Genomic DNA, 288,358 nt, shown 5'->3' on the forward strand with positions numbered 1-288,358 from the left:
GGTTTGAGCGGTCTTTTCAAAGATGCATTTGTGCAAAATGGCAAATCTGCTTCCTTTATCAGATATTATTTCTAGTCGGCAGCAGAGTAAAAAAGTAAAGGATCACCGAATCGTCTTAAAGAAAGCAACGTCGACATACGTACATCGAGGGTGATGATTTCTTATGGATTAGTTTACAAAATTCCTATTTAAATTATTAAAACTGATAACCTTCTAGTTTGCTTTCCTTTCGAAAGGCACACGTCTACAACTAAAAGAAATGCCCTTAACCTAAGTATATCTAGCTTAATTCATTGTATAGCTTCAAGTGTTGCCTCACGTATACTTAATCCCCAAGTTTTCTGCCCCCCCCCCCCCCCGTTCAACCCCCGACTTCTTGGTCAATTACCTGTAGTGGGCTCGCGCTGTAATAAAGGAAGAAACCAAGGAAGTCATTTGATTTATATGCCTGAAAGGCTGCGTCCTGCACATTTTGGGCACGTTAAATATGCCCGGGTGGTCACAATTGGCATATAAAACCCCATAAGTAATTTGGCATATAAAACCCCATAAGTAATTTGATTTAAGTGTTCGTTATATGCCTGTGATCTTTCTCTTTTACTCTCTCTTAGAGCGCAGCGCTTAGGCGTCCGTTCCTGCGGGGAGCATCGGCGTAACCGAGCGAACGAGCACATAGAAGGATGAAAGAACGAACGCAGCGGCGGATAAAAGATGGCGAAAGCGAATAGAGCGCGAGGACGAAAGCGGAGAAGGCGGGTGCAGCGGAACTTTAAGACGAAAAGTGGAGGAGAAGAGTATGGCGAAAGTGCGAGAAAAAAAGCGTAGTGCCGCATAAGACGTGCTCTACTGCGATGATCACTACAAGATGGCACGAGGGTAGCACGCGTCTTCTGGGAGGTCTGTGTGCGGCGGCTGCTGTCAATCGCGCCCTCGCGTCACCTAGACGCTGCCTCCCGCAATTCTGCGATTAGTGAGGCAGTCGCGCCACATTTCGCTCCATTTTCAACGTGCCGCAGGAGACATATACTCGGCGCCAACCAGTATATCGCGGAATGAAAGCACGTATAGAGCACCGCTCAAATTTAGCGTTAGGGAGTATCGCAATTGTAGGTGAATGTTTTCGTACTCGCTATTGACACATTTTGTCTTTATTTCGTATAACCTGTGTCACGCGCAATTACGTCGCCCTTCTGTTCCTTTGCGTCGACAGTTGGTTAACCGCTTTTTTTTTCGCGTTTGACACTCTGCAATGCGCTACTCGCCTCGGTTTTCTTGTTCATCTTTCACGCTACCGCAAGGCATAAATCCTATTAGCCCTGAAAGTTTACTTCTTTTTCAAAACACGCCCCACAGGCACGGCCGGATGGCTCTTTGCAATCTCGGCTACTCCGACCCAGCCCTGTTCCGTCTCAAACTCTAGTGTTGTGGTAGATGCTCCCTAAGAGAGCACAGTTGCGCATACTTTCGCAATTTTTTTCAAATGCTAAGCGGTAAAGCAACTCATCGCGCGCGCAGGATCCCAACTTAGACGAGCATTTATTTTTTTATTTTTTTTTTATTTAAAATAATTTTAGGGCCCAAAGGCACTATAGAAAGGAGTGGGGAAGAAATGGCAAGGCTTGCAGCAAACAAACAAAAATATTGCAAGACGTCTTGTAAAGCGATCTTGAACTTGTGGTCATCAGCTATGCTTGCGTTTGTGGAGGGAAGGTGGTTCCATGCGACACTTGTTCTAGGAACAAAAGAGTCATTACGCAATTTTGTGCGACAAGAAGGTAGCCCCACCTTGAAGCGATGATCGGTCCTTGAAGATATGTAATGAGGTGGATCAAATGAAACGTCCTTCATCTCATTGTTATTATAGTAGGTTTTTTTAAAATGGCTAAGGCGAGATGACTTTCGACGCAACGAAATCTGAGGCAAGTTTAGGGTTTTCTTCATTGATGTGACACTGGGATGACGTGAATAATTCGAGAAGATGATACGTGCGCCGCGATTCTGAATGGCTTCAACAGTTCGAATGAGTGTAGTCTGAGTAGGATCCCATAAGGCGCATGCGTACTCTAATTTAGAACATACCAATGTTTTGTAAAGCGTTAACTTCAGGGACGATTGGGCATCAAAAAAACTTTCAAAAATCAAGAATCTTTATAATACTAAAAAGCGTGTTTAAACAAATCTAAAAAAAAGATTCAGAGGAATCACGAACCACATGGAAATTGAACAGTAAACTTAATTCACTTGCGCTTTAATACAGATCAGTGTGTCTGTCGTAAGCAGCGACGCTATATACTGAGAAAGTACTCGTTGGGAAATGTCCTCCAGTCGAAGCAAACTTTGGTCTCGTTTAGCTTTCAGCTTGGCGCATTGAATCACGCGTCTCAAACTCACAGACACGATCACACGTGACAAGGCTCCCGTCAGCACGCGGACCGCACTTGCGCATATCACGACGACTATCGCGCTCTATCTTTCTATTTCTTTTATATTCATGAACAGACTCGTCGTGCTTCAAAGTGTCACATTGTTTTCGGTTTCGTCCACTAGATTGGGATCAGGTTGGAGTCAGTGGGTTACTTTCCTGATGTCTTTGATTCCCTGCTGCGCGCCTAGGCCTTTATTTACATGAAGTATGCGCTCAATATAGAATGCAAAAAAGCGTGTGACACTGGCTAGCTTTCCAGTTGCAAGCTCTCCATTGTGGCAGTCAGAGCAGGAGAGCAAGCGCTGTTTATCATGCGAGAACATCTTTGGCCAAAGACAACGGCGGCGAACTATCCCCCATGTGCGCTTGACGTCGTGGTTGCCCGCCGTAGTCTCGAAAGGACACTGCTTTAAAAGCTCGGACTTCAAACACTCCGGGACAACGAGTTCCGTACAACCTTCCGGAAAGCCTTTCGCCCTCCTGTCCAAAACACATTTACATACAAATCTAGGTCATACCGTGGTCGGCGGACTGCTTGACTGGCATGGTTTCCTATAGTGAGGTGGCACCGATGGCTGCTGTCTCCTTGCCCATTCTGAGAAGACTGGGATCTTCTCCTTAATTTGCTTTGTGCAGCATCCAAAGGACACGCGGACTACTGGGAGAAACAGGCCTCTTCATTAATCGACTACGCAGAACAATCAGGCAAGCCGACGTGATCCAGTAGGCGCCAGAGTTTAAGCGCCCAGACATAGTCTCGAAAATACGCAGTGAACAAATCAATCAAAACTAAATCAATCAGAACTAACACGACTGAAGGACAGAATCAAGCGTTAACCGATCGCCACACGTACAGACGCTCGTCCCCACCAGTTTCCTGATCCCTCAAATTTGCTGACGGGCATAATAATTCCCTCGACGTCACGCACTCATAGTAACTGTCAGTTAGGACTGCTTCGACAGGCCGAGAGCACATGCCCGAGTTGACATCGCGGTCAGTCGCCAGCGCCGCTCGTGTTCGTGTTTCCACGTCACCGACACAGCTCTCGGCCCGGTTCCTTCGCTTCGATAGAGAGCCAATAACCACAAAAAGAAAAAAAAGCACACCCTGTGTACTTTCTTCGGGGTAAAACATAATTGCTGCACAATGACAAGGAAGAAATGACGTCGATGGATCGACGAAGGCGATTTGACAACTACGGTAGGACCATAGTAAATGAAGTTACTGAAGCCATGACGATGGTAAAAGGCTGCGTGACGATGACTGTGTAACGACGGTGGCTAATAACGACGACATGACCAAACTGAGATGTCAAAGTTAGAATTACCATGGTGAAACGATCACCACTGTTTAACAACGGCGCACTGACGACGATGACATGAGAAATGTGTGAACACAATCAGATGACGACGGGCCTACGCTGATGACGGCGCGACAAGAAACTGTATGAAACCTGTATGACGACGAAGACGCCACCATGATGACGTGACGACGATCTGATAACGGACGCGGGATAGCGACTGCCTTACGAGGGATGCCTGAGTGACTGTCTGAAGAGGACCACGTGGCAATGGCGGCGTAATCGCGATTGATTCACGACAGTATGATTACAATGACAAAGAAAGATCGACGTCAGTGGAATGATGGGTGCCCTATGACGAGTACGGCATGATGACAATGGGAGGACTTTACTGAAGCGATTACGATGGCAAAGCGACCGCATGACGGCAACGGCAGGGCGATAGCATGAAGACGACTACGTGATGACGATGACGTGACGATGACGTCATGACGCCTGCATGATGAGAGTTAGATGACTAAACTGCAATGACGACAGTGGAACGACGTTTACGGCATCACGGCGGCGCTGTGACAGCGAATGCACGCCGACTGCATGACGACGATGGCGTGAAAACGACGGCATGACAGGGGCCGGCTGACAAAGCAGGACTGACCGCAATGTAACGACCTCGACGACATCACAACCACGACCACATGCTTAGACATAGAAGTTGTGACGACGGCAGCATGGCGAGAGTGAGATCGCGAATGTGGAATGACGTAGACAGATAGATCACGACGGAGATAGATAGATATATAGATAGGCTGAAAACGACTGAAGTAGGCAAAAAAAGCTAATCGCAATAGTAAATATAATAAGGTGCGCCAAACGTTGTGATTTTCAATTGGTTTTACTCTCTTTCCCCCTTATTTACCATCAACGCCATCAGTAAATGGCATGAAGGCACCAAATTATCCTCAGCTTTGAAATTTGGTCTTCACTCGGGCATGACATCAACTTCAATGTTAAACGCGATAACTCGGCGTAGAAGGTGTGTCGACGACGGTATGAGAAGAGTCAGGCCACTAAGCTTGAAATAAGACGATGCACCGACCACGATGGCATAAACCGCCAGCATTTACCTAGCGGTTCAAGCAGGTAGGCAACATAGGGCGCTGGGTCGACGAAAGATAGATAGATAGATAGATAGATAGATAGATAGATAGATAGATAGATAGATAGATAGATAGATAGATAGATAGATAGATAGATAGATAGATAGATAGATAGATAGATAGATAGATAGATAGATAGATAGATAGATAGATAGATAGATAGATAGATAGATAGATAGATAGATAGATAGATAGATAGATAGATAGACAGACAGACAGATAGATAGATAGATAGGCTAAACGACCAAAGTACGCTAACAAACCTCATCGCGTTAATAAATATGATAACATGCGGTAAATGGCGTGCTTTTCACGTGGCATCACTATCTTTCCAGTTTGCTGACCATCAACACGGGCAGTAACCGGCATGAATGTAAGAAATAATCCGCAGCTTTGAAATTTATTCATCACTCGGGCGCGAACTCTACATCAATGTGAAACGTGCTAACAATCGAACGTTTAATACATTGGATAAGTTGGCACGACGACAGAACGCCACGCTTTTCGTGCAGTTGGTTTTCATTCATCTCGAGAACCGCTAACGAGCGCTGCGAGAACCGCAATCGAGCTGCCAGAGAATTCGCCAAAAACAAAGTTTTATTCACTGAACTCTGTGTGTGGCAGTTACTAGAGAAATGATACGAATTATTTGGCTCGGGAAGCAGTTGAAGCCTGTCAAATATTAGCTTGTTTCAAGACTTCCGTAAGTGTGCACCAGGTGCCCTTCAGGCAACAGTAGAATATTCAATGGTGCAGGGCAGACGGGCTTAGAAAACGCACGCTAGGCAGCCACGAATTACAAAGAAAATCTTGACGAAATAAAAAAAATCCTTTTAAGCACAGCCAAGAAATACATTGGACATCGCCTTCGAAAACACGTTCATGAATACGGCTTCGGAAACAAAAATAAACAAGAGTGCACACAGCCCGCAAACGCGATAGATGACGTGAATGTTTTTCGACGTCTGAGAGACACAGATGGGCACATTGTTGCTAGCTAAAAGTAAAATTTTTAAATACAAAGGAAGTCAGAGAGCTGAAGAACGGGCAATAAGAAGAAAGCAAAAACAAAAAAGTGCCGAAAACGTAAAAAAGAGGCGTTTTGTATTGCGCGCCCGCCATGAATTTTCCAAACAAAACACGTCAGTATTCTAGAGTGCGTCGTACGCCAGAACAAGGCACGTAGACGAAGTGCCAGTTGCACTGCTGACGTCCTCATGCAAAGAGCGTCATTGCTTTGCAAAATGCGGCGAGCACGATTTCAAGGCATTGAAAGGTCCAGGCAAGGGGTATATTTTTTGACACTGATAAACATATTGTGTACGTTCACACTTGTGGCGAGGTAAACATCGCGCGTGATTTGGATCCTTTCCAGTCCCAACTTATCCTGTGAAGAATGTGCACTTCCTCTTGGGATTCATTTTTGATCCGTACGGGCATTGAAAAGCCTGCGCGAATGCCTCCGAATTGCTCACAGCTTTGTTGCAGTCCACCATGTGCGGACCCACGGCTCCGGGAAGGCTGCACGTCATGTAGCACAAAGTCATGAAGAACACCTGATCACCCGAGAGATTCCGGGAGATACCCTGCGGACTGTCGTCGTCGCTTGCGCTGATGGAACGCCTGTACGCTGCGTAGGCCACTTCGAGCGCGGGAATCTCGGGAAAGACGCTGGTCCTGGAGCCGGGTCGGGTCTGATAGGTGGGGGAGTCGACGACGGGAGCCTCCTCTGCAGTCGCCAGGCAGCCGTCCCGGTCTTCGAAGGCTCGAGAAGCGGCGCTGTAAAGAAGAGTACTGTAATCTTTGATAGTTCTAACAAAACGGAGGTGCGGCGTTAATAGCGCACTAAGTAAGACAGGACATTTTAGTTTGCCGTTGTGATTATTAAGTAAGCACTTTCGCATACGTTTAGCGGAAAAAAATTCTGGTAGAAAACATCCACTTTTGAATATTGTGGACGCAGTTATGCGCTTTCAGATAACTTCTACAATGCTAATTTCGTATAGTGTTTGGGTGGCTTCACTCTGGAAACATTTCCCAGCTATTGCAAAATGCAGTCGTGCGTACTTGAGAGCATATCGCCATATCAAGGTTCTTCAGTCATATATCAGTTCAGAAACTAGCTCCTCCAGTTCGATTATCAGAATACGCGAACGTCTGTCTATTTTTACAGGCAAAAGGATCTCCTGACTCATTCTAGAAATTTCTTCGCACAATTACCTACAAAGGCTAGCTTAGTTTAAACAACCGTGTCATTGCCAACAATGGCGCGTCACCATAAGGTGTAACTTGGCGAAGTAGCAAAATAATTGCTTTATTATGTCTATCATATTAGGAAAGCAGTCTATCTGTGTTGTTCTGGAATAAACTGTCATGTAAAAGAGAAAATGATCACATTCACAAAACTACGCTAAAGTAGCTTACTGGGACAAAAAGGAGTCGCCGAAAGTGCCGTTTGGATGCCACCGCAGTCCCTGTTTGTCCATGGATGCGACGAGATTCACCGCCATGGAGAATCCGAGTCCTCCGTAGAACATAGCTTTCGTCCCGTCAGAGTAGTACAGGGGCGGAGTAATGGCACCCACAGCTACCTTCACTGCGCCATTTGCAGCATCGTATACGAGGTACGGCAGTTCGTAGTTGACCACGTAGCTCAAGACGTCGATACCGGCACTCGCACGGTACGTATCAGCGGCAGACCGAGTCGATTGGATCCAATATTCTGCAACCGGCATTTCGGCGCTCGGAAAAGCCGCGTACATGCGGTCGAGTGCCTCGTTCTCCAAGAAATGCTGTGGGGGCCACAGCTGTAGGCGTGTCAAAGCCAACTTCACAGCCGCAAGCTGTCGGTTCTCGGCATCCAGCCAGTCTGTGGCGTTGACCAAAGCGCTGGCAGTTGCAACCAGGTGGTCGAAGTTTTCTGAGATGACGGCGCGTTCCTGTCTTGAGAAGCGCGACACAGAGGTGAGGGCAACCACCAGGAGTCGGTAGGCGGTCTCGACAAAACGTTCGCAGAAGTATGGCCGGTAACGTATGACGCCTTGGTCGTAGCGGTACTTCAGCAGCTGCAAATCCACTGCCGGTGCCAGGAGCTGCACGCAAGACCACGCAATCAGGGACAGCAGCTGGGTGTCCGTGTACGAGGCCATCACGGCCGCCATGGTCTGGAAGAAGTTTTTGTCGGCTATGAGAACCTGGTCGTTGGATTCCATCTCAGGCTGAAGCTCTAATTGCTTTAATGCCCGTAGCCACTCCTTCGAGTCCAGAGGCGGAGTGTAGAATATAATCTTGGCGATTGGCACCAGTAGTTGTTGGACTACAAGTGGACGCATGGCGAATAGGAGTCTTCTAAAGACATCCCCTTCCAACACCATCGTTGTCTCTATGAGCGTCTGGTTTATCGTCGCGTCCTTGTCATACCTTCCCTTGAGGATGTAGAAGAACGCAGCCCAGTACTTGTCGTATCCGCCGGTATTTTTGATCGTGAGATGATGCTGGTACATTAGCGGTACAAGTGGGCCTGGATCTAAAGTCAAACGCCAATTTGGTGCGGGTCGCAAGCGCAGTAGTCTCAATTGAAAGAAGAGTGAAACCTGCCACTTGAACGCGAGCGTTATCCGTACATCAAGGGCGCTGGTGTCACTTGACTGGCTCTTCCGGCCACGACAGTCTGCACTCCTTTAGGAACTTCCAGAAGATATCCACGTTCGAGCCGTACTGTTTACTGTCGCCCATGCATGTGGCGTACATGACTAGCGGCTTGTGGCCAACCCGAATTGTTTTGGCGCCTTCTCTAAGAATATTTCCGAACAGTGGGAACCAAGATTTCCGTACGTCATCCATGGCTGAGTTAGAGTGCTCAAGGTAGCCCTTTGGTGGCGACCAAGCGGAACAGACATAAGCCCCGAAGTGTTGGCAGGGATCGAGGCTGCTATTTAGTTTATCGGAAAGGCGCCAGGCGTGATCGAGGCAATCTTTGGTCTTGCAGTACGGCTTTGTCGGAGCAGTTTCTTGCTCTCGTCTGAACAGGATGACGAGGGCGGCTGTCACGGTTGTCACTACGAAAATTAAGATGGCCATGAGGAGGATTTGCCGCTTTGTGATAGGTACCCCTGCTACTCTGACCACTATCCGTGAACCGCGCTGCCCCTGTAAAATGAAGCACGAAAGAAATATCTCACTCAATCCTGATACCAAAATTACGTGCTGAGAAAAAGTGAGGGCGCGTGCATGTTACCAGAAACATGACGCTAAACATTTCGACAGAATTGCCTGTCTGGTTGGGAAATTGATTAGGGCTTGAGGCTGACTCCAACCAAATAACTGAGTTTTATTAGCCCGACGTTTCGGAGCCCATTCGGCTCCTTCTTCAGGGGGTTGTTCTTCGGGGGTGGCGGTGTGCCGCTTTTAAAGCGTCTTTTGCAAAGACGCTTTAACACTTTCGTGACTGCGGGAAAATCGGTAGTTTTAGGGTAGTCAGGTAATTATTTTTTTTCCTGCCACAGGAAATGATTCATGTTGAAGTGTATAATATCAAATTGTAGAAGAAGAAATTATCTTTCCAGCTGTATTAATTTCAAACAACATTTTTATTAATAATAGTACGAAAAAATTAAGCAAAACGAAAAAATTGCTACAAAAATGAGAAAGATCGATAAAAACATCAATGCTGCTTTGCACAAAAAAATATTTTAAAAAATCGAAATATACATTCTCAACAGAAGGGCCATATGAAATCAGCCTGCAAATATTAGCTCTGTATCTACAAAAGTTCTTCAGGTAGACAAGAAAACATTAGACCTAGTGTCGTCTAACGTGCCACCGTGCGAAGCAGTTTCTGGATGAAGTGAAACAGAGGTTAGCTGCATGTTTCGCAGATTTGTTTTTTGCGCAACTTTTCTTTCTTCATAGCACAGTTTACACTTTCTATATCTTTAGATTTTTTTGTGTTTTATGCTGTTGAACCTAAGGTGCGCTCCGAGAGGGAACAACAGGCGCAACTGGGGGGTCCGCAAAATGTGGTTCATCATATCCCAGCAGCTGGTTGATTAGTTCTAACCTGAAGGCAAACTGGTTGAAGAGCGAACTTCGCGATAATTCTGGGACTTCTGGATGCTGCTGATGATGCTCGTCAAACATCATAAAGCTATTTACTACAGCTATATCGATACAGTGGAAAAACAGTGTCTTCCACCAACGCACGGACTTCATAAGAATGTTGTAGGATCCGATGAGCTGGTCAGATTTATCCCCTCCAAGCATGCCCACATTGTATTTCTTGATCAGCACCCGCTTCTTCACGGACACTTCTGTCCTCATATTCCCAACTTTCTTTCTTCGCTTTGTAAGGACGAGTTTATTCGCTGTCTGCGCGGTAGACATATTCACAACCCGCCTGTCTTTCCATTGCAAGTACAAAACATCCTGCTCCCGCAGCCATAGAACTCTGCCTTCTCTTTTCGCTTTTCGCCTTCTTTTCCCACTGTGTGCCTTTGAGTTCACTTAGAAAGCCACGCCGATCTTTCCACATTATCCCACATGGAAGTGTCTTGCACTCCAGTAAATGAACTAACAAAGATGTGGAAGTGTAGGAATTGGCCAAAGAAATGATGCAACCCTGATCAAGATAAATTTTGCACAGCCGCGTCACAACATCGAATGCCAAACCTTGTACGCTAGGCTCTGCGCGCTTTCCCGTGTAGACGCTGAACTGAACAGTGTACCCCGTTGCTGAATCTGCCAAAACCCATAATTTGTAACACTTTATCCCTCATGCAATGGCGAATTGAGACCGACCTTTTGATTTCACCATTTTCTCCCCGACGGAGAGGTTCCGACGCGGTTGAAAAAATAACGTGGAAGAATCGTTGATGTGCTGAAGCAGAGAGGATATGCGGTGAAGCTTGCCATGGGATGCGACGGTCGTCTTCCCTGGATCAGACACCCTCAGGAAGGCAAGCAACTCCTTGAACCATTTCCTTGGCATCACTGTAGGCAGAAGAAGCCCGGAGAATAATCTGCATGTGCTCCAATAACAATGCAAGCATGGGACTTGCACGATTCCCATGTATACGAGAAGTCCGATGAACTTGAGCATCTCCTCTTGAGTGACTTCCTTCCGCGATCTATCTCTCGCTGTACGTGGGCTTCTCGAAAATATGCATCCACGCATACTTATTTGTGTTGTTGCATATATCCCTGATGATTTCGGCGGCGTAAAACAACAAGAAATTGACGGCTCTTGCGAACCACCGCGCAGCACTCCGGAGCGCGATTCCAAGGTCCACTCCCGGCGGTCTTCATATACAAAACTCCACTCTCTGCGTGGCCGCCGGCAAGTGGTCCTGTCTGAATGACATTGACACCCTGCAGATAGGAACTGTAACCCTTAGAACACGGCGGAAATCCTTACGATGCGATAACATGGTCCGAGAAGAAAGCAAAACTCACCGGCGGATACTTGTCGATGTTCCACGGCAGTTTGCTGCACTGTCGTCGTCCGTACGGAAGTCTGACGAATCGAAATCGTCTTCCGAGTTTGTGGTGCTGTTATCATCCACAAATTCGAGCCCAGATGCGTCGGAATCCGTCGAAACTCACCGTTTTCATGGAGCGGATGCGCACGACGTAAATGCCATCTCGAAAACAACGAGCGCTCGTCACCCCGACCATGCAGGCGCTTTAAAAATCCCTACATGGTGGAAAAGAGAAACACAAACCTGAACCTGATAAAATAGTCTCTCTTTAACCTGTTCGATGGCGCTAGCTGTCCTAAGCGCTCGGAGAGGCACCAAAATTCGAACTTGTACCATCGAGAACATACTGTCGACGGGAATAGGTGCGGTCACGAAAGTGTTAAGACTTTAAGACTTTAAGACTTTAAGAATTCGGGGGTCTTTAGCAAAGACCCCCGAAGAACAACCCCCTGAAGATTGAGCCGAATGGGCTCCGAAACGTCGGGATAATAAAACTCAGTTATTTGGTTGGAGTCAGTCTCAAGTCCTAACGTTACCAGAAAGAAGGCAGATGCGCTTTTCAATTTATTTTTTGCTTTCTTTACGTGAATATTCCTACACCTGCCGTTCGGGCATGAACGTAATTCGAGAAACATTGATAATGACGCAGGCCAGTGGTTGTTCGCACCTTTCATTATGTAGATTTGCATGCTTTTGCTGAGGAACCATAGCATGAGTTATATTGTAAAATACGCTGGCGAGGTTACCCTGGAAACCGTGCTTATGCGTTGACACTACTTGGTATCTTTAGCTCGCTATTAGGCTCCCCTGTGACAGAATTGTGTGCGCTATGGTGAAGAGGATAGAGCTTGTCGTGCAAGGAATCTATAGGCAGGAATTTCAGTGCTTGCATGCGGCAGCGATATTTTACCAGCGATTTCTCGAACGAGCCAGCGAACGGTAGCCATAGCGCTCAGCCTCTGCTTGTTGTATGCTTACAGCCAGTGTTTGCTCGACTCAGCTGTCGCGTCAACAAACCAGCAGTACCTGTGCTGTTCGCGGTGACATAATGGAGGCTGGGGTCGAGGTTTAGGTGCAGTAGCCCTAATGCTTTGGTTTCAGCCGTTATGGTTTGGTACGACGTGCTTGATTATGCACTCTCAACTTCGAGCACTTCTAGGTAGTGCGTCGCACCCGCTGTGGTGCTTTTCACACTGCTATCCTCGATCGGAGGTATTTTTGAGCCACCGGATTGAGAAAAAAAAAACGACATTTTGTTACTGCGAGCCCCGCAGCCCTCCACCTTAAAGGAGCAGTCGGTATTGTAGTCCTCGCAATTATAACACCGGCCGCGGAAATTCCACAGTGTGGAGCGAAGTCCTAATAAAATTAGGCTCTCTAGCGATTTCCATGCTCGGAAACGTTTTCGGCCGTCCTTCCGCACATGCGTGCCTTAAAGAAAAAACATCGATGGATCCCGTGCACTGTGGTAATCGATATAAGCAAAGATTTGCATGCGGTTTATTTATTTATTTATTCATTCATTTATTTATCTATTTACTTGGTTATTTATTCATTTATTTATTTCATTACCCTCGGAGCCCGAGGGCATTATACGGCATTGCCTTGATTTACGATAATTAGTGGTAACGTTGGCGGTGAGTGCGTAAGTTCTTCAGTGTTTAGACCAATATCGGAGTGGGGAGTTGATGTTGCATGTCACCCTGCTTGCGCCACTGCTGTTTGTCTGAGTATTCCACAGAATACACAGGTAGACGTGTTTGCTTGATACGTTGTTGCGCGTCATTGTATATAATGCCTGAAAGGACTGATCATTATCAATGCTTCACGTGGCACATCGCATCGTGGCAGAAATCTTAAATTGTATTCTAGAGCTACGCGTAATTCAAATAATTTAATTGCATGTATGCATTGTGTACATAGATTCGATATCTGCACCACGTGTCGCTGCGTAGCGAAGACGCTCCTGATACGCGCGACCATTCTTTCGGGCCTGGGTGTCCTCGACGCTGAGTGCATGCTTTGCAGCCATTTTGCTGGCGCGTGTTTACCCGCTCCTTCTGCATTCCTGGCGAGCATGCTGTCGAGACGCTTAAGACGCCAGCTCCGAGGGCTGTCTTCAGGTTATGGACTATTGTAATGTTTACACTATCAGAGCACAGCACGCGACCTCCACTGCTCAGCGCCTGCATTTCTGTCGCACAGGAAAGCAGGGATGGCTCGTGCCATACGCACAAACTGTTGAACGCTGCCGGAGCGGTGCCATTCGGGATTCGCGGGGGCTATTGCCATCTGGTAGCTTTGCAAGAAACCCAGCGGCACACACGGCAAGACCATCACAGCAACGCCCGGAAAATCACGAGAACAGGGAAAGAATCCTTCGCTTTCCAAAGAAAAAAAAATGAACATGACGGCGAGACAAGGCCTCGGCTGATGTAGGGAGCTGTAGCAATACCGACATACTTCGTTGATTCTTAACGTCTGTGTCGCCTCCGCCGCGGGTCGGCCCGGCATTGCCCTATCGTCGGGCTTCTTTTTTTCTACACGCGGACTCGATAGTGGGGAAAGTAGCCCTTAACAGCTTCGCCGTAAAAGTTAATTAATTCGCGTCCCCAAATGTTGCAGAAAACGTCGTCTGTTGGCTTTTTTTTCGCCATTTTGCTTACCACATCTTATAAGTTGTCGGAAAGCGTAACCCCCCAATTTAGCTGGTGGCGGTAAGTACCTTTACAAAGGCTGTCACCACCATAAAACAGAGCTTGCATGTAGGTTCCGTTGGCATGCGCGGAGGCTAGTTCCATCTGGTAGCGTTGCATGAAACCCAGTGGTACGCGCGGCAAGACGATCACAACAGCAGCGCCCGAAAATTCGTGAGAAGGGGCAGAAAAAAGCTTCGCTTTGAAAAATACAGCCCAGGATTCGCAACTCAGTGACTCCCATGATATGTCGCACATAGCAACGGCTATACCTGACACCTTTTCGATTGCCAGAGGTCACACACTTACAGCTGAGCCTGTTCAGTACGGCGTGGACTTGTATAAGAAACAGCTCGCTCACGTGTTCCGAGTCCCAGATCGAAGACTTGCTTCCTCGTCGCCTGGCCCGCTGCTCCGCAATGCGTTCTGCGCTCAACGTCTTCAGACCTTGAATGAAGGACGAGAACGAAGGCTCGCGCTGGGACCCCGAGTCTTGCGTCGACGATTTTCCCGAGTGTCCGCTTCGCGAGGCCGCGTCGATGGGCACCGCCAGAGTGACGGTCGAGCCGGAGCGTGTCCTCGCCTTAACCGTACCAGGCGGTAGCTTTGCACTGCGGACTTCGCCCGTCAGGGTTGTCTGGGCTGCTTCCTTGTTCGATGTGGAAGATGTCACATGTTCTGTGATCGACCGATAGCCAGCAGCAGACTCTAGTGCCGGTGTCGGCTGCGAGGTGTGGCGTTGTCCTGGAGGAGGCTGGACTTCGCCTTCGGCGACTGCTCGAGCTTGTTTTGGTCGCCCGTCGGTGGCTCCTGGTTCTACCGAAAAAGGTGATTCAGTCGTAGAAGCCATGCCCCGTTTGCGCATGCCATGTTCGGTGCTACCAGTCTGTTGTTCCTGAGGTGTGGTGATGTCGGATGGAGTGGGCTGGACGACGTCGTAAAACGACAGACTTCGCTTACATTTAGGAGGTTCGTTCACAGAAATTTCGGCGTCTGATCCGGTGGTGGCGGTCGCGCCTCTTGCTTGAGCTGAATCGAACTGGGTGTCCGCGGTAGCCCTTTGACTGGGAACGCTAGGACGCTGGCGCGTCCCTTCAAGCTCTCCAGAGGAATTGGAGCTCCGAGAAAATTCGCGTCCTCTAGAGCTTGCGGAGTTACTTCGAGGGCGACGCCGCCTCTTGCTCTTATCGGCTTGATGCTGAGAGCTCGGAAGCATCGCTCAGTTGCTTGCTGTGGTCGCAAATCGCAGGGCCCAGGATATGCAATCGGAAATGCCGTTACCCTTCTTCTTCTTCTGCTATAGCTCGTAACAAGCCCGTGACATTCGCATAGGGCCAATGGGGCTGGTTGTCGCAGGTCAAGCTAGCGCCGCCTGGATTCTAATGGCAATTCCACTGATACCAGAAAAATGACCACTTACTAATACTAGATGATGTTTTCAATGTTATTCACTCATAATATAAGTTTAGAAACCACATGCGACATCTCAATAACTTATACTTGGAAAGTGAAATGTGTGTAGAAAACGGAATGAAGCATGCGAGGAGTACCGTGCAACAGACGACTGACGCCGGCGTCGTCTTCTTCTGCTAGCGCTGTTGCGGTGCTCGCTTGCGTTGGATATATATATTTATATATTCTTATTTATGGCTCAGAATTAGAGTGCACATTTACCCTTGAAGGTTGGCACTGCTGCATAGGCCGAGTGAAATCACGACACTGATCACACCAACTTGCTGCAAATAAAGAGCTTTATTATAACAGCATCGATGTTTGCATGATCTAAAATACACGTGAATAGTGTTTCAGAAGATATTCAGGTGCAAAACATGCCTTTATGTTTTATGTGCAAAGCGTACACAACGACTACGTACAGTCTCGCCACAGATGTTTCGTGAGCACAAGCTGTCCGCCGCTGAATGACGAAATACATCCGATCCCAAAGAGCAGTCACAGGCTTGTATCTTGCTAAAGTTCCTCCACATTTGTTGCTGAAGATGCCACACCACGTCGTTCACAATATCCAACGATTTGCATTTCTATTTCTGCATAAATACCTAGCTTTCACAAGGGCGAATTCCGTCGCGACTGTCCGTGTTCTGGTCCACACTGCCTGCTCTCTCTCTCTTGCCGTTACCCGCCGTACCCATTCGGCAAGTTCTCACGATATAAAACTTTTCGGCGTTTCAGGTGAATTTGTTTCAAACAGCTTAAATTTAAAAGAGAAATGTTTTGTGTACGTGCTGTCACAAATGATATTTGACGTGATATCAATCAAACATGATAACTATCAAACCGGTGACAGAGAAATGTTTGGAATATAACCAACCCTTATATACACACACACACACACATATATATATATATATATATATATATATATATATATATATATATATATATATATATATATATATATATATATATATATATATTATTGATTGCAAGAAAGAAAAGCCTTTAATTCAGTCGAAAGCTCAGCAGTCATGGAGGCATTGCGCAATCAAGGTGTAGACGAGCTGTGCGTAAAAATACTGAAGCATATCTATAGCGGCTCCACAGCCACCGTAGTCCTCCATAAAGAACGCAACAAAATCCCAATAACGAAAGGCGTCAGGCAGGGAGAGACGAGCTCTCTAATGCTATTCACAGCGTGTTTACAGGAGGTGTTCAGAGACCTGGATTGGGAAGAATTTGGAATAAGAGTTAATTGAGACTACCTTAGTAGCTTGCGATTCGCCGATGGTATTGCCTTGCTTAGTAACTCAGGGGACAAGTTGCAGTGCATGCTCACTGACCTGCAGAGGCAAAGCAGAAGGGTGGGTTTAAAAATTAATCTGAAGAAAACTAAAGCAATGTTCAACAGTCTCGGAAGAGATCAGCAGTTTACGATAGGTAGCGAGGCGCTGGAAGTGGTAAGGGAATACAGCAGGTTGCCATTATCCCTCAAGAGAAAAGTGTATAACACCTGTGTCTTACAGGACTCACGTACGGGGCAGAAACCGGGAGGCATTGGAAAAGGGTTCTACTTAAATTGAGGACTACGCAATGAGCTATGGAAAGAAGAATGATGGAGGAACGTTAAGGGATAAGAAAAGAGCAGATTGGGTGAGGGAGCCAACGCGAGTTAATGACATCTTATTTGAAATCAAGAAACAGAAATGGGCACGGGCTGGACATGTAAGAAGGACATAAGATAACTGATGGTTATTAGGGGTTACGGGCTGGATTCCAAGGGAAGGGAAGCGTATGAAGGGGCGGCAGAAAGTTAGGGTGGGCGGATGACACGAATAAGTTTGTCGGGATGACATGGCCGCATTTTTCTCATGACCGGGGTAGTTTGAGAAGTATGGGAGAAGCCTTTGCTCTGCAATGGGCGTAACCAGGCTGATGATGATGATAACAGGTCATTCCACATTTCTCGGCGATCACAGCTGCGTTCCGCGAACTTTTTTGAAAAGAGGATGTCGCGAAGGTCTGCGAAGACTAATACCAGACTATTTTCACAGCTTTTCTTGATACCTTGTCAAAAGCTGCAGTTCAGGCTCACTGCCAGGAAGACTAGCCTATCACGCTATCCGTAGACGCCTGTGAAATAGATTCGGCGCTTTGATCATTAAAAACGGTCAGCCACTAGCGCACTCTTCGTGGTCTCTCTCGAAAACACAACATACTTATGCACAAATATAAAAATGCTAGCGGTCGTATATGGTTACGAGAAATTCCAGCACTACTGGTTTTGGTAGCCGGAGGTCACATTGGAATCTGATCACAAACCACTCGAGATAATGTTGAAGAGACCATTGTGTCAGCACCCACTTCGAATTCATCGCATGAGACTCAAGCTGCAAAGGTGTCGCCTAGCAGTAAAACACAGGTCAGGGAAAGACCATTTTATTTGAGACTTGTTATACCGTTTTCCGAGTTTACCAATCTTGAGTGAATCCGCAGAAAAAGTCTACAATACCTGGGCGAATCTTCTGCTTTCAGGCAAGCGCCTGAATCAAGCTTTGCAAGAAACTGAACAACCGGCTATGCAGAAACTTCGCCAATAAAATTGAGAAGCCATTTCTTCCTGTGATGGTGGTCGACCACCGAAGCTGCTATGGTGGTATCAGTTATATCTGTACAGAGTTTTGTTAGTATGTAACTGTACATCTAATTGTGTGCATGTCATTTACGTGAAATACAAATAAATAATCATAATCATAATCATTTGTTGTCTTGTCTCTTTCTCTAAATATGCATACAGCAAAAGTGACCGTGCCTCACAAAAAAGGTGACCGAAATAACCTTGCCAATTATAGACCCGTGTCTATCTTGCCTGTGTTCTCAAAGGCATTTGAAAACATTCTGCACACTCGATTTTCAAGTTTCATTGATATGCGCAGGGGGCCGTTAAACAGAGCCTCGACGAAAGCGACGATGTGCGTTGACCGGGGCACAGTTTGAAAAATTGCACAAAACAAAACACGTTTTTTCTAAGTAGCAAATGAGCATATTTTCGAGTTAATTAGCTGAATGAATCTTCGAAGGACTAGAGCTTTATTCTAGCAGACAAATATGGGGTCGTCCGTTTCCTTTCCTTAGAAGCCCATGTATTGACACCAGACGGAAATTCCACAATTTTTGCTGCTTCACTGCGAACTATATTATGTGAAAAGTTAATGAAACTCGGCCTAATGTTGGCGTCATCTACTCGGGCACGCGTAATATAATTCGTGTCCAGAGAGTTTTCTTGAAACAAGAATTGCGGCCGCTTTCTGTCACCATACTCCCTCCGCCGATGCCCATGTATTGACAGCATGCGGGAATTCTGTATCGTTTACAACTTCAATGCGACCGAACTAATTTTGACTGTTAAATCAAACTTGGCGTATTGATGGAGTCGTCTTAGCGGCAAATTTCAGTATAAATATTTGTCCCAAGTACCTAGATTAGATTGAAAGCTATAGAGCATTCGCAAGAGAATTGGCTTTGCCGCAAGGCCTTTACAATTCGCGCCACGATTTTCCGGAGGGTAGCCATAGACAGCTTCGCTGTCATACAAACACAAGTTGGCGCGACAGGAAGCTGACGTCACTCGGAAGTTACGCAGCTACTTGGATTTACGGGATGAACTATACACGGAACATCTTACTTTGTTGTAGCGAAAGCTGAACAAGGACAACAGAAAGGCACATCTGACACACACAGCGCTTTCTGTTGGCCTTGTTCAGCTTGCGCTACAACAAAATAAGATATGCCGTGAAAACAAGCCCCTGTAGATATCCTCATTACACACGGAACACGGTATTGTTTTACGCAGCTACCGACTCGTTATCACTACCAAGATGTGCGTAGACATCCTAGCAGCTGTGAACCACCTTTACAACCAATATTTCAGGTTGCATGAGAAATGTACGTATCTCCCACTAACCTTCTATGTGTACCCCTGATTCTTTGGCACAAGCTGACAGCTGCTCTACAGTTGACCTTGAGGCTTAATTAGCTGTAACACAGCTGCATATGCAAACCTAGGTCAGCTTAAGGCAAACAGTGCAACGCTGCTCTGACCTAACCCCTCACGCATTGACCCGAGCGAACTTAAAAAAGCTAAAGCCATTTACCCAGGCAAGTGTATCAAAAGACAAGTGACCCATCCAGTTTGCGCTAGCGTAATGCTAGCTGTAAGCTATAATTGCGAAATTAGTCGTATCATAAGAAGCCAGGAAACACGGACACCAAGTACAACATACGGGAAATTACTTGTGCTTAATGAATGAAATAACGAAACGATAAATTCATGGAAGTGAAAGCAGATGAAAAAACAATTTGCCGCAGGTGGGGAACGATCCCACAACCATCGCGTTATGCGTGCAAAGTTTAATTATTCTGTGCGTTGTAAAGTGTACTCAATGTGCCATCCAATGAGTGGTTCTTGTTCTTTCGGAGTCGGCTTATCTCTGTTCCGGTAATTGATTTTCCAAAGTTGACCCAGCTGCATCGTTACAAAAAGTTAAATAAATGATTATGTCGTTGACTTACCCGTCAATAGAGAAGCGCACATTAATTTGATTTAGATAAGAATCTGATTTTTTTCCTTCTTGTAACACGAAAATTATAAGCGATAAGCGAACAAATTTAAACCGCTCGATGCGGTATCATTAGCACTACCTATGCCTAAATTATTTCCACCGCCCACACAAGCCGGCACGGCCAGCCATGTGCAAGTATTGCGAACGTTCAACCTTTAAGCACCAGTGTTCAGGGCTTTCAGGCTACTCTACTTTCATTAGCGATTGAGGTTAATCGGAATCAAACATTTATATCCTATCTGGGTTTATCCATTTATCTAGGATATAGGATCTAGGATATCCATTGGATGTATCCATCTAGGATATATCCATTTATATCCTATCTAAGGACAGACAATATCATTTGCGATTCGAAAATTGCCGTTTAGTAGCACTCGTTCAGAATATAGTTCAATTTAGATCAATGTAATTCGCTAACTAAAGTGCCCCTTTGACAGCGGTATGAATCGCCTCCACCGATTAGTGCACTCGCCTGCCTTTGTGACGAACGAAGCGCGAATTGCACGTTGGCTGCAGCCTGTGTTCGTTCTCGCTGTTTCAGCTCGTCTTCCGATTTTAAGCAGACGGACCAAATGTCATCGTCCTGTTATTAGTCGTGCAAGTGCTTTGTTAGGATTGGTGCCTGAAGATCAAGAGTATAGCTCATTCTTGACACGCCAGCGTCATTTGCACTAAGTTAATAAACAAACAGAACGCGCATGGAGCAAAGCAAACGAGCCAGCGTGGGAACACGCGCCCGGGAAACACTGATCTGAAGCTAAATAGACGAAAAGAAAAGAAAAGCTGTCACGCATGTGATGTGTGACGTTGCTGAAGTTGGCGGCGCACAAGCCCCTCCCATGACGAGTGAGTTGTGAAAACTGCTTCTTCCCCTTGCAAAGCAGAACGATGGGTGGGTTTCACAGGAGTGAGTGCAACTTTCGTTAACGATCCATAATTTGACCTTTTCAGCCACTTCTGAACATAAAAGGCTGCTGCAGTAATAAGTTGATGCACGTATGACTGTTTCAAATCCCAGTGATGATGATGATGCATTGGCTGACGCATTTAATAATTTTTTCACTGGTATGATAACGACCGGAACCCCGGCTGATGCGTGCGACTACGTAAGTACTCACAACGCTCAGTCATTGTACTTGTGTCCCGCCACCGCTCACGAAGTTTTATCAATAATAAAAAGTATAAAAAATAGCGCCAGTTGTGATATAGACTGAATTCAAATACGTCCTGTCAAAGACGTGTCTGATGTTATCGCGCAGATTTTAGCCGATATTTTTCACGTTTGTTTAACTAACTCTGTCTTTCCTTTAAATGTGCATATAGCAAAAGTGACCGTGCTTCACAAAAAAGGTGACTGAAATAACCTTGGCAATTATAGACCCGTGTCTATATTGCCTGTGTTCTCAAAGGCATTCGAAAAAATTCTGCACAGTCGATTTTCAAGTTTCATTGATAAATATAATTTATTTACACCTAATCAATTTGCCTTTCGGAAAAATAAATCAGTTGAACTGGCACTCCTGGAGCAAAAAGAGTATATTCCTAAACAATTTGAAAATAAGGCACTCATTTACGGTATTTTTATTGATTTTTCAAAGGCCTTTGATTTAGTAAACCATAAAATATTGTTAAAGAAATTGCATTGCTAGGGTATTCGTGGACAAGCTCTAACGCTTATTGACTCTTACTTATCGAACAGACAGCAGGTCGTTCAGTTATGCGACTCTATTTCCGGAGTGAAACCTTTGCTGTGTGGAGTGCCAAAGGGCAGTATTCTAGCCCCACTATTATTTATTATCTATCTTAATGACATTGTAAATATTGATTGCGAGGCGAAATACATAATAAGTGCTGATGATACCAGCATGTTTTTTGAGAGCATGATATTCATGAGCTTATCAGAACTTGTAATCACACAATGAAAACGCTAGAGAGATGGTCAGCGGCAAATGCTATGCGTATTAACGAAAATAAAACAAAAGCTGTTATATTCCGACCAAAAAATAAAATTACTCCACCTCATGAAGACATAGTACTGAGTACTCACACTATTGAAATAGTTGACCATTTTAAATGTCCGGGCATATTTTTTACACGAATATGAGTTGGGATTACCACGTGAGACATCTTCAGCAAAAATTACCTCAGGTGACAGGTGTAATTGGTCGGCTTCGATACTTACTTCCAAAAGGAATCAAGCTTCTACTCTAGCATTCGCTCTTTAGCTCTCGTGTAAATTATTGCCAACTAGTATGGGGTACAACGACGGTCACAAATCTTAATCAAATATACTTGGTTCAGAAAAAATGTATTAGGCATATTTTCAATGCACCTTTTGCCGCATCTACGAATGTTTTATTCTACACTTAAGGAATAGTTAAAATACACCAGATATACAATTAAACGTTAAGCAGAAATTTCAAATTAGACACTTGTAAGAACATAACATATTTGCGTGTTCTGGCCAATTTAAGAATTAGGCATTTAAATTATCATGGAGAAAATTGTGAAGTAGACACAGCACGATTAAACTCCGAAAAAGAGCACTTGTCTTACACGCTTCCGTGCCTCCTCAATCACTATGACCTTAACAATTTTGACTTAAATGATTGTTCATATCAGGATATCCGAAAGTTATACACAGTGGTGTATGGCTCTCATATTTCTACTACTTAACACTGGTTATACCACAAACTTTGTCTCGTTTATCAAATCCATAACCGTATCGAATTGTTTCATCTGGTTGTATGTAACTGTTTGTAACAAATTGATTTCTATATTGTTTTTTCCTGTACATTCAGTGTATTTATTCTAGACATTTGTATTTGATAGCATTTCAGATATTCATTTTTCTAAGAAACTGTTTTGTATTTATTTTTTGACGTCTGTAAAAACTGCCTTCTGTATTTTTTATTTATTTATTTATTTGAGTACCCTAAGGGCCCGTTAGGGCATTACATAGGGGGGGACGAAAAAGTTCAAGCATGATTGAAATCTGTACAATGTAAATATATGAAGGCATTAGGAACCATGAAAAACATCTAGCAGAAGCAAACAAGAAAAAAGAAAGAAAGAAAAGGGTAACGAAATTTATACAATGTTTAGTAGCGTCAAACGCGCATAAGAACATAAAATGTGATGCAAACAATCAGTACCCATCAGAACACGAGGTTAAGGATAAACACCTAGGTAAACAGCCTACACAGACACATATCTGATGAAACGGAATGAATTTTACACAATGCCAAGCACTTGAAAACACTGTTTATATAAATATTCAAGAAAACGTGGGATCTGACAGGTTGACACACTCTAAAAAGGTTAGCAGTGCTGCATGAAATGATGATGATTCCGTAATCGAGACAATGGTTGCAGGTAGCGAGTTCCATTCGGCAATGGATAAAACTAGAGGCGAATTTTGATAAGCGTTAGTCCTGGCGAATATAGGTTTTACTTTATGAACATGGTCTGTGCGGGTAGAGATATGGGGAGCGGGAAGAATGTGGGCTCGAGCGAATGCAATGTTGCTGTGGTAAAGGCTATGGAAGAAGGTCAACCGTGATAATTTCCTGCGCATGTCAAGTAAAGGGAGATTAAGTGATTTCTTTAAGGCGCTCACACTTTGATAGCGAGAGTATGAAGTTAAGATGAACCGCGCAGCTTTATTTTGAACTGATTCAAGTAGGTTCGTGAGATTAGAGTGATGGGGGTGCCAAATTATTGACGTTATTCATTTACCATTATTATTTACTTATTCATTTACCATTCATTATTCATACCTTAGCATTTCCTTTATTTAGTGTTTGCCCTATACTACTGCGCTGTCTGTTAAGTTTCTATTTTTTATTTATTTTACGGCAGTGCTGTTACCGCTCGGAAATTTTTCCATGGGGCTGTGGCCTAGTCAAGCTGTTCTGAAAAACAGCTTTTTGTCACAGTCCTTCTTTCTGTATCATTGACAGAATGAAAATAAAGACTGATTGATTTATTGACTGAATTATTTATTGGCTTCCCCTTTGAAGCGGGCCAATAACAAATATCCACCTAGCCTGCGTGAATTATTCAGGTATGCTGGACATGTTTTTCATTGTAGCATTTTACAGCGAAGCTGTTTATGGCTAGGCTTCCGTGCAGTTTTGTTCTGCGTGGGCAAAAAACGTGGGCCCATCGCTGTGGTAGTGAAATAACTGGCCGACAGCGGAGGAGGTGAAACAAGCTTCAAGCGCTCCGCCAAGTTGCACAAATAAGTTCTTGGGTCCCAATAAATATCTTGGGTCCCAATAGAGCCGGTATCAGATATTAATCCGGCAAGAACAGATACTACAGTGTGACACGCGTCGGCCATGTCTACGTTCGCATCATCCTCTCTTTGTCGGCGTTCCAAGCGCTTGCGTATCTACTTTCCTTCCGCTCTACCATAGTGGCGGTTCCGGTCGAAACGTCGCGTGTGTCTAGTTTCCTCCAGCTACTCTGGACGGCGGTCCCGTCGTCCATGCCAATGTACACGAAAAAGCACAGTAAACGAGTTCATACCTTTGTTCAAAATTCAGTGTCCCCTCTGTGTCGTGTGCTAAACAGCTTCGTTGGTAATCCAGCTTCACAGAGTGGAATGGCTCACAAGCTGATCCGTTCGTATCAATCTCTTCCCTCCTTTTTTTTCACCAATAATGTGCACGTAACGTACTTATCTCGATTACTGACGGCTTGATACTTCCATCCACTTTAAGTCCAAGCGCTTCTGGAAAAGGTTCATTACCTACGGGTCTCACTCGGTGAATTCCTTCGGATTCAATTGGGATATGCTCAGTGATATCCGGAATTTTGCATATGTATGCTGCCGCTACAGCAGGCACATGTCTAATCTTCTTGGGAATAATTGCTACAGTATGTGTTTATCCTTAGAAGCAGCTCGAGGCTGAAACAGCAACGCACTGCTTTTGTGTTTTACAGATTTTTCCTGCTCATTTCTTTCTTCCCATCGTAAATAGCCATGGTTTTATTATAGCGAATCTGTATACCTCTACCGCCCAAGGAAATTTTCGTGTCGTAAGCAAAAAGCTCCTCGTATGTGGGCCGATCACGGAGATAGTGAAATATCGGCCCGACCCGCGGCGGAGGTGAAAGCAGGCGTCAAGCACTCCCCATACGTGGGCCCTTCCCGAAGATAAAGCAATACTGGCCATACCCGAGGCGGAGTTGACGCAGGCGTTAAGAACTCCCCATACGTGCACCGATCCCGAAGGAAGTACAATACCGGGCCGAGCCGCGGCGGAGGCGAAGCAGGCGTTAAGCACTCCCCCTATGTGGGCCGATCCCGAAGATAGTGCAGTACCGGCCCCGCCCACGGCGGAGGTGAAGCATGCGTTAAGCACTCCCCATACGTGGGCCGATCCCGAAGATAGTGCAGTACCGGCCCGACCCGTGGCGGAGATGCAGTTCGCCATTAAGGGTTCCACATACACAGCTTCTCTCGTCATCCTTCACAGAGTGGAAGGTCAAGGTGGTGGTAACAGCTTTATTGAGATTCTGCTCAGTTATCTGGCAGGCCCGAGTCCTAGGATGGCCCCTCGCGAGGAGCGACGCTTTCGACCCAGGCAACGAGGGCTTTTTGTCGTTTTTCATCCGGCGTTCTGAGCAGCTCCTCCCACGTCTGCAGTGAGGGAGCTGGCAGGAGCGACCTGGGAGGGGGTAATCCCTCGCACCCCCAAAGAATGTGATTTTGGGTGGCCAATGTTTGATTTGCGCAATTTTGACATATTGGGTTCCATTGTCCGTTGGTATTAATGGCCAGCCAATGTGTGCTCGGGAACGAGTGAGTTTGGATTCGACGCAGGATTGAGGCTTGCGCTCGCGTGAGGCTTGCGTTTGGAGGCGGGTAGATTTGCCTTTTTTGCTTGTAGTAGTTTGTTATCGTTGTATGTCGTCGCTGCCTCCTCCATTGCATCTGAGTCTGAGGGGTACACCGCCCGGTTGATTTGACCTCGGGCTACCCAGTGCACCTCCTCATTCCCTTGATTCCCCGAATGGGAAGGGACCCACACGAGTTCTACAGTATTTTCATTTGTAAAGTCGCGTAGGACTCGTAAAGTCTAGGAATCGTAGGACAGATTGTTCTAGAGAAACTGGCCACCCTGTATACGCAATGCCTCATGACCTCGAGTGTACCGGAATCTTGGAAAAACGCTAACATAATCCTAATCCATAAGAAAGGAGACGCCAAAGACTTGAAAAATTATAGGCCGATCAGCTTACTGTCCGTTGCGTACAAACTATTTACTAAGGTAATCGCAAATAGAATCAGGAGCACCTTAGACTTCTCTCAAGCAAAGGACCAGGCAGGATTCCGTAAACGCTACTCAACAATAGATCATATTCACACTATCAATCAGGTGATAGAGAAATGTGCGGAATATAACCAACCCTTATATATAGCTTTCATTGATTACGAAAACGCGTTTGATTCTGTCGAAACTCATGTTTCTCTAGTTTAATATTTTCTTTTTTGTGCTCCTATATTCTTTACTTTTCCAAAAATAATGGGTGTTTGAAATAAGTACTCTATATTGCTCTTAAATTTTTCCTGCACCAAAGCCCACGTTGAATTACATTTCTGGAACACTTTGCAGTGCTGTAGATTATCAAAAGGAAGAAAAAAATGCCGTAACCTTACATTTTAGCCTTCTGTATAACAAGAAGTATGAACCTATCAATTACATAGACAAGTACAAAAGAACTATGAAAAACTGTGCATAAAGACAGACATACATTATAATAGCAGGAATCGATGGCGAGAATTCTAATAGAAAGGAACCATTAAAAACTAGGCACTAAAGACACATAATAATTATAACACAAGTATTTGCTAAGGATTTGAAGAGACAAAAAGAATGTCTCTTCAAATCACTCCACCCCAACATTCATCCATGGTTCGATGAGTGACCACAGCTGGTGATGCGGTTTGGATAGGTGGAAGCTGAGTGCAGCTGTGAAATAGGTGGAATATGTTGAGGGTCACCAAAGGTTGCACGCTGGTTGCACAGCAGGTTGCCTCGATCTCCGGACTCACTCGACATCATGCGTTGAGCCTGGTTATACGTCGTTTGCAAGAGGCCTGGCCCAAGTGTGTGGCACGGCTTGGGTAAACTTTCGAGGCAACCTGAAAAACACAGATCCATATCTATAAGCAACAAAATATTCTCCATCATAGGGCAAACCTGAAGTTTACCATCGGCACATAGCAGATAATGAAAACAGACACAGGTGACCAGACTTGAGGTATACAGATGTGCAAAAGTGTAAATGAATGTGAAGAGCTGCTTATAGGACGGAATGTTTCATTCTGTCTTTTGTAGATCAATAATAGTATCGTAACATAAAGTCAAGTGTACTGGGCCCTCCCTAAAAAAATTCAGATAATGGGGTTTTACCTGCCAAAACCACTTTCTGATTATGAGGCACGCCGTAGTGGAGGACACCGGAAAGTTCGACCCCCTGAGGTTCTTTAATGTGCACCTTAATCTAAGTACACAGGTGTTTTCGCATTTCGCCCCCCTCGAAATGCGACCGCCGTGGCCGGGGTTCAATCCTGCGACCTCGTGCTCAGCATCCCAACACCATAGCCACTGAGCAACCACAGCGGGTATGGCCCTCCCTATTTCTGTAAGTAGGCTATTTCATGCGAGCTGTCCCGACCTGGCACAAGACCACTTGAAATTTCTTTTCGAAAAACTGGAGGCCCTTCAATATAGGACAAATGTTAATTTCAAGAAATACTTGTGTACCGCACCAAACTATGCATCATAAAAGGCATAGCCAAAAAATTGGTTCCTTCATTAAGGGGGCCAAATTTTTGAGGACAATAAAGAGAGGCCTTACACCAAAAATTGAACTGCTTATTAGCCACTGCTCAGTTTATTATGGGTCATTAAAAATGGACAAAATGGCCTATTAACTTTATTTTCATAGAACTCGCTTACAGCAAAAGCTGCAAATTTATGTAATCCACATATTTAGGGCTTGTGCTGCATGCAAAAACTGGTTTCAGGAAGATAAATTATGCAGCAGTGCACAGAGATGAGGATGAACTAGCAAAAAAAGTCAGTTTTGGTGTAAGTTTATCGGCATACTTACTATTGAGGCAGTCCTAGTAAATTTATGCCCAATAACATGTATTAAAGTACACTGTATTGTTTTTAAATTGCTAAAGCTTTATCAAAGCAGTCTTGTGTGAAGCAAGAAAAAAAATTGTACAAGTGGTCTCCTACTAGTTTCAAAATTTGCATCGCATTTCGTCTAATCCGCATAGCCTCTTGGCGGCTAAGGCAAAATGGATGGACTTGATCATTCCTGCACCGATAGCAGGGAGTCTAAAGTGCTTCGAAGATAATTCTTTCATTGCTGAGTGGCTACAAGCCACTTCACTCAAAAATTTGGCACCTAATTACATGTATTTACCTCAATCTTTCTGTCAGCTTCCAGCCTGCTTGGCATCATCACGAAGGCTGCCAACTCCCTAGTGGACGTAGTCAGGACACGGTGGTGGCAGGACGTATTGGCAGGAGCCGCCAAAGGCTTCGAGCTCCCCAGTGAACATAGTGAGGACACGGTGGTCGTAGGATGCAGGGGCGGGAGCCACCAGAGTGTACCTGCAGCAAATTTGCACAAACGCTCTTAGTCCTACCATGTCACAGTTTACAAGCAAAATTCAGCTGTCTGTGTAACATGGATACCAATACAAATAAATGTAAACAGTTAGGTCCCACAACACAACTAGAACATTGACAAAGAAGAAATGGTACTTATGTTTATGAAAATCCAAGCAATGAAAAAAAAATGTGCATCCGATTTGTGCGTGGAAGCTCAATGGTAACCTGAGCACATACCATCAAGTGATTTGCTAGTCAACTGCAAGCCTCTTAAAATGTCATTGTATATTTTTTACATGCACTACGTTAAGCTGCATTAAAACAAGTTCAATATCTCTGAATATAAGTAAATCACGAAGCAATTCAATTAATTAATTCCAGTGGTCATTAATGTAACAAAGTGCAAGCTCTGAATGAAGCTGGCCAAACTGGGTAGTGACAAATAACAATGTGGTTCTCTACATCTTGTTTTTCTGGCTTTCGCTGTAGCATTAAAAAAACAAGAAATTTCACATTCCTGACATTTAACCCTGCAAATTTTTATTCCATAATGCATAATACTTCAGCAAGAGCACTAATGCTGTCTTTTAATCGTAAATAGTGATAGAACAAGAAATTTTACTGGAGCCAATGTTTGGCAAGAAAACTTATCCCCTTCTCTTTGTCGAAACATTGGCTCCTGCAATGCTCCTTGTTCTACGGCTCTTATCATTTCAAGTCTCCGTCTTCCTGTTAACCTCTGTACTTTCAATGTTGTATCAATTAAATTGTAATAACGGAGAATTAGTAAATGTAGCTGATGAAGAAATTGTGCTTGTTGGTAGATAATGACAGAGTAACTGCGCAACATAGAGATACGGACAAAGGAGGCTTATGTGTGTCGTCTCCTACAGCCATGTTTCTCTCTTTTGGACGATTACTCTATCTAGATGTAAAAGTATTATCCTTTGCACAATAATGCTGAAATGAAAAAGGCCAGGAATGTGGGCACAAAAATTAAAACAAATAGCATCATATGCTAATGAGATATGCAAAAGTGCCTGCTACGATCTGTCTCACCCATAACGTGCTGGATAAGATGGCGTCTTCTTCTGGATGTTGCCATTTCTTGAATACCTAAAATAAAGTACATTTCAAAATTACAAAGATACACAGAACAACAGCAGTAGCAGAGGAGATAATGCATTGTTTAGTAAAAGAAAGTAAACTAATCTCTGATACGCCGCAGACGAAATTTCCTTTATTAAATTAGCAGAAAAATACACCACACCTCATTTCATTCAATGATGTGAGCGTTTCTTGGAACAAGAAAAAAAGGTATTTCTGCATGAAAACAGTAAAATAATCATAGCATTCTACTTTTACAAAATACGCTACAGTGACAAAGCCAAATACGGCTGTATATACTTAAAATTGTTATATGCACCTTACAATAGCCAAGACAGGATAAACTTGGGTTCATGTGCAGCTCACCGGGCGATACAACTTTGCAATCAACTCATTTCTGCTTGCCAAATATCTGCACGAACATAACACTACAAATAAAAAGACCCTCTTTTTCATAAAACACCGGACTCAAAATAGAAAATCCAGTAGGAACAGCACAAATTCTCTACACAACACAGCCAGGTTTTGTGCGCCTAGTAGGATTTACTATATAAAGGTTGCAGCAAATTCATGCTTTTAAATATTTACAACGGTGAAAATAAGGATGACATAAAATATAATAGCATTATACATCGGCTTATACTGTATAAGCCAATGTGTTTCCGACTTGACGCCAAATGCACATTTAATTTGTTCTGTTTCAGCGCTTTTATAGGGTTGTGTCTGTTCGGTCGTGCATGCAGCCGCCTTACTGCTACGAAAATATCTGTGCTGCCACATCGCCTGACACTGCCATACAGCGTGGTAGCGTTTTTATTATTCGCGGTAATATACATAAAGCGCTAGTAAATCTTCAGAATAGACTACTGTTTTTTCGACAACTTGTCTTCGCCAGCGAAAGTCACACTGGTCACACTGCACTTCAAGTTACGCAGTACTTGGTATTCTACGGATTTTTCGATGCGACAGGCCACTCGTCATTGGAGTCGTTAAGAACGGTGTTTATCTATGGCAGTACAGCTTTGCTGTAATTTCAGATGCTCTCCTGAGGCTTCCGTCTGCCAGTAGTATTTTCGCATACATACGCCCACGCATGCCTAAGAAACGTCTGTGAACTGCCAAGAGAAACGTGGCGCAAAATGTAGCCGTGCCGGAAGGGCCGATTACGCGCCGTTTGTAAACTCGAAACAAAAGCTGATATGCTTACCTGAGAGGTTAAGAGAAATATGGCACAGGTCGCTCTCCGCTGGTAGTCTTTCGTATGCATCTGGTCGTCTCTGCGTTGCGATCTCCCATATCACAAGGAAAATGCAGTGCAACACGCAACACTTCCGGCGAGCTGCACTTGCTCGATGTCGGCAAAGACGAAATCGGCGACACTCCGTTGCTGGCGGCAGTCGTCCTCGTCGCAATCACACAGCACGGACAGAACTTCCCACCGTAACTAGCCGCAACGCCTGGTTGCAGTCGCCCCTAACGCAGCGCTTTCAGAACCACTCCATAGAATAAAGAACCACCACTAGACGACAACGTACTCGCGCGAGATGCAACACAACTGAAAAATGGCGTCATACTATTGACGGCTTCGGCTTTGGATCATTTGAATCCGCACAACTAGTTTCGGTTTTCTTTCCTTGCGTTGAAACAAAAAACTGTTTTTTTTAAGTAATGCTCACGAATGAAACAGCCGTGAATTTAACACGCGTCTTGAAATACCCGCTACGTTCACTTCGCAGAAGCAAAATTTGCTCGTCCGAGTGCGGTTACGTTTGAAATATCTATTGTTGGGCTGTCGGAGCGTGCTCGAAGTGGGAAGACGCGGCGTAATTGTTCTTAATTTGCATAGCTATAACGGTGCGGCTGCCCTTGATCTCCGTCGAGTGCAGTTTGCTCTGATGTAAGGTATAACTACAAAGCCGCCGACGCTACTGAATAATCTAGTGCACCTGAAGCTGCCAGAACTCCGGTATTTTCTCCACAATTTCTTGCGACTGCGTTCCGCTGTCACCAAATGCGAGCGTAGTGTTTGACGGAGATTTAGCAACACATTTTCCCGAAATATCGTTCACCGCTGTATCACGACGTGGAGAAGCAGCGTTGTTGGTCCTCAGTAAAATTTTATCTTTATAGCGAATTTTGCGATAGCAGATTTATGGGCATAACCGTCGAAATATATCTGTCGGTTTTACCGCGAGCTTACGCATAAAGTCAAGTGCGATAAGATCCCATCCCGCGCCGTTGACTGTGCGCGTTATAGGAAGTGTTCGAGGCTGAGCCGGGCTGGATGGGCGCCCCAAGTCAAGTATATAAGGAGGTCACGTGATAAAACGCGCGCAAGCCGGGAGAGGGAGGCGCTAGTTTAGCGCGCTTCTCCTCCTCTAGCCGTTGCTCTAGCCCAGTCTTGCGCCACCCTCGCTCTGTTTTGGAGATAATTTCCGATGGATGCAAAGCTGGGAGGGGGGGGGGGGGAGGTAAGGGTGTGCTCAGATAGCGCAAATTTTCGGAGACGCTTTGAAGGAAGAGGCAGCAGAATCGTTCGGTCCGCTCTGCTCGCGCCTTTCATCACGCCAACGCTGTGACAGCGAGTGTTCGCCGTCATTGAGTGAGATCTGTTGATGTTTGCACGTGCGCGCGTGACCCAGTGCTTGCTAATTTCAGGAGTAAGCGAATGTTTACTGCAGTTTATTCAGCCGATGAAACTACGAACCTTGGTTCGTGCAATAGTTCGTGCAGTGGTTCATGCAGCATTGGGGTGAAACTGCTGTGTTATTGTTTTTATATTTCTAGGAGGTTCCAAAGCAGTGTTGCGTACACTAATATTTGTTTCTGGTCGTGGAACGCAACGCACTGCGGTAGCCCAGTGGCTTTGGTGTTGCGCTGCTGAGCTCGAAGTGACGGGTCCAACCACACCCGCGGCAGTCACATTCCAACGGGGTCAGAATGCGAAAATGCGCGTATACCGTGGATTCCGTACACGTTAAATAACCCGAGCTGCTGAAAATAAATCTGCAGCTTTCCATTACCGTGCGCCTCATAACAAGATCTTGATTTTTGAACTTAAATCTTAAAAATTTAATTTTAAGTCGCGAAATTACACTTACAATCGACACTGTTGAGGGCGCCTACTGAACTTGTTATCTCGTTGCTGTGCTCCCTTTAGTAGCCAATATTTTTTTTTAGATTTACTTATGGTCAGAATCCAGTGTGGCAAATCCAGGTCTTCCTTAGCATAGGAAACCAGCTATCGCTTAAGCGTGCGAGGTATCAACAAACAGGGTCAAGTAAAATCAATATATAGAGTTCGAAGTAATTGCAGAACATGACAAGGATGAAATAATGATACACCGCATTACAACCAGGACAGGAACCCGAGGGCCTGCCTAAAACAGAAGAGTTTATCTGGTATTTCTTCTCCTGCATTAAAATCTTTCTCTCGCCAGACTCATCTCAAATATCAGAGGAATGGCGATTTTCCACGACGACTCTTCGCGTGCTATTGAAAGTCAAACGACCCATGCGCAAATGTTGACTCTTGTTTTCTGACTCTACTCGCGTAAAAGTGGGTCTTCGGAAGAAAAATGAGTCAAGTTGCCGTAACTCACTTTTTACACTCTTTTTTCTTAGAGTGTGGTTTCCTATGGTGAGGTGGCACCGATGGCTGCTGTCTCCTTGCTCACCTTGAAAAGACTGGGACCTTCTCCATAAATTGCTTGGTGCAGCATCCAAAGGACACGCGGACCGCTGGGAGAAACAGGCCTCTTCATTAATCGACTACTCAGAACACTCAGGCAAGCCGACGTGATCCAATAGGCGCCAGAGTTTAAGCGCCCAGGAATCGTCTCGAAAAGACGCAGTGAACAAATCAATCAAAACTAAATCAATCAGAACTAACATGACTGATGGATAGAAACGAGCGTGAACCGATCGCCACACGTACACACGCTCGTCCCCACCAGTTTCCTGGTCCCTCAAGTTTGCTGCGGGGATAAGAATTCCCTGGACGTCACGCACTCATAGTGACTGTCAATTAGCACTGCTTCGGCAGGCCGAGAGCACATGCCCGAGGTGCCATCGCGGTCATTCGCACACAAAGGCTCCAATCGCCAGCGCCACTCGTCTTCGCGTTTCCACGTTTCCGACACAGCTCTCGGCCCGGATCCTTCGCTTCAATAGAGAGCCAATAGCCACAAAAAGAAGAAAAAAAGCACGCCCCGTATACTTTCTTCGGGGCAAAACATGAGTGCTGCAGAATGACAAGGATGAAATGACGTCGATGGATCGACGAAGGCGATTTGACAACTAGGGCATGACCATAGTAAAATGAAGTTACTGAAGCGATGACGATGGTAAAATGCTGTGTAACGATGACTGTGTGACGACGATGGCTAATAACGACACGACCAAACTGAGATGTCGAAGTTAGAATTACCATGGTGAAACGATCACGACCGTTTAACAACGGCGCACTGACGACGCTGACGTGAGAAATGTGTGAACACAATGAGATGACGACGGGCCTACGCTAATGACACTGCGACAACAAACTGTATGAAACCTGTATGCGACGAAGATGCCACGATGATTACGTGAGGACGATTTGATAACGGACGCGGGATAGCGACTGCCTTACGAGGGATGCCTGAGTCCATGTCTGAAGATGACCACGTGGCAATAGCGGCGTAAACGCCATTGATTCACGACAGTATGACTACAATAGAATGACAAAGGAAGATCGCCGTCAGTGGAATGATGGAGGCGTTATGACGAGTACGGCATGATGACAATGGGAGGACTTTACTGAAGCGATTACGATGGCAAAGCGACCGCGTAACGACGATGACGTGACGATGACGTCATGACGCCTGCATGATGAGAGTTAGATGACTAAACTGCAATGACGACAATGGAACGACCTTCACGGCATCACGGCGGCGCTGTTACAGCGAATGCACGCCGACTGTATGACGACGATGGCGTGAAAGCGACGGCATGACAGGGGCCGGCTGACAAAGCAAGACTGACCGCAATGTAACGACATCGACGACATCACAACTACGAGCACGCACTTAGACATGGAAGTTACTTAGACATACTTAGACACTCGGGCATGAAATGCACTTCAATGTTAAACACGATAACTCGGCGTAGAAAGTGTGACCAGGACGGTATGAGAAGAGTAAGGCCACTAAGCTTGAACTAAGACGATGGAGCGACCACGATGGCATTAACCACCAGCATTTACCTAGCGGTTCAAGCAGGTAGGCAACACAGTGCACTGGGTCGACGAAACAGGATAGATAGATAGATAGATAGATAGATAGATAGATAGATAGATAGATAGATAGATAGATAGATAGATAGATAGATAGATAGATAGATAGATAGATAGATAGATAGATAGATAGATAGATAGATAGATAGATAGATAGATAGATAGGCTAACACGAACAAAGTAGGCAAAGAAAGCTAATCACAATAATAAATATAACGTGTGGTAAGCGGTGCGCTTTTCACGTGGTTTCACTGACTTGCCACCTTGCTGACCATCAACGCGGGCAGTAACTAGCATGAATGTAAAAAATAATCCTCAGCTTTCAAATTTATTCATGACTCGTGCGCGAACTCTACATCAATGTTCAACGCGCTAAGTTTGTTTTCATATGCCTCGAGAACCGCTAATGAGTGCTGCGAGAGCCCCAATCGAGCTGCAAGAGAATGCGACAAAAACAAGGTTTTATTCACGGAACTCTGTGTGTGGCACTAACTACAGAAATGATACGAATAATTTGGCTCGGGAAGCAGTTCAAACCTGTCAAATATCAGCCTGTTTCAAGCCTTTCGTAAGTGTGCACCAGGTGCCCTTCAGCCAACAGCACAATATTCAATGGTGCGGGGCAGACGGGCATAGAAAACACACGCTAGGCAGCCGCGAATTACAAAGAAAATCTTTATGAATTAAAAAAAATCCCTTTTAAGCACAGCCAAGTAATACATTGGACATTGTCTTCGAAAACACGTTGATTAATCCGCCTTCGCAAACAAAAATTAAACAAAAGTGCAAACAGCCCGCAAACGCGGCAGATGACGTCAATGTTTTTCGAAGTCTGACACACCCAGATAGGCACACTGTTGCTAACTAAACGTAAACTTTTTAAATACAAAAGAAGTCAGAGAGCTGAAGAACGGGGAATAAGAAGGAAGTAAAAACAAACAAACGCGACCGCCATGAAACGTCCAAATAAAACGCGTCACTATCTTAAAGTGCGTCGTACGCCAGAACAAGGCACGTAGACGAAGTGCCAGTTGCACTGCTGACGCCCTCATGCAAAGATCGCCATCGCTTTGGAAAAGACAGCGAGCACACTTTAAGGCATTGCAAGGTCCCGGCAAAAGGTATATTGTCTCACACTGATAAGTATATTCTGTACGTTCACACTTGTGGCGTGGTAAACATCGCGCGTGATTTGGATCCTTTCCAGTCCGCACTCATCGGGTGAAGAATGTGCACTTCTTCTTGGGATTCATTTTTGATCCGTAGGGGCATTGAAAAGCCTGCGCGAATGCCTCCGAATTGCTCACAGCCTTGTTGCAGTCCACCGTGTGCGGACCCACGGCTCCGGGAAGGCTGCACGTCATGTAGCACAAAGTCATGAAGAACACCTGATCGCCCGAGAGATTCCGGGAAATACCCTGTGGACTGTCGTCGTTGCTTTCGCTGATGGAACGCCTGTACGCTGCGTAGGCCACTTCGAGCGCGGGAATCTCGGGAAAGATGCTGGTCCTGGAGCCTGGTCGGGTCTGATAGGTGGGGGAGTCGACCACGGGAGCCTCCTCTGCAGTCGCCAGGCAGCCGTTCCGGTCTTCAAAGGCTCGAGAAGCGGCGCTGTAAAGAAGAGTACTGTAATCTTTGATGGTTATAACAAAACGGAGGTGCGGCGTTCATAGAGCACTAAGTAAAACAGGACATTTCAGAGCGCCATTGTGATTAATAATTTAGCATTTTCGCATCCGTGTAGCGGAAAATTTTCTGGTAGAAAACTTGCACTTTTGCACATTGTGGATGCAGCGATGCGCTTTCATATAACTTCTACAATGTGTATTTCGTATAGTGTTTGCGTGGCTTCACTCTGTAAACATTTCTCAGCTATTTCAAAATGCAGTCGTGCGTACTTGAGAGCATATCGCGATATAAAGTTCTTCAGTCATATATCAGTCCAGAAACTAGCTCTTCCAGTTCGATTATCATTATAGGCGAACATCCGTCTACTATTACAGGCAAACGGAACTCCTTACTCATTCTGGAAATTTCTTCGCACAATTACCTACAAAGGCCAGCTTAGTTCAAACAATCGTGTTATGGCCAACGATGGCGCATCACCATAAGCTGTAACTTGGCGAAGTAGCAAAAATAATGGGTTGATTATGTCTATCATATTAGGAAAGTAGTCTATCTGTGTTGTTCTGGAATACCCTGCCTTGTAGAAGTGAAAATCATCACATTCGCAAAACTAGGCTAAAGACGCTTACTGGGATAAAAAGGAGTCGCCGAAAGTGCCGTTTGGATGCCACCGGAGTCCCTGTTTATCCATGGATGCGACGAGATTCACCGCCATGGAGAATCCGAGTCCTCCGTAGAACATAGCTTTGGTCCCGTCCGAGTAGTACAGGGGCGGAGTAATGGCACCCACAGCTACTTTCACTGCGCCGCTTGCAGCATCGTAGAAGAGATACGGCAGTTCGTAGTTGACCACGTAGCTCAATACGTCGATATTGGCACTCGCATGGTACGTATCAGCGGCAGACCGACTCGATTGGATCCAATATTCCGCAAACGGCAATTCGGCGCTCGGAAAAGCCGCGTACATGCGGTCGAGTGCCTCGTTCTCCAGGAAATGCTCTGGGGGCCACAGCTGCAGGCTTGTCGAAGCCAGCTTCACGGCGGCAAGTTGTCGGTTCTCGGCATCCAGCCAGTCTGTGGCGTTGACCAAAGCGCTGGCAGTTGCAACCAGGTGGTCGAAGTTTGCTGAGATGACGGCGCGTTCCTGTCTTGACAAGCGCGACACAGAGGTGAGAGCAACCACGAGGAGTCGGTAGGCGGTCTCGACAAAACGTTCGCAGAAGTATGGCCGGTAACGTATGACGCCTTGGTCGTAGCGGTACTTCAGCAGCTGCAAATCCACTGCCGGTGCCAGGAGCTGCACGCAAGACCACGCAATCAGGGACAGCAGCTGGGTGTCCGTGTACGAGGCCATCACGGCCGCCATGGTCTGGAAGAAGTTTTTGTCGGCTATGAGAACCTGGTCGTTGGATTCCATCTCAGGCTGAAGCTCTAATTGCTTTAATGCCCGTAGCCACTCCTTCGAGTCCAGAGGCGGAGTGTAGAATTTAATCTTTTCGATTGGCACCAGTAGTTGTTGGACTCCAAGTGGACGCATGGCGAATAGGAGTCTTCTAAAGACGTCCCCTTCCAACACCATGGTTGTCTCTATGAGCGTCTGGTTTATCGTCGCGTCCTTGTCATAGCTTCCCTTGAGAGTGTAGAAGAACGCAGCCCAGTACTTGTCGTATCCGCCGGTATTTTTGATCGTGAGATGATGCTGGTACATTAGCGGTACGAGTGGGTCTGGATCTAAAGTCAAACGCCAATTCGGTGCGGGTCCCAAGCGCAGTAGTCTCAGTTGAAAGAAGAGTGAAACCTGCCACTTGAACGCGAGCGTTATCAGCACATCGAGGGCACTGGTCTCACTTAGCTCTGGCTCTTCCGGCCACGACAGTTTACACTCCTTTAGGAACTTCCAGAAGATATCCACGTTCGAGCCGTACTGTTTACTGTCGCCCATGCATGTGGCGTACATGACTAGCGGCTTGTGGCCAACCCGAATTATCTTGGCGCCTTCTCTATGAATATTTCCGAACAGTGGGAACCAAGATTTCCGTACGTCATCCATGGCTGAGTTAGAGTGCTCAAGGTACCCCTTTGGTGGGGACCAAGCGGAACAGACGTAAGCCCCGAAGTTTTGGCAGGGATCGAGGCTGCTGTTTAGTTTATCGGTAAGGCGCCAGGCGTGATCGAGGCAATCTTTGGTCTTGCAGTACGGCTTTGTCGGAGCAGTTTCCTGCTCTCGTCTGTACAGGATGACGACGGCGGTTGTCACGGTTGTCACTATGAAAATTAAGATGGCCATGAGGAGGATTTGCTGCTTTGTGATGGGGACCCCTGCTACTCTGACCACTATCCGTGAACCGCGCTGCCCCTGTAAAATGAAGCACGAAAGAAATATCTCACTCAATCCTGGCAACAAAATTACATGCTGAGAAAAAGTGAGGGCGCGTGCATCTTACCAGAAAGAAGGCACATGCGCTTCTCAATTTATTTTTTGCTTTCTTTACGTGAATATCCCGACACCTGCCGCTCGGGCATGAACGTAATCCGAGAAACATTGATAATGACGCAGGCCATTTGTTGTTCTCACCTTTCATTATGTAGATTTGGGTCCTTTTGCTGAGCAACCATTGCCGGTGTTATATTGTAAAATACGCTGGCGAGGTTACCCAGGAAAACCGGGCTTATGCGTTGACACTACTTGGTATTTTTAGCTCGCTATTCGGCTCCCATGTGACAGAATTCCGCGCCGCTATGGCGAAGAGACTTGTCGTGGAATGATCTATAGGCCAGAATTTCAGTGCTTGCATGCGGCAGCGGTATCCTTCCAGCGATTTCTGGAACGAGCCAGCGAACGTAGCCATAGCGCTCAGCCTCTTCTTGTCGTATGCTTACAGCCAGTGTTTGCTCGACTCAGTTGTCGCGTCAGCAAACCAGCAGTACCTGTGCTGTTCGCGGTGACTTAACGGAGACTGGGGTCGAGATTAGGGTGCAGTAGCACCAATGCTGTGGTTTCAGCCGTTATGGTTTGACACGACGTGCTTCATTACGCACTCCCAACTTCGAGCACTTCCAGGTAGTGCGTCGCACGCTCTGTGGTGCTTTTCACACAAGCATCCTCGATTGGAGGTATTTTTGAGGCACCGGATTGAGAAAAAAAAAACGACATTTGTTTACGGCGAGCCTCGCTGCCCTCCAACTGAAAGGAGCAGTTGGTATACTAGTCCTCGGAATTATGACACCGGCTGCTGAAGTTTCACAGTGTGGAGCGCAGTCCGAATAACATTAGGCTGTCTCGCGATTTCCATGCTCGAAAACATTTTCGGTGGTCCTTCCCTACATACGTGCCTCAAAGAAAAAACATCGACGGAACCCGTGCACTGTGGTAATCGATATAAGCAAAGCTTTATATGCGGTTTATTTATTTATTTATTTATTTATTTATTTCATTACCCTCAGAGTAGTACGGCCGTGCCCACACCGGCTCCTGCTTTCTTCGATATTTTCGTTGAGAAATTCATCTCAATCTGTATGATTTCTGCACCGACGGATGCATAAGGAAAAGAGGAACCCACAGATACCAACTTTTCTACGGTGGGTGGCCTTTTCGTTGGTTTTTCGAGCTGCTTCTCTTCCGTGACGCCGCGCTCCCCTCAGTCTGACGGCAAGGCCTAACCAGCGCTCGCCGGGCAGGGTTAGCCCCGCCTCGTCATGGCAGAGAGAATGGTTGTTGTAACGGATGGAGACGATCTTCCGCCGGAAGAATTTGGTGAAGAGCACGGCTGGCGCTCCGCCGCTGTCAAGAAAACCGCCCTGCGCGTCTCTCGTCGCGACAGCACCCATGAAGCGGCAAGCAGCCAGGGGCACCGCGAGCGTCTCAATGGCAGCAGAAAGCCCATTAGCCTAAATCACAAGATCATCAAGTCGTCGCGAATGCCTCAGCTCCCGAAGGAACACTGGAAGATTATCGCCCGCCCCAGGGGTGGTCTGGATGTTCAGAAAACGGGCTCCGCTCGGCTTGGTCGGGCCGTCGCCGCCGCGGCAGGACTCACGTCCGAGCAAGCTGGCCATGACATCGTCTGCACCAACGCAACACAAAATAATATCGTCCTCAGCACCGCGTCTCGCGATAATGCAGATGCTTATCTAAAAATGAATTGCATCACCCTGGGCATCAAGCAGTACGAACTCAGCACTTACGAAGCCGCACCGCACGCCACGTGCAAGGGTGTCATACGTCAAATTGATGTGTCGGAGAGCCAGGCCGACCTGGACAGAAGCATTGTCAACGAGAGAAATCCGTTAGCCCTGGGAGCCAAGCGAATCAAGAATAGCGAAACGGTAGTCATCGTTTTCGACGGCTACAAGGTCCCCAACTTCGTATTCTACGGCTCGGCGCTAGTCAAGTGCTCCTTGTACCTCAGGCAGCACGACTGCTGCTATACTAGTGCCTCCAGACTAATGGCACTTTAGCAGCTTTCCAGGCTCCTGTTGTGTTTGCTTCCTGTAGTGGTGCAAATACACAGAGGCACAGTACACCTGATATTCACTGTAGCAACTCCATAATAAGACTTTAGTCCTGTTCATGCTTCTGCTTTGATGATTATGGAGCTTTTTCTGACAACAGCAAACTGATGGGAAAGGATGGTGCATGCTTTTATTAGAATGTGAAGACATCTGCCAAGCGGTCAATTTAGGCACCACTGGCCTCCTTCAAGCTCTTGGGTTCAGCGAGAGCAGGGGAAAAGTAAACATGTCCGCAATAGAGATTATCAAGAGGTGATTGGAAGATTAGTTGAAGAAAAGTAGGGGAATGACAAAAAATGTAGTGGTACGAAAGCAGAGTTCGCCATAGGGGGTCAGAAAACTTGGTTGTGGGAGTTCATAGTTTCATAGGTTCAAACACAGCAGAAAACTCGAGAAAGAAGAAGCAGGCATCCGTGGCCTCCTCCAGCTCTGGTATGGAAGAACGCTTGCCTCCTGAAGTCATCGGTTCACAGCACTGAAATATCTCTATCTCGACTATTCATGAACCAATTTGAAATATTCTTGCGGTAGAATGATCCATAGAGCATGCAACAACTTCCGGCGCACAACCAAAATTTTTCTACGTGGCCCAGTGAGGGGCTCTTTAAAGAGTACTAGTAAAGTTGATACTTTGGTATTCTGAAAGTTGGCGATTTTCAATAATTATATGAAAATCTATGGCCTAAATATTGGCCACCAAAAGCCACTAGAATTTAACTTCATTAAAATCCAACGAACACATCGAATTTTCTGCAGTGTTTGCTGAAAAAAAAAACATTTCTCTTTACTCATGTATTTAGATAGGATCGAGCTCCTCTGTTGATCTTCCTCATAGTGGTAAGCTGGTGACATGCAACTCAAAACTCGCTGCCGTGTATCTAAAACGCTACTAGGGGCTTTGCGTTAGGTTACCGGCACTTACATGATAATTTTATGGTATCAAACTCGGCGTAGCAAAAATGATATGTTTTGGTTTTGTGAGGTTAAGTAATTCCGAAACTACGCGATATCCGCCACTTGGGATCAATCACACTGGTATCATCAAAAATGCAACAATAGCATTTTAGACAAGAGTTCGTACATCCTGCACCGCTACAACTTACCATTACTGCAGGTAACAGCCGGCCGCCAATATCACCGACGTTGACTGGGATGCCGTTGCGGCGTTTCTCCATTGACTTCTCCGATCCTAATAATAATAAATATTTCGCAGAGAAGCGCAGGAAGTGTTATTTAATATCATGCTGCAACGTGGCGTAAAACAGAAACAGCAGGTACAGCACCGTGCGGCACTCACCGATTCCGATAATGAACGCCTCGTCCGGTTCGACGTCCGGCGCACACTGGACTCGATACACTCTTCCCGCCATACAGTCGACGATGGCGGGATTTTCGATCAGGCGACGCCCGGCCTCGACATCCACAAGACTTCTGATCGGGTAGACGTCCCACGCGTCTATGCATACCCACTTTACGAGAATATGCGTCATTTCGCAGTAACCTTACAAACACGCGACGGGTCAGCAAGCAGAGCGACGATACCGCGACTATGCAGCTTGGCGACGATCAGAAAGAACCGCCAAACGAAGTAGCTAAACTGCACTCTATGACTGAAGTTTCGAATATCGCGTTCAGTAGTCTATGGTTCGTAACGAGAACCAGTAGCACAATTAACACCTCGCGTAAAATCATGATGTAATATTTTATGTTGTAAATTATCAATCGTAACGTCTCTTATTTATATATACGCAACTGTTGACAACTCAGTTGGCAGACGCGAAACCGAAACCGATGTGGCTCGCGCAGTGCAAGCCCCAATGCAGTACGGTGTTTGCGCGTCCCTTTGTTATCACACGGATCTACGTCCATATCAGTATGCATACTCTGCCTTTTTTGCCGTTAAAAAGAATGTGTAGTAATAAGTTTGCTCAGGCAATGTCCAGTGACACTTTAAGTTTTAATAAAAATTATGCTTTGTGGTCTGAACTACTACTGTGGGCAATAAAATCAACCTTAGTTCTTGCGAGAACAAATTGTCTTGAAAGCACTAGCTATAAAACTTGTTGCATGAGTTGACTCGTATAATGCTTGAGAAAAGATATTGTGCCAAAGACATACAAGGACGAGAGGGTGGCGGATTTTGGCGTATCCACATTTTCGTTAACTGCTATATATAGGGATAATTAAGTATTACGGCTGCCACTGTAAAAATATTTAGTGACATGACTTGTGTATACACAGGTCAGTAACAGCGCAACTATATTATCGCGGAGCACCACCGCTATGATATGGGAAGCGGGGGAGGGGAATGTGAAATCGGAACATATTGCATAACTGATATTGGTCAAAGTTCGCATTATTTTCTCGTGGTACAGTTTTAAATTTTGCTAGCCTGTTTCCATTAAATTAGTGGACATTTGAGGCAAACATATTTGCCCTCGTCATCATGCACGAGAAGGGACCAAATCTGAGCATGTCAGTAAATCAGGATCGAGGAGGAGGAATAAACTTTATTTATATAAATGACCTGACCGTGGAACCGTACGAGGTGACTGGCGTTCCTAGTCCAGGACACCATGGGCCTGACCCGATAGCTTGACCCTGCTCACCAGACGATACTGGTCTTCAGGGCTCGGGCTTGTCAGCTGGGTCTCCCACAGGCTCGACGGTTTTTCCGGAGATGCGTGATATCGACGAGTTGTGCCCACATTTTGTTACCTTGAGGTAGAGGGTAGAGCAGAAGGCGCACTTAATTGTAAGTGTAGGTCGTAGGATACATAGCAGCAGGGTGCCGTGCGGGAATGTGCGGGTCTGTAGTTCCCAGATTATCACCGCCTCTTCTCTTGTCAGCTGGGGATACGGGGATGGGTAGTTCCTCCTACCCAGTTTAGTGGCTTACGATGTCGGTGTATCTTTTCGGGATGCCATCGTGCATGCTCTACCGGCGCTCGTGAACACGATGGGATTCGACCCGGAGAATGTGAATTATGATTACTATAAAAATTTATTATGAAACAGTCACCTTAGACTCTCATGAAAATTTCCCAAGCGATTAAGTACTTTCGACATGAACCCACGCAGTCCGGAAATACATATTGCACTAATTTGCTTAGTTTGTGGAATTGCACAATGAGAAATGTGACCGAATAGCCGGTACGTACAGCCGCTGTGGCATATATTAATTATATATCGCGAAATGGATACAGATTTATTATCATAGAAAAGCTGAGAGGTCGGCCTGAATAAAAGTCCTGGCCTACGGCTCAGAATTGGTTTCAGGATGGTTCGGAAAGCGACGACAGAGAGCATTTTTAAGTGAAAACACACGCCGCGTGTTCCTACGCAGGGATCGCAAGATCTCTGTTCATGGGCATAGCGACAGAACTTTGCGGCATTACCAAATTGATTTGTGCTTTCTCTTGAGATGGAGCGTTTAAGCGCATATAACTCTTTCGTGCGCCGTTCATAAAGAATAGAATAGAGATGATCCAAGAGCAATGGTCTCAGCCGAACGCAGAGTCGTAGGTTGATGAATGAGGATGCATGCGGCGAAACTTGCTTAGTTATAGCACCTACACTACAACATATGTAAAGCCGCACACATGTGTTGAAAGCTAATTATGCGGGGGTAGACTTGGTCGCAGGTGATCCGCGTGCCGACGCGAATCACCACTCTATGCCATTCTACTACCAAAATTTGAGATCGTATAAGGCGGGAAAACACGGAACCGTTGGGGAAAAGGCACTCCCGGGGCGCGAGGCTGCCGTGCAGATGCGCGGTGCATCGGGGGCTCCGGCCGCCTTGGACGGCGCCGTCCAAGGCGGCCTTGGACAAACTTCGACCCGCGCGGGTCGAAGTTTGTTCGTGGGGTCTCTCGTAACGGTTGTAAGGCGCGTCTACCTCGGATGAGTTGAGGACCGGTTTTGCGGCCGAGGGACGTTATGCTAACTCCTAGCGTTTTTTTTCTCTCTTTTTGTACGTCTCTCTCTCTCTCTCTTCACCCCTATGACCGAATCTCGTGCGCCACCATTATTCTGTGCAACGACGAGGAGTCAAAGCCTGCCAGCTTATCTGTTAAAGTGCGCTCACGTATATTGTACGTACACATATAGTGTCGCGGCCGCACATTAATTCCTTCACCGATCCTACGTCCTATACGCATGAGCGCGCCTGACTCGGAAAAAACATGCCGAAACGCCGCCGCAAGTATCTGTACGACGTTGATGCAACGGTGCCGGGGCGCACTGAGCTGCGACTTCGCTCGGCTGACTTTCCGCCCGGTGACAGCGCTACAGTTGGACAGCGAGGTTCCAGCGCTTCTGCTGATGGAGCAGAAGCATCTACGTCAGCTGTATCGGAAACGTGCGGCGAAACCTCCGGCGTAGCGCGGACGTCGCAAGCCTCGTCCGTCGATGTGGCACTAAGCGATGACATCAGCGACACAGAAGAATGTGGTGATGGAGATGACCATGGTAACGAATGCCTTTCATCCGAAGAATCCAGTGACGGCGGCGTTTCCTCCTCAAGCGACACGGACGACAGCGGTGCTGACGAACCGGAATGCGACGAGAGACAGGTACATAGATATGTGCATGTTCTGTATCTGTATGCACGGACGTATGCTGCAAACAATGGAATTTGTAATTGCTTATTATTTTTAGGGAAAAAAGGAAAAATTATCCATTGGAGTCATCAAGTATGCGTAAGCAGGCCCCCAAATTTCACGTCACCCCCCTCCCCACAATTCCCAAATTTCAAGTTGGCCAACCCCACAAATTTCGATTGGCTCACCCACAAATTTCAGCTTGGCCCACGCACAAAGTTCAAGTTGGGCCATCCCCAAATTTTAGTTGGCCAACCCCTACTATACGACACCCAATTAATTTTTTTTTCGATTGTTCCTTATCGCTTATAAGCTGCCAAACATCTACATTTACACTGTTATAAAGACTAAATGTTATAACTTATGCACTGTGGTTGCTTAGTGGTTTTGGTGTTCTAATGCTAAGCATGAGATCGCATGATCAAATCCAAGCTATGGCAGCAGCATCTTGATGGGGGTGAATTTGCAAAAACACGAGTGTACTTGTATTTACGTGCACATTAAAGAACCGTAGGTGGTCAAAATTAATCCAGAGTCCCCCACTACAGCGTGCCTCATAATCAGATTGTGGTTCTGGCACGTAAAACCCCATAATTTCTATTAACGTCATAACTTCGCAAATTACATATTTTTGTGCAGATAATACAAAGCATTGCACTTCTTGCATGCTGGACTAGTTTCGCTGGGGTACTTGCCAAAAAGTGCACACATTAAAACCAGTGATCGAAGTTGTAGAGTATCGGCACTGGTGTTTTCATGTTTTATCCTTACCCTTAGGCCTAAGCAATAAAATGTTCCTTTCCTTCCACTGCTGCCTAACCTTACATATGGCGACGACAAGAAACCTTATGTGAGGCCAACTTACAGTGCAGGGCCGATGAAGGAAGCAAGCCTACTGTGAAAGCTCCCTTCACCGTCTTCATATGTAAGGAATGGTTAAAATAAAATAAAATTATGGAGTTTTGCATGCCAAAACCACGATCTGGTTATGAGCTGTAGTGGGGGACTCCATACATTTTGACCACCTGGGATTCTTTAATGTGCACCTAAATGTAAGAACAGGGGTGTTTTCGTATTTTGCCCCTATCGAAATGCAGCCATCGTGGCTGGGATTCAATCCCGCGACCTCATGCTTAGTAAGGAACGTTTTCCGCTCGTCTGGGTTCAAGAGCATCTCTTAAAAGGTTTATGTGAACACCATTATTCAATAAAGAGACGTTGTACCATTGCTCAATTTAAGTTGAAGTGCTAATTTAGAGATGTGTTGATGCTTTCTTCTAGTTTTGTTCACTAAATGTGAAAAAGTACCACATTCTAGCGCAAAACTTGATGTGTTCCAGCAACACTGGCCTGCCGGCGTCGTGCAGTGCCTAGCAATGCCATTCATGCTGAATGTGCAACTGAAACAAACATGCCTGGCAAGATGTCCGTTGCACACGTGCGCAAGCAAACGTCATATGGCCAAAGAGTGAGGTGAAGCGCTTGTTCAGGGCCAGAAGTGGCGCAAGGACGCCTGAAGGTAGCTTCGGAGCCACCTTACACTGAGGAAACACCAAAGAAGCCTTCACTGAGGGCCCCTCAGTAAGGAATCTTTGAGTGACATAAGGCAGCCTCACCACAATGAACGCTTCCTTACTGAGGGAAGGAAGCTTTCATTGTTTGGCCCTTATCTTTATTTAAACTTGACTACAGCTAATTATGTCTGTTAAGGGACACTATAAAGACAAACTCGAAGTCATTTGAGAGTGATAAAATATCTTTTAGAAACTATACATTCGTTGATTTTTCCTATAATAGGTCGATTATAACAATAAACAATGGTAAAAGATCAATCTTTAGAATTTCACGCCAACACCTCAGTGCAGTATGTCGCTGTGACACGACGGGTTTCAAAGTATTTTTCATATTTAATTGGGCCTTGCTGATTCCGTAAAAGTTCCCGAAACTTGCCACATGCATTGTTTGACTGGTTTGGCTGCTTTGGTTGCACTTTTCCAAATAAGCTATAACTAGGTCCTAGCAGAATCTGCCAAGATCTATAAACTCACGATGAGCTAGTGCAAGAACTTGAAGGCAGTGCTTTACTTCTTGCGCTTTTTCTGGCTTACAAAGCATCTTCTCGGGGTAAGAGTGGTATTTTTTTTATTGTGTAGAAGGCACTTTACTAATGCAGGTGAACTCACTAGTGTCTCACTAAGCTGTTTACTTGCATGGACAGACGTATAGCTTGATTCTGTTTGCAAAACAAATGAGAGAGCAAGGCATATAACTAGAAAATAAGTTCTAATAATTTCAAACCTACTTGAGGGAGTGTGCTACAATCGCAGAATGGAGGACGGTTAGGGCTGAATTAAGGCACATCCCACCAAGTAGAAGTTCTGCGTTGTATGGAAATCATATTTTGAACACCAACATACTTAACACCAACTAACTTATATGTATGTTGGTGTTCAGCATGCCAATATATTCGTATGTTTTTGGGATGCATATCTGCACACTTCTATTAACTTTAGAAAATTTTATACTATGCATGGACATGTATTGACAAGCATTTGTCAGCGTCAGTTTGTTTTCGTCTTTCATTAAAGGTAATGTTGCCTTGCGCGTATTTCCAGAGCACCCCATTGTACCCTGGATCTCAGCTGAGTCTAAAGGAAAGCCTCCTGATGATTACAGCATTCAGCCTTCGTCACAAGCTTTCAAAAGAAGCTACTGAAGATTTACTTCACCTTGTTGAGCTGCACCTGCCTTGTGACACAGCCACAGCAACAACAAGCTTTGTTCTCTTAAAGCAATTTCGCAGCTTTCTCTTGTCGCCATCGCAGCATTTTTACTGTCCCTACTGCAAGGTGTACATTGGTAAAGATGTTGCTAATGGGCTGAAGTGCTTGGAATGTGACTCCACATACTCAGTGGAGGAGCTGCAAAAAAAGTCTTCATTTTTTGTTGCCCTGAGTATTGAGAAGCAATTACGCAACATTTTGGAGTCTAAGTGTTCCAAAGTGCAACTGGGCTCTGAAGCAACCAAATCAACTAGCTATAATGTTTCAAGCATTCGGCAAAGCCTTTGTTATAGTAGGCTGCCACTGTCTCCTTCTGATGTTACTCTGACTATTAACACAGATGGCTTCCCTATGTACAAATCTTCAGGATACTCAATGTGGCCCTTAGAGCTAGCTGTAAATGAGTTGCCAGAGCATGAACGATGGGATAATATGCTGCTTGGTGCCATCTGGTTTGGACGTGAAAAACCAAACATTAATTGTTTTTTAAGGCCTTTTGTGGAAGAAATTAACCATCTTTCAAGCACAGGTTTTGCATGGACAGATGAATACAAGGTTTCACGAACCACAAGGGTGTTTCCTGGACCAGTGACAGTGGACTCAGTTGCCAGGACACTTGTCATGAACATGACAATGTTTAATGGTGCCTATGGTTGCGCATGGTGTGAGAGTGAAGGAACTGTGGTTGCAAAAGGCTCTGGGCATAGCAGAGTGTACCCCCTTCACCAAAGACAGCCAAAGAAAAGGACTGCTGTATCTTTCAGAAAGCATGCAAGAAACGCTGATGTGCAAGGAACACCAAACCAAGGGATAAAAGGGGCCAATGTACTCTTTACACTCAACCACTTTGTTTTTCCGACTAACTTTGTAGTGGACTACATGCATGCAGTCTGCCTGGGGTTTGTGCGCTCTGTGACTTGCCTGTGGCTAGGCTCCAAAAGAAAGGAGAAGTTTAATTTGAACATCCACATTAAGGAGCTGAACCAACGGCTGATATCCCTCCAGCCTGTGCATGAAATTGGAAGACTACCACGCTCACTTGAAGAGCGAGCCTACTGGAAAGCTTCAGAATGGCTCTATTGGCTTCTATTCTATTCACCTGTTGTTCTAGATGGTCTTTTGCCAAATCCATATTTCACCAATTGGATAGAGTTTGTTGACATTATGCATTTCCTGCTTGCTGAATCTATTCCTCTCGATAGGCTTCACGAAGTGCACCAAAAGTTGATTAACTTTCTTAAAGAGTTTCAGAGCCTCTATGGCATAACAGAAATGAAATACAATACGCACCTCCTTATCCATCTGGCAGACACCGTAAAAAATTGGGGACCATTGTGGTGCTACTCTGCTTTCCCATTCGAAGCAATGAATGGTATGTTGATTAAACTTGTGAAAGGTACACGGTACGCACACAATCAGGTTTCGAGAAAATTTTGCTTGACAAAAGCTGTGGCAAAGCTGTGCACGTCATCTCTTTCTGCTGGCTCATCTAAAGAGGGTGTCACTAACTTTATCACAGGCTTGTTGAAAGGCTACAAGCTACGGAAAAGTGCACTAACTCTGAAGTCACGCGTGGTTGTTCATGGAATGCAGAAAGTGTCTAGCACGAGTACTGGAAATTTCAAAAAGCTGTCACACTCGGGTCTAACGTTCACTGCTGCGTCAGCAGACAAATCTCGCCGTGTCAACTCTTTCATTTTTTGTGATGAAATGTTTTGCCGCATTGTGGGCATGGCTCTTACATGCCATTGTCACCAACATACTCAGGCATGTACGAAGAACATTGTAGTCACTTGTGAGAAAATGCAAACGACTGGTAGTGTTCTGAAGTTATTGCCACACAAGTTTGTTGCAGTAGACAGAACACATGAAACTGTCACTGTCAATCCAGACAAAATGTTGAAGTGCATTGCCTTGTTTTTAAATGATAGAACATTTTTGTCAGTGTTGCATTCTGGTCTTTTTAACTGCTGAAGTATGCCTACTTCAAATACTGCAGTACTAAGTGATTGGTTTTGGTTCATTTATTAGTAAATTTATCTGTCATTCATTGCTTTCTTATCCTAATGAATTTTTAATGTTTTCATTTTAAGGAATGAGTTCCTGCCATTGTCACCATTTCTCATAGTTAGCTTTTTAATATGTGTACAGTAAGGCGTCAGGCAGGGAGATACGATATGTCCAATGCTATTCACAGCGCATTTACAGGAGGTATTCAGAGACCTGGATTGGGAAGAATTGGGGATAAAAGTTAATGGAGAATACCTTAGTAACTTGCCATTCGCTGATGTTATTGCCTTGCTTAGTAACTCAGGGGACCAATTGCAATGCATTCTCACTGACCTGGAGAGGCAAAGCAGAAGAGTGGGTCTAAAAATTAATCTGCAGAAAACTAAAGTAATGCTTAACAGTCTCGGAAGAGAACAGCAATTTACATTAGGCAGCGAGGCACTGGAAGTCGTAAGGGAATACATTTACTTAGGGCAGGTAGTGACGGCGGATCCGGATCATGAGACGGAAATAATTAGGAGAATAAGAATGGGCTGGGGTACGTTTGGCAGGCATTCTCAGATCATGAACAGCAGGTTGCCATTAACCCTCAAGAGAAAAGTATATAATAGCTGTGTCTTACAAGTACTCACCTACGGGGCAGAAACCTGGAGGCTTACGAAAAGGGTTCTACACAAATTGAGGACGACGCAACGAGCTATAGAAAGAAGAATGATAGGTGTAACATTAAGGGATAAGAAACGAGCAGATTGGGTGAGGGAACAAACGCGAGTTAATGACATCTTAGTTGAAATCAAGCAAAAGAAATGGGCGTGGGCAGGACATGTAATGAGGAGGGAAGATAACCTATGGTCATTAAGGGTTACGGACTGGACCCCAAGGGAAGGGAAGCGTAGCAGGGGGCGGCAGAAAGTTAGGTGGGCGGATGAGATTAAGAAGTTTGCAGGCACGGCATGGCCACAATTAGTACATGACCAGGGTTGTTGGAGAGAAGTATGGGAGACGTCTTTGCTCTGCCGTGGGCGTAACCAGGCTGATGATGATGACAGTAACTGCATGTTTCAGAGGCAGATTTTCTGTATTTTTGCACATCTTTGTAAGTGAAATTCTTGGAACTCTACCGATTAGATTTACCCCTTTAGGTGGTGTGTGCACAGTTATGCATGCCATCATATTTCAAAATATTACATCAGAAGCAACAGCTGGAAGGTTTGCTACTACTGACTGCGGCTGGCTGGATGTTACTATTGGTGTCACTTGTTGTTCACGTGTGGGTTCATTTATTTTCGCACAAGGTTTTACAACATAGCGGTTTAGAACAGGGCGGTTTGTCAACTTTATGATAGAGTTGGGTGAAAAACTGAATATGATCCTCCATACCGTGAAAAGGTACATCTTGCATCCCCCCTTGCTCATAATTAATTAAGGGTCCCCATTTTAACATGAACAGCCGTCTAAAATGTTAAATATGGTTGCCTGTAGTTTCACTGAAGTTCAAGCATGTGCGCTTAAATCTTCTATGCTGTTCTTTATGACTATACTATCTAGTAAAATGCTAAAAATTACATAGAAACATAGAAATGTGTGTCATATTGTCAATTACAAGGCTTTCTTGCTTTGGTTAACAAATGTACCGTATTCAAAAAAACCTTTTTAATGTACACTGGTGAAATTTGTTCAGCTTATTTTGGCTACACCGGGCATTTGTCTGAACAAAAACAAGAATTGTGACCATGACAATCCCTTCAGAAAAAAAATTTCATGATAGAAGCTCTTGTTATGACTAGTCCTCTTATTTTATACTAACTAATTAATAAATGCAAAAGTTCTGAAACAAACATTCTCCTTTGGGCTCAGTAGATGTGAGAGATATTTGGGAACGACTCGCAGAGAGAGAGAGTGAACTTTAATGAGCGCCAGCAGTTTAGTCGGCTGGGCCTAGGCCTCCCACGATGGGACGTCGAGGTCTTGCCTCTTCGCCGCTTTGTAGGCCTGTTGGGTCGCCCAGAGTTGGTCGTCAAGATGGGAGCTGTGCAGTGCGGCATGCCATCTCAATGAGAAGGTCACGGGATTAAAGTCTGGGTATTGATGTTTGCACTCCCATAGCATGTGGGGGAGTGTTGCTGATTGAGTTTTACAGACCTTGTACGTCTGGCTCGGGTAGATGTCGGGGTACATGGTGTGATAGCGTGTGAGGGAGGGGTATGTATTGGTCTGTAACAGGCGAAGGGTGGTTGCCTGTGCTCTGTTTAACTTGCGGTGAGGGATGGGGAAGGTTTTCTTGCTTTCAGCGGTCTGGATGTATTAGCGGTCTGTCGAAGGATCTTGGAGATAGCCGTAGAGTTAGCTCTGTTGGCTTCTATGGTCATACCAAGAACGCGGATGCTAGGGACCACAGAAAAATACTTTTTGAATTAAGGTTCGGTGCTTACAAAGAAAATGTTTCTTTTGTCCCCGAACATGTGGTTTTGAGCAAAATAGAAAAATGTTTTGCGTCCCAGAGAAGTAAGGCCACAACATGGCTGCAGTGCAATCTCCAGCATATTTTTTCTTCCCATGTAATTTGCAAAAGTGTTCATTACACATGCCTTTAATTGATGTCCTCTATAATATGGCGCTCAGCAACATATGGGCTGTACCTTCTTCATGGAAGTTAGCCAAAGTGTTCCCTCTTTATAAATCTGGAGATAAGCAGTGTTTGTCGAATTACTGACCAATTTCACTGACGTCACAGTCATGCAAAATGTTGGAACACATCATTCATAAACACATCATGCTTTTTCTGGAATCAAATAATTTACTGTCTAACATGCAACATGGGTTTAGGCGCGGTTTTAGCACGTCAACGCAGCTAGTTGAGTTCACGCATGACATTTCATTTAACCTTGACGTAGGCAACCAGGTTGATGCAATTTTTATAGATTTCTCGAAGGCATTTGACACCGTTTTACATTCTAAACTTATTGCTAAACTTAATGCTGTACTGAATAATCCTCATTTGGTTAACTGGATTTTAAGCTTTCTCTCATTTCGCTCCCAGTTCGTCTCTTACAGTTCGACTGACTCCGCTACTGTTGATGTGACATCAGGTGGGCTCCAAGGCTCCGTCCTTGGGCCGCTTCTTTTTTTATTATACATACACGATTTGCCAATTCACTGCTCTTCTAACATCCGTCTCTATGCTGATGACTGCATTCTATATGAAGGGATTAAATCTTCTAATGATCATTATCGCCTTCAAGAGTCGTTTTCTAGGTTTTGCGATTGGTGTAACACTTGGCAAATGAACATTAATTTCAATAAAACCGTTCTGATGTCTTTCTGCAACAAATATTCCCCCTCTCTTTTCAGTTACTCGTCCAATGGCCGTACAGTAGATAAGGTTTCCGAGTATAAGGACCTTAGTGTCATTTTTATGCATAACATGTCATGGTCCAAACACATTGACTACATATGCAGTAAAGCACTAAAAAAATTAGGTTACTTGAGGCGAACGCTAACCCGATCTCCCAAAGACACAAAGTTACTAATGTATAAATCTCTAATCCGCTCTGTTCTTGATTATGCATCTGTAGTTTGGAGCCCGCATAAGCAGTTAGAGATTAATAAGCTAGAGGCTATATAGAAAAAAGCTGTGCGATGTATATGTCATCGTTACGATCGATACTTTTCGTCATCGTCATCTGGTCTGGCATGGGACACGGGGGCGGAGCGGTCTCCTACGCGCTGCTGAAGCTCGCCGGCGCCACCGTTGGAGAAGGGACCTGCCGGCGCGGTCACTGCATCAAGGCAATGCAGTACTGTATCAGCGCGACAATTTGTCGAAGCATGCACGGAGACCACACGTGGCTCGGAGCGACTCGGAGACGTCGAAGATGCGACGACGACTGGATCGTTGACGGTAAGAAAGCCGCCAAGGCACGCAAAGGCGAGCTGTCGAAGAAAGCGCCTCGGAAGTACCACTTTTCGGGTGGTATAGTGAAGCCGAGAACAAGAGCAGCGCGTTGCCATCGTCTGAGCCGGAGGAGGGCGAAGTCTCGGACTCTGGCGGTGGTTGCTCGGCGCCGGCCGGTGGCAGCGGCAGCGAAGGCGACGATGACGACTATTCTGAAGAAGAGGAGTTCAACGACGGCTACGACGAGGATTTCATAGGCGCTTGAGGTCAGTCGCTAACGGTAGTGGAACCGGCACCGTTCTATAGCGACGATCATCATCTGCGATCTTCCCCTCCTGTTAACTGCGTGCATGGTGCGGTGCCGTGTTAATTGTCTCTGTGCGGTAGAATGTCAGCGCGCGCGGGCGGCTGCAACTTCCCGCGACCTGCTGCGTGCACTCGTCAGAACGATCGAGGTCGAGGAGGAAGACAGGGCCAGGGGTGCCTCCGGGAATGGTTTAGGACCTTTTGGTTCCTGCAAGTGCACGACAACTCGGAGGCAGACCGGGTGGTGAATTCACTACCTCTTCACCATCTGATCTTCACCACCTGGTCTCGCGAAGTGTACGTCCGGGAAGCAGCCAGGTTTAGGGCCTTCGGATGCCTGGAAGACCTTTGTGACTCGGACGTTGCCTGTTCCGCCGCGATCCTCGTTCGGTGCAGCTGCACCGAATGACGACTAGCAGTCTGCACGGTTTGCCCGCCGCGCCGGGGTTGCACGCGGTGCCGGTCGCGCATGAACCAGTGCCATATCATCGCCTCCGCAGAGGGCGGGGAGTATGGGAACTCGGCATTACATATTATCGACTTTCTTATATAGACATTCAATACACCAGCAGAGAAAAAGAAATAGAAACCTTAGCCGACTATTATTATTAACTGTCTAATATAGAGAGTCTATAGACAGAGTATGGACAAAAATAAGTAGAGACTGTATCGGCTTTCGTCTATAGGTAGTCCATATAGAGGGGAAGCAGACAAAAAAGAAACAAACACTTTACGGAATTTTTTCTATAGACCGTCTATAGACTGCGCGTAGAGAAAAAGAAATAAAAACCTTATTGACTTTCGTCTATAGAAAGTCTATAGACAGAGTATATGGACAAAAATAGACAGAGACATGTACCCACTTTCGTCTATAGGTAGTCCATAGAGGGGAAGGATACAAAAAAAAACACCTTATCGACTTTTTTCTATAGACTGTCTATAGACTGCGAGTAGACAAAAAGAAATAGAAACCTTATCGACGTTCGTCTATAGAAAGTCTATAGACAAAGTATACACGCCGTGGTTGCTCAGTGGCTATGGTGTTAGGCTGCTGAGCACGAGGTCGCGGGATGGAATCCCGGCCACGGCGGCCGCATTTCGATGGGGGCGAAATGCGAAAACACCGGTGTACTTAGATTTAGGTGCACGTTAAAGAACCCCAGGTGGTCGAAATTTCCGGAATCCTCCACTACGGCGTGCCTCATAATCAGAAAGTGGTTTTGGCACGTAAAACCCCATAATTTAATTTAATTTTATAGACAAAGTATGGACAAAAATAGATAGAGACCGTAATCCACTTTCGTCTATAGGTAGTCCATAGAGGGGAAGGATACAATAAAGAAACAAACTCCTTATCGACTTTTTTCTATAAACTGTCTATAGACTGCGAGTAGACAAAAGAAATAGAAACCTTATCGACTTTCATCTATAGAAAGTCTATAGACAAAGTATGGACAAAAATAGATAGAAGCTGTATCGACTTTCGTCTATAGGTAGTCCATAGAGGGGAAGTAGGCAAAAAAGAGCAAAAACCTTATCGACTTTTTTCTATAGACCGTCTATAGAGTGCGTATAGACAAAAATAAATCGAAACTTTATCGACTTTCGTCTATAGACAGTCTACAGACTTTGTATCAACAAAAGTCCAAATCTATAGAAAGGAAAGGTCGTCTATAAGAAGTCTATAGACTTTCTATAGACAGTCTAAAGTCATTTTTGTAAGGGCTGCGCCCCTTGGGTTGCAGATTGCGTAGTCCAAGAGAAAGTTGTAATTGTAGATATCGTTGATAGAGGCCGTGTTGTAGCGGACATAAAGGTAGACAGATGATAATCATCAATCTAATCTGCGGAGTCGCGAGGTGAATCGCGCGGCTGCACGAAGCTTTCGCCCCCGCTGGCGGCCTTCTTCATAATGCCGGCGTTGTGACAGTGCACGCGTTCATCCAGTGCGATATTTACAGGTTTTCTTGGACCGTGCATTAGGCTAGGCTTGTTATTTTAATTATTAAATGAATGTTACCTACAATTTATATGGCCGATAGAATTAACGTATAGACAGACTCGTGCAAGGACTGCAGTATTCTCTCGCAATTTTGACGAGCCTTACATGGGACCGGCCATGTGACCTAATTTTTCTAACTAGATGCATGAAATTCGCCGTGCACTTCCGCGATTGTCTTCGCTCGCCATCTAGTAGCGACGCGCGAATGTACACTGTGCGCGAAAATTCGATCTTGAACGTGATCGGAACCAGCGCACCGAAAGCGATTGCTGCTCGGTTGGAATAAACAAGGATATATATATATATATATATACATATATATATACATATATATATATATATATATATATATATATATATATATATATATATATATATATATATATATATAATATATATATATATATTGAAGGTGCAGTTGGTGGTGAGGCTGTTACATGGGTGCGGCCCTTACACGCATTTACACAGTAGTAATTTTCCTTCCGGTAATTGTTTTCGACTTCGCTATCAGTAATACTACGTCGCCTTCGCGGTGCACTTGCAGTCTCTTTTTCTTTTTTTTTTCCTGCGAGTCCCGGTATAAGCGCTGCTGCGCATGACTCCTATTGGATCTGATTTCGAGTGGATCCGGTTTGGCCTCATTTGGGTTTCGGATGGAATTATATATGTATTTATGACCTTTACATGAAAGTGGCGATGTTTCCATCACTCATAAATGTAAATTATTTGATGTATATTTATTTAACGAGTGATTAACATTGTCTATGGAAGGAAAACCAATACTGAGGCACGTATCATTCAAGTGCATTTCACACGGCATTGATAAAATGCTCTGGTGAAGGGGTCACTGAAATCTGCAGGTTTCTTTCAGGATGAAAAAAAGCATGCAATATAGTTTGACGCGAGGTAAGCATACGGGAACAGATTCGTTGTCTATCCATAGACTATCCATGTCATTAGAAATAATTGTTAGATGGCTACCGCGTTACTTGAATTATTATAACAAACTTTTTCCTTCGTATGTATTTAAATATATGGTGTTTGTACATGGTGCTCACACTCTCAATTAAGAAAAAACTACATGAAGATATAAAGCACGGATGAGGTAGCCGCCGCTGGTGCTTCTAATGCGCTTGTCATCTTATTGGTAGGATTCGCAGAATTAAAGCGAAAATATGATTTAAAGCCTGTGAACGTCCGCACCGACAATGATGCAGTAGGTTTTTAAACGGAGTAAAACTTTAAGTGAAAACTCAAAAGGCAACTCAAAAGAAACGTCAAATGATGTGGGTAACAGAACCCCTGTCATGACACTTCATGCGGGCGTGGGGCAGGTGTCGGCATCGCCGGGGAAGGGGGGGGGGGGGTGAGGGCTCTGCGCCCCTGTCCTCGGGGAAACTTCGGAGAGGGTTCGGGCTCTGGAGCCCCACCCCCTCCCCGCAGTCGCGCCCATAATAACATTGCATTGCATTCGAAGCCACCAGATATTTTGCGTCGGCAACAAAACGCGTCTCGCGTGAAAATTCGAAGCTCCAGCAGTATAGTGCTGTTGTTCGGAGCTTATAAAACTTCATGCACAAAGCGCCATGCATGAACTCTGGATGCTCTGACCCGAAACTGTGTGAGTGAGGTCGCACATGCATAATGCCGTGAAAATGCAGGACAAGTGTGATCAGCAAGTTGAGCGTCGAGAGTTTACTTGTTCCGCGCGCTGTTTTTTCTCATGTGTCAGTGCTTCCGGAGAAATGACTTTGCGCAGGTTCTCTCCCACTCGTGTTCCGTTACACTGCTCTTGTGCTGCAGGCGTTCGCAAGTATTGCAGATTTAGCTGCTTACAGCCACTATGGCTTCAAGCACAGCGCAATAACATGAGCAAGCCTGGAAACACGCGGTTAGCAAAACTACGCAGAACAGCGGCGCGGTACCAGAGGTGAAAAAGGAAGAGACGCGCACTAATAAAATGCCAAATTGAAATACGGAAAAGGAAAAACATGCGATTCAAAAGCGTGCTGAGTGGTTAAAATGCGACGGCTTGAGAATAGAGCGCGCGATCCTTGTCTGTCTACGCCGTCGGTGAGCAGCTGGGAAGATAGGTTAGGACATGTGCACCGAACGTGATACCCGCTCTTCCTTTTTTGTCTCTAGCGTGACCAAACATGATTTGATGGACTTTGCTGAGCTGCCCAGATTTTTTCAGTTAATAAATGGCTTCAATAAATGACACCCCTGCGCACTTGTGTTAATCTGTCAATGCGATTTCCTTCTGTTTTTTTTTTGGTACGAGTAAAAATTACAAATTTCGTGAAAGACCCGCTCTCTTCCAAGAAGTTACCTTGATTTTACTTATGTGTGGAAAATATTTAAAGCAAAATGTGCCGCACTAACCCATGAGGAGTTTTTCAGTTTTTTAGCAATTTTTTTCGAACAGCCAGAATGCTCCAAACACTTGAATAGCAAGTGTGCTACGTGCGTTGTATGTAGAACAGCACTGTTTGGCATGAAAATTAGAAGGGTTGCACGGAATGGTGCGTTGCCTTTCAGCGTTAATTTTAAATGAAGCTGATGGAAATAAAAGAACAGGCAAAGATAAAAAAAAAACTGTTCCAGTCAGGGGGGGGGGGGGGGGGAAGAGGAGTTGTAAGGGTCTTTTATACATGGCGCGTTAAACAAATGGGCACGCTGGAACAAAATGGAAAATGCCGTTAGCGTAGGCCACTGATCAGCATGCGGATTATATTTGATGCGATGATTTTATCCTGGCAATTGCCCTCCTCCCGTCAGTACTAACAAAAAAAAAGCAAGCCTGGCTTCTTGCATGCGTTACCAAAACCCTCTTGCTTCGCACACAACAGCGAACCACAGGAAGAGGACACCACAGAACAAGGGTGAAAGAAGTAGCTATGCGTGAAATTAGGCTGTCGAGCGAGCAGTTTCACTTTGCCGCGTCTTAGACAACATGTCGCCTAGAGCGTTGCTGCAAAGATGGCAGATTACACTTAACATTTCGAATGCCCTTAATTAAGTTTGCAATAACGAATGAGGAAAAATGTAACTGTTTAGAATAGCATGCCCGTTCTGGTGGACATTTACCCGCTCTCCAAGAAATTGTTCATGCGAGTCATTTCTGCAACAATGCAACAGCGAGCTTCTAGAATGCAAGGGAACGACCACTTTTGTGAACGTTTCTTTCTTCTTTCGAACTAGCTACAATTTTAAATCTTTTTCTACTGCTCATAAAAACCTTCGGAATATTTTTTGGAAATTTCGTTGCTTTGATGTCGAATTTTCTTCGCTACTTGTGGGATCATTTGTGGACACCGTGTGTGTATTGCTTCCACCGTCTACGCGCACAGAGAAAATATTCATTTAAAATGGCTGTATGAGACGCAGACTGCTTAGATATTGAATATCGGTATTGGCGCCACAACCTGAGCACATGCACTGTTGTAAGGGGGTCAAGCTAAAGAGACGGAGCGACGAGGCCTAAGATCCTCGTCAGCGGGGCACTAGGCGAATGCGCTGAAGAGACCTGCTCCTTGCAACCACTGTTTACGTCGTCAGGTGTAGTCATTGTACCCTAATAATTACTCATTGCCGACATCGGTGAAGGGCCTATTATTGTATCGTCATCAGAATCGTCATCTGTCTTGCTGTCGTTTCTTTTCTTGAAAAGTGCGCTTGCTATTTTTTTTGTCAAGAATGCTATGCGACGCTGACAACGCACGTGCCCTTTGTGTGACCGGGAATGTCAGGCGGCCAGCGTTATATAGGAAAGAAAGACACGAAAAGCAGTTTAACGTTATATATATATCTAGATATATATATATATATATATATATATATATATATATATATATATATATATATATATATATATATATATATATATATATATATATATACGCTCAAAGGGCCCAACTACGTTCAGCCTGCCAAGAGTACTGAAAGCAGGGAGACGCATAAGGCTATGAGATATAGTTAACTCTTCCATGGTACAAATAATGCCACCACTATAGAAGCCCTGGAAGTTATTCTGATCCGCAGCCAGCAGATTCCCTGTCCTAACAAGATGACTATTGATGCAATGCGACGTAATTCCATCAACGTTCATAGCACCTGTTGCGACGAAGGCAAAAGCGACACCGCCATTTTGATAGACTGTGACTGCTTGTTAGGAGTGGAACATCATAAACAAGGTGCACACAACTGACTCCGCGCAGAAGGCTGGCTAGACAAGAATCAGCTAAGTCCCTTACCTTCATTCCAACCACCGCAGCAATCGACACGAACGATCAGACAAGCTGGACTGCTTCAATGTAATCGCAATGAGCTCGTCTAGAGGAAGATTAGTTGCGACTGCTGTGAAGAGAGAAACGGAAAGCACGTACTATTACCAGATCAGCAATACCACGACTCAGCGTGAATTTCACAAATAACATTGCCACCGACCAACTGATGGAAACGACGGGATGGCGGAACTCGGTCTGCGAATCTTGGTCACCGAGGACAAAACGGAAGTGTTCGAAAAAAAGTGACGATCAGCCACACGCGAAACAACTGGGGATTGACAGAAGTTGGAAGCAGCACAACTGCAAGCGTTCGCGCGGACATACCGAGGCTACCATTATAGAGACCGTATTTACTGCTGAAACAAATACCACGATCCCGAAAGAGCGTTCTCCGCTGGAGGGGAGTCCTGCGCCGGGGGAACTACCTAACCGTTAGAAAGGCACTTATTTGAAGGAATACCACAGAGGCCATTACCATCTGATTCAGCAAGGAAACAATTCATTATATGTCATCCTTCATTCCTGCTTCCTCCCTGCATGCGTGTCTGTTCTCGGGGCGCACCGCGCGTTTCTTGTTCGCCTGTCGGCGACTATGCTGACCGCATCGTCAATACGAGAAAAATATTTCGCTTATTCACACGCATTTGAACCGGCAAGGCCTACGCAAAACTGCTCTCGTCTCTTTATCACTACACTATTGTCTTCGGAAATGTTGGACACAAAACTGTGAGGAACGGCACGAAGGGGGGTAGGAGAGTAAAAAGGTGACAAGTAGTATGAAACTCACGCGATCCAAATCATAGTACGAGGTCCTCCGAGCTTCTGACTTGATTCGCTGGCCTTCGAGGTGTTCTTTGTTGATGGTGTTAAGTTCTTGAAGGACAGAGGACAACGAAGCGTGCTGGTGAGATAAACTCGCTTTGCGACTTGACTGGCTCACTTTGCGTCCATCTTGTGGCTCCGGCTGTCCTTCAGAGAGTGTCGGAGAGCCCTCGGCCCTCTCCTCGATGAAGGTCGCGGACAACGTCTGGAGTGTATTCGCACCGCTGACGGCGCACTCCGGAGACTGAGCTGGCAGGGCGGTTTCACATGTTGGTTTGCGCGCCTGTTGGTCCTTCTGCTCTGGGAGCCGGTTGCTCTCTCCAGGCTTCTCCGTCGTAGCAGCAGTGGGAGTAGCAACGTGAGGTTCTACCGGACCAAAGTCGGCGGAAGCGAGTTGCTGCTGAGGCTCCCTGGGGTCCGAGGACTTGCGCTGGAAATCGGCGGCGAAAGACAGCCTCCGTTTGAGAGGGCTCTTGTCGCGTGGGGGAATTACTTCGTGCAGTTGAAGGGCGGTGGTCGTGGCTACCGGCAAGTTCGATTCCAGCGCGGCAATCGCGGAGCCTGTCGGATCTTTTTCTAGACCGGTATGGCTGGGACGCCTGCGTGTTGCTTCGGACTTGCTCGAGGCCGACGAGCTGCGTGACGACACACTTCCACTGGAACTGACGCTATGTTTGCGAGAGCGGCGTCGCTTCTTGCTTCTCTTCTCGTCGGGAGCATCATTGTGTGGGACCATATCGCTTGTTCTTTCGCGGCGAACTTCAGAGACGTTTCAAGCCAGTAAAACAGAAGAAATTGGGGTGCGAGCCCTGGAACCCTCGTCTTCTTCTAGTGCTACTTCGTGGCGGGAGCAAATGGCGCGAGACCTCGCTGGCCATTTCTCACTGATTTCAGCGCTATATAAATTCGGAGCCCCCACCGAAACGAGACTGTTAACAAAGGAAGTTTTATTTTCAATAAAACAATTATTTCCCTTTAAAACGATCTTTATCGGAGACGCATACTTGCCCCAGGTTTTGTTCCATTAGTCAAAGCGAATTTAGAACTCCTAAAGTTTCATGGTTTGAGCGGTCTTTTCAAAGATGCATTTGTGCAAAATGGCAAATCTGCTTCCTTTATCAGATATTATTTCTAGTCGGCAGCAGAGTAAAAAAGTAAAGGATCACGGAATCGTCTTAAAGAAAGCAACGTCGACATACGTACATCGAGGGTGATGATTTCTTATGGATTAGTTTACAAAATTCCTACTTAAATTATTAAAACTGATAACCTTCTAGATTGCTTTCCTTTCGAAAATCACACGTCTACAACTAAAAGAAATGCCCTTAACATAAGTATGTCTAGCTTAATTCATTGTATAACATCAAGTGTTGCCTTGCATATATTTCATCCCCAAGTTATCTCTTCCCCCCCACCCGTTTAACCGCCGACTTCTTGGTCAATTACCTGCAGTGGGCTCGCGCCATAATAAAGGAAGAAAGCAAGGAAGTCATTTGATTTATATGCCTGAAAGCCTGCGTCCTGCACATTTTGGGCAAGTTAAATATGCCCCGGTGGTCACAATTAATCCGGCGTCCCCCACTACCGCGTGCCTTATATTCAAATGTTGTTCTTGGCATATAAAACCCCATAATGAATTTGATATAAGTATTCGTTATATGTCTATGATCTTTCTCTTTCACTCCCTCTTAGAGCGCAGCGCTTAGGCGTCCGTTCCTGCGGGGAGCATCGGCGAAACCGAGCGAACAAGCACATAGAAGGATGAAAGAACGAACGCAGCGGCGGATAAAAGATGGCGAAAGCGAATAGAGCGCGAGGACGAAAGCGGAGAAGGCGGGCGCAGCGGAACTTAAAGAAGACTAGCGGAGGAGAAGAGTATGGCGAAAGTGCGAGAAAAAAAATTACCGACGATTACGTTACTTCTTAATGCGAAATTTGAGCGCAGCAAATAAGCTGTTTCACCTTTTCGATAGATTGAGGCAAAGAAATCGAGCAACACATGTATGCGCTATCACAAATAATCGACGGCGGCGATGAGCCTCCGCTTCGGCGGCGCGAACGGCAGGGTCTTCTCGGCGGCGGCGCTTAGCCTCTGCTTCGGCGACGCGTACTCCTGGGTCATCTCGACGGCGGCGACGGTAAGCTTCTGCTTCGGCGGCACGCACCTCTGGATTCTGACGGCGACGGCGCTGGGCCTCTGCTCTGGCAGCTCGTTTAGCAGCAGCAGCAGCAGCAGCAGCAGCAGCAGCAGCAGCAGCAGACGGAGGACTTCCATCGGTCGTCTCGCTCATGGCTCAGAAAGAACTGGCAGATAATTTCGCAGTGGCGAACGGCAGCGGCAATTTCGGCTCGGGCGGTGCACATATACAGATCCGCCGCCACCGATCTGGCTCTCTGATTGCAACCGCACAGGGCGAACGGCAGCGGCAATTTCGGCTCGGGCGGTGCACATATACAGATCCGCCGCCACCGATCTGGCTCTCTGATTGCCACCGCACAGGGGTTGCATTGGAGGAGGAGCGAAGAAAGGAATTAAGTTCGAGCCGGCGCTTTGAAGACCGGAGACTCGCAGGAAGAGGGGGGAGGGGGGGCGTGTACACCCAGCGGTAAACGACGGGGGCAGAAGCGCGCGCAGCAAGCGAACACGATAAAGGGAGGAGGGAAGAGATAGCAGCGACTGACTGATGCCGCTGACGCCGAGAGTGAGTCAACCCCAGCTGCGGAGTTGGTTTCAGGGACAACGCCGCCGATGCCGATACAAACAATATGATACCCTCGCTTCCGCAGCGCTAAGAACCAGGTCTAGCCGTGGGAAGGTGGTCACGTATTCGTCGACGTGCCGGGGCCTACGTGAAATAACCGGCGCGTCGGCAACTGAAGAGCACCCTATCCGCCACACAAGAACAGGGGGGGGGGGGGGACCCTTTCCTCCTCTTTCTGCATGGCGGCGACGGTGTTCTATGCAGTCACGTTATCTTGACTCTCTAGCGGCGTCAGCGGCATCCAGCGGTATCAGTCGGTCGCTGCTAGCGCTGGGGGGATGAAAGGGGGGCGGAGCTGGTTACGAGGCCGACGACAACGCCGACTACGACGCGAAACGCAGGAACGGACGCCAAAGAGCTGCGCTCTAAAAAGCATAGTGCCGCACAAGACGTGCTCTACGGCGATGATCACTACAAGATGGCACGAGAGTAGCACGCGTCTTCTGGGAGGTCTGTGTGCGGCGGCTGCTGTCAATCGTGCCCTCGCGTCACCCGCAAGCTGCCTCTCGCAATTCTGCGATTAGTGAGGCAGTCGCGCCACATTTCGCTCCATTTTCAACGTGCCGCAGGAGCCATATACTCGGCGCCAACCAGTATATCGCGGAATGAAAGAACGTATTGAGCACCACTCAAATTTAGCGTTAGGGAGTATCGCAATTGTAGATGAATTTTTTCGTACTTGCTATTGACACATTTTGTCTTTATTTTGTATAACCTGTGTCACGCGCATTTACGTCGTCCTTCTGTTCCTTTGCGTCGACTCTTGGTTGACCGTTTCTTTTTTCGCGTTTGACAGTCTGCAATGCGCTACTCGCCTCGGTTTTCTTGTTCATCAGTCACGCTACCGCAAGGCATAAATCCTATTAGCCCTGAAACTTTATTTCTTTTTCAAAACACGCCCCACAGGCACGGCCGGGTGGCTCTTTGCAATCTCGGCTACTCCGACCCAGCCCTGTTCCGTCTCAAACTCTAGTGTTGTGGTAGATGCTCCCCAAGGGAGCACAGTTGCGCATACTTTCGCAATTGTTTTCATACGCTAAGCGGTAAAGCAACTCATCGCGGGCGCAGGAGTCCAACTTAGAACAGCATCTATTTTTTATATTTTTTTATTGAAAATACTTTTAGGGCCCAAAGGCACTATAGAAAGGAGTGGGGAAGAAATGGCAAGGCGTGCAGCAAACAAACAAAAATATTACACGACGTCTTGTAAAGCGATCTTGAACTTGTGGTCATCAGCTATGCTTGCGTTTGTGGAGGGAACGTGGTTCCATGCGACAGTTGTTCTAGGAACAAGAGAGTCATTGCACAATTTTGTGCGACAAGAAGGTAGCGCCACCTTGAAGCGATGGTCGGTCCTTGAAGATATGTAATGAGGTGGATAAACAAAACGTCCTTCATCTCATTGTTATTATAATAGATTTTATGAAAAAGGCTAAGGGGAGATGACTTTCGACGCAACGAAAGGTGATGCAAGTTTAGGGTTTTCTTCATTGATGTGACACTGGAATGACGTGAATAATTCGAGAAGATGACACGTGCGCCGCGATTCTGAATGGCTTCAACAGCTTGAATGAGTGTAGTCTGAGTAGGATCCCATATGGCGCATGCGTACTCTAATTTAGAACGTACCAATGTTTTGTAAAGCGTTAACTCAGGGACGATGGGGCATCAAAAAAGTTTCAAAAATCAAAAATCTTTATAATAGTAAAAAGCGCGTTTAAACAAATCTGAAAAAAAAGATTCAGAGCAATCACGAACCACCTGGAAATTAAAGAGTAAACTTAATTCACTTGCGCTTTAATACAGATCAGTGTCTCTGTCGTAAGCAGCGATGCTACTTTGAAAGTACTCGTTGGGAAATGTCCTCCAGTCGAAGCAAACTTTGGTCTCGTTTAGCTTTCTGCTCGGCGCATTGAATCACGCGTCTCAAACTCACAGACACGATCACACGTGGCAAGGCTCCCGTCAGCAGGCGGACCGCACTTCCGCATATCACGACGACTATTGCGCTCTTTCTTTCTTTTTCTTTTATATTCGTGAACAGACTCGTCGTGCTTCAAAGTGTCACATTGTTTTCGGTTTGGTCCACTAGATTGGGATCAGGTTGGAGTCGGTGGGTTACTTTCCTGACGCCTTTGATTCCCTGCTGCGCGCCTAGGCCTTTATTTACATTAAGTATGGTCTCAGTCTAGAATGCCACAAAGCGTGCGACACTGGCTAGCTTTCCAGTTGCAAGCTCTCCATTGTGGCAGTCAGAGCAGGAGAGCAAGCGCTTTTTATCATGCGAGAACATCTTTGGCCAAAGACAACGGCGGCGAACTATCCCCCATGTGCGCTTGACGTCGTGGTTGCCCGCCGTAGTGTCGAAATGACTGATTTAAAAGCTCGGACTTCAAACACTCCGGGACAACGAGTTCCGTAGAACCTTCCGCAAAGCCTTTCGCCCTCCTGTGCAAAACACCATCGAATAACCGAAAGCTCCATGGCGTCCTTATAACTTTTTCTGAAATTTGTATTTACATACAAATCGAGGTCCTACCGTGGTCGGCGGCCTGCTTGACTGGCATGGTTTCCTATGGTGAGGTGGCACCGATGACTGCTGTCTCCGTGCTCACCCTGAAAACACTGGGATCTTCTCCTTAAACTGCTTTGTGCAGCATCCAAAGGACACGCGGACCGCTGGGAGAAACAGAGCCCTTCATTAATCGACTACGCAGAACAATCAGGCAAGCCGACGTGATCCAATAGGCACCAGAGTTTAAGCGCCCAGACATGGTCTCGAAAAGACGCAGTGAACAAATAATCAAAACTAAATCAATCCGAACTAACACGACTGAAGGGCAGAACCGAGCGTGAACCGATCGCCACACGTACACACGCTCGTCCCCACCAGTTTCCTGATCCCTCAAATTTGCTGTGAGGGCATAATAATTCCCTAGACGTCGCACACTTATAGTCACTGTCAGTTAGGACTGCTTCAGCAGGCCGAGAGCACATGCCCGAGGTGACATCGCGGTCAGTCGCCAGCGCCGCTCGTGTTCGTGTTTCCACGTCACCGACACAGCTCTCAGCCCGGTTCCTTCGCTTCGATAGAGAGCCAATAGCCACAAAAAGAAAAAAAAGCACACCCGGTATACTTTCTTCGGGGCAAAACATGATTGCTGCAGAATGACAAGGAAGAAATGACGTCGATGGATCGACGAAGGGGATTTGACAACTACGGCATGACCATGGTAAAATGAAGTTACTGAAGCGATGACGATGCTAAAAGGCTGCGTGACAATGACTGTGTACGACGATGGCTAATAACGCCGACATGACCAAACTGGAATGTCAAAGTTAAAATTACCGTGGTGAAACGATCACGACTGTATAGCAACGGCGCACTGACAACGATGACATGAGAAAAATGTGAACACAATGAAATGACGACGGGCCTACGCTGATGACGGCGCGACAAGAAACTGTATGAAACCTGTATGACGACGTAGACGCCACCATGATGAAGTGACGACGATCTGATAACGGACGCGGGATAGCGACTGCCTTACGAGGGATGCGTGAGTGACTGTCTGAAGATGACTACGCGGCAATGGCGGCGTTATCGCGATTGATTCACGAAAGTATGATTACAATTGAATGACAAAGAAAGATCGACGTCAGTGGAACGATGGAGGCGTTATGACGAGTATGGCATGATGACAATGGGAGGACTTCACTGAAGCGATTACGATGGCAAAGCGACCGCGTGACGAAGACATCATGACGCCTGCATGATGAGAGTGAGATGACTAAACTGCAATGACGAGAATGGAACGACGTTTACGGCATCACGGCGGCGCTGTGACAGCGAATGCACGCCGACTGCATGACGACGATGGCGTGAAAACGACGGCATGACAGGGGCCGGCTGACAAAGCAGGACTAACCGCAATGTAATGACCTCGACGACATCACAACCACGAGCACATACTTAGACATAGAAGTTGTGACAAGAGTCTGATCACGAATGTTGAATGACGACGATAGACCAATCACGACGGAGATAGATAGATATATAGATAGGCTCAATACGACTGCAGTATGCAAAGAAAGCTAATGGCAATGATAAATAGAATAGGGTGCGTGAAACGTTGTGCTTTTCAATTTGTTTTACTCCCTTTCCCCCTTATTTACCATCAACACCATCAGTAAATGGCATGAAGGCATCAAATTATCCTAAGCTTTGAAATTTGGTCTTCACTCGGGCATGAAATGCAATTCAATGTTAAACGCAATAACTCGGCGTCGAAGGTGTGACGACGACGGTATGAGAAGAGTAAGGCCACTAAGCTTGAAATAAGACGATGGACCGAACACGATGGCATTAACCACCAGCATTTACCTAGCGGTTCAAGCAGGTAGGCAACATAGGGCGCTGGGTCGACGAAAGAAGATAGATAGATAGATAGATAGATAGATAGATAGATAGATAGATAGATAGATAGATAGATAGATAGATAGATAGATAGATAGATAGATAGATAGATAGATAGATAGATAGATAGATAGATAGATAGATAGATAGATAGATAGATAGATAGATAGATAGATAGATAGATAGATAGATAGATAGATAGATAGGCTAACATGACCAAAGTAGGCAAAGAAAGCTAATCACATTAATAAATATAACGTGCTGTAAACGGCGCGGTTTTCACTTGGTTTCGCTCACTTTCCACCATGCTGACCATCAACACGGGCAGTAATTGGCATGAATGTAAGAAATAATCCTCAGCTTTGAAATTAATTCATCACTCGGGCGCGAACTCTACATCAATGTGCAACGTGCTAACAATCGAAAGTTTAATACATTGGATAAGTTGGTACGGCGACAGAACGCCACGCTTTTCGTGCAGTTGGTCTTCAATCGTCTCGAGAACCGCTAACGAGCTCTGCGAGAACCGCAGTCGAGCTGCCAGAAAATTCGCCAACACAAGGTTTTATTCACTGAGCTTTGTGTGTGGCAGTTACTAGAGAAATGATAGGAATAATTTTGCTCGGGAAGCAGGTCAAACCTGTCAAATATTAGCTTGTTTCAAGCCTTCTGTAAGTGTGCACCAGGTGCCCTTCAGGCAACAGTAGAATATTCAATGGTGCAGGGCAGACGGGCATAGAAAACGCACGCTAGGCAGCCGCGAATTACAAAGAAAATCTTGATGAAACAAAAAAAAAATCCTTTTAAGCACAGCCAAGAAATACACTGGACATCGTCTTCGAAAACACGTTCATGAATACGGCTTCGCAAACAAAAATTAAACAAAAGTGCACACAGCCCGCAAACGCGGTAGATGACGTCTATGTTTTTCGACGTCTGACACACCCAGATGGGCACATTGTTGCTAACTAAACGTAAAATTTTTAAATCCAAAGAAGTAAGAGAGCTGAAGAACGGGCAATAAGAAGGAAGCACAAACAAACGCGACCGCCATGAAACGTCCAAATAAAACGCGTCAGTATTTTAGAGTGCGTCGTACGCTAGAACAAGGCACGTAGACGACGTGCCAGATGCACTGCTGACGCCCTCATGCAAAATCGCCATCGCTTTGCAAAAGACGGCGAGCACATTTTAAGGCATTGCAAGGTCCCGGCAAAAGGTATATTGTCTTACACTGATAAGCATATTTTGTACGTTCACACTTGTGGCGTGGTAAGCATCGTGCGTGATTTGGGTCCTTTCCCGCCCGCACTTATCGGGTGAAGAATGTGCACTTCTTCTTGGGATTCATTTTTGATCCGTACGGGCATTGAAAAGCCTGCGCGAATGCCTCCGAATTGCTCACAGCCTTGTTGCAGTCCACCATGTGCGGACCCACGGCTCCGGGAAGGCTGCACGTCATGTAGCACAACGTCATGAAGAACACCTGATCACCCGAGAGATTCCGGGAAATACCCTGCGGACTGTCTTCATCTGTTTCGTTGATGGAACGCCTGTACGCTGCGTAGGCCACTTCGAGCGCGGGAATCTCAGGAAAGACGCTGGTCCTGGAGCCGGGTCGGGTCTGATAGGTGGGGGAGTCGACCACGGGAGCCTCCTCTGCAGTCGCCAGGCAGCCGTCCCGGTCTTCGAAGTCTCGAGAAGCGGCGCTGTAAAGAAGAGCTGTAATCTTAGATAGTTATAACAAAACGGAGGCGCGGCGTTAATAGCGCACTAAGACAGGATATTTTAGATTGCCGTTGTGATAATTAAGTAAGCACTTTCGCATCCGTTTAGCGGAAAAAAATTCTGGTAGAAAACATCCACTCTTGAATATCCTGGACGCAGTGATGCGCTTTCAGATAACTTCTACAATGTGAATTTCGTATAGTGTTTGGTAGGCGTCACTCTGTAAACATCTTCCAGCTATTTCAAAATGCAGTCGGGCGTACTTGAGAGCATATTGCGATATCAAAGTTCTTCAGTCATATATCAGTTCAGAAATTAGCTCTTCCAGTTCGATTATCAGAATACGCGAACATCCGTCTATTATTACAGGCAAAACGATCGCCTGACTCATTCTAGAAATTTCTTCGCACAATTACCTACAAAGGCTAGCTTAGTTCAAACACGCGTGTCATTGCCAACGATGGCGCATCACCATAATCTGTAACTTGGCGAAGTAGCAAAACAATGGGTTTATTATGTCTATCATATTACGAAAGTAGTCTATCTGTGTTGTTCTGGAATAAACTGCCATGTAAAAGCGAAAATTATCACATTCGCGAAACCAGGGTAAAAAAGCTTACTGTGACAAAAAGGAGTCGCCGAAAGTGCCGTTTGGATGCCACCGCAGTCCCTGTTTGTCCATGGATGCCACGAGATTCACCGCCATGGAGAATCCGAGTCCTCCATAGAACATAGCTTTGGTCCCATTAGAGTAGTACAGGGGCGGAGTAATGGCACCCACAGCTACCTTCACTGCGGAATTTGCAGCATCGTACAAGAGGTACGGCAGTTCGTAGTTGACCGCGTAGCTCAAGACGTCGATATCCGCACTCGCACGGTACGTATCAGCGGCAGACCGACTCGATTGGATCCAATATTCTGCAAACGACAATTCGGCACTCGGAAAAGCCTCGTACATGCGGTCGAGTGCCTCGTTCTCCAGGAAATGCTCTGGGGGCCACAGCTGCAGGCGTGTCGAAGTCAGCTTCGCGGAGGCAAGTTGTCGGTTCTCGGTATCCAGCCAGTCTGTGGCGTTGAACAAAGCGCTGGCAGTTGCAACCAGGTGGTCGAAGTTCGCTGAGATGACGGCGCGTTCCTGTCTTGAGAAGCGCGACACAGAGGTGAGAGCAACCACGAGGAGTCGGTAGGCGGTCTCGACAAAACGTTCGCAGAAGTATGGCCGGTAAAGTATGACGCCTTGGTCGTACCGGTACTTCAGCAGCTGCAAATCCACTGCCGGTGCCAGGAGCTGCACGCAAGACCACGCAATCAGGGATAGCAGCTGGGTTTCCGTGTACGAGGCCATCACGGCCGCCATGGTCTGGAAGAAGTTTTTGTCGGCTATGAGAACCTGGTCGTTGGATTCCATCTCAGGCTGAAGCTCTAACTGCTTTAATGCCCGTAGCCACTGCTTCGAGTCCAGAGGCGGAGTGTAGAATTTAATCTTTTCGATTGGCACCAGTAGTTGTTGGACTCCAAGGGGACGCATGGCGAATAGGAGTCTTCTAAAGACGTCCCCTTCCAACAACATGGTTGTCTCTATGAGCGTCTGGTTTATCGTCGCGTCCTTGTCATACCTTCCCTTGAGAATGTAGAAGAACGCAGCCCAGTACTTGTCGTATCCGCCGGTATTTTTGATCGTGAGATGATGCTGGTACATTAGCGGTACGAGTGGGCCTGGATCTAAAGTCAAACGCCAATTTGGTGCGGGTCCCAAGCGCAGTAGTCTCAATTGAAAGAAGAGTGAAACCTGCCACTTGAACGCGAGCGTTATCAGTACATCGAGGGCGCTGGTGTCACTTGACTCTGGCTCTTCCGGCCACGAAAGTCTGCACTCCTTTAGGAACTTCCAGAAGATATCCACGTTCGAGCCGTACTGTTTACTGTCGCCCATGCATGTGGCGTACATGACTAGCGGCTTGTGGCCAACCCGAATTGTTTTGGCGCCTTCTCTAAGAATATTTCCGAACAGTGGAAACCAAGATTTCCGTACGTCATCCATGGCTGAGTTAGAGTGCTCAAGGTAGCCCTTTGGTGGCGACCAAGCGGAACAGACATAAGCCCCAAAGTTTTGGCAGGGATCGAGGCTGGTATTTAGTTTATCGGAAAGGCGCCAGGCGTGATCGAGGCAATCGTTGGTCTTGCAGTACGGCTTTGTCGGAGCAGTTTCTTGCTCTCGTCTGAACAGGTAGACGACGGCGGCTGTCACGGTTGTCACTATGAAAATTAAGATGACCATGAGGAGGATTTGCCGCTTTGTGATAGGCATCCCTGCTACTCTGACCACTATCCGTGAACCGCGCTGCCCCTGTAAAATGAAGCACGAAAGAAATATCTCTATCAATCCTGATACCAAAATTACGTGCTGAGAAAAAGTGAGGGCGCGTGTATGTTACCATAAAGAAGGCACATGCGCTTTACAATTTATTTTTTGCTTTCTTTACGTGAATATTCCGTCACCTGCCGTTCGGGTACGAAGGAAATCCGAGAAACATTGATAATGACGCAGGCCAGTGGTTGTTCTCACCTTTCATTATGTAAATTTGCGTCCTTTTGCTGAGGAACCATAGCATGTGTTATATTGTAAAATACGCTGGCGAGGTTACCCAGGAAAGCCGGGCTTATGCGTTGACACTACTTGGTATTTTTAGCTCGCTATTCGGCTCCCCTGTGACAGAATTGCGTGCCGCTCTGGTGAAGAGGCTTGTCGTGCAAGGATGTATAGGCCAGAATTTCAGTGCTTGCATGCGGCAGTGGTATCTTGCCAGCCATTTCTGGAACAAGCCAGCGAACGTAGCCATAGCGCTGGACCTCTCCTTGTCGTATGCTTACTGCCATTGTTTGCTCGACTCAACTGTCGCGTCAGCAAACCAGCAGTACCTGTGCTGTTCGCGGTGACATAATGGAGACTGGGGTCGAGATTAAGGTGCAGTAGCCCCAACGCTGTGGTTTCAGCCGTTATGGTTTGGCGCGACGTGCTTGATTATGCACTCCCAACTTCGAGCACTTCCAGGTAGTGCGTCGCACGCGCTGTGGTGCTTTTCACACAAGCATCCTCGATCGGAGGTATTTTCGAGGCACCGGATTGAGAAAAAAAAAGACGACATTTTGTTACTGCGAGCCCCGCTGCCTTCCAACTGAAAGGAGCAGTCGGTATACTAGTCCTCGTAATTATGACACCGGCCGCTGAAGTTCCATAGTGTGGAGCAAAGTCCGAATAAAATTAGGCTGTCTAGCGATTTCCATGTTCGAAAAGATTTTCGGTGGTCCTTCCGTACATACGTGCCTCAAAGAAAAAAACATCGACTGATCCCGTGGACTGTGTTAATCGATATAAGCAAAGCTTTGTATGCGGTTTATTTATTTATTCATTTATTTCATCACCCTCAGGGCCCGAGGGCATTACACGGCATTGCTTTGATTAACGATAATTAGCGGTGATGTTGGCGGCGAGTTCGTAAGTTCTACAGTGTTTAGACCAATACCCCAGTGGGGAGTTGATGTTGCACGTTACACTGCATGCGCCGCTGCTGTTTGTCTGCGTAAAGGGAGACGTGTTTGCTTGATACGTTGTTGCGCTTCATTGTATATAATGCATGAGAGGACTGATCATTATCAATGCTTCACGTGGCACATCGCATCGTGGCAGAAGTGTAAAATGGTAGTATAGAGCTGCGCGTAATTAAAATAATACAATTGCATGTATGCATTGTATACATAGATTCGGCGTCTGCCCCATGTTTCGCTGCGTAGCGAAGACGCTCGTGATACGCGCGACCATTCTTTCGGGCCTCGGTGTCCTCGACGCTGAGTGCATGCTTTGCAGCCATTTTGCTGGCGCGTGTTTACCTGCTCCTTCTGCATTCCTGACGAGCATGCTGTCGAGGCGCTTAAGACGCCAGCTCCGAGGGCTCTCTTCAGGTTATGGACGATTGTAATGTTTACACTGCCAGAGCACAGCACGCGACCTCCACTGCTCAGCGCCTGCATTTCTGTCGTACAGGAATGCAAGCACAGCAGGTGCCATACGCACAAACTGTTCAACGCTGTTACAGCGGTGCCAGTCGGGATTCGCGGAGGCGAGCGCCATCTGGTAGCTTTGCGAGAAATCCAGCGGCACACACGGCAAGACCCTCACAGCAACGCCCGGATAATCGCGAGAAGAGGCAAAGAAAGGTTCGCTTTCAAAAGAGAAAAAAAAAATGAACGTGACGGTGAGACAAGACTTCGGGTGATGTAGGGAGCTGTAGCAATACCGACATACTTCGTTGATTCTTAACGTCTGCGTCACCTCCGCCGCGGGTCGGCCCGGCATTGCCCTATTGTGGGGCTTTTTTTAACTAAGTTTATTGTGCCACTGCGTCATTTCGCCAGGCTTTTTTTTCTTTTTTTTGTCTACGCGGGGACACGGTAGTGGGCAAAGTAGCCCTTAACAGCTTCGCTGAAAAAGTTAATTCACGTCCCCAACGGTTGCAGGAAACGTCCTCCGTTGGGCTTCTTTTTCGTGATTTTGCTTCCCCCATCCCATAACTTGTCGGTAAGCTTAACCCCCTAATCTAGCTGGTGGCAGTAAGCACCTTTACAAAGGCTGTCACCACCTTAAAACAGAGCTCGCATGTAGGCTCCTTAGGCATGCACGGAGGCTAGTGCCATCTGGTAGCGTTGCAAGAAACCCAGCGGCACGCACGGCAATACGATCACAGCAGCAGCGCCCGAAAAGTCTTGAAAAGAGGCAGAAAAAAAGCTTCGCTTTGAAAAATACAGCCCAAGATTCGCAACTCAGCGACTCCCATGATATGTCGCACATTGCAACGACTATATCTGACACCTTTTCGATTGCCAGCGGTCACACACTGACAGCTGAGCCTGTTCAGTACGGCGTGGACTTGTAGAAGAAACAGCTCGCTCACGTGTTCCGAGTCCCAGATCGAAGACTTGCTTCCTCGTCGCCTGGCCCGCTGCTCTGCAATGCGTTCTCTGCTCAACGTCTTGAGACCTTGAATGAAGGACGAGTACGAAGGCTCGCGCTGGGACCCCGAGTCTTGCGTCGACGACTTTCCGGAGTGTCCGCTTCGCAAGGCCGCGTCGATGGGTACCGCCAGAGTGACGGTAGAGCCGGAGCGTGTCCTCGCCTTAACCGTGCCAGGCGGTAGCTTTGCACTGCGGACTTCGGCCGTCAGGATTGTCTGGGCTGCTTCCTTGTTCGATGTGCAAGATGTCGCAGCGGCTGTGATCGACCGAGCACCGGCAACAGACTCTAGTGCCTGTGTCGGCTGCGAGGTGTGGTGTTCTCTTGGAGGAGGCTGGCCTTCAGCTTCGGCGACTGCTCGAGCTTTTGTTGGACGCCCATCGGTGGTTCCTGGCTCTACCGAAGAAGGTGCTTCCGTCTTAGAAGCGATGCCCCGTTTGCGCGTGCCATGTTCGGTGCTACCGTCCTGTTGTTCCTGAGGTGCGGTGATGTTGGGTGTAGTGGGCTGGACGGCGTCGTAAAATGACAGTCTTCGCTTACTTTTAGGAGGTTCGTTTGCGGGAGTTTCAGCGACCGATCCGGTGGCGCTGGTCGCGCCTCTCAGTAGAGCTGAATCCAACGGTGCGTCCGCGGGAGCTCTTTGATTGGGATTGCTCGGACAGTGGCGGGTCCCTTCAAGCTTCTCGGAGGAATTGGAGCTCCGAGAAAATTCGCGTCCACTAGAGCTTGCGGAGTTTCTTCGAGGGCGACGCCGCCTCTTGCTCTTATCGACTTGATGCTGAGAGCTCGGAAGCATCTCTTGTTGGCTTGCTGTGGTCAGAAATCGCAGAGCCCAGGATGTGCAATCAGAAATGCCGTTACCGTGCTTCTTCTTCTTCTTCTAGTATTGTTCGAAAAAAGCTCGTGACATTCCCAAAGAACCAATACGGCCGGTTCTCGCAGGCGACGCTAGCGCCGCCTGGATTCTAAGTTTACCTCCACTGATAACCAAAAATGTTAACTTACTAATATTAGATGATCCTTTCAATATTATTCACTTATTGTCTAAATTTAGAAAGGCAAGGCGAAGTGTGAATAATTCTAGTTGTTTGAAAAGTGAATGAAATGTGCGTTTCCATGGTGGCGCCACCCCAACGCTTGGACGCGAAACACACCACATGCCACGGGCTTGCTCGTAGCTTGAATGACGCATGGCCTGAAAAGAAATATCGTGATGATTATGTTCCGCTGTTGGGGCACATACCCGTACGTCCTGAGAACGGGGCGTCAGAAAGGCGCGTAAACTGAATAATTATTGAAAATTGTCAAAAGAAATGTGCAACCGAATAGAAGCAGGAACGAGGAATATGTCGCATAATTAACCCGTTGAAAATATCAGTGCTCCAAGGGTCGTAGTCGCGAACAATGTCCAGGAATTGTGGACATTTGTCTCCGCAACTTCGCGCAATAAGTATGTCTAACTGAATGGGGAAAATTATAAGAAAATTTATATTTCAAAATATCGGCCGACGATCAAAAAGCTTCAACCTACTATTTCGAGAGGGTAGTTCATTTTAGCATCAGTGGTGCGTTCAAGCAGTGTATTAGTCAGGGATGGCAGGTGAAGTCACAGGACCGGAGGAAAGATTTTCGCACCCTCCCGGCAGAGGGCACATTGATTTGACAAGCGCCTAATTTAAACCGTAGAGTGATTCATTACAGATGCTCTTGGAACAGCAATGGTAGGGGGAGTGTATGCAGTCTTTCTGCACGCGCCGGTGTTTGAGAGGCAGCCAGGACAGATATATCTAACTATATATATTGTGCGTGCGCACGTCTGAAGCGTGCATGCGTATGGTTGTGTATATGTGTGTATATATGTTGTGTGTATGTGCGCGCGCACGAGTGCCTTAGTATTTTGTGTTTCCATGTGGGCGAACCACGGTATGCGTGTGTGCATGCGTGAATGCGCGTGTGCGTGTACACGCGCATTATTGCATGTGCCCGCGCTCTTGCGTGCTTGAGGTGCATACGTGGACGCGTCTCAATGTGTAAGTGTGCGAACGTGTGTGTTCGTGCTTCAGCATGCATGCGTGCGATCAAATCGGTGCTTGTTTATGTGCGCTTGTATTTCTGTGCATACGCACTGTATGTGTGTGCGTGCGAGGGAGAAAGATAGAGAAAGAGCCCGTTGGTATATTTCGGCCAAGGTGTAACTCCTCGCCGGTACCGCCAGGTTTGAAACCTCCCGAAGGAAGTGATTTGTTGCTTTGATATACGAGGAGAATGAACATGGAATGTCCTTGACGAGAATGTCAATAAAACTGGATATTTTTTCGGTCGCTGTTCCATTGTTGGAAAGGACAGGGCGGCCGCGATTGTTTGTTTTGGGTATTTGGGGTAGTAAGTGCAAACGGCCGGGGCCAGAGAGTTTCGCGGTATCAAGGCTTTGAACATGGCATCGGTTATCTTCTCTGCCTTGAGCAGAGTGGTGAGGGCGTCCTTTTTGTCTCTTTCAAATTACTTTGTAGGGTTACTTGGGGGTTCTGTGTCAAAATTGGAGTTGGCCAACTGACGGAAACTTTCGCCTATGTAGACTCCAGTCAAGTAGCACCACTGCGCCACCTTTATCCGCTGGCTTAATGACAATTGTTTTATCCTCACTCAGAGTTCGCAGCGCCTCCTATTTCTCTCTTGAGCGGTTACTATGGACAGAACGGTGCCTCTGGCATTATTTTATAATTTCTTTTTGCACCACGCAAATGTATTAGGCCAAGTATTTGTCGCCTACCTCACCAAGTGTCCATGGTTCATCGGAGAGCCCAGGCACCGCAGGGGTGTGTGCGCAAGCAGGCGCTTGGTGTGCTGCGACACCACGCACCAGAACACATGAGGGTTGGACCCTCCTGCGTGTAGCCGTGCGCGTCTTAGCCGTGTCTGGGGAAAAGGGGATCCTGGTGGTTGAGCTGATGCTGGGCGTTTGGACCTTTAAGGCCCCGGCAGAGGCAACAAACCTCTTTTGCCTCTGCTTTACATAGATGGCACCTCCAGTCTTCGTGTCTGTCTCCTACTTTCTGGCCTTTCGTGTCTCGTTCTCTTTTCCATTTACTTCCTTTCTCCTTGGCGGCAAGGCTTAACCTTGTTGGCAATCATGTCTAGGGTACACCATATTTGGTTATAGCGACAGCGTACCTGTTGCGTTATGCAGACTTGCGTGGAAGCTCTGCCGCGTCACCTCGTTGGGTTGCGTGGTTGGTGGTCGGCGCTGCTGCCAAATATTTATGTGTTTTCATTAAAATTTCTTTCTGCCCCAGTTTCTGATTGCCCTTAGAAACGAGGCCACACCAAAGATGTCAATGTTTTTTGGCAATCGTACACAGAACTTTCCCCGCTTTCATGTAATACACTCTGACAAGCCTGAGAAGACCGTAAGAATAATCTTACACTTCGTAGTCTTGAAATCTCCGACGGAATTTTCCGGTCCGGGATAAAAAGCATCAAAATTGCTAATGGTGATCTTCTCCTAGAGCTCCGCGATCAGAAACAACACGAAAAACTGTCCAAACTTGTATCTTTTGGGGGTGTTCCACTAACAGTGACCCCCCACCGCACAATGACTACTACCCACGGCGTTGCCTCTGATGCTGATCTGTTAGAATTGTCTGAAGGCGAACTTCTATACGGTTGGAATGATTAGAACGTGATCAATGTCAAAGTAATTAGGATAGGGCGTGACGGAAATGAAATTTATACCAAGAGCATAATATTTACATTTGGCAAAATCAACCTACCCGACACTATCGAGACAGGGTTTGTGAAAATCAGAGTGAGACTGTACATCCCAAGTCCTTTTTGACGGTTCAAGTGCCAGCGATTCGGCCACAGTTCACTGAACGGCCGAGTGCGTCACACTTGTACGAAATGCTGCGCTAACGAGCACCTCTCCTAATCATCAGAAAGCTTTCTCCACTGTGTTACTGTGATGGGGAGCACGCTGCATACTCGCGGTCATGTACATCAGAGTAAAACATAATATATCATTCAAGGAGGCACGCAAGCGGGTTTGATACCTGCCTGAGAACACCTTTGCCGATGTGACGCTTGAGGGGGCAGCGACACAACGGCTTCAGGCGGCTGCCGACACACACGCAGTGAGTAGGCAAAGATGGGCTGAGTTGGAATCGAACCAGGGTCCCCAGAGTGTGAGACGGAGACGCTACCACTTAGCCACGAATTTTTTTCTTTATTCTACTGAGCCACATGTTCGATGAATCAAAGCGGGATAAAAGCGCCTCTAGTGAATGCGGTGTTGCCTTAGAAACAGTCCGTATAAACTTAAACTGCGGTGTATATCGGTAATTATGGGCATGTAAATTACAGAAGTCGCAGCTACACTAGTAGCGAAGTACGTTTCCGTTACATTTCTTCCGCGCTCTGCGCACACGCAGAGCCATCTTGCGGAAAACACAGAAGACGCCCTCCTCGTAATGTGCGGCGCTGCCCCGACACGTGGCGTGCCACTCGCCCGCTTCTCCCTTTCGGGCCGTGCGGAGACCAGGGCGATGATTCCCCAATACCCTTGCGTTTGAAAAGTTTTCTCGCTCTCTCTCGTTCTGACTTCCAGCATGCATCACTCGAACCCTCCTGTTTAGGCGACGCGGCTCCTCTTTCCGCTCTCACGTCAGAGCGTCCGATGCGGGATGCCTCTGATGTGATCGCTGCGCCGTAGCGCGTCTGATGAGAAAGCGTCCCCTGCGATGTGTGCCGAGCTGCTTCCGAGGAGTCATGCGTCTGCATCGTGCTACTAAGCGAGATAGCGGACGATCCCATTGAGGCGTCAGCTCCATGATCGCGTCCGCCTTCATGGCGCGTCGCTGGCCAGCTCTCCGTGCCGATCACGACGTTTGGCTCGCGTAGATCGTTTCTCCCTCCGAGACACGGAGTTCTTTGGTTCGTTCCGCTTGCTCAGGCGCACGTTTTGTAGCCGCGCCGAACGCTGCGTGGGACTGAAGAGCATGATGAGGGAATGAGCGGGTGGTGTTAACGGGGTCCTTCAAGCATCGTCCAAGTGTTTAAGAAGTTGGTGAGTGTATGTATTATATATACAACCCCGAGCCATCATCTCGAAAAGACAGTCTTTTATAACCTCATTGATCAGCTTCCCGAGCCTTATACTCGTGGGAGATTTTAACGCTCATAACACGTTGTGGGGAGACCCACGATACGACGCGAGAGGTCGAATCATTGATAACCACCTTTTAACCTTGGGTGCGTGCCTCTTTAATAAGAAAGAGCCAACGTATTGTAATCCACATCATAACTTATACTCGTCAATAGACCTGGTGATCAGCTCAGCTCCTAGTTTCCCTGATTTAAAATGGTGTGTAATTTAAAATCCATTCGCAAGTGATCACTTCCCACTAACGATGAACATCGTAAACAAACATGACTTCCCTCCAGACTTCCCTCGTTGGAAACTGGCCTCAGCTGACTAGAAACGCTTTTGGGAATCCACCCGCATATAACGGGATCTTATAAATAATCTTAGTACCGATCCTGCTGTTTCATAGTTTGCCGCTTTTATCACTGACGCCGGTGAAATGTTCCTTCCTCAAACAAGAAGCACTTGATTCAAAAGACGGATCCCCTGGTGGAATGACGATTGTAGAAAGGCAGGGAAAAGAGAAAGTAAAGCTTGGGGCAAACTACATGAAAGTGGTACAGCGGAAAATTTTATAGAATTTAAGCAGCTTAATACACAGGGAACAAGGACGCGACGACAGGCAAAGAGGACGAGCTGGCAGAGGTTTCTCTCAGGTGTAAAATCGTATACTCAAGACGCTAAAGTATGGGACAGGCTGAAAATTATAAACAGACAAGATATTCATCCATTGCCCCTAGTGAACGACAAAGCGCGCCGCTTGGAAAATAGAGCTGGCGCTCTTGGCGAACACTTTCAGTGAGTTTCCAGTTGATAATTATACCAAGGCATTCCTGAAACACAAACAAGTAGGAGAACACAAGGCTTTCAAATCAAATCAAATCAAATCTTTATTCAGCATTCTTCCACGTGTGAAAAAAGAATGCTAGGACAAGAGCAAAAAAGCTGCTACAAGCAGCTTGACGAGGTCCTTGCCCCTGTTTGACTGGCAGCGAGAAGGTTTTACACTCATTGTAAATACATATTGTTGACATATATGTGTTGCATCTCGCAGAAAAAAAAACAAGACAAATGTATTCGCGTACAATAGAGTCCCACGTACAGGCCAACATGTCTGAAAACATATGCAGGAAAAGGAATGTATGACAAATGTATTCACGTACAATAGCATCCCACGTACAGGCCAACATGTCTGAAAACATATAAAGGAAATGGAAGGAAAAAAACGCATTTCTGGTCCAATTTAGACCATTTTCACTCAGGTTGTACAGACAATAAAGGATCATATAAAGGTAATAGGAAAACAAGTGACTGCAATACTACAGAAAACGTTTACATTACATTTTTCCCTTAGCCTTTTTCCCCTTTCTTTCCTTTCTTTTTTAAAGTTGAAGACCGTCGTTCGCCATTAAAAATTCTTTCCATTGTTTTCTAGTGATGGTCCTTGGGTCTATATGCCTCCTTTCAAAGCATGGAATGGTACACGATATTGTAACCTGTTAAAACCATTATTGGTTCGGGAAAATGGCAAATCCCATATTTCTCTTTGCCTTACGCTGTACGGCAGCTGCAATGATTTTTTGAGGCAGCTCATTCGAAGAAAATGCTCATTTGTGCGTCTTAAGCTGCTCTGGTATTTTAAGAACAGGTTAAATATGTATGCATGCTTGACAGAAAGGACATTAAGTGACTGAAAGAAATCCCGCGTATGGGAATCGTATGGGGCATTTGCGATATGGCGAATAACTTTTTTCTGTATTACGAGTAATTTGTGAATGTTTGTTTGAGATGTTGTCCCCCAAACAAGGTTACAGTAGTTTATATGCGGGAGGAATAAGGCATTATATAGAAGAAGCTTGAGTTTCGGTGGAATCACCTGTCGCAATCTGCAAATCATTCCACATGCCCTCGCCAAATGTTTAGCTACAAGGTCAACATGAGCGTCCCAAGTTAAATTTTCGTGAAAAATGACTCCTAGTGTTTTAACCTGTTTTGCAAGCTCGATTTTCGAATTGTCAAAATAGATATCCAAGCAACGATTTATTTGCTTTTGCACCGGCGGAAATAAAATACATTTGGTTTTCGCTGCGTTTATTTTTAAGGAATTTACTGTGCTCCATTGCAACAATGGAGCACAGTAAATTCCTTAAAAATAACCGTAAACGGAGACAGAACTAACCGTTTAACGCGCATTTTAACATTGCCGAGTTTAGAGCCTCCCTGACTCCATGTCAGAGCTCTGCACCTGGACCTGATAGCGTCATCGATGACATGATTAAACGCCCCCCCCCCCCCCCCCCCCCCAGTGATACTCAAATTACTCTGCTAGCACTGTTTAATGCTATATGGGCGGCGGGGTTCCTCCCTACCGCATGGAAAGAAGCTCGGGTCATTCCGATTCCGAAACATGGCAAAGACCCCACATTAGTAACAAGTTACCGCCCATTTGCCCTCACAAGTTGAATATGCAAGCTTTTTGAAGAAATGATAAACCGTCGACTTTTACAGTTCCATGAAATAAATAAATTTCTTGATACATATGAGTGCGATTTTAGAGTAGGACGATCTAGAAGCGACCATGTAGTTTGCATCGACGCGAACATTTGCGAAGGTTTTGTGCATAAACAATCCTTGTTATCCGTGTTTATTTACATGAAAGAGGCGTACGATACAACTTGTTGCTACTGATTCGTGTGGGACCTATGTTCGCTGGACATCCGCGGCACTGTGCTATACATTATACACTCTTAAAACGGTTGCACCCTTTGGGGTGTATATTTGTCCCACAACAATGATCATCATCTGCCTTGCTTGCGTTTACTTTCTTGAAAGCTCGGCGCTCGCTACTTTCCTGTCGAGACGCTGCGTCACACTGATAACGCGCATGCCGTTCGTGACTGGGAAGTACCAGGCTCGCAGCGTTAAAGAAAGGAAACGCGGGCCAGACAGATGACGATTATTGTTGTGGGACAAGATACGCCCCAAAGGGTGTAAATTTTTCTAAGAGTGTAGAGAGCTACCTACATGACAGTACATTCCCGCTGAAAATAGGTAATGCACAGTCTCGTGCATTTATGCGGGGAACTGGGGTGCCCCGTGGAGGCGTACTGAGTTGCACGATCTTTGTTATTAAAACGAACACGCTTTGTAAAGCGTCGCCAGCATCTTTTTTTTTCCGTCTACATAGACGACATAGAAGTAGGTTTCAATTCCTGCAACATAACAGTCTGGGAGAGACAAGCGTAACATTGCTTGAACAAATTTTCTAATAGAGCAGAAGAAAACGGCTTCAAATGGAACCATAACAAAAGTTCTTGCGTTCATTTCACCAGGAAGAAAGGGCCTGCTGCAGATCCCGCTGCCGAAATATATGGACAACAAATACCTGTGAACAAAGAACACAAATTCCTAGGTGTTATACTTGACTGTAGGTGTACTTTCATTCCGTACATATAATATCTTGAAGAAAGAAATTCTAAAAACAATTAACCTAAAATCCTATACCACACAACATGGGGTAGCGACAGAAAGTGTTTATTGAATCTTTAGAGGAGCTTCATTTGATGAGGATTAGACTATGGTTCCGTGGTATATCATACTGCCGCCACGAGCGCGCTAACGATGCTAGATCCAGCCCACCATCTGGGTATCCGTCTGGCCAGTGGCGCATTTAGAACAAGGCCTGTCGAAAGCCAATATGTAGAGTCAGATGTATGGTCAATCCATTTTCAGGAACATACATAAACTTCACCTATTTTCGCGAAGTGCGCTCTTATAAGGAACATCCGTGTTTCACAATAGTTAATGATTTGACGCTTGGAGCACTTTTTCGTAATAGACCCTCTATGAGACTACCTTTGTCACTGCGTGTAAACGCAGCTGGTTGAAAGAGCTCCACAATGAAACGTCGAGAGCGAAGGCTCTTCTTTCCAAAGGCTCTTTCCCTCTTCCTTCTCATCATCGCGTGGCAATCGTGGTTCTCGGAGTGCTGTTACAAAACGTTGACCAAAGTACCGATTTGGGCCCTGATGCTCCTATATTCACCGTTAACACGTTGTATCGGGTAGTTGGCAAAGATGCTTTAGCGGCTGTCGACTTCACAAGGTTCATCAGATCTTCGAAAAGTTTCACCGGGTCTTGCTTTCTCCACTTTATTGAATTGGCTGACACGCTGAAGTTCCGCTAAAAGCCAGTACAGCACTGGTACGTAGTGTATGTCTTGGTGGTCACCGTACATTTGCTAAAGTATTGTTGTTGTGGAAGAAGTTTTGTTTCTCTGTGCTTTTTCAAAAACTCCCATGAGTTTAATCCATTGGAGAGGTATCCTATTTACTGCCCTGTATATTGACAACCACCTTGTGTCACAGGCCAGCGGTATAGTGATCGGAGTGTCCCCGTGGTTTGTTTTGCGGTATAAGTGTTGGTATTCCAGCTTCCTTGTTTAGGAGTGAGGAAGCCATCGGTATGCCTCACTCACCAGAAGTTCTATATTTCGCGCCAAAGTATACGCATGTGAAACTGCAAGCTGAAGAGAATGGCAGACGCCTCTCACAAAAACAAGAAAAGGAATTGTATTTCTTAGTCGAGTGCAGACGCCACAATTCACGCCCATGCAGACGCTTGCATTGTCTACTCCAATGCCAACAAGGTTGTTGGGATTCAAACGTTCAGTCCGCTCTCTTTATAAAAGCGCTGAGGCGATGTCTTGAGCATAGCACTGTTCGATTTCATGTATGGCAAGGAATGTCGAAACGAGCTCACCGCTTTACAGCGATGAATATGCGATGATGATGCCTAGGACCTTGGCGACATTCATATCGGTCGACTCACGGATTAGAATGCTGTACTTTTGCTCGTCAATACCTTCCCTCAGCACTTTCTTTAAAATGCGGTCCAAATAAGTTTTTTATGAGATTAGGGAAAATACGCGGAAGGCCGGAGACGGACATTCCACACAAACGAGAAGACAAAGAAGCAGGAGCCACGTTTCGACAAGTGAACTTGCCTTTTTGAAGGCCTTGGATAAAGACAATACCACCGGTTGAAACATTGGCCGAAGCTTTCACCTTGTTCTCGTTTTGCTCTTTATCCAATTAGTACAGGTTGTGCGGTGAGCGTTGATCTTAGACCTCGCTAACTTGAAAAATCCCCTTGCAATGTTTTCCCAAGTGGTCGGCGGTATTTATTGCGCAATGTTCAGCAACAAAAAGAGCAAGGATGACTTCGGCTTGCTGCACAGGACTTGGCGTTACACGTGGCATGACGTCAAGTATAGGTCATTTGCGTGGCACACATGCCAGGTGTTTTGTATACGTGACGTGCTTATCGGTGCTCACTTTGTTCCCCTCGATAGGACATAAGCAAAATTTGCAGAAAGCCTTGCAGGGGTCTTCGAATATCGCCATGAGCCACTCCTTGTACTTATCCTCTTTAAGCCTGCAGTCTTCGAAGCACTGTTTGTACGTTTTCTCTTGTCTGCCACGTTCTTCGTGTCTCTTGAAATCCTAAAACTACATATACGTTGCGCTCTCAAATTACTTTTCACAATAAGATTAATGATAAAAAGGAATTAGCAAGCACGCGTAAAAAAGTTAGCTGTTCGACAAAGCGCTGTAACACGTGCTAAGCAATATCTGAAATCAGTGCGGTCACAGAGACAGTCCAATGACCTCAGGATGACGATGTGGCCGTCCTGATGAATGGAGCACGGTCGATCCTCCGCGCTGACTCGGCGTCAGTAGCGTTCAAACGCCGAATGTCGCACGGTAGCGCTTCTCCAACGAAATCTCGAAGAATGGAACAAGGAGAGCGACTGGCTGGCCATCAGCAGCGTCGAAACCCCGGTGGTCGCAGGGTAGCGCTTTTCGAAAACATCACTAAGGCGCAGGTTGGTAACCAGCGATTACCGCTTCCAACTTATAGGGCATGGTGTGTTTCTTAGTTCGTTCGCACCGAGGCATGCAAGCGCACAAACATCTAGCCTCGGCGGTACTAGCGACCCCGCACTCTCGCGCCGGCGCGCATATCCCCATTGGTCTGGAGGCGAGGGGCCCTCCTGAAAACACGTAGAGCTTCTTAATCGTGATGGCGACCCATGTAATTCATGAGGAGAGGGAGAATTTTGCACCAGCTTGGTTACGCTCTCGCCGGCTGTCATCAGTGGATTTTTCTCACATGTTCTCGTACATTCCGTGGCGTGAGCCAGTCAGTGTTCTTTCGCAGAGCTGTAGCTTCTTAAACAGGCACTGATTTCTTTGACACCGGTGAAAAATTCTCGGTTCACATGGAATGAAAAACGGTAGTACCATCAACGATGGGAAGTGCACCGCAGAGGGAATAACAAACAAGGTGCATTAGTGCGAGTAAATGAACGCGAAATGCCCCAGTCTACCCTCGATCTCTGTTGTAACAGAGTACCCACTAATTCATTCAAACTTTGCCATTAATTTTTGTCATGCGCCTACTGTGTGCACACGACCGGCCGTGATAGCAACGCACCTGGAGCAGCGGTGATTTGGAAGGTACAGCCAAGAGCAAAAGTTTTCGGGATTCGCGAGCGCGTGGCAAAGCGACCCTCCTCCCCTTCTAGCTGTGAACCCCTGGTGTCGAGACCGATGCCTGCACGCATGCGCGTCCCTCCGAGACTGCAAGCGTGCATGATTCCGCGCTTCCTCTTTGCGTGCCGGCGATATCCGAATGCAGCCGTGAGGTAGCCCTCTTGCGGTATGCGCTGTGGCGGATTCGACGGGCAGAATTTCGTTTATACAACGGAAATCAATTGTCCATTTTCGTCTTGCCGGTCTCATTCTATAAAGCGCGTCTTCTGCCACGATCTTCTGCGGTAGAACGCACCGTTCTTAAAAAGAAAGAAACAACGAAGATTGGCCACGAGAAGGTGCAGCCCAGAAAAAAATTACTTGTTGCGATGGCCACCGGGCCAGACCTATGCGTCAGCGCTCGTGACTCCACAAAAAGCGGCCGCAGTGGCGCCCGCAAGTTCACGCTTCTAAACACGTTTCACGCAGTTTCGCCCGTCGAAGCCGCCCCAGCGCATATCGCAAGAGTGCTACCTCGCGGCTACATTCGTATATCGCCGGCGCGCAAGGAGGAAGCGCGGAAACATGCACGCTTGCAGTCCCGGAGGGACGCGCATGCGTGCAAGCATCGGTCTCGACACCAGAGGATCACCGCTAGAAGGGGAGGAGGGTCGCTTTGCCACGCGCTCGCACATTCTGCAAACTTTTGCTGTTGACTGTACGCGAAATGAGTAGAAACGCCAGCTCCCGCCAGTGAAAGTGGCCTCAGCATGCCGCACTTTCGCTACCCATCACGGCGCCTTTTGTGGGTTTCAAATGATCGCAACGGATGGAAACCGGATTAAAGCAGATGCTGCTGCTTGCAGTTGGAAGCGTCACACATATCTCGAATACCGGCGGTCCCTCTTCCAACCAATCAGAGAAACCGATGCGGGGCTGCGGGACGCCTCGTGGTCGCCGCGCAGAAACGTTAAGTGTCTGAGGCTCTTCTTGTGTCCAGGTGCCGTGTCAGCAACAGGAATGCTGAGACATGCTTACGCAAATGTGCGATATTGTTCGGCGAGCAGTTGATTGGATGCTCATGAGACCCCCGCGCGACAAGCCACTTCCGCCAGTAAGCGCGTCGCCGCATCGCCTCTCATTTGTTTATGTTCTCTTTTCCTCGGTGAGGCGGCGAGGCAACCAAGCTCGCGGTCTTCCTTGCATCGCCTCTTGCTCTCTCTTTCCAACGGTTTCCTTCTTTCTCTCGAAACGCGACATATCTTGGTCTCTTCTGTACCTTATTGAAAAGCCGCTAAATGGCGCTATATGTCCTGCGCCACTTGCAGCACGGGTAACATATTTGTACCAAGTAATATTTCGCACAAGAATAGTGATTCATGAATTTCGCTAGCGAAAAGCTAGACTTAGCCTCCCCTTCTCCTCCCCATCCACGCCACCACTCCTCACACATTCCTAAAGCGCCGCCAGATTAATGTTGAGACTGGGCAGCCATTCATCAGCCAGCATTTTGCTGCCTTTTTCACTCCTTTTGGATGGCTGTAGTTATCGGCATTTTTTGGCATGTGAAGGCCAGTTTTCTCATAGATTCGGCGTCCGCACGATTAATTCGAGATGCGTTCAGTTGTCACCATCTATTCAACAGTCACGCGTATAGCTGTTGCTTTTGTTAGTTCCACCTTCTTTGTTTAGGCTGATCCTGGGACCAGGAAAAGGATTCGGTTGTTAGCCAGCTGGGCTGTACTCTCGTGGAATGAGTTGCGGCTGGAGAAAACGCCACTTGCGTTTAACTTTTCCTTTTGCTTCCTATTTCCTCGAGTGACGGCTCGCCGCGACGCTGCCATATGCCCGGAGCCATATATACGTGATATGGGTTAGATAAGCTGGGAAATGAAATAATGTGAAGCAGCGTCCATCACGAAACCCTGCAATAACCCTTACACCCATAAGCAATATGACTGTCACCAATTACCTCGTCTGGTATTTCCCTAGTTGTACAGCACTTCTCGTGCAAAATATGCAACTAGAAACAAAAGTCGCAAGGAGTTAAATTAAGCGATCTACTAAGGGCGAGAGCCAAGGCAACAACCAAAGTGCAAGGAAAAGCGAATAATAGCAAATTTAACCGTTGTTTATGAAAAAATTTATGGGTCAACATCTGATTATTTATAAAGGAAGTAGATAAAACGCCGCGGGAAGTGGGGAAAAATTACGAGTTTTGGATGACGCTTCTACAGTTACCGTCGAACCGCCTCACGTAGCCACTTCTCTGCTGTGCTTGTGTAGGTGTTTTCTAACCTTTCGCAGTGAGCGCAGGAGCGCAGTACGTCTAGAATCGCAGTGTCCTGCGCTCTACGCGGCGGTATGGGACTGGCGGCCACAGAGCGTTACGCAACTTCCCAAATAACAATACGAGTCAGAGTTTGCACTTGGTAGAGCAGTAAACGAGGAATCCAAAAGAACTGAGATTGTTCGCAAATATATATTTCGCAATAATTTTTCCAGAGATAATACAAAAACGCTACTATAATCTGATACAACTTAAGTCTGCAGTGAAGCCTCGCCCACGCCCTCATCACAAGCAGCCACTGTTCCTCCACGAGGCTGCAAATAATCCGTACTTCAAACTTTTTGTGTTACCCAAATAAGGCGGTAATCAGAAAAGTAAAATTATTAGCGGGTAATTTTACTCGTTTTCCCTCGCCAATTATAGTGGGACGACGAAAGCCTAATTCTTCATCGAAGTGAAATTAAATGCTTGCTTCGCTGCAACTATTTATTGTCAAGTTTCACTTCAGTAGGCATTGAAATTTCATGAGTAAAACGGGCTCAGCAGTGAAATGAACATTACCGCAGGCTTTAGAAGAGTGAAATATACTCAGGCTTCATACACTTTGTCCATGTCTGTTGCACACCTCGTTGCTTCCGCCGATGAAAAGACTCTTCAAGAACAGCTGACGATCCGGAGCTATCAAACACGACACCATTTTGAAGAGGCCGCATGACGATGATTTTGATGATGACGATGATGGAACACTCAAAACATTTCTGCATCATTTTTGTGTTTACTGTAATCACAGTCACTTTCTACGGGCCAGCTTCCTGCCGATTGCAAATGCGGAAAGGTCATTCCAGTCCTGAAGTCAGGTATCAGATAATCGCCGCTAAACTACCGACCAATTTCTTTAACCAGTATCCCGTGCAAAATCATGGAGCATGTCATTTACACACATATCATGAACTTTCTAGATTCGAATAACTTCTTCAATAGTGCGCAGCATGGATTTCGCAGTGGTTTTTCGTGCGAAACTCAACTGGCCATGTTTGCGCATGACTTACACGCAAACTTAGATTGCAATTTTAAGACTGACGCCATTTTTCTGGACTTCGCGAAAGCGTTTGACAAAGTACCCCATAAACGCCTTCTACTCGCACTTTCACTGTTAAATCTTCACCCCGACATCATAAATTGGATCTGTGAATTTATAGATAACCGCTCTCAGGCTGTTTTTGTGAACAATACTACCTCTGCTTCCCTTCTAGTAACATCAGGCGTTCCGCAAGGGTCCGTCCTTGGCCCACTTTTATTCCTTATATACATTACCGACCTACCAACTCATGTATCTTGTAATATCCGAAAGTTTGCCGATGACTGTGTTACTTATCGCACTGTTGCCAACGCCTCTGATCAATTAACCCTTCATTGTGATCTTAACAATGTAAAGCAATGGTGCGATGATTGACTAATGGAACTTAACCCTCACAAATGCAAAACCTTATCTTTCAACCGCCGCCGCTTTCCACTTGTTTTTTCATATGCAATTAACAGCGTTCCTGTCGAAGCAGTTGAATCGTTTAAGTACCTGGGACTCACTTTCTGCCATGACATTTCTTGGGCTTTGCACGTCACTAACGTCATATCATCTGCAAATAAAACACTTGGATTTTTGTGACGTCATCTACATAACGCAACTAAGAACCTAAAATTATTAGCTTACAAGTCTCTCGTGCGAACAAAATTCGAATAAGCTTCACCAATTTGGAACCCGCGACAAGCTTATATCCAAGACGCCCTTGGGTGACTTCAAAACCGTGCCACTAGATTCATTCATCGTTCGTATTCTTATGATGTGAGTGTCTCATCACTAAAATTAGAATCTAATTTACCCCTCCTCTCATGTCGCCGCCGTATCGCCAGTCTTTCTATATTCTATAAACTTTTTCACAGCTCGATGGGTCTCCCGCCATACATTGTTTCACCAACACGCATATCTAATCGCACTGGTCATCCTCTTCAAGTCGCGCGCCCACGTGCACGCACCGTTACCTTTTCTACTACATTTTTTCCTCGTACAGCTCTGACTGGAATGGCCTTCCGGGTGACACCGTTACCATCCCTTGTCCATCCACCTTCATAGAAAGCGTCACCAATCACCTTTCACCATAGATTAACACATCGTTTCTACTTATTTCTGTGCAACCCACCCCTTATGTAATACCCCATTACGGGATCTTTAAGGAATAAAAATGAAATGGAATGAAATTTTGTTTGCTTCTGTGATTAACTGTCGGAGTAACACAACCCCGCACGGTCCGTTTGCCTTGGTTGCTAAATGCAGTTTTTTTAAGTTGTATTTTACTGTAGAAAGCTTTATTTTTCACTTTCGCTTGTTTACTTGTTCTGCGCTTCTTTCTTGCCTGAGTCCATTTGATGTCGTTCCTTGTTTGCCAAGTAAAGGTGAGGTGTATCTCACAAGCGTACCTTTGAGATACGCCTTATTTTACGTCTCTTGCGGGTTTACGCATCTTTCTGACCAAGGAGGTGGTCAGACCTGTAGCGCAGCAGAGGGTGCTAAGAATCTCTGGACCGTGACAGACCGCCAATGGAAACTGACCCTTGCAACGTTAAACACCCAAGCCTTCTCGAGTGAGGCTAGCTTAGTAGGACTCTTTGAGGAATTATTATACATTGTTTGGGATATTATCGGCCTTAGTGAGATTAGAAGAGCTGGTGAGGCTTATACATTGCTGAATAACGGACATGTCAACTGCTATAGAGGTCTCCTAGATAAGAAGCAATACGGGGTACGATTCCTAATCCATAAGGTCATAGCTGGCAACATTGACGACTTCTACAGCATTAATGAGAGGGTAGCTGTAGTCGTAATCAAGCTTAATAAGAGGTATCGCTTAAAGGTAGTACAAGCCTACGTTCTGACATCCAGTCACGATGATGAGGAAGTAGATTAGGTTTATGAAGATGTTGAATAAGCGTTGAGAAAAGTGCAAACACAGTATACTATAGTAACGGGCGACTTCAATGCAAAAGGGCGGGGGGAGCAGGCTGGGGAACAAGCAATTGGCAACTACGGCGTCGACTCTAGGAGCGCGAGAGGAGAGATGCTGGTAGAATTCGCAGAGGAATCAGCTTCGAATAATGAACACATTTTTCAAGAAGCGTAGCAACAGAAAGTGGACCTGGACAAGCCCTAATGGCGAAAGAAGAAATAAAATTGATTTCATAATTTTTGTTGATCCCAGCATAGTACAGGATGTAGAAGTGATAGGTAGGGTAAAGTGCAGTGATCATAGGATAGTGAGGCTAGGATTCACCTGAATTCGAAGAGAGAAAGAGAAAAATTGGTCAAGAAAAAACAGGTAAACCTTGAGGCAATAAGGGTAAAAGCAGACAAATTCAGGCAGGTGCTTGCCAACAAATATGCAGCCTTGGAACAAAGAGATGATGATGACATAGAGCTAATGAATGAAATCGTAACTAGGTTGGTTTACGAGGCAGCAATTGAAGTGGGAGGCAAGGCACCAAGGCAGCCAGTAGGCAAGCTCTCCCAAGTAACAAAGGATGTAATGAAGAAACCAAAAAATGAAAGTGTCCAACTCAAGAGATATGATAGACTTCGCGGAACTGTCAAAACTGATCAACAAGGCGAAAATAAGTGATATTCGAAACTATAACATGAGAAAGACGGAAGAAGCCGTAAGAAATGAACACAGCCTGAAATCAGTGAGAAAGAAACCTGGCACAGCACAAACCAAGATGCATGCACTAAAAAAATATAAGCAGAGTAATATCATCATCGATTTCGAAGATATGGTAAAAGGATCAGAAGAACTCTATGCTGACCTGTACAGTACCCAGAGGAGTCAGGATACCTCACTGAGAAACAATAATAAACAAGATACAGAAACTCCTCTTTAACTGTCAGAACTGCCCTGCAAGCCATGAAACGATGAAGAGCGGCAGGAGAAGACGGAATAACAGTCGTTTTAATTAAAGATAGAGAAGGCATAATGCTTGGAAAATTGGCGGCTCGTTATACGAAGTGCCTATCGACTACAAGGGTCCCAGAAATCTGGAAGAAGGCAGACATTATACTAATCCACAAAAAGGGAGACGTTAAAAAATTGAAAAATTATAGGACCGTCAGCTTCCTCCCAGTATTATATAAAATATTTACCAAAATTATCTCCAATACAATACGGGCAATACTGGATTTTGTCAACCAAGGGAACAGGCTGGCTTCAAGGAAGGGATACTTTACAATGGATCAGATCCATGTCAGCAATCAGGTTATCGAGAAATCCGCAGAGTTCAATACGCCTCTCTATATGGCTTACATAGATTACGATAAGGCATTTGATTCAGAAGAGATACCAGCCGTCATACAGGCACTACGTAATCAAGGAGTTCAGAACGCTTACGTAAATAGCTTGGAAAATATTGCTTCACGCGTGTGGTATTTGCTTGCTTGAACGAGGCGCGTGAGTACCATCACTCCAGGAAAGAGGAGGAAGAACTAACTGGGCTCGCGCTGTGAATCTAACCGGTCAGCGCTGCAACCGTTATTGTAAATATAAACAGTAAATAGTTGCTCGTCTTACTGACTCGTCTTGCGCGTAACATCTACAGAGGTTCTACAGCTGCATTAATTCTACGCAAGAAAAACACGGAGATTCATATGAAGAAAGGGAGATCGCATGGAGAGGCCTTCGTCCTGCAGTGGACATAAAAGAGGCTGATTATTATTATTAATAATAATATTATTGTTATTATTATTATTATTATGCTAATGATGATGATGGTAGTGGTGCTGCCCCCCTGCCCCTCGAAAAAAAAATAATCCTGGGTACGTGCCTGTTTCAGACGCTTCTTCGAAACATAAGGACTTTTGGACTTTGCGACCTGCGTTGAAAATTTGTAGGTCATCGCTTCGCTTTAGTGCGTGTACTTGCCTTAATATTTTTGTAAAGTTTTCTTCTATCACCCTTGGTAACCTTTGGCCTTTCCCGAAGCAGCAGCTAGCGAACCGTTATTTACTCTTGATAACCTCCCTGTCGTTCCCTCTACCTTTCCTCTTTCTACTTGCGAATACGAGCCCAAATATAAGAAGCGCAGTTCAATTGCCTGTTTCAAAATCGCGACTCACGCGCGCCATGATGCCTCAGTGCACAGCTAGGGGGTTGCACTGCTGAGTACGAGAATGCGTGTTTGGTCACAACGGCTACATTCCGATGGGGTCACATTACATAAATAGTGTACGGGGTAATGAACTTCAGCGAAGACAAATTGCTTCGGCGGTTTAGCTCACTCTCAACTCGACAATTTGTTTTACTTGATAATTGTGGCTCATGCTGCCCAAATACCGAATCATGCGTGCGACCGTCATCGTTGCTTTGATGACCGTCATACAACATATATGACCGTAATCATTGTGTATCATCACTGGCCGTTTATTGGAGACCTTAAGAACCTCGTTATTTTATTGGGAGGCGCGTACCCGTTTCAAAAAAGAATCAGAGGTGGTGCGAACTCTGTGCAATAATTTACGTTATAACACAGCTCTGTGGTGACGATAGCGATTGTATATGTGTCTTTGTCAAATGACTGCGTAAACAATACACATCAGGCCTCATAAAACTGGTGCGACTTCTTACCCTATAGTGCGTAAGAATAGCTACCAACACGGCAACGCACGCTCTTGCATCTTTCGACTGGCGACGTATACGCGTCCACGACTATGCCACGCACCTGCTGGCACCCTTCCCAGATGCTGCGTATTTAGGTGTAACGTTTATGATTGTTCTACCATGTACGATATTTTTGTAGTTCATATTGACACGTGTACGTGTTTGCCTTTATCGGACGACACGTTTCACCGCCTAACAAATGTTATCGCACAACGCAGGACGCGCCTGCATGTATCGGAAGTTTCTGGAATATTATCGATGCTTCCATCCGCTGTCTGTGACCGAACCTGGTGTAATTTGATTGCATGTGTGCGCGACACCAAATAATGTAGAAGTTTGTGAAGGCACTGTCAGGATTGCGGGCTTAATCCCATCGCTCGTAATCAGTTGTCAAGGTTGGAGTCGGGCATGAATTAGAAGTTAGCTGGCCCATGCCGTCGTGCAACTTATCCACGCTGGGGACGTTGTTGAATGGAAGGACTGCTTCTCATCGAGAACGAGGAATATGGGTTTATTTACAGTATCTACATGAGGATGTGGCAGTTCAGGCTATTATGACTGCGAGAGAAAGTGCACTGAGCAGCCGCACAACAGCGGTTTATAAACGCTCGTTCCTCCCTTGATCCCAAGGTGAGGGAAACATTCGACCCGGAGACGAGCCACCTCTTCGCGAGGAATTACACACACAGACACACACACACACACCCGCACAGGTTCACAGTACCCCCACTGCCCTGTCTGCCCTCGCCCCTCCCCCCCCCCCCCTGAGGGCAATGGGCCTTCGCAGAACTCGGAGCTGACCCCTCAGCGCGGCCGCCGGGGTGTCTATATTTTTGCTTCTTCAACGGCGCGTGGGAAGGGGTCTCTGTAGACGTTCCCGAGGCAACTGCCCCTCTCATAGTCGATCAGGTCCGCGGTTGAGGCACAGCGACGACTCTCGATTCTCCAGCGACGGAGAGTCGAGGACGCGCATATTCTTCTCCACAAACAGTCGACTTAGTGACGCAGTGGCTAGAGGTTTGCGGTGGCCTTCCAAGAAAAGTTTGCCGCCGCTTCTCGCAGCTGGCTGGCGAAACTTGCACGTTGCCACCTCGGCAGGCCATCCTAACAGCTTTTGTCAGCGGGCCGTTCTTAACTGCACGCGGATCCCAGTGATCTGGAACATTCAGCGACTGATATGTAGAAGCCGACGTGCTTGACCCGCTGATCAGATTTCCGACGATCGCCGACTGTGTTCGCCGCTGTCACCGTTCTTTGAGGGCACAAGTTCGCCCAATAAAACGCTAGTTTCGTCTTTCTGAGTTTCGCTGCTTTCTTCACCGTCACCACCACGTGAAATCTGGTGGAGGTGCTTTGCGTTCATGTACCGGACGTCCCCGACAAGCCGTAATCCAAGCCCGGACCACAAAGACAACACAAATTCAGTGGCGTAGCAATAGGGGGGGGGGGCGTGGGCCCCGGGTGCAAGGGGCCGGGGGGGGGGTGTCATATACCCCTGAAGACACCCCTCTTTCCGCCTGCTTGACTGGCCGCAAATGGCAAAGAATGCTCCGGTATCCAGTACCCCGAGCTCATGCACCCGATGCGTTGTGCCGCATAAATGTCGGCCGCAGCTCTATCAACACCCCACGAAATAATTGCACGAATGTGCGGGCTACAAAATTTAATTCGCGAAATGGTCGCTAAACTACTCGCCTTAGCGGAACGTTTCATGTGGGGTGCGCTCGTGCTGTGCGTTCATGCTGGGAGCAGGAGTCGCTAAACATACAGTGAGGCGTTGTAAGGCGTTGGGGCTCTTCGGTCACTCTTCCGTTCAGAATGCGCAGCGAAGACGAATAACGACAGCAGCAAGAGGGCGTTCAACCAGCGCGCCCGGCGCTCGCGTTTACGGCGAAGCGTTCGTTTAGAGCGACGTTGCATAAGTGGGGCCGTCAAAAGTTGCGAATGGGATTCTTTGGATCGTCTTCAGACTCGGTTCGGCCGAAGAATTTGGCGGCGTATGACTGTATAGGCTGTAGTCGCGGGCCCGCCGCGATGTCCGGCTCGCTTTTGCTTCCCCTCTCCCGCTCGCTCCGAGAAGCTGCTGCGAAACCTGCCGTTATGTTTCACGCTTTCCTTCTTACCCCGGAAAGTTTAAGAAAACTGTTGTTGTTGTGTGACTTCATGTCACAAGTACAGTGTCTTTTTCAGCTGCACAAATTTTTTTTTTAAAAAGGTAAATTTCGTAAGGATATTTCCCGATCGAGATTCTATGAAGTTATGTCTTTTTGTGATTACTAGGAACTCAGTGGCGCGAAAAATACGGCAGATAAGTAATAACCATATCCTTAATAATCCCGTAATTAGTACTTATAGAGGAAGCACTTCAATTCGAGAATTGAGGACTCAAAGCCATATTGTTAACTCAACAAAAACTTCTTAAACAAAATCGTTTTGGGTGCTACAACCTACAGTACTTTGGCACTGTGGGCGGCGCCCAGTATATGGCAGAAGCGAAAGAAATATGAAATAGTGGACCAGTGACGTTGATCCCTTAATCCTCTCCATGGCGAGTGCAGACCAACAGTAGTGCAAGCTTTCGCTGGCACGGGCTTCATCGCGGCCTTTCCTTTCTTTTTCTTCGGTGACGCCAACAATCAGCGTGAAGCGTGCTATATCCTGTTCCCAATCTTGCGGTGGTACCGCAGCTCCGATAATCACGTTTGTCCGTATAGCAGCAAATGAAAACAAGGCTTTATTTATCAGAATGAAGAGAATTCGTAATTGTCATAGCATTGGTGCCCGCGCAGCGGGGAGGCAGGTAGCGTTTCTAATAGGGTGAGAGATCAACGTCACGGACAAAAAATTTAATTTTTGTTTTCGTTCAGGGCTGCCCACAGACAAAATACTGCGTGTCATAGTACCTACGACGATTTTTGTGAAGTTGTTGTTGGGCAAGATATGAATGTCGGGCTTCAATTTTGCAAATGCGATATTGCCGTTAAAATTGGTAATTAAAACTGCATTATAAAGATATATTTTGTTACTTGTGACGTGAGTCATGTTTTCCACGATGCCGCATTTGTATTGGCTGCCAAGCTTTACAGTCTTACAGAAGATGTGCACATGGGCTTATCACACGTTATCATTGCAGCACCCTGTGGTATTTGGCGCAGGAAAAACAGCGTGTATATTTGCTGCATTCGCGGTCTCTGGGAAAGAAGGCGAAGGAGAGGGGGAAACGGGGAACGTGCGCGGTATGTACTGGTGCTGAAACCCGGAAATTGTCGATATCCTCGCCTTCCTCGACTAGATCGGGGGGGGGGGGGTGCGGTTGACAGAAGACTTATGGGCCCCGAGTGCCAGACGACCTAGCTACGCCACTGCACCAATGTCTTTCCAGAACACCGAGCAAGCTGCCGGCTGCAGCTGCTGCCCCCCGGAACACGGTCTTCTACCAGGTACGATTGAAAAGACAGTTCCAGAAAATAGTCCAGAGACGTCCAACAAGACGTCCCTAACGGCAGCCGCAGGGGCCCCAATAATTTTGCAGCAGCCCAGGGAACCACCGACGTTCTGCGGTTCCACATTTGAGGACCCGGAAAGCTGGCTGGAGACGTATGAGAGGGTCGCTACGTTGAACAGCTGGGAAAGCGACGACAAGCTGCGACATATCTATTTCGCATTGGAGAACGCCGCCAAGACGTGGTTCGAGAATCGAGATGCCACCTTGACGACGTGGGGCCTGTTCCGAAGCGGCTTGCTGCAAACACTTACAAGCGTCGTACGAAAAGAGCAAGCCCAATCTCTACTGGAGACCAAAGCGCAGCTGTCGAATGAGACGATCGCAACCTTCACGGAGATGAGCCGTGTGTTTCGCCACGCCGACCCGGAAATGTCCGAGGAGAAAAAAGTCCGCCTACTGATGCGTGGCGTAACGGAGGAACTTTTCGCCGGAATGGTAAGAAGCCTACCGAAGACCGTCGACGAGGTTTTTTAGTGAGGTGAAGTGCATCGAGAAGACACTAGAAACGCGGAACCGGCAATTAGACCGCCGCACCAAGTCAACAAACTACGCTGGAGTTCAATCACTGTCCACCGACGACCTGCGCGAGACTATCGGTGCAGTCGTACGAGAGGAGCTTCAGAAGATCGTCCCTTCATCGCAACCTCAAGTGGCCTAAATCGTCGAAAGCGTCAAAGAAGGAGTCCAGCGATCGCTTGGAGTTCCTGAGGTGCAACCACAATCATCGCAGCCTCAGCAAGAAGCGATGACCTACGCCGCCGTCGCCCGCCGTCAAGGTCACCCTCTACGACCGCGCCAGGGCCCTGTAACACCGCCATTCCGTCGACCAGCGCCGCGAGCGATCGGCCAGCACAGATAACCGAGGAAGACATACGTTTGGCGCGCTCATGATCACCGCCCGCTCTGCTACCACTACGGAGAAACGGGTCACGTCTACCCACAACGGCCATACCGGGAGATGGGACTGCGAGGGTTTGCCGCCAACGCTCCGCGCCCGCAGGAAGGTGAACGCCCTCGCGATATTGCCGACTGCATCGCCGCTACTCGGTGGAGCTCTCGACGACCGTCCCGTTCACCATCACCAGGCCGCTACCTGTCGCGGCAGCGCCGACAATACACTGGCCTAGCCCGGGGCTGGTCTGCGAGCCCATAACCGGAAAACTAAAAGCAGCTACCGATGGAGGTGCGGTTCCTGTTCGTCGAACTGACGAAGATCCTCTGTCGCCGACAAAGTTGCCGAAGAAACTACCTCGATAACGTAACGACACACCGCCGTCCCGACGAATTCTGGAAGCAAAGAATACGCTGACGAAAGAGGACCTGATGACGCCACGTACCAGCCACAGGTCACCGACACGCAGCTTTGATCCGACGCCAAGACCTAACTGTAACGGAAGACAAAGAACCACCGACCGCGACGTGCTTCTCGACGGCCACGCAGTCACCGCCTTAGTAGACACAGGAGCCGACTACTCCGTCATGAGTGGACCCATCGCCGCCCAGTTAACGCAAGTTAAGACTGCATGGGAAGGCCCTCAAATTCGGACCGCTGGAGGACACCTCATCACGCCGACTGGAATCTGCACGTCAAGAACTACCGTTCATGACCGGATTTACCCTGCCATCTTCGTTATCCTCCAACAATGTTCATGGAACGTGATCCTCGCATGGACTTCCTGAACCAACACGGCGCAATCATCGACCTGAAGTCGAAGTCGATAACGCTGTCGCAAGATCGTGCTACACCACCGGAGAGCTCTCATAGTCACCACGCCTTAAGCGTGCTTGAAAGGCAAGTGAGCATCCCGCCCCGCTCCAGCATTGTCATTTCCGTCGGCACCAAAACACCTGCCGACATAGAAGGCGTCATCGAGCACGATCAACGTCTATGGCTGGAACGCAAAATTTGCATCGCAAGAGGGATGGTTCGACTGCACGTAGGAGAAAATAAAGCATTGCTTACAAACTTCAGCCAGGAATTCAAACATATCAACAACGGCACTACGATCGCCTACAGCGAGGAAATTCTGGAAACCAGTAATGAATTTGCCCTCTCGGATTCTGCCGCATCTACCCCGACGACCATAGTTAGCGAACCAGACTTCGACATAAATCCAAGTCTCCCCATGATTAAGCAGCAACAGCTCAGAAATCTGCTCCGACGATACAAAGGCTGCTTTTCGACGTCATCGAGGATTCGACACCAGTCGCAAAGCATCGCATAATCACCGAAGAGTGCGCTCGACCACTGCGCCAGAGCCCTTTCCGAATTTCGACGTGTGAACGTGAAGCTATAAGAAAACAAGTCGACGAAATGCTGCGTGACGACATCATCGAGTCGTCCAAAAGCCCATGGGCATCTCATGCAGTCTTGTTGAAGAAAAAGGACGCAACCGTATGTTTCTGCACCGATTATCGTCGACTTAACAAGATCACGTAGAAGGACGTATACCCCCTTACACGGATAGACGAAGCATTAGATCGGCTCTGCAACACAAAATACTTCTCGTTGATGGATCTAAAGCCTGGCTACTGGCAAATAGAAGTCGGCGAGAAAGAGCCCAAAAAGACCGCCTTCATCACGACAGACGGCCTGTATGAGTTCAAGGTCATGTCATTCGAATTTTGTTCGGCGCCTGCAACGTTCCAGCGCGTCATGGACACGGTGTTCGCAGGATTGAAGTGGCAGACCTGTTTTGCTTACTTGGATGACCTCGTCGTCTTCGCCGGAAATTTCGACGAACACCTTAGGCGGCTTGCGACAGTACTAAAGGCCATCAAGTCATCAGGGCCCACTCTGAATTCAGAGAAGTGCCGCTTGATTTACGATGAGGTTCTGTTCCTAAGCCACGTAATCAGCAAGTCTGGAGTCCGCCCCGACCCGCTGAAGACAGCTGCCATCGCAAAGTTTGCAAGCCCATCTACAAGAAGGCAGTGCGTCGATTCTTTGGCATGTGTGCCTACTACAGCTGGTTTGCCAAGAGAGCTAGAGAGAAAGTTTAATGATACGAAATGCTGAGAGGGCGGCCTGAGGTATATTCCTCTAGCCAGCTACTCAGCATTGGGGGAAGGGGAAGAAGGAAAGAAAGCGGGAAGAAAGAGGTGCATGATGGGTGACGATGACGATAGAAGGAAGATGTAGAACATATGGCAAGCAATTTGGCATGCTCAAAGTCTGCAATCCAGGCCCGTAATTTTTTAAAAGTTCAGTTATGCCTGGATGGCCTCGAAACCCCATTGAGAATCTGGCCAAGGGCCTAAAATAACGTCCTCCGACAACCTTGCGCTGTCCAGACACATAAGGTCGTTGTCAAACCTTTCACGCTCTCCCACGACGCATTGCTGAGACGCTGACACATCTAGGTAAATGTGATGTCGAGTTGAAGTGGCAAACGCCGCAGGCCGACGCATTTGAAGAACTCAAACGACGCATGCAGTCGCCCCCAGTACTTGTGCACTTCGACGAGGACGCCGATACCGAAATCCACACTGACGCCAGTAGCCTAGGCCTCGGTGCGTCCTAGTCCAGAGAAAACACGGACTTGAACGCGTGATAGCTTAGGCTAGCCGGTAGTTGTCAAAAGAGGAAGGCACTCATTCTACAACCGAAAATGAATGCCTCGCCATCGTTTGGGCTACAGCGAAATTTCGCCCTTACCTATATGGCAGGCCATTCAAAGTCGTCAGCGACCATCACGCCTTGTGTTGGCTAGCGAATTTAAAGGATCCTTCAGGACGGCTGGCGCGGTGGAGCCTAAAGCTATGTTCACACTACGGTCGTAACGCGCGTAACAGCTCTTTCGAGGTATCGAACGTAACGGCTGTAAAAAAAGTTACGGCAGTTAAGACGGCACCTTTGTTCACATTTACTGCTGCGTAAATTACGGCTTTTACAACAGGCCAATCAAATTTGGAGCTGCAGAATCGGCGTCACCAGCGGCCCAATATGGCTCCTGTCAACATGCGACCGCTGGCCGAGATCGAAGAAATTCACGCTAAGAGAGAGAGAGAGAGAGAGAGAATGAAGAGGAAAGGCAGGGAGGTTAACCAGATATGAGTCTCCGGTTTGCTACCCTACACTGGGGATGGGGGATAGGGGTTAGAAAGATGACAGAGGGGAAAAGGCAAAAAAACGAAAAAAAAACGAACGCGCACACATGGAGACACACACACAAAAGGCGTTCTAGTTAAAGTCGTTCACACAGGCCGGTAGATCGCAAGAAGCGCAAAAGCGCTTGAACGGCATTCTTCTGTGAGGGTAGGTCCTTTCGATGTCGCAGAATTCTTTTTTCGGACAGCGGTTGGTCGTCCAGTTGGTCAAGTTCGTGGCTAAGGCGTGCCCTCTGTGGGCTGTACTGCGGGCAGGTGCACAAAATATGGCCAATTGATTCTTCATGGCCGCAGTGGTCACAGGTTGGGGTGTCGGTCATCCCTATGCGGAAGGCATAGGCTTTATAGTAAAGGCAACGCCCAACCAAAGTCGATATAAAAGCGTGGCGTCTCTACGGCGAAGCTGCGATGGCGCTCGAAGACTTAATGTTGGATCAAGTGAATACAGTCGCGGATTTCTTAAATGTGGCTCATTCCATTGCGACGCGGTGCACTGCCGAGCAAGTAGGCGGAGCTTCCGTGCCGCGTCAGTTCTAGAAAGAGGAATTGGGACGTGGCGCTCCTCAGTATGGGCTGAGCGGGCAGCGTGATCCGCCCGTTCATTGCCGATAATCCCGCAGTGACTTGGAAGCCACTGAAAGGTTATTTCGTGGCCTGCATCACTTATGTGGTGTAGTGTCTCTGTAATATGGAAAATTAGTTGTTCGTGCGGTCCGCGTCGTAAAGGTGACAGTAGAGACTGCAGTGCCGCCTTCGAATCGCAGAATATTGTCCATTTGTGTGGCGGTTCATCACCAATGTGATGAAGAGCAGTAAAGAGCGCTGCGAGCTCTGCTGCGGTCGATGTTGTCGCGTGGGTCGTCTTAAATTTGATTGTTGTAGCTTTCGCTGGTATGACGATTGCCGCCGCGGAGCTGCTTGGAAGGACAGATCCATCAGTGTAAATATGTGTAGAGTCACGGTAGTTCTCGTACAAATATAGTAGCGTGAGCTGTCTAAGGGCTGGTGATGACAGATCAGCTTTTTTCGGGATACCAGGTATTGGGAGGTTGATTTTTGGCTGAGCGAGGCACCATGGAGGGATCGAAGGTCTCGCAGCCGGATTGAAACAAGCTGGCAATGATTCATCATATGCAGTTATCGTTTGGCTGAAAGAAGTGTGTGGCCTGTCCGCTGGTAGAAAGGCTAAATGGTGACGAGGGGTCCTGGCTAAATGCCTTATATGGGTCGTGAGTACTTCAATGTCAATATGGGTCTTGACAAGGTGGTCTCTAGCGATTGCTATCGTAGCCACTGTTGAAGCACTCTGAGGCAGGCCTAGACAGATCCGGAGCACTTGACCTTGAAGACTTTGTATTGTGCGTAGATTCGTTTTGCCTGTGTTGTTTATTGCTGGCAAGCTGTATCGCAGAAATCCCAGAAAAAGCACCCTGTACAGTTGTAACATGGCACTAGGTGACATTCCCCAGGTCTTGCCAGCGAAAAACTTGAACAGGTGGCAGATGCCTGTCAACCGTTTTTTCACGTAAGATATGTGTGGGCTCCATGACAAGTCCCTGTCGAATATGACACCTAGAAACTTGTACGATCGGACCCGTCGTATTATTTGGCCATTTATTGTTACACTGTAGTTTGCCATGGGTTTGCGCGTAAATGGCACTAGTGCGCATTTCTTGGATGAAATTTCCAGGCCTCGATTACGGAGGTAGATAGCAGTTTGTGTCGCGGCTTTCTGGATTCTCGCTCGCAGCTGTAGGCGTGTTACTGCAGATGTCCATATGCAGATGTCATCCGCGTACATTGATACCCTGACTGTGGCTGGCACGTGCTCAAAGAGAGCAATTAGTGTTAGATTAAATATCACGGGGCTAAGTACACCGCCCTGGGGGACGCCGCGGTAGCTATAATGTAGAGAAGTATGGCCTTCCTCGGTGCTTACAAAGAAGGATCGCATGGATAGATAGCTCCGTATCCATTGAAACATCCGACCACCCACTCCTACCTCTGCGAGAGCAGAGAGGATGGCTTCATGCGTAACGTTGTCATACGCCCCTTTAACGTCGAGGAATAAGGATGCGCAGAGACGCTTACGGCGTTTGTCATGTTGAATGTAGGTCACCAGGTCGACGACGTTATCGATCGATGATCGACCGCGTCGGAAGCCCGCCGTGGCATCTGGGTAGGTGTTGTGGTACTCCAGGTACCACTCCAGGCGTCCTAGGACCATCCTCTCCATTACTTTGCCCACACAGCTCGCCAAAGCGATCGGGAGATATGATGAGAGCTCCAACGGCGACTTGCCAGGCTTCAGCAGTGGAACAAGGCGACTTGTCTTCCATGTTGTTGGTAGCGTGCCATTCCTCCAAGATTCATTGTACACCTCAAGAAGAACCCCTCTCGCTCGCTACCCCAGGTGACACAGAGCTCGGTAGGAAATTCCGTCAGGCCCTGGCGCTGATGTGCGGCTACACAAAGCTAATACTGCCTTAAGTTCGTGGATCGAGAATGCTAGATCCAACCGGTGATCACGTGGTGGCGGACAGCTGCTCGAAGGCGATGGAATGTTGGTAGCTGTGAGTTGGCCGGATAATCTGGCGCAGAAATCCTCTGCCACGTCAATCTCCGATCTCTTTTGAGAGAGGGCAAGTGCCTTTAATGGGAATCGCTGTACGGGAAGTGTCCGCAGTCCGCGCACCATTCTCCATAGTTGCGATAAAGGCTTGCGTGGATCTAGCGACTCACAGAAGGCAGCCCAACGTTGCGATTCCAGCTTGTCTAACCGGCGCTGTATCTTCTTTTGCGTGCGCCTGGCGGTCCCTAGATCGTCCATTGTTTTCGTGCGTCGGTATCTTCATTCAGCACGTCGTCGGATTGCTCGAAGTCGTTCTAGTTCCACATCAAAATCATTAAGTTTCGAGGAGCATGTTAGAATACGCATAGTGTCTTGCACCAGGCTCTTGATGGCCTCTTCCAAGTCGAAAGATGGATTAGCGTCGCAGTGTTCTTCCATAATAGACTGAAATTTAGGCCAGTCCACTCTTTGGATCGTATCCCGTATTTTGGAAGCGGCCAATCCTCTGATCTTGATGTACGTGGGGATATGGTCGCTTCCGTGCGTCTCTATGTCCGCAAACCACCCTGCATGTCTGACTAGGCTTCGTGAGACGAAAGCCAAGTCACGACAGCTGCTGTACGTGGAGCCACGTAAGAACGTAGGACTTCCATCAGTCAGCAGCCAAAGTTCATTACTGGAGGCGAAAGATGCCAGAGCTCTGTCTCTTGCGTTGATGATCGGACTTCCTCAGAGTGTATGATGAGCGTTGAAATCTCCAGTGATGACCCAGGGATTGGAAGTTGAGGAAAGGATGTCTCGTAGTCTTTTGTAATCAAATCGACTTGACGGAGATAGGTAGGCGCCTACAAAAGTGAAGGCCAGATTCTTTTTCCTTACGTTTAGGCATATATATTGATTACTGTCATTAGGTGGTACAGGCTGATGAGTGTAGGTGAGGTCACGGCGAATAAACACCAAAACCTTACTGTTTTCATAAACAGCTGACGACATAAATGATTCATATCCGGAAAGCCTGATTGTGTTCGATAAGTTCGGCTCGCAAATGACGATAATGGGAAACATGTTGGCGAACACGAAGCGACGGAAATCCGAAAGGCGCGCTCTGAGTCCGCGGGCATTCCACCGAAAAATCTGGGACCTCTTCCCTAAAAGACCGTGGCTGTGGAGCCATGATCTACTCAAGGGTTGCAAGCACCGGACTCAGAGCGTCCAGTACTTGAAGCGCACTTCTGGCAGACGGTGTGTGCATGTTGCTTAGCAGCACGCGAATGGCATTCATTAAAGGTCTAATAAGTGCTATCACTTGCTCATCTGTTTTCCGCGACTCCTCGGATACAGCACCTTGCTGTACTGGGGGCGGCTTCTTCTGCGGCTCTTCTGGCGGTCGTGTACGGGGAAGTGGCGGCCATTCCTTTGTGGAGAGAGATCTGGCAGTTTGCTCCCTTCCAACATTGGTGTTCGGAGTGCTGGAAACGTCCGCTGATGATGGTGCTTGACGAGGGGACTTTTCCTGAAAGCTTGGTGTTTTCCGCCGTGAAGACCTTCGTCGGTGACGTCGTCTTTGCCGTACTTTCACAGCGGCCTCTTTGTGGGTAGAGTTGTCTCTCACCATTTGTTTAAGAATGGTGATCTCTTTCTTGATCTGGGGACAGTCTTTGGAAGAGGCGCAGTGATCACCTTGACAGTTAGGACACTTGAACGTGGTTGCGCTGCAGTTGTCGTCTGAGTGGGGTTCGGCACATCGAGGGCACACGGCCGAATTTCTGCAAACACCCTTCACATGTCTAATCTTCTGACAATTGAAGCATTGCATTGGTCTTGGAATGAATGGTCGAGCCTGGTGGCGAAAGTGGCCGACCTTCACGTAGGGTGGAAGGCAGTCGCCTTTGAAGGTTATCCTCACACAACGTGTTTTGCCGAGGCGACCAACATGCACAATCACGTTGTGTTCGCTTGCTGGTTTTATGAGAATTGGCAGGTCTGCATTAGATACTTCATTGTCAATGTCATAGATGACTCCTGTTATTGTGGCACCATTCGTTGGCACGATGGATCGGACCTTGATGTTTCCCAGCTGCGTCACATGCTGTAGTATGGTCAGTGCACTCGGGTTCATCACATCGATTGCCACGATGTTTCGCCTAGTATTTATCCTAACATCCTGGATCTCATTTGGCGCGGTGTTTTCTAGATACACGGCGAGTGCTTGCCTGTTGAGGACGCGCAGGTTGTCGGTAGCGTTCTGTGGCACAAACAGGATGGAGTGAGGCCATGGCTGAGGAGCTGTTTTCGCAGTGTTCGAGCTGGACGCCGAAGATGAGTTGAGAATTCTTCGTTTGGCCTCGCGGTACTGGACAAGTCGAAAGCTGTCTTCCGAGGACTCGTCGCCTGATGCGCAGTACAGCTCTGTGTCCTCGCTACCACTCGACGTATTTCCTCGCTTCCTCGAACCGATGTCCGCGGGTGAACGGGAACCGGGAGGATCCTCGGGGTGTTTTACATCCATCACCGCGATGGAGGGGGCGGTAGACCCCACAGGTGCAGTAAGAAGTCCAGAAAAACACAGAGACGGGCGAGATGTGTTCCGCAAGAGAAGCACTTCGTCTTTTATATCGCACAAAGACGACGAAGGCGACGCAAAAGGGTTTGGGAGCGGCAAGTATTTCTCGACAGGGTCGTGGACGGCGATTTTCACAACCTTTTCGCCAAGCTCCGAGTTGGTGACACTGTGATGTTTCACAACTTCATGCGCATGTCGCCCCAGCAGTGCCGCTTCCTTGAAAACCTAGTGAGACCACCCATCGAAGTTCGGAGCACGCATCTGCGGCCACCGATTTCCTCGGCGGATAAACCAGATGAACTGAAAACAGTCTCGCAAGGCGCTCTGCACAAATTTTCACGAACACAGCCAACCTAATCGTGCGCACGGAATGGCACTTCCCGCGCCCGGAGCTGTCTGCAGACGGGAGGACGAAAGTGTCGTCACCGGTTGTTGAAAACTGAATGCTTATCGGTCATTGGCTGTGTCGCAACGGTCGTAAAGGTCCGCAACATTCACAGTCGTAAATGTTGCGGACCCTTTAACACTCTCACTCACAATTTTTGCGTGAATTGCGCACGTTGGTACCTTTGCGTTCGCAGTCTGAACTAGACGCATACGCTTGTTGCGCTTCCGCTTACGCATGTTACGAAAAATCGACGCCTTACGAACGTAGTCTGAACATAGCATAAGACTGCAAGAATATGATATAACTGTAACCTACAAGTCCAGACGAAAACACTCTGATGCCGATTGCCTATCACGCGCCCCCATTGACTGAAGATGACGAGGATGACGACGCCTTCCTTGGCATATGAAGCGCGGAAGACTGCGCTGAACAGCAACGAGCAGAGCCGGACCTGAAAAACCTTGTTGAACATTTGGAAGGGCACACCGACGTTGTCCCTAGGACATTTAGGCGAAGGATTGTCTTCGTTCTCGCTTCAAAACAACGTACTCGCAAGGAAGAACTCACCGGTCTGCGCCAACTAAATTCTTGTTCCGTCAGCGCTCCGTCCAGACGTACTGCACCCCTACATGACGATGCGACCGCTGGGCCGCTAGGATTCTCCCGAACACTATCGAGGATACAGGAAAGGTATTATCGGCCACGCCTGACCGCCGACGTCATCCGTTATGTAAGAAAATGCCGAGACTGTCAGCGACGCAAGACACCATCGACAAGGCCAGTGGCATTATCGCAGCCAATCGAGCCTCCTTGCCGACCGTTTCATCAGATCGGGAAGGACTTGTTGGGACTCTTTCTGACGTCAACAACCGGACGGAAATCGCTGGATCCTCGTGGCGGCGGACTACCTTACCCGCTTCGCTGAAACGAAAGCACTGCCGATAGGTAGCGCAGTCAAAGTGGCGAAATTCTTTCTCGAGAACATCCTGCTGCGACATGGTGCCCCAGAAGTCTTCATAACTGACAGAGGAACGGTTTTAACAGCAGAGCAAACCCAAGCCATTCTGTTGTACAGTCAGACAAGGCACAGGAGGACAACGGCCTACCACCCACAGACGAATGGTCTTACGGAGCGCCTGAATAAGATCCTCGCCAACATGCTACCAATGTACGTCCACATCGAACACAAGACCTGCGATGCCGTCCTGCCGTACGTAAAATTCGCTTCCAACACGGCGGTGCAAAAAGCAACACAGCTTACGCCGTTTAAGCTGGTTTAGGGCAGGAACCCGATGACGACGATCGATGCCGTGCTGCCTCACGTCACAGACGAAGAGAATCTTGACGTCGCTACCTATCTCCGGCGCACCGAAGAAGCCCGACGGCTCGCCCGCCTACGGATCAAGAACCAGCAAAGTACCGACAGCCGACTTTACAACCTCCGACGACGCTTCGGCGAGTACCAGCACGGCAGAGCGTGTTTGAGTTTGGACCCTGATACGCCGACGAGGACTGAGCGAGAAACTATTGCGACGTTCGCACTAGACTATGAGGTTGTGCCAAACGGCATTTCGCATTCACAGCGGCGCCGCGCACAATCGGAAGTGGTGCACGTGGTGCGTCTTAAACCATTTTACGGACGCTGACGAACTTCCTTATTTTGTTGTTCACTTTGCTACGGGTGTTTCTCTTTATTTATTTCGTTTGCAGCATCGGGTCGATGCTTTTTAAGCGGAGGGTATTGACATGTGTACTTACTTTTCTTTATCAGGCGACACTTTTCATCGCGTTCCAAATGTTATCGCTCAGCTCAGGATGCGCCTGCATGTATCGGATGTTTCTGGAATGTTATCGGTGCTTCCATGCGTTGTCTGTGAACGAACTTCGAGTAATCTGATCGCATGTGTGCACGACACGAATAATATAGAACTATAAAGGGAAAATCAGACATCCACCCGTTTGTAGCAATTGCTACAAAAGAAACCCATACGGGTTCCTCGAAAGGAAAGCCTCAGAGTTGAAGAAAAATTCGTCCTGGTCTGGGGCGAATTTCTTCAACTTTTCTTCAATTTTTCTACATTGCTACAAACGGGTGGATGTCTGATTTTCCCTTTAATTACTTTTCATCACCTTGTGGGTGTTCGCAGAACTATTTCGTCAATATAGAACTTGGTGGAAGGCACGCGGGTCCCATCGATTACTCTGGAACATTCGACGACTGATGTATAATAGCCGACGTGCTTTACCCGCTGATCAGATTTCCGGCGATCGCCGACTGTGATCGCCGCTGTCGCCGTTCTTTGGGTGCAGCCTGTTTTTGAGGGCACAAGTTCGGTCAATAAAACGGTAGTTCCGTCTTTGTCGGTTTGGCTGCTTTTTTCACCGTCACTACCACGTGGCAATATGCCGTCAACAATTTGTGCTAACTGACTTTATTAACTCTGTACCCTGAGCGCTACACCCTATAATATCTGATGTTCCCATGGGAGCGTCTTAAGACATTATCTTTTTAACTTTGAATATTCATCCAAAAATTACCGAATTTACCTAATAATTCCTCAATAATTTACCCAATTGCGCTTTGTCGAAAAGAAATCTCATCGATGTTGTTTCCAGTGTGTTCCAGCTAATAAGAAGTGAAATTGATAACACGATTTTGGCACAATTAGCATCATTTCCTTTTAGGGCCAAACCTGGCATGTGACCCTGATGGCGAATAAGTGTAAATTCCAATTCCATGCACGTGCTGCGTGCAAACATCTTATCAATCCAAACCTTAAGCGGACCACACATATTCATTGTACACAAACAAAGCTAATTCCTTGCTGAGTTGTCCCACGGCAGCACTGTGATACGTCCTTCCTGACAGGAAGCTGCACTTTTAGACCAACATTATGTGTTTATACAGCTTGAATTCGCAGCGTCCATCGGGGATTTTTTCTTCACTAGTTAAGAATAGTCGGGAAACAGCATGCCTGACTCGATTTCTGCAACTATCAGCGTTCGGTTAGCGTCATCATCAGCCTGGTTACGCCCACTGCAGGGCAAAGGCCTCTCCCATACTTCTCCAACAACCCCGGTCATGTACTAATTGTGGCCATGCCGTCCCTGCAAACTTCTTAATCTCATCCGCCCACCTAACTTTCTACAGCCCCCTGCTACGTTTCCCTTCCGTTGGAATTTAGTCCGCAACCCTTAATGACCATCGGTTATCTTCCCTCCTCATTACATGTCCTGCCCATGCCCATTTCTTTTTCTTGATTTCAACTACGATGTCATTAACTCGCGTTTGTTCCCTCACCCAATCTGCTCTTTTCTTATCCCTTAACGTTACACCTATCATTCTTCTTTCCATAGCTCGTTGCGTCGTCCTCAATTTGAGTAGAACCCTTTTCGTAAGCCTCCAGGTTTCTGCCCCGTAGGTGAGTACTGGTAAGACACAGCTATTATATACTTTTCTCTTGAGGGATAATGGCAGCCTGCTGCTCAGGATCTGAGAAAGCCTGCCAAACGCACCCTAGCCCATTCTTATTCTTCTGATTATTTCCGTCTCATGATCCGGATCCGCCGTCACTACCTGCCCTAAGTAGATGTATTCCCTTACGACTTCCAATGGCTCACTGCCTATCGTAAACTGCTGTTCTCTTCCGAGACTGTTAAACGTTACTTTAGTTTTCTGCAGATTAATTTTTAGACCCACCCTTCTGCTTTGCCTCTCCAGGTCAGTGAGCATGCATTGCAATTGGTCCCCTGAGTTACTAAGCAAGGGAATATCATCAGTGAATCGCAAGTTACTAAGGCATTCTCCATTAACTCTCTTTACCCAATTCGTCCCAATCCAGGTCTCTGAATACCTCCTGTAAACACGCTGTGAATAGCATTGGAGAGATCGTATCTCCCTGCCTGACGCCTTTCTTTATTGGGATTTTGTTGCTTTCTTTATGGAGGGCTACGGTGGCTGTGAAGCCGCTCTAGATATCTTTCAGTATTTTTTACTTACGGCTCGTCTACACCCTGATTCCGTAATGCCTCTATGACTGGTGTGGTTTTGACAGAAACTAACGCTTTCTCGAAATCAATGAAAGCTATATATAAGGGTTGGTTATATTCCGCACATTTCTCTATCACCTGAGTTATAGTGAGTATATGGTGTAATGTTGAGTAGCCTTTACCAAATGCCACCTGGTCCTTTGGTTGGCGGAATTCTAAAGTGTTCCTGATTCTATTTGCAATTACCTTAGTAAATAAGTTGTAGGCAATGGACAGTAAGCTGATCGGCTAATAATTTTTCAAGTCTTTGGCGTCCCCTTTCCTATGGAATAGGATTGTGTTAGCGTTCTTCCAAGATTCCGGTACGCTCGAAGTCATGAGGCATTGCATATACAGGGTGGCCAGTTTTTCTAGTACAATCTGCCCACCATCCTTCAATAAAGCTGCTGTTACCCGATCCTCCCCTGCTGCCTTCCCCCTTTGGACAGCTCTCAAGGCTTTCTTTGCTGCTTCCTGCGTTTCTTGTGGGATGTCAAATTCCTCTAGACTGTTCTCTCTTCCATTATCGTCGTGTGTGCCACTGGTAGTGTATAAATATCTATAGAACTCCTCAGCCACTTGAACTATCTCATCCATATTAATAATGACGTTGCCGGCGCTGTCTTTTAACGTATACGTCTGATTGTTGCCTATTCCTGGTTTGTTCTTCACTGCTTTTAGGCTTCCTCCGTTCCCGAAAGCATGTTCAATTCTATCCATATTATACTTTCTTATGTCAGCTGTCTTACACTTGATTGTTACCTTGGAAAGTTCTGCCAGTTCTATTCTAGCTGTAGGGTTAGAGGCTTTCATACATTGGCGTTTCTTGATCAGATCTTTCGTCTCCGGCGGTAGCTTACTGGCATCCTGTCTAACGAAGTTACCGCCGACTTCTATTGCATACTCCTTAATGATACCCATAAGATTGTCGTTCATATCTTCAACACTAAGGTCCTCTTCCTGAGTTGAGGCCGAATACCTGCTCTGTAGCTTGATCCGGAATTCTTCTATTTTCCCTCTTACCACTAACTCATTGATTGGACTCTTATCTACGAGTTTCTTCCGTTCCCTCAAGTCTGGACTAATTCGTGTTCTTACCATCCTATGATCACTGCAACGCACCTTGCCGAGCACGTCCACATCTTGCATATGATGCCAGGGTTAGCGCAGAGTGTAAGACTGTAAAATACTTCCCTCTAATGTTGCGAATCTGTGTTTTTTGTCATTGCAATAGCAATCATATGGACCTTCCAGGCGGATTTCTGCCGTCACTGTTGTCGCCACCATGATGTTACGTGAAAGTCCAACGGTGATAACATTGTCGCCAAGCGCCGTATGCGACATTTGCGAGTAAAAGCGTGCGAGGGAAGAGCGTCGTTTTCCGCATCGTGCAAGTCACCGTGGCCAGAGGACGGATGGCGGGCGGGCGTTCAACTCCGGCGGCTTCTGCGTATAGCCCCGCCGCGCGTGCGCTTTCTCGAAAGATATCTGCGATGGGGGACAAGTTCGTCCGCGCTGTGTTTTCGCCGATTCGTTCGCACTGAAGCGAGATACAGCACGAAAGTCAATTCGCTCGCTGCTGCTAACGCGCTTCCTGATTACAAGGTTTGACAGCGAGTTGGCGCGGTCAACGAGTGATAGGTGTTGATGTTTGCTTGTGCGCGCGTCACAGCATGCTTGTTAATCAGTAAGTAAGCGAATGTTTACCGGTTTATGCGGCCGATAAAACTACTCTCTGTACTTAGTATAGCTGTCTACTAATATGCTATCGCCATCGATGCAGCGTCTTTCGGATGAAACTGTGCATCTTTTTCTATTTAGGAGTTTCTGATTGACGAGCCTATAATAAGCTAGTCTTATTTTCAGTGTCTTGTTGATTTACTGAAGGATTTCAAATTGCGGACAGGTAAATATATTTGCGTGATTGACGATTCACTTATTTGTTTGGCCTGGTGTTGTGTATATCAAAAATTATTCGATAGTTTTGACATTGCGCTCTATAATATTTGATCTCGACGATAAAAATATACTGTTACCATTTATGAGCTATTCTTTGTCATCTGTACATTATCATCATCATGTGGGGTTCATATGGGGTTCTTCATCGTCGCTTGTGGGGCTGGCTCTCGAGTGTGATCCGTGCTGTGGGCGTGATCGGTTCGCCGCATCTTCGACTCGGAATAAACGTAGTGACAACTGCTGCATCACAAGTGGTGGAGTGTGCTTTTCGGTCCTCCGTCCTCTGACTCTCCGCTCAACCTCCTGGAGCTTCGATCGGGTCGCCGATTGTGCCAGCTGTCCGCCAGCATGTCGCAGGACGAGCCAACAGGCCCTTCTACTTCCACCATCTCGGCCTCGGCTACCCCAGCCTCCCCGTATTGGGTTGTCAGTGGACACCAGCGTGATCCCCATCTGTTTGCTGGACTTCCCGGTGAAGACGTCGAGGATTGGCTGGACGACTACGACCGAGTGAGTTCGGCTAACCGTTCGGACGATGCGTTCAAGCTACGTCACGTCGCCTTTTATCTGACAGGAGCAGCGAAGACTTCGTTTTTCAACCATGAGGTCGATTTCACGAACTGGGGCGCTTTCAAACAGCAGCTCCGCCTAATCTTCGGCACACCGGCTGTTCATTCCGCCATCGCAAAAAAGACGCTCGACACTCGCAAGCAACAACCCGGTGAATCTTATACGTCGTACATTGAGGATGTGCTTACTCTTTGTCGACGAGTGAACACGGCCATGACCGAATCAGACAGGGCTCGCCACATTCTCAAAGGCATCGGAGCTATTGCTTTCAATGCTTTCGCCATCCAGAACCCCGCTACCGTCGCTAATATCGTCGCTACTTGCCAGCGCCTTGACGCACTCGAATCAGTACGGTTGCAGCCAGACACCACTGCAAACACATTTGCCGACGACGCTACTTTACGAGCAATGATACGCGCAACAGTTCGAGAAGAGCTCCAGTGTCTTGGCTTAGCCGCAGGGCCTATGCCTTCTCATGCCTCCGATAACAATTTGCGAGACGTTATCAAGGAGGAATAGGCGTCCATGGCTGGTGCAGCGTACATGGACCCTCTAACCCCTAGGGCCCCATCAACGTACGCACAAGTAGCCGCAGCTACTCCAGTCATCGTTCTACCGATGCCTCAAAAACCAACACCGGCCCACATCGCTTCCATGACTACCAGCGCACCTACCCAAACCAGCTATCCGCAGTGGCGTCCTCCTCGTCCCATCTCCTGCTACTGCGGCTATCCTGGCCACATAGCACGCTTTTGTCGTAAGCGCCAGCAAGACGAGCGTCGCGGATATGACGTATACGAACGGGATGACTTTTCGCCCGGAGCTCCTTTCGAACGTCTAGGGAGCTTCTATGACCAACGCCGTCCTTATGGTCCACCGCGCGGACGCTCTCCATCGCCTACTGTAGCATCCGAGACGGCTCAGACGTACTGTCCTGCGAGACGCCGCTCGCCGTCACCCCTTCGCCGCTCTACGTCCCCACTGAGACCTGCTTCTCAATTCGCCGAGCGTCGTCCGGAAAACTGAATTGTGCAGCTTTTGGAGGAAAGGCTGCATCGAACGACAGGAGAAATTCCTCCATCGCGTCCGTGCAATGTTATATTGGTTGTAGTAGAAGGTGTACAAGTAGAAGCTTGAACAGACACTGCTGCTAGTGTTTCAGTCATTCACCGTGAATCGTGTTCGCGACTTCGGAAAGTTACGACCCCCTATGATTGACCTACGCTACTCGCTGCTCAAGGGGCCGCCATTCGACCTATCGCCATGTGCACTGCTCGTATTTCCACCGATGGACTTTTGCATTACGTACAACTTGCAGTGCTAAGTTCGTGTGCTCAGCAGCTCATATTGAGATGGGATTTTCTTTCTACGGCCTCCGCCTCCATCTGCTGTGGGCAACGCGTTCTCCACATCACCGACACGAACTATCCCTTTCATGCAGATGACGCACCACTTCACTTGCTTGCTGCCGAAGCTACCGCGCTACCTCCCACCTTCAAAGCATTGTTACTATCACGTCTGATGTGATTGACTGCGGTGACGGGCTCATATTACCATCTGCACGCTGTCTCGCAAGACGGATAGCCTTTGCATCAGGGCTGGTTAGGTTTGATCATGGCTCTGCACTTTTCTACGCTACAAACCCGACATCCGAAAATAATCTCATCCCTAAAGGCACTACATTGGCTTGCGCCACTGAATCGGAGTCTATATCTGTTGTTTCCTTTAAACCAGCTTCCTCTGATGTTCCTTGTACCGGACGGGCCACATCTCCTTCAGCTGTTTCACCTGCCGTCAGTTCCGACATGACACCTTCGCAGTCACAACAATTGGTTGCTTTGCTCCAAAAACATGAAGCTTCGTTTGACGCGCATTCAGCTTCGTTGGGAAATACTTGGATTACGACGCATCGGATAGAGACAGATGGTACATCCATCCTGCGCCGAAGACAATATCGCGTATCGCTAGCCGAGAGGAAAGTCATTGACGAGAACGTCACCGACATGCTCCAACGGAACATAATAAGCCCCTCTGCTAGCCCTTGGTCTTGCCCCGTTTTTTTGGTTCGGAAAAAAGACGGCTCTGTTCGATCTTGTGTCGACTACCGAGCACTTAACAAGATCACGTGCGAGGATGTATACCCTATGCCGCGAATAGACGATGCCTTGGATTCCGTGCAGGGTGGCGAGTACTTCTCCAGCATCGATCTGCGTTCCGGCTACTGGCAGATACCTATGCATGAGGACGATAAAGAGAAAACAGCGTTTTCAACACCATATGGGTTCTGCGAGTTTAATGTCATGCCATTCGTGCTCTGCGATGCGCCCGCAACGTTCGAGCGCATGATTGACACCGTTCTTCGTGGCCTGAAGTGGAAGACTTGCCTCTGCTATCTGGACGATATTGTTTTCTGGTCAACCTTCTCTCAGCACCTGCAAAGTCTGGATGAAGTTCTCACATGCCTTGCCAACGCTGGACTTCAGCTAAACACCAAGAACTGCCATTTTGCGAACAAGGCGATCAAGGTACTAGGTCACATTGTGAGCAAAGATGGCATTCGTCCTGATCCTGACAAGGTTTCGGCAGTTCGGCGCTTCCCTCGTCCCGAGAAGGCCAAAGATTTGCGTAGTTTTCTAGTCCTCGCTTCATATTTTCGCCGATTCATACGAGGCTTCGCCTCAATAGCGTCACCTCTGCACAAATTACTGTGTTCTAATGTTCGCTATGTGTGGTCTCCCGAATGTGAATCTGCGTTCGCCTATCTGAAGCGCGCTCTCACATCTGAACCAGTACTACGCCATTTTGATGAAGCTGCTCCTACCCTCCTGCATACGCATGCTAGTGGTCACGGCATTGGTGGCATTCTCCTACAGCGAGGCGACACTTTAGGTGAGAGGGTCGTCGCATACGCAAATCGCGTTCTGACAAACGCCGAAAAGAATTACACCATCGCCGAGCAGGAATGCCTACCTATCGTTTGGTCTGTACAGAAGTTTCGACCCTATCTTCACGGCCGCCATTTCACCATCGTTACAGACCATCATGCATTATGCTGGCTTTTGAAGCTGAAGAACTTGTCTGGACGGCTTGGTCGGTGGATGCTTCGTCTGCAAGAATGCGACTTTACTATTACCTACAAGTGCGGAAGAAACACAAGGATGCAGATGCGCTTTCTCGCTGTCCGCTTCCTACGACACCATGCAATGGACCTACAACTACCATCCGTGACAAGCTTTCGCACGACCCCTCTTCATATGCTTTCTTGTTGGCCACTGTAGACGATATGCCTACACACGACAACAGATACTTCCAATCTCATCAACTTTCGGACTCTTACTGTCCGTGCATAATAGACCACCTTCAAGGAACTTCGCGCCTGCCTAACGCCCGCTTTCGTCAACAGCTGACGCAATTTAAGATTGACAACCGCGCCCTGTACCGTCATGTCTAACACCCTGCTGGTCAACGCTGGTCACCTTGGTTTCCAGAAAACCTATGACCGCATCAAAGGTCACTTCTACAGGCCTGGATTGTCCTCCAGTGTAACGAGGTATGTCGCTTCCTGCACCCTATGTCACCGTCGAAAGCTCGCTACATCACCTCCAAGCGGACGACTGCAACCGGTTCCTTGTCCGTCGGAACTATTTGAAGTCGTTGACAATGACCTGTATGGTCCTCATCCTGTGACCCTCACCGGTAAACGATGGGTTGTGACAGCCGTTGATCACTTGACACGCTACGCCGAAACAACTTGTGTGAGTTCTGCCTCAGCCTCTGAAGTTGCTGCATTCATACTTCAATCCTTAATACTGCGCCACGGTGCTCCTCGCGTCCTCTTGAGCGACCGTGGAAAAGCATTCCTCTCGCAACTAGTAGACGAAGTACTCAGAGCCTCCGCAACCACCCACAAGACTACCTCCAGTTACCATCCGCAAACTAACGGCCTCACAGAGCGATTTCATCGCACGCTGTCAGACATGCTAGCTATGTACATCGAACCGGGTCACAGAAACTGGGACGCAATTTTGCCATTCGTGACTTTCGCGTATAATACCGCCGTTCAACGCACGACCGGTTACTCGCCCTTCTACATTGTCTATGGTCGTTCGCCTTGTTCCTGTCTTAACGTCTCTTTCTTCGCGCCAACTGTCAATCAATGTCCATCCTCCTGTGAAGAATATGTGTCCCGCATTCTGCGTTGTCGCCAGCTCGCCCACATCAACACCGAACACGGCAACAGGACCGCAAGCAGCATTGCGACGCCTCTCATCGCGTCCTGTGCTTCCGCCCTGGTGACGAAGTGGTACTCCGCACACAAGTTTGTACTCCTGGCTTGTGTGACAAGTTTCAGCTTCGGTTCATGGGCCCCTACAATGTCTTGGAGCAGACTTCTCCGGTTAACTATCGCGTGGTACCAGTTATTGTTCCAAATGACCGCCGATGCCGCGCCGCTGAGGTTGTCCACGTTTCCCGTATGAAGCCTTTCACAAGGCGTTCACCGCTCCTTTGAATTGCGGCCAGGATGGCCGCTCTCGCGCGAGCGGACATTAGTGTGGCCATTTATAAGCTATTCTTTGTCATCTGTACTTGATCATCATCATAATGTGGGGTTCATATGGGGTTCTTCTTCATCATCGCGTGTGCGGCTGGCTCTCGAGTGTGATCCATGCTGTGGGCATGATCGGTTCGCCGCATCTTCGACTCGGAATAAACGTAGTGACAACTGCTGCGTCACAATATTAATAAGGAATGATGAGATAAAGAAACATTGTGCGTACAGCAACAAACGAACAAGAAGAGGCCGATCATACCTGACTCCATGCAGCGCAGGTTATTGCTGTGGATTACATCAACATGGAGGACGTGATATAATCATCCGTTAAACTACGCGCCAACGTTTTCGTTTCCTTCCTGCATCGAAAGATAATGATGGATGACTGCTCCTTATTTGAGCACTTATTTCTGACAAGCGACGAAAATGCGTGCTTAATGTGGAGTCTATTTCACTTGATAGCTGACTTGTCATGCATAAGTATGACTTATGGCCGTGTTGTCTGGATTTATTGTGCTTTAGGAAACACCATGCCGAAGGAAAGTGGTCGGCCATATTTAACGCCATTTATTCACACTATTTTAGCATCGTGCTGACACTAATTGGAATAATGGAACTATCACATGAACTGGACGCAAATTAGGTGTCGGGATCTGCCAAAAGGGCGGATGCACGATGTGGTTCATTTGTTTTTGCATTGCGGCGTCAAAGTTCTGTCTGCTTGGCAAAACGCTCGTAGACTGAACTGAATTCATGGAAGCTCTGCCTGGTGAAGCTGACACCGGTACACAAAGCAAGGTTTCCTTTACCGCTGCTACTTATGTGGTTGTGGCAGCTGCTTACGAGATTAAGTCTATCTACTGTACGGCTGTCGCATGCTCGCAAAGGTGTCGCATGCTCGCAACTGTCGCTTCCCATTTCTTTAGAGCGCGCGTAAGCAGGACAAGTAAAAAACCACAATAAGTTTCCATTATTGACAGGCGGTTAGGGAATATAAGAATCTAGGTTTGTATCATGGTGCAAGAACATGAGAACAGTTTATGTGTATACACTCACTGCTCGAGATTGTGGAGAGCATGGAATTATCTTTGCAGTTGTGCCCTTGGTGGGTCCTCATGCTACAGCACCTTGCTAGCTGCTGTAACTCGCAGCAGCGAATCGTGTACTGCTAGAGTGAATCAGCACACCTTTCGCTTAGGTTCCTCATTAAAGAGCTTTAGATTAGGAGATGCAAGCGGCTTGCGTACGCAATGAGTGCGGGCCATACTAATGCGCATGCGCAGACCCAGACTTAGGGGTTTGTGCATGCGCAGTAGCGTGTCCCCTAGTCGTTGCGTACGCAAGCCGCTTGCGTCTCCTAATCTAAAACTCTCTTTTGCGATTTTGCAGCCTTACGCGCTGCGGCAGCCCGGTGGATCTTGCGCACGCGCTGCTGGTGTCAACACCGCGCGTTTGATCCCGAAAGATGTGGCCACATTTCGATGGGAGAAAATGTGAAGAAGCTCGTGCACTTCGTTTTCATGATCATGATCATCATCATCATCTCAACCATATCATCATCATCAATCACAGCTCCTATAGCTGAGCGATCTGTCTCAAACGCGACAACTACAGCTTGGATCAACAAAGGTACAAACGCGGCAAACTTCGACTGAGAAGCACAATCGCCAGGCTAAGCGCGGCGAGAACCCAGGGCTTTATCCTCGACTCGCATGGCGCCTGCACGTCTGCAATTGTGCCATGTGCGCTCCCTGATTGGCTGTCCAGAGGTCACGTGCTTTAAAGAAAGTGCCGGCAACGGGAAGTTTTGAAAAATGCAATGTTGTGTTTTCATCAAGATGGCGAAACGTGACGTGGGGCTGCAAATTTTATCGTATAGTACTGTTTGATATTTCTAGGCAGCCTCATTGCGACTCTAGCGCTTAAGATGAAAGGGATCGGTAGCCTGCAGAAATCCGTAAAATGCCTCCGCAATGTTGAGAATATGTGGTCGCGGTCCGAGCTAGACACCATTCCATCTTGCTCATTGGCTGAAAGAATAAATATCTGTTGAGGAGCTTCACAGGAGTAAAAGTTTCGTAAACGGGACTTTGACGTTGCGTGACGTTGCGCTTGGCCGTCATTGCAGAGATATTTCGGCATAATTTGTAGTGGGCGAGCCACTGGAATTATGCTAATGAGCTGCAATATACAATGGTGACTGAGAGGCATGGGTATCGCCGCGTTTTCTCCGTCGTTTGGGGCGAAGCAAAATTTTGAAAGCGGAAACTTTCCTAACCGCATCAAGCCGAGTTTCACCATCGCCAGCAGTTTGACCTAAAGCCCCTCTAACTTCGTAAAGTAGTGCCACGCTTTGAAGAATGCCGCCTCCTCCTCCAGCGCTCTGGCCGAAGCCGACGCCGCATCGCTATTGGCCTAATGGCATCACGTGGCCCCTTGCGCCGGCTTTGTTTGTTTACAGTCCCGCTTCAGTGCCATCTTTGCTCGAGAAGCGGCGCTTGTTGGCGGCATTCCTTCTGTTCCTATTCTGTGTTGTTTTGATCTTTTGAACGCCTTGAAAGATGTTTTGTGGCAAGTGCGACGTCGCTTCACGTCATTTTCTGTTACCATGACCTGCTGCGCGTTTGGATGCCAATATAGTATTAGCAAAGGCAAGAATATGTTCGCGATACCGTCCGGTAAGCGCAACGGGTTAAGAAGAAAGACATCGCTTACCGAATCGGGAGAGAGAACTTCCGACCAACTTCCTCCGTGCGACTATGTCATGTAAGTTGTGGCTCTCTCAGGGTATTGTATGTGCCAGGCTTGCGTATTGTGCTGCGGGCAATAACGTAGATATTGCACAGTTCACTGTGCATGTTGTCATTTGTACGCACGCTTTAACATGATTTTTACGCAATGTCTGCTTTGCTTATATGCGCACTATGTGCTCGTGTTAGTCATATTTGGTGAGCTTAATCGTTTTGAACGCCAACTGGCTTGAATTCGCGGGCACGCGAGGTTGCGTGCGATGACGTGATTACGAAATTTTTAATATTCAGCGCAGTCCTTTTGATAAAATTTCAGTCTCGATCATGAAAGCGCCTCAGGAGAGCAACTCTCTGCTGCTTTTTGTGGTTACTTACTAGCCTTCTTCAGATAGACTAGCTTTGTTTGCCACATTTGTTCGTGTTCCTCGTTGGCGGTCGCCCGGTGGATTTGCCATACAGAGGCACCGATGAAAAGCGTGCGTGCTCTCCCGAAACCATGTTAGGCGGTGCGTTCGTCGTCGAGCGACCGCATCATAGGTAATTGAGACGTATGTGCTAAATCGCGTGAGCTTTCAGGTGTGCGAAGCTTAAGATGCGGCGGTGGAGCACTCGCAAGGAAAACGTGCTGTCGCCCGCCCGTTCCCTGGCTGGTTTAGTCGTCGTTCGTGATTAGTCGTTGGCTCGCTCGTTTACGTCGCCCGCTCATATAGTCGTTCGCTTGCTCGTCTATGCCACTATTCGTTTCTACAGTCACTATGCCTAATTGAGACGCGCTTGCTGTAGGACTCTTAGGCTGGTGCGTTTATTTACGCAATGAGACAATAAATGGTGCACACGGACTTGTGACTGTAAAGGCAAATCTTTAATGCATCTATGTGAAAATAAACTGTTGACTTGCAACTCGAATGCCGTTTCATATCATTTTAACCTATGGATAAAACATCATTTCACTTGCCACAATTTCGGCCGCGTCATGGCGGGGGGATTCTTTGCACGATCATGACTTCACTAATAAAGTCATGTCTCGCAAATGTTACTTCGAAGGGAGTACAACCGTCCTCAATGCATGCACCTCAGTGCGACTCGGTTCGCGACAAGTACATCACTTGGTAAACGGACGAACCAACGCACGATGAAGTGTTATTCGTGATAAGTAATTAACCTGAAAAAATTACTGAAGGCCACAGTGGTCTTGTTTGAGATTGAGTCAAGCATTGTTATCGCGCTCCCGCTTCGCGCACGAATGCTAAAAACTCATTTCATTTTCTTGTGTACGCACAGTCGCGACTCGATGATCGGCCGCGGTATTTCTGTCGGCGCTGAGACACGAGAAACACAAAAGCACCAGCGCCAACCTCTGAGGCTTTGCGCGCGCTTAGATTGGCAAGCACGCACGTTGGCGGCACCGTAGCTTGTAATACACTTTCGAACCTCCAGAGCAGTGATTTCCGTCAGCCTTTGTACGTCATAGCTGATACGCGCCGCGAATTCACGTGGTAAGGGCGGCGCGGATTCTTTAGGCTGAGGGCTTGCTGGAAGCGAAGAGGTTGTCATTCGATGGTAAACGTGTTATTTACAACAATTCACGACAAGATCTTGCTACACGCCCTTGACAAATGTTGCGTACCTAATTGTAGTGCACGCGATACATTTGCAGTCGTCAAAGCACAGCGTTAACACTCCTTCAGATACTTTTTTAAGAAATAGTTATCAAAAAATGAAGCAAAAGCCGCCGTTACCGAATTTGTATAATCATCCGACTAGAAATTCTATGCTGTACACGAAGTTACGCGGAGCTGGAAAGCCAACGTGAACGCCTAAAGAGCACTGCCTTGCTATGCGTGAATTCCCTCTGCGAAAGGTCGTCTGCTGCGCTCGAGCATCGTAGGCGGCGCCATGGTCGAGGAGGGAGCCTGAAAGAGAGGAGAAACGAGGAGTGAAGGCGGAGGAGGAGAGTGGCACTACTTTACGAAGTTTCAGGGGCTTTAGTGTGACCTTAATTTGACCGCAGCTGCGGCGTAGCCTTGGCCGCGCCTCACGTGACCGCTTGCGCTGAGCTCCGCCGCCGGCTTGGCGCATGCGCTCTCGGCAGCCGGCTCGCCGCCCGACCACGTGACTCGCGGCGCGCACTGCTAAGGGGAGCGTCGCGCTCGCCTAGTTACTGCGAGCTTGGCCATGGATTAGAGCGAGGGCGGGCCGTCTCCTCTTAGCCTTGGGCGGGAGCGAGAGGCTTTGAGCCTTCGTTGCCAAACGGCGTCTGACCCCCCCGCGGATATCGCCCGGCGAGTTGCTTCACGGGAGAGGGTCCGGGATCCACGGGCGTCGTACCGTCGAGATCAATGTAGCAAGCGCGTTCGCGCACTGTCCGTTTGTGATTCGATGCTGTGCGTGTTCACCGCGTCTCTTTGCATGTCTAGCCACCGATTTAGACACAGCAGTCATACCTGGCTTAACGTTGAATATATACTTAGGCATACTCATAAAACTAAATAAAATGTTAAACCAGTTAAACGAAGGCTCAAATAGGCTAAACCAAGCTTTCGCTTTGCATCTCCAAGATTAGCTGAGCTAAGCCGCAGCCAATTTTTTTTTTCGTTACTTGTGCTCATAGAATTTACATCTCCCTCGGGTGGTGTTGGCATTTGTGCTTTGGACCATTATAACAAAAAAACGCGTGTTTACTTGAAATAATATTGGTGGTTGGATATTACAAACCTTCGAAGTTGTGCACTTTTATCTGCTGCGTTCGTATTTTAATCAAGCCTAATGACCTTTCACCTAATGGGAGGTCATCAAAACGGTGGCGTTTTACTTCTGAAACTAAATGTACGCAAGACAGCGCCTTGAGGTTTCCTGAAGCGGTTCGCGTAAGCAGCGAAGCAACTAGATTGTAGATTGAGTAAATGTGGATGGCGAACGAGGCGTGGACGACAGCAACCCATGACGTGTGGTCACAGAATAGACCACGCCGCGCCATGACTGCAGCCTTATTCCGTTGACGTCGATGCACTACAAGTAGCCTTTGTACCTTCTATGTAACATCGATAGCCTTTACAAAGTGCTATGTTTTTTCCCGTCGATTCAAGAGGAAGGTTCTATGCGTGGATTTGCATGGTAATACATAGAAGCTGGATGGGTCAATACTATAGACTTTTATTTTCTACCCACAATCTTTTTCTAATATTTTATAGCACGTTGTAGTTTATTTGAGCTGAAATTCTCCGCAACAACTTCATACACACGTTTGCTTCAGAAAGCTAATTAATTTCGTCGCAGCAACGTCCAATTATTCTGACATTTCTTGCCTCCTCCAAGCAGTGTCGACAAATCGATTCAGTTGACAAGAATTACTAAATAAAGCATATATGTGTAGTTGTGTAGGAGCAGTACTATGGCAAGGCCAGTTTTCCTCGGGTGGTAAACGACAAAATTCAGGACCGTTATTGACCACCCAATGATGTCACTGCATGACTCACGAGCGTCGTTTAGCTTTAACTAATGAACTACGTTGACAGACTTCACGATGCGCTCGTGCTATCTCTACATATGAAGTTTGAAGTTTATTTGTACTGCCTGCTTACAGGAACGGGAGCAGAGGCTAAAGGCTACGTAGCCTGACAAAAGGCCTCCGCTCCTATTACAGCTCGGCACGCAGGTCGATATGCATGACAAGATAATCTAGCTCTGATCATATCGAACAAATATATCTACACAGCAGAAAAAGAGAAGTGAAAGAAAAAACAATTATCGCCCAAGTCTTACATTCTCAGCGTTCACAAAAATAATTTAACACAGACCTGTACATCAGTTGAAAAAAAAAAACATCTGTATCACACAATGCCAAACGACAAATTATGACACGACAAAAATATTTCATTATTTAAGCTAGCTCAGCATCATTACGTGTCAGGATGGACTTGACCATGGTACTACAATGTATGTAATCATTCTATGAGACCATGTAAGTGATTTAGCAATGTCGGTACTTTCTATTCTGTGTTGTTTAGCGTCGTTTGTCCTTAGTGTTAATGTTTTTTGCGTTGCTGACCTATGTAGTACATTGCACCCGCTGATGTACTCGGAAAAATTCTATGCTTCTTTTGCATAACCCATCGTAAAAGCTTGAAATAGTATAGTTGCGTTACTTTTAGCATTGAATATTTTTCAAAAAGGGGTTTAGTTTTCAGCCCCTAATAGGGCGAGGATATTGTTCGAATACTAGCAGAACCCTTTTGTTCGAATGCTCGCAGAATTCTTAGCTTTTCATATTTAGTTTGTGTGGTTGTACCCCAATACCAAGATACAGTATGTCACTCTAGAATAGACCAGAGCGTAATATATTTCATTTTTTAACCATTTTGGTAAGAGTGCGCTGAGTTTGTACAAGCAAACAACAATTCTATTAAGTTATAGTATTAGTTTTTCTACATGTGCGTTCCACGTCAAGGCTTCAGTAGACCAAACTCCTAAGAACTTTTGGATCTTTACCTGCTCTAACTGTCTGCCCTCAAAAACAATAGTTGTTTTATATTTACATGGCTCATTGATTGGAGCAAACATTATGTACTTCGTTTCAGTAACATGTAGTTGCTACTTATTTAAACTAAGGCAACTTGCGAGGTTAGGTTATTTAGGTAATTATTCACTTGGTGCTCAATTTACTCAATGGAAGTACCACTGAAAAAGATATTAGTGTCATCTGCATACATTATTAACTTGGGAAAACATTGTATGTCACAGGGATCGTTTTTTATATATGATGAACAACAGAGGACCGACCATTGAAACCTGTGGTACTCCGCAGGTATAGTTGCATACGCCGATGCGCTGTTACCTATGCTAGCGTAATGCTGGCGGTATGCGAGATAGTTTTTTATTAACTAAACAACCAGTCCACGCACGCCATACTTGCTAAGTTTGTACATGAGGACTCCATGACATGCCGAATCAAATGCCTTCCTAAAATCTACAAAGAAACTGTATGCGTAGAGCTTACGTTCAATGTTTTAAATTATTTCATGTTTATTATTCAGAAGGGCTGCTTCACAGGATTTATTTTTCTGGAAGCCATACTATGCCTCACTAATCACATTGTACTTTGAACAGAATTGGTACAATCGAGCGTTTATGGCATTCTCAAGTACTTTAGATAAAACTGCAAGAATGAAGATTGGTGTGTTGTTTGTGAATTGTCGTTTATCACTCCCTTTAAAAACAGGGCAAAGTCTGGATATCTTTAAGCGGTCCGGCAAAACACTATTTCCAAACATTCTATTAACTATATAACTGATGATTGGGGTTGTAATATCGGCTACGTGTTTTAAAGGAGTAGACTTAATCTAGTCGACTCATGTCTCTATATTGTTTTTGATCTGGTATATCAACTGCATGACTTCCTCCGATGTCACAGGGAACATTAAGTTCACATATGAACTGTGACTTCATACCGCTAATAGATTGACCGAATTACGTCTGTCTATTGTACCACAAATTAGATACATTTTCTGTGGCGATGTCTGGTCATTACGTTCTATCGTTATGCTGGGAACGCCCGCTAATTAGCTTTTCTAAGACACTAAATGCTCATGAGGAAACGTTCCAGATTTTTTGGAGCTCTTTATTTTGGACACATGGAAGGGTCCAATACCGTGAATTTGGAGTCGATTTTTTTTAACCAAATAAAGGGTAAATCGAGATTCATTTAGTCTCGCCTTGCAAGGGTACTGGCGCGTGGACATCGGGAGCACCAGAAATGAATAGTAAAGTCCAGGTCACGTGAATGCAATAGACAGCAGGATGCATTCATTTCACGCAATTACGGCAGACACTTCGTATGTCAGCGTGCGTTAAGGCGCGCATGATGAATCCTAGTTCACGCTCTCACTGTAGCGGGCATTTCACGAATCAAATAAAGAAATTTGATAAACCGCATCCTCCGGAAAAGAGGTCACTCAAATTATCGCTGACACGTGTAAAAAATGGCTTTAACCCCTTGCATTGTAGGGTCTGTTCAAGTATAAAATGTGAGTGCCATCAACGATACTCTGCCCATCTCTAAGTACAGGATCCACTGGAAACAACTGAGCGTCTGCTATTCCGAAAGTGAGGCCTCCATCATTTCTCAAAAGAATTATAAATCAAAATCTTTTGTTAGGCTGTCTTGATGTCAAGGCGTAATACGTAAAACAACGCAAGAACGGGTATAATGCTAACAGAGTGGTGCCTGTGTCATCGGCTTCTACAGATTCAGTCTCTATTGCCGAGCTGTTTGCAGTATTTTAATTTTATTTTTAGTTTTATTTGTCGTCGCTGCTTGGCGAGGCCAGAAAGCGCAATAGGGTTTATTAACAGAAATACGAGCATTGAACGCGGATAAATAGTGTTTTTTATTATATACCAAGCTCGTCAATGTTGACGCTTTCAAGATTCATGCGAGTTGAACTTCAGGTCTAAAAAAGAAATACATATAAAGTGTCGATAGTAGTTTACGAGAAATCTTAAAAGTAGATTTTCACACAATGTTAGGTTGTCTTGCACAAGATGGCCGACCTCACGCCCACTGCACAGTTCAACCAAGGGGAAAATTTGCAAACAGCGCGGATGCCGTACTGAAAACATTGTGGCAAGGCTTGCGGCTCCACACCGTGCTTCTCCTTGATTTCACAATTCCAGGACGACACTCGCCAGCTTTCGGGGTTAAAGAAAGCTGCAGGGGAATTGCGTCTGTGCAGATTCTTGTGTATCACTTACTGCGAGGGCGCTTATGTCAGCTCATCGAATTCTCGCATCTTAGAGCGCTGGGCCCAGTGATCCATGACATGGGAATACTTCGATTACTCTGGGAAAAAATTAAAAGTTGAACTTGCCCACCGCAGTCTTTTTATATGGCAGAAAAGTTGACGCGTGGGTCAGAGGGCATGCGACCAAAACTACCTTGGTGTTTACTTGGGAATGGTAAGCGGGAACGACTGGTTAGGAGGAAGAATTATTGTGCACGGCGTACGTTTAGTGTCAACGAAAGTTGCCGATTCTTCAGGACAATCTGCTAATAGGCTAATTAAAAAAATAACATTATTACAGCGAAAGCAACAAATGAACTACATTCAAGGAGCGAGACATTACAAGGAACTAGGGAAAAAATGACGCTTTACCGGTTCAAAGATACCGGCTCTTATACCGCATCAAGCACAACATACACTGCAGCGGTGTTTGAACTTCTTTGTGAAGTAGCACAACTCATTTCTTCTCAATAAATATTAAAGATTTTTCTTTCCTTGGCAATTTGGCCTTAAATAAAAGCCCGCGTTAAAGTTTCCTTATTTATTGCTACGGCGAGAAAAATAAATGCTAGGCAATTGGTAGCAGCACAGTGTATTGATCTTCGAGCTTAAGCAGCCGCGAGACATTGACTTTTCCTTTCGTTTCCCATTGTCAGTATTAACAAACGGAACAACATGAATCTGAGAGTGTTCCTTGTGGGCCTGGCCATCTTTGGTTTTATTGTGGCAGGTGAGTTACCTTGATTTTGATATTGAACAATATTTGTATCCGGCACCGCACTGTCATCTTGAGTTGCCCTGCGACTTATGGTACTTGTGCTGCTGATGTGTTACATGACAGGCCCTTGATGTATCTAATAAATGCCTGAAAATTACTTTTGTTCCCCCTCACGTTTTTTTGAACCTGATGATTTCTTGATTGCTGCTGATATAGACGTGGTAACGTTTTCGGTGGTGCACATCCACATCATCGTCATTATGATCAGCTTATTGTGTGTCTAGTACATAATGCGCACCTTTGCCAGAAAAGTCCCTTTACATTTTCCCTTTGGTGACTGAACCTATTCTACATGCCGCCGTGTCCGATTCTATACTGCGTTCTAGTGTGCTCGCCCTCCTTTCGTGGGCGTATTGTTATGTTTTTAATTTGAAGTACCCTTGGTATGCACGCCAAATTTACTAATATGCAGACCAGTGCCTGCAGAAACGTTAGAGTTCAATCATATTTGATGGTGAAATTGTTGTTAACGGTAGAGCAGCACAGATAAGTTTTGTTAAGTTGTTTTATAAGTTAACACCCCGCAAGATTTAAAAAGTGTGCCTTTTCCACATGCACCACTTGAATTTACCTAATTTTTTTATACTGTTCTTTTGAATACTCACCGACCTAACCGCCAACCACTTAGCTGTTTAAGAGTCTCGTTGTATCGCGACTAAATGGTGCGACCATCGCCTTTATTAGATCATTTTTGCCCCCCAGCATAGAGAAGTGGAACGAGCTGCAAGAATAAAAACTTTAAGCAGTTACTGGCAGGCTATCTTGAGAACTAACATCTTAGCTGACGCATGCATCGGTCATGCCGTTGGCAATGCGTCCTATGCCAAGATCCTTTCCTTTACCATTTGTGGCCCCTGACAGAGTTAGAGGTTGGATCGTTTTTCTTTTTATTTCTCATGTGAAGTGTAGCTACTTATGCTCATGTTTCCTCTTTACGCTTAATATGGTGTTTAAGAGAGGATAAATAATGATGATGATGATAACATTCGGCAAAAGTAGGTTTATTTCGTTCAACCTTCTTGTAATTTCCCGCACGAGCTTCTGGCGCCGTCCTTGATCTGCCTTCTTTTTCTAGAGAGCGGCGCGATGCCGGCCAACAGAGCCAGCGATGGCGAAGCCCGGTCTGACACCGACACTGCTGAGCGCGCCGAGCAGAGCAGCAGCGGCGAGGAGGCACGCATCAGCGAGGCGTGCCTAAAGTCATTGTGCGGATAGTTGTCCGGTGGAAGAGGGTGGCGCATTTGAAGGAACGTATTTTCCAATAAAAGCAGGAACGCGCTGAAAGAAATTGAGATGTGGTTCAGCGAGCAATTACAGGTCTCAGTGGCGATTACTGGGGCGTTGCGATAGTTGCGTTAGCTCACGCAATTAATGATGTTACTTTCTAACAAGGTAAAGTAGCTAGACCTTAGACACTTCTTTATTGTTGATGTTTAAAGCGCCGCCTTAGTGCGCCCTCCGAAGGCTTAGGTGCGGATAAAAAAGCGCCCCCCACATGACCTATGCAATTTTTCAGTCGTCGATGTGAGACCGGCGAAGCTGGCAGACTTTCGCGCTTAATATATAAAAACAACAAAGGAGACTCATGAACCAGGAAGCCCAACTGATAAGAAAATAACTCGCCAACCCAGTCCTGCGAAAGTGGGTGCCAAGCGAAGCTGTGGAAAACGTTCACTACAACTGCTGAGAGGGGTATTCTTTATAAATACAAAATCATTATATGACCCATGAAGCAAAAAATCTGCCTATAACATCCGATGGTACCAAAACTCATGTGACCAAGTGGTGACGTCACGTTTCACATCATAATGAAACGTGATTACGTCATCACACCAAAATTGCCGGATGACATCACACATGAAACGTTACGTTAAGTAAAAACTACATCGTCAGGTCATGGTATCGTCTGATGACATCACCAACTCGGACGGTATGTCATGTGATGACATCATCGACAAGTGATGTCACATGTTGACGTCATGTGATGCCTCTTGAAGGAGCACACTGTGCAGTTCGCGCTTCTTTGCCTTCTTTGCACTGCCAGGCCATGATGAGGAAACCTGATTAAGTCACCTCAAACGTAACAAACGTCTTGTCAAAATGGACACACAAATACTACAGTTAAATGTGACAGTAGTTGTCGAATACTCCATAGAACTTATTCATAAATATAATCAGAAGGTGTTGTGTGTTCAGGAAGGACGTATACAACTTACTAAAAGTTCCTCACGCAATGGGCTATCTTGGGGAAGACCACGACAACGCTATTTCCCCGTCCGGAGGTGTAGCAATAATTGTAGATAAGTCTGCTGCTTGCCACAATCTTTCTCTCCAGACGCCAGTCGAAGCGGTTCCTGCGCGAAAAATTTTTTTCAACAAGTTAACCGTTTCTAAACTTACGTACCGCTTCATTAGCAACTCGGCAGAATAAAATTCTACACTTTAATTGATCAGCTCCCAGAACCATACATTATTTCAGTTTTACATTATTTACATACATTATTTCAGTTTTTACAAAAAATTATTGCCAGACACACCGTATCCTTGATGCCTATCGGTGCATGGTTGCGGGATGCACCTTCGTTTGGGGTGTTCCTTCACCGACGTAATGCCACCGATCTCTGCCACCGAGGTAAGCAGTCAGTGTGTTGATAACGATGATAAGGGGCGATGAGGGGTTATGTAAGTCTCATCACGGTTGATATAGGTTTGACGGGGATAAAGTGCCAAAGAGCGATAAGGACTTATAATCGTTGAAGCAATTCTGGTCAGGTTGATAGGACCCATAAAGGTTGATAATGGTCGAATCATCTCCGATAACGTTCATAAGCGCAGATCAGAGTTGATAAGGATGATATTGATAGCGATAATGGCTGATTAGGGTGAGATCGAGTCCGATAAGGTTGATAACGTCCGATAAGGGTTGAAAGAATCTGTACTGGTCAGATCAAATTCGATAAGACTAACAATGGCACTGGACTGCGTGCAGATGAGCAAGTAGCACAATTCTTACGCATACTTTGACAATTATGGTGGAGTTTCTGTGGTAATTTATGTGTTGTAGTTCCCACGTCGAGCTACCTGATAGTAAGAAGATTTTGCAATTCACGCTGGCAATTCACAGACACCTGTTCTGTATGTCAAGCGAAAACAGACTTGCTTGTTCACGGAACTAAGTAAAATTTCCGCACACTGTAGATACCGATTCCATATACCCCGAAAGGTATCCCAGTGCAGGCGGCCCTGCGTGTGGACTAACGGCAAAATTAGGCCATGCGCTGTGGAAGTGATAAGCCATCGGCGGCGCCTTCAGCCAGGATAGGTGGACTGCGCTCTTGGGCCACTCGGAATTAGGTGACCAAACCTTGGCCGTCCTGAATGACCGCGATCCGTCCGTCAAGCTTGGCTTGGCGGTCCCTACGTGGGACTAGCCGAGGGGCGTGCTGTTTCCCCTGCATGCGCCTTTCTCTCCTGAGTGCGCGTGTCCGTGTCTTTTATTCTGTTGTCTGTGTCTTACTTTCTGCGCCTAAAACCATTTTTAAAAGCCATTTATTTATTTATTTATTTATTTATTTACAGTACTCTCAGAGTAAGTATGCATTATAGAGGACAGAGACTACATAAAGGAGGTAGAAATGATATACAGAAAAGGCACAGTATAATTAACAAAGAAAAATGATGGTAGTTCACTAGTTTACACACAAATAAAAAATAAAAGAGGTAGTTGAACATAGAAATCCCTTGATACGCTTTTCAATGTACAAGTTGGGAATGATAGGTCAATAAAGACATAGTTAAGTTGCAAATATAGTATTTATACAATGAACAGTCACATGGTATATTCAACGAGTTTCATGATTTAATTGTAGTTAATGAAAGCATTCCTAAATTGAACAGGATTACTTATACTAACAGTAGATGCTGGCAGACTGTTCCATTCGTTGCAAGTTTGGGGTAAAAATGATTGCGAATGTGTTAGTGTGTTAGAGCGAGGCAAATGCACCTTATGCGTATGATCTCTACGTGAAGAGATTAATGGTGCTGGATTAATCCATGCCGAGCCAAGCACTGCGTTCTGGTAGTAAATATTATAAAACAAGCATAGGATTGATTATTTCCTGCGGGTTAACAGCGAAGGTAGGTTCAGTGTAATCTTCATTTGTGTTACGCTTGCCGTACGATGGTAGTTTGCTAGTGTAAACCGAGCGGAGTGACTCTAGACACTTTCAAGGCAATTAACTGAGATGCCATGATGTGTGGATCCCATACTGATGATGCATATTCCAACTGTGGACGGACACATGTCGTGTATAACAAATGTTTGAGCTATAATGGTGCGAGCGAGAAGTTTCTTCGAAGATATCCAAGTCTGTGATTGGCTTCGCTCTTTATAAAGTCGATATGGTATATCCAGGATAAGCTATAGGTTATATGGACGGTCAGATATTTGTAGTTTCTTACGCTCTCTAAAGAAATGTTATCAAGTAAATAGGAAGAAGAAGCATATTAGTACGGGATATTCGTATCGATTGACATTTCTTGACGTTAAGCTGCATGTGCCATTTTACAGTCCAGTTATGCAGTGTGTTTAAATCGTCCTGAAGAGATGAAATATTATTGTCATTAGCAATTTTACGATATATTACGCAGCCATCTGCAAGAAGACAAATTTTAGACGAAATGTTATGAGGTAGATCGTTAACGTAGATCAAAAACAAAAGCGGTCCAAGCACATTCCCTTGTGGATCGCCAGATTTGAGGGTTGTTAAAGTTGAATTAATTTTATTGGCGCTTAAATATTGCATGCAGTGTGTTGAATGTACCAACTAGCCCGGCAGCAGACGTTGCTACACTCCCCTGTGTCTTCTCTGGACCGATACAAAGCTCACTCACTCACTCACTCACTCACTCACTCACTCACTCACTCACTCACTCACTCACTCACTCACTCACTCACTCACTCACTCACTCACTCACTCACTCACTCACTCACTCACTCACTCACTCACTCACTCACTCACTCACTCACTCACTCACTCACTCACTCACTCACTCACTCACTCACTCACTCACCCAAAGGCTACACAGTCATTTCCCGGTGATCATGCGAACTTGCATCACATAAGTAACACAAAGAACGTGCTAAAACATCAAATCGTTCCACAGCGCGCGTCAGCAACACGTTCAAGCTGCGCCTAGAAAATACAAGGGGTAATCGTCCTAATTACACGATGGTAGGACGCAATAAAATTGAGCACAGCTGATGAAACAACTAGATGGTCAATGTAGAGGTGACCAGTGTCATTAAGCCAGCGAATAAAGACGAAATTTTGATTGGGAGCAATGAAAGCGAGATAAGCCCTATTTTTAAAGACGAAACTGCAAAGAATGAGACGAGCTCGTGCAGACCAGTTACAGTAACGTTGGTGACTTATAGAATGATAATGGAAGCAATAAACGCTGTTGAAGCGGGTGAAAAAAATGATATCGTGAGGGAACTACAGAACAGCTGTAGCCCTGGCATACGAATGAAGGACAGATCTTTCAACTAACCTAGTAGATAGAGATATACATACTTCAGAATAGAACTATATTGCTATAAAACTAGACATGGAGGGAGATTACCAGAACGTCAAGAGCGAATTTTTGTGGGACATTTTGGACAAAAAAGATGACTAGCCAAGCACAAAATGCATTGTAAAGCCGGAAATGCACAGAATTAGTGGAAATTCGCCGAGAAGCGAAGCACAGATACCCTTCGTCTCAAATGTTGTTTCCTCTTTATGTTAAGGGCATAGAAAGATGACTGCAATATAGTGCAATAGATTCTGGTTTATGTTATCACCGTGTAATAGGCAAAGGGGGCAACAAACTGTTCCTAGGGAGAAGTACCTGGACGACATAGTGCTACATGCGAAAGAAAGCAAAAAAAATTAGACTTTCGAATATGTGCGCCAATAACGCGACGTGTCTAGGTCCCAATTTCATCATAAAGAAATGAGAAATTATGATATGTATCGAAGAGACGACCCATCATGTGGTATCAATTGAAGATCAAGGCGTACCTGCAGTCAAGCAATATAAATACGAGGGTGTATTATAAACGATGGAGAGACCTACTCAAACAACCACAAAGATAAGGAGGGCAACAGAAATGCAGTAATAATTAAACATAGCACACTTCTGGGTTATATAAATATAATGTGCTGCGAGGAATTCGGAAGGAGTATCAATGCAGTTGCTAAATTTTGTAAATGCTATTTCGGGGTTGAAACCAGAGATCTTGTAGATATTGGAAGTAAACCAAAGATGAGCGGGCCGGTTGGCTTTGGGTATCATGGTAAAACCAAAAATGAGGAAGTGAAGACTCACATGGGCTGGACTTCTGTTGAACTCGCATAAGCTTAACACAAAATTAATTCGGAAAAAAAGCCCAGGAACATGGTAATGCAAGATCAGGAACACTCATGAAAAGAAATGAGCGGCTAAAGGGCACCGTACCTGAAACACCTGGATGCAAAATAGAGGAAAAATTCAATTAGCTAAGTAGAATGTCACGGAAGGTGCAAATAGACAACCCGGAGTCAGCAAAAACAAATTTAGAAAACGCAGACGGTAAATTGAATGCCACGGAAGGAGATAAGTCCATGGAGTGAGCAAGGAGGGGAAATCTGCAGGATAACACGAAGGGGAGTGCCTTTCTATTTGAGGCCCAAACATGCTTTTGGGAGACAAACATACCGGAGGAAATATACGGAACAGAATGAAGCATTTATCACGGCAGCAAAAAAGTTATACGTAGCACTGATGGCAGCACCAGACAACCTACAATTGCTAGAACTGATGATGCTAAGGATCCTGCCACCACAAGGTTATTTGAAAAATAGGAATAAAGGTTACCAAACAAAAAAAGAAACTGCGCAAATGATTCGAATGGAGTTCGTCTGTATACATGCAGAAATATTTGTCAAAACTAGATTGTTTGCACCTACACATACAAATATATATCGATTGGGTCTACAAATAAAATAGCGTCTTAGGCGATATACTAATTCTGTATGGAGCATGCACAGGTAGGCTAGCTAAAACATTTTTTTTGGGATAGAGCAAGTTAAGAGACAATGATACTCGGTTACGAATAGGAAACGTTTGTACTGCTTTTCTTTTAATGCATTCTTAAGGTACTTCACCCACTTTCCCGGGGCTGGCTATGTTTGTACATAAGCATTCTCCCACCTAGCTGGGTCACTAGCTAATCTGTAGTGGTAGGAATAACAAATCACGCTGCTATGCTGAAGAAATGGGGTTCAAAACCAACTGTCCGGCCAACTTGGATCACTGAGTATCTGACAATGTGTACATATGCACAGCTCTTCAATGAAGCTCTTTTACACCGACACAGCTCACTATAGACGCGGTACGGAGTAGCTAACGGTGTTCAATAAAACCTTTAGCGTTTACTTGGAGCATTGGGTATGTGCCTCTCAGTCTGTTCTGGTCTTCAATGCACCAATGTGACGCCAACATCAGTTACTGGGCAGGTGTGTAACCTGGCCCTTCACATAATATTTTAAAAACCTCGGTGTAGCTTCGGTGCCAGAATGAAAGAAAGCCAGCTGTAGCTTAAGGCACAGAAAAGACAAACTTTATGAAACGAAAATCAATCAATGGCAAGCATCGTAGTTAGTTTTGGTTCTCAAAACATCCACGTCGGTTGACAAGGAGCAAGTGCAAAGCCTTGGTCTACGCTTTATTGCAATTAGCGGCAGGACAACTGCGCGTTAGCCACGCGTCTTTCCTTCACGAATAGCGCGTCTGCGAGGACCATATCCCACGAAGAATCGGGCGTCAGAACTAAGCCACACGCGCGGCAGTGGGAAAGTGTGCATGATTTCAAGCTCGCTTTAAGGGCTTATGGACGCACACCTGCAAATATAAGCGCTATTCTCATTCTGCGTGGCATGTACTCTGTCACTCGGTGCGGCATCGAATTATTCTGGACAAGTGCGCGCTCCGCGAAACGTATGCGGCGTTAAGTCTTACCTGACCATACTAGCTTTCTCAGAAATACGCACTTTGAACTGCCATCCCAGCGGAAGTGGCCTGTGGCGAGAGCCAGTAGGCGCGCAGCAGTAATCTGCCGGCGCCTGCGGGATACGTTTCCCGTATGCGTATCCCGGGCTGCTGCCAGCTTCTGCGTACTTTCGGCATACCGGACACAGAACCAGTGCCTACCCGTCAGCAAGTTGCCTCGGTCACCAGGCTACTGCCACAACCGGGCACTCTGGGCACCACAGGCGACACTTGGCAGAGCTGGAGAACATTCGGGCACGAATTCGACTTGTCCGCCACGGCTATCTACTTCAGGTAACAGCCAAAACTGGTACAGGTCCCAACATTTCGAATGGTTATTGAAGAGGATACGTGCAGGACTTCATCTTCGATGAAGCGGAAGAAAAGTCAGATATAGCAGTCCTTAAGCAGAAGTTCGGAACATTCTACAAACCGTCGTTATACCTAGCGTACCACGAGTTCCGTTTTGGGTCACGAACCACCAGGAAGTGAAGGCTTTAACGAATTGTTAACCTAACTAAGAATATTGGTGAAGAGCTCTGAACTTGGCGAAATGGAAGAACGCGTGGTGAGGAGCACAATTGTCCTAGGCATAAAGGACAAATGACTTCCAAAAACACTTATTTCAGAAAACGCTTCTTTCTCCAAAAGTTGAAATTTGGCGTGCCAAAAGCGAGGGAAAGAAAAGTGCGAAAAAAATCCGAGCAGGCCAGAAAAGCGAAGCTTGAAACTACGCTCTCGAGCAATTTTGGCGCTGTGTGCCAGAAATCGGGCAAGTAAAAAGTGTGGCAAGAGAACTCATTTTCCTTAAGCATGCCGAACGAACAGCGAAATGCAGCACGAACCCAAACAAAGAATTACAGTGGTAAGCGCCAAGGGCGAAGACTTCTGGACAGAAGCTTTATCTCAGAACGGCAAGAAAGCAGAGCGCTGGTCAGCAACTATAGATATAGAAGGGACACCCGTTCCTTATAAGTTCGACAGAGGCGCCAATTCCTCGGTGATAGCACAGAGCAAACTGCGAGTGATAACAACTAATGAGCAAAAGAGCTGTCCCTTTTTGCTGAAAAGGTTTTCTGGCCATAAGAAAGAAGGTACAGCGATGAGCACAGTTAGGGTGAACACGCGAGCGCGTAGCCGACGGCACTGTTAGCGCCGCGTCACGGCAATCGCTGGAAGCATTGCACATGCGTACTATGCGCTCTGCGAAAGAATATTTCCACCGCGCGCACCACGTCACTGAAGGCCTCGTTCGTCGCCTGCTGGCCGCATTTCTGTCTGCTGAGGTGACACTTTCTGCACTTGCTGGTCCATCTGGTAGAAAATGTGGTGCGTAAATGAGTAAATAAGCATAGGGCGCTTTGTGTTTCAACTATTTATTGAACTAAACTGCAAGCTCGCAGTGTAAGTGGAACAGACGCACTACAGGGCAAGAAAAGATTAGAATTTCTAGTACCGAGTCACGTCACCATTCACAGCAGCGACTGCCGCTGTCCTGGACGGCAGCGAGTCATAAAGTGACTGCACATATTCGCGATTGGCCTTTAGGCTTTCCCACTTGTAGCTGACTGCGGCCCACAACTGGTCGGAAGTCGCGGAATAAAGGGGTTTTCTTGCCAAGGCAGCTTTCAGGTGGCCCCACATGTTTTCTACAATATTAAGGTCCGGCCCTTTCGACGGCCAATCTAGTAGAGGTATGTGCTGCTCTGCCTGGAAGTCCGTCTCAACCTTGGCTGTGTGGATCGGCGACAGGTCTTGTTGGAAAGGATAGTTGCCGTCGGAGAATAAACTGCTCGCATACGGCAACAGCACATCGTTCAAAATACTGCAGAATGTCTGAGACGATAAGTGCCCAAGTATGCGTTGTAATGGTCCTAAACCATATTGCGAAACCGCATCCCACAAGCTCACACTTGCTCTCCAGCTGGCAGAGACGCGTTGCACGTTGTCTGGATTGTTCCTGCATGAGATTCTTCAGTTAAGTAAGAAACCAACTCTGTAACGCAAAAGTTTACGTCACCATGCTCTTGGCTGTCTCCACGCAAGCAATCTTTGGTCTTGTCGCGTCGAAAACGTGGACTCGTCCGAAAAGATGACACGTCCCCAGTCTTAGGTTGTCCATGGCACCTGCTGCTCAGCGAACCGCCGTCGTGCTGCCTTGTTGGCAGCCGTAAATAGCGGCTTCTGTGCTGCGACGTAACTGCGAAGGCCTGGACTACGCAGGCGACGCCGAACAGCAGTGTCCGAAACGGCTAAAAGCACACACAAACTGTAAACCAATGGTTTCAAGTTCCTGGCGAACGATGGCTTGTTCCAGGTGAACGGAAAATGTGGCAGCATCAGTCGTACGCGCACAGAAAGCTGCGGGCGCCATCGCATCCAGTTCACGTTTAACGATTCGCACGACGTCCTCTGATGGCGACGCATGCTGTTGTGTGGGTTGATCTTTACACGTCGACGTTGCAGCAGTATTTGGAAGTCTTGCGAATTGTTGCACGATGCGTCGGGTTTTCTCCTGCTCGAATTGTCGGCACTCTTTAATGATTGCGTCAACTGTAGAACAGCTCTTGCACATGAGCAGATTAAACGCGTCGTCAGCAATGCCCTTAAGCATGTGTCCGACCTTCTCAGCTTCTGGCATGTGGTGATCGGCTTCACGACAAAGTGCCAGCACGTCCTCGATATACGAGACATAGCACTCCGTGGACGATTGGGCATGGGAGGCAAGTTCCTGCTTTGCGGCAATTTTACGGCCGGCTGCTTTGCCACACAACTCTGTGAATTTCTGGTTACATTGGTCCCAGCTGGTTGGCTCCTCTTCCTGGTTTTCGTACCACACCTTTGCCATACCTGCCGTGGTTTCTCAGTGGCTGAGCACAAGTTCACGGTATCGAATCCCGGCCACGGCGGCCGCATTTCGTTGGGGGCGAAATGCGAAAATACCCGTGTACTTAAATTTCGGCCCACGTTAAAGAACCCCAGGAGGTCGAAATTATATATATATATATATATATATATATATATATAAATATATATATACATATATATATATATATATATATGTATATATATATATATATATATATATATATATATATATATATATATATATATATATATATACCCTACCCGCCGTGGTTGCTCAGTGGCTATGGTGTTAGGCTGCTGAGCACGAGGCCGCGGGATCGAATCCTCGTGCTCAGCAGCCTAACACCATAGCCACTGAGCAACCACGGCGGGTAGGATATATATATATATATATATATATATATATATATATATATATATATATATATATATCCTTTATTCAAACTTCATAATGTGACGTTATTCGAAAATTCACAAGTTGTTGAAGTAGAATCAATCTGTCATGTTTGCACTAATTGGCATTGACTTTGCTTTTATATGCACAACAGGATCCCAAGCTTGCTCGGCAGGCTACTAGAGCTAAGATAGAGCTATCAAACAACTCCGAAGATAGGGAAATCCTGAAGAAGAAAAGGAGGCGGAACAGCATCCATTTCTCTGAAAGCAATGACGAAGTTGTGGAGAAGAGTCTCCTGAAGAGTAGCAGTGGAACAGCAGGCAGATAGAGAAACAGAACAGAGTGCTCTATGACAGGCTGACGAAAGAAGAAACATTAGAATGAGGAAATGTAGGAACGTCTGACTACAAAGATCGTTGAGTTCCTGCGTTCGTTTTGATATGAGCTGTTAAACGGGACCCCGGAGTATCTTATAATAGGGTAAACACACTAATAACTAGGTGATGATAATGTGAGCACCTGAATAAATATTATTTGGATACATATGAAAGGCAGCCCGAAATTTTGCACTATAAATTGTTCTTGCTATGTCATTGCTTTATTTAGCCCCTGAAACCAAGTGAACACACATCCATGGATAAATTATTTGGACACATTTAGTGTTAACTATCACGCACGGCCAGCGCCAAAGGACAGAAGCCACAAGCAGTAAGTAAAGTGGCTGAAAGACTAAACAACCAATCAAGGCAAATGATTTGTCTTGACAGGTGCACTTCAACATCAGTTGTGACCTTAAAAAAGTATTCTCTGTTAAAGCTGAGAAGTGCGCTAAAGCAATCCAAATCACTGCAGGAGTAATTGATGCACAGGAACGGCAGTTGGAGGTTTTTAGGTGATAATATAGGTGATAATATAGTTGTGCACTTTTTGATAAATTATTTTAAAATTGGCATGCTCTTTCAACCTGTGCCCTTAAGTTTAAATTATATAACCTAGCGGTATATAAACTAGCGAATGAGTGTTCAGTAGCTCTCGCATTTCGGGCAGCCGCGAGTGCTTCTTTAAAACAAGTTATTTCCAGATGTGTTCGCGTTGTGTAAAATGACTACTGAATAACAGGACGCATTTTAATTGATAGCAAAAGTATATCGAATAGGCGGAGTTGGAATATGATCATGATAACAATGCATGGCAAAATCAAGACTCCGCAAAGAAATCAAGGAAAAAATGTTTCTTTTGTGTTCGTTAAGTCATGGAGGCAATTCCGAAGTTCGTTGTTTATGAATCGGTCGTATCGGTTATATGATTCATGTCGATTGGTCCGGTCATCCACTGATTGTGATAAGCACGCTTGTTTTCACTTTTGCAATTTACTGGGAGTAGTCACTGCCAGGCATAAAGTGTCTGAAATTGTTTGCCCTGTACCAGCAGTTCCATGTGATTATGAGTGCGATCGTTATACCTTTTGAGATATTCTGTTGACACACGTGAATGCCCATACCAGATTGGGTTCTGTCGCTAATGGAATCGTAAGGAAAAAATTTGAAGCAGTGTTGTGGCTTCGTTTCTGTTTTTATTGTATTTTTATGTATCCGGTTGAAAGTAACTGTTCTTAGCGCGTTTTGACTGTTAATCTGTGTTATATACTGTAAACAGCACGAATATTTAGTTTAGCATACTTAGTAAACTTATATGGAGTCTAATTTCTATCTGGGAGCAGATCTTGAGGTTTGCTTACTTTTGTCTTAAAAGATGCCTATACATACACTTCCTGCAGGCTTACGTTACATGCTGTTTTGCATTCGCATGTGGCCATACCTGGTGCAAGGAAAAATTAACTAGAAAAAGTATACGGAAGACAGAAATAACACGTTAGCAATGGTTGTTACACTGTATAAAAATGTCTCCTTGGTATGTGAGCATGCAGCAAGCCTCCATCTGTGGTGTCCTGCTTTATCAGGCCATTGAAAAAATTTTTTTTGACGTAAGAAAATGTTGCTGATGTGTAAATGAGTCTCCTGTGAACATGTGAGCCAAATAATACTACAGTGCAATGCAGCACGTCCCGTCGCCGAAGTGCTTATTTTTTTTTATTTTTTAAGTTATTTCATTGACAGCGCACAGGTGAGCAAATTATTTCAGCCCATCGTTATGCCCGCCACACGCATCCTAATGCAGTGCGTCTACCACGCGCCCATTACACTACGTATCAACATTTTTTTTTTTCTATACATAGCCCATCAATGGAATGCGCTTCCTTCTGACATCGCCCTCATCATGTCCTCGGTCACCGTTGCCTATTTCTGAATTTCTTATTGAATATGAATATCGTAAAGCAACATCGATGTTTTAGCACTCCAAGATGCACTTGATGATGGAAAGAACAGTTTTGCTCGTCAAGAGAGGCGCCAGTAGACGCGGCGGAGCGGCGGAGTTAAAGCGCATCTTGTCTCTCAACATACAAATGTAAACATCAACGAGGACAGAGGCTCTTACTGTTTACATAGCGAAATGCAAGCTCACAGTTAAGTTCGGCATAGAGCTGTGGTAAGATACCGGGTTCTGGATGTTTAGGTGGCAAGTTGGAATCACCGGCCAAAAACTTCTTACTTTTTTGCACTAACACTTGCCTTCGTGTCACCAAGAATGCTCTCCCAAAGCTTGATTATTTCTATACTCTTAGCAAACAGGTGGCGAGTAAATCAATCCCATTTTTTTGCACCAAATCGCATTCACCGCAACGGCAGCTCAGCACGCGCGCTCGTACAGTGAAATGACCACGCACCACCTGACTGCGCCGTACAGCGCATGCGCTTGTTTTTTGCAACTTCCTTCGAAATGGTTTTGGGCGGAGCATGATCCACGCACTAACATGTTCCCTCTAATACCTCAGGGAAGCAACCGAGTGCATAGCAGCAACCTGCATGGAAATAAATCGTCTACTACTCGGGAGAGCACGTGTGTCGAGTCAAGGCCTATAAAAGCCCTGTCACGTGGCAGTGGCTAGCGGCAAGAACGTGAAATGATTCTTTCACGACAATATCGAGACTATGCCCTTCTAAGAACCGCAAGGTGGCCCTACGAAACGGAGATACTCTTCCGTTTTTGAAGGAGCTTGAATACCTCCTAGATGCAGTCTTCTTATGGCGAAAAAAGGGACCGAATCTTGAAGCTATGGCTGCTGCAATCGTAATATTGGGTTTGCCGCCAAGCCTGTCCGATGCCATCGAACAGTCCAATAAATAAAAAACGTGAAACCACTGATAATGTGATTCTAATTAATGACAGAGGGTTATGCAAAGCTAGGCACTTTCTTATGGTGAGAAATGAGCCATGATCGGTGTTAGTGATTAGACAGCTCGTGTATTATGATTCCACTCTCCTGAAAGGCCATCGGCTTTCTAAGGGATACTATAGGCAATCTTTTGATGCTGCCACTCTGCCATCTGGTTGTAATTTGGGTGTCGTTTGCTTTCCCAGGGAAACCCAGCCCCGGGACAGTTGAAGTTTCTTAAAAATGCATTGAAATAGACACCGTACAAACGCTTCCACCAATGTGCTATTCGTAACTGCGCATCATTGTATCTGAGGTTGTTCTATCACGAAAACTTATCGTAACTAGCCTGCTTGTGTAGCTTGTATATATAATCAACATTTCGCCTAACATGCTGTGTTGTGTATTGACTCAATTTTTATTTTTTACTGTGTGTAGACGTAGAAATGTTGCGCAGGTCCCTGCTACCCTGATGAGGTGAAACTATTCATTTTCGATTAATATTGCAGCATGTATTCACGGTAACGCTACCTCTAACTCTTCGTTATAATCCCTTGTTCTTGTTTTTTTTTGGAACCTTCCTTACCATTTTTCAAATCACTTTCTGGTTGCAGTATTCTTGGCGTTACCAGTTCTAGCAATTTTTCCTTGTCTGGTGCTGCCATAAGTGCTGCGTCGGCTTCTAGTTGCTGCATCAATGCAGAAATATAATACGAATGAAGGATTCTACCGTGCGCGTCCACTGAAGACATTGATAATCCGAAATGACTCGCTAAACATATCACTGCATGACTGACGAGAGGTGAGCCGCTCTAGAACTAATTAACTGAGCCGACAGATCTCGTGAATGAAACACTACAGACATTGTCAGCTGTAGCATATAAAAAAGCTTGTTAGGACGAGCTATTTGCGACTTTCGGTCATTCGAGAAATGAGTGACGTTATCAAAGGGGACGTGAGGCCGACAGCTTCTATGTCTGTGATGAGAAAGCTGGCACATGTGCAGTCACAAAATTCTCAAAACATATGACGCGATAATATTTAGAAATCAGGGTAAACAGCGCGAATAAAACAAGGGCACCAGGAAACAAATTCCATAGACAAGCTCTACCCTGATGAAGATCTTACCAACGCAATCATAATTGTTTTGGAATAGTATACCGACTCATGTAAGGTCACATAGGCTATATTCGAGTTGTGTGACACGGCCTAATTTGAAGTGACAATCAAGTCTTCTTATGAAAGCTTGCTATGTCCGCATACGGAAAGACATTTGCGCTATTAGGCGTACATACTACGATAAGGTCCAAGGGCTGCGCAGTGGACATAGTACAGTTCGTTCGCGTATCTAAATAACGGCCCGTACTTCGTGTGTCCCGGTCGAATACAATCCAAACTTCAAAGATAAGCTTTGTTTGGTTTAACAGATGAAATGCTGACAAGCTGTATACTTTGGAAAAGAGGTCACGAGGAATTTCGCTCCGCGCGTGCAGCAGTTCGTAAAGGTATAAAAATGCCAGTTCTATCTACGAATCACTCAGCACTTCTAAACAGAAGACCTTCTGGAAACAACTGAGCGTGAGCCTTTCCGTAAGTGAGAGAACTTCATTGCGCTAAATTTGCAAAGTTGTATTTTATGGTTGATAAATTTTATATATCGCCCGTAGAATATAGCAGAACTCTTCTTTTTGAAGATGGACTAGTCTAAAAAGTCCCCTTCAGTTGCACGGGAAATCAAGATGCTTAATAGAGTAATTAACAGACTGTCGGTAACTAAGTTTTCAATTACTTACGCCTCATGTTACCGCATAAGAAATTTAGGCGGATAATTTTGAAGTCATATTCAATTCAAACAAATTTTGACGATAAGTTACTGTTTACGCGTTCCCAAAGTGTGCGAAAGGATACAATAGGCAACAACTACAAAGTCTATTAGTAAAGCACTTTAAAATAGTCAGCCACGCATTTTAATTTGTTACGCAACTACAGGAAACCTCATGCAGTAGTCTAACGCTATTATTTGATTTGTATGATATGGCAGAGGTATAATTTACCAATTTTGTGAAGATTGCAACAATACACGTATACAGACGCGATATGACCACTTCGGCAACATCTTTTTTGTGGGGATTTTATTTCTAAAGAGAAATATGTTTAAAGAACCATTTATTTTGCACCTCATAAAGCAATGCAGCATTTGTTACTGTGGACATGGATTTCATTCATTTTTAAGGCGAAGGGCTTCAGTGCCTCATAGGTAAATCCGATGTTATCGAATATTGACCGTCCGGCGTTATGGCACCAAAATTCAGACATCAAATTGATGGTGCCATCCACGACCATTGGTGGGTGAAGAAACGATGACATTTGGTTTTAATTAAGGCAAAGGTATTTAGGGCAATGGAAGCCATGACTTTGGCGAGACTATATTTCAATGGCAGCCAAATTAACGGTGTCATTGATCGTCGTACCCACGAACATTAGTTGAAATAGAACGCATGACCTTTGGTGGTAATTAAAAAGAAGGTAATAATTACACATGTAATTAGGCTGAAGCAAATGACGCCACACGAACCCACGAACTTCGGTGGGAGAAAACAAGAAATAGGAAGTAACAACCTATTCGAATCAGAATGTTAAGTAATTTAATTGAAAGTCTCGTGAGAGCGCAGGCTTTCGCCTTAAGCTAAAGAGGATGTGCGCGAAACAGTGCACTCTCTATATTCGTTCTCTCTCTCTCTCTTCTTCACCCCTTCACCCAGGGTAGTGTAGCAAACCGGACGTGCGTCTGGTTAACCTGCCTGCCTTTTATCTGTTCTATTTATCTATCTCTCTTTGTAAAGAGGATGAAGGCGAAAGCCTTACATATCTGATGGGTTAAAGAATCTGATGGTCGCCGTTATGGCACCAACATTTAGGGGACTAAAATTCAAAGGGAGTCATGCCGTCGCCCTTTGGTAGGGGTAGAACCAACGACCTGCAGTGTTAATTAGGACAAAGTGAAATCAGGTACAAGTGATTAGGATAGAGTAATTAAAAGCACTCGAACGCATGACCTCTGGTGGTAGTTGAGCTGACTTGGAGATGTGGGCGAACCAGCCATATCTGCAAGTTAGATTTCAATTGAGATCGTGAAGGTAGAAAGTAGAACGCATGGCCTTTGGGGGAAGTCGAACCCACGATCTGTGATGCTCATGTAGGCGAGGTTACTTAAAGCACTCGAGCCCCCAACACAACATGGAGATAGGGACGAACCGGCTATAAATCCAAGTTGGATTTTAATTGACATCATGAAGGTCGATATTCGAATCCATTACATTGGTGCTGTAAAGACAGTTCATTAGGCAGGTAATTGTGATAGCGTTAATAAGACACTCGAACCCCCGGCCTTCGGTGAGAGTCGAACCAGCGATCTTCAGTATTAATTAGGGCGAAGCTGATTAAGGTACAATTAATCATAGTATACACTATAAACAATACGGATTGGCGACTTCAATGCCAGGGTAGGCAAGAAGCAGGCTAGAGACAAGTCAGTGGCATAGGTTCTAGGAACAGCAGGGGAGAGCTATTAGTACAGTTTGCAGAACGGACTAATTTGCGGATAATGAACACCGTTTTCCGCAAGCGGGATAACCGAAAGTGGTCGTGGAGGAACCCCAATGGCCAGACTTGAAATAGACTTCATACTCTGCGCTAATCCTGACATCATACAAGATGTGGACGTGCGCGACAAGCTGCGCTGCAGTGACCATAGGATGGTAAGTTCACGAATTAGCCTAGACTTGAAGAGGGAATGGCAGAAATTGGCACATAAGAAGCCGATCAATGAGTTTGTGGTAAGAGGGAAAAGAGTGGAATTCCGGATCAAGCTACAGAACACGTATTCGGCTTTAACTCAGGAAGAGCACCTTAGTGTTGAAGCAATGAACGACAATTTTTTGGCTATCATTAAGGAGTGTGCAACAGAACTCGGAGGTAACTTGGTTAGACAGGATACCGATAAGCCATGGCAGGAGACGAAGGATCTGATTAAGAGACGCCAATGTATGAAAGCGTCTAACCCTGCAGCTAGAATAGAACAGGCAGAACGTTCCAAGTAATGCTATGTTCACACTACGGTCGTAACGCGCGTAACAGCTCTTTTGGCGTATCGAACGTAACGGCTGTAAAAAACGTTACGGCAGTTAAGCCGGCACCTTTGTTCACATTTACTGCTGCTTAAATTACGGCTTTTACAACTGGCCAATCAAATTTGGAGCTGCAGAATGGACGTCACCAGCGGTCCAATATGGCTCCTGCCAACATGCCAGCGCTGGCCGAGATCGAAGAAATTCACGCTCAAAACAAACTTATAGTCATGTATTCAATCGCCCAAAGACGACGAAGGCGACGCAGAAGGGCTTGGGTGCGGCAAGTATTTCTCGACAGGGCCGCTGACGGCGATTTTCACAACCTTTTCGCCAAGCTCCGAGTTGGTGACGCTGCGATGTTTCATAACATCATGCGCATGTCGCCCCAGCAGTTCCGCTTCCTTGAAAACCTAATGAGACCACTCATCGAAGTTCGGAGCACGCATCTGCGGCCATCGATTTCCTCGGCGGATAAACCAGATGAACTGAAAAAAGTCTCGCAAGGCGCAGTGCAAAAATTTTCACGAACACAGCCAATAATGCGCACGGAATGGCGGAATGGCACTTCCCGCGCCCGGAGCTGTCTGCAGACGGGAGGACGGAAGTGTCGTCACCGGTTGTTGAAAGCCGAAAGCTTATCGGTCATTGGCTGTGTCGCAACGGTCGTAACATAACAGTCGTAAATGTTGCCGACCCTTCAACACTCTCACCCACGATTTTTGCGAGAATTGCGCACGTTGGTACCTTTACGTTCGCAGTCTGAACTAGACGCATATGCTTGTTGCGCTTCCGCTTACGTATGTTACGAAAAATCGGCGCCTTACGAACGTAGTCTGAACATAGCATTATTCAACAAGCTTAAAATAGCTGACATAAGGAAGTATATTGTGGATAGAATTGAGCATGCTCTTAGGAAGGGAGGAAGCCTAAAAGAAATCAAGAGGAAACCAGGAATAAGCAAGAATCAGATGTACCCGAGAAGAATCAGAGAGACGAAGCAGCACGGTTGGTCTAAAAGTTAATTTGCAGAAAACTAAAGTTATGTTTAACAATCTCGGAAGAGAACAGCAATTTACAATAGGTAGCAAGGCACTGGAAGTGGTAAGGGAATACATCTACTTGGGGCAGGTAGTGACGACGGTTCCGGATCATGAGACGGAAATAATCAAAAGAATAAGAATGGGCTGGGGTGGGGTGCGTTTGGCAGGCATTAACAGATCATGTACTGCAGGTTGCCATTATCCCTCAAGATAAAATGTATAATAGCTGTGACTTACCAGTACTCACCTACGGGGCAGAAACGCGGAGGCCTACTTAAATTCAGGAAGACGCAACTACCTTTGGAAAGAAGATTGCTGGGTGTAACGTTAAGGGGGGGGGGGGGATACAAAGAGAGCAGATTGGGTGAGGGAACAAAGTTGAGGTAATTACATCATAGTTGAAATCAAGAAAAAAATGGACATGTTCAGGGCATGGACTGAGGAGGGAAGATAACTGGTGGTCATTAAGGGTTACGGGCTGGATTAGAAGAGAAGGGAAGCATAGCAGGGGGCGGCAGAAAGTTAGGTGGACGGATGAGATAAGAAGTTTGCAGGTACAACATGGCCACAATTAGCACATGACCGGGGTAGTTGGAGAAGTATGGGACAGGGCTTTGCCCTGCAGTGGGCGTAGGCAGGCTGATGATGAGGACCGTGAGGTACAACAAAGACTACACGCAGGACATGTCTTCCTCTCCTTTGTCGTCTTGCGTGCCAAATAGCACTAAAAGACCACTTTTAATATTGGTGATCAGGAGATAATCGTAAGCTGATTATTTAGAATTACAATTGAAATATGCCTAAACTTATTGTGATTTAGAAGGTTGCACGCATCGCAAACTACGTGAACAAATGCCGTTGAAAACTAGGCAGACAATCTCTGCTGTCCCGGTCCTCTTGCTACGACTTTTATCATTGCTTGGAACATTTCTACATGTGAATGCGAAAGAAGTCGCGGCTGTTCTGGTACTTCTGGAATTAATTTTAGAGCGCAGCCATTAGGCACCGGTTCCTGCGGCGAGATTCGGCGTAACCAGGCATACGAATACAGCGAAGGATGAAAGAGTGAACGTGGAGCGCAGCGGGGACAAAATAGGCGAGGAAAAAAGCTGAGGAGAAGGGTATCACGAAAGTGTGAGAAGAAAAGCGTAGCGTGGCAACGCTTTTTAGTCTCTTTAGTGCGGCTGCTGTGAAAAGCGCCCACGCGTCACATACACGCTGGCGTTTGCGAGCTCTCGTTGGAAACCTCGCACCGTATGAAGCGTGACGCACGAGATAGAATATCCGCGCAAGCCATTAAATCGCGAAATAAAAACACCTACAGATCTGTGTTCAATTTTCGCATTAAGGAGAATCGTAGCCGTGGGGGAATTTCCGGCTGCTTCACTATGCCAAAAATCACATCAATCTTTTAATCACAATCATTAAGCGCGTCATTGAGGATCGAAAATCGAAAAAAAATCGCTTTCTGACTTTTATTATTGGGCTGAAAGTTTCTGGCTACGTGTTTTCTGCCTTCACTTGAAAACAGTCTTCAAGAGTCATTTGTTGATTTAGAGCAACGCAGGACCAGGAAGAATAACTTTGGCGCGTGGCCCACTTGCTTTCGTAAGCACGGCCAAATGGACAGATCTGTACTAACTTTGATTAGTGGTCAGGGGAGACAGGCCAATGAAAATCTCCGCCGGCTGCAGTAGTACCACACGCGTGCAGTAAAGCAAATGAAATGTACACATATGACTCAAATATGATGACATCTGTATGTAAAAATTACAAATGAAACCATAACTACTCTGGGATGAATCTCACTTTCAGTTTTCTGCCTGGTATTTCCCAACTATTGTTGAAACATCTGCCGGAAGATATTTCCTATTTTCGTGGAAAACGCTTACTATAGACGCGTTTTGCACATTTAGAGGAGAAATACAGATGTTTTATGTAAGCAAAAGTGCCGCCACTAATGGGATATTGTGCTTAGCCACTTTCAGATTTTTGCAGCGTTCATACTTTGCCTGAAAAAAGGAAAAATCAGTTTGGCATTTCTTTATCCAACTAACTATTATTACAAACTTTATTTTAGGAAGTCATTAAATTACACCATATAAGCTAATGGTGTAAGACATCAGACGACTTTATCCTGTAAGAGGTTACAAGTTTCGCTTGCCCACCGCCGGTTTTTCGTCCAGATTTGTTACAACTGAAATTGACACATGCACAAACGACTATGCGTTTATAGGGCTTCTTTGACTTATAAAGGGCATGAAATGAAGTTTTTATTGCAAGAAGCTGCTTGCATGCTAACCTAAATGGAAAATACAAGAAAAGACTACACAACACGTCAACTGCTCAGAACAATTTAGAAAAAAAAAACGTCATATGATGTAGACAAGTTCTACTGCTCAGTTTGACGCCGGATGGTGCACATGAGGTGTGAGGTTAGCCGCGAAGGTATCTCACCGCTTTTTGAAAAAGCCTAGGACCTGATCTTCTTTCACCTATGGTAGTGTACAAAGCCCATTTCGTTCCGACTTTCACCATTGCTTTTAAGTACGCGTGAATCTGCATTAAAGTGGCGCTATGCTCGAAAGTAGTGTGAGTGGTAAACACATCGGCATTATAGAATATGAACTAAGAAGTCAAGCCACCCTGATAAACTACTCGTTTCTTGTTTTGATGAACAGCATTACCAAAAAAAGCATGCAGCTGAAAGTGATCCTGGTGGGCTTGGCAATCTTTGGTCTTATTGTGGCAGGTGAGTTGCCTTGCTTTTGAAGTTGAGCTTAACACTGAATACGGAATTCGGAATGTGCTCTCCGCTTCATCAGTCTTCGTTGTACTTTGAGAATTCCGGCAGCATTGGTATATAGGGAAAAGTAAATGAGAGCTTGAAATGTACGTGAATTGTTTGTTACGTTTTAAACACCTTTCTTCCCTTCTAGATAGTTCTCGATTGTTTCTAATGCTGCTATGTTCTTGTTGCATCGACCCACAAGACCTGGCTGTGAGATCTGCCGTTACCTATGCCAAGGTCCAACTGAACAAATTTAGCGCTCTGGTGCTTACGATTGTATACCGCATTACTCAGCGCTCCCATTCCTTTCGCAGCTATTGCTTTAATGTAAAATCCCAGGTCTATGCACGTGAAATTAAATACATACATTCAGGCCAGTCCCGGTAAAAGCTGAACCCAAGATATTTCTTTCGTGGTTTCATCATTGGCGCAATTGCTACGTGAATACTTAACGTGGTATTTCTTAGCTTGTACAGTGTTTGTACAGTCCGTCATCTGCATTTTTTCCCCAGAGAACGGTGCTATGCCGGCTAGCAGCTCCAGTGATGCCGAGGGCTGATCCCGAGATTGTTGAGCGTGCCGAGCAGGGCAGCGTCGAGGAGGCGCGTATCAGCGAGGCATGCATGCAATGACTGTGCGGGTAATAACCTGAGGCAAGAGCAAGGCACCTCCTGAAGATCGTCTCCTGCAAAAATAACACGAATATTTCAAAAGTAGTATAGGCACTGCTCAGTTCTCCACACCTTGCCCCAGTGCGGAATATTGGACTTTGCGGATGTCTGTTGCGCCTGCTCTTGCGTTTAATAAAGCTCCGTTTATTATGTAAGCTTGACCTTCAATGTCTTGACTTGACCTTCAGCATTGACCTCATGGTATGCCCGCTGGAGCCCTACGTGCGGCTGAAGAACAGGACCTCTCAGGTGATCTCTGCGACTCTTCAGAACAATTGATTTATTACAAGTCAAGCAAGTAATCTTTCCGGCTAATGTAGTAAATAATATAAAGGGCTGAAAGGACGAGAGAAATGTTAATTCACAAAGAGCGGGTCAACTACGGATGCTTGAGCCATCTACGAGCTCTTCGGAAATGCAAGTTGTCTTCGGCGTCCGCTTGTCCAAGCAATGCTGTAGAAGAAGAAAATACGCTAATAAAAGGAGTGGTGCGGCAGTTTTTGATGTGGTGGCCTCAGGTAGCGGCTCGAAGTACTTGAATTTATGCTGAAGCGTTCCTTGTTGGACCACTCTTTATCAGTTCTCTCGAACGCGAAGCATACCGCAGTGAATGCATCCCATCTTTCACTGGGTTTCAGTAGAGAGAGTCAAATGTAAGAACAAGGCAGAGAGTTCATTTTAACTAAAGAAAAAAATATTCGATTCGTTTGACTGCGCTGAGCAAGGGGACACACCAACTATAAACAGAAAATAAAAGCGGCAGAAATAAACACCGAATATAAGCGCGTGCGCAACAGAACGTGCGACAAAGTAGACCAGTCAACAATGACCTTGGCTGTACAAGCCTGTTGCTGCTGGTAATCCTAATGCATCCGTCACTCCGCTACAGCGGTGGGTGAGGTCGTGGTTGTAAATTGGTCAGTTTCCTAACTGGTATGTAATAAAATCGATGTAGCGCAGTTACTAGCGGCCGCCTCAGTACGCAGTTAGGGAAGTCATTAATAACATGCTTAGGGTTCTCCGTAGTGGGGTTCACGCGCCACGTATTTTGATCATCCCAATATAGAAGCCGAATAACTCGTAAATGATCTTCGCAAGCTTAGCCAACGAATGAGGGATGCCCAATTTTGGGAAAACGTGATTGGGTTTTGAAGGTCAAACAGCGGCTTCTTTATGTGCATGATTGCTTCCGCATATACGAAGTTCATCATGTGCGGAATGTTGAATAGACGAAATAAAAGAAAAATCAGTGTGCTGTGTCCTATCGTTGAAAACGCCGACGCTCTCGTACAGCTACTGAAGAGTGGAGCTGCAAAATAAATACCAACATCGCGCCTTTTAAACCAATATGACACCATGAAAACTAGGCTTAACTTGAACAAAGAACTTAAATAAGAAGCATGTAGGTATATCGGATATTAGCAGAGCGCCAAGACCGAAACCCGTTAGGCTCCACGGTAATGACTGCAGCAATATAGCCATAGTTCTACGATCGTGAAACAGGGCCTGATACACCAACAGAATAAGAACCTTGCTCGAAATGATAAATAACTACGCGGTGACGCTTAAGTTACCGTTTTTACTGAATTGCACCGGCATTCGCTTAACTGCGTTTCGAGACGGACCGCGAAAGAACCTACTGCTCTTAGACGGTTTGTGTCTAGTGTTGCAAAAAGGAAATGGGTGCGATGCTACTGAATCCCCCCCCCCCCCCCCCAGAAAAAGAAAGAAAAGGTGCAAATTTTGTATTAGCTGAACCCACTGAAAAAGTGGTTTCTTTGGCTTGTGCGTAAGAACACAGAAAAACAACTTGCGATTTAGCTGGTAGAAAGAATGCTATGCGTTTGGGAAAAAAGCTGAATTTTGTCAGCGTCGTTCGCATCGATCAAGAAAAAATCAAGAAATAAGAGTAACAATTTGCCAGCCTGTTTTTTTTTTGTTATCGTAGGTGGCTCATTGATACAGGTTATATTTCTGTGGGGATTCCGTGATAACAATAAAATATAATTACCTTAAATGATAGCTATGTGAGGTAAACTGGTCTATTATTTTTGAATGAGTTTACTTATTCAGCGCCCATCGTTAGAGGGGGCGTTGACGCCGCTATCACTTGCAATGCAATGCAGCTCTTGAAATGTGCCGAAAGGTGCGCTCGTAGAGTTCAGTGTGTGAAGCCTTAAGAATAAAGAAGACCGAGCGAACTGATTTTTTTTTCAAGTTTTAATTATTATTTTGAGGCCTTACGCTAGTGAAATTGGTGCACTAGTGAATATAAGGGTGTCGTTTTTCATGTATGTAAGTGCGAAGTCATTACTGCTTTAATACCTATGCTGGTGGAGTTGCAGTTGATGTTATGATTTTCGAAGGAGTTATCCCAAGTTCTCGGTATCGCTTCGCAGCCATAAATCCCGTTTTGCTAAAAATATAGGACGTATATTTGTAGTGCTCATATCGCGCGTAGACCAGGCCACCTTATCAGCAGAATCTGCGGCCGGCAGTGCTGCCGAATTTATTGGTTTTCCCAATATATCTAGTTATTTTTTCCGCTGCTTTGCGGAAAGATTGTTTTCTTTCAGGTGACGTGCTTTTAAGCGGATTTCATATAATGCTGACTATCTTTTGGGGTGCTACAACAACTTCAATGTATTCACAATTATTCTTGAATCACGTGTCCCAAACGTGCATGTTATCTAGGACCCTGATGATGTAGGAGGCAATTATGATCACCGTCGACAAACAGTGTGCTGCGCAATCCTATTTCGCGTTTTTGCAAACTTCACTTTGCAGGCTAGCCTGTGAAGTAACGAAGAGTGCTGCTTCGAATAACCACTGCCGAACGACGCTCTTCACAAGACCGGCATCCTGCACGTCTATAGGGTCAGTGGTAGCAGTGACCATGTACCCAGCCACGCCAGCGAACACATTCACAAAGAGGACGCGCAACCATAAAACATAATACGCTCAGGTGTCATATGTTGTTTTCTCGCTTAAGTCCTGTCCCTTCGTCGCTCTACGCAGCAGTGTTAATTATGTCAAACCAACTAGCCGACTGTGGAATTTTGCATAATAAAAATGACTTTATGTAATTTTGATCACTCCCGGTAGTTCCGCTGGCTTTCTGGCCACTGATTGCGATTCACAGGACTTTTTTTTTCTATGCACAAGTGGGTCCTAACTTTGATTACCAAGTCCAGTATCACTCTCTTCTGCATTGCAGAAGGTGGCTGCCTATGTTTCCTTATGGTTGCCATTTCGATGTAATATATTTCTTACGTTTTAGTGCTCTGCACAACACAGCCGAGCCGCCGTGGTTGTTCAGTGGCTATCGTGTTAGGCTGCTGAGCACGAGGTCGCGGGATTGAATCCCAGCCACGGCAGCCGCATTCGGAAAGGGGCGAAATGCGAAAACACCCGTGTACTTGGAATAAGGTACACGTTAAAGAACCCCAGGTGGTCGAAATTTCCGGAGTCCTCCACTACGGCGCGCCTCATAATCAGAAAGCGGTTTTGGAACGTAAAACCCCGTAATTGATTTTTTAACACACAACCAGAAGTTCCATCGGCTTGTAATGAAATCTAGTTTCTGTATTCCAAAATAGATATATAATTATAAACGACCTTATTTCCAAAAAGAATTTACACGTGGCGTGCCTTCTTTTGCGTGATTGGGCATGGGAGCCACTGAGCCATCATGGTTGACATATGGACCCTTCCCGCTTGAGAGGTGTGTGCACATGGCTTCCTACATCATAAAAAAGGCATCACCCATAATTGGTCTTGCTATGTTCTTTTCACCACAAGCGCTTTCTGAAAGTGTACCTACTTTTTATTAGTCTTCGTAATCGCATGTTTTAGAAATGTGGAAACAGGACAAATGCGCATGCTCGGTGTCATTGCAGGAATGAGAATATAAACTTGGAAATAATTTGCAAGAGATGCAAGTACTTGTCCATTCCCCGAGAAAAAAAATTGTTCTTGTTCTAGACAGCAACCTAAGGGTCAGGCAGACTTAATTGGGACAGTGGAGACAGAGAGAGATTCGTTGAAGCCTGCTGACCGCACTAACTGTCTATCGCGTGGATTATAGTTTAATATTGGTTAACAGTGTGGGGAAGGAGGAGAAGGGACGGAAATATGATGGAGATAGCTTTCAAGCACATTGGTTAAAGAAGAACGAAGCAAAAATTAGCGGTATTCCGAAAACGCAAGGGATCTTGGGTGAGTACCATATAATTGGACGAAATATAATTCATTTATGTCAAGTACTCTCAAGGCCTGATGGCATCACAGAGAGGAGTTGGAAAGAAAAAGATACATACGCAATTTCCTCAAGAAAGGCATTGTAAACAGCAGATTTTAATTTGCTAGATTCCGGCGTAAGAGCGGTGGATTCCACGAATGACACCGGGATATTGGGAGGCCTGTATACGACACCGACTAAAATAGAAAACCGCAATATATAATTTCGCACGAGATGCTTTCGTGCTTTGCTAGGTTTTGAAGGTGATTTCTCTTTTTGCGATCAAGGCAACGCCCCCTCCTCGCCCAATGCGGTCGCATCTAATTATTTTGAGGGATGGCAGAATTATTTCAGAGTGATTTATCTCCGGTGGCAACCAACTTTCTGTGACCACCAAAATGTGTGGGTCATAGAGGATATCTTCTAATTGGTTTAACATGTTGACAAGGCAAATTAGTGTGAGGTCGCATAACAGGCTGCGAGGTGGCCTCATCCCAAGCGTAAACCGTATCGTATATCCGAAGCCGCTCTTCGTCAAAAGAAACTTTGTGGCCTTTAGCATTGAACTGTTTGCCATGTTGACATAGTTTAGAACGTTTCTTAAAAGTAGCCACAAGAAATTCGTGGCTAACAGAAATAGATGAGCCTTTCAGTTTGAATGAATTGTGTAAGACACGCAATTTCTCATTGAAATCAGAAGTTCATTATGACTGGTCTAGGTTTATCAGGCCGTTTTTTGTCCCTATTCTATGCACCATTTCTACTGTACTTACCGATAATCCGAGCTTTACGGGGATTAGGTCTTCAGTAATTGCTGCTTTATACTGCTCAGACTCTCGCGATCGGATTCAGGAAGGCCAAAAACAACTAAACTGAGGCACCGACTTCTGCCTTAGAAGTCATCTAATTTGTTTCTAATCGTCACTTTCTTTATAGAACTTCAGTTTCTATTTGGCTGATTGCTTGGGCACTCTGCTCGAGCACCTTTAGCGTAACATTTAAGTCAGTGAAGCGGGCGCTCATCAATTTTTTTATACCGAAATGTGACGTAGTTAGGTTATCAGTAGATGCTTGTAAGGATGAAGACATATCTGAAAGAAGAAGCTTAATTTCATCCCTAGAACGTACGGGATTTTGTTCAATATCACCAGCAAGGAATAGAAAAAGCGCACCCCATGCGTTATCAAATAAACAAAGGCACTGTTCAGAGCATGGCAGGATGATAATACACCTATCATCGCTACGAAAGCAGCGACAGGTATAATAACAACATGAGGCGGTTAATGGCTGCATATGCGGTAGCCTCGCCGTGCCCTCTGAATGTGAGCTTGAGTTGTCCGCGTATTTTTACTGTGAGCGGTGGCGCTGAAGGTCGGGGCTGATCAGCAGATTGCGTCACCAAGCCTCGGTTGATATCGGCAGCCACGTGGGTGACGAGAAGATTTCCGTCATCAGGGCTGTAAGATGAAATCTCGTCGTCACTCAAGCAGGCGTGTTTAACCAACTACTACTTTTAGATTCTAAGAAGGCTAGCGGGCCGGATGGAATACCAACCCAATTTCTAAAGCGATACGCCGAGTGGGTATCATTTTTCTTAAATAATATCTTTGTTAAGTCATTGCAAACTCACTCGTTGCCACAAGACTGGCGTTGCGCAGTCATAACTCCTGTTCTTAAAAATGGTAACCGATTGCTAATAAATAACTATCGCCCAGTTTCCCTGACTAGCGTCTGTTGTAAAGTCTTAGAGCATATCATAAGTAAGCATATTCTCGTTTTTCTTCAAAATAACGACTTTTTTTATCAGCACCAACATGGTTTCCGAAAGGGACTTTCTACAGTAACCCAGCTCATCGAAACTATTCATGATTTTATTTCAGCTATAGACGCCCAAGAACAAATGGACGTCATCTGCGTAGACTTTGCGAAAGCCTTCGACAAAGTTTCGCACAATAAATTACTTTTCAAGTTACAAAAAGCAGGAATAAATGACACTATTCTAAAATGGATTGAAGCCTACCTACACAATCGCAGGCAGGTTGTGCGTGTGGACGAGTGCTTGTCCCCTGCGTTAGAAGTGCTTTCTGGTGTTCCCCAGGGGTATGTTCTGGCCCCATTGCTGTTCTTGGTTTACATTAACGACGTTACAGAGATTGTCGAGTTCCCTGTGAAATTGAAGCTTTTTGCTGACGACTGTTTAATTTATTCTACGGTAACACACATTCACGACCAAATCAGATATAACCGGGTTCTTCATTCCCTTCACCTTTGGTTTGAAAAATGGGACATGGAAATCAATTACAACAAATCGACTTTTACACATGTTACTAACAAAAAAAGTGTGGCACCATTCTTTCATAATATTGCAAGCAACAAACTTAGAAATGTAGATACATTCAAGTATTTGGGGATCACAATTACACATAACCTAGACTGGCGTAAACATATCGATAACCTGTGCTCGACAGCTTCACAAAAACTGTATTCACTGAAGAAAAAGCTGGAACATGCAATGAAAGATGCTAAATTAATTGCTTATAAAACTCTCATACGTCCATCTTTAGAATACGCTTGCGTTGTCTGGAGCCCCCACCAAAAAGTCTTAATACACAAACTAGAAAGAATTCAAAGAATGGCTGCTCGTTTTATTGCTTCAAGGTATCGAAGGACTGACTCGGTAACTACAATTCTGCGTTCGTGTGGGCTTGAGTTGCTGGAAACCCGAAGGAAGAAAGCCAGACTTGAGATTTTTTTCAGATACTTCAAAGGGCTCTGAAGATAAAAAGGGAAACATATGTCCAGTTCCCTGCAAATCGCAGTGAGAGAATAAACCACAGCAGAGCCGTCAAGCCTTATAACACACGTGTTGATGTTTTTCGTTATTTTTTTTTCCCGAACGTGATTGAAATGTGGAATGCCTTACCTGATGTTGTTGATCAGACGGATGTGCACAAATTTGAATGTTTGATTGATATTTTGTATCGTGAACACCCAACCTGATGCTATGAAATGTAAAATTTGCTTGTGTTGTACTATTTTCCCTCCCTGTAACAACCCTCAAGCGAGGGTTAACAGTATTAACAAAGAAAGAAAGAAAGAAAGAAAGAAAGAAAGAAAGAAAGAAAGAAAGAAAGAAAGAAAGAAAGAAGATTTGCCCGATGGTGCGCACAAGATAAAAGTGGATAGCGCGACCTGTACAAAAAACATGAGGCGGTTGAGGTCTCCATCCGCGGTGGTCTCGCCGTCCCCTATGATAGTCTTTCTAATAGGCCACTGCCACGTAAAAATGTCAACACAGGCTTGACCGACTTTCGGTGCGACAACAGGCCATATCGGCATTCGAAGACTGTCCGTTCTGAAAATGCCCTGTCGTCAAGGCGTGCCAACACGGCTGCTAGCCACTGCACCAGGTGCGTGGTGTATAGAGGACAGTGGCAAAGTACCTGTTCTATAGTCTCCTCGCCACCGCTGTGTCTGCCAGCCGCACTTTCGTCCGTACCCACTCGGAAAGTAAAAGATCTTGTGAAAGCTACACCAAATGAAAGTAGCAAAATTATCGTTTTACCTGGTGAGTCTGTGCCCTAAAGAAGAGGCTACATTCATACGACAATAATAGCGGCGAACACAGTCGGTGATCGGCGAAAGTCTGATCAGCAGGTCAAGCGCGTTAGCTTTTATGCAGGTCATCAGAGGTTCTAGAGGAATCGCTGGTGCCCGCGTGTCCTCCAGGCAGGACTACACAATTCGCATCACGCATACAGGCAGTTATATTGCACAGGTTCGGCGACAACAGACAGCGGATAGAACCATCGACATTATTCGATAAACTTGTTTGGCGCGCTGGCGTATCCAGCTTTTCTGGACCCGAGGGTTTGGTTCGCGTGAGTGCAGTCACGTGGCGTGCTGACCTTAAACTGTTCAAACTTCCCGCGGTGTCGTGTGATGACGCCAGTAAAAAAAATAATTAAAAGCTATACCTGCGCATTAAACTTCGCCGCAATATTTGTTCCGATGGCGTTATCAGTGCTCTTCATAAAACGTAGCTGCTCGTCCCCTGGAAATTACTTATGCTAACAGCGTTTAGTCGCGACGAGCGACGATTGATTCGGACCTTTTGACATGGTTTTCTTTTTCTTTTCCTTTTTTGATACTAAGGAGTAAACAAGCTAAAATGATCGTCGGAAGCACCATGCAGCAGCCTTTCTTCAGTCGGCACATTCTTAACGTCCCAACAACGCACAGCGTCTACGAGAGACACCGCCGTGGACGGCTTTTGATTTTGACTTATCGATATCGTTAAGGTGCCCCTAATTATTCCTCCAGCGCCGCTGGTATCTACTCTCATGATCAACCGCAGCAGCTGCAAATCATCGAGGTGTGCATAACTATTTATATGGATACATGCATATGCTGGTTTTGCAGCTTGAGGCAAAAGGCACGACACAAGAATTGTACAAACTGTCTCTCTGTGGTCGTCCGTTAACATGTTATGGCCGAAGCTGCTCACAATAATACGTCCCATGAATGGCCACCGCGCCAGGTACACCATTAGGTGTTACATATACAGTTCTTTGGTTAGTTTGAATGTACTGTCCTGTCATGGTTATCCACGTGCGTGATACAAGACCATTATTTAAGATTTTTGTGGAGCAATATATGCAGTATTTGTCTGTTGTATACAATATAGCCGCAATGTCGACTACCACATATCGAAGGCCTAAATGGCTAACCACATACTCAAAGACCTCGCGCACACCTCCTGACACTTACTTGTATTTAAGAGTTGTGCGACCTTTAATGACATACTTAAGGAATGGTAAATAATAAATTATGGGGTTTTAGATGCCAAAACCACGATCTCATTATGTGGCACATGGTAGTGGGGGATTCCGTTATAATATGGACCAGCTGGGGTTACTTACCGTCCACCTAAATCTAAGTACACGGGTGTTTTCGTATTTCCGCCCCATCAAAATACGGCCGCCGTGGCTAGGAGTGGCTTTCGCGGCATCGTGCTTAGCAGCCCAGCACTACATCCACTAAGCAAACACGGCGGGTAAGGAATGTTGGCAGTTCGAGGATGGTGACAATCGGCATGTGAGAAAATTTGTTTGCATCCTCATGGCGCGGTAATGGGTACGAGCCGTCGGACAATGACCGTAGAGTGCATTGTATTTGGTGTGATGCAGTCCGCGTCCAAAATTTTATACCCGAATCACACTGTAACGAATGACTACCAGGCATCTCGGTTATATGTGCAGTCGCCTGACAGTTGCTGGGCGCTGGCGTCGGCCAAAGGACTTACTTGACCTTTCTAGAACACTTGCCGACATTCTCGCCTTATTTTTCAGCACCGGGTTTCGGCAGAACTCCTTCCACAGCCAATTTATTTGTCCGGAATTTTGGCTACAAAATTCATTTCTTTTTTCTCTTTTAGTCATCTTTTATATTTAAGCTAGCACTGTCCTGAGATTTCCAGCGGGTTCACCTTTCCGGAAATGCCTGCAGTTTTGTCGGCCTCTGTTCATATTTTGGGGGATATTAATAGACGTTGAAACCATAGCACAGCCCCTTGACTATGCTGCTCCAAAAGCTTTTTTATTTTCCTGAGGTATTTGCAAGCTTCTGTCTTCTTCGCATTCATCAACTCCCTGATTTCCCTATGACTTATAGGCCATTTTGTCGACAACGATGCCACGGAAGTTGGCAATGATGTAATGGCCATGGGATTGAAGCCGTTCTACCGTTTACACTACAGCCGCTTTTCCCCACTGGAAATGAAAATATTGTATTAATGAGTGCTCATCTTAAGCATCTAAATTCACAGCCTAAAAAATTATGCGGATCCCACGCCCTGTGGGAATCGATGTAAGGGAAGCTTTTGTGTTGTTTGCTTTTATTGACGATAATTAGCGGTGATGCTGACTATGCATTTATTTTTTCTCAGCATTTAGTGCAATACGAGAGTAGCGAGTTGCTGGCAAATGTAACCTTGCGTGCACCACTGTTTTTGTGTGCGTAGTACACAACACACAGCGAGACGTGTTTGCTTGAGGTGTTGTTGTGCGCCATTGTATATACATGATGAGAAGGTCGAGCCTTGTCATTGCTTCACATGGCACATTGTATCGCGGTAGGCGTGTTGGCAGAATTATGAAGCTCTACATGATATAACCCCAATAAGATTATGAGAGAGCCAAAGTTAGGGCGTGTTAGTATTCCAAATCCTGAGGTTTTCAGCGCACGAAAAGCAACGAGAGACAGCGGCAAGACGCGGACACAGTGCTAACTTCCAACAATTGTTCTGTTCTACCGTGTGTATGTGCACCGCTTCGTAGAAAAAAACAATTGTTGGAAGTTAGCGCTGTGTCCACGTCTTGCCGCTGTGTCTCGTCGCATTTCGTGCGGTAAAAACCTCAGTTAAAGACTATGAGGCACGCCTTAGTGGCGGACTCCCAAATAATTTTCACACCCTGGTGTTCTATGTGCACCTAAACTTATGCGCACGACTGTTATTGTGTTTCGCTTCCGTCGAAATTCAGAGCCCGCGGTAGGGATCCAAACCATCACGTCGAATGATGCCATAGCCGCACAGCTACCACGGCGGGCACAGAAAAGTTGATTTGACGTGCGACCGCTTCTTTAGTGTTGCATAGACGGCGGTTGTTTAATCTGCCTTTGTATCCGCACGCCCTGCGCCATTAGTCCGCTTGACGAATTTGACGAATTTGAAAAGGTCCAGGAAAGTCAATAGAAATATCAAATGATGGGGGTAACAAATCCTTGCTAATAGCACTTTAGTTGTGTGAAGGGGGGAGGGAGGGGGCTACGGCATCGCTCGAGGGAGGGGGAGGTGCCTATCTGTAAGAGTGATTAACGTGAATAAATGACTAAAGGTTCGGCACCATGTTGCAATTGTGAAACACGTGAGGGCAAACGCTTGCTGCACACTTGGTAGTGCATTAAATTATACGATAAGATGCATCAGACTTCTTGCAAGACATAACGAGCCGCAGTGTGAAGTAAACGTGTGGAAAAGCCGTTGCCTGGAAGCTTCGGCCTTCACTCTACGTTGTCGTCTCGCATCGTCGCGTTCTTGCTTTCGCAGTTCGGCTTCTTAGTAGTCGTTTTCGACGCTTAGCTGTGGATTTGAGTGCTCGTATATAGCGTGGTATGACTCGCGCCAGGGACATTTCTCATCCACTTAACGTTGCATCCTCTCAGCAGGGGCAACAGCACTCGTGGTCGAGCGCCTTGCTCCCACCACTTCGCACGTGATTTCTCGCTTGATCAGCAACCTCTGCCGTAGCGCAATTCCAATGGCGGTAAGCAATGCTTTATTGGTAATTCGGATGCTTGATTCGAGCTTGTTCATTACTGAAACGCATGTGTGTGTTGTATGGGTGATTGCAATGAATATATTACTTTTCGCTTCACTTTGTTGAGCGCTTGTGGCCGCGGTTTTAACGGGGTAGGAGCCATTGCATTTTTTCGCTTGCTTACAGGGTATGAGCCATTGCTCACAGATATAGGGGCCATTGAATCTTTGCTTGCTCACTGAGCTTCAAATCATTGCTTATGATGATGTTTTTTGTACCACTCCACTAGACGCCGCGTTTTTGAGGTATAAGCCTTGCGACGAGCCACTTGTACGCCTACTAAGAATAATTACGAAATAATGAGTTAGGTGTAACGAAGATTTTGCGAGAGTAATTAAGAATAGCAACGGTAACTAAAATTAAATATTGTTAGAGTAGTAGACAGATCATGATTAACTAAGGTTATGTCAATTGAGCGTAATTAAGAATAATTAAGGATACTTCCGTTATGTCCTATTTTAGTAACCTCACCTATCAATTAAATAATGAGACTTACGTATTATACATGCATTTGAAAAGCCTTATTATGGCATTAGGTAATTAAGAAAGGGTCCTGATTATACAAATAATTGAGCCCGATTTCATTATTACCACAACATTAGGTTTATTTACCACCGCCAAAATTTGACCTGACTTCATCGCTCTCTTCTAAATCGCTCCGAATGATGGGCCCTATAACGGAAAACTATTCGAACAAGTTTTTATTCCAATCTCCCGACATCAAATTTGCGTAACCGCGGACGCAAGCATCGGGCGGTCACCCGCAGGGTTGCCTGCACTGACCAATCAAATTTTCTCCTGGTTCATAGGAGGTCAATTTCGTTTGCTTGAAAAACGAATAACTTTGCCTAAACCGGGCGGCTTGTCTTGTGTGATCGGCTGACAGGAGGCGAGGAGCACGTTCAAGTGGAGAGGGGTTCCAGAGGCCCTCGCGACTGCATTGAAAATCCATAACCGGTTGAAGCGGGCGGTCCTGGCATCTGCAATTCGTCCGCTTTCCCTTACTTAGCTTGCGGTCACTGGTCGAAAATCGCGGTGGCATGCAACGAAACCTTAATAATCACGCTAAAACGGACCCTGAGTAAAGAAGAGTTGGCTGAACGAGATTGTAAACGTGCCGAAAGTGCTCAAAAACGTTACAGAGCTACGCAAAAAGTTTTAGTATGCGCAAATAAGCCCATGCTATCCAGCAGGTGCTAGTAGCCAGCGCCTGAGCGATTGGTTGCAGCCATCTTTTATTACTTTCGGAACGGGGCAGGCTGCGGCTTTTCAGAACAAAATTCAATTTTGTTCGGCATATTCATGCATTTTTTGCGCGGTGAGTTTTTGCGGTTTTGTGAGGGGCACGTGACAATCAGGTGAAGTAGGTGCAGCCCGAACACTTTTGCTCAATAGCCGAGCGCTAATGGCGAAAGGCGTCGAATCAGAAATTGCTATGTTTCTGGTTGTCGGCCAAACCATGCATAATCGGTGTGTATACGTCATATCAGATGGGGAGCTATCGTGGATTTCGGGCCGTCGCGTTACAGACATGTGAATTGGGGGTGGTCCAAAAATGTTTTTGACCAATCGCGGAGAGCCGCTTTCGAAATTGGAACAGAAAAGTTAGGAATACTTTTATGTTATAGCGCTCCAGGTGAGAATATTCACGCCACACAGAGAAGCAGGGAGCTAGAGTTACGTGCAGTAAAAACATGCCGGGAGTTTTTATGAATTAACGCGCATGTGTTGGCAATTACACGTTTCGAGTGTGCTAGCCTATCGAGGGAGGTTTGTTAGGAGGAGACGTTGTGCTGCAAGCCGCGCCCCCGTGCGCATCCACCTAGCGTAAGTGGGAGTCTAACAGGCACTTGCCTATCAGCCACCTCTGGTTATTCTGGCCGCCTGTGAATGACGGCACAGGCGGAAGTGCTTTTACTTGCTGATATTTGCTACTCCTCTACTCAGGTTCCACAGAACACAGAACAGGCGCTTGCATGGTGCCCTTCATAAAAGACCTCCGTGTACCTTTTATATTCAGGAAAGGTTACCTTCGTCTTTCCTTTCAAGCAAGAAAACTAAGGCCTCGAAGTCTCAAAACTGCACGCGCTGGCCCCGAAGACATGGACATGCACAACAAGTTGGATGCATAAAAAAGTAAAACAAGAAATACAATAAATGCATCTAGCTTTATCTGCAGTCGATGTACACGAGCCCCTTCTGATGCACGATATGAGATGTCTTGCTCAGGTGCGTCTACCAATTTATTTTTTTTTCCTGGAACCTAAATAACAACCGGCCTATTTATGGTTGTCAACAGTTGCAATATTAGCTTTGTTAATAATTCATCACCTCATGTTGTTCCCCAAATTGAAACGAATCGGCGATTTTGAGAATGGTGACTGATGAACTTTTTGCTGTTATTTTATTTTGTGTTGGTCATGTTGGCACATCGTTCCATTTAGTTTGTGTAATGTTTTATTCTACCTAGATACTGGTACTGCTGGTACTGCCTCTGAACATGGCACAAGTAGCTTTGTACACCCAATTCAAGAGCCAGGTCTCCAGCATCTTTCCTCTTTATAGACATTTATCTACTGTACGCACGCATATGTTGTAAATAAAAGTGAGCGTATGTGCCTCAGGAAACACTTTATTTCTTCTATAACGAAAGTTTTACGTATTTTGACAGCAAATGTAGCAACTCTTGTTATTTACATTCTACAGCTATTGACATTTCTACGCTTGCGAATGGCCATCCGTGTAATGTAATTCCAAAATAAACCATCCGCAAATACAAAATCATCCAAATTTCATCCGTTCTTGTTGCCTTCAAACCAAAACCCGCATGGCCTTGAAATGTAACTTTGCGGATTCTCGACAATGGCATCAGATTACCCTTTGACAGAAAAGTTACGTTAAAGTGCAGACTGCAAAAAAATACGCTATTATAGGGAGGATTTCCGTCATTATACGGAAAAATTCACGTAAAAATACGGAAAGTATGTCATATTTCAAAAATACGCCAAAATCTCCCGTTATTATGCGGGAAATGCTCTCCGTTTTCAGCTTTACGGACATTACACTGTAATCATATAGCGGCTATACACTGTTTTGCACGAAACAGACAGAATTCCGTCATTTTGGTATGCGAAGATCCGTATTATTGTGAGAAAACTTAGGCTGTCTGACTGAGCGCTCGTACGCGCAGTTTCAGCTAAAAATATTTTATTGCACACGCAAACTGTGCGCATTATGAAAATAAGCACAAAATGTGAGAGCTAGCCTTCTACCAAAAGCGGCAATAACAGCTCGTATAAGTATATATACGCAACTTCTATTCCGGCCGCACTTCGCCGCGCATATGGGCCTTGTAACGCTGATCATATGCCCAAATATATTCGTGTTCTTGCAATGTTTTCAAATTAAGCGCTTCGTAGTTAATAATACAGCATATATGTTTAAGTGAATGAAGAGCCCTGGGCATACGTGCGTACGTAAGCAAGCTTGCGGCACTCAGGTGCTGGTGCACTGGGAATAAATCAGAACCGAAACGCAGGGAGTGGTTTACTGACCGTAACTGCGCATACATTTAGCAACAAATGGTCTTGAAGGGAAGTGGCGGCCTGTAGATTCAAGTGCAACGGTCGCATCAAATTTTCGAAAGCGGCAAGCAATTCACACAAGTGAGAAAGGGTTTTGCTGAACTGTAATGTAGTTGGTTTAACTCATTCCCATAATATTTGAAAAATATCTCGTCTTTGTCAATAACTGCCCATTCACTCAGGCAAATCGATAATGCATAATCTTCACTGCTCATGTGTTAATTCTTGCGGTAAGACGTGATCGCAAACATTTCGCGCTTCATCTTGAAACAAAACCAGTAAGCACGCTCGTTCTACAGCAGAAGAAAGAACGTGAACATGTGTGCAAAGTACTGGAAGATGACTGAAGATGAAAAGACTATTACCGTGCTAGTACTGTGTGTACTGTCAAAAAGAAGAAAAAAAAAGACGCAAACAAAGAATGCCCAGTGCTGAGATGTAACGATTCGAGCTTTATTTCTTTTTGACTCAGAATGCAACAACATTAGTTCCATGTGCTTTATACATAGGTATATGCCATGACACAACTAAGTATTTACCAGTTCACAACATGCACCAACCAACCCAAATTATCACTATACTAGAGCTTATTGGCGCTTTGCAGTGCACTGCTTTGCACTTCATTGCAGCACGGGCGTTTCCTATCCCCAGTAACGAACGATTAGGTTGACCTCCCTGCCTTTCTCATTCTTGCATTCTCTCTCCCTTTGTATAAAACGCACTAACTTGTGGGAGAGAAAGCTTTCTCCTCTTGTCGAATTCAATTATTTGTCAAGCAATTATTTTGCAGTTCCAGTAAATAGAGCACAAATGCGAAAACGAAAGCGATTCTCTTCTGTTTTCCGCGCTCACAGACTGCGGCATCAGGATGCAGCGCGCGCTGCGCTTCCGTTAGGAGTGTTAGACAAAGCTGCACTTGTCTAGTCAACCGGCATTTATCGTGTACTGTTGTAAAAGTTGTTAATTTGCCGTAAATATCTCTTGATTTGTACTCAAGAGTGGAGCAAGACCCCAAGGAAGGGATATGGACCCATCGGGAGCCAAGAACAGAAATGATGGATGGTTACGCTGCTTTGGAATCGACACGTTCGAAGTGGAAAAGTTCCGAATTTGTCGCTGTGTGGTGTACGCTTGTGCGCTCGTTATTTGCCGTCAGTGCGCGGGGATATTTGCGCTGAATGTAATTTACTTCGTGTACAAAACTGTGCACGCTACGGCATCGAAGAAGTTGTCCTGTGTTTGCGTGCGCGTATGCGCTTGGACACGGATAGCCTGCTTGCTCTCAGCGGGTGTTCAACAGTCTACGCGCACTCGTAACTTGCTCATGAGGTAAGCCCATTTTTATCTTGTTTGGTTTGCATAACTTAGGTGTTAAAATTATATGTGGTAAGCCGGTGTCGCGAACAGAAATATTGTTTCAAAAGGCCACTATGGAACGTCTTTGGGCAAAAATGACGCATGAATGGGGAAAGGGATCACCCTATCTTTTCAGATCGATTCCAATGGTAGCGCGATCAGCTCGATCGCAATTTTCGTGTGTTACTTCTAACCTTTTCTCACTGGAGTTAAAAGCGTAGAATAAAACTGCGTTCAGCTGCGCACTTGTATTGACGCTTGTATTGGCTTGAGAGCATACTGTATCCGATACAAGAACTTCTGTTAGAATACGGAAATAAACATTCGAGGCAATATCAGCGGCTCACTACCTGTGATCGTTACTTTCTTGCTTAGGTGGACGTTTTAATTGTGACCAGAAAAAAAAAGTTCTTTGCTCTGCCTGCTCTGCTGTATTTCTTTGGTGCAACTTTTTGCGGTGCAGCTAGGCGTGTTGCTTCGAATGATGTCTAGGCAGTCAAGGCATTCGTGTCAGTAAGCAAGCAGTAAGTGGTGTATCATTGCGAGAAAATTTGGACATACAATAGAAGCGAATGGTATCATCATAGACCCCTTTACACGAATAATTAGGTTGTATCACTAAAGCGGAGAGTGGATATGCATGAAAGTCAGATTGCATTGATACTAATCGAAACAAGGTACCTCATCATTACTAATTACTCCTTTTCTTTTACTGAAAGGCAAGTTGCTGTTGTTCTGTTGGAGTTGAGAAGAGGTCTAATGCCTGCAATGAGTCCATCTCTCTCAAGTTATTGCAGTGTTATAGCCCTCAAAGTAAGTGGGTTTTTTTCTTCGCTTTTTGTTGCTTGAATCGTGACCATATACTTAGTTGTGTAGGTGGTTACTGTTAGTGACATTGGAGTGTTGGTGGAGAAGCACTCCTTTACTATTGCAATGCATATCACAGAGTGCAGCTGTGGCAGAATGCGAAGGCGTTAATCTATAAGCCAAATTAGGTTATTTGAGTAACTATATTAGTATAATGATGTCATTGGATTGGGGTCTAGCATGCAAGAATGCTTAACAAGGAGAAGTAATCTTAATTGGCACTTGCTAAGATGTGCAAACAATTGAGGCTGTTATACATGAAATGGGACATCTATAGATGTGTTCTACAATGCTGCAGTCCTGAATAGCTTCAGAGTTAAGTGATACCACTATAATTTCTCTGTAAAGCATGCAGCATTGTTTAGCATTGGGGGAGGCTGGCATCAACAGACGTCTACTTAGTGTGAAGTTCAAATGAGGGGTTACTGTTAGGGGGACTATATTTAGGTTATGGTTTTGTTCTAATCTTGCATGAGGCATACATCGTTTAACCACTTGTTTAAACAATAGTGATGCAATATCTATGTATACAAGTATTGCCTATTCATTTCTGCCATTTGGACAATAGCAGAAATGCATGAGTAATACTTGTACATAAAGACTTTACATGACTATTGTTTAAACAAGTGGTGCCCCTGCATGCTAAAATTTACAGGGCTATTATTAGGCAATGTCAACATTTGTTGTAACATTAGGGCACCTATTATATTACTACAGATTACCGCCATTCTGTACCATCATAATGTGACATTTGCACTAAATGTATTTGACTTTGCTCTAAAACCCTGGACAGTGGTGCATCATGAAATTTTTTTCGATAGCTTCTGGCCTCGCAATGCACTTCACGTTATGGCCTTGTTTGGAACAAGAATATAATGCAGTTGTCTCTTCTTATATTTTGTGGCACTTCAAACTGCGGCGAGCTAAACCACTGGGCAGCAATACTGGAATCGCTACTGCGTGAAGAGCTGTCTTCAAACACACACATGTATAGCATAATCACTTTTTTTAGCTCGAAACAATGGACACATGAAATACGACAGGAGAAGGCGCTACTCTCAGCTGACATCACTTTATTGCGTCACTCCTTTATAGACAGCAGAATCTCAAAGAACATGCGCTGTAAGCACCTTGTGCATGAACCACCAACGTCGGATCACAAGAGCGCACTCATGCGACACAATTCAAAACATCATATTGAGCACTGTACCAGGTTAAAGAAGGCACACGAATGCATTATGCCCCCAATGAGGGTATAAAGAAAGCTTCCGCTAACTCTCGGGTGTTGGTCTCACGACTCTTTATCAAGATCGTAGCATCACGAAACATGGCGAACATGAGTGATCTATACTGTCAGGCACAGGTTCCCATTTGACTCAATATTGCAAAATATGGAAGTGCAAAGCCATGTTACATGATACATCAGCTACATGACACCGCATTCCAATGGCTCCACCTGCATCCGGTCCGGCGCGCTGCATCCAGCAAATCATATTAGAAATCAATGGTGCACAGTGTTTTCTGTCCCCTTTCTCGACGCCTACTGAACACATGGTAAACTGTTTCCAAAGCAGAAAAAAAGAGCGAAAGGGCTCTGAGCACATTGCATTTTAAAGTGGCTGGTACTGGCTAACGCAAGCACTGTGGCATAGATTTGCACCAGGAAACCTAGGAGCCCAAAGAGGTAGCTGGTTACCTGAAAACGACAAACGTATTGTTAGCATGTTGAAGTTCTTTTATTCTCATCGCTTATTTAGGTAGTGGAGTCAGCTTTGACAACTGCAGATGAAGCCTTGGAAGCATGAAACATTTCACGAAACCAGCTTCAATATATAACGTATCTGCATGAGATAATTTTTTGGCTGCATCAGTGAAACCGCTGGTTAACATGTAAGATTATTCATGATGTTTGCCATGCATTATCCACTTTATCTGCAGCTCAACCCTATCTTGAGACTTAAGCTCATGTTGCGTTTAGAGAAATTACGGCCGAGAGCCAGCTTTTGAGAATACAGAATTAGCTCGATAGATTTAACGCCAGAACAAATAATTGAGGGTTTCAGATCGAGAATCTTCAAAGCCTAGTTCATTTAGGGGTGTTAAGTTTCTGCTGAATGTTGTTCATTGTTACGTTCATATGGTGCCCAAATATTTCGGTTACAACTTCACTTGGAGTACATAGCAAAGGTCTACTCGACATAAGCTGGTGGTTTCTTTCTGCATCTTCAAAAACTGGTTTCTTGTTCGGTTGAGATTTTCAAATTTTGCATTGCTTATTAGGTGTTGTATCCTCTTTTCTTTTCCTACAGCTTCTTACGTAAACACCTGAATAGGGAACACAACTTGACATTTTGCTTGATTTTGTAGATTACATGCCCTTGCTGCCAAAGAAGTTTACTTCAAAAGTGGTGGTACCTTACTGAAAGAATCGCTTGAAACAGCCATTGCCACCAATAACACGCAAGAGTTGATTATGAAAATTGTAATAGTGTTTTTTCATCTACAGGGTGTGCTAACTATCGTGCACCAAGATTTAGAAATATGTTAATGCGATGTAGCTAGACAGAACGAAGGTAATGTTGTTTGCCGTCGCTTGGAGATACTCGGATTAATTTTGTGTTCTGCCTAATTACGTAATAATTCTTAATTAGTAAATAAACTCCTGAAAAAATTAAATTTAGAGTGTCAATTGAAAAATTGTAGAGCAAAATGGAAGCCTCCAGATACACCTTTCTGCTACTCATTTTGTGCTACATAAAAGTGTTTTTCCTAGAAAGAAGCCTGCGAATACACGTACAATGTCTTGAATGGCCAGGCACGTGGCTATATTGTGTTGAAAAGCCATGAATACAACGTAAATAAGTTATTTTATTAGAAAGACTTAACTTAGAAAATTATCCTTCTTTATGCAGCCTGTGAAGACAAGGTATCTTAAACTGCGTTGGCCCTCAAGGAAGAAGCCGATGCTAGAGCAGTTGAGTGCAGAAGCCAAGACCACAGGCAGTTCCTCCAGTGATTGTGGAAAGGTCCCCTAGTGCACAAGTCTAATTTGGAACAACCACCTTAGTCCTGCAGCTTTACTGTCTACTTAAGTCACCAGGTGGGTCAAAGATGGCAAAGGTAAAAAGAATCATGAGCTTCAAGCATATCATTTGTTGAAACTCAATGCATTTTAAGAGTGACATTTTTGCCTTATCATTTATGAAAAACGGGAAATTAGTATATGCTATGGTCGTCATACTGACACCTCTTTCCCGCCGAGAATTCGCAGTGCTTAAAGCAGCTTATGAAGGCTTGAATATTGGCCAGGATTATTTGACACAGATATAATAATGATTATGAACGTTTCTGGTTAAGGTAGTGGTAGTAGAGTGAATAATCCAAGAGCCTATATATAGATTAAACATATTTATTTCATCCCACTGCCAAATTTTAATTCATTTCAAATAATTCTTGTTAGATTGTCTATGCGCATCTAGCGACAGGGCTTCTTGATGCTTGCTTTTTCCTGACAAAGTTCTTATGCTGCATAATTCACCTGTTTATGTTGCCTGTTTCTCATGAACAAGCAAATTTACATTTATTATAAGAAACCTTGTAGATGATTACCAGAACGTTGCTGAGCAGATTAGAGGGCGGCATGTACCCCAGGCCTAGATATGCATTCAGGAGCCTCGTACCTTGCAAATGTTAGAAATTCTCCTTCTGAGCGAGTTCTTGATGTCGCATACAAGGTTATTTGCAAATACGAATTTGGCTAAATTTGGGAAACAGTCAATCTAAAACATGTCAAGCAATATCGCTGACACTGCACACACGTTCCATTTGAAATTAACGCAAACAAATAAAGCACCAAATGCAAGAATCTTTGGCATGATGCCATTTTTTAGTGAAATAAAATCTGTGTTGCGTTGTAAATCTGGAAACGTTTATAACTTAGACTACTAAATGCATCAGAAGGTTTGCAACATGAAATACCTTGTATTCATTCTGGTTTCTTTTTACAGTAGCACCCAATAATGCTTAAACAACCGTGAGAGATTAGAGTACTTCATGCTATATATTACTCCAGAAATAACTTTCTCTGCCGATCGCCGCATGCGACACTAACAATTTTTGAAAGAAAATGTGACACAGAAGGTACATAACACTCAAGTTGGGGACATTCGCTTTGATTGTTTGGGAATGAAGCCCATAGTGTACATCTCATGGCCCTACGTGTCATTACCTTTAAATAACAAAAAGGTAGGAGGTTTGCGTTTTGCCAAACTGCATGTAGGTTTTTACTGTGTGCAGTTTAAATTAGAAACTTTTACGACTGATATAAATGCATAATCCACAGGTTTAGGCAATATAGGTGCACTACTTTTTACAGAACACACTTTTTATCTCGTCACTGCCCAGGTGGTGATTCAGGTTCTTCAAAGGTGCTTCATTGTCTGAGATGGCACATCCTGCTTCACTTATTTTCAGAATATTACATTCCAGTTGTGCCATATGAGCTAAATTTCTTAGAGAGCTTTAACTTGCCCTAAATGTATTACCGCTGTGTACTAGTAAACTGGCAGCATCTTGCAGTGCCTTTACAAAAACAATTGTATCTGCCATATTTTATGTAACTGCTAGTGCACAGGCATCGGCAACAGCAATGGTTCGGGTACACTTGTTTCTTCTACTCTGGGGTGCGCATCCTCCACCAGGAAATAGTTTTTTTTTCTTCATTTTCTACCACATTGGAATCTGAAATGTGTATTTTGTAGGGTATACACGTGCATAAACTTCATACGCATTTCTCCTTGGCAGTACCACGGATCATCCTTGCTACGACTGTAAAAGCAGGGTGCCTGTTTACAGCACCCGTAGAGACCAGTATGTGAATTCTTAATGACTAGAAGCATAATGAATTATCGAAACATTTTTAGTAAATTCCAAAAATTTAGCACTCTGCCTTTCCCTGTGGTGTTTTTGAAAGTCTAATGTGGGCACAAGGTTTGACGGCAGGGTGCCATTTTGTTTGGAAGAGTGCACATGTGGGGACAATACCTCATCGGAAGCGTTCTGCTGCACAGAATGTCATGAGCTTTAGTGTGCATTGGTCACTATCTCACAAACCGGCTGCTTCTTTGTTAGTTGGAACGTAGCATTAATGGAAAGCACATCTGATGTTCTAACAAAAATAATTGTGCCCTCTTATCCCCTAATTATCCTCACTTGATGTCTAGCGTTATATTAGCATCGTTGACACCATGAGAAGTCAGTGTAGTGTATAATTGTGCGTATGGTGAGGTGGGGGGTGTATAATAATTTGAGCATATTTTTCAGATCACTTGATTCAGTATTGTAGAATGCTGTTTGTTTCTTTGACTCACTTTCACCAAGCTTCAATTTGGTTGTGGCAACAAGTATAATGTAGATCGCTAGCGCTCCTGACAACATACATAATGTGTAGGAATCTGTGTTGGAAAAAAGACAAGCCAATCGGTTGCCAGGAGCTAAGGACTATTTAGACCATTAAATTCTCAGCTTACACCTATGGATGTTACTTGGTAACGAAAGGCTACCCAGGAGAACTGCCCATAATATTTTCTTTCTTCATAATAATGCTTAAGCTTTGAAGAGCATTTCATCTTTGACTTACATAAAAATGACCCATTTCCTTGTTCAAATAAGACAAAGGTTCCACAGGAAGAGCAACTTGGAGCCCTATACAGCAGCATGAATATAAACAGCGCTCGAAGTTATGCAAGCTCGCATCTGGGTATCATACTATCCATACCATTTTTTTCCCGCAGGCTGTTCTTTGCTGTTTATTGTGTACGCAGTTTAATTTTGTTGTACTTATTTTTGTATTTGGTCAATATATTTTTTCGTTCATCGGTTTTCAACAGAATATATAATAATAATGTGTGTCATTTACCATTTACACTGATCTTAACCAGATGCATCTTGATACAAAATTTATTTTCCTTAATTCTTCGTTGCCTTTCTCCAAATGTGCAAACTGTTTATCTTAATACATATATGACTTCTGGGAAGATTAAGTCACTGGATTAATGACTGCTTACATGTGTGCATTGTTTACTGTTTTGGTCACCGTTACTCTTAGCAAGAACTGACAGCAGTGCCCCTACCCACTCCATCATGATCCCTAGTTCTAAGCACACCCGTCCTGCCTTTATTATGCGAAGCATATTAACGTAGGTTTCGGGCCTTCGCACGACGCCCGGCGGTGGCCACCATTGACCCTGAAGTAGGGTCACGTGACATGACGTCACGTGATGACGTCACACAGGCTGCAGATGGGGCCTCATATCGCGCCGTCGGTCGCCTCCCGGCGGTGGCCACCATTGACCCTGAAGTGAGATCACATAATGTGACGTCACGTGATGACGTCACACCAGCTGCAGATGGGGGCCTCATATCGCGCCGTCGGACGTCGCCCGGCGGAGGCCTCCACGCTGCGGTTCGCGCCGTCGCGCGCGACGCGGCGGCGGCGCCACCGCAAAGAATAAAGTAAGACGATTAACCTAAAACCACGTCTCCGTTACTTAGCCCCATCCACAGTGAGGCAGCTGCTTAACATGCTTCGCATCCACTGGGCTTAACCTTGATAAGCCTCCAATTATTTTAACACATCGGCTTCTTTTGTTCTCTTGACCTACTTTATGCACCAGCTTCTCCTCCCACAATATTTGTAGAGGCCAGTGAGCTATGAACAAAAAACTTTACCAAGGAACACATTTGCTACCCTTATGACAAGCACCTTTGTTGAAATGTCAGCCACAGCGACATCCCTTGTTCCAGTAATGTTGGTGTACGCACATGTTTTTTTGTAACACGGATGTTACTGCGTTGAAGTGTTCATCGTTTTTTTTTCGTTCTCTTTGGATGGAAATTCACGAATATTATTTGTTTCTCCTAATGGCAACAAGTTTATCCTTGCAAGGTGTTTGGGGTAAAGAACAACCTTCATTGGGAAAAAGTGCAAGACGAGTGATTGAAAAAAATAAAGTTGCTTCTGTGACATAAAGAGCATGAGGACTGAAATTGTGCACCTTTTATATATATATGCTATGCAATGCATTCATACCAAAAAGTACAAAGTGTTTCATCTCTGCAGCCATGTCAGTGTGTTTGCGAGACAATTATCTCAATGGTGACCTGCTGCTTTGGGTATGAGCTGCCTTCATGACATTTGCATTAAAGGAAATGTACTATCGTGGACAAAAGTGCGAGGGTAGTGCGAGCGTCGACCAATGTTCTTCTCTGTGCCCAAGACTGCTGGAAAGTGTGGGCAGCGCATGCACATTCCGAACTCAAATGTTAGCGCAGCTGATCGCAGCAAATAGCGCACCGAAAAAATTCGGTCGACTCTCGCGTCTCCCGGGCAATTTTGTACCCGATGGTACATTCTCCAAGCAATAGATACGCTCTGCAAGACGAAATACGGGAAGCATGTGTAATTTAATGGATATAATACCGATAAAGCAGACAGAGTCTTTCGTTTTGCGAATATGGAAGGCATCTGTATTTTAATGGTTATAGTACAGATTCAGCATAAATGTGTTCGGTTTTCTCAATACAAAAAGCAACTGTACTTTAACGGTTATAACACTGATTCAGCATGTAGTCTTGCGTTTTCTAGCTAGAGAAGCACTGGTAGCTTGTATTAGGGTCTCTCTGTTGTAGCTGTCCGTTCTACTGAAATGACCGTTCTTTACTTACGGAAAAACGTTCGGTCACACATTACCAGCCGATTGTCTGTAAACTAGGAGTAATAGGTGGTAAGGTTAGGTTGTTAGTTGTAATCAATTATTCTGAAGAGCCACTTAGATCATCTGATAGGTTCCTATACCTAGGCGCAGGTAGGGCTTCACAAAGCATGCCATGTAGACAGTGCTTTCAGCATCAATAACTTACAACATCGGAGATCAAGGTCTCATATTTAATGTAACTTTTACAAATACAAGAGCACCCGCCGCAGTGATCCACAAGCCCCAATATTCACCACTGGTAAATGGTACGGAGTGCTCTACCAGTGCCGGTAGTGCCTTTGGAAGCATTCAGGCTACTCTTGCGAGAGCTGATCTTTCGAACGTGTCACTCTCATGCATCAGGTTACTACCCGCATAGGGAAGCCGCGCATCCCGCGCCGATACGTGCCTCCTCAGCGTTGCTGTCTCGGGAGTCTCGGGATCTCGGGAGTCTCCGGAGTTTCGGCATTTTCGGAGGCTTAGCAGTCTCGGGATCAGCCCTGGCCTCGGCTTCACTGGAGCGACTAGCCTCAATGGCGCCTCCCTCTGTGGAAAAAATGGAGATGATGGACATTACAAACAGCTTTGTGAACTCAGAAATACGTAGATGAATACTGAAGTTGCAATTGAGCCAATGATAAAACCACTAAAAATTATCTTGGGTCAGCTTTTGAGGCCCTGACTTCCATGTAAGCAAGCAATTTCGTGTCAGTAGACGGCGTTCTACAGTACAGTAATCGCTGTGAAAACAAAGGGAGCACAGCGTAATGCGTTGAAGAATTGGAAAGACTAGTCTGGTAAATTAGTACACTTGGATCATGGTACGGGTAACGTCAGATCTTTCGGCTAGGCGACTGCGTTGGCCAACGAGCACAAAATATGGTAGTGACATCTAGTTTGTGCGACAATGCAAGCGTAACTATCATAGCATTAGTTGCATTCATTAAATATTTAGAGACGAAAAGTGTATCAGATGAAACAAAATTTCAAGTTCACTTCAAACTTTGGTTCAGTGTTAGGTTCAACTTCAAGAGCAAGACAACTTACCTGCCACAATCAGACCAAGAATGGCCAACCCTACAAGGATCGCTTTCAGCTGCATGCTTTCTTCTTTTTCCTAATGCGGGGCATCAGAGAAATAACCAGTAATTTATTTGGGTTCTTTAACATCTGAACTCATTTTGTAATATTCCGTGTGGTTACCACTTACAATAATTTTCAGAATAGCGCGACTGTATGCCAGCCTGGCGCATATTTAATGGCCATATTTGGCAGAAAATGGCTGTTACACACAGCCTAATGAAAAAAAAAGTGTTACTCTACTATTTCGCAAAGCGTTAAAATACCTTCGCGGCACACGGCATTCCCAATCTACATCATGCTTCATCTATCTCGGCAGTACCCCTTGCTTTCGTTATATTTCAGTATTTCTGTACTAATACGTAAGCATTCATTGGCGTGCTCCTCAGCTCTGTCACGGGAAAAGCTTTATGCATTGCATGCGCACAAAAATGCGTACTTTGAAAACTTCAGGCATTTACTCGTTGTGATAGTGCAAATGTATATTAAAAGTCGCATCTAAGCGATAAGGAAGAATTTAAAGCAGTAAAAGAAAATTAAAAGACGGCACCCATAGAGATGTATAGGGCTCCTTGGAAAATCTACTGCAAAGCTTATAGTAGGGGTGGGCCAAGGGAAATTTGAGGACACGTCGAATGGAAATTTGGGGGTGGGCTAAGTTGAAACTTCAGGATGGGCCAAGTTAAAAACTCGCGTTGGGGCTACCCAAATTTGGGCGTGGACCATCTGGAATTTATTGTTCAGCCAGCCTTTGCAGGTATCACACGTACACTTCTCGTGATCAGGGCTAATCTGGATGGTATTTCTTGATTGTGACAAACAATGGTCGCTGCTACATGGTCCGACGATACCGATCAAGTGCCGTCACAGGATCGTTAGAAACTCTCAGAGCTTCATAATGTATTGGCTAGAAATTTAGACGTGCAATATATGCTATACTTGTACAATATTTCAATTGTACGCCTAAGTATTGCTGGTAAAATATTTGTAAACCTTTTTTTTATGAAGCTGCCTTCACTTCTTGTTTTCACATTTTATCCCAAAAACATTTGCAGTAGTCTTAGGCTTCACCTTTTGTAGTGGAACGCGATGGCATTGAAACATCGCTGACTGCAACTCGCAGTTCTCGTCAACTGCAGGTTATAGAACCATTATTTTTACCGGGAAACGCTGGCGGCGTAATCAATGCACGAAGACCTTTATGGCAGAGAAGCGGTTTCTTGGGTTGTCCCATCTTCTCTCATTGTTTCGCCCTTTCGATATTTCCCTAGTAGAAGACAACATAAAAGGCACGCGCTGTCGGCGTTTTGTTTCATGACATTTGTTTGTGGGCTACGATTCTCAAGATTCTGAGGAATATAACCTTATTAAGAGCTTAAGACAATGTATGAACAACTTCAGTTATAGAAGAAAAACTCCAGTGCCATATGGAATATGCGTGTAGAAACCCTAAGTTTGCGGTTTGGGGTGGCCGAATTTTCACTGTAAGGCTGCTGAGCGTCCTTAGAGTTTAAACACCTCGCTGGCAAACGAGCGCTCAAGACGCTTGGCGCGTTTTCCTTGGGCCTTACCAAGGCTGTGTTAAAAGGCAGGCGAGAGCTTGCCTGCAGTAGGTATGAGCACATAATACATGTCTCCAAGAGTGACTGCGATGGCGACATGGGGTTTGGGCGATGCACTGTCTCCTCGCGCAACACCTCATGCGGCACTCAAGCAGGTGCATATACCTTACGACCCCGCTTTACGGTCGAAGCCCGCTCGTGCTGGGCTGTTCCCGCCCAAGTGGTACGATTGTACTTAAAAGGGCGGAAACGGCGAGAAAATTTGACACTGGTCTACGGATGCCTAAACATTCTGCGCCTCCTTTAACGCCATCGATAGACGTGTATTAGCTAGGAAAAGTAAGCAAATGAAACTAAGAGAAAAATGAGTGGCAGCCGAGCGAAAGAATGCTTACGCATTATTACACAATTCTTTGAAATTCTCTAGTTATTTGGTCTTAGCAGTAGACGTGTTGTCTCTTCTGTACTTTCCATTAAGGCCAGTATACAAGCAGCTTCGTGCAATAAAACGTCATTTTACCATAATCGCGTGCCCTCTACGCTTCAAAGGAGCACCACAAAAGCGTACTGAATCGGGCATGTCCCGATTTCAGTGGTAACAAATCTAGATCAACAAGCGGCGGTGGGCCCGTAAAACTTGCAACATCGTGCAGAATAATGAAATCCTCTGATGTCTTACACCATTATCGTGCATGGTATAAGCTCAAGACGTTCATAAAACAATGTTTGCCACAAGGCTGGCTTACTTACGATTGAGGCTGAAGCTTCAATGCTGTAGGACTCATTCAGCAAGGGCACTTTTATTTCAGAAGTCCGCATAAACATAATAAGAATAACGAAACACCATCAGAAAGAACATATTACCAAGAGATCATTGACTGTTGACTGTCATAGGTAACATAAAACGATGGGCCACGTGGATGTGGTCAGAGATAACGTTTATCGACGTCCGGTTTATTGCCCCGCTCAACATAGACGATTTATTGATTTCGTTCCCCACAGTCACGGAAAGAATGTGAACGCTTGTTTGTTCAGGATGCTAAAATACTCTAGCGAACAGCGAATGAGTCCATACTGGTTGTGAAAGCGATATCTGGAGGGCAATCACCCGAGCCATGCGTTTTTTTTAAACAATTATTTGCTGCGCGCTGTAGCTTTCTGTAGTTATTTTAGCAAAGCTGCAAAAAAAGTCTTTTCGCATAAGATTTATTGCACAGGACGCAATAACACTCTAAAAAAGGCATATTATTCCAGCGGAAATACACAGACAACCCCAAGCGTGGGTACAGCCAAGTAAAGGGTACAGTCTTGCCACATGCACCTTATGCCGGATGTTTGTGGCATGAAACGATATAATTATGTGAAAATACCGGCGCGGTGAAAGCGACCCTACGAGGCATGACGATTTTTGAGGTCATCAGCGTTATATAGCATTCTTTTCTTTTATTGTCTAATAACAATGTAGTCCTGTAACAACGCTGATTTCTCTACTACTTCAATTTCCTTGAAGGCGTTACAACGTATTTGTGTATCCGTATTTTGAGACTCTCGTCTCCAAAGATTGAATACAGGAATTTTGTTTTCGCCTGAGCACAATGTGCACTATGGTACGCAAAATAGGGAAAATTAAGCCCCGTGCTTTGAATAAAGTGCACATTATGTTCTTTCAGGCGTTACTCGGTCATGGTACCTTTGTCAGTAACAAGTCCGTTGGCAAGGCTGCCCTCCAAGCCCTCGAAGGCATTCTGTTACTCTGAATTCCATTTTTGAGTAAGGACGCTTCAAGAGAACTGTGTTTGCTGGCTCGCGGAAGGACACAAGGTTTTAAAAGTTCTCCAGGCGTCTCTAAGGGCTGCCTGCATAACCTGGACCTTTTGTTACAGTTTAGTTTGCTCAGACAAATCCCTAGCGATATTTTTACGAGTGCTTATTTTATTCGCAAACGTATTGGAGGGACCTCTATAACTTGGGTGACGCTTGTTGGTCTAACGAAATTTTTGAGCTGCAGTTCGGTATTTGCCCTCAATGCGACGCCGACCGCATGATAAAACCTTGCTTTCATAACGTTTTCTTCGAGAAAAAAGAGTTTTTCATGGAGCACATTCATTAGTAGAAGTGAAAGTTATAGGACCACTGCGACACTTCTTGAAGCATAGTAGCCTCAACGGCCTCTTATAGTGCTTTGCGTCCTGTTTTCCAATTACAGGGCTCATTTCCTCCCATTTTGTTCCATTTATTCCAATTCTTTTATGCTAGGTTCACGTAGCAATGCGGAAACTCACTTGCTGGGCCTTGTTCTTATTTTGCTTTTTTATCACATTGCTTGCTCTCTTTCTAGCACAGTTCTTGTTTTCTGTGAACTTGTAATTATAAATCTCAACCGTTTGAGGTCACCCCTTGTTTAATGTAACGACCACAGTACAATGTAAACACGCACTTGGGGAATTGCTCGGTGGTTTTCTGCGCAATCTAAACATTTAAACAAAATAGAAAGCGAGCCTTTCAAATGACGCCCTAACGATAAATAAGTTTAGCCCTCTGAGACTTCGTCGGAAACCTCAGTGTTCGTCACCATCAATTGCGCGAAGAAATATTCACTTTGTCGCGTAACCTGTGACAAAACGTAGAGTGGATGTAAGAGGTTTATGGTACGGCTCATTACAACCGATGTTATTGTGCATCAAGCTACAACGCCCGTGCCTTATACTAAGGGCTGATTCGCTTTAGAAAGATAGGGACTGGTGAGGTTAGATAAGAAATGTGTGATTAAGATATCGTGGGCCATTATAGGAGACGCAATCTCATCCTTGTGTTCGTAGTAAAACCACTGTGGTTGCTTAGAGTCGCAGATGTGCGCTGCCAAGCACGAGGTCGAAGGGTCAAATCCCGGTAGCAGCGAGAGCATTTCGATGGGGGTGAAATCTGAAAAAACCCGCGTACTTATATTTAGCTTCACGGTGAAAAACCCCAGGTGGTGAACATCAATCCGGAGTCCACCACTTCAGCATGCCTCACAATTATATCGTAGTTTTGGTATGTAGAAGCCCACACTTTTTTTTGCGTTCTTTTTGCACCTTGCAGTTTAAATCTGGAGTCCACCACTTCAGCGTGCCTCACAATTATATCGTAGTTTTGGGACGTAGAAGCCCACACTTGTTTTTGCGTTCTTTTTGCACCTTGCAGGTTGAAGATGCCGACCACGTAAACCATGTACCTTTCGGCTTTGATGCACTGACTTCTATATCTCCGGCAATTGCTATCGCCGCTAGGTCGTACACAGCCTTGCTAATTAGGATGGTGCATCAGTTGCCTTAAAGAGTAGGTACGTCGGTGACGATTCGCATAAACGCGGATGTACTATCAGCGTCAAATTAAACGTGAACAGCAGAGCGCGTGTTCGAAGCATAAGTGGGGGGGAGGGGGATATAGTGCTGCCGTCCAGCCAATCGTCCTTGGCAGGCGTGCACGTCTGATTTGCCTGCACGGCGCTCGTTTCGGAGTCAACCAAATAGCCAAAAGCGCGCGGCACGCCCACGCGCGCCACACCAGCCACCACCGCGGCTGCCAGCGATACCGCGCTGCGTAAGTTTGTGATTGAATTGATGAATTTAGCGCGCAAGCGGCAGACCACATGAGCCAATCAATCTCCAAAGATGACGGTGCAAACTGCGCCACGCGCACCGCTGTTCGCGCCAATAGCATTGATATTACTCGTCGTTAACAGCAATGATTTAGCTTCTGTTCATTTTAGTTTTCGCCCTTTCAAATGTAAGAACCAAAACAGACGCAAAAATATCTCCTTTTAGGGGGATCGCGAGGTGCGGCCAAACCGGAGGTGCGTGCCTTTCAGTGGTGATGACTGGACGGCGCTCACTATACCTTCGCTTATGCTTGGGTCACGCGCTCCGCTATTCGCGTTTCATTTGACGCGGATAGTACGTCGTTTTCGTAGATTTGTGCAACGTTGTAGGTAGTTCGCAAAAGGGCTTCGCACGAGGCATTCTCATGGGGTAGCGCTGGTTATTGGTGAGCTAATTATTAGTCAAATGCCATATTTTCCTTGACTAAGATTTTAAATTTTATTTATTTATTTCGTGTAAATTGAATAAACAAGCGCGCGGGCAACGTGTGCTACTGGGGAATAAGAAAGCGACGTTGTTATAAATTTCATGGTGGGGACCTCATATCCCTATCCCTACGTGAGCTTCGCCGCATGGTGTCTAAAGAGGACAAATATAACATTTTTAGAAAAGCGGTTTTATTTTAAAAGTGCGGCGTAGCTGAAAATTAAAGGTCATGCGATATCTTAGGTTGCATGCGATGCGTTGTTAAGGTGAGGAAAATGATAGGAATTGTAAAACCTATGACACGTATGGGAAAGACGAACAGAGCAGCGTTTAACGCAAATCACAAAGGAATTCGGTTTATTTTCGATCAGCACAAGCAACATCATGTTTTAGCAACGTTTGCTTAAAGGGGTCTTCGAACTGTTTTCTATGTATTGAAACAATGACATCACTATTCAATTATCCTGCCACACAAATCTCCAACCGCAGAAATGTTTGCATTCCTTCGAGTCCATACGAAGTTATACGTAGTTACCACAGAAATGAGCCGCTTTTGTCCTCATGTCTGTAGCGATGGCGTGCTCGAAGCTACACAAGGGAGAGGCCAATGGGGAGCAACGGAGAAACGATCCGCTGTCCTCTCGCAAACTTTGACCGCCTCGTTTGCAAACCGGCTCGTGGCGACCCCCCTGAGAGCCGAGCTATCTAGGCTGCAGTTTTCATGTCTGTGCCCACTCGCAGAAGTTGTAGCAACCCGCAGCTGTCGTGTGTCGACCAGCAGTGCCAACAAGAAATAGTTTTTCTGGCGGTATGAGGTAGCCCTCACATATAATTTTCATTAATATAACTCAAGTCGCCCAAATCGGTATTACTGAGAATGGTCTCGATGGTCACGAAATCAGCCAATGACTGCTGTGGTATTCGTTGCTACCGTTGGCGCTTCATAATGACATTGGGAAGGAGAGCGCACGTCTTTTTACACTGCTTTTAACACCACATTGTTATTTGCCTACTGATATACAGTGCAAACATATTTAGCTCCCATGTTTATAGGAGGTTCATTAGGGAAATTGGTAACTTTTTAATGTGGTAAGTATTTCTCGACCAGTATATGTGCCTAGGGTTTTACGTGACAAAACCACTTTCTGATTATGAGGCACGCCATAGTGGAAGACTCCGGAAACTTCAACCACCGGGGGTTCTTTAAAATGCACCTAATTCTACTTACACGGGCGTTTTCGCATTTCGCCCCCATCGAAGTGCCGCTGCCGCGCCCGTGATTCGATCCGGGACCTCGTGGTCAACAGACCAACACCATAGCATTTCAGGGCCAGTTTATGAGATCCTGTATATATATATATATATTGTTACGTGTGGAAAGACACAGATTAAAGAGGCTGTATGCAGGACAGGTTATTTACACTAGAGCCAGATCGCCAATCCGACACGCGCTCGCGCACAGGGCACAGATCCACTTCGTCGTCGTTCTCGCGAAGGCTCGTCCCTTCAGCATCACACGATGATATCGTAATACTACCCCCGGCGCCAAAGGCGCCATCACGGTGCTGTTAAATATCCAAGGCGCGTGGAGAGTTGTAGGGTTTGAGTCGGGCGACGTGGACAATGTCACTGGTTGTCACAGCGGAGGACGTAGTGGGCGCGGCTAGAGTGATTTCGTAGGCGACATCGGTTACATGGCGGAGCACGCAATATGGGCCTGTGAAGTAGGACAGCAGTTCTTCAAAAAGCCCAACTTTACGTGATGGTGACCAAAGCAACACGAGGCTGCCGGGCACAAAATGGACATGACGGTGATGGAGGTCGTAGCGTTGCTTTTGTTTGCCTTGAGAGACTTGTAGACGAGTGCACGCAAGTTGGCGAGCATGGTCAGCATGGGCGATAGCATCACGGGCATAAGCGCTAGTTGAAGCTGTGGTGGACGGACGCACAGTGCCCGGTGGTAGCGTCGGTTCACGGCCATACAAGAGGTAAAAAGGCGAAAATCCAGCAGTTTCGAGACGGGAAGAGTTACACGGGAATGTAGTGTAAGGTAGAGCCTGGTCCCAGTCACGGTGGTCATCTGAAACGTATTTGGATAGCATGTCTGTAAGGGTGCGGTTCAAACGCTCAGTGAGGCCGTTCGTTTGAGGGTGGTAGGAGGTGGTAAATTTATGCTGTATTGAGCAGGCACGCATGAATGATGTCGTCAATGACTTTGGCTAACAACGTACAGCCACGGTCTGTTAGCAATTGACGCGGGGCACCATGAATCAAAATGATATCATGCAGAAGGAAGTCCGCAACATCAGTTGCGCAACTGGTCGGAAGAGCGCGGGTTGCGGCATAGCGGGTCGCGTTGTCCACCGCGATTGCAACCCACTTGTTTCCTGATGTAGATTCTGAAAATGGGCCGAGAAGGTCTAAGCCGACACGATGGAAGGGCTCGGCGGGGATGTCGAGTGATTGGAGGTAACCAGCGGGGAGCTGGAAAGACTTCTGCGTCGTTGGCAAAGTTCAAAAGCGGCGACGTAACGTCGTACGGAACGGGCAAGGCCCGGCCAGAAAAAATGGCGACGAGGTTCGAGATACGCCGAGGTGTCCTGCCGTTGGTGCGTCGTGAAGCTCTTGTAGAACGGTTGAGCGGAGGTGCTTAGGTATGACAAGTAGGAGCTCAGAGCCGTCAGGATGAAGGTTACGACGGTACAGAGTACCGTCGCGAAGGACGAAGAGGCGTAGAGTGTCGTCGGCCGGAGAGTGTTCAAAACGGTCGATGAGTGCCCTGATGTAGGCGTCACGACGCTGCTCGCCGGCGAAATGAAGCAGCTGCGACACAGAGAATACACAAGCAGCACCGGTAATATTCGAGGATTCAGGGTCGTCAATAGCGTAACGCGACAAGCTGTCAGCGTCTTGGTGCGGGCGGCCAGACTTGTTGACCATGGAATATGAAAATTCTTGTAGCCTCAAAGCCCATCGACCATGCCGGACTGTAGGATCCTTTAGCGATGAGAGCCAGCCGAGAGCATGATGGTCAGTGACGACAGAAAAAGGGCGACCGTAAAGGTAAGGACGGAACTTCGCAACCGCCCAGACTACAGCAAGGAATAGTTCCGTAATGGAATATGCGCTCCGATGGTGTGAGGAGGCGGCTCGCATAAGCAATAACACGATACTGGCCACGCAGACGCTGGGCTAAGACGGCACCTACGCCATGACCGCTGGCATCTGTACGCAATTCTGTAGGGGCTCAGGGTCGAAGTGGGCGAGAATGGGTGGTGAGGAGAGAAGAGTGACGAGACGAGAGAAGGCGGCGGCTTCTTCAGGGCGCCACGAGAATTGTACGCCTTTCTTCAATAGCTTAGTGAGGGGTCTAGCAATTTCCGCAAAATCTTGAATAAAACGCCGAAAGTACGAGCATAGCCCGACAAAACTTCGAACGTCTGCGGCTGTCTTCGGAACCGGAAAATCTCTGACAGTGCGAGTTTTGTCGGGATCAGGCTTAACTCCGGAAGCGTCAACGAGGTGGCCCAGAACCGTAATTTGGCGGCAGCCGAAACGACATTTGGACGAGTTAAGTTGCAGGTTCGCCTTTCGAAATACGTCAAGTATAGCTGTTAGACGCTCAAGTTGAGTGTCGAACGTGGGCGAGAAGACGATGACGTCGTCGAGGTAGCATAGACATGTGGACCATTTGAAACCACGGAGCAAGGAGTCCATCATACGCTCATAGGTGGCAGGGGTGTTGCATAATCAAAACGGCATTACTTTAAATTGGTATAGGCCATCAGGTGTGATGAACGCGTTTTTTTCTCTGTCCATATCGTCAACAGCAATCTGCCAGTATCCAGAACGATGATCAATGGAAGAGAAATAGCTGAAACCGTAGAGGCAGTCAAGGGCGTCGTCTATACGTGGGAGCGGGTAGACGTCCTTCTTAGTAATGTTGTTCAGATGGCGGTCGTCTACACAGAAGCGCCACGTGCCACCCTTCTTCTTAACCAACACTACAGGTGACGCCCAGGGACTGGAAGACGGCTCAATGATGCTTTTGTCTAGCATTTTGTTGACTTCACTTAGAAAAACTCGGCGTTCAGACGCAGAAACGCGATATGGTCATCGGTGAGTAGGAGTAGCATCGCCAGTAAGAATCCGATGCTTGACAGCGAGCGTCTGGCCTAAAGGGCGATCGTTGAAGTCGAAAATATCTCTGCAGGACGATAACACTTGGTAAAGGTCTTCAGCCTGCGCAGAAAACAGGTCCGTCGCAACCATTTTCTGTATCTTGTTGTCGGCAGCCGAGGCTGGCACGATGGGCCCCCTAAGCTCGCGAGAAGCATCGGTCGATAAAGTTCCCACGTGATGGTCGCCGAGACAATCAACGTTGGCAAGGCAATTACCTTGCGGGAGAATTTGCTTTGCCAATCCAAAGTTAAAGATAGGCAGGAAAGTGCGGTTCACCGTAATAGTAAATATACAGTGAGGCACGGTAACGTCATACTGTAGCGGAATGTCGGGCAGAGGAGTAACGAGGTACTCGCTATCAGGGAATGGTGGGGAAGACAAGAGTTCAATATAGGCTATTCATTTTGGCGGCAGGCGAATAAAGCCGGTGGGGCGTAGGCGGCACTGGGGTGCGTCAGAAGGTTCTGTGAGAATCGGCAACTCCAGGCGAAGGGTACTGGCAGAGCAGTCAATAAGAGCAGAGTGCGCGGAGAGAAAATCGAGGCCGAGACTGAGGTCGTGGGGGCAATGAGCAATCACGGTGAAGAGGACAGGAGTGTGGTGGCCGGCGATGCTGACACGTGCCGTACACATGCCGATGATAGGCACAGTACCACCATCCGCAACGCGGACGACGCGTGCCGACGCTGGGGTGAGGAGCTTGTTCAGTCGTCGTCGGAGGGCAGCACTCATAATAGAAAGATGTGCACCCGTACCTACGAGTGTCGTGACCGGATAGTCCTCAACGTCAACGTCAAGATGGTTTTGGTTCGTGTGTAATGTCAGCAGAGGATTTGAGGGCAGGGTGGACAACGCAGCTTCACCGCCAGAAGCTGCAGTGCCTAGTTTTCCGGCTGGATCCGGGAGGCGATACGCGACGGAGAGAAGCGACGGGGTTGGGGCGAACGAGACTGATAGCGTCGAGGTGAGGGCGAGCGGCTGTAGCGAAGGTTCGGGGCAGGAGCATCAGCAGCAATGGGTTCATGGCGGGTGGCATAGGGAACAGAAGATCCAAAGGGGCGGGAATGAGCGGCGGTATATGTCCGAGGAGGTGGTGGCCATCGGTTGCGGCAGTGACGAGCGACGTGGCCGATGCGACAGCAGTGAAAGCAGATCGGCCTGTCATCGGGGGTACGCCATTCGGACGGGTTGCGGCGAGGTGTGGGAGAGAAGGACTGCCGGGGACGAGGAGGGCTGCTAGAGAACTGAGGAACCGTGGGTGTAGACGATGAACACACGGAGTTGAGACCCATGTTCTCAAATTCCTTTCTGACGACGGCCTGAATCAGCGCAATCGCGGTTGCTGGTGGATCGGGAGGCGTCGCGGAGAAAGCTGGCAAACAGGCGGCCTCGAGCTCACGGTGAAAAATACGAGTTACATCGTCACGGGGGGTGGTTTGACGCGGTCGACCCTAACATGTCGACGTAGCGGCAGTGTTGGGGAGCCGCGTGATGTGATGTGTGATACGGCGGCTCTTAGCTTCTTCAAGGCGACGGCATTCTTTGATGATGGCGTCGATAGTCGAGACGTGGCCGAAAACAAGCAAATTGAAAGCATCGTCGGCGATGCCTTTTAGCACATGCGACACTTTATATGCTTCAGACATAGTATCGTCAGCTTTGCGGCAGATAGCCAAGACGTCGAGGATGTATGAAACATATGGCTCTGTAAATGTCTGAACACGAGACGCAAGAGCCTTTCTCGCGGCACCCTTGCGCCCAATCGAGTGGCCGAACAGTTCACTGAGCTTTTCTTTGAAACTGTCCCAGCTGTTTATCTCGTCGTCATGCGTTTGGTGCCACACACGTGGGGTGCCGCCGAGATAAAAGATGACATTGGCGAGCATGTTCGTTGGGTTCCACCTGTTATTAGCACTGGCGCATTCGTAGAGCTTGATCCATTCGTCAACGTCCTCTCCCTCCAGGCCAGAGAACACACCAGGGTCGTGATGTTGGGCAACCGTGATAATTGGACCAGTCGGACAAGCCGAAGCCGTTGCAGAGGCGGTCTCGTCACCGGGAGGCATGGTGACAAGCTCGATGTACCGACCACTCCGGAGTTCCGTGGTGAGGACGGGGATCGCCGACCTCCACCAGAATGTTACGTGTGGAAAGACACAGAATAAAGAGGCTATATACAGGACAGGTTATTTACACTGGAGCCAGATCGCCAGTCCGACGCTCGCTCGCGCAAAAGCCACAGACCCACTTCGCCGTCGTTCTCGCGGCGGCTCGTCCCTTCAGCATCAACCGATGATATCGTAATATTATATATATATATATATATATATATATATATATATATATATATATATATATATATATATATAAATTATTTTATTTATTTCGAAAATGCTCGTTTCACAGAAAGTGCAGTGTCGCCATTGTCTGCATCTGTTGGCCATAAATGAAAATGTCCGATACAGCAATAAATAAATGGTTGATAACCTGCATATGAAATTACAGGCTGACGATTGGGCCCAGGGAACTACGGGTTCCGACACAAGCACGTTAACCCATTCAGCCGCTGTAGGTTGATGGTCCGCACGCGCTTATCGCGGTTTTGTTCGATGAAGACAAATTTGGACGCGGCACGTGCACTTGCATTTGGTGCCGCGTGCACTTACTCTTTAATTGGGCCCAATTTTTGATGGTAACGTAGCCAGTTTACGCTATCATATATATATATATATATATATATATATATATATATATAAATATATATATAGGTATATAAATATAAATAATATTGTGCTAGCCAGCATAGCTACCCTTAAACGTAACACTTTTTTTGAAATGGTAATGCGAGGTGGTTGTGGAGGATTCTCAAAGGTGCATCTCAAGGACGTGCGGGTTTTGTTTCGAAGCTTACCACAAAAAACAGCTTGGTTGATTTTGTTTTTCCTGAAGGCGTTTTTGAGAATGATATTACAAGGATAGCCGATTGGAAGCGCAATAGTCATCGTTAGCTGTAGAATGTAAAAAGCATGAGTTTCAACATTTGCTGTCACGGTACATAAACCCTTCGTGAAGGATGAAATTCAGTGTATCCTGAGGCACACACGCTCCTGTTATTTACAACATAAACGTGTGTACGTTAGATAAATGTCTTTAATGGGGACAAATGCTGGAGGCCTAACTCTTCAACTGGGTAAACAAAGCCGCCTTTCCCCTGCTCAGAGGCAGTACCAGCAGTACCAGTACCACCTAGACAGTAGACGCCATTACAAGGTGTAAATGAAAGGATGTGCAAACGTGACCAAACCAAATATAAAAGCGCAAGATGTATTAAAATTTAGGTATGCCCACCTCCAACTTGAAGTTAGCCTATGCCCAGGCTAACTTCAAGAACAAGGGATTCATATTCGGTGTTAGATGATGTAGATGAGGTGGGATACCTAAATGGTCTACTACTCGGGAGAGCACTTGTATCGAGTCAAGGCCTATTAAAGCCCTGTCACGTGGCAGTGGCTGCGCCAAGAGCGTGAAATGATTCTTTCACGACAATATCGAGACTATACCCTTATACGAACCGCAAGGTGGCCCTACTAAACGGAGATACTCTTCCGTTTTTGAAGGAGATAGAATACCTCCTAGATGCAGTCTTCTTCTGGCGAAAAAAGGGACCGAATCTTGAAGCGATGGCTGCTGCAATCGTAATATTGGGTTTGCCGCCAAGCCTGTCCGATGCCATTGAACAGTCCAATTAAAAAAAACGGGAAACCACTGCTAATGTGATTGTAAATTATGACAGAGGAGTATGCAAAGCTAGGCACTTTCATATGGTGAGAAATGAGACATAATCGGTGTTAGTGATTGGACAGCGGGTGGATTAGGATTCCACTCTCCTGAAAGGCCATCAGCTTTCTAAGGGATACTATAGGCACCCTTTGATGCTGCCACTTTGGTATCTGGTTGTTTTTTGGCCGTCGTTTGCTTTCCCAGGAAAACCCAGCCCCGGGAACATTGGTGAAGTTTCTTATAAATGTATTGAAATAGACACCATACAAGCGTTTCCACCAATGTGCTATTCGTAACCTCGTATCATTGTATCTTTGGTTGTTCTATCACTAAATCTTATCGTAACTAGCCTGCTTGTGTAGGTTCTATATATAATCAACATTTCGCCTAACATGCTATGTTGTTTATTGACTCAATTGTTATTTTTTACTGTGTGTAGACGCAGAAATGTTGCGCCGGTCACTGCTACACTGATGAGGTGAAACTATTCATTTTCGATGAATATTGCAGCATGTATTTACGGGAACTCTAGCTCTAACTCTTCATTAGAATCCCTTGTTCTTGTTTTTTCGTAACCTTTCTTCCTAATTTTGAAGTCACTTTCTGGTTCCAGTATCCTTGGCATCACTAGTTCTAGCAATTGTTCCTTGTCTGGTGCTGCCATGAGTGCTGCGTCGGCTTCTAGTTGCCGCATAAATATAGAAATATAACTCGAATGAAAGATTCTACCGTGCACGTCCACTGAAGACACTGATAATCCGGAATGGCTAGCTAAACATATCGCTGCATGACTGACGAGATTTGAGCCGCTCTAGAACTAATTAACTGAGCCGACAGATCTCGTGAATGAAACGCTACAGATAGTGTCAGCTGTAGCATATAAAAAAAGCTGGTTCGGACGAGCTATTTGCGACTTTCTCTCATACGAGAAATGAGTGACTTTATCAAAGGGGACGTGAGGCCGACAGCTTCTATCTCTGTGATGAGAAAGCTGGCACATGTGCAGTCACAAAATCCTCATAACATATGACGCGATAATATTTAGAACTGAGGGTCAACAGCGCGAGTAAAACAAGGGCACTAGGAAACAAATTCCACAGACAAGCTCTGCCCTTATCGAGATCTTACCAACGCAATCATAATTGTTTTGGAATAGTATACCGATTGATGTAAGGTCACATAGGCTATCTTCGAGTTGTGTGACACGGCCTAATTTGAAGTGACAATCAAGTCTTCTTATCAAAGCTTGCTATGTCCGCATACGGAAATATATTTGCGCTATAGGCGTACATACCCCGGTGAGGTACAAGGGCTGATCAGTGGACATAGTACAGTTCGCGTATCTAAATGACGGCCCGTACTTCGTGTGTCCCAGTCGAATACAATCCAAACTTCAAAATCCGAAAACACCCGCTTACTTATATCTAGCTTTACGGCAAAAACCCCAGGTGGTGAAAATCAATCCGGAGTCGACCACTTCAGCGTGCCTCATAATTATATCGTAGTTTTGGCACGTAGAAGCCCACACTTTTTTGCGTTCTTATTGCACCCTAATTAGTCTAAATGTGCAGATTGAAGATGCCGACTACGTAGACCTTGTGCCTTTCGGTTGTGATACGCTGAATATTAAATCGGCGGCAATTGCTATCGCTGCTAAGTGATACACAGCCCTGCTAATTAGGATGGTGCATCAGTTGCCTTAAAAAGTAGGTACGTCAGTGACGATTCGCATAAACGTGGATGTGCTATCGGCGTCGAAGGAAACGCGAACAGTGGAGCGCGTGCACAAGCATAAGTGTGTGTGGGGGGGGAGGGTATTGAAGGACGAGATATAGTGTTGCCGTGCAGTCAGTCGCCATTGACAGGCGTGCACATCTGATTTCCCTACACGGCGCTCGTTTGGCAGTCAACCAAACACCCAAAAGTGCGCGGCCACACCAGCCACCACCGCGGCTGCCAGCGATACCGCGCGGCGTAAGTTTGCGACTGAAAGCGTACATGTAGCGCGCAAGCGGCAGACCACATGAGCCAATCAATCTCCAATGATGATGGTGCAAACTGCACCACGCGCACCGCTGTTCGCGCCAATAGCACTGATTGCGTGGTCGAACTGTGTGACAATACTCGTCGTTAACAGCAAACATTTAGCTTCTGTTCTTTTTTTAATTTTCGCCCTTTCAAGTGCAAGAACCAAAACAGACGCGAAAATATCTTCTTTTAGGGGGATCGCGAGGTGCGGCCAAAACGCAGGTGCGTGCCTCTCAATGGTGAAGACTGGACGGCGCTCAATATACCTTCACTTTTGCTTGGGTCACGTGCTCCGCTGTTCGCGTTTCACTTGGCGCGGATAGCATTTGGCGCGATAATAAATTTTATTTATTTCTTTATTTTTAAATTTAAACCGTACAGGTAACGTATGGTACTGGAGAATAACAAAGTGACGTTGTTATATATTTCATGGTGGGGACCTCATACCCCTACCCCTACGTGAGCTTCGCCGCATTGTGTCCAAAGAGGACAATGTAACATTGTTAGAAAACCAGCTTCATTTTAAAAGTGTGGCGTAGTTGAAAATTAAAGGTCATGCGATATCTGATGTTGCATGCGATGCGTTCTTAAGCGGAGGAAACTTATAGGGATTGTCGTAAAAGCTATGACACGTATGGGAAAGACGAACGGAGCAGTGTTTAACGCAAATCGCAAAGGATTTCTGTTTATCTTCGATCAGCACAAGTAACATCATGTTTTAGCAACGTTTGCTTAAAGGGGTCTTTGATCTCTTTTCGATGTTTTCAAACAATGGCATCACTATTCAATTATCCCGCCTCACAAATCTTCAACCGCAGAAATGTTTCCATTCGTTCGAGTCCAAGCGAAGTTACACGTAGTTATCACAAAAATGAGCCGCTTTTGTTCTCATTTCCATAATGGCACTCGAAGCTACACAAGGGAGAGGCCAATGGGGAGCAACGGAGAAATGATCCTCTGGCCTCTCACAAACTTTGACCGTCTCGTTTGCAAACCAGCTCGTGGCGACACCCCCGAGAGCCGGGCTCTCAGGATATCTGTGCCCACTGGCAGCAGTTGTAGCGACGCGAAACTGTGGCGTGTCGACCAGCATTGCAAACACGAAATGTTTTTTCTGGCAGTATGAGATAGCCCTCATAGATAATTTTCATTCATATAACTCAAATCGCCCAAATATGCATTACTGCGAATTGTCTCGACGATCACGAAATCAGCCAATAACTGCTGTGGTATTCGATGCTACCGGTGGCGCTGCATAACGAAATTGAGAAGGAGTGCGAACGAGTTTTTGCACTGCTTTCAACACCGGATTGTGAATTGCCTACTGCTACACAGTGCAAAAATATTTAGCTCCCATGTTCATAGGAGCTTGATGAGGAAATTGAGAACGTTTTACTGTTCTAATAGGTATTTCTGGACCAGTATTTTTTCATTGGGTTTTACGTGACAAAACCATTTTCTGATTATGAGGCACGCCATAGTGGAAGACTCCGGAAATTTAGACCACCTGGTGTTCTGTAACATGCACGTAATTCTACGTACACGGGCGTTTCCGCATGGTGCCGCCATCGAAGTGCCGCTGCAATGCCCGGGATGCGATCCGCGATCTAGTGCTCAACAGCTGAACACCATAGCATTTGAGGGCCAGTTTATGAGATTATATATATATATATATATATATATATATATATATATATATATATATATATATATATATATATGCAAAAATACATATATAGACCAAATTCCGTAAATCGCTGAATCGTTTTACACGGGGAACAGTGTGAGGCAATGCTTATTTCACTGATGCTGCAACTGTTCAGAAACGATAAATTCGCCGGTTGTTATTTATATTGGCTTCAGAGTGGAGGTGAGTGTCACTGAAGGTGAGTGCGAACGTGAGTGAGTGCTTGTGAGTGTGAGTGGTGGTGAGCGTGAACTTCATTGAGTGCGGGGCATGGACGAATTATGGTGAGTGAGTAAATGTATTCCCACACTGTTGACCTGTGCTGGCGCTTACTGGCACTCACCTCTACTCAGACTCACTGGCATTCACTATCACTCGCAGTCACCTCCACTCACGCTCACTGACACTCAATCGCACTCACCAAGTCACTGGCACTCACACGCACTACATTCACCTCCACTAGCACTCAATGGCACTCGTACTCACATCCGCTCACACTCAGTAACAATATGACACCTCCACTCACACTCAACGGCACTCACTCGCACACTCACACCTTTGAAATTAGTGCGAGTGAGTGTGAGTGAATGCACTCTTGTGGGAGTGTACCGACCTATGAGTGCCAGTGAGCGTGAAGGGAGATTAGTGTGAATGTTACTGAGTGCTGTGAGTGTGAGTAGAGGTGAGTGTGAACGAGAGTTAGTGCTTGTGAGTGTGAGTGGAAGTGAGTCTGAATGTGGTGAGTGCTTGTGAGTGTGAAGAAAAGTGAGTGCTTGTGAGTGTGAGTTGAAGTGGGAATGAACGTGGTGATTGCTTTTGAGTCTGTACATGGGAGAGTGTCAGTGACCATAAGTTAGCGTGTGTGGGTGAGTGATAATGTGAGTGCGCGCTTGTGAGTTGAGGTGAGTCTGAATATGAGTGCGAATGATGGTATGAATATGAGTGAGTGCTCATGAATGTTAGAAAACGTGAGTACGAAGTGAGTGAGTGAGCGTGAGTAGACGTGAGATTGAACGTGGATGAGTATATCGTGGCTAGCACAACAATTGAAAACGTTTAGAGTTCCCTTTAAGCGTGGAACGCGATAGCGTAAACTGGCTACGTTCGCATCGGAAATTGGCACGTATCGAAGAGGAAGTGCACGCTGCTTCGAATGCAAGCGCATGTGCTGCGTCCAAATTTTTCTTCGTCATAGGGAACCGCGTTACGAGCGTGGGCACCATCTACCCACAGTGGCTGATTGGGTTAACGTGCTTGTCTCGGAACACATAGTTCATGGGGCCCAATCCTCAGCCTGTTTTTCATATGCAGGTTACCAACCATTTATTTATTGCTTTATCGGACATTTTCACTTATGGCCAACAGACGCAGACAACGCCAACACTGGACTTTCTTTGAAACGAGCTACTAAACTCTATCGAGTTAAAAAAGCAACATCATGTCTTATTCAAGGACATATCGTAATCTGAACCGTCAGAAGTTAAAACAAAGGAATGCCACATCCCATGTCAAGGTCAGCGCTCGTGCGTTTTCGTTGAGATTGCTGTGATGTGCACGAGAATTTGATCTGTGAGTGGGCGATCATTTCAAGCTTCTAGAAAGCGCCACTTGATTTGATATTTCCAATCTACCTTGGATCCCGGAGTATCAGTTGATATGAATGCATGAGGGAAACAATCATCTGTTCTCGTTTATGGAAGTGGGACGGCTTCGAATGGATGTACATTGGGGAGGTATGTGACTGAGTAGGCTTCTTTTCTTTTGGTGGGGGAAGGGGGGGGGGGGTAGGTGGAGCTCTTCCGGCGAAATTAGCTTCGCACCTAATTCTCTTTTACAACACTTGAGACAAACCCTCTAATGACGGTGGGTGTTTTCCCACGCCGTTAAGAAAACCAACAAGCGAGTCGCAGTCTTACTCAGCAAAAAAAAAAGAATTAGAAGTACACCGTGTGATTTTTGATGTTTTCCTGGAAGGTTTTTATTTGGTGCTGTGCCAGGTTGAGCTCCATAATAATAAAACTGTATATATTTCTTCGTATCATTAAATGAAGCTTAACCAGTTTCGTGTCTCGCGGTATGCGAGTATCTTAGTTACCTACATGCTTCTCATTTAGGCGCATTGTTCACGTTAGCCCTGCCATGCATTGTGCTACATTCGTTTGAAAGGTAAGTTGTTTGTCATTCCGTTGCAACTCCATTCTTGAATGCCTGTACAAGGGCCTTTGCATTTTCAACGAGAGGAAACAGCACCCTCACTCTTTGTTTGGTTTATTCAACCTTATGTCAATTACCTCAGCTTCGTGACTAAAAACCGAACCGTAACGCCTACCCACTGTTTAATGCGTAAGCAATCTTTGGCGGCATCTGCACTCTTGTCAATTGAAATGTGCAAATCCTTCTATGCGTGAGAAATGCGTTTTTGCAAAGTTAAGACATTTAATCCTTATGCTAGCGTAAACGTAGATGATTGATAGATTTTAAGCGTTCAGGAGCAATTTATACCAAAATATAAAAAGACAAAGCCGACTAAGATACATAGGGCTCGTTACACAATGCATGGAGAAGCTTACAGTTGTTTTGGGCCAGCTAAAATTAGGGGGCGGGTCAACTTGAAATTTCGGATTGCTTCGACTAGAAATTTGGAGGTGGGCCAACAGAAACTTCAACGTGGACCAACTTAGGTTTCGAGGTAAGCCATCTTGAAATTTGGGGGTGCGCCAACTGAAATTTCGGGGCGGGCAATTTGAAATGTGGAGGTGGGGCAGCTTGAAATTTGGAGATGAACGAAGTTCAAATCTGGGCATGGGCTAACTTCAAGTTGGGGGTGGGCGAACCTAAATTTTCATGCTGCACCAACTTAAGATTTTGGGGTTGCCCAATCTCCAACGGAACGCTACTGAGCATCCTTAAATTTATAGACTCACCACCCGGGCAAGCGAGAGCGTAAAAACACTTGGCGTGTTTTCATTGGGCCTTACCAAGGTGCAGTGAGAACGACGGCGACAGCCTATGTTGACAAGGAATGCGCTCAAAGGACAGGGTTGCGAATGCGACAGCGAGAGTGACATGGCATAGCGGCGATGCACCTTCCCCTACCGTAATGCCTCATGCAGTGCTGTAACAGCTGGCCTCCCCTTTCGACCGCTCTGCTCTGTCGAGGCGCGCGAGTGCCCGGGGTTCCGGCTCGATTGGTACGATTGGATTGAAGAAGCCGGATGCGGTGAGAAAATCGGCTAATTGTCTACTAAAACCAACTCATTAACAGCCAGCGGTGAGGCCATCGGTAGCCTCGCATAGGCTAGGAAAACATCAAAACCTAGTCACAGTCCAGCCAGGCAATGCTCCCTCAGTAGTAGAGAGTTCGCAGGGTTTCTTTAGCTCTTCTCCTTGTAGGTGATATGGGGTTCCAGTACACTGTATGCTGTTTGTTTTCTTCGTCTGGTGAAAGAAGGGGCTTAATCCCGATATCATTCTAGGAATGAGCGTCACTGTGACGCCGTCCAGCGTATGTACTGGTTTTGCTTGCGTCGTCCACGAAGGAGCACAAGTAGAATTTCCGAAGCTTGTTACTGCGCAGGAGCTATCAATGCCACTCTCAATAATAAATACAGGTAGAGAACTCTCGGGTTTTGCAAGTGACACTACTAGGATAATGAGGAAGACGCCATGTTTAAAATAGAATCAGCTGTAACACATTCAAAAGCCAGTAGAGCTTTCCCAACAAATGATAGCCCTGGTTCGTTGGGTATGTTTGAAATGAGTATTTACGAGTTATTTAACTGGCTTCTATATTGAGATTTCCAAGCACCTTGCGTATGAACAACACTACCGAGACCCCAAGTCATGTTATTAGGGGCGGTTCAAACTGTGTGCAAAGACGAGAGTTAGCGACTGTGCTACGTCGCCCTTGTTATAGACACCATTCGGAATGTAGCATTACACAACCGCGACCTCATTCGCCGCTGCAGTTAAAAGAGATAGTTTCCGATGTCATCCAGTGATGTGCGTGCATGTTTACCTGTGCGCGCGTGACAGCCTGAAGGTTAATTTACCTAAAACACGTTGACTGGGAACTTAGTTCGGAACTATGATAGAATGTGAAAGCACGACTTAACAATTACGACGAAAGATGTAGACACACAAAGACAGCGCTGAAGCTATGTGTCTGTTTCTATCTACGTCCTGGTTGTGTCACACTTACAAATTCTATCACTGTTAATTTTGTTAGCAAGCGAATGTTTACAAATTTACATGGCCGTTAAAACTGCCATCCTTACTTCGTTCAGCTGTCACTAATTTTCTGTCGCAATCGGTGTTTCGCTTTTGTGGCGGAACAGCGATTTTTTTCAACTGCAAAGTTATAGTCAAACCTTTAAACTGCGTATAGATGTTTGAGGCATGGGTTTCGCATCACGATTTCCTCAGTTTTGCGATTGTTGTTCAGTGCGTCGTCTCCTAGCGAGCACGCGTTTGTTTCGCGGACAGTGGCGGACGCATAGATTTTCTCGCAAAAAGTCGGTGAAGTAAATTTTTTTATATTACGAGCGCTTCTTGCTGGTGGAATATTTATCAGGGAAAACGTTTAAAGATAACAATATTGTAGTCAAATAAACCAGCGTAACTGCATGGTATGAAAAGATGCAGATGACCAATGCACGATCAAAGATAATAATATTATTGTGAAATAAACCAGGGTAACTGCATGGTATAAAAAGATGCGGACGACCAATGCACTTGAACACTATTGTATGAGGCACTCAAAGAACTTACAAAAGCAAGCGCAATGAAGCACGTAATTGCATTCCAATGGATACCTGGGCACTGCAATATTCCTGGTAATACTGCAGCGGATGCACCTGCGAATCGGGCGCACCATAACGTAGAAACAACCAATCTTCCTCTATTGCGTAGTGAAGTCCGTCTGCTCCTGAGACAGCTTTCTCGTCACTTCAGCAGAACTTCCTGGTTTGACCAGCAAACTAGAAACTCGGAGTTATGTACAAGCTTATCAATGACGGAAAATCTAAAAGACAACAGAAAATTTGAAACATTGGCACACCGCCTGCGTCTTGGTACTGCATTTACGAAACACTTCTTGTACAGGATAAAACGTGTCTGTAGCCTTCAGTGTTCTTGTGGCCATCCAGACGAAGATGTGCATAATTTTCTTCTCGAGTGCACGAAATACGATACACAAAGAACGGTACTGCAACCTAATTTGTTTATATTAGACAGAAGACCATTCAATCTAAAAAAGATACTTGGCCCATGGCCAACTGCGGGCCTTCAAAAAAGAGTGTTTCTTGCTCTGAAAAAGTTTTTAGAGGACACACCAACATTTTCGGAAAATATTAGGTATCAGATGATCCGAATACGCTAAATGAGTAACACAGACGTTGTTTGTGATTCATAATTGGTTTATGTGGTGATCGCAACTTTTACGCAATATGTAGAATTCCGTTCTGTACTTGCAGTGCATTACATGTGTTCTGTGTTTTGGCTGTTCAAAACATCTGACTTTATATAAACCTACGTGAACTGAACTAATGCACAGAACTTTGCGACTCGTGTACTGTTGGACTGTGTATTTTTATTCATCCAGCGTTCTACTCAGTGCCATATTTCGTGTCGCTGTTCTACGTTTTACGCAAATTTGGTTCCTTTGCCAAGTGACAAGGAGTAGCCGTTGCCACCTTGTCAAAGGCGCCAACCTCTCCTAATATTCATTTCAATAAAAAAATGCACTTCTCCGTAAATCTAAGGTTACGAAGATATATATATAAATATATATATATATATATATATATATATATATATATATATATATATATATATATATATATATATATATATACACGACACATGTGTAAAAGAAGAATGAGCAAATATTCTGACTGCACTGATTGAAAAAGTGAAATCTCTCGACCTGAATAAGCGTGTTCCTTTTAAAAGCTGCACCAGCCTCTGGTGAACCAATCGGCCTTCACAGAAAAGGAATCAAGGCAATTCTTGGAGTGCTGCAATACGATAGCTCACAAGCGCAGTCACGTGGTTTCATTTCCTATTTAGGGGGCTTTCTTTAAACACCGAAAAAATTTGTCACGCAGCATGTAGGTCACCACGAAACATTGGATCAGTCGTTTCTTAACCCCATCTACAACACAAGGAAGCGCACTTGGCACTAAAGTGAGGAATAAAAAAGTGTGCAATTGTTCTCCCCTAATTAACTAATTAGGCGCAATATAAAAAGCATGCTAAGGAAGGCCACATGACTACAAACCAGATGCCGTTGGTTTCATGCAGCTGCGGCTAAGAACTTTCTTTAAATCCTTGCACAAAATAACGTGAAACAACCGGTGTACTGGCTACTTAAAATGGTTTTCGGCGTCATAGGACCGACCACAATAAAAGAACCTGTACCAATTACTATTACTTTAACACGGAAACATGAAGGGTATGTCTCACGGCAGTTTCTTTTTTTTACTTTTTTTCAAGGGGCAGACATGTTTTATTTGTTTGAAGCGGCAAGCTCTAAATTTACATAAGGCTTCCATTTTTCTTCCAAAACACGTACTGATGGAAAAAACTGTATGCGCGAAAATACACACAATAGATACATGCTGCTTGAAGAGCAAGAAAAATATTTGTTCTCCAAAGGAAACCGTACAAAGACATAATGGAATGAAAGCCGGCACTACCGCTAATGCGCAATCACCTAGCGGTATTAAGAAAAGATGAAATGAAAATGTAATAAAAAAGGGAAAAAAAGCATCTATTCCGAAGCCATGCCGTGAATTGGTATAATTGGATTAAAGAAGCCAGATACGATGATAAAAATCGGATAATACCTACTCAAACCTCCTCGTTTTCAGCCACCGTAGAGGCCATCGGTAAACTCGCATAGGCTAGGAAAAGCAAGTAAGCAAAACTAAGCAGAAATGAAGTCACTGCTGATCAAGAAAATGCTTACGCATTAGTAGACAATGCTGGGAATTTCCGTAGCTTATATGTTTTAGCTGAAATGACGTTTTATTACGATGTCTCTTGTTTGCGCGCTTTCATAAAGCTTGAGGCCTAATGCTCATTTCGTTCCAGAAAGTGGCGATATCTCGACACGTTGAAGTGTTTGTATTGTTTTTCACGGCATCGTCCACGATGAAGCACGAACACAATTTTTGAAGCTTGTTACTAGCCAACAGCTATCAATGCCCCACTCAATGACAAATACAGGTCGAGAAATCTCCCTTCTTGCAGGTGACATCACTATGAGTATGAGGATGGTACGCTATTCTAAAACTTTAAGGAAGTCCTGCAGATCGTGAGTCTTCACGAAGCGCGCCACTCCCACGTGGGAACTGGAAGGCCGAGCCTCGCGGCCGCATCGTGGACCTGCTGGACAGCCCAGAGTTGGTCAGCCAGAAGAGGGCTGCGGAGAACCGCCTCCCATCTGGCCCAGCTGTTAGCGATGATAGAGCGTGACCGGGTACACCACCATAGCATATGGTCTAACGTGGCTATTTTTCCACAATCGTGGCAGGTAGCATTGGTGTAAGTAACCGGATAGATTTCATGTAAGACCGATGGATTGGGAGAGGTATTCGTTTTTAGTAGACGGAGCGCTAATGCATGCTTGAGCTCTATTGAGGCGCGGATGAGGAACAAAGTAGGTTCTACGGGTGAGATAGTTTTTAGTAATCTCTTTGTAGGAGGAGGGCGTGTCTCTGTTCTCTGGGGAGTCGGCTTCCGATTGGTCGAGGGTAGCGCGGTGGGCAAGTCCACGCGCAGCCCCGTGAGCCGACTCGTTGAGGTTGGGAGGAGCACCCTTTATCTGACCCTGACGCGCGGGAAACCAATAAATGAAGTTGTGCGTGAATGCCTTGCCCCCAATAAGTCTGAGGGCCTGTTTGGAAATGGTGCCTTTTTCAAATGCTCTGACTGCAGATCTTGAATCACTATAGATGACATCCCGTGAGCTATCCAGCAGGGCTAGTGCAATAGCCATTTGTTCAGCTATTTCGGAGTCCCTCGTCCGAACCGACGCAGCATTCGTGATTCCTTGCCGATCATCGACAGTGACGATGGTGAACCCCCGACGTCCCTTACTAGAAGCAGCATCCACAAAGCTGACCTGTCACTGATTACTGTGTATGTGCCTAAGGAGGCTGGCTACCCTTGCCATCCTTCTACCACGATTATGATCCGGGTGCATGTTCCTAGGTATTGGCGCGACCGTAATGTTCTAATGAATCGACTGAGGAAAGTCAGAGAACGCCTCCGCTGCTCTATCGGTGTGATATCCGAGTTCCTGCAAGGTGGATCTCCCTGCCTTCGTTGTTTTGAGGCGAGTTAGCTGTGAGTGCTCCTGGGCCTCCGCAATCCCTTCAAGAGTGTTATGAATGCCAAGCTGTATTAAGCTCTGTGTACAAGTGTATACGGGTAACCCGAGAACCTGCTTAGTAATATTCCTACGCTGTGCATTCAGTTTATCCCACTCTGCTGGTTTCCATCGATGCATGGCTGCCACGTATGTAAAGTGGCACAGAACGAAGACATGCATTAGTCGAATGAGGTTATCCTCCTTGAGTCCATGATGCCGATTTGATACCTTCCGAACTAAATGAACAGCGCTTTCAGTTTTAGCGGTTAGCATGCGTATAGTCTAGCCATTACTACCCCTGACTCAACGATCATGCCCAAGACCTTGAAGACAGAGACATTTACCTATATACAAGAAACGGTTGCCGTATACCTAGAGTCGATCTTGCATCAGGCATGCACTGATGCTGCTCGTGTACGTTCGAGGCTCCACATCCTCTGAATACGGCTGCGCTGGGCGTCGGGCATAGGACGGCACGATGGCCCACTTAACCATGAGGATGGCGTAAACTTTACAATTGTATAAGCTGTAGCACCTTGAAACGCCAGTCTCGGTTTTCCAACAATCATAGCCCGGGATCGTTGGCGACCTTTGCAAGGAGTATTTATTTGTTATTTAGGTGTCTTCTATATTTACATTCCCAAGAAATGTCCGTATAAGCGACACTACCGAGACCGCAAAGCACGTTAGTGGCTTTCCCTACTGGATCCGGAGGCAACAGCTAGTGACTGGGCTACATCGTTTTTATTACAGAAACCTATCGGAACTGAGCATTATACATCCGCGACTTCAATCGCCGCTGCACCAATGTGTGACGAATGCATTAGGCTTACCTATAGTAACAGGTTTCTATAGCTTGGATGATTGTTGACTAATCTAAGTTGTCACATGCAACTACCTGTGCAGGTATTTATGTGCAGCGTGTATCTCCTCCACTGTCATTTTATATGTACAGTTCCTATTGAAGCGTCTAGTTCCTATAAATTCTCTCTGTTGAAACCGAATGAAAGTTCCGATAAATTCAATGTGGCATAGTCCGCTGTAGCTGCAAACGATGAAGATTGAGAGAATCAGAACGTCAGTTTGCAGGCATCGTTTCGAAAAGTGGAAGTGGAAGACAACCGTCATTATTGAAGATCGCGCGCACAGTTGAAATGTCCCTCATGGCCCATCTATGTGCGAAGTAAAATTTATCTCTTCCAGTGAGCCTTTTATCTTCATCATCATAGAAGAGTGGAAGTCATGTTCACACCAAGAACGTTTTATTGAAGTTGTCTTATGTCGCCTCCGCATTGGGCACACACACCTTACCCATAATTACTTGCTGACAAAAAAAGACAAGCCTGTTTTATGACAAATGCGGAGACGAACTTACAGTAAACCACATTTTACTCTCCTGCAGACAACTTGAGACATTGAGAAAATAAATATTTTGCGCCATTTTACAGCGAACGCATTCCTTATCATCCTTCATTGATATTAAGTAAAGATGCACTGGTTGGGACAATTCATGTATATATCTTTTTTAAAAGAAACCGATTTTATTGAAAAATTGTAAAGACTGACCTTGTTCTCTTTCACATCCACTGACACACCTCATCCACCTTCTCATGTCTGAAAAGAATGCTGAGGTGTTTAATAATTTGTTGGATTCCTCGGGGTCCTCTATCACAAAAGGGCCTTTTGAGGTTACCCAGCTTTTTCCTACATTATACCTTGCGATTGGCGCATGATGGCCTTAGTTGCTTCTGCGCCATTACACTCAACATCAACATCAACCTTTTACTTTGTTTGCTAGGTTAGCCGGAAAGATTGCTTGCTTCCGTTGCAATAAATCATTGTTCTGAAGAGCCGCATAGATCATCTGAAAGGTCCTCATCCCTAGCCGCACGTAGGCTTCAGTGGGCATGCGATGAAGCCAATGCTTTTAGCATTGGCTACATCGGTAAGAACAGCAACAGACTGTTGCTATTCTTATTTGCTCAATATTGATCAGTCCCTGCCAGAGTGAATTAGTCGCAACCTTAGGTTTCAATAGGGAGGAACTATAGAAACTAGAGATTTCAACAGAGACTATACAGATAAAATGAAAGAGGAGGAGATAAACGCTACACAGAAACACGTTCACAGGCGGGGCATGCGACAAGTTAGACTAGTGAACAATCATCTAGGCTCTTTGTATTTGTAAGCTTAATCCATTCGTCACACTCTGTTGCAGCGGCAAGTGAGGCCGCAGATGCGTAATGCTCATTTCCGAAAGGCGTCTGTAACAAAGGTGACGTAGCACATTCTAGCTGTTGTCTTTGTACACAGTTGGGACTGCCACTAATAACAGGACCTGGGGTCTCCGTAGTGTTCTGTAGGGGTCTCCGTACGGGATGTCATTGGACATCTCAATATAGAAGCCATCTAAATAACTCGTAAATGCTCCTTGCAAACAACGCCAACGAACCACGGCTATGATTTGTTCGAAAAGCGCGATTGGCGTTTGATCGTTCCACAGCTGACTGCATTTTAATCTTTGTGTCATCCTGATATACATAATGATATCACCTGCAAAAACTGAGATTCCTCTAGCTGTATTTGCTATTAAGAGTGGGATTTATAGCTGTTGCCGAGTAACCAGCTTTAAAAATGCTATTCGTGCTTCATCGCCGGGCGATACCTTGAAAACCAATACAAACATTTGAACGTGTCAGAGTGACGCCCCTTGCTTGAACGAAATCAGGATGAAGCCTTATGCTTTATCAAAGCAAAAAAAAACAAACAGCACACAGTCTAATGAATCATATTTCAGCTACAAGCAAAAAATTACAGAAATTATGAGAACTGTCCACAAATGCGTTAACATTGTCTGGCTAGGCTGTGAGTTCTTTTTTGAATAGTTTTGTTTACATGCTTTTCGGAGCCTATGCGCAGCTCCCGATTGCCTTTGCGGTAGGTAAAAAAGAGTAGGCTTTAGTAGACATCCGATTTCCTCACCGCACCCGGCTTCTTCAATTCAATTACATCAGTTGATTGAGCTGGAACGCCGGGCACGAGCGCACCTCTATGGAGGGAAGTCGTCGAAACGGAAGCCCAGCAGCTGCAGTGCGGAATGAGGGGTTGCGTGTGTAGAGAGTGAAAATTATGCCATGTCACTTTTGCTATCGCCCTCGCCGCCCCGTCTTATGTGCGTTCCTTGTCCACGCAAGTTGTCGCCTTCGTACTGACTGCGCATTGGTAAGGCCCAATGAAAACACGCCTAGGGTTTTTACGCTCTTCATGCCCGGAAGGTGTCGTTAAATCTAAGCATTCTCAGCAGCCTTCCATAAAAGGTAGGGCCACTCCAATATCTCAAGTTTGCGCAGCTTCAAAATTTAGGTTGGCCCGCCCCCAAGTTTCAAGTTTCCCACCTCTAAATTCATGTTGGCCCACCATCGAATTTCTGTTGGTCCAGCTCTAAATTTTAAGTCGACGCAACCCCAAGTTTCAAGTTGAGCCGCCCCCAAATTTCAGTTGACCCACAACTGCAATTACCTTCCCATCTATTTTCTAAGCCTGTGTATACCTGTGGACATTGTCTTTTTATGTTTTGCTTTAAAATGTTCCTTATTGCTAAAATCTACCAATCATCTACATTTCCGCTGTCATCACGATCAAATGTCCTAACTTGGCAAAAATTCATTGTTGGGGCATACAAAACGCTACACTTTTCAGTTGACAAGGCTGCGGAGCTCGCAAAATGTTGCTTCTGCTTTAAAAAGCTGGTGGATGTTATGGTTCGGCTTTTGGCCATGAAGGTTAGGTCATTCACGGAAGGTTGAATACACGAAATAGAAAAATGAGTGCGCTCTTTCCTCTTGTTGAAAACGTCGACGCTCTTGTACAGACATTAAAGGCTGCAGGTGCAATGGAAATGCCAACAACTTACCTTTCAAATGAATACTGCACCATACAAGGTAGGCCTAACGGAAAGAATGAGCATAAATGAGAAGCGTGTAGGTATACCAGATATTCGCAGAGCGTCAGGCACGAAAGTGGTTATGCTTCGTGTGAATTATCTGAAACGATATATATGCAAGCAACATATATTGTAAGTTTTACAGTCATAAACCATGGCCTGGCACAGCAACAAACAAATTATTTGCAGGAAAAACTTAACAATCGTACGGTTGAGTTTAGTTCACCATTTTTTCGGCATTGAACGCAGCTGGCTTACTTGGTTTCATAATGGCACGGAAAGGAATCCACCGTCAATAGACGGTTTGTCTGAAGTATTGTGCGAAGCTCATTTCGCTGGTAGCGCTTACCTCCGCCCACCCAAGAAAAATAAACAAGTTGCAAATTCTTCCTAAGCTCGCCGCACAGAAAAGGTGGCTTCTTTGGTTTGAGCGTGCTAAAAATGAAAAAGAAAGGAACTTTCGAATTAGGTGGCCGAAAGAAAGACTGTTTTCTGAAAATGTCTGAATTTGCCAGCCTCATTTGGATCGGTGATGAAAAAATGTCTTGAAATAACAAAACTGATTTGCCAGCCTGCATTTCTGTTCTCGTACGTTCATAGTGGGACAATTTATTTGTCACCGGTACTTTCGTATTAACAATGGGAGGTGATTAATTGAAATAATAGCTACACTAGCAAATGCAGTCCAATAATTTTTATTGTTTCAGGTAAATGGGGGAAGCCTTAAGAATAAATAAGACTGAGCGAACTTACTTTTCTGAAATTTGATTCATTATTTTATGGTCTTGCAATTAGTGAAATTAGGAGCACTAGTTAGGACAATGGTATTTATTTCATGGTTATAACTGCAAAGCCATTACTACAATAATAAGAAAGGTGGTGGAGTTTCAGTTTACGGTATACCTTCCCAAGCGTTATTGTAAATACTTTGTATCACTTCACAACAGCGTATCACCGCCTTCTTACATGATTTATACTGGTTGTCCTCATATTGCGCGCAGACCTCGCTACCTTACCTGTAGCAGCTCCAGGTCAGTGTTGCCAATTTTTTGGTTTTCCCACTACATATAACTACATTTTTTGGGGCTTGCTCGCAACCTTGTTTTTCTGCGGGTGGCGGATTTTCTTGTTCTTTTCTTCTAATAATAACTTTCTTTTTGGCGCTTGAAAAACTGCAATTTATTTACAATAGTTCGTGCTTCACGTACCATTAATGAGTCCGCGAATAACGAAAAAACGCTGCTTAGGTTAAATACTGCCGGAGGACATTCTTCGCAAGATCGGCACCTTGGAGATCCCAAGATCAAAGATAGCACCGACACTAGACCGAGCCACGCCATCGAGCGGACGTGCCAACATAAAAAAAATATAGATTCGGTTTCTTCTGTTATTTTTATCACTACCCTGTCGCTCAACCTGCTTTTTGGTCAGGGATTCCAATTCATAGAAGCATATCTTGTTTTTTTTTTCGTGGCGCATTACATTTCCGCATCTCACAGTAGCATAGAGAAGGACCTAATAATATTGATAAGTTATATTTACTTCTTGCTACCGTGTTTTACGTACACGCAATACAACATATTATGAAAACCATTGGAATTGTTGTTGGCATTTTTGGGGTTCCAGCGCATTTTCTATACGCGTATCTCGGGCTTTAAAGAATTTTGAGTTCCGCCTTGTGGATAGTTTGAAATTTCTTGTTGGCAAAACTGCTATCCACAGCACCACAACGCGGTGCACACATACTCGGCATGTGCGCATGTCCGCATGTCCTCGCCGTTCGTTGTCACAATCACCGACGTCCACCTGTCCATGCATTATGCGTGGCCCAGCTCCCTGCACCACCCGAAGACCTTGTGGAATATCCGTGGCTGTTTCTGGTGTGGTAAGTCAGCTACACCCTATGGATGGGTGCAACCGTATCCATAATAATGATGTTGATTTCCATTGTCATCGCCTTAGATATGAGACGGGGGAAAGACTCATCTAGCTTGGTTAAGTGAATCGGTAATATTAGCAAATCAGTCTAGCATTATTTTTTCTGCACGATTCGTTGGCACTAAAGCAGCTCCAATACAAGCGATTTCTGACTTTATATGTGAAGATATTAGCCAAGTCATCAACCTAATATTGTCAACGCGCATATTTGTCGACAAAATGAAAACCGCAAGGGTTAATATTCCGCATTAAAGGAGGCGCGGATAATGATTTAAACAATCACAGGCTCATATCAGTTCTCGTTCTCTTTATGAAAGGTAGTCGCGAAGGTTATATTGTCAAGGACAGTAGACGGTCTTCATAAGTACAGTTGCATTTCTCCTAAGCAATTCTGGTTCAAAAAGGCCAAATCTACAAAAAACGCTCAATTGGTGATTGTCATAATTCGTCATAAAGTGGTAACGAACTTAGAAAACCAAATATGAACCTTAGGCATATTCTTAGACTTCCGGAAAGTGTTAGACTTCAATAAACACAATACATTGATTGAAAACCTACCGCGTTATGGAAATCGATGGATCTTGCTTGGCCTAATACACAGTTACTTGTTGATGCGGCGTCAGTAAGTTGCAAATAACGGTATTAAGTCTGATGTAGAATCTAAAAAAGTGGTGTTCCAAAACGTTCAACATCAAGGATTAGGTAATTTCTTCATGACATAGACTATGCTCTATTTCCTCAGACACCGGACACTCTTCTTCAACACGGATAATAGAAGCGTATGGCTGGAATATTTATGTTAATGAATAAGTGCTATTGAACTATAATTAAATATTAGAAAATAATTATCTTACTTTAATTACTTAATTTGCTCATCTTACTTTAAACTGACCAATTAATAAGCCAGGTTGCCTCTGCGGAGTCGTACGTTTTTGATCGCGGGCACTTGCACGTGTTTCACAATACAAGTTTCTAGGCTACAGTTTCGTGAAAACCTGCCATGGACATATATTATTTCCTTAAACAGAACATTGCTCAAACTACTGCAATGCTTATCAAATGCCGCATGTTGGTGCCAGTAAATCTAAGCGGACAGTTATATTCTTGGACTGTTCACTGTTTGTTAGTATGCTTGTTTGAACTATTGTTTGTTAGTATTAGGCATTGATTTAAAGGCCATTATGAATATGTGTACATATTGCAAATAGAGGCTATTCGCTTCATCCACTAATTGTCTACGCAGGATCACACATCAGCTTACATTTGGCTGGGCACCATCTCAGGAGTACAATAAATGTTTAAAGAAACACTATATGAAATAAAAACGTTTGCTTTGAAATTTGACCGAAGCATATTTCTATTATTGTAGTGTAACACTGAAAGAAGTAACGAGATAAGTCTTAGTACCTTCAGGGCAATTGGAACGATAACTTTGAAATGCAATTGGTAAGCTGCGAAATCGCACATTTACTGTGTCGTTGCCGGTTATTTTTCACCTGGATTGAAGAATCAGGTTCTCTCCTTGTCTTAAGGCAGCCCTCGTGATATTTTTTCATGACAGTCTCTGCTGAGATCCTTCTTTTGCTTTTGATATATATATATATATATATATATATATATATATATATATATATATATATATATATATATATATATATATATATATATATATATATATATATATATATATATACTTTCTCAGAAGCTGTCAGGAACCACGCCTGCTGCGCAGACAACCAGATAAAAGAAAGAAGAGAACAACGTTAGCCAAGCTGCCGCTAGACCACTCTTCAACAACCGCGCCTATCAGCCAGATTCATCTGGTTCTGCATTAAACACCTCGTGTGTAACATTTGGTGGAGCTCTGCGGGGTACCTCCCACGACCTACAACGGAGCCGCCAGCACAAGAGCTACGCCAAAGCCGTTGCCTCACCGGACTTTCGCCGTCGCGCTGAATCACGGCCACACAGCAAAATACCCTCACCAGCAGTGCCTCGGCAAGCCCAGTCCATATCCAGCACTACCGAGAGCCACGCACGTTCTCGGCAAAGGCAGAGGAAGATGTGGATGAGCGGCTAACCCATTACGAAAGGGTAAGCCAATGCAATAAGTGGTACGCTGCCAGTCAGCTTAGGAACGCTGTTTTCTTCTTGGCCGGCACGCCGTTGGTATGGTATGACAACCACGCGGACATGCTGACTACAGGACACGCTTCGTTGAGGAGATGAAAAAGTGTTTTGGTGACTCGGACGCAAAGAGGAAACGTGCGGAACTCACATTAGCCCAGAGAGCTCAGGTACCCGGCATGACTTGCACTACCTATATCGAAGAAATTTTGAAGCTGTGCCGAACCATCAACCCTCAAATGACAGAGGAAGCGAAAGTGGGGCACGTGGTAAAAGGAATAGTGCAAGACGTGTACAACTTCCTCATTGCTAAAGAGAACTTGCACACTGTATCAGAACTGATACGGCACTGCCGTACGTTCGAGGCGCTGAAGACTCACCGAATTACATCAAAGTTTGGACGGCTGGCCAATGTAACGACTGTAGCAAGTGTTGACACGAGTCCTCCGCTCGCAGACCTTTCGTCCACCATCCGCCAGATAGTCTGCGAGGAGCTCGAGCGACATGACGAACAGGCACGTTATGCGGCGCCACGTTGCAGCACTTCCGTTTTCCGAGACACTCTTTGGGAACCCCCTTCGGCTACTTGGAACCACTCGGTGAACGTCACGGATCTTAGCGGCTCCAGAGACGAACCGCATTACATTACGACCGAACCACCATGCAATGATTTGCTTCCTCAACGTTTTGATCCACGCCCACACAGCTTTCATCCACGAAGACTCGCCGCTACCTACGACGTTCAAGGGGAAGAGCCTCGTTACTCTCAACCGATGTCTTCGGCAGAATACTTCAATCCGCATTCTGAAGTTCGCCCTTCGCCAGTGTGTTACTGCTGCGGCGTGCCTGGCCATATAGCTAGGTACTGTAGCCGACGCCGAGCATCAAACTACGGATCGTCAGCGCCGACTATCCGGTCTAGCGGTCGTACATTGCACACTCAAGTGGGCAGGAGACTCCACTTCAGGAAGCCACTTTCGAGAGGACCAATGCACCACCCAGGAACCCTACTTTGGAGAAGAAAGAACCCGGAACCACTACCGCTCTCCTGCCTCCGACCATACTCTGACGCCACCACCAGCCTTCCGAGCCTCCCGATCACCATCCGAGGCCTCGGCCGCGATTCACGTCACCATCGCCTCGGTGCCGTTTCGTGTCGCCCCCGCCGGGAAACTAGCCAGCGCGGCCGATGGAGGTGAGGTCGCTGGAAAATGTGTGCTGCCGACTCAACTGCATCCAACTGTTTTCATGCTAAAGAATAATGTTCATGTACTGATTGATGGGGTCTCTACAATGGCTTTAGTCGACGCGGGAGCAACTGTTTCGGTCATGAGTGTGGGGTATAAAGGCCTTCTGGGACGCAAGGTTATGTTTCGTTGGGACCAGTGCACAAGTTTCCGTTAAGTCAGTGGTGAATCATTATACCGGTCGGTGTGTGTAACGTGGATGTGTCTTTGGGTGGGAAAGTTTTTAATGCAGAGTTTACTGTTCTTCCTCGCTCCTCGCATGACGTGATTCTGGGGATTGACTTTTTGCAATTGTGTGGTGCGAATGTTGACTGCCGGAAGGGAGAACTCAGTGTCGACACCAGTGTTTTACCTGTGCTCTTTGAAGGTGAAGCTTGCCTGGAGAGTGTGTTGTGCGTGTGTGTGAGGATAGAGTTGTGCCTGCCTTATGCGTGGTGCGTGTTGCCGTCACCTGTGGTCATGAGACTGAAATAATCAGAAGAATAAGAGTGGGCTGGGGTGTGTTTGACAGGCATTCTCAGATCATGAACAGCAGGTTGCCATTATCACTTAAGAGAAAAGTGTATAACAGCTGTGTCTTACTAGTACTCACGTACGGGGTACAAACCTGGACGCTTACGAAAAGGGTTTTGCTTAAATTGAGGACGATGCAACGAGCTATGGAAAGAAGAATGATTGGTGTAACGTTAAGAGATAAGAGCAGATTGAGTGAGGGAACAAACGCGAATAAATGACATCTAAGTTGAAATCAAGAAAAAGAAATGGGGGGCATGGGCAGGACATGTAATGAGGAGGGAAGATAACCGATGGTAAGTAACGGTCATGGACACGATTCCAAGGGAAGGCAAGCGTAGCAGGGGCGGCAGAAAGTTAGGTGGGTGGATGAGAATAGGAAATTTCCAGGTACCACGTGGCCACAATTAGTACATGACCGGGGTAGTTGGAGAAGTATGGGAGAGGTCTTTCCCTATGAGCAGCTATAACCAGGCTGATGATGACGATGATGAAGTCGAGTGAGGTAAAGTACTCCGCGCCTTGCAAAGAATCGAGGGCGTCGTCAATGCGCGGCGAAGGATGTACGTCTGAGCGCGTTATCTTGTTAAGACGGCAGTAGTCACGCAAAACTGGATGAATGAATGAATGAATGAAATTTATTCCTCTTTTCGGAGAGATGAGGGGCTGGGGGGGAGAGGGAGGATTAAGCACTCCTGTCCCAGCAGGCGTCCGTCACCACATTTGTAGCTAGACATCCGCCTACCAGTCGTGGTAGGCATCCGCTTCCTCCTCAACCCACCTCAGGACTCGGTCCTGTAGGGTAGGATCGGAGCTGCGCAAGGCCGTCTCCCACGGCTACACGCTACTAATTAACGGTTTGAGGGTGCAGGGGGGAGTTTTGTCGCATTTTCGCATGATATGGGGGAGATCTGCTATCGAGACAGGGCAAAAGCGACACTTGGGTGTCAGTTATGTGACAGGAAAGAATAAGTGCAAAGTGCGCGGGGTAAGAAAAGTGCGACGTTGTAGTTGGCGCCACAGTACTCCTCTCTGGTGCGTTCTAGGCACAGAGAGGTGGATGCACTAGGCGTTGGTGCCTGTAATATGTGCAAATTTCGTGGAATGTGACGAGTGTGTCTTTGTTGGTGTGTTGTTTGGAGTCATTGGGCTCTAGAATTTGCGGCCACTCGGTCCGTGAATCCTCAAACAGCGGCATGAGCCATTTCGTTGCCTTGGAGTCCTTGATGTGCTCGAGTCCAGACGAGAGCGATTTCGTTTTCTGGTGGGTAAGCGACAAGCAGAGAGTGCGCAAAGCTGTTAATCTTGGCATCACTGATGTTCGAATAGCTGTCTTAGAGTCACTAATGATAACGTCGCAATCGGGTAGCCCGATGCGAGTGCAATGACGGCCTCTTCCGCGTCGCCCGCCGAGGTGGTCTTCACTGATGCTGAACAATGTTGCCCTTGTTCTCTACGACCGTTAGAACATAACGATGTACAGTGGTGCAGGCTGCAGCGTCCACATAGTAGACTCCTTCAGCCTGTCCATAGCTGCGTTGTAGCCCGCTGAGGTGGTATTCACTGATGCTGAACAAACAATGTTGCCCTTGCTGTCTACGACCGTTAGAACATAACGATGTCCAGTGGTGCAGGCTGCAGCGTCCACATAGTAGACTCCTTCAGCCTGTCGATAGCTGCGTTGTAGCATCTTGGCTCGAAGTTTGCGGCGTTTGAGGTGAAATTCGGGGTGCATTTTTCTGTGCACTGGCTGGTTGTGGTATTGGCCGTGTATGTTCGGAGGAAGTTGGTATCGCGTGCTCTCGTTGAATGGTAGAGCATGATGAAGTTGTCTCACCATCTCACGCCCAGCTTCAGTGGTGGTGAAGTCCTTTGTGTGGATGCTCTAACTGGTACAGCAAGAGCGACTTTTTGTATCTTGCGGATCAAGCACTTCAGAGTATCCTCTTCCTGCCAAGAGAGTGAGAGGTATGGTAGTGCGACAGGGATTTTGCTTAAGACAGAAGCTTTGATTAGCTGAATTAGCTCCTTCTCTCGAAGCCCTCCGTGTTTGTTGGAGAGATCCTCCCTATCAGGAGGAACGTATTATCTACCGTTGTTTGTAGTGCTTGCAAGGTGTGTTGATTTGCTCGGTTGCCCTGGAGGTTTATTCCTAGGATCCCTATCCTGTCTACGTAGCGTATAGGGTACCCTTCAACCATCAGTTGGATATTCGGGGGTGAAGTCCTGAAGCGTCTCACGGGGAGCAGAAGGACAGGCTGTGATTCCGTGGGGGAGCACCTGAGATTCAAGTCGTGACATATTTGCTCGACCTGATGAATTGCTGCTTGGAGGATGTCTTGGATGTGCCCGTCAAAGCTTTTGGTCATCCACAGCGTAATATTGTCCGCGTACAGTGTCAATCGGATGTCAGGAATCTTCTTGAGAGTGAAAGCTAAAGGTTGCATAGCCTAATTGAAGAGAAGGGGTGAAAGTACTGCCCCTTGGGGCGTGCCAGTGCTTCCTGAGCTTGTTTGACACATTGTTCGCTGCTCAAGTGGAGCGTCGCAGTGCGCTTCGTGAGGAAGCTGCCTATATAGCGGTATATTGCCTCCCTACAGTTTATACTGATAAGTAAAACTCTTGCTTGGGCTAGTTTAGTAGGCTTGGCCCACTATGAGCTCCCCACTGCATTTTCTGAGGAGCCCTATATCTCTAAAGGTACTGTCTTATAACTTTATTTGATGGCTTCAGATTGTTTCTTATGGTGTAGAGGCTGCCAATCATTTACCTTCACAATATCACAACGAGTAAATGTCTTAAATTTGTAAATCACGCATTTCTGTGCGCTTACAATGCATTAGGCTTTCCGAGGTGAAGAGCTTGGGAGCACGCCAGAGTGCTTGTGATGGATTAATATAGGAAAATTGAAATAACACGAAAGCAAGGAGTGCTGCTATAATAGGTGAATGTCCATGTACATTATGGATGGCGTTTGCGGCCAAGGTATCTCAACAATTTGCGAAAAAGTAGAGTAAATAATTTTTTTAACATTAGGCATTGTAGAACGCCCATTTCTAAGCAAATGTACCCATCGAATACAAGTATGCGTCAAACTGGCGTAGTGTCAGGCTGTGCTGAAAATTATTATAAGTGGCAACCACATGGGCAGTAATACAATATGAGTTCATATGATAAGGAACCCCAGAAAAGTACTGTTATTTCTTTTTATGGCCAGCATTACCAAAAAGAAAAAGGTATGCAGCTGAAAGTGATCCTGGTGGGATTGGCCATTCTTGGTCTCATTGTGGTCGGTGAGTTGCCTTGCTCTTGAAGCTGAACCTAACGCTGAAGTTTAGCTTTAAATGAACTTGAATTTTTGTACCGTCTGAAACACCTTTCTTGTTTTTTTTTAATATTTATTGATTGTACCTAAAGCTGCTATATTTATGTTTGCATTGTCACACAGCATAGATAGCGCCACAATCACCACATTATTGTGTGTTCGTTGGCGAAAGCAATCACCTTGGAAGATACCCATACCACGCTGCAACTGAACCAGTTTAACGCACTAGTGTTTCCTTTTCTTCACTACATTACTCTACGCTTCCTTTCCTTCCACAGCCATTGTTCTACCGTAAAAACCCAGGTCTACGGACACGAAATTAAATGCATATATGCAGGTTAGTGCCTGCATACGCTGATACAATATATTATTTAGTGGTTTCATTTTTGGCTCTATTCCACCATGAATATTTAGCCTGGTATTTCTGAGTTCCTAAAGCGCTTTGTGCGGTCCGTCACCTACATTTCTTTCTCCAGAGGGAGGCGCCATGCCGGATGACCAGTGAAGCCGATGCCAGGGCTGATCCCGAGACTGCTGAGCGTGTCGAGCAGGGCAACGCCGAGGAGGCACGTATCAGCGAGGCATGCTTCGCTTCCCTGTGCGGGGAGTAACCTGATGCAAAAGTGTGACACGTTCGAAAGATCATCTCTCGCAAGAGCAGGATGAATGCTTCAGTAGAATATACCGGCCCTTTCCGGGGCTCCACAGCATCTCCCAGTGGTTAACATTGGGGCTTGCGGATTGTTGCTGTGCACGCTTTTGCATTTGTAAAAGTTAAATTAAAATATAAGACCTTGCGCTTTGATGTTTATAAATTATTGATGCTGAAATCATTGGCTACGTGGCGCGCCTGCTTAAGCCCTACCGCACGCTAGCTATGAGGACCGCTCATATACTCTATGCGGCTCTTCATAAATTGATTTATTACAACTCAAGCAACTCCTTATTCTCTCAGTCTTGATCAGATATCGCCAGAGCGGATTATGTCATTATCACACCTTTCATTTGGTTTCTTTTGGAGAGACAAATATAAGGACAAGCGACGCAGGTCATTTCCAGTAAAGATTCACATTTGGTTTGCCTCCCTGCACTGAAAAAGGGGACAGAGGAACTATACAAATATAATTAAAGCGGGAGAGATAAACGCTGCACACAAACGCGTGCGCAGGCGGGGGCATGCGACTAATTAGACTAGTCAGCAATGACCGAGGCTATCGAAACCAGTTGCATATTGGTAGTCTAACGCATTCGTCACTCTCTGCTGCAGCGGCGAGTGAGGCCGAGGTCGTGTAATGCTCCGTTCCGATAGGTGTTTGTATTGAAGACGACGTAGCACAGTAACTGTCTGTCGTCTTTGTACACAGTTAGGACAGCCACTAATAACGTGCCTTGGGGTCACCATAGTGTTGTTCATGCGCAAGCTTGTTGGACATCTCAATATAGAAGCCAAATAACTCGTAAATTCTCCTTGCAAACATCGCCAACGAATCAGGGTTGTCATTTGTTCGGAAAGCGCAATTGGCTTTTGAAGGGCCTACAGCTGATTGTATGGTAAACATGGTGTCTTCCTCATATCCATAATGATGTCCCCTGCAGAAACCCAGAGTTCTCTACCTGTATTTCTCATTGAGAGGGGCATTGATAACTGTTCCCGAGTAACTACCTTGAAAAATTCTACCCGTGCCTCATCGGGGACGATGCGTTGTAAACCAATACAAACACTAGAACGTGTAAGAGAGACGCCCCTTCCTGGGACGAAATCAGGATTAGGCGTCATGCTTTATCAAACCAAGCAAACAAACAAGAGACAGCCACAAAAACAACCACAAAGAACCTGCAGAAACTCCGAGAAATGTTTACTAATGCGTAAGCATTCATTGGCTCGGATATGACTTTGGTTTTGCTTATTTCTGCTTACATGCTTTTCCTAGCCTTTGCGTGGCTACCAATGGCATTTCCGGTGGCTAAGAATAAGTAGGCTTTAGTATACAGTTATCCAATTTTTTAAACGCATCGGCTTTTTCAATCCAATCATAGCAATTACGCCGGAACGCCGGGCACGAGCGCGCCTTCGCGGTGCAGACTGGTCGGCAGGGAAGCCCAGCAACTGTAGTACGGCATCAGGCGTTGGGTACGGGGAGACTGCATCGCCGCGAGGCCATGTCAGTGTCACTGTCACTCTCGCAACCCTTTCTTATGTGCACATTCTTTGTCCACGAAAGCTGTCACCTTCGTTCTGAGTGCGTCTTGGTCACACATTTCGGTCGGCCCACCCACAAATTTCAAATTGGCCCACCTCCAAATTTCAGGTTGACGGAACCCCAAAGTTCAAGTTGAGCCGATCCATAATTTCAGCTGGCCCACAACTGCTATAAGCCTCCCCATGCATTTCTTAAGGACGCCTATGTATTTTATGGCCATTGTCTTTTTATTTTGTTGTTCAAATTACTTATTACCGCTTCAGCTCTACCAATAACCTACGTTTACACTGTCATAACGATTAAATCTATTTTACCTTGGCGCATACAAGGCGTCACACTTTGCAGGTGACAAGGCTGCGGAGCTCCCCAAAGATTGCTTAGTGTTAGAGTTCGGTTTTTAGTCGAAAAGCTTAGGTCATTGACGGAAGGTTAAATAAACGAACTGAAAAATCAATGTGCTGTTTCCTCTCGTAGAAAATGCACATGCTCTTGTACAGACATTGAAGAGTGGAGCTGCAACAGAAACATCAATACCTTACCTTTCAAGTGAATATGGCACCATGCAAGGTAGGGTTAACTTGAAAATTGAGCTTAAATGAGAAGCATGTAGCTATATCAGATAGACGGAGAGGCTGATCAACGAAACTGGGTAAGCTCCATTTCGGGGATATTGTTACGCGAAGGACAGTCAGTAAGACGAGTAACTATTTTCAGGTTATATTTACAACAGCGGTTGCTGCGCTGACCAGTTAGATTCACAGCGGGAGCCCAGTTAGTTCTTCCTTCTGTTTTCTCGAGTGATGGCGCCCACTTGCCTCGTTCAAACAATCAAATATCACACGCGTGTAGCATAGTCGCGGACGGCAGATGCAATGTCCTGGAGCCTCTTAATGTCATCACTGGGAGGGTGATCCACGAGATCACTGGAATGGAAAACAGATGGGACGTCAGGGGCGATCTCGTAGGGGACGGGAGTCACGGCACGAAGCACTCGGTATGAGCCTGTGTAACGAGACAGCAGTTTTTCTGATAGGCCGACCAGACGCGACGGATACCATAGAAGCATCAAAGACACAGGCGGGAAGAGCACGTTTTGGTGTCACCGGTCGTACAAACCCCTTTGAATCTCGGCATTTGAGAAGGCGGTCACGGGCAATTCCCATTGCCTGGGCACAGCGGGCGATGACGTCAAGTGCATATTCACTGATCGGTGCCGCGTGAACAGGGTGGGTTGTGTCGAGGGGCAGCGCTAGTTCTGCCGAACAGGAGGACAAATGGGGAATGACCGGCGGTGTCGTGGCGTGAGGAATTATGAGCAAACGTGGCAAACAAAAATATCTATTTCGCGAGCATGTCTGTGAGAGCGCGATTGAGCCGCTCCGTGAGGACATTTGTTTGTGGATGATATGACGTGGATAGCTTGTGCCGTGTGGAACAGGACTTCAGGATGTCTACTATAACATTCGATAGGAACGTCCGACCACAGTCTGTGAGAGGTTGATGTGGAGCTCCATGTAATAACATTCCGTCGCGTAGACGAAAATCGGCGACATCTGTGGCGCAGATTGTAGGAAGCGCTCGGGCAATGGCATAGCGCGTGGCGTAACTCGTGGCCATAGAAATCCACCTGTTCCCAGAGGTGGAAAGAGGAAAAGGGCTAAGTAAGTCCAACCCAACCGTAAAGAATTGTTCAGCGGGACTATCGAGTGATTGAATGTAGCCAGCAGGGAGCGTCGATAGTGTCTTGCGTCACTGGCATTTCTCACACGCAGCTACGTGTCTTCGAACGAAGCAAGCAAGCCCTAGCCAAAAGAAGCGCCGGCAGATGCAGTCGTAGGTACCTGACACACCCAGGTGGCCGGCAGTGGAGAGGTCGTGAAGTTCGTGGCGAACAGCCGAGCGACGGTCTTTAGGGATCACAAGGAGTACTGCAGGGCCGTTGGGGGGAACGTTGTGGCGGTAGAGTGCGCTATCTTAAAGTGTGAATAAGCGAAGGTAACTGTCGCCAAGTGACGATTCCAGGCGGTCATCGACGATACGCAAAACCGGACACGGCGCTGCTCGTCGGCAACATGGAGCCGTGGAAAAAGAATGCAGACGTCGGTCTCAGTATCAGACGTAGAGGTCGCGTCTTCGACTGGGTAGCGAGAGAGGCAATTTTCGTCCTGGTATTGGCATCCCGACTTGTGCGCCACTGTGTAAGGGTATTCTTGTAGTCGGAGGGCCCAACAACCAAGCCGGCCAGTAGGATTTGTGAGCGACGAAAGACAACAGTGCGCATGATGGTCCGTGATTACTGAGAAGTGCTTGCCATATAAGTATGGGCGGAACTTTGAAACACCTCATACGAGAGACGAAATTTATGTTCGGTAATCGAATAGTTGCGCTCTGCAGGTGTCAGGAGCCGGCTAGCGTAGGCTATAACGCGGTCGGGTCCGTGCTGGCGGTGCGATCAGATGGCGCCGATCCCATAACCACTGGCATCAGTTTGGACCTCTGTAGAGGCGGACAAGTCAAAGTGGGCCAAGACCATTGGATTGGTGAGAATCGTGATAAGGCTTGAAAATTCGGCAGCCTGAGGGAAAGCCTACGTAAAAAGCACGTCTTTCTTGAGAACTTCAGTGAGTGGTCGAGCGATTGCTGCGAAATCTGTCACGACCGTCGGACATAAGAACAGAGCCCCACAAAACTCTGGATGTCTTTGACAGACTCAGGTACAGGAAAAGCCGCCACTGCTCGATCCTTGTCCGAGTCTAGTTGTACGCCGGAAGCATCGACGAGATGGCTTAGGGCTGTAATCTGTCGACGCCCGAAGTGGCACTTTGATGAGTTTAATTCGAGGCCAGCGTTTCGGAAAACGTCAAAAATAGCTGCGATGCGCTCAACGTGCGCCTCAAATGTAGGAGAAAACACAAGGATGTCGTCGAGGTAACAAAGGCAAGTTAACCATTTGAAACCTTGAAGCAGAGAGTCGATCATCCGTTCGAACGTGGCAGGGGCATTGAACAAACAGAACGGCATAACTCTGAATTGGTAGAAGCCACCTGAAGAGACGAAATTGGTCTTTTCTTGGTCTTGCTATCGACGGAAACATGCCAATAACCAGATCGAAGATCGGTGGAAGAAAAGTATTTGACACCATGAACACAATCAAGAGCCTCGAGTCGATTCGTTGTAAAGAATAAACGTCCATATTAGTAATTCGGTTTAGGTGGCGGTAATGAACGCAAAAACGCCACGTGCCATCTCTTTTTTTGACGATCACGACTGGCGACGCCCAAAGACTCGACGAGGACTCAATAATGCCTCTGTCGAGCATCTTGTTTACTTCCTACTGAATAACTTGCCGCTATGCCGTGGACACGCGATATGGTCGGCGGTTGGTGGGGAGAGCATCACAAGTGTTTATTCGATGCTTAACAAGGGACGTCTGGCCAAGTGGTGAATTGTCAGTGTCAAATATGTCGCGGTAGGAAAGCAAAAGGCGATATAGGGCGGCTGCTTTGTGAAGTGTGAGGTCCGCAGTGACCATCGAACGTAATGGGCCGTGGAGGCTCAAGGTATCCTGCGGGAAATCAGGAGGATTTGGAGACGCGTCGGCCGCAAAAGCAGTGACGTGGTCGTATGTCACTGACCGGAGCGTGGCCACCGCTATGCCTTCAGGTAACACTTGCTTCGTCAAGCCAAAATTCATAACGGGGAGACATCCGATTAGCGGCAAGGGTTACGGCGGAGTGTGTCACAGAGAGAGAGAGAGAAAAAACTTTATTTTCATGTTGGGTGGTATGGTGGAAAGGCCCTCAGTCCAGAGCCTCGCTTGCGGCATTCTTCAGTGCAGCACTGATAAACGCCGCAAGGTACCGTTGGTCGTCGGCGCTGGCTGCTTCTCTTAGCCACCCGGCATGGGGTTTAGGGGAAAGATTTCTGGGGCAGGAAGGGGAGGTGAGGGTGCTCCACAGGACCAGACGATATGGGATGTGTTCGGGTGTTCGCCACAATATCGGCAGGGTGGGAGATCTTCAGGTAAGAGGCCGCGGAGGAGGTGCATTCGCGCTGGTGTAGGGAGTGTTTCTGTCTGGGCCTGACGAATCAGTACACCTGTTCACGGATGAGCACTTTGCTGAGCTTGGGGAACTTGAGTCTTGCCTCTTGATATGGCCTCAGAAGCAGGGGAGCCCACCTTTTCGTCTGGGCTGGTCGTGGAATGCAGGGTGCCTGGATCAATGTCTCGCTGGCGAGCTCATTAGCTCTTTCATTTCCCGGCAGGCCTTCATGACCAGGTATCCAGATGATTTCCAGAGGAGCCTGAAGGTGCTCTTGCATAAATGTCGCAGTGTGGGTCGGGAGATCGTTGTGCAACAATTTCCTGCAAGCCGCCATGGAGTCGGCAAATATGATTCCTGGGTAGGCTGAGTTAATAAGGGGCATGTGCTTGATCGCGGTTGCGATGGCTGTCAGTTCCACTAAGGTCGGATGTGTCTCTGGGAGGAACTCAGTATGTACAGTTTGGAGGTCATTATTCACGACTGCTATAGCGGAGCCCCGTGCACCAACGCTAGCATCAGCATAGAAGTACATACCATCAGGGTGTCTTGCCGTGTACCTCTTGAAATAGGCAACTCGCTGTCGTCGCCTCTCCTTGCCTCGTTCTGGATTCATATGGCCTGGCGGTGCTGCTATGGTTAGGAGTTCGCGTTGTTTCGGGGGTAGTGGGCGCGTGTTCAGAATGGGTGCAGCTTCTGGATGATGACCGATGCTATGGAGGGTGTCCGTGCCTTGACACGTGCGCTGCAAACGCAGTTCTTGGCGACGACGGTGAATGCTGACTAGATCCGCCACCGTGTTATGGCAACCGATGTCAAGGAGGAGCTTAGTGCTGGCACTAAACGGGATGCCGATGGCCAACTTTGTCGCCTTGCGGATGAGCGCATCAAGGCGATTTATATCTTGCTGACGGAGATTGGTATAGAGCAGGTGATAGCGCAGGCGCGACATAATTAGTGCGTTTCTTAGTTGAAGCATATCTGCCTCTTTCACTCCATCTGCTCAGTTGGAGACGCTACGCATCATGTGCAGCCCCTATTCTCCTTGCTTGAGCAGGTGATGCACCATCGCAGCGGGACCTCCATCTTTCTGGATATAGAGACCGAGGATCTTAATACATTTTGGCTGGGAATTCGGCACACCTTCGTTTACAATTTGTATGGTGGGTGGTCTCCATCTTTTGTGATGGACCAGTAGCAACTCAGATTTTTCCGGCGCACACCTAAGGACAATAGTTTGAGCAGACTCATGCACCCTGTTCATAGCCTGTTGGAGAGTTTCATGGATAGGCCCTGGCGAACCCGTGTTTATCCAGATGGTGATGTCATCTGCGCAGATCGCATATTTGATGTCAGGGATGTCTCGTAGCGCTCTATGGACTACGCACATGGCAAGATTAAACAGTGTGGGCGAGATCACGGAACTCTGCGGGATACCTCTCTGTGGATGGGGATACTGTTGTGAGCTGATGTTGCCGACTCGTAGCGTGTACGTGCGAATCCGTAAGAAGTCCCTAATATAGTTATAAAGCTTGGTTACGCAGCCAGTATCTTGCAGCTCTTGCAGCATAGCATCGTGGTCATCATAGTGAAAAGCTTTCTTGAGGTCTATGGCAAGAATAGCTTTAAGTTGAGCGCTGCTTGTTTCCTTCGTGATTTCTTAGTGTAGCTGCAGCAGAACGTCTTGAGTAGATAAGTGATGTCTGTATCCAATCAAATTATGGGGTAGGTGTTGTGATTGCTCAAGAAGACTAAGAAGTCTGTTAAGCACGATGCGCTCCATTAGCTTACCCACGCATGATGTTAGAGATATTGAACGCAGATTCGCGATGGCTTGGGGCTTGCCAGGCTTCGGAATGAAACTGATGCGGGCTGTCTTCCACTCTTCTGGCAAGCTGCCCATGTCCCACACATTGTTAATTTGCTCAAGTAAGAATGGAAAATCGGATTCTGTAAGGTTGCGGAGCAGTGTTGGCGTAATTCGGTCGGGTCCTGGCGCTTTATTCAGCTTTGCTTCTGCTAAGGCACCCTGTAGTTCCGCTAATGTGTTTGGGCCGATGAGACCCTCATTGTCTGGCTCTGCGCTTTTGTAGTCTGCATACTGTGGTTGTGCTGGATCCGCAATGTCTGTTGTTCTAAGCTCGTTGAATAGGTCGTTGGTGTGCTCAAATGTTTCGAGCAGCTTTCGAAGCTTGTGGGACGTTTCTGTCTTTGTCTGGGTTGGGTCGATGAGTGATCGGATGAGATTACACGTGGATCTCATATTCAATGTGTCATTGAGCTTGCTGCCCGTATCGTGCCACTGCTCACTAGTGAGATGTTCAGTGTGGTGGACGATCTGCTCGTTGAGCGTGTTGATGCGTGAGAGTAGTTTTCGATTAAGCTTATTCATTTTCGTTGTCTTAATGAGGGCATGTCATACCTCCCAGAGATGAAGAAGATGCTTGTCCGTGCTTGGTTGCTCCCACTTCTCTATTATTTCCTTCGTGTGTGACTGGATTCGTTGCCTGACCATCTCTACCCAATCTTTCAAGTGCACGTTTTGGAAGTTTGCTACATGTGTCTTGCAGAACTCATTCCAATCCGTGAGGCAATGCTTGCGCTGGCGTTTTGGGAATCCTTTGATTTGCAGAAATATCTGTATGACAGTGTGATCACTCGTTAAAGTATCGTGGGTGTTAACCCATTGCGCTGACAGTCGTCCTTTAATGAAGGCGAGATCGGGCATGGTATCCTTTTCTACGAAGTTTCCTTGTCGCGTCGGGGAGTCTGCCTCGTTACGGAGAGTAAGCTGGGCCTGTTGCATATGGTGTAGTAGGGCGGATCTGGAGGAGTTTCTTGTGCATCCCTATGAAGTGTGTGGCGCGTTGAAGTCGCCTGCTATTAGGTGATCAAAATACTTCGTTGGCCACAGATTCGCAACCTCCTTAATGAAGTCTACTTTCTGTTTTGGCGGGCTCTAAACATTCCTGATGAATAAGTGGGGCTGTGGCTTGCTCTTGACAATTTTAGTTGGAAAGACGCGTACAGTGAGGCTCTGTTCGGTGCTGTGGACAACATTTGCCGCTACATCTTTACGCATAAGAATGGCCAGTGCCGAATTATGGCTATACGCCGTATAGCCTGCAAGATGAGGTGTTTGGTTAGTTTCCTGGAGTAGGAGAATGTCGGGTGGACGATCTTGAGCGGCAATGTATTGCGTGAGAAGGCCCCGTTTTCGAGCAATCCCTCTACAGTTCCAGTGCCACACCACCAGATAAGTCGCCATTGTTCTACTTATAATCTTGCGGGGCGCGCGCTGTAGGGTAAGGAGTGGGTAGCGTTACGCTGGTAGATCGACGTGCTTTGGGTCATTCGCACTGTTCCTGGCGCGGTAATGCGACCATCGAAGCCTGCACTTGTGTAGAGACCATCGCCTCTGCCTGGCTGCTGAGGATCTCGTTGAACAGTGAGCGCATTTCGCTCATTATTTGTTGAGTGTATGTTTTTAGCGCCTCCTCAACTTGAGCAGCAACCTGTTGAGCTATCTTGGCCTCTAGACTGGTTTGCATTTCTTTCATTTCGTCCCTTAGTTGGTAAAAATCTGCTTCAAGGTGTTGTAGGGCTGTTGTGTGGTACCTTGCCTTTTTCACTGCCGGTTGCAATGACGCGAGTTCTACTTCCTGCACTAAGGTTTGCACTATATCACCCAATGGTGTAGCTTCAGGTGCGTGTGCCTCTGCTTGCATGTCCATGTCTTCGGTAGGCTCTAGTGAGTGTGACGATAGCGTTGACATTTGATTAGATCTGCGGGTTTGAAGTAGAGCGTTCCTATAATCCTAGGTTACTTTTTGAGCTCGTGTTTGAACTTGATATTGACACAACTATATTTGGCAGAACCATAATTCAGCGGGTATGCGCCAGTGGGGACGACACTGAAGTAGCGCGGGTTTTTAGGTGAAGCGGGGAAAACGATGAAGATGTCGTTGTTGTTCCCTTGGACGACTGATAAAGTGCGTTTCTTGCCGGTGCTGCTACGCATACTCGTCGATCCCGCGTCGTTACATTGGTGGAGGTGCGGGGTATTCTTCATGCTTGGCACCCCTTCGCGGAGCCGACGATCGAGCCCGGAATCACCATCGCGCATCGAAACACCGGTCCACCGGTTCAGTCGTCGCCAGCAAGGCTTAGCGCCCGAGTCCAGTCCTCTGCAAGAAACTTCGAGAAATCGCTTGCCTCCTACAAATAACATGGCCACCGCAGCTCCATCGCAAGTAACGCTACAGAATCCTATGGTCCCGGAGAGTTTTCATGGTGATGCCTTTGAAGACGTCCAAGATTGGCTAGACCAGTTCGAGCGCGTCGCCCAGTATAACCATAAGACCAGCTCGGCGGACAAACTCTCGAGTGTCTATTTCTATTTGAAGGACAATGCTCGTACGTGGTACGTAAACAAGGAGAGGAGCTTTGCCACGTGGGACGACTTCCGCGCACAGCTGCTGGATACTTTTCAAGCATCGACAGGAGAGAAAGCGCGCAGCGTCTCCTTGAAATCCGCGTTCAAAAGCCCAATGAGAGTGCTACTATGTTCTCGGAAGACATGGCCCGTCTTTTCCGTAGGGCAGACCCAGACATGCCAGAGGAAAGAAAACTGCGATATCTCTTGCGAGGAGTGAAGGAACAACTGTTTGCCGGCCTTGTGAGAAATCCACCGACAACAGTGGCACAGTTCACAAAAGAGGCTACAGCCATTGAACGGGCCCTGCATCAACGATACCGCTAGCATGACATGAGCAACTCGGCGGCGAACACTTCCGTACTGGCTGCGAGTAACGACATGTCTCTGCGTGAAGTTGTCCGAGAAGTGGTGCGAGAAGAGCTTCGGCAGCTCGGCTTTGTGGTTGCGCCTACGGAACCGACGCCAGCGTTATCTTTTGTTGCGGATGTAGTCCTGGAGGAAGTCCGGCAAGCTTTTTCAGCGCCAGACTGTGGCAACGTTCCGCGGCGCCTCACTTATGCGGAGGCTGTTCGCCGTCCACTCAACGCAACTTCAACGCCGTTGACAACCATAACTACAACACCACCTACGCCAGAAATAGAGCCGACATCGTCACCCTCGTCGACTCTACCGACCCCGCCGATCATGCCAGCACAAACAACGCCGTATTTTCGATATGCGCACGCCACTCCTTGGCTCCATGGAGAGTTACAGCCGATCTATCAGCGTCGGAAAACCGATTTGTGGCGCACCATCGACCGTCGACCAGTGTGCTACCATTGTGGTGAAGCTGGACACGTCTATAGAGTTTGCCGCAAATGGAACAACTATCGCGCCGCTCAACAACCAAGCTTTCCTGCCAACTATGCTTATTCCCTGTACGACGGTCGACGCGCTTACAACGACGCTCCTGTGAACAGTCAGCCACCACATACGACCACGCCCCGACCACGTTCTCCTTCTCCATCTCCGGCGCGCTACAATTCGCCGACTCGTCGCAGTTTTGCCGTAGTCACTAGGGGCAGATCGCCTAGCCCTCGACGGGGAAACTAGCCGCAGCGACCTCCGGGGGTGAGGTTGCCAATACTCTAACTGCTCCACAAACCCCGTTATCGACGAACGACGACGTGAAGACGACATTGACAACAAAGACGCCCAGCATAACGACGAATACGACGGATAGAAGTACGAAAGATGTAACTGACATCGTCAGCGCCGAGCTCATCGTTTGCATTGACGGCCACGAAATAGCTGCTCTTGTTGACACTGGCTCCCATTTTTCAATCCTTAGCTTACAGGTCGCTGACAAACTGAGGAAGGGGAAGACACCATGGCACGGGCCCAACATAAGGACCGCCGGAGGTTAGTTGATGACACCTGTCGGGAAATGCACGGCCCGACTCTTAATCGCCGGTTCAGCCTTCGTCGTCACCCTCGTCATCCTTACTGAGTGTTGTAAAGAACATATATTGGGCATGGATTTCCTACGGGAGTACGGCGCCGTGGTTAACATCCGTGACAGAAGCGTCACATTTGCCACGAGTTCGGATAATGTCACCCATGAGAAGCCACAACAACCTCACTTACGTATTGCCGCGGACGACGTCATACTTCTGCCGCTGAGTTCTCGTAATCCTTAGCTTACAGGTCGCTGACAAACTGAGGAAGATGAAGACACCATGGCACGGGCCCAACATAAGGACCGCCGGAGCTTAGTTGATGACACCTGTCGGGAAATGCACGGCCCGACTCTTAATCGCCGGTTCAACCTTCGTCGTCACCCTCGTCATCCTTACTGAGTGTTGTAAAGAACATATATTGGGCATGGATTTCCTACGGGAGTACGGCGCCGTGGTTAACATCCGTGACAGAAGCGTCACATTTGCCACGAGTTCGGATAATGTCACCCATGAGAAGCCACAACAACCTCACTTACGTATTGCCGCGGACGACGTCATACTTCTGCCGCTGAGTTGCTCTCTCGTAATCCTTAGCTTACAGGTCGCTGACAAACTGAGGAAGGTGAAGACACCATGGCACGGGCCCAATATAAGGACCGCCGGAGGTTAGTTGATGACACCTGTCGGGAAATGCACGGCCCGACTCTTAATCGCCGGTTCAACCTTCGTCGTCACCCTCGTCATCCTTACTGAGTGTTGTAAAGAACATATATTGGGCATGGATTTCCTACGGGAGTACGGCGCCGTTGTTAACATCCGTGACAGAAGCGTCACATTTGCCACGAGTTCGGATAATGTCACCCATGAGAAGCCACAACAACCTCACTTACGTATTGCCGCGGACGACGTCATACTTCTGCCGCGGAGTTGCTCTCTCGTACACGTGCGCTGTGACAGCGAGCAAAGTGGAACTGGAGTAGCTTAACACATCAGTGCGCTAGCACTGAACTGCGGTGTGTCCATTGCCAGAGCACTTATAAATGTAATCGACGGAAGCGCCGAACTCTTGCTGACAAATTTTAGTAAGCAGCGCCGACACATCGTTAGAGGCACTGCTGTCGCCTATTTCGACGAAGTGACAGAAATACAAGACTGCCACTTAGCGCAGGAGCCGGCCTCTGCAATCCACACAGCTGCACCTATTGTAGACGTTAATCCGACGTTAACGGCCGTTGAGCGGAACCGTCTTCTTGAGCTCATCAATCAGTACCAGGGCTGTTTCTCCTCTGCGTCAAGAGTTGGTCAAACGCCACTTACCAAACACCGCATCATTACTGAGGTCGACGCCAGACCCATCCGATAAAACCCTTATCGTGTGGCCCCAAAGGAGCGCGAACCAATAGAAAAACAAGTGAAGACGATGCTGGAAGATGGTGTTATTCGAATATCTAATAGTCCATGGGCATCACCTGTAGTTTTAGTGAAGAAGGACGGTAGCCTGCGCTTCTGCGTCGACTATCGGAAGCTCAATCAGGTCACAAAGAAGGACGTTTATCCACTGCCACGTATTGATTATTCCTTGGATAGGTTGCGAAACTCACGCTACTTTTCCTCAATGGACTTGAAAAGCGGTTATTGGCAGATCGAAGTGGATGAGAGAGACCGTGAGAACACAGGCTTTGTTACGCCTGACGGACTTTATGAATTTCAGGTACTTCCTTTCGGTTTGTGTTCGGCGCCAGCAACATTTCAGCGTCTAATGGACACTGTGCATTCCGGACTCAAATGGCAAACATGCCTGGTGTACTTGGATGACGTGATTGTCTTTTCCGCAACGTTCGACGAACACTTACGAAGGCTGAAAGCTGTTTTTGAAGCGATACGCTCTGCCGGTCTCATTTTGAAGCCTGAGAAGTGCCATTTTGGTTTTCATGAGCTGCAGTTCCTCGGTCACGTCGTCAGTAGCCAAGGAGTCCGACCTGATGCGGATAAAATTGCCGCCGTCGCTAATTTCCCGATTCCATCAGACAAAAAAGCGGTGCGACGTTTTCTGGGACTCTGTGCATATTACCGGCGATTTATTGCGAATTTCTCGCGTATCGCATGGCCGTTAACGCATGGCCGTTAAGATATGCCTTTTACTTGGGGCGAAGACCAGCAGCGGGCATTCCACGAGCTCCTGCAACGCATGCAATCGCCTCCCATATTAGCACCACTTCGATGAGGAAGCCCCGACGATATTGCATACAGACGCTAGTAATGTCGGTCTAGGGGCGGTGCTAGTACAATGGCAGGGCGACAGCGAAGAAATGATTGCTTACGCCAGTAGGACACTATCCCGAGCCGAAGCTAACTACTCCACCACCGAAAAAGAATGCCTCGCAATGGTATGGGCAGTTCTGAAATTTCGTGTGTATTTGTATGGTCGGTCTTTCACCGTCATTAGTGATCACCGTTCCCTCTGCTGGCTCATTAATTTGAAAGATCCTTCCGGCCGGCTCGCACGCTGGAGTCTTCGACTCCAAGAGTTCGACTTTGTTGTTACATACAAGTCGGGAAAACGGCACGCAGACGCCGACTGCCTTTCTCGGTCTCCTGTTGAGCCGGCAGCACAAGACGATGACGACACGGTTTTTCTGGGACTCGTGGATACTGCCGATCTTTCACGCCAGCGACGGGAGGATATTGAATTGCTGCCGCTCATTGACTACCTCCAAGGACGAACCAACAGCGTGCCGAGGCTCTTTGCAAGAGGGGTGGCATCATACTGCTTGCGGCGCAACGTCCTCTACAAGAACTTCTCGCCTAGCGGCAGCAACTACTTGTTGTCCCATCACCGCTTCGACGTGAAATCTTACACGCCTGCCACAAGGAGCCGACTGCTGGGCACTTGGGCTACACTCGCACATTAGCACGGATTCGGCAGAATTACTACTGGCCGAGACTTACTGCGGTCGTTAAACGTTACGTTCAAACATGTCTGGATTGCCAACGTCGTAAACCGCCATCCGTTAAATCAGCCGGCTTACTGCACCCTGTTGACGTACCGGCCACACCATTTGCACAAGTTGGCATGGACGTTTTGGGCCCCTTCCCAACGTCTACTACTGGTAATAGGTGGATAATCGTCGCCACGGATTATCTCACTAGATATGCCGAGACAAGTGCCCTGCAACGGGCAACCGCAGATGAAGCGGCATGATTTTTCCTGGAATCCATCGTTTTAAGGCATGGCGCTCCCGCAGTAGTCGTCACGGACAGAGGTACTGCGTTCATGGCCCAGTTTTTAGATATCGTTCTACGTCTAAGTGGTACCGCCCACAGGAAGACAACAGCGTATCACCCTCAAACGAACGGACTGACAGAAGGACTCAATAGGACATTGGCTGATATGATAAGCATGTACGTAGATGTAGAGCATAGGAACTGGGACGAGGTTTTACCTTATGTCACCTTCGCGTACAATACGGCTCGTCAAGAGACCACTCCCAAGACGCCCTTCAGTCTCGTATACGGCCGTGAGATTACAACAACATTAGACGCAATGCTCCCTCATGAATTTGACGACAACGAGACGGGTGCTGAACAGATAACACATCGAGCAGAGGCAGCTAGGCAGCTTGCTCGTCTGCGAATCCACGAACAACAGGACTGTGACGCCAGACGCTACAATCTTCGGTACAAAGCCGTAACATACAACATCGGCGACAACGTGTGGGTCTGGACACCTATTCGACAGCGTGGGCTCTCTGAAAAACTCCTACGCAAATACTTCGGGCCCTACACAGTTCTCCGACGCATCAGTGACGTCAACTACGAAGTCGTTCCAGACAGCTCGCACTGTTCAAAGCGCCGACGGCATTTACCCGAGGTCGTTCACGTGCTGCGTATGAAGCCGTACTATGAGGACCGCCAAGACTGCGCAGTTCTTTACCGCGGCTTTCCAAACCTCTATCATCGGGACGATGATCTTTTTTAAGGGGGAGCTAATGACACAACTATATTTGGCCGAAACATAATTCAGCGGGTATGCGCCAGTGTGGACGACGCTGAAGTAGCGCGGGTTTTTAGGTGAAGCGAGGAAAACGAAGAAGATGTTGTTGTTGTTCCCTTGGACGACTGATAAAGTGCGTTTCTTGGCGGTGCTGCTACGCATACTCGTCGATCCCACGTCGTTACAATATGCATGGGTCACGGAGGGGGTGGGGAAAGGGGAGGTGCCGTGTTACTGATTCACGTTTCGCTGGTTGGCGGGCTGCTCGTCTTGTTGACCTCGGGAATGGTTGTGATCCGGAGACTCGCTGCCACCTCCGGGCCGGTTGCGGTCCCCGGACTGGCCGCCACTCCGGGAATGGCCGCTGCTGCCGGACGGGCTTTGGCCCCCGAACCAACTTTGCCTTTAGCCGTGTCCCCTAAGACAATCTGTTCATTGTCTTAAATAAATCAATAAAGAAAGAAAGAAAGAAAGTGGTCCCGGCCCCTGGAATGGCCGCGTCCCCTAGATCGTTTGCGGCACCTGGATCGGCTCCTGCCTCTGGAGTGGCTGCGTCCGCTGGACTGTTGACGGCTTCTGGAGCTACTTCTGTCTCTCGATGTGTTGTCGGAGTTGCGTTTTGGGCTTGCACTTCGGCTTGCGACGGTGACTGTTTTCATTTGCTTGTTGTCCTTTCGTTGTTTCAAACGCATCAGGTAGGCTGCTTCTCTGACCGCTTTATCAGCGGCTCGTCACACTTCACTAGTTGGGTCATGGGCCTTGCGGTCCTTGCCACAATTAGGGCAGCCTGGTTGGCAGTCATGATCCCTACAGGATCTCCACATGTTCTGCACCTTTGTTTTCCATTGTCGCGACAAACGTCTGATTGGTGTCCTATAGCAAAGCATGTTGAGCAAAATTGCGCCTTGGGTCGGTGAGGGACGCAGCGGTATACACCTCCGCCGAAAATGACCTGGCGAGGTACATGCGAGCCCTTGAAAGTTATGATTGCAGTGGCTGTTTTACCCATCATATGAGCCGCAATAATTTTATAATTTGGGGCTCTGCTCACGCATCAATTCTTCGGTTGGGGTGTTCAGTGTTGGGGTGTCTTCGTGGGGTGCAATTGGTTGCAAAACATAGGTGAGTGCACGATGAACAAAAACGATGATTTTGCTGCACGCAATATTTGATGATGACACGATACATTCGTACCCTGACAGTCTGATTGGTTTCGACAAGTTGGGCTCACAAATGACGATGAGTGGAAACACATTGGTGTACACATACTGACGGAAATCTCAAATTCATGATTTTAGCCCTCTGGCTAAGGATGTGGTATGGGCAGCCATCTTTCTAGTTGAGGGATGCAAGCACTGGGCTTAAGGCGTCCAGCAGTTTAGGTGTGCTTCGAGCAGACGGTGTCCCCATGGTAACTAAAATCCTTCGGATGGCCTCCATGAGGGAACGTAGCACCGAGATGAATTGACGATTTGTTTTAGGTGAATCATCATTGTCCGGAGAAGGCTCCGGTGGGGCCGTGACCTTCTGAGGTTCCTTAGCAAGGGAGCGGCTCAGTAGCGTAGGTCATTGCTCTAAAGAAAAAGTCTTATCTGATTCCCTCGTGGAAGTGGTGGGCCCTTCGCGGCGCGACTAAGTGGTACGGTAGTGGAGCGGGTGCTATCGCTTCGCGCATGCGCCTTCTTTGAAGACGTACGATGGCGCCGATGCCGACGCCGGGCTACTTCGGCTGCCTCCCTGTGGGCCGAATTGTCTCTGGCCATTTGCTTCAGAACCGCACTCTCCCTCTTGATGCGGGGACAGTCTCCCGATGAGGCTGCGTGAGGGCCGCTACAGTTGGCGCACGTCAGAACTGTGGTACCACAGGTCTCTTCTGCATGAGGTTCAGCGCAACGGGGACACAGTAGCGAGTTGCGAAATACGCCCTTGACGTGTCCTAGCATGAAGCACTGATGGAATTGAAGCGGCTTCTGAGTGAATGGTCGAACCGGATGTCGAAAATGTCCGACTTTAACGTGGGATGGTATACAAGCCCCTCGAAAGTTACTTTTACGCAGCACGTATTCCCAAGACGGCGCCCTTGTGTAATGATCGTCCCCTCGTTTGCCGGCTTGATGAGGCTAGGTAAATCATCATTGGGAATGACAATGTCAATGTCGCAAATTGCACCGGCTATCGATGTGTCGTCGATCGGGATGAAGGGGCGCATTTTGATTCCGCCTATCTCCACGATTTCTTGAAGATTTCCAAGCGCACTCGCGTTGCACACGTCTATGGCGAGTATATTCTTGCGTGGATTTATTCTGTCTTTAAATTGATCCGGCACCCCACATTCCAGAAAAATTAATAGGCCTTGACTGTTCAGCAACCGTAGTTTGCTTGACGGTTCTTCCGGCATAAAGATGATGACGTGTGGCCAGCGCGCAAGCCTTGACTTCATAGTCGAAATGCTCGCAGGAGTTGACGGCGCTGTGTTGGCGATCTTTCTCTTCGCCCTCTTACTTCGGACGGGTATGAAGCCGTTGTCGGATGAGTCGTCTTCCGACATAGAGTACAGCTCGGTGTCCTCGGTGTCGCTGGGTGATCCAACTCGCTTCCTTGCGGTCGATGGCCGTGATGACTTCTGGCCAGGCGGGCCTCTGGCATGCTCCACGTCCATGGCCACCAGACGGGGAGGTGAGGTACCACGAAAGGTGAAGAGTTAACCGAAAAATTCAGAGAGCAAAGAAACAAGTCTTCTGTCAAGAAGACACTTCGTCGTCTTCTCTACTTACCTGGAGGGGCCCCTCCAGATAAGTAGGAACACGAAGAAGTTTACAAGGCCTCTGAGTCCTCTATCAAACTTATCCATGGGAGGTACGAAGGGTCTGTTCTGTGGAAGACAGTGAACTCTCGCATACAACGAAGAAATTGCTCAAAAGCGCTTAGCCAGCCTCACGCTGGAAGCTACTGAAAGATGAGGCAATGTGTACAAAGTACTATGAGACCATGCGTCGGTACATCGAACGCGGTTTTCCTGAGAGGCTACCAAAAAATGACGTCAGCTAGAAGAAGATATTCTATTGCATGCGTCACCGAGCTGTGATTTGATCTGACAGCCTTTCGACCAAGCTCAGAGTGGTGTTCGATGCATCATCGGGGGATGTATGTTGTTTGGCACTTAAGGAAGCATTAGATCCAGGAGCAAACTTAAACCCGAATCTCTTGAACATAATCCTAAGTTTCAGAATGCACCACATCGGCCTTAGTAGAGACATCGAAAAGGCATTTCTGCAAATCTCGCTGAGAAATGAGTACCGCGATGATATACGCTCCTTCTTGTATGAACAGGTGCTCACAAAGAAAAGATCGACACCTCCACTAGTAGTCTGCAGTATGGCAAGGGTTGCGTTTGGAATAACAAACAGTTCATTCCTACTTGCCGCGACAATACCCCACCATCTGCATACAATAAACGACTGTCCCGACACGCCAACGATGCTAGCCGAGAGCTTCTACGTTGATGATCTTATCACAAGTACCGGTACCAGAGAAGCAGCTGAAGACTTTTATCGACAGGCACTGCGCATAATGAAACAAGCGAGCATGACTACTCGAAAATGGCATTCAAATTCCGAAATACATGAGGTTTTTCAGAAGGAACTGGATGTCATGTAAGTGAATTGGAATGTCCTTCAGCAAGCAGCACACGGGTTTTAAGACTTGTATGGGATAAAGAAGGCGATCGCTTGTCATTTTCGACATGGAACGTGTCTTGGAATTCCTTGACCGCAAAGGCGACACAGAGATTCATCCTTCAACCGTAAGTGCGCATTTACGATCCCCTTGGGCTGATTGCCCCAGTTACGGGAACAGCTAAAATTTTGTTCCAGATGGTGTGCGAACTAGACATTGACTGGGATGCACCGTTGCCTAACGAGGTGCAAAGAACGTGGGCACAGTCGCACACAGCGTTTTAAAACATGACGAACATGACTGTTCCAAGATAGTTCATCAGTGCTGCTCATGACGAATTGCAGGTTCATATCTTCACAGATACAAGCCCCAAGACATACGGAGCCTTTGCATATTTGCGTGCATATCGACATGGCAATCCGACCATTACTTAGACCTTGCCTCATTCGAGAGTGGCTCCACTGAAGAAGCTTTCCCTCCCATGACTTGATAAGAATGCTAGTGGGCGTCAGAGAAAAGGCTACTTGTCTCGATCGCTCAGTCTCCATATGGATGAGCGGTTTTTCTCGACAGATGCGACAATCGCACTTCGCTAGGTGCGGAGTTTTGCTCACCAATGTAAACCTTTCGTCGTCAACCGGGTACTGGAAATAGAACAGCTTACTTATCCAGTCCTCTGAAGAAACTGTCCAGGAGCAGAAAACCCGGCAGACCTCCTTAACGGTAGTGTTTCCCCTGCGGTGTTCAGGTCAACAACGATGCGGTGGCAATGACCCTCTTGGCTCACCGAACCTTTCTCTAAATGGCCAAGCGTGGCAATGACCCTCTTGGCTCACCGAACCTTTCTCTAAATGGCCAAGCAATGCAATCATCTGTGAAGAGGCAATTGCAGTTGAAGAGAGGAAGACAAATAATGTTCACATTGTGACGAAATGGGCAGAAGAATGTGTTTTGCCTTTTAACCGCTAGAGCCCCCTGTCTCAGCTGGTCAGAGTGGTAGGCTGGATACATAAATTTCTACACCACTAGAGATATCCCACCGAGAGACGGAAGGGATATCTTACAGCAGAAGACTGCCTGATGACTGCCTGATGAAACTGCCTGATGAAATAGGTACAACGAGAGGCTTTTCCCGTAGAATTTGAGTGCATTCATCACTCAGCGCGATCACAGAACAGCTCTTCAATACGGGAGCTCAATGTCTTTTTAGATAATGAAGGAATACTAAGTCTTGGAGGACGTCTCAAGTTTGCAGGGCTTTCCAACAATGCCAAGCATCCGGTTGTCCTGCCTGTAGGTCATCCTTCCGTTGAGCTGCTAGCTGATCCAACGCACAGGCGCCTTTTACATGCAGGTCCACTTGAAACGCTCACTGAACTAAGAGAACAGTTCTGGATAATTAAAGGAAGACATGTGGTACAAAAGGTGCTCAATAAATGCCTTACATGCGAGCGTCTCAACAGCCAAGCAGTCACTGCATTGACCCCTTTACCTCCTGAAAGAGTAAACCATGCTTTGCCTTTTGAAGTGACAGGCATCAACTTTATCGGTCCACTAAACACCAAAAACAAGGCAGAAACAAGAAGTCTTACATACTCCACTTCACGCGCACTCTCACACGAGCGATATAAACCTTGAACTTATAACTGACATGGGGAGTGAGCGATCGAGTCACGTAACATTTTGCCCTGGCGCATACTTTCATTCCTATCAATTCTTGGGAGGGAAAGCTTCTTGAGTGGAGCCACTCTCGAATGGGGCACGATCAAAGTGATGGTCGGGTTGCCATGTCGACATGAACGCAAGTATGCAACAGCTCCGTATGCCTTGGGGCTTGTATCTGTGAAGATATGAACCTCCAATTCGTCATGAGCAGCACTGGGGCACTATCTTCGTCCTGTTTTATAAGGCTGTGTGTGACTGTGCCCACGTTGTTCGCACCTATTTAGGCAATGGTGCATCCCAGTCAATGCCTAGTTCACAGATCGTTTGGAACAACTTAGCTGTTCTCGTAACTGAGGCGATCAGCACAAGGATATCGCAAATGCGCGCTGACGGTTGAAGGATAAACCAATTTTGTGGCATTTGCGGTCAAGGAATTCCAAGACACGTTCCATATCGAAAATGGCAAACGAACTTACTTTGCTTATCATACTTTGCTTCGACTATAGGCCACATACTCCAGTGTCGTCCCGTTTACTATAGCACTCGCTTGCCTAGGTTACCCATCAGCATGGTGGCATAACGACCACTGTATGATGCCGACGCAGTGACAGTAGAATGATGAAAGAATGATATCAATTAGACGAAAAAGGCAGTATAATGACGATGGCATCAGGCCAATGATACATGGATTCCTAAATTATGGCGATCGTGCAACTACAACGTTGTGACAACTACAGAAACACAATGAGATGACGACGATAGCATGAGGACGACGGAAGGGCGACAACCTGATGAAGAAGCCGGAATGAACACGATGACCCGACCATGCCGGAATGACGACGACGGTATGAGAACTGATGCATGATAGCATCAGTCTGACGACGACGAAATGTCGACGATGGCATGACGATGACAGGATAATCCCGATTGAATCAGGACACCATGATTGCAATAGAATGGCCAGCAAGGAATGCTGTCCATATACTGAAGAAGGTGTTATGACAACACCGCCATGATGACAATGGGATTAGTGTACTAAAGTGATGACAATGATGAAATGACTGCATGACGACGATGACAGGATGACCATCGTTTGACGAAGAATGTGACGTCCTGACTACTGTCGTATGACGAAGTTACATTGACGACGATTGTTATCGCGACGGCATGACGACGATGGTAAGACAACGAATGTGTGACGAATTTGTACGACGCCGCAGTTGCGATGATAGGGTGACAACGGCATGATGCCAATGGGATGACGACGAGTGTCTGATGACAATCGAATAACTCCGACAGTCATAAAATCTCTATGATGACGTTGCCGTGACGATGACCGCACGACAAAGGCGTCATCAATACGATTGAGTGATGACAGTATGGTTATGATATATTGACGAAGAAATATTGACGTCAATGGAACGATGAAGACGATATGAGGACGACGGCATCACGACAACGGGTTGAAGGTACTAAAGTGATTATGATTATAAAACGACCGTGGGAAGCCAGCGACGTGACGACGACTATGTGACGGCAATTGCGTGAGGTAGACGGTATGAGGAGGGTCGGATGACAATACTGGAATGACGACGATGCAATGACCAAGACGGCATGACTACCATGGCCAAATATTTTGCAGCCCAAGCAATTAGCCAACTTGGACGACTGACTTGGAGTAGAAGGCATGACGATGACAGCACGACGAGAGTGAAATCACGAATATAAGATGACTACGATTGAAAGAGCACGATGGCATCGTAATGGCGGTGTGAGAAGGAATGCAAGAGGACTGCTTGATGGTGATGGGGTAACGACAACGGTATGACGAGAGTCGTATGACAATGCTGGAATGATGAAGATGAAACGACCACGATGGCATCACGACGACGATCCGATACTTGGTGACATGGGATACTAGACAACTTGATTTAGCTCCGAACGGGGTAGGAGGCCTAACGACAAAGGCATCATGAGATTAAGATCAGGGAGAAACACATTCAACAAGAGTGGAGAATCCCACAAAGCCCAGCGGCCGCATCGACTGTGGCGAACCGAGGGGAAGGAATTACAACCTGAGCCACGATTCCGCTTTCGGTTTTGGGCGCGTGCGTTTTGAACGCTTGCTGGTTCGGTTTACGGCGGCTGCACTGCTCAACAGCGCGCGGTCTTAGAGGGGAATCTTTTAATGTTTAGTAAAACGGATTGCGAACTATCTTTGGAACATCCATCGAATATGTGCCATATTCAATTTCATAAAATAGACGCAAGACGCCTTGAATATGTGAAAATGTATATTTTGCTCTAGAGAAATGCTTGTTCCGGGCTTTTCGTGCATCCATCCAACGCTGTGGCACCAGGTTAACAGCAGTAGTTCCCGTGCGAAGCTCCACCAGACGGCAGCAGCTGAATAAAGCAGATTACAAGCATGTGTAAGCATGTGCGCGTAGAGGCAAAACGTGCGAATGTGGGGAATGAGCGGCGTCACAAACACGAGCAATTCGCTTTCACATACATGGCGCAGAAAATACCCGCCTCATCCCAGACAATACCATAAAACATGAAGAAAACATCTGATTTCCCACTATTCTTGCATTCCCGGGCATTATTGCGTGCACTTCAAGAGCACAAAACAGGCGACTCCGCGTTTCTGAGATAACTAGGCATCAGCCGACGCGATGGCTCGTTCCGTACGGTGTGGTTCTTTATGAAAGGGAACATGCCAGCGCATGACCTGTGGTCCGCAGAGGCTGCTTAGGGTGCCAGCAAGTGGCAGCAAGGAGAAGCATGTCTGCTTGTGGCGTCATCTGTTGGCGACCAGAATAACCAGGCTTGGCCGATAGCCAATTGCCTGCTAGAATTAGCTTGAACGCCGCCTCCCACACCCCTCCTGAGGAACGGGGCCTGCAGAGCAACGCCTGCTGCTAGCAAACTGCGTTGGATACGCAAGCGCACTCGAAACTTGGCAGCGTCAACATACTCCCGGTAGTTATTAGGTACTCCTGCATACCTATAGACCTTTTTCATCCACGCTGTGGCAGCAGTGCATTCATGACCCCAGAAAACTTCCGGTCGTGCATTTCTGCAGAGTCAAGTTTGCCAAGAAAACGGAAGTATATTGCGCATAATTTACTGTCGGCACATATTCTTGATGTGTTCAGATATAAAGAAAGTGCTGCATGTGTAGATCTCATGTATGGGATTTTTTTGTGGCACTGAACAATAAAATTAATTTGTAGAACATTCCAACTTCTTAGCAAAGCTTATGCCAGCTGGAGGGTTATGTAAATTTATAGGCTATTGTTACTTGTGTTGTTCCAGAGGGCTTAACCGGAAGTCTTTTGGGAAGCCTGCTTGTAAGTGTGAAAAGGGTCTATATTATTGCGTAAGCATTCTAGGGCTTCTTCCCTGCGAAATTTGTCCGTCCGTCCGTTTTTCTGTGTGCAACGCGCGCCACGATGGACTGCACGTATAGGTATACATCAGGTCCTATGGAGGTGTACATGACAATCCCTTAAACTACGTATGACTAATCAGATTTATGATTTTGACTATATATAGTGAGTACTCAGAAGTCAAAGTTTAATTAAGGTTAATAAATGGTAATAAAATTAGTTACGATTAAATTAGCAAAGTGTTACGGCGATTTATAGGGGATAATATGAATACTGATGCTAATTAAAATCAATATATGTTAAATTCTTAGAATAATCAAAAGTTATTAAGGATAGATTAACGGAGCGTAATCAAAAATTACCGGTACCTTGATATTACATAGACCTAATGAAGTAATCCTAATCAATAATTACAGATATAAATGTCTTCGTCATAATTTTAACTAAGGTAAATTATTAGGTAATTAAGCAAACGTCGTCATTATAGAAATAACTAAGCCTGAATAATAAATAACAATACTATTACGTTCATTTACCTAAATAACGTTTCACTTGAGTGCACTTCTCTCCTAAACCGATCCGAATCAGGTGACGTTTATTCATGCTATGGGAGCAGGGGGCAGCCCGGGCTCCGTACGGCAAAAAATACACAGAAACTCTACTGGAGTTGTCAAAGTGTGCATAAGCCTACCCCCAAATTTAAGCAAATTGTCATATCTTCGCTTTATCTTGTAGCGGCAGCAGCATCGGCGTCGCATGAGAGTTACGTAGACGCTCGCGTCCACACGAGGCACGGGCGGCTGGGACGCTCCGGCACGGGTTAGCGTTGCGAAGGAGAATTAAAGAATGCTACGCTAAGAGATCGAATGTAGGTTTTTCCTCTCCTGCAAGAAGCCGAGACATTACCGGTCTACGTGTTCGCTCATCGCCACAGTTTGGTGATCGCGGACGTCATGCTGCCATACGCTCCTGTGGTAAAGACGAGCATGGACCAGACCAACGCTACGAGAGCGCAAGGCCAGAACCCTTCCGATTACTGCGACCAGCATCATTCGGCGTGATTTCTTCAGTCCTAATCACAATTTCAAGTCACTGGTATCCGCTTTCAAGCCTCAAAGTTTCATAACGCCATCGCCGCGCTCTCACCCGCCGCCATTGACGAGGTAACCGATTTGTTGAACTCCCCACTGTCTACCGCCGTCTTAGACCATCTCAAGGCAACCCTGATACAGCGCACAGCAGCTTCACAGCGTTCTCGCATCCAGCAGCTTCTGTCCGCTGAAGAACTCGGTGACCGACGCCTTAGTCAACTTCTTCGCCGAATGAGGCAGCTCCTCGGAAACAACGCGAGATCCGTCGACGACGCGCTGTTGCGCGAATTGTTTTTCCAACGACTTCCGGCTAACGTACAGATAGTCCTGGCGACAGCCTCTACTATGGACCTTACCGGACTTGCCGCTTTGGCAGACAAAGTCATGGAAGTAGCCACCCCAACCATCGCTGCCACGGCATCGTCTCCAGGTGACAATACAACCGCACTGAAAACCCTTCCCTGCTCTTCAGCAGCGCAATCCCCGCTCGACTCCTTGTGGGAGCGCCTGGAACGCATCATCTGTGGAGCGGAACATCAACTCACGTCATCTCGTCACCCACGCAGCCATAGTTTCAGCAGATCAAGACGCACGGGCACGCGCAATGAAACATCAACTACAACGTCTGGCGTTTGCTACTACCACCGCCGTTTTGAAAGCGTCGCTCGTCACTGTCGGCGTCCCTGCGCTTGGAAGGGAAACAGGCTGGCCGACCTCTAACGGCGACGAGTGGTCAGACCCAACACGCAAGTCGCCTCTTCTACGTGAGGGACAGAATTACGCAACAACGATTCTTAGTCGACACAGGAGCTGATGTCAGTATTCTCCTCGCCCACCACTCCGACCAAAAAGCGACACCTGTGTCGTTTTTGCAAGCCGTCAACGGCAACAGGATTCCAGTTCTCTTGTCACGCTCCGTCATGCTGAACCTTGGCCTTCGACGAGCGTTCCGCTGGATTTTCTTGGTTGCAGACGTCCGCCGTGCAGTCATTGGAGCAGATTTCTTGCACAACTACGGACTCCTTGTCGACGTCCAACGACGCCGTCCTATCGACTTCGTAACCCATCTATCCATTCCCGGCGTCCCGTCATTAGACACTTCGCCGATCGCGCCTATTTCTGCCATGTTGGACGAACCTTTCGCCGCGCTCCTACGCATGTTTCCCACTTTGACGCGCCTGCCGTACTGGACGCAACCGGTGCAACATGACATGTGCCATCACATCGTCACCTCGGACCCCCCAGTCTATTTCCGAACCCGGCGTTCGTCCCCTGAGAAACTCAAGATCGCTCCCGCGGAGTTCGAACACATGCTGCAACTCGGCATCATCCACCCTTCATCCAGTAACTGGGCATCGCCCCTTGACATGGTGCCTAAGAAGACGGGAGGCTGGCGCCCATTCGGCAATTACCGGGCACTGAACAACGTTACAGTTCCTTAGTGGCAACCTTCAACTAAACACTAAACGACGTTCCAATTCCTTTAGTGGCAAGGCGTTTTCACGCCTTGCCACGAATGGGGTCAGCGAATGCCAGCGAATGGGGTCAACCCGAACTCGAGTTCCTCGCTCGTATCGTCGACGCTAACGGCATTGAACCACTGCCGTCCAAGATTCGCGTCATCGAGAACTTTCCCCGGCCGACGACACTCGCCAAGCTTCGCCAATTTCTCGGATTCGTCAATTTCTGCCGCCGATTCATTCCCGATTACGCACGACTTATGGCACCGCTAGGCGCTCTGCTGGTAAACAAACGTAAGCAACTGCTTCGGTAGACTGCAGAGACCACTGACGTTTTCACAAGAGTCAAGTCTGCCCTCGCCGACGCCACGCGGCTTAGGCACCGAAAGCCAGACGCGCTCACTGCAATAATGACCGATGCTTCAAACACCGCTGTTGGTGGCGTGCTGCAGCAATTCACCGACAATGCGTGGCATCCACTCTCCTTTTTCTCCAAGAAACTGAAGCCTGCGTAGGCCGCTACAGCGCATTCGGCCATGAATTACTCGCCGTTCACCTCACTATCAGGCACTTTGCCGTTTCCTAGAAGGCCGTGCATTCAGTGGCTTGAATGACCACAAGCCCCTTGTGCACGCAACGAATCGGTCGGCGTCCTGTTACTCGCCCCGTGAGATTCGACACCTTTCCTACATCTCTGAGTTTACAACAACGTTCCGCCACTTCAAGGGCACCGACAGTGTTCCAGCCGACGTTCTGAGTCGTGTCAATGCCGTTTCCACATTGATGTCGGGACCTTTCATCCTCGAGGTCGATTTACTCGCCTATCAGCAGCGTGAGGACACTGAACTTCGTACACTCCGGAATTCATGAACGTCTCTGAAATTTGAGGACGTCGTTGTGACCTCAGGTGGTACGTCCGTCGTCTGCGACACTTCTACCGGCACACCTATACCATACATTCCGAAATCCCCTCGCAGACGCCTATTCGAAACCGTGCACAACCTGTCCCATCCTGGCATACGCGCAACACAGAAGCTTCTTTCCAGTCGTTTCGTTTGGCCTCGGCTCAACGCATAAGTTTGCGATTGGGTTCGCTGCTGCTTCTCGTGTCAACGCTCGAAGATCGAGCGTCACCCCATTCCGCCAGCCAAGTCTTTTCTTCCACCGGATGCAGTTTTGACACCGTACACCTGGACCTCGTCAGCCCTCTCCCACCTTCGAAAGGTTTAGTGCTACATACTGACATGCAACAACCGCTATACACGGTGGCCAGAAGCTACACCTATATCTGACATCTGAGCGCCCAATGTTGCAGCAGCTTTCGTGTCTACATGGATTTCAACGTTCGGCTGCCCATCCACAATAATCACCCATCGCAGTCGGCAGCTTGACTCAGCACTCTTCAACGAGCTACTCAAACTACTCGGAACGACACGTTTTCGCACAACTGCTTACCACCGTCAGTCAAATAGACTAGTTGAACGTTTTGGCCGGCATCTCAAGGCCTCCCTTATGGCGCATAAATCGCCGGAGAAGTGGGTTCTACAGCTGCGCCTCGTCTTACTTGGTATCAGAGCCGCACTCAAGACCGACCTAGGTTGCTCCTGTGCTGAACTAGTCTACGGCACTCACCTACGCCTCCGTGCGATTTCCTTGTCGCCACCACCAAAACACCAATGCTATCATTTGCCGACTAGGTTGCCGAGCTGCAAGCTTTCTTAAGCCAGATACGTCCCGTGACTACACGTTCGCAGGAAGTAAGGTCTTCGTACGTTTTCACGCACTCACATCTGCTACCCACGTTTTCGTGCGTAACTGTGCCGCGCGGAAGCCTTTGCAGCCACACTACTCCGTGCGATATTGTGTTCTCGAGCGTATTCCGACAACTTTTGTCGTGAATGTCAAAGGCCGCTCAGACACAATTGCCCCGGAACGTCTCAAACCCGCCTACACTGAAGCACCCGCACCATCGGCTTCACCAATGTGCGACGCAACCCTGCTGCATCCTTCGCCGCCGCATCCGCACGTGACACCCAAGACGAACGCTAAGGCACGCAGCGTCACGTGGACTTTCCATCGTTCGTCGAACTTTCCTCCTCTCTAAGAGAGAGGGGGGGGAGAACCCTATGTAGCGGCAGCAGCATCGGCGTCGCATGAGAGTTACGTAGACGCTCGCATCCACACGAGGCACGAGCGTCTGGCACGCTCCGGTACGGGCTAGCGATCCGAAGGAGAATTAAAGAATGCTACGCTAATAGACGGAGTGTCAGTTTTTCCTCGCCTGCGAGAGCCCGAGGCTTTACTGGTTTCCGTGGTCTCTCGTCGCCACAATCTATTTTTTGCACCTCATTTTAGAAGTATGGCTTCATCGTAGGTTCCTGAAAGGGGGAGCATTGAGGGCAAAGTATGCGGTGTTTAAGAAGTCATTATCGTTTACGTGCATGCTCACGAAAGGAGTTCATTTGAGCCGGTCGCGGCTCCCTAAGCGAAAGCAACGAGCAACTAATGCCTTTAACTGTGTACACCGTGGTGTTCACCTTAGGTTTCAATTAGAAGCTGCAGATTCCCTTCCAATTGAAAATTAATTTGGCACATTAAAATTGTGGTTTGTCCTCCTGTGAAATAGTCATATCAGTGCTTCTGGCAAATGCTTGATATTTTTATTAGGCTGACTCAATATACCTACCAATCAAGTATGCTAGTGGAGGCAGATATGTGTTCAATGCAAAGAAATGAGAGCATCTAAGCGGAATATGTGCCAGATGTGCACATATAGCGTTAATTAAGCAAGAAGCCTTTAGTTTGATGGTTTCTGCAGACATAACTTTATAAGGCAAAATAAAATTAAATCACTTCTGCACATAGGAAATTTATGGACTTAAAGTAGAACGAACAGCGAGGCAATGCATTTGTCTTCCCAGACACATATACACTTCTTTTGAGACGAAGATTAGATTCTGTCAAGTGCGATAATTTTTCTTACTTTAGCGTACCTTAACTACTTCAGTAGGAAAAAAGGTTTGGCTTCAGGTAGTTGGTTCGTTGTCCAATGGTATACGTAGCCGCAAGCAATATCTCCGTGCATGGAAGAGAAATGTGAAACAAGATGTTGCCTTTCGCAATTTATGATTTGCTTCTTCGTTTGCCTACGCTTATACTTATGCTTATACTTATGCTTATGCCGCCTTTGATGCATCCTATTCATCACATCTGATTTTTGGTTAACGTTTGAAGCCATGCTATAATATAGTTAGATTGCATCTTCAACTAGTCTATAATTGATCACGTAATTATGTCAGCTGCTGCTCAGAAGTATAGCATTCTTACTGTAATGCGGAATGAAAAGCTACCGTACATGACAAGAAATTTGATGAGCAAGATTTTAATAATAATTATTATTTGGGGTTTTACGTGCCAAAACCACTTTCTGATTATGAGGCACGCCGTAGTGGAGGACTCCGGAAACTTCGACCACCTGGGGTTCTTTAACGTGCACCTCAATCTAAGTACACGGGTGTTTTCGCACCCATCGAAATGCGGCCGCCGTGGCTGGGATTCGATCCCGCGACCTCGTGCTCAGCAGCCCAACACCATAGCCACTGAGCAACTACGGCGGGTTTTAATCCGAATGCTCCTTGCAGTTTTACGCTCATTTGCTACACACTGGATGATGATATTGTAAATTTAAATTTATTTATTTGCGAGAAAGTGTAGCGGATCAAACCCAACAGCACCAAGAAACTAATTTCGTGAGGATGCCAATCGAATGGGCAATATGATATGCCTTTGTACGCTTTGAAACTGCGCGGGATATTGCTGCAGAACAACGATAAGACCCGCTTTGACACAATGGGGTGCAGCCACGAATGAGTTTATGTGAAATATAAGCAAAGCTAGGCAAACGTGTAGCCTCACAGGAGAACATAAAACACATTTCTAAATGCACTGTACTCTCAGTCAGGAACATCCATACGCTGTACAGGACGTTGTCAGATGGGCTGATGTCTTAGAATATGGCACACAAAAATGTTTCTTGCATAATTTATGTACGCTACCAGCCCCATGCTTAACAGCTCATCTCGTAACCTCTGCCGTATAAATGCATGCGTTTCGTGCCATATATGCGTTTGCTGGGCAGTAATGTGGCTTAATATAATATAGTAATATAACCAACCCTTATATATAGCTTTCATTGATTACGAGAAAGCATTTGATTCTGTCGAAACCTCATCAGTCATGGAGGCATTACGAAATCAGGGTGTAGACGAGCCATATGTAAAAATACTGAAAAATATCTATAGTGGCTCCACAGCCACCGTAGTCCTCCGTAAAGAAAGCAACAAAATCCCAGTAAAGAAAGGCGTCAGGCAGGGAGATACGATCTCTCCAATGCTATTCACAGCGTGTTTACAGGAGGTATTCAGAGACCTGGATTGGGAAGAAATTGGGATAAAAGTTAATGGAGAATACCTTAGTAACTTGCGATTCGCTGATGATATTGCCTTGCTTAGTAACTCAGGGGACCAACTGCAATGCATGCTCACTGACCTGGAGAGGCAAAGCAGAAGAGTGGGTCTGAAAATTAATCTCCAGAAAACTAAAGTAATGTTTAACAGTCTCGGAAGAGAACAGCAGTTTACAATAGGCAGCGAGGCACTGGAAGTCGTAAGGGAATACGTCTACTAAGGGCAGGTAGGGACTGCGGATACGGATCATGAGACAGAAATAATCAGAAGAATAAGAATGGGCTGGGGTGCGTTTGGCAGGCATTCTCAGATCATGAACAGCAGGTTGCCATTATCCCTCAAGAGAAAAGTGTATAATAGCTGTGTCTTACCAGTACTCACCTACGGGGCAGAAACCTGGAGGCTTACGAAAAGGGTTCTACTCAAATTGAGGACGACGCAACGAGCTATGGAAAGAAGAATGATATGGATGGATGGATGGATGCGAAACTTTAATAAGGTCCTGAGGTACGCGACTCAGCGCGCTGCGGGCCGCTCCCACGTTGGGACACTCAGGCCTTGCCCGACCGCCGCATCGTGGGCCCTCTGGACAGCCCATAGTTGCACCCCGGCATCAGGGCTCTTGATAGCGGAGAGCCACTTGTCTTCATTGATTTCTTCTGTGCCTCGTAACGAGGGGCAACGCCAGAGCATATGATCGAGGCTAGCGATGTCATTGCAATGCCTGCAAGAACTAGTGGCATAGGTGTCGGGATAAATTTTGTGGAATAAAGCCGGGCTGGGATATGAGCCTGTTTGCAGTAATCTGAGGGTCAATGCCTGCGCTCTATTTAACTTCTTGTGTGGAAGGGGGAACTCTCTCCTGCCGAGATGAAAGTGCTGCGCAATTTCGTTATATGTGGTCGGTTGATCTCTATTCTCCACCGCTGCGGGCCGGCGTTGGAGTTCTCCATGGTCGCGGAAAGTGAGACCTCGCGCCTTGGAGTGGGCCAGCTCGTTGAGGTTTGTGGGGCCTCCCGTGATGGATCCCATGTGAGCGGGGAACCACGTGAGACTGTGGGTGGTGATGCTTTTGCCGTCGAGGATGCGACAGGCTTCCTTACACACGGCGCCAACGCTGAAGGCGCGGATGGCTGCCGTGGAGTCGCTGAAGATATTGGCATGTCCGTCATCCAGGAGGGCCAAGGCAATGGCTACTTGCTCCGCCGCACGCGACGACGTGCTTCGTACCGAAGCCGCGTTAACGGTCGAACCCCTGTGGTTGATTGACACTACCGCGTAATTGTCGCTGTTGCCATACTGGGCCGCGTCAACGAAGCAGCTGCCGTCAGGGAGTTCTGTTGCGCGGCGTAGGAGCGCCACCGCTCTGGCCTTTCTTCTTTCTACGTTGCGCTGGGGATGCATATTACGCGGGGCGGGCGATATGATGATGTTATCTTTCTGCTCTTTCGGTAGGCCTTGGCAGACGTCTTCGACAGTGGCCGGGGGGACGCCCATCTCAGTTAGGAGTCGTCTGCCCGCCCTAGTGCCGGAGAGCCTGAGAATCTGTGCCCTTTCTTGTGCTTCTGCAATCTCTTCCAGGGTATTATGAATACCCAACTGCAGGAGTCGGTCGGTGCGTGTGTAGTTTGGTAGTCCGAGCGCGCTCTTGATCCCCCTCCTAATCATGGCATTTAGTTTGTCTCGCTCGGCCCTCTTCCAGACGTGCATGGCCGCTACGTACGTAAAATGGTACAACAAGAAAGCGTGGACTAGCCTTAACACATTCTCTTCGCTTAGGCCTCTCCTTCTGTTAGCTACCCGCCTGATTAGAAGAATGATCAAGAAGAATGATAGGTATAACGTTAAGAGATAAGAAAAGAGCAGATTGGGTGAGGTACAAACGCGAGTTAATGACATCTTAGTTGAAATCAAGAAAAAGAAATGGGCATGGGCAGGACATGTAATGAGGAGGGAAGATAACCGATGGTCATTAAGGGTTACGGACTGGATTCCAAGGGAAGGGAAGCGTAGCAGGGGACGGCAGAAAGTTAGGTGGGCGGATGAGATTAAGAAATTTGCAGGGACGGCATGGCCACAATTAGTACATGACCGGGGTTGTGGGAGAAATATGGAAGAGGCCTTTGCCCTGCAGTGGGCGTAACCAGGCTGATGATGATGATGATGATGAATGTGGCTTATTTTTCTCTTCGATTGTAGTGTAAATACTTTGTGAGTTTGTGCACGTTTATTATGCGTTTAACTTTCGATTGTATACTTTTGAAAAGATAGAGCCCAATGAGAATAAATGATATGTGTTCACTGTAATACCTACTTATGAACCTTTAGAGAATATTCTTAGGTTTATTACAATATGTGTTCTAAAGCTCATGGGCATCATTGTCATCTGATTTCATGTGTGTGTCAGTAGGTTACTTAAATTATTATTCAGTTTGTCTTGTGACTGATAAATAAAGATTTTGCCCTTTTATTAGAGAAAATATTTCAATTGAGTAACTCGGCGACTACAGATTACCCCCAATTGAGTAAGCGTAAGTGCAGGAGCTATTTATTCAGGAAATAAATATTCCCCACATGCAAGTATTGTGAATCCCTTGTAACGTGACCATGGCTCTACAACATGATTTCACACTATTGGGAAGAGTACTAGCACTCAGTTATGAAGTAGTACAAGCACTCTGGGGGAGTAAACACCCGGCTTCGAGGAGTAGAAGTACTTGGTTTGGAGGAGTAGACGCGCTCGGTCTGGGGGAGTACTATTACCAATGTTGGAAGAGTATTAGCACTCTGTGGAAGAGTACTAGCACTCCTTTGGGGTGGAGTAAATGTCAGGAGGAGTTATTTTACTATCGAAGGGAGAGTGAAATATGTGAGAAACAGATACTCCCTAAAAGAGTGTGCCTGGAACTGTCTTTGTTTTTAGAGTGTAAGCACTTCTCATGAGTTGTTAATGCGAATGCATGCACGTCCATTTGAACGCCACTGAGCGGCCCTTCGAGTTACGAACTCCTCGTGGGCCAGCGAGCATGTTTTTTATTCGGCCCTTATCAATGGGCAGTTGGATGCAGGCGCGAGCTTGCGCAGAGAAGGAACTCGTGGGTATCACAGGCTTCAGAAAGAGAGGGTGACGTAGCGTCACGGGGATGCCCTTTCTCGTCATACAAGACCTGGCATGCTCGCGCTTAGCACGTGTTCTTTTTCGCCGGCTCTGCTCCATCGACGCCACAGCCAGAAACGCAAGCAACAGTCACAAGCATGCAAGGCGCGATCGTGAAACGGCGTCGCAGTCAATGGGAAGTTAGGTGCAGCCTCGCTGCTACAGACCCCATGGTGTTTTTGCTGAATGGGCAATGTGACACTTTCGCATCAAAAACGTTAGGCGCAAACATATATAAAGAGGTCGGAATTGGCGATTAATAAGTGTTAGATGAATGTTGGCACGACACACTGTCCACGTAGGGCGTCAACAGCTTTCTGGTGAAGAAAAAAAAAAGAAAGGTATAGACCGCAGTAGCAACATTCGCGCGGCAGCAGATCACTGCGGGCAATCACAGTATTAGAGCTACTGCGATCGATTAGGCGAAACGTGCTCCACGGTCACCCAGTAGGATACACAGGCGGGAAGGAATAGACAAAAGCAATGATGGCAGAAACCGCACCACGATGTCTTTCAAAGGTAATAGTACAAGCGTAGTAGTCGATAAGCGATAAGGAGCATAGTTACATACCGTATACTGAAATCACGTTTATTAAGTATCTCTGATGGCCATTTTGAGACTTTCTTTGGTTTGGCTACAGAACACATAATCTGTCTCCAACATCAGTCGAGATTTTCGTGACACTCGCTTGCCAAAGCCGCCAATGAGCAGGGGGGTATGACGACTACTGTACGACGACGCAGTGCCGACTATGAAACGATGAAGACAGGATGACATCCACGGAACAACAAAGGTGGTATGACGATGATGGCATGATGGCAACAAGAGAATGACTATAAAATGACCACGACGTTAAACGAGGACACTGGGACGACGCCAGCGTGAAGACAGTGGCATGACGACGACTGTATGACGACAGTAGTGTAACGACGACAGTGAGACGATGTCCGAATTACAAAGATTTAATGTTCACGATGTCACAACCATGACGGAATGAATATAATGATATGAGAACGCGTGCATGAGAGCGACTGCTTCACGATGACGCGATGGCGAACGTGGCATGACAACGGCAGCAGAATAATGATTAAATAATAGCAGCATAAGGACGTCAATACTAAATGGCGTCAATAGGATGACATGAGCACTATAATGACGAAAACAGGTTGATGATTCTAAATTGATGAGGATGGTGAAAGGACAATGACACGACGAGGTTATGAGTACAATAGTATGACGATGATTGCATGACAAAAGTGACATGACGAAGCTAGAACGACAGCACCACAAAGAAGGTAAGTTAACGGATGCCTGACGATGGCTGTTTGGCACAACGGCCTTGAGAACGATGGTGTCTAGATGACAGCAGAAAAAGAGTCGCATGACAAAGCTGCAGCGACGACGTTGAAACGACCCCAATGGCCTCGCGATGGCATTGTGACAGAGAATGTATGGTGACAGTGTCATGACAACGGCGTGATGACGAAGGTACGGCTTGATGGCGAATATACGATGGGAGTCAGATGAAAAGCTTGAATTATGAAGAAGAAATGACTACGACGTAATGAAGACTATAATCACATACCTAGTGGCCACTACGTAGGCCACTGCGCCAGCATAGAAGGCGTCACGAGGTTGGCACGAAGACAGTCATATGGGAATCTATAATGATGACGATAGAATGACCACAATGCCGCCCCGACCATGATTATGATTACAGCGGTACGACGATGACAATGTGATGGCGACAGCAAGACGACAGTCTGACAACTGACAATGACAGTCTGACAACAGTCTGATAACCACGACGATATCATGACGCCAGTATGACAATAAATGCATGACGACGATGCATGGCAGTGACGACGGGACGACGATGCTATTACGAGAGTCGAATGGTGAAGCTGAAGTGACCACGATATAACTACCGCAATGGCATCACGATCATCGTATATATCCGCCGTGGTAGCTTAGTGGCTACGGAGTTGGGTTCCTGAGGACGAGTTCACGGGATTGAATCCCGGCCTTGGCGACCGTATTTCGAAGGAGGCGAAATGCGGCAACACCCATGTACTTACATTTAGGTGCACGTTAAATAACCCAATGTAGTCCAAATTTCCCAAGCCCTCCACTAAGACGTGCCTCATAATCAAATCGTGGTTTGAGCACGTAAAACCCCATAATTTCTTAATTGAAAACGGATGCACGAAGAGTTTATGACGCTGATGGCATGACGACATTCGGATAACATAGCTGTAATGACGACGATGTAACTACAGTAAACTCTCAGTTGTACGAACTTCGGTTTATCGAATATTTCCGAATAACGAACTGTTTAGATATCCGCGGCAGTTTTGTTATAGATTCTATGCAAAAATGTTTCACTTAAACGAATCTCGGAAAAGTTAATATTTCAGTTTAACGAACTCGCTCAGAGGACCAGGGCTTATTTTTACGATCAGAACCGATGCCCGCCCTCATCAAACCGCCGCTCCAGCGGCAGTGTAACGTCGCTGGCGTTATAGCGCCCTTGGGGCAAAGCGGCGGCGCGGAGAACGAACGGCAACGAGGCATGGTCTCCGAGATTGCCGGCACAAAACGAGCAAGCATGTAATCTCGAAGGCCATGAACAAAGTAACATCGTTGGCGCTTACAACGCCGCCAGAGCAAAGCGGCGATCTGTCACACCACTAACCACGTGGTGTGTGTTTTATTCCGACCGGCTAGTCGTGGCATGGTCGTCGTCTCTTTCTTTCGAAGAAGAGGCGAAGAAGACGAAGAAGGGACGAAGAAGAGGCAACTGCCGAGCCAGTTTCAAGCCCTATAACTCTAGCTGAGGTTGTAGGGTACATTGGAAAGTTGAGAGATTCTTTGTCTCAACAGCAAGCTGTGCCAGAAGAAGTGTAGAAAAACAGTGACTCTTCGGACAGTTTTGTTACTTCCTGCGCTTTAAAAGTACAAGTGCGGAAGATTACAGATTTTTTTCCAAGTGAGAAACGCAGCATTATAGCTGTTATAAACTTTGTACTTGTTGATATATGCAAATTCCATTTCACACATTTCTAACACTATGGATGCCATGTCTTTTGCTCCATGAATTGCACTTCAAACTTTTGACTCTGTATGCCACGTCTTATGTTGGTCTAGTGAATATTCCGTTTAGTGAACTTTCAGCTAAGTGAACTGTTTCCTTCGGTCCCTTGAAGTTCACTCAAGTGAGCGTTCACTGTACTATGATGGCGTCTGGACCACAAGCAGAAACATAGTGGCTCAATATATCACAGAACTTCAACCAATAGCTTGACGTAGTTGGCGCGACGAGGACTGTATGGCAAGAGTCAGACGACGAAGGTGAAATGACGACGATGGATTGACCGCTACGGCATCGCGACCATGATAACCTATGCAGTCGCGATAGTTGGAAGCAAACTCTAGCTTCTGTGATGGCGTAATAGACTAGATAGATAGATAGATAGATAGATAGATAGATAGATAGATAGATAGATAGATAGATAGATAGATAGATAGATAGATAGATAGATAGATAGATAGATAGATAGATAGATAGATAGATAGATAGATTCTAAATGCGTGAAGAGGAAAAGATGCTAATCGCATCGGAAAATTGTTCCATAATACGGCTTCAGGCCTTCTTTTTATTTTAAAGACGACTGGGCCGCGGTACTGCGTATTAAAACGCAGTGAATACTTAATGAACGCAGTACAATGCGAATGACTCAGTTATTTTGGCCGATGTTTAATGTGTCAGCTTGTTTTTGGTCGGGCATGATGGATCCTATTTGACGCTTCCTGTAGAGCGTGCATCTCACTAACCATATCAGGAAAACTAGCAAGCCGCATCCTCCGGAAAAGAGTTCGCGGTAATTTTCAGCTGCACGTGCACTAGTGTGTCCAGGTATAAAACACGAATGCGATCTAAAATATTCTGAGCTCTCCCTAGCGTAGGACTGCTGGAAACAACCTTTCGAAGGTGAAAAGCCGTAGTTTCGAAGGTGAGAAGTGCATCACTTCTGAAATCAAATGTACTTCAATACGGTTGTAGCCTTGCTTGTTTGTGTGAAACGGTAATACGAAACACAACTTGAAACCGGCATAATACCAAAGAAACGATTCCCGTGTCGTCTGTTTATCTATTCTTGTTTACATTTCAGAGCTGTTTGCCGTGTTTTGTTCTGACAAGCAATGAAATAGGCGAGGAGGGTGTCATCAATGACCAAATTACTGTTAGAAGCGAATAAACCGTCCACAAGAGAAGTTTTTTTTCGAAACTTCTATCTGGTATGGAAAATATTGACGTAATGGGTAATTTATTGTTGTGGAGTTCCAGATTGTTCTAGTTTTTGTCCTGCCAGGAATCTTGCAGACCAGGAAAACAAAACGGCACGCAGGAGACTGCTCCTCAAGACGAAACTGCATTTTTGGACAAATCAAATAAGATGGGGCCTTGTGGCGGTAATAGTAACAAAACCCTTGTACTAAGAGTTTCTGGCCATATTCAAGGAAATTCATTGAATTAAGGAATACTTTGTAGAGGCAAAAATATATAACAATTCATCAACAGGCTACTGCATGTTGGCTAGTATTTCAATGTGAATTCTGCTATATTTGCTTTCACTACGTTCTTTTTTGTTCTGCAGTAGCGAAAAAGGTTTATTCATACTAAATATACTTTCTTCATTGTATTCCTCAGTCTATGCGATTCAAATTATTTTCCGAAATATATTCTGCTTTGCGATTTCAATGTTTACAATATTCACAGAGTCTCAACTTCAGGTATGAGGAAGAAATCGTCATAATGAGACAAATGCAGTTGCTTTTAACCATATGACAGACCTAATGAATACCGCCATCTTTGAGCATTGAAGCAAACGACTCATGACACGGGAGCAGTTCCTTTATTCTGCCTGCAAATAAATATTGATGCTATCGAGCGAAAAATCCGGCGTCAGCAGCAGCGACACGACACCCAAATTCTCACTGACGGCGATGCCACGTCACGAGCGAGCCACCTCGACAGAGCAGGGAGGGCGAACCGCGGCTGTCGGGCTAGCACGCCATGCGTTAAGTGAAGTGGGAGAGCATCGCCGTCACACCACGTCAACAGCGTGCCCTCGGCGGTGCAGATGCGGTGCCGCGACGCCTCAGAGCGAAACGCGTTGTCGTCGGAACGAGGCAGTCACGTGACGCGCGCGTGCGCATGCCGTCATCTGGCTATCGGAAGCCGACGTGCAGTCCGTGTATATATATATATATATATATATATATATATATATATATATATATATATATATATATATATATATATATATATATATATATATTTATCCCACCCACCACTGAACTCGGCTACTGCGCGCGCCAGCCGGCCTTAGTGGCAGCGGCTGCCTCCTCGGTCTCTCGTCGTGCAGAAAGATGGTGGTATTCAACGTCTTGAATTCCTCTGTGATGTCTTCCAAATAACTCCGCCCTACAGCCAACATTTTAACGTAGAAACTGTACAACAAAATAACCCGCACCAACAAGATCCCAGAGCCCCATAACATACACCGCAGCAAAAGGACCGCTCAGTGACCTTCAATTGGACATTAATGCTTTCGCATTCACAACTCCTTAGAAGTGCTTAGCTGTCCTCGGACGTTTTTGTACTCCCCCACCATGGTTTCCTGGACAATATATTTTCAGAGTAAACCGACGCATGGGGAACTCGGCATCCGTTTTTATCGAAACTTCACTAGTTCTAACTTGGGAATTGTAAACGCAGGCGAGTTGTTGGAAGGTACTGTGTAGGATGTGAGTGTACTGCAAACAATCTTTTTTTTAGAGCTGGTGATCACGCGATGAGTAGAAAATGAAAACGTTTGAGAAGAAAAATTACAATCTACGGTCGAGAAGATAAAAATGAGGAACTACGGTCAAGAGGATTTTGTAACGGTGCAACGAAGTCAGTGATTTAAGTACGAAATGCGCGGAAAAAGATGTTTAGCTTTTTGGGCCCAATAGCAGAATTCGTTCTTTTTTTTTCACATTCGATGCTGTACATTTCCATTTGTCTATTTTACGTAATCAGTTCAACGATGCTTAAAGTGACTTAGTAGATGAAAAGAAGAGAATATATGAATGTAGGACGGTAGGGATGTTAACCAGTCAATGAGCTGGTTGACTACTCTACGCGGGGGGAAGGGTTAAGGGGAAGAGAGGAACGGGAGAGAGAAAGTGTAGACACGTGTATGGACAGCACTTGAGTTAAAGCCGCTCGCGGAAACCAGACGTTCTGAAAAAGCACAAAAGTGCCTTCACTGCCTTCTGAGCCAATGATAGATGGGGACGGTGTTCTAGTGCTGTCTTCACTCAGAGGGCGATCATCTAATTTCGTCAATGTGTTGGACAAAGATTGTCTTTGTGCTTGGTGGGATAGGAATAACATTAATAAAGTGCCGGCAAACGATGGTTTAACGCGTCGTGACGCTGGCCAAGCGTCGACCCGGGGTCATACCCTACTCTGCACTAGCCCAGTTGGGCCCGTTTGTAGTGGGTCATGTGGCTTGTGGTTTTCGAGCGCACCCCAGGCCTGCTCGACGGCCCATAGTTGTGAGTCCTTGTCTACAGACTGCAGGGCACCTTGAAGTTCAGGCGGGTAAGTTCTGGAGGTAGCTGCCGTCGGGAACCTGGCACAGTCTCACATGATGTGCAATTGGTCCGCCAGACCTGCTGCACGAACACCGCACAGCCTACTCGGATCGAGCTCTGGGTGAAGCACGCGCAGCATTGCGGGGGCGAGGAGTGACGCAGTCTGTGTTTGCCTTAGGAATACGGCCTCCTCCCGACTGAGTACCGGATGAGGAGGCGGCATTGTCCGTCGAGCTAAGCGGTAACACTTGGTTACTTCGGCATAACTGGTCAATCTGTCCTTGGTTTCGAACCACCACACGGAAGGGTCCCTCTCGCTGGCGCGGAAAGTAAGCGTTCGTGCCGCCGAATGGGCCATCTCGTTGTAGTTCGGTGAGGATGCACACTCGCCGGCGTGCGCCGGGAACCACTTGATACGGATGGCGCTGCCGCGGTCTTGGAGCCGGAGCTTGCCGGTGATGACGGCCGCCGGCGCGTATATTCGCTCCTTGGCAAAGTTGCGCATGGCATTCCTCGAGTCGCTGAGCACGGTGCGACACTCGGCCTCGGTGATCTCCAGAGCGATGGCAACCTCCTCAGCCTCTGTGGCGTTCGTGCACCGCTCGCTCGCTGCCGTTGTCTTGGTGCCGTTAGCCGCCGCAACGACCCCCGCCGCGAAGCCTTCCCGCTTGTATTCCGTTGCGTGCACGTACCGGGCGTGCGGGTCCTGGGCGTGTTGTTCGGTGAGGGCCTTGGCTCGCACGTGCCACCGTTCTTGGTTGTACTCTGGGTGCATGTTCTTCGGGATGGGGTCCACGTAAATGTGGGCCCGCGCGTCATCTGTGATCTCGCACGGTTGCCGGCTGGGAGCTTGGCGGTTGCAACCCAGGGACGTCAGTATACTGCGGCCCGTCTTGTTGGTAAAGAGGCGATCGAATTGCGCGATGAGCTGCGCCTCAGCTATTTCTTCTAGGGTGTTATGGACGCCGAGCTGCAGGAGCCGAGCCGTACTCGTGGTCTCCATTAAACCAAGCGCCGTCTTGTAAGCCCGTCTGATCAGCGTGTTGATCTTGGTCCTGTCAGTGAAGTGCCAGTCGAGGTAGGCCGCAACGTAGGCGATGTGACTGATCCCGAACGACTGGATAAGGCGCACGAGACTGTCTTCAGGCGTGCCCACCCGTCGTGTAGGACTCGGTATATGAGCCAGATGGCGTCCATTGCCTTGGTGGTAAGCTTGTTGATGGTCTCGTCGTTGCGGCCGTTCTTGTTGAGCAGCAGGCCCAGGACCCTGATCTTGGGAAGTTCGGGGATGCGTTGCCCCGATGCAGTCACAATCTTGATGTGGGCAATTGAGGACAATGGCACAATAGGTAGTCAATGTTCTCCTCATATGCGCAAACATCACGTGCAGGACTATCAACCATTCCAATTAGTGTCTTAGTAGGCCTTCGTGAAGGCAACTCCAAGCCACAACCCACACAAAAGGAACGCTTCGCGTCGGTGCAGTCCGGACGGAGGTCTGAGTTGCCTTAACGGGATTAGCCTGTGTAGTCTTGTGCGCTCTTTATTGGCGGTATTTCAATCTTCCGAGGAGATCGTGCGAGCTAGACTGCGAAATTGTCTCGCGACGTCGGTCCTTGCGAGGGGAATGGGGACGTAGCGGTCTTCTTGGTTTGACGTCCGAGCTGCCTTATCTGCTTCACCAGTTCCTATGATACCGCAATGAACTTGTATCTATTGAAAAGAGATATATCGTGGCCTTTTTCTCTTAGGTGATGGACAAGTTCAACGATTTTGTACATGAGCTGATCGTAAGTTCTATGTCGGAGAAAGAACTGCACACATTCAAAGGCCGGCCTTGAATCACAGGAGGCTGCCCATTTTCTAGGACTTTCAGCATTTGTCACATGAAGCGCGTCGCGGAGAGCCGTGAGCTCTGCAGCTGTAGACGTAGTGACATGGGAAGTCTTGAACCGCTCGGTTATTCTCATTGTTGGTATAACTACAGCGCCACCGGAACTGTTTGATGTAGATGATCCATCAGTATAGACGTGTGCGCAGTCGCTGTATTTCTCGTATTAGAGAAGTAAAGTTAGTTCTTTGAGTGCTGATGATGGCAAGTCCGACATTTTCTAAAGCCCTGGGATTGTAAGGTTTACTTGAGTACGGTGCACACACCATGGAGGAATGGAAGGTCTCACTGCAGGTGTGTAACCTGACCTGATAGAGGCACGGTGCGCGAAGACAGTCGCACTGAATGTCGTATGGGGCCTATCTACTGGGACACTTATGAGGTGGTGAGGAGGGGTCAGCGCGATATGTTTCATGTGTGCATGCATTGTTTTAATGGTAATGTGTGTTCTAAGAGTGGAATCTTGAGCGACTGCCGTAACTTCAGCCATTGACGCACTCCACGGTAGACTAAGACAAATATTGAGGGCTGGTGCCTGGATGCTTTGGATTATATTCACGTTAGTTCTGCAGGTGTTGGAAATGGCCGGTAGGCTGTACCACAGGTATCCAATAAAGAGGACCCTGTACAGTTGCCGCATAGATTGTATTGGCACTCCCCAGGTCTTTCCTGCTATGAACTTAAACATATGGCAAATTCCCGTCAGGCGTTTTCTCACATACATCACATGAGGGGTCTAGGAGAGATTTCTCTCAATGACCACCCCCAAAAATCTGTGACTCGTGCTGTGCGAGATCAGCTGTCCGTCGACGGATATCACCTATGAAGACATTGATTTCTTACTTAGTAAACGCCACCAGTGCAAACTTTTCTCACGATATATGAAGTCGTTCTTCTCGAAGGTAGGATGATGTTAAAGTGGCTACATTCTGAAGCCGCGGACCTAATAGATAGGTTTAGGCTTGCGTACCGTCTGGTGCATCCTACCAAGCATCCCCAAGCCAGGACACTCTGTTAGCAATCATGATGTCGCCTCTATGCAGACGCATCTCGATACGCGTGCAGACGCCTGAATCGCCGAACGATCTGTGAAATTGAAGGCACTATCTGCTCATAACTAATGTTTAGGGTGAGTTTAGCTGAAGCGGATGCTCATTTCAACGAATCTGATGATCAACGATAGCGAGGGCGAAGCCATCACGAGAATACAAGTTGAAAAATTGTGAGTTTTCATGTGCCAAACCACTTTTTGATCATGAGGCACGCCGTAGTGGGGTACTCCGAAAATTTGGACCACCAGAGGTTCTTTAGCGTGCACCCAAATCTAACTACACGGGTGTTTTTGCGTTTCGCCCCCATCGAAATTCGGCCGCCATGGCCGGAATTCACTCCTGCAACTTCGTGCTCAGGAGCCCAACACCATAGCCACTACGCATCCACGGCGGGTTGAGAATACACGGTAAAGCGAGAGCCATGTGTAGTAGTCACCGTCTTGAAGATGCGTTGACATAGCGAGCCCAAGCAGCCGAAACTCAATAGCGCAAGTAGCTTGCACCGTGAGGAGCATTCTCTTTTTGCGTACGTAATGCGTCTACGTTTCGTTAAAACATCATCTTAAAGTTCTATAACATCACGCTACAGCAGAAAGAAGAAATTGCAGACAGGTAAAATCAATACAAAAAAGGAGCGCTAAGCAGTCATGCTGAGTTCTCCGCTGTATTCTCCTGCGTTGTATCTCCTTTCGCGGCCGCCACATTGGTAGGGTGAAATAGCGTGAGACATTGCATGACTTGTCCTTACATTTCTAATTTCCAGTTTTTCCTAGAGAGAAAGACATGCAGCTGAAAGTGATGATTGTGGGCCTGGCCATTTTTGGACTTATCGTGGCAGGTGAGTCATCTTCTTTTTGTAATAAATAGAATTCACCATTCAACCGTCATAGTTAAACCTTCGCAATGTCATCATCGTCATCAGCAGTAGCAGCATGGTTACGCGCACTGCAGGCCAGAGGCCTTTCCCGTACTTCTCTAACAACCCCGGTCATGTACTAATTGTGGCAATGTCGTCCCTGCAAACTTCTTAATCTCATCCGCCCACCTAACATTCTGCGGCCCCCGCTACACTTCATTTCCCTTGGAATCCATTCCGTAACCGTTAATGACCATCGGTTATCTTCCCTTTTCATTACATGTCCTGCCCATGCCCATCTCGTTTTCTTGATTTCAACTAAGATGTCATTAACTCGCGTTTGTTCCCTCACCCAATCTGCTCTTTTCTCATCCCTTAATGTTACACCCATCAAAGTGCCCTGGGTCTTATAGTACCTGAGAAGCTCGTCACGCAAGAAATTATTCGCAATACAGGCTCTTATTTTAAAAAATACAGCTCTAAACGCACCTGAACATTACTTTGTTTCTCTACAAACGCGTTTCATCAAAAATTATGATTGTTCTATGACACTGAAGGTTGCAATGGTAATGTCTACAATAGAGCGCATCCTCGGTATCGCAACCGTCGACAGCCTATTTCGTGCACACTGAAGACCAGACGGACCTTTCAGATATATCTCTCGTTATCGGTGTCCTGTTCTAAGTGATCAATTCCACGCGTCTCATTTTCAGTTCTATGCTGCATTCAACTGCGCTCTCACCTCATTTCGTGGCCGCTTTGGTAGTGTGAAATAACTGCTCTATGCACGGTAACTTATCGATACGCAAATTTCTCAGCTATGCTTCTTGCAGAAATTCTAACACCATTTTCTACAATTTCGTATACTGTTCTCCTTCCTGCTCACCACGTTTCTCATTAACCGTTTCAATGTCTAACAATCTAAAGGTGAAGCAGCTGTAAGGAACTCTCACGGCATCTAATAGATCGTTCTTCCACATCAGTAAAGATAAGTAGTACGAACTTCCAGAATATATAGTTAAGGATCGCGACCCACAATCGAACGTTTTGCTGAGAGTCTACTTATAAAAATAATCATTGTACCATCATCTCTACCCTACTGAAGGTTCGCAACACTTTCAATACCCGAAACCTTTAGTACTTCCGCCAATGACAAGTTTACGTGCAATTTATTTTTTTTATTTGAGGTTTTTCGTGAATATGGCGGTTATTCTTGTTCATGCTCCCTCTATGCAATACACCGAAAGAAGTTAAAAATGACAATACATAATATTGATGCCAATATTCGGCCAACAGCAGCTTTATAACTACCTTCTGTTCTGGTTTGTCTTGCGAACTTATCGGGCCCCTCTTCACCTGCCATCTTTTTCCAGAGAGTGGTGCCATGCCGGCCAGCAGCGTCAGTGAGGCCGAGGCCAGGACTGATCCCGAGTCTGCTGAGCGTGCCGAGCAGAGCAATGCCGAGGAGGCACGCTACAGCGACGCATGCCTTAAGACCATTTGCGGGTAGTACCCTGGTCCGTGAAGGTGGCACGTTTGAAGCAAGAAGTTGAAAGAAACACCTCGAACGAAGTTGAGAGATGATCCAGCGCGCGACACCAGTGGCCGTTGCGGCTGCGTTACATGTTCTTGCGCAATAAATGAAGCCGCTTTCTGCCAAGAAACGAGAGCTAGAGCTTCGACATTCATTTACTATAGATGTTATAAGCGTCGCCCTTGGTACCTCACGGACGGCTTAACATGCGTACAAAAAAAAAACTACAAAAGCCAGATGATCTAGCGCGCCAATACGTGCCACAATGGTGCGGTCACAAAAGACAACGAGGACACGCCCAGCACACTGACGGTGCACTAGCAGTGGAATCCCCGGATTCAGGCTTCCGCCTGATTGAACGGGCTCAGCTAGAAGTATAATTTGTGGACACCGGGCACCTCCGTCTGTATCGTTCTCCTTCACCCACAATACCTGTCGGGCGACCTGTCAGAATTATTTAGCCGTTTATATCATACAAGTGAAGCTTCCAGACTTTCCCGCTCAACAGACGAAGACGACAAAGGGGACACACGAAGTGACAAACGAGGAGATCTAAACTGAGTGAGCGAGATGAGCCCCAGCCGTGTGCAAACGCTTAAAAGAGGGAACTTGTGTTCATTGCCTCGTTCCTGTAGAGAAGCCTCCATGGCAAAATGCTGCCTTTAAGCTAGGGTTACGCTTGTTCTCCCATTGTTTATGAAATCCAGCGAAATGATTTTGCACCATCGTGACGAATAAGACCGCATATTCGGTTTGAAGACTTAGAGACGAAAAGAGGGACAAAGATGAGAGGTCCACTGAACTTGAAAAGAAACGCAGTTTGCTATTCAACACTACAGAACTGGGGAAAGCAGGTAGAAAGAGAAAGCAAAAAGAAAGCCGAGGTGCGGACGTCCCTCACACCGGCTCCGTCGTTTTTGAATGTTTGTGCAGCCGTCTTTGCCGCCATCACGGATTCAAGCACATCACTGGATTTGTGAAGTCACCGGGAATTCGCGGACACCTTTCTTTAAGGTGGGACTTCCATTTTTGGACTTTTACTGGCATTTCTTGGCGCAAGACCTAAGTAGGCCTACTGGCCCCGCCGGGCCGCGATGGCGGGCACGCGCATGGAAGATGAAGACGCTACCGGATTAGAAGAGAATGAGGAAGATCTAGGTTGGCAAATTGTGACAAGCCGAAAATTTCGCTCCACCACAAGGATTGCTGGCGATGGGAAAACATCGCCGCAGAGCCAGCAAGAGCAAGGCAACAGCAGCAAGAACAAGGGACCTACAACCACTATGTTCAAAAATCGGATTGTCAAGGCATCAAGGATGCCCCAATTGCCCGAGGAGCACAGCAAGATCATCATCCGTCCACGAGGAGGTCTCAACTTGAGCAAAGTGAGCACCACAGCGATAGGCGTGGCGATTATTGAAGCATCAGGCCTGACTCCGCAACAAGCCCGAGAGGATGTCGTTTGCCCTAACTTCACGCAAAACATCGTGGTGGTTAGTACACCAGACCCCAGTCATGCTGCCAGGTATGTGCGAATCAGGTCAATAGTTATAGGGGAAACCGAATATGAAGTGAACGCCTACGAGACAGCTCCGCATACCACGTGTAAAGGGGTGATTCGGAGAGTTGACCTCAGAGACAATCAGGCCACGATAACGCAGAACATTGTGCATGACTTTAACCCACTGGCATTGGCAGCCAAACGCATTAAATCCACGGGCTCGGTCATCGTTCTGTTTGATGGGCTCAAGGTGCCCAATTATGTCAGATACGGGTCGACCCTTGTAAGGTGTTACCTGTATAGGAAGCAGTTTGATGTCTGCTATGCTTGCGGAAAGATTGGACATCGGGCAGATGTATGTCCAACACCGGACATGGTACAGTGCAGAGGATGTGGAACCCAAAACCCGGAGGACAATCACATGTGTGTGCCTAACTGCAAATTCTGTGGAGGGGACCACCCAACTGGGGACAAGACTTGCCGACAGCGGTACCAAATTCCATACGTGGTGCGAATTCGACGACGAGAACGCAACAGATCTGCATCGGGGGCGACACCACCTCAGCTGCAATGGGATGCCCAAACGGGCACCAGGGGGCGCACGCGCTCAAGGAGCCCCACACGGTCAAGACGCCGCTCGCCGTCGAAGGGCAGAAGCCGCTCCAGATCACGTGAAGTGCAGGTGCGCTTCGAAGGAGGAGGGCAGACGCCTGGCGACAAGACGACATCTGGAACAACCTGGGCCGACAAAGTGAAAGGTACTGTGTGGACCGCGGAGAGCGGTGCGGGGCGGCCGGTCGGAGATAATGATGCCAGGGTAGAACAGCTAATTAAAGAAGTAACGTATCTGAGAAAGGCAAATGAAGAACTTACTAAGCAGGTTGTAGAACTTCGCAAGAACTCGCAGACTAGCTCCACAAAAGTAGCAATAGCCAAACCGGTGAATAATGACTACAGTCAGGATGAAGAAAACACACCAGCTCCAAAGAAGCGGGCAATAAGCCCAGTAGAAACGACAGTGTGCTCGGCTTTGGAAGAGATCAAGGAGGCGATTAAACAACTTAGAGATGCCATAGACAAAACTACCTTCAAAGTTGATAAGTTATGGAAATGGAGACTGACGGCTGAAAAGAGGCTTACCAAAGTAGAAGCGCAAGGCGAGGACGACGAATACTTACCCTCAGAAGCAGAAAGCGTCAGATCACTCCCTGGCGCGTCGGGGGGTTCTACGAAGCGTACTTTAGCGGGTAGCAGTAAGGCGGGTTCTATAAGCAATGGCTAGCAGGGGGAGCTTTACCGTGTGGCAATGGAATTGCCGAGGATTTTATCACAAAAAAGCACCTCTCATGCAGTTAATAAAAAACTCTGCAGACAAACCGAAAATTATTATGCTGCAGGAAACCTTGGCGGATGACATTAGCCTCTCCGGATACAAAGCGACATGCAGGGGCAAAGAGCCGGGTAGGGGGCTAGCCACGCTCGTAGATAAGAAAATACCTTACATAGAACATGATTTGCACCTTGGACTAAACAAATTAGAATACTTACTTGTGGAAATAATTCTAAAAAGGAATAGAAGCAAACCGCAAAGCCTCTTTTGTCTTAATGTTTATAGCAGCCCTAGCGACATGAAACAGAGTTTCAGGGCACTTCTTAATAAGACTATGGCTATTACTAAGCACGCTCCACTCATTATTGGAGGAGATTTCAACGCCCCACATCAAACCTGGGGATATCGCTGGAATACTAAGAAAGGGGATGGACTCTGGCACCTAGCTACAGATCTTAATCTCTCCCTCATCACAAACCCAGCTTATCCTACTAGGTGTGGTACATCTACATGCAGGGACTCCACCCCAGACCTTACTTTTGTATCAAATTTAGCGAACGCTGGCTGGAATAACTCCAATATTGACCTGGGTAGCGATCATTACATATTGCAAATACTATTGTAAACACCAAGTAATGAGATAAAGCATTTTAACTACATTGACTGGGATCTTTTTCGGAATGCAAGGAAAAGCAGAGCTGAGACAGAGACAGGAGAAAAGAAAACACTCCAAACTTGGACCACTCAGCTCAGGGAAGATGTAAAGGCGGCAACGAAGGATATTACCACAGAGGAGGATATCGAAATCATGGACAGTAGGCTGGCGCACTTGATTGAAGCCAAACAATCTATGTTAAAAAGATGGAAAACGCAACGTCTGAACAGGAGACTCAGGAAGCGCATATCATTGTTGAATAGGGAGATTGAAGAACACTCCAGAAATTTACAGAAACAACAATGGGATGAGCTTTGCAATTCCATAGATGGTCGAATCAGACGTGGTGGAAATTGGAATTTACTTAGACATTTGCTTCATGAGAACGACACGAAATCTAATAGGAGAACAGCAGTAGCACGACTCGTCCATCGTGAGAGTCAGGACACAACGGAGGAGGCCATTCTGGATCGGCTTGCAGCTAAGTATTTACCGCTTAAGGATAGCAATGAGAGTACAGACCCGCCTGAATATACAGGGGAAGACTGTGAGCCTATGGATCAAGACTTCACAGAAAGCGAAGTTCGCGCAGCCCTGTACGACCTCAATAGTAGATCTGCTGCCGGTCCAGATGGCATTTCCAATAGGCTGTTGAAAAATTTGGACGATGAATCTATAACATATTTAACAGAGTATTTCAACGAACTCTGGAAGAATGGTGATTATCCAAAGGAATGGAGAATTGCTAACACAATTCTTATTCCCAAACCAGGCAAGCAACTAAATCTAGATAACCTAAGACCCATATCGTTAACATCATGTCTGGGCAAAACCATGGAGCATGTCATACTCAATAGACTTACTAAGTATGTAGAAAACAGAAATCTTCTTCCGCATAACCTGATCGGTTTCCGTCCTCGACTTTCGACTCAAGATGCAATGCTTTTAATCAAACATCACCTTATTCTTGCTAGCCCGCTGCATACGAGAGCTCTTCTAGGCCTAGATGTAGAAAAGGCCTTTGATCGCATCAAGCACAGGGTCATATTGAATATCCTCTCGGAGATGGGATTGGGTAAACGATTGCACAATATAGTTAAAGCCTTTCTCGGTGGCCGTTCTGCTTGTCTCAGGTTAGGCGAACTCCAATCGACAACTCTGGAACTTGGGAATCGTGGGACACCACAAGGGTCCGTCCTATCTCCCATGTTATTTAATTTGGCAATGTCAAAAGTGGCTCGAGGTCTCGCGCAGATTGAGGGTATCCACTTTGCTATATATGCAGATGATGTAACAATCTGGAGTGCCGAAGGTAATATGGGACAAACAGAGACCAAACTACAGGAAAGCATTTATGTGGTGGAAACAACACTTGAGGTATGGGACTGAACTGCTCTGCTAAGAAATCTGAACTATTGGTACTACGGAGCAGTAAGCGTGGGCGCAAACCGAACGGATATATCCCAGAGGAAGAACCCCGCATTGACATATACGCGAAGAATGGAGAACCAATCAGGCAGGTGGAGACTATTAGAGTGCTAGGACTTCTCCCGCAAGCGAATGGATCTAATTGCAGGATGATACAACACATCTCTAACAAGTCAGAAGAAGTCATTAGGCTTCTGCTTAGAGTTACCAACAGGCATAAGGGGCTAGGAGAACACAGTGCCATAAGATTGGTACATGCATTCGCCTTTTGCCACTTCTCGTACGTGGCTGGCATGCTACAGTGGACACAGGCTGACAAGAACAAGCTAAACGCTTTAATCAGACGACTTATAAAGACTGCACTAGGACTTCCCATCAGCACGGCTAACGATAGCTTATTGCGCCTAGGGCTGCATAACACACTAGAAGAGATAGCTGAGGCTCAGCAGGTGGCCCACCAGGAGAGACTAATGGGGACACGACCTGGGAGGGCGCTACTTGAAGAAATTGGCGTAGAAATTAACAACCACACCAACGAAGGAGAATTACTAACACAATTGCAAGCGGGACTACGAGAAACAATAAAGACGACCCCGTTCCCTAGGAACATGCACCCGACACATAACCTCGAGAGACGAAAGGCAAGGGCGAAGGCACTCCTTCAAGACATAGATCAACATAAGCAGCAGGCGGTGTTCGTTGACGCTGCCTGGGTTAAAAATAAGGATGCGTATACCTCCGTTGTTGTAGACACTCAAGGTAACATACGGGATGCCATCACCGTCTATACCAAGGACCCAACAGTAGCAGAACAAGTAGCAATCGCCTTAGCCATTCGGGCTAATCGGTGGACACATATTTACAGCGACTCTAGAACAGCCATACGCAACTTTACCAACGGATATGTGACACGGACAGCAACAAAATTACTAGAGAAGGTCAACAGTGAGAGGATTGAAATCCGCTGGTTTCCTGCACATCTGGGGGTAGTGGACGGAGCTCGGAGAAACCTCAATGAGGTGGCAAATGAAGCAGCACGAGGACTTTCTAGCCGTGCTCTTCAAGACCGAGCAACTTACACTTCACCCGGGGAACACAGGGATCGATTATTAACATATAACGAAATCACGAAGCATTATTATTTAAGCAGAAGGGAGTACCCATTGCCACACGGTAAGCTTTGCAGAGCCCAAGCGGTCACATTACGTTTGCTACAGACTAGAACATACCCAAGTCCATATTTTATTAACAGGATCTATCCTGAGAGGGAAACTCAAATCAACTGTAATAAGTGCAATGGCATCATTACTCTTGACCACATGCTTTGGCAGTGCCCCGCGGTCTTCACAGACTGTGACAAGGAAGAAGAATGGTGGCGGCAAATGCTGCACAGCGAATCACTCTCTGACCAATTACGGGCAGTCCAGAAGGCCCGCGATGTGGCTGAAGGGCTCGGCCTGACAGTCCCAACGTGGGAGCAGCCCGCGTCAACCTATGGTTGACCTTCAGGACCAAATAAAGTTCCTCATACCATACCATACCGAAACATACGTAGTGTGACTTGCCAAATAGTACGTGACACTTTTTCGTAGTCATAAGGCATTCTCTCACATGTCCACATAGCATCCTACGTACTCCTATGCAGCGCATATTGTCACGCGTTACAGAGAGACGGACGAACGGACAGACAGAAGTCAGGGGGAAGTGGCCCTAGGATGCTTAGGCATTAGGGTTGGCAGGTCCACCCGTGGGGTGAAGCACTAACCTGGATAGCAAGGTTCAAACAGTCTAGCCTTGTGCTTGAACTCCTTGGACGGTGTTCTACCTATACGTGCGTTACAAGTGTTGGCGCGACGTATCCCGCTAGCCACAAGGAACAGCGTCCTGACAGCTAGCAGGCGTCTCACAACGCTGGTGAGATTGGGAGCGTTGCCAGTTGCCTTTCAGGCGTCACGCCTCGGTTATGTGCGAGATAAAACCTGCGGGAAACCGTCAGCGTTTGTCAACCCCAAGGGAAATACTGCATAGCGTGAGCATGTCGTTTACTGCTCAGACGAGGGCCTACAGACCATAGCTGAGCAGGAACGCTATCGTGATTAGAGAGCTCGTGCGCACAGCGATAATGCCAGCACCGTACGGCAGAACGCTGTTCTTGCTCCTTCACCAAGGAGAATTAACAGCAACGGTGTGTCGTCTCCGCTTCGTCGCTTTTGCAGCTGAACTCCCTCCGCGTGCGAGCCACGCATATGGCTTCTGCAGGCCAGCACAACGGTGGTGGCAGCATCGCTGGCATGAATGCTCCTTGAGCATCCTCAATATTGCTATCACAATAAAATGAAATAGAGAGAGCAAAACGTCAAGCACAAACACACGTGCACAGCTACGGATATGAGTCAAATTCACATGTAGTTATCTGTTTTTACTACCTTAATTGCGTAAAGAAGTGTAGCACCTTCCTCATTCATCCTAGCAGGAAATTTTTTTGTTCTGTAATGCTCAATTCCGAATGTGGCCTGTCAGCCACATGAGCTATTGCAGACACGAGCGGTTATCTTCACTCTATACGAAGCTAGGGCCATCACAAAGGATGCGCTCTAGCCACCTTTGGCGATTACAGGTTTCATATAGAGCTACCACAATTCGGGAACGAAACAAAAGGACTCCATATGGGTTGCTCCAAGACATCGAGGACAAACGAAGGCTGGCAAAAAAGTCCAGCTCTTGTTCCGTGCCGTGAAAGTCTCGTTCCCGGGAAAGTTTCCTCTATGCGGCAGTCGATTGTGTTCCAAACATGCCATTATCCAAACAGACGAAGCATTGTTCCCTGAAAAAGCTCGAGTTTTTACAGTAAGCTTTTAAGGGATACTTCCCCCAGGATGGTCTCCGTATTTTGACGTACGACTCGAGCCTTCTTCTCCGGCATCCGCGTTTCACGCCACTTTTGTTTTCGTCCCCAGTTCCTTGCGAATGCTCTCCTACTCTCAATCTATTGCAGGTATCTTGGAAAAAATTGCACTGAAATTGGCCGCCAAGATGACTCTATCATTACAAGGAGTTTCATTTATTTGTAATCACTAGTTATTTCACAGCGAGTAAACGTTACAGAATTCCCGTCTGCTCACCATACATGGCCGTAACGGAGGGAGCATTGTTAGAGAAAACAACTTCAACCCTTGTTTTATCGAAACTATCCCGAAACAAATTATATGACAATTAGCCGCTAAGATGACTGTAACATTACGCCGAGTTTAATTTACTTTTCATAATTACGCATTTCACAGTGAAGTTGTAAATACTGTGGAATTGCTGTCTGCCATGCGGCGGTACCAGCAAATGTCGCTACATTATATAATAGTAATAGATCACTCCACTATCAACTGATGTATTCGTTAATAATAATAATAATAATAATAATAATAATAATAATAATAATAATAATAATAATAATAATAATAATAATATAAATAATAATAATAACAAGACATATATATCTGTGGATACGTCGATTGAGGTAAAACAAACCCCCGATTCGCTGCTGGTCCTTCTTCACAGTGTGGAGCTGTTAGAAGGTCGCTGGGTTTCTCTTGAAGCCCGAAGCTTCACCGAGCTGGTGGAGAGAGCTGGGAGAGAGCAAAAGGGGAGTATAAAAACAGCATCACTCAGCATAGCGATGCGGCAAGGGTGGGTGAGACTAGCGGGTAGAAGGAGCGGCCTGGATGGTGTTGCCTGGATGCGTGCCCTCTCCTGTGGCGCGTGATGCAGGAGGCTCAAGCGAGGGTGCCTCGATGTCCTCTTCGCCCGCCGCTCCTTGCGGAAGGCGTTGGCCACGCGAATAGCGGACACCACAGCAGATACCTTTGGCGTACGCCGAGGGACGCGGTGCCGGCGCCCGTGTGTCTTGTGTTCGGTTTGGCCTTTCTTTACTGGCCTTCCTCCAGCTCCACTCGTCTCAGATGTTTGCGATAGCAGAGCCACGCTTAATTTGTTTAAACTGACCTTGCCCTTGACAACGGGATCACTTCCTGTGCCGTATAGCTTAGCCTCAGAAATGTTATTGCGCCCCATTGTGGGCGCAGCGTTACTTGTAGGGTGAAAGTTATAGGCACCTTGCATCCGCCAGGAGCCGCGACCATGGCTTCATAGCAGTGCCGCTCATGGCCACTTTGTCGTCGGCGTCAGGAACGCTTCGCCGGACGCCCCGCTGCGACGGCAGCAAACGAAGCTGATGGAGACTGCAAGCAGTGCCACGCTGTTCGTAACGGCTGGTTACCGGCGTGTGCCCGGCACTGAGCCTTTTTATGCGAAGCATATTACTAGAGCTCAACCCAGCTCCTCAGGCGCGGCGGTGTCGCCTTCAATACCACGTGACACCGTGACGTCACGACAGAGGAGAAACGGGGCTCCAACTCGCGCCGTCGCTCGCTGCGTCGCCTTCAAGGCTGACCACGTGACACCGTGACGTCACGACAGAGGAGAAACGGGGCTCCAACTCCCGCCGTCGCTCGCGGCGTCGCGGCGGTATATAAGCAGCTGCGCTTGCCTCTGCTAGACACTCACGAGGTGAGATGCCTCCTGGAGACAGAGCTGCTCGTTGGAATGAGAAGCGAAGGTTGCGGCGTGCTACAGAGACTGTTTGTAGGTGGCTTTGCTACGGCACAGCGACTACGCGCCCCGCATCGGACGCGGTGAGCGTTGACCAACCCAGCGTTCTGCGCGACAACGAAATGTGCGCCTGAGCAAGCGCCGCACGCCTGAGCCGACGCCGACGACACCGGCTTTTCTGCGACACGAGCTCCTTAACGCTGTCGCGTTAAAATAAAAGCTAGTATGCTTCGCATCCTGGGCTTAACTTTAGCTAAGCCACAGCCAGTTTTTTTCTGAAGTTTAAACATGAAGAAAGGCGGTTTCATCTGCGAAGGAGACCATGTTCATGATGTAAAATTGCTGCACTGGCGGCTGTCACCAGGATTTCAGGCGGCTGAATTCCTCGAACGGAGATAAACTATCTGTGTAAGTTCGTGGCACTATCGTGAAGATATCCCTGCAACACTACGAGCAATTTAATGCCCTCAAAGAGCTGTGTTATTGTCCGATTCCGCATTAGGGGTTTCTAAATATATGAGGGGACACATACACACCCCACATTAAATGTTATGCCGTTCAACGAACCATTTGCGGCCTTCTTGTACACATAAAAAAATGACTGCGGCAACTGTAGAGCAGCTCTTGCACATGAGCAAAATAAACGCATCGTCAGCAATGCCCTCAAGTACGTGCCCGACCTCCTCAGCTTCTGTCATGTCGTGATCGGCTTTACGACAAAGTGCCAGTGCGTCCTGGATGTACGAGACATAGGATTCCGTGGAGGATTGGGCACGGGAGGCCAGTTCTTCCTTTGCGGTAATTTTACGGCCAGCTAGTTTGCCACACAGCTCTGACAATTTCTCTTTGCATTGGTCCCAGCTGGTTTGCTCCTCTTCGCGATTTTCGTACCCCACCTTTGTCGTGCCTCTTAGGTAGAACAACAGGCTAGCTAGCATAAGCGTTGGGTCCCATCTGTTGATTCCACTCGGGCGTTCGTACATGACCACCCATGCTTCAACGTCGGCGCAATCGGTCCAGCAGAAAGTCCCAGGATTCTTGGGTTGCACAACGAGAACCGAAGGTGACAGCGACGCAGCTGGCGACGGCGACGTTGGAGGCGGCAACAATTTTGATCCCGCGTGCTGACGGTGATGTGTCATCCACCGCGGAGCTCCGTTTCCAGCCGTGGTACCCCGCACCTCTCACCAATATGTTACGGGGATGTTGCGAGTATATAAAAACTATATTTACAACATATATACAGGATGAGTCAGAATGGTTAAGATGGCTGACCACCAACAACACGCTGCAGCCAGCGTCTCTGATCTTCTTCCCCTCTGTTCTCTCGTCCTTCCGTAACAATATTCTTATTATTAATAAATGTGTTTAAATGATTGAATACTTATTTAGAGGTACTTTTTACTTAGGTTCTTTTTAATCGTATTAGTGATTTTGTTGTCTAATTGCAACATATCTGTATATTGTTTGAGTATGCATGTTCATAAAGGCACAGACGGAAAGGCACAGGCCGCCATCACAAAGATCAAGACTACAACCGAACAGATACTTGGTATGATTCGGAGGGTATCAAACAGAAACCGAGGCCTTAAAGAGGACGATGCCATGCGCCTGGTACGCGCGTTCGTCGTGTCGCGGGTTACCTACTCCGCCCCGTATCTCAAGCTGACGAAGGCGAATAGGGACACCCTAAACACGATGCTTCGTAAGGCAACGAAACAAGCACTGGGCATACCCATATACTCATCCACGCAAAAACTGCTAGACATGGGCGCCCACAACACGGTGGAGGAGCTCATCGAAGCCCACCTCTCTAATCAGAGAATCCGGCTCAGTCACACGGAACATGGACGAGCCGTCCTACGCAAGATAGGATGGCAGATCGAGCCAGTACCCATCAAGACGGCCCTTCCGGAAGACTGGAAAATGATAATTCAGACAAAACCCCTTCCCCGGAACATGACGCTGGGCAAGGACGATGAGAGGCGCACAGCGCGAGCCAAAGCCCTAGCCCGTAAGCTGGAAGAGAACCCCAGGGTCCTCTACGCGGGCGCCTCACTCCGAAAACACAGTGACCGTGCAGCCGTGGTGGTTACTTCAAAAGAGAGGCTGATCGTCAGCGCGTCCCTGAAGACAACAGACACCGCAGTTGCCGAAGAAGCGGCCGTAGCCCTCGCACTCGCACAGCCGAGCGTGGACACCGTAGTCACCGACTCAAAGACAGCCTACAGAAGCTTCCGCAGGGGGGTAATCTCCTCCGCGACCCGAGCCATTCTAGCCAAGCACAAGCCTCCGGGAAGAGCCATAGAGCTCATGTGGGTCCCGGCTCACTCGCAGGTAGCAGGCAACACCATCGCCGACTACCATGCCCGAGAAATGTCAATCCGGGCCGAGCACGAGCCGGAAGAGCTACCGCACCCGGTTACCAGCTTTCGCGATATTACCCAGATGTACCGAGAAGAAAGGTGCAGACTGCCAGAACCGCACCCCAAACTAACCAGGCAACAACAGACGATCCTGCGTCGAGCGCAGGCGGGATCGCTTGCGCATCCCGTACTGATGAGCCGCATGTACCCTGCGGAATACGATATGCTCTGTCCTTTTTGCAGAAGGGAAAAGAGCACCCTGCCGCACGTCTTGGCAGAGTGCACAGAACTCAAGACCCCCCCTCCTCCCCTTCCCACCAACACCCCCAATCCCCAACCCCTTGAGCGATGGGAGACCTTGTTATCCAGCCCCGCCCTACCGATTCAGCTCGCACTGACGGACAGGGGCCAGGAGCTGCTGGAAACATATGGGTCCCGTAACTAGGGAACCACCCCGTCTGGTGCCTGCGTGCACCACCGGTTTATTTCGGGCCCAGTGAATGTTGCTTCATCATCATCATTCATAAATTTTTTCGTAACTTTTTCAATGATTTTAGTGATGCAGGATTCATAATAACTTCACCTTTGTTAGGTAATTTGCTAGTTTTCAGTATTCTGCTCAGCTGTTTTCTTTCTTTGGTTTCAATACATATTGTCACAGATAAAGCTACAAAAGACGTCGGTCGACGCTATAGATCTTTTATATATCGCTGTCCTGGCATCTTCGTCGTTGTCTTCTTCTGGGAGCCACCCAACATGCCTAACACGTGGCACCGAATTGAACCGAGTGGCTGTGAGCTGTGTCGAGGTCGTGGCATTACCCCCTCCCAAGAAGCATCGTCTCGATGCGTAACATTGATGCACTGGAGATTGCCACAGTGATAATCTTAAGACAGACGTAGATGGAGATAGAGGTGTGGAGCATTGCGTTCAGCGCGAGTGGTATAACTTCACTCTAGAGACGGGAACCACATCAGACAGACGTTGGCGTCGGGGACGACGAGTTGTGCCTTCACCTTCAGGACTCACTTCGTATGTGACGTCGCCGAGTCATTGAACGATATTATAAGGTCCAAAGTAGCGGCACAAAAGTTTCTCCGACCACCCACGCTGCCGGATCGGTGTCCACACCCATACTTTGTCACCGGGTTGTTAAGTGACGTCGCGGTGACAAAGATTGTATCGGTCGGCGTTGTTGTGTTGTTGGTAGCGGATGCGCATTCGTGCGAGCTGGCGCGCCTCTTCGGCGCATCGAGCGAATTCGGCAGCATCAGTAAAAACATTATAACAGTAGGTGGATAAAAGCAGTTCAACTCCCGTTTCATTATCTGTTATTCGGGAATGTCGCTTTATTTATCTAAATGTTATTTCATGTTTTATGGATGGTTCTTTTATCTCGTTTTGATTTTATTTATGAATGGATATTTATTTTTTGAAATCTTTAGACCTCGTAAAGTAGACAGACTGTAAGTTAAATTTTGAAAATTCTTTCGCTCTTTTTCATGCGTATTTTACTGCTTCCATTATAGCCGTAGTCTCTGCTTCAATGTTACTAAAGTATTCTGATAATTCGAAACGCTTCTCTCCTCTTGGGCAAGAAATTGAGCCTCCCCATACCGCGTTTTTCGAATTGAAATGTCGAATTATGTTATCTTTATTTTTAATTTTAAAATTTCCTCCATTTCTAAGAAATAGGGTTCCATGTTATCTGCTGGTGGAACGCAGCAGTTAATTATGTTGAGGGACTCGTCTTACTATTTAATTCTTGTAGCTGTTATGTTTTGTGTACGTAGTAATGGGAATATAGGGATTTTTTCATTATGAACTGTTATAGGTGTTTTGGGGAGGATTGAGTGACTTACTATTTTAGACTTGATTAGGTAACCCATTGCGCTATTATTTGGAGCATAGGGTTCCTGAACAACTGATATGCCCTGTTGAAAAGGAGTCTGTAAATTATTTATTGTATTGTAGCTTTATTTGTTCTAACTTGGTTTACCCGGATTATGTTTATAGACTTAATATACGTGTTTATTCTTAATTAGTGAAAATAATTGTTTGACAAAATACGAAATATCTTATAAAAAGAGACCTTAATATAGCAACTATGAGACAAAACCCAATCTCATCCTCTGCGCCTCACAGGCTTCATCAAATGCCACACATGTTGCATCCCACATTGAGTGCTTCTTATAACTGAAACCCTTTTTTTGCACACCGGGCAGGACTTATTCGTTGACTCGCGTTCGTTATAATAATGGGCTCCACCGCATCCTGTGAATCTGACCTCTTTAGACCTGCACTGCTTCTTTGTGTGCCCAAATCGTGCACATCACGAACATTTTGCAACAAGGACCTTTTCATACACCTTGCAGCGAGTCCACCCAACGTTTATGTGACCTCTTCTCACAATTTCCTTTGCGAGTTCTCTGTTCTTGATTCTTAAAGCGAGGGACTTCGATGCCTCTTTTTTGTCACCCATACTACTTTGACATCCTCCTCGTTTCCGTCGAGGTTGTTTTGTTGAATGATTCTCTCTGGAATCTGCTTTTCAATTACTGCGAGACCAACACCAACAAATTTAACCTCTGGGAGAGACCCTCGAAAATTCGCGTAGCAAAGTGATGAGTCTTTTGGCTAGCCTTAAAGCCTAACTCTAACTTCTTGAGACCTGCGAACCTAACTGCAACTACTGCGACTCCATTTTTGATTTCTTTAACTTCAACATCTATGAGCTAGAACTCAGCTGGTTCAAAGTACTTCTGCAGTTTGTCTCTTAATTCACGTTGCGGGTTCTCATTCACTGTTGTGTCTTTTATCAAAAGTGTTGGTTTTGTTCCGTGCATGCTGTTCTTTAATTCCTCACCACCTATTGAAACTGTTTGTGGGGAGGTGTTGTCATGCTTGCTGGTTTCGGCCTTGCCAGTCACATATGCATTGTTACTCTATTTCATGTTCATTCGCGATAGCTTAAACTAGGGAAGAGAAAGCATATACGCCTTATTTACACCAGATATATAAGACAGAACCAAAGACTGAATTTTAAACTCGACCTATCGCAGTTCGTTGCTTTTCTGTACCATGCGTGGGAAAATGCGAAACTACCGCTTGTGGAAGCTACTCTAACTCGCTATATGTTCCAGAAAAGTGAAAGCGCTGTGAAACGCTGGATGCCCATTAGGTGTAGTGGCACAAATGCAGAAGCACTGCCCTCGTAGCATTTCCGTCAGTGCCACAGGAAATGGACCACGAGGGTACTAAAGACGACACGCCGCCTGTTGAACTTTAAGAGCGGATGTAAATTGTAAAGACGTCTGTGGTGTGTTTTCTGTATTCTCAGTGTTCTTATATGAAGAACGCGTTTTACGGCACGCGTGGTTAGAGGCTTACCCCCGTATTCAGAAATGCAACTTAAGTTGAAACCCATGCTTGACTTGATCCGAGTGACGCCTATCGGGAACGCGTCGAATGAAACGCAGTGGGCGTCTTTGGGCACGTTAACGCCAGGCGTCATCTGAATCAAGTCAAGCATTTGCTTCGACTTAAGTTGCATTTCTGCATACGGAGGTTAGTCTTCTCAGTGCTGATGCAGAGCTGCTTCACTTCTTCCCCTCCCAAAGGACCTATCTGACTCGAGCGCCTCTGCTACTCCACTCCTGGCTCCACGTCAGGTCGGTCTCACGTCCACCGGGAGAGTGGCGTTTACGCCATACAACAAAGCCGGTGACGGATGCACACTCTATAGCATTTCTATCTTCGACCTAGCCGAGGTAATAAAACTGCTATCCAGTTCGTCTGCAGGAAGTAAGCCACCATGTCCAGCGTTAAGAATGCATTGTATAAGCGACGGAACTGCTCGCCATTTGTTTTTGGCAGTAACTCCATGCGCCTAAATGAAATACACTTTCGAAAACTTGTACTCCTCCGATGCAGCACGTTTTCTCAGCTGGGGCAAGGACATTGAACGTGTTCCGTCACAAGAGTGGTATGACCAATTGAGATGCAAGAGTTTTCAAGCAAGAGTAGTCAAATATCGCAGAAGCAGTCCAACAGAAAGAGTTGGTAGCACTCGGTTTGTCCCTAGACTACATAATCCGAGCCGGGCATTACCATTTTTTTTTTCGCAAATTACTGGCTTCAATCAAAGATTACAGATTCAATGGACATAATGTTGCTTTCCAATGAATTATATTTTATCTTAGTATCCCTGGGCATAAAACAGCGGACGCATGTCTGACATTGCATTTGAAATGCCTTAGCGAACGAGCCAACGAATATGGGTGGGCTTGGGCTGGCACAAAAGCATCCACCTGACTCTACGCAGTACGTCTCCCGGACCGACACCGAAATTCTGACGGGCCAGATGCACTTAAACTCCGCCTGCAACCTTTCATGGATAACTAGTTTGACGATGTAGCTTGCAAAGGAAGCGTAAATCTTATTCACTATTAAAGCGTGCTTAATCTAAAGACACAGCGTGCTTCGATCTCCGAGAAAAGCGCCATGTCAGCACAGTTCATTGTGATACACCCAGCAAATGACGGAGATGAAAACTTCTCGTAACTTCTTTAGTTGTCAGGCTCAAGATGTGTGCGTTGAATTTTTATGACTATATATTTGCTACGCAGTGCACTTAACGCCCCATTTTGCATCAACGACGGCTACTTTATTCACCCACCACCAGAAAAGTGCAGTCGCGCAGTTCATCCCACGCACAAACGTTTGCAGCTACGGCTGAGAAACACAAATGCTGCTTTCGAAAAGAAATGGAAGTACCCAAGGCTGCGTTTCAGTCCCAAATACATATTCTCGACCTTTGGCCTTATTTTCTCAGCGGTGAAACTTCGCAGTGGTTGTTCACACAAGCAACAGATAGGCGGGCTTCGGCGTCTTCAGCATTTCCGTCCGAGCGCTGAGCTTCCTTTGAGGCAACGCCTAATACCTCGCCGGTTGGTAAAGCTGTAGTGTCTGTGAAGAAAACAAAGGTGAAATAATTAGTTATGAATATTCGTCCACTATCTTTAATGGACCTGCTTAGTGAGCTATTAAAAGGAGATACCACGGTAGGTGAAACATATATTTCCACTGACTTTGGCTGCACCGTGAGACTCAGCACCATTGCTGCGTCGCTCAATTAGTAGCATAAGATTCTGTTGAAATACGTGTCTTCGAATAATAGCACTGATGGCGAAATATTTCAGTGTTGTCTATCATTAGCGTTAATCCGTCAACAAACAAAAACGTCACGCAGTCTAAAAGCACCTGTTCGAATATACGTGGAACGAAAGTGCTGCGAAGTGGTTCAAGAAATGCTGTAAAGCTGCTCCTCGTCGGCACCCTCATTTGCATGAATAGTGATTGCGCACCTTACCGACCAAACAACAGTACGAGAAGGCCACCCACCGCGAGGCCCACATGACAGCGGTTTATTCTTCGTTCCGGAACCAGCCCAATTTTGCGCACACGTTATGCCGGGTCGGCAAACATTGCTGTTTAACAGGCTTGGTTTGTTTATTCAAGCAGTACTGAAAGTTCAAAGCTAACTTGACTTGATGCATAGCTCTAGTTTCGAGAAATGGTAAGCTATCCGCTTTATGTAGTGCATTTTTCCGCATTTCCCTAATACGTTTCCCGAAAAGGCAATGCATTTATCTTGTGTACTTTCAGTACGCAATTCTCACGACAGCCGCAAAGCCCAGGACTGATAGTACCAGGGTATGACCTGACTTCTCCCTGAACTCAATAGTGCAGTAACTACCGGACTTCTATTGTCAGTACTTAATAACAGTTCCCTAACGATTAGTTGCGCTGGCAACTGTCGTTAAATTGCTAATATCCACCACCACTATGAAACTTTGTCAGCATAGGCACTTTGGTGAACGTGGTAAAGCTTGGCCCTGGAGTAAGTTAAATGGGCAATGGGCGTCGCATCCCTGTCACAAGGGCCCGGGAATTTCGGCTTCTCTCGATTACACTTCAGTTCTTTGCTAGTTTACTCTTTGTCTCTCTCTCTCTCTCTTGCTGCGTCTCAGACTGTGCTGACGTCATTGTGTCGGAACGGACCGAGCGCCGCCGCAACCGGAGAATGTCGCGAAGTGCTGATGGGGTAAATGAAATACATTTTAGCGCGCTGTAGCTCCAACTGTGCGACGTCCATTCGTCGCGCGAGCAATAGCTTCTTGAAGCAGGTCCTAGTCACTAAAGGAGGTAGTTAGGCATTGAATCTAGCTACACACCAGCAAAAATCTGTAGTAAGAACCATGAAGAGTTAGTGTAGTAATCTAGTGAAACTTATATTTTCCAAAGAACTGAAATAGTTGAACGCTTGACGTTGAACAGCCTCGAAAGTCCGCACTGTGTCCTGCCAAACCTGGTAGCATCGTGTAATTTCTATTTGAACTCACCTTGATAAATTACTTTTCAACTTTCACTTTGCCTATTGTGAAGAAACTATAAAGAAATATCTATAACTGAAAAATATTGCAGCATGAAATGTGATTCACTCAGTAATGTTTCAGAAAGAAAACGAAAATTCCATGCGAAACTGTCTTCATAGAAGGAACAGGGAAATCTGAAGGAAGAGTAAGACTGATGTCCCCACGGATCCACCCTGGCAGAACAGTGGCCATGCTTATGTAAATTAAATATGAAACAAACTCCTTCTTAGTATTTTAGAGGTTAAACTTTCAATTTCAGCGCGAGAAGCCATAATATATTTGTTAACTATACTGCGTCTATGCATTAATTTTATCAAAGACACATCACGAATTGCGATATTCAGCCAAGATGCCAGCTATGATGAGGTACCAAATAAACATCGACATACCCATAATCCAGCAATATAAAAACCTGGGTAAATACATAAGCATGACTAGGCCTACACAAATATTCACCAAGATAATATGAGAACGAAGGGGAAGCGGAATGCGACAATAATGATAGAGAGAACTTTGGGGCTGCAATAAGTGTGGGGTAAAACGCGGAATTCGGAAACGAGTATAGGTCTCAGAGGTAGTAATTATGAATGATATTGTTATGTGTAGAAAGACACCGACGAAAGAGACTATTTACAGGCTATTTACACTGGAGCCAGATGGTCAGGCCGACATTCGCTCGCGCCAAGGGAGCAGTCCCACTTCGTCGTTCTAGCGGTGGCTCACCTCTTGGGCATCTGGCGATAATATCGTAGCAATTGTGGCAAAGAAGTCCGACACGGCTGTGGACGACACGAAGGACGCGGACAAGAAGACGCAACTGCGTAGGCTTAGCCAGTACAAAACCAGGAACAGCGTCTAGCCCGAGCCCCACTTCAGTAGCGCTGGCGATCCGGCTGCGGAGCTCGGCACGGCGCACTTCTTCCTTACACAATATTGAGTGGTTAAAATCAGATATCTAGTCGAGGTTGGAAGTTCACCGAAGGTCTTTAGGCCTAGCGGCATAGGGGGCCTGCGGCAAACTGACAAATATGGCTATTCAGAGTGGCAACGTTTGGCCCCTCTCGAAGTCACTGAAGCCCCGAGCGGAACTAGATTTGAAGAAAGACTCAGGAACATGTCTGAAGGAAATGAGCGGCCAAGTACACAACTATCTCTACCACAAAAGCGCGGACACGGAATGCAAGAACAGATCAACAATGTTAGCCAGTGCGCAATGGTCACCAGTGAGAAACAAGCAAGCAGACAATAGACTCTAGAGTGTCATATTAAACACATTTTCCTTGTTATTAACATTAGGTCGGATATGTCTGATAATCTAGCAGCTTTTTCGAAAGCTGGTATGGCTACTTTTCAAGAACAGAAAAAAAGAATTTATAATTATTCTTTCAAGACACGTAGCACTGACCAAGAAATTAACGGGAAGCAATCCACCCTCGTAGGCACGAGCTATAAGTTCATTGCGAAAACAACAGAAGCAATAAGAACAACTCAGTCATCAAAAAGGAACTGTGAGAAATAGACTAAAGTGAATGCGAAGGACGCAAACAGAAAGTTCATGTAGATTTAGAAATAGAGAACAAAAGAAGTGAGGAAGCAACACCTAAAAAAATTAAATTATGGGGTTTTAGATACCAAAACTACTTTCTGATTATGACGCACGCCGTAGTGGAGGACTCCGGAAATTTCGACCTCCTGGGGTTCTTTAACGTGCATCTAAATCTATGTACACGGGTGTTTTCGCATTTCGGCCCCATTGATATGCGGCTGCCGTTGCCGGGATTCGATCCCGCGATCTCGTGCTCAGCAGCCTAAGACCATAGCCACTGAGCAACCACGGTGGGTAAAAAGCAAAACTTGTACTATAACAAATGGCAGTGCCTTGCTATTTGAAGCCCATGTTGGCACCTGAGCGTCAAATAACCGAGCACATCATACTGGAGTGATAACACATCGTACTCGAATGTCGACAATTTCGATCAGGAAGCACCTTAGCGAACGCCCACCTTGCAGAAGGGTTATGGCTGAAATCGGATGAAATTACTGGTTTTTCGGTGGTTGAGATACGAAAAATAAATTGCGCGTCTTTGAACACAATCAGGGAAAGATCAGTATAGCCGCGCTTGTTAAAGGCGCAGGCAACTGTAATATGTTGAAGCAGACGTTTCAATGAAGACGGAAAATAATAAAGAGAGATAGGCAAAATGCTAGACTGAGCAGATGTAGTAAAACGTCCCTAGCTCGAGCAGGCTAACTGCTTGTGGCTGCGCCATTTCGGAGATGCTGGCAAACTAAGTTATCGTTATCATCAATAGGTGTCATGATGGAAGGAAAAACTGAGTTGCGGCCCTAATGTCACTCTTTCTGAAGCGCCGGGACACCGGACGTTGGCTTTGCTCCGCCATTTTGGCGTGGCAGAAATTCCTATTTTGTTTACATTTCTCGCCTCGGCTGTTCCAAAATTTCGCGCGATAGATATATCCAATCAGCGTCACGCAGTCCGCGTACTGTGCTCAAGCGTTGAAAGGAGTTCATGGTGAACTCAGCAAATTAAGCCAGGAGGCTGGTCCGTGCTACTTTGGCGGCTTTTGTAATCTGCCCATTCTTACTGCGCTGCAAGAATGCACAGGTGATGACCGGCATCACACTTTAATTACGCTCTAAAAACAAAGAGAGTTCCGGGCACTCTCTTTGAGGGAGTATCCACTTGTCCCATATTTCACTCTCTTTTCGAGAGTAGATCAACCCTCTTTGAGAGAGAGTAGGATAACTCCTCCTGACAGAGTTTTCTTGCTCCACTGCAAGGGAGTTCTAGTACTCTTCTGCAGAGTGCCAATACTCTCCCCACAAGGGTAATAGTACTACCCCAGACCGAGTACTCCTACTCCTCCAAACCGAGTACTTCTACTCCTCCAAGCCGAGTGTTCCTACTCCCCCAAACAGAGTGCTTGTACTCCTTCAGAACAGAATGCTAGTACTCTTCCCAATAGTGTGAAAGCACGATGTAGATCCACGGTGACGTTAGAAGGGATTCGCAATTCTTGCACGTGGGGAATATATAATCCCTTCATTAGCAGCACCTGCACTTATGCTTGGTGAATGCGGTGTAATCTGTAGTCACCGAGTTACTCAAATGAAACATTTTCTCTTAAAAGGTTAAAATGTTTACTGATCAGTCACAAGCCATATTCAATCATATGAAAAACCTACTGAGAAACACATAAAATCACATTAGAATGATACCCATGAACTTTAGAACACATCTTGGAATAAGACATGAGTATATCTCCAAAGTCATCAGTATTACACCGTAGAAATATTCTTTAATTTCAATTGGCTCCTTATATTCAAAAACAAAGTATTCAATGAAAAAGTAAACATAGAGAAAACGTGTGCACACTCACAAAGTATTGACACTATGATCGAAGAGAAATAAGCGCCACATTACTGGCCAGCCAACGCATTTCTGGCAAAAAACGCGTGCACATATATGGCAGAGGTTACCTGATGAGCTACTAAGCATAGGGCTGGTAATTTAATTGTGCAAAAAACTTTCTTGTGTGCCGTTCTATGACACACAATGATATAGAATGGCACACGTTTCTCTATGTTACATGTGGGTATCATATGATAAATGTCGGTATAATACGACTATATTACAGAATGAGAAACCACCATTTTACATTTTAATATTAATTTTAAATTCCAAGTGACTCTCCAATGTCTAAGACGTAAGGTGTGCACCACGGTGTACACAGTTGAAGGCCTTAATTGCTCCTCTCTTTCGCTTCGGGAGGCACGAGCGGTTCTAATGAACTGGTTTCGTGAGCATGCACGTAAACGATGACTTCTTATATATGGACCTATGGAGCAGCGCACATGAGCACACACCGCAATAACAAAACCGTCCTTTGCCCCTTTGCATAAAAAAATGACGCGTGACATCCTCCGCCATATTCCCGTAGCGCGTGGACTGGGTAGGGCCTCTTAGTTTTTTTTCCTTCCTCTGCGCTAGGTATCACTGTTGAAAAATCCCCGTTCATTGACATCAATCGATAAGTGCACCCAGCAACCTGCGAAGGTGCTTTTGTGCGTGACGGGGTGCATTTTCGAGAAAGTGTAACAACACCGTCTGGACATAGACGCGCGGTGCGGGCTGCAGCTTTTTTTATGCGGGCCCGGCCAATCCGGTAGCAATACTAAGCGCTGGCTGTAGCGACAGACCGATAAAAGGCAGGATTAGACCACAGCGAGATAGGAAACGACGCACAAGGGTTATATAAGAATAGAAAATTTTGTTACGTAAATATGTACGGTGGTCACAAGCTGTAAGAATGGCTGAAAACTAAAACGCATCTGAATTACGAAGCGTTTAGCACGTACGCCTTGACCGAAGCGCATCTACGAGTTTTGGAGTAGCCGCCTGTTACTGACAATTTTGTATGGGAATGGTGCAGCATAATTACTGGGTCAAGGGAAGGCCTATGCGTATGCCCGCTAAATAGGCAGGGTAGGAAGCGGCAAAGAATAAGATAGACGTGTAAGGAGCATGTATAGATTAGCGGCGCATGGCAAGGCGAAAATACGTGGATTGGAGTAGCCTACTTACGGACAGGTAT

At 46.4% G+C, this 288,358-nt stretch overlaps 3 protein-coding genes, 4 long non-coding RNA genes and 1 other non-coding gene across 11 annotated transcripts in view; 3 read left to right on the plus strand and 5 right to left on the minus strand.

Moving 5' to 3' along the window:
* Nucleotides 1-5,382: 5,382 nt before the first annotated feature.
* On the minus strand, nucleotides 5,383-149,727 carry LOC135908975 (membrane metallo-endopeptidase-like 1). 4 transcript variants are annotated; one of them, XM_070533648.1, is made up of 6 exons: nucleotides 149,203-149,727; nucleotides 29,837-29,893; nucleotides 28,587-28,777; nucleotides 27,199-27,288; nucleotides 7,308-9,032; nucleotides 5,383-6,662 (listed from the first exon to the last, which is right to left on the minus strand). In XM_070533648.1, the coding sequence occupies exons 5-6, from the start codon at nucleotides 8,384-8,386 to the stop codon at nucleotides 6,266-6,268; spliced, it is 1,476 nt and encodes a 491-aa protein (XP_070389749.1). In that variant the 5' UTR covers nucleotides 8,387-9,032; nucleotides 27,199-27,288; nucleotides 28,587-28,777; nucleotides 29,837-29,893; nucleotides 149,203-149,727; the 3' UTR covers nucleotides 5,383-6,265. The 4 variants fall into 4 exon arrangements, with proteins under 4 accessions (XP_070389749.1, XP_070389748.1, XP_065296907.1 ...); XM_070533647.1 differs by lacking the exon at nucleotides 149,203-149,727 and adding an exon at nucleotides 31,092-31,244; XM_065440835.2 differs by lacking the exons at nucleotides 27,199-27,288; nucleotides 28,587-28,777; nucleotides 29,837-29,893; nucleotides 149,203-149,727 and adding an exon at nucleotides 14,417-15,332.
* On the minus strand, nucleotides 24,286-24,477 carry LOC135909060 (U2 spliceosomal RNA). The gene has a single exon (XR_010566547.1). It is a non-coding gene; the product is annotated as a U2 spliceosomal RNA (small nuclear RNA).
* LOC135908974 (endothelin-converting enzyme 1-like) lies at nucleotides 35,818-62,802 on the minus strand. Its single transcript, XM_065440834.2, has 3 exons — nucleotides 61,971-62,802; nucleotides 37,412-39,138; nucleotides 35,818-36,767 (listed from the first exon to the last, which is right to left on the minus strand). The coding sequence occupies exons 1-3, from the start codon at nucleotides 62,739-62,741 to the stop codon at nucleotides 36,371-36,373; spliced, it is 2,895 nt and encodes a 964-aa protein (XP_065296906.1). The 5' UTR covers nucleotides 62,742-62,802; the 3' UTR covers nucleotides 35,818-36,370.
* On the minus strand, nucleotides 69,576-76,786 carry LOC135908973 (phosphate-regulating neutral endopeptidase PHEX-like). The gene is made up of 3 exons (XM_065440833.1): nucleotides 75,862-76,786; nucleotides 71,533-73,259; nucleotides 69,576-70,893 (listed from the first exon to the last, which is right to left on the minus strand). Exons 1-3 carry the CDS (start codon nucleotides 76,714-76,716, stop codon nucleotides 70,497-70,499), a joined length of 2,979 nt encoding a protein of 992 aa, XP_065296905.1. The 5' UTR covers nucleotides 76,717-76,786; the 3' UTR covers nucleotides 69,576-70,496.
* LOC135909026 (uncharacterized) lies at nucleotides 128,618-131,409 on the plus strand. Its single transcript, XR_010566535.1, has 3 exons — nucleotides 128,618-128,682; nucleotides 130,016-130,089; nucleotides 131,213-131,409. It is a non-coding gene; the product is annotated as an uncharacterized lncRNA (long non-coding RNA).
* LOC135909025 (uncharacterized) lies at nucleotides 146,188-153,536 on the plus strand. The gene is made up of 3 exons (XR_010566534.1): nucleotides 146,188-146,339; nucleotides 152,601-152,671; nucleotides 153,223-153,536. It is a non-coding gene; the product is annotated as an uncharacterized lncRNA (long non-coding RNA).
* Nucleotides 153,537-257,404: 103,868 nt separating this feature from the next.
* Nucleotides 257,405-265,538, plus strand: LOC135909023 (uncharacterized). The gene is made up of 3 exons (XR_010566533.1): nucleotides 257,405-257,455; nucleotides 263,797-263,871; nucleotides 265,263-265,538. It is a non-coding gene; the product is annotated as an uncharacterized lncRNA (long non-coding RNA).
* Nucleotides 265,539-281,949: 16,411 nt separating this feature from the next.
* Nucleotides 281,950-288,358, minus strand: part of LOC135909022 (uncharacterized) — a 17,508-nt gene continuing 11,099 nt past the window's right edge. Inside the window, exon 3 of the long non-coding RNA XR_010566532.1 lies at nucleotides 281,950-282,273. This is a non-coding gene — a long non-coding RNA (uncharacterized lncRNA). The remainder of the gene's footprint in view (nucleotides 282,274-288,358) is intronic.

Source organism: Dermacentor albipictus, chromosome 2 (assembly GCF_038994185.2).
Source record: "Dermacentor albipictus isolate Rhodes 1998 colony chromosome 2, USDA_Dalb.pri_finalv2, whole genome shotgun sequence".
NCBI lineage: Eukaryota > Metazoa > Arthropoda > Arachnida > Ixodida > Ixodidae > Dermacentor > Dermacentor albipictus.

Coding starts and splice junctions, on each gene's coding strand:
- LOC135908975 (XM_070533648.1), bottom strand. CDS start 8,386: ATGTACCAGCATCATCTCACGATCAAAAATACCGGCGGATACGACAAG. Junction 6,663..7,307: donor GGCGACTCCTTTTTGTCCCA/GTAAGCTACTTT, acceptor TCTTCTTTACAG/CGCCGCTTCTCGAGCCTTCG.
- LOC135908974 (XM_065440834.2), bottom strand. CDS start 62,741: ATGGTCCCACACAATGATGCTCCCGACGAGAAGAGAAGCAAGAAGCGA. Junction 39,139..61,970: donor CGTACTATGATTTGGATCGC/GTGAGTTTCATA, acceptor TTCATTTTACAG/GGGCAGCGCGGTTCACGGAT. Junction 36,768..37,411: donor GGCGACTCCTTTTTATCCCA/GTAAGCGTCTTT, acceptor TCTTCTTTACAG/CGCCGCTTCTCGAGCCTTTG.
- LOC135908973 (XM_065440833.1), bottom strand. CDS start 76,716: ATGCTTCCGAGCTCTCAGCATCAAGTCGATAAGAGCAAGAGGCGGCGT. Junction 73,260..75,861: donor CGATCTGGGACTCGGAACAC/GTGAGCGAGCTG, acceptor TTCATTTTACAG/GGGCAGCGCGGTTCACGGAT. Junction 70,894..71,532: donor GGCGACTCCTTTTTGTCACA/GTAAGCTTTTTT, acceptor TCTTCTTTACAG/CGCCGCTTCTCGAGACTTCG.